Source organism: Euleptes europaea, chromosome 14 (genome assembly GCF_029931775.1).
Source record: "Euleptes europaea isolate rEulEur1 chromosome 14, rEulEur1.hap1, whole genome shotgun sequence".
Taxonomy (NCBI): Eukaryota; Metazoa; Chordata; class Lepidosauria; order Squamata; family Sphaerodactylidae; genus Euleptes; species Euleptes europaea.
Genome location: NC_079325.1, coordinates 37,060,339 through 37,304,131, shown reverse-complemented (window position 1 = coordinate 37,304,131; position 243,793 = coordinate 37,060,339). Strand labels below are relative to the sequence as shown.

The following is a 243,793-nucleotide window of genomic DNA, read 5'->3' as shown; positions in this document are numbered from 1 at the left end:
AATGTGACATGCTCAAGTTACCGACTGAGCTTCACAAATGACTAGAATACAAACCTGCCTACTCCGTTCAGAGCTACATATACTGATCGTCAATAGGCTGGGTTATTTTAGCAGGCACCTGGGTCTTTTATTTCTTGCTGTCAAGGAATCGCTTTGTACATTGCCTTTTGTAGATGTGTTTGTCTTTTACATATTTGCATTCTTCTTTGACCTGGTTTTGTACTGCCCATTCCTGTTTTTATTCTTCCTCTGCATTCGTTTTTAAATCTTATGCCCGATTTTACTGCTGGCTTTACACTGCATTCTTATGCAGAGTTATTGAAATCAATTGGCTTAGACTGGAGTAACTCTGCATAGGATTGGTCAAATATAAAATGTTAGGCCTATGAGGTTTTATAACTTTTTGCTAAAAAAATGTTAAATAAAGCTTAAAATTGCTTTTCAGACCAACAAACCAGAGTAGGATTGCCAACCTCCAGGTACTAGTAGATCAAACAAAAAAGGCACCACTGTACCTGTACAGTGTAGGTTTGGAAATCAGAACAGGAAAAAGGGTACAAAATAGCAAAAATCTTATTGGTGACTATAACAAAGTAGACAATTGCAAATACAAAATTGTGCATAACAACAAACACTGAATGTACTATCCTACTAAATATATACATATATACAAAGCATGTATAATACAGACTCTATGCAAAGCACATAATAGGTGTTCTTCTGGGTGAAAGAAGAGTACAGTTGATGTAGAATATCCAATGAATGCTATAATCCAAAAGAATGAGATGGGGGGCAGCCGTTTCACAGTCTTTTCTTCAGCCCCATATTCAGTCCTATATTCAAACATATAATATAAATTGACACACTAGTCTTAATACTATATAAACCCAGGAAACCTCTAAATATTAAAATATTAAAATGTATACTCACACAATTCAGTTGTAAATCAATTACATGATAAGATCATCATATATTATTCAATATAGCATTGTATTAGGATAGTTCATCAGTTCCTCAAGGGATACTAACAAGTGTGACAGTAGCTTTCTCTTCGAACTATCAGTTAAATGAAAAACAGGTGTTGGTACTAGCTGGAGATCTCCTGCTATTACAACTGATCTTCAGCCGATAGAGATCTGCTCACCTGAAGAAAATGGCCGCCTTGGCAATTGGACTCTATGGCATTGAAGTCCTTCCCCTCCCCTCCCCAAACCCCACCCTCCTCAGGCTCCGCCCCTAAAACCTCCCACCGGTGGCAAAGAGGGACCTGGCAACCCTACCACAGAGCACACAGAGCAGAAGTTGGGGATGTAATTTTGTATCATGGAGCAGACGGCAAATTTGCCGTTTGCATGGTTTCCTCTTGAGGAGACAAAATTTCACAACAAATAAAAGTGTGAAGCTGGGAACTTGAAATGAACTTATGTATCGCGTGTGTGGGGGGTGCAACTCACAGCCCGTAAGTAAGGTTGCCAGACCCCTCCTGGGCACGGCAGGGATGGGGGAGTAGGGTTGCCAGATCCAGCTTGGGAAACTCCTAGAGATTTGGGGAGGGAGCCTGGGGAAGACAGGGTCATTAGCGGGGTATGGTGCCATACAGTCCACCCCCCAAAGCATCCATTTTCTCCAGGGGTACTGATGTCTGCAGTCTAGAGATGAGGTGTGATTCTGGGAGATCCCCAGATCCCTACCCATTAGTAAACCTATAAATAAAGCCACCTGTCTAGGTATGGCCAAGAGGGAATGAGAGTATGAGTGGGCTGAAGATCAAGGCTAGAAGACAGCAGTGGAGAAGACCACTGACTGCAAAGTCTCTGGATGACCTCTGCCCCAGTGACTGGAAATTGTCATCATCAGCTCTCTATCGAGGACAAAAACAAGTGACCGAGCCATGAGAAATGATGTGTGTCGGTAAAAAAGCTCCAGAAGGCCTGTCAGTCAAGACCAGCACTACAAGGCCATGGGACCTGAGACGATGGGTGCCAAGATGACCATACATGGCAAGACTCCCCTGAGCATCAGAGGTCGCCTCGTGCTCCCTGTGCGTTTCTGCGCATTTTGCCTGTGTTTTCCGGATTTCTGGCTAAAACAGCATCTGGAAAACATGAGCAAAGCCCGCAGAAATACGCGGGGAGAGTGAGGCTACCTCTGATGGTCGGGAAAGGTATGCATAATCAAAAGGAAGCCCCAAGCAGTCGATGGGGGTAACCACGGGGAAACAGCCCTGCATATATGGCCTGAGTCTCTGGCTTCTTTCTCTCTTAGTAAACCTAAAGCTCAATAAAAAAAACCAGTTCTAAAAATGTCGAGGGTTCAGGAGGAAAGCCTGATCGCCTTTCCTTTGATTCCCAACACTCCTAAAATTTATTTCTAACAGATTGCACCTTTAATAATTTAATTATACCGACATATCATTGTGCTCTCGTGTGTTTTATCATTTTAACAAAAGAGCCAATAGGGTATAGTGGTTAAGAGCATTGGTTTGGAGCAGTGGACTCTGATCTGGAGAACCGAGTTTGATTCCCCAATCCTCCCACACGATCGGCAGAGGCTAATCTGGTTAACTGGATGTGTTTCACCACTCCTACACACGAAGCCAGCTGGGTGACCTTGGGCTAGTCACAGCTCTATTAAACCTCTCTCAGCCCTGCCTATCTCACAGGGTGTCTGTTGTGGGGAGGGGAAGGGAAGGTGATTGTAAGCCGGTTTGATTCTCCCTTAAGTGGCAGAGAAAGTCGGCATATAAAAACCAACTCTTCTTCTTCTTGTTCTTCTTCTTCTTCACATACCGTGTTGGAAGCTACTTCAAGAGCTATATTTTAGAGCGGGGGGTGGAAATATCTTAAAGAAGACATTTGGACATTGCAAAGCCATTTAATTGCTACATAATGTACAGTGCACAGAGTTTCCGGTATTCAAAGCAGTCCACGTACCTTACCTTCTTGCAACCCTTACAAGAGATCTTTAAAGTAGGCCAGTATTGTTAACCCTTGCCATGCAGAATGAGGGCTGAAAGAGTGATTTGCCCAAGCCCGCCGAGTGACTTCGTGGCAGAGACACATTAGAACTTCCCAGATCAGAGCTCTTTGTCTCAGCCACTCGGCCATGCATGGCTAAATTCTTTGACCACCAAATCTTTGACTTTGGCTCTTGGTTAGTTATTAAATGTTGTGGCTTGGCCCAGAATTGCCAAATCCGGGTTGGGAAATTCCTGGAGATTTGGGTGCAGAGCCTGGGGAGGGAGTTCAGCATGTGAGGCATACATTCCACCCTCCAAATAGGGTTGCCAGGTCCCCCCGGGCCATCGGCTGGGGATCGTGGGAGGGCAGGCTTACCAGCTCCAGGTTGGGAAACTCCTAGAGATTTGGGAGTGGAGGCTGGGATGGACCTCAGTGGGATACAGTGCCATAGAGTCCACCCTCCAAAGTTTCCTTTTTCTCCAGGGGAACTGATCTCTGTAGTCTGGAGATGAACGGTAATTCCTGGAGATCCCCAGATATCCCTACTTCCAAAGCTGTCATTTCCTCCAGAGGGAACTGATCTCTGTAGTCTGGAGATCAGTTGTAATTCTGGGAGAACCCCCAGCCGCACCTAGGCTTGCCAACCTCCAAGGGGTGGCTGGAGATCTCCCATTATTCCAACTGATCTCTGGGTGACAGAGATCAGTTCACCTGGAGAAAATGGCCACTTTTTGGAAGGTGGACTCTATGGCATTATGCCCCATTGAATTCCCTCCCCAAACCCCACCATCCTCAGGCTCCACCCCCAAAATCTCCAGGTATTTCCCAACCTGGATCTGGCAACCCTAATCGCACCTGCAGGTTGGCAACCCTATGAAATACATCAATTGCTAAGGCAGGGAAAGGGGAGCCATTTCAAATCCGTTGAGTGGTCAAGCCAATGTAGGATTTACTTGTGCGTTAGAGATGTGGAGAAAACTTAAAAAGCAATTTCAAAGTCAGTAGTGAAAACAAGTCCTTATAACTAAATCAACTCCTTTGCAGAAGGTGATGCTGGTCCAAGTTCTCCCCCTAGTGGAAGGAATGAGGAAATGCAGAGAGCCTGCAAGAAAGCACAGCAGGCCTTTGATCTTTTACAAAGCGAAAGGGCTCTGGGGTCTTATTCTGCTGCCTGGAAGGGCAACCTGAGGCAGTTCCTCTCCTTCCCCAATCCGAATTTTAAACCCTTTCCTGCCTGACATTCAAAGCATGAAACTGACATTTGGCTGGAATGAAAACTTACATTGCCTATTGTCCCTTGTCTGTTTCTGTAACCCAATCACCAGAGAGCCGGTGTGGTCCGATGGCCAGAGTGTCAGACTTGGACTGGGCAGACCTGGGTTCAAGAACTCACCAGATGACTTTGGACCAGTCACTCTCTTTCTCTCTCTGTCTAACCTGCTTCACAGGGGTGTTGTAGAGAGATCATCATAAGCTCCCACACACACCAGCTGGAGTTCTCTGGTGGCCGTCTTCTAGTTGTACACCTGCTTAAGGTATTACAACTGATCTCCAGATTACAGAGATAGAATCATAGAAGAAGAAGAGTTGGTTTTTATATGCTGACTTTCTCTACCACTTAAGGCAGAATCAAATCAGCTTACAATCACCTTCCCTTCCCCTCCCCACAATCACCTTCCCTTCCCCTCCCCACAACAGACACCTGTGAGGTAGGTGGGGCTGAGAGAGTGTGACTAGCCCAAAGTCACCCAGCTGGCTTCGTGTGGAGGAGTGGGGAAACAAATCCAGTTCACCAGATTAGCCTCTGCAGCTCATGTGGTAGAGGGGGGAATCAAACCTAGTTCTCCAGGTCAGAGTCTACCGCTCCAAACCACCGCTCTTAACCACTACACCATGCTGGCTCTCTCATCGAATCATAAAGCTGAAAGGGGCCATACAGGCCACCTAGTCCAACCCCCTGCTCAAATCAGGATCAGCCTAAAGCATCCCTGACAAGTGTTCATTCAGCTGTTGCTTGAAGACTGCCGGAGAGGGGGAGCTCACCCCCCCCCCAGGCAGCCAATTCCACTGCTGAACTACTCTCACTGTACAAAATTTTTCCCTAATGTCCAGATCAGTTGCCCAGGAGGAAACAGCAGCTTTGGAGTGTGAATTGTATGGCATCACATCCACACCAAGCTCCCTCCACTCCCCAGTTCTGCCTCCCCTCCAGGCACTGGCCCAAAATCTCCAGGAATTTCCCAAGCAAAAGTTAGGACTCTAGGTTAAGATGGACTGTTCGGCATCTAATGGAGCCTGTTCATTCTCCATAGCAGTTCTTACTTTGCACGGTGGCCGTGGGCTTCCTGAGGAGGGGAGGGGCGCCAGCCATCTAGAGATGTTTTTAGGAGGTTCTAGAAAGATGTTTTATTTGCTTGGGCTTTTATTTATTATGGATGGTTTGGATTTTGGTATTTTAAACTGCCTTGAGTGACAAGGGGAAGGCAGGATATAAATATTTTAATAAATAAATATATGCTTCAAGTAGTCAAAGCTCCTAATAGACATGTATTTATTGAAAAGAATTTATATCCCCCTTTCAACCCAAGTCTTTAATGCAGCTTAAGGAGGGTTGCCAGGTCCCTCTTCGCCACAGGTGGGAACTTTTTGGGGTGGAGCCTGAGGAGGGTGGGGTTTGGGGAGGGACTTCAATGCCAGAGTCCAATTGCCAAAGCGGCTGTTTTCTCCAGGTGAACTGATCTCTGTTGGCTGGAGAAGTTGTAATAGCAGGAGATCTCCAGCTAGTACCTGGAGGTTGGCAACCCTAAGCTTAAGGAAGTATTTGCCCCCAAAAAAACTTAAACTATACCGTTACATAAAAGTAAACTGCATCAAAGCAGTAATCGCTGCAGCAGTTTGATTTTGTATTTTAATTTTGCTACTGGGATTTGTTTTTGATTGCCATAACATAAAGCTTTATCAGTGGACATCTGGCTGAAAAGCCAACAAACAATCAATCTAGTTTGAGGCATAATCAGGTGCCATAGAACATTGATGAAGCCCGGGAGAATGAGCCAAGGCCCTACTGCATAAACTACTGGCTGAGCATGCTACACCATGTCCCAGAACGTTTTGCAACTAACAGGCACTCCGTGGCACACACAGGAAGGCTTAAATTGGACTAGGCGGAGAGTTCAGGAAATCAGTGCTACACCAGCCGCATGGCACCATCTCTTCTGCCCTGTTTACAGCCTTGGTACCTGATTCCTTGAACACCTGACATTGCCTTATACCGAGTCAGACAACTGGTCTGTCAAGGTCACTCTTGCCTACTCTGATTGGCGACAGCTCTCCGGAGTCTCTACGGTGGTTTTTCACATCACCTACAACCCGATCGTATTAACAGGAGATGTTGGGGACTGAACCTGGAACCTTCTGCATACAAAGGCTGAGGCTGTACCACTGAGCCACAGCTCCAAGCCCATCCCCATCCTCAAGAAAAGTGTTCTTAACATCTCTTATGAATTCATCTAGAGACTGACTGCTGGGCAAGAAGATGGGTTATTCCTTGCACAAGAGCTGGGACTCTAACAGTGCAATCCTAAAGAGGGGGAAGGGCTTTTGAGGCGGCGTGACCATGGCACCGGTGTAAATTCCACTTGCGCCATCCAAATGCACATTTATGCTGACCCCAAGCCACATGCACCAGCACTGGGAAGTGGTGTGGCAGCGCCATGCATGGGCACTGGCACAGCCGCCGCCACAGCGTACCTCCAGCACGGGGGCTCGTGCCGGGGCCAAAGGGGGCATTCCCAGGGACAGGGCTGATATTAATCAGCTCCTTGAGCCTTTTCACCCTGGGAATGCCCCCTTTTGCTGGTGCAAACTTATGCCAGCAAAAACGATGGCGCAGCCTGTGGAACTGCATACAGCAGTTTCACAGGCTTCGGGGAATTTTCCTGTGTGGCTTGCTGGCCAGGAGGCTGTACGGCTGCGCCATCCCTGAGTACGCAGCAACTGCCTCCCCTTAGATGGGTAGCCATGTTAGCATGTAGAACGGGGGAGGGGCCGTGGCTCAATGGTAGATCATCTGTTTGGCATGCAGAAGGTCCCAGGTTGAATCCCTGCATCTCCAAACACGAAAGGCCAGCATGGTAGCGGTTCTTTATCGCTTAAGGTGGTAATTAGCAAACATCCTGTTTCTGGGTAGTATCTAGGACTGTGGAGGGGGCATGGCTCAGTACTAGAGCATCTGCTTGGCATGCAGAAGGTCGCAGGTTCAATCCCTGGCATCTCCAGTTAAAGGGACTAGGCAGGTAGGTAATGTGAAAGACCCCTGCCTGAGACCCTGGAGAGCTGCTGCCAGTCTGAGTAGACGATACTGACTTTGATGAACCGAGGGTCTGATTCCGTATAAGACAGCTTCATGTGTTCAACACTAGAATTGTGCTGCCCACGTGTCAGCCAGTGTGATGATCATTTAGGTAAAGAAATCACAGCTACAGGTACTTATGCTCCTTTGTGCTGCATTCCGCCTTCTCTCACCCTCCGCCCTTCTTCCTTTGTTCTTAACCACACTTTTCAGAATTAGCCACACAAAACAGAGCCTGAAGCTGATGTAGGAGGGTATCAAACCACGCTCAGTACCGAAAGCGTTTTCAGGAAGCAAGCGCACAATCAAGGCATCAAAAATAAAAAAAGTGCAGATGATGAAATCTTAACCAAGAAAAGAGAAGAGAGACTTTTTTTCCTCCTCTAAGAAGGCAACCACAGCAGCCGGCTCGTGCCGTGGAGCGCTCGTCTCTTGTCGCAGGGACTTCTTCCGAGGAAGGACGTAGGGGAACCAGAGCATATCAAGAGACCAACACCACACGGTAACTGAACTATAAAAGATGGTCAGCTGTGGGCATCAGCAGAAGGGGTGATGGGCGGCCACTGGCATCCTGGATCATAGCCAGTCTTGCCAAGGGAGGTGGGGCGGCCATTTTTCCAGGAGACCCTGAGAAGTGAACGGCAGAAAAATTGGTGACCCCTTCCCAGATGACAGACGTTATTTTTATTTATTTGTTCAATTTATAACCCGCCCTCCCCGACCAAGACCAGTCTCGGGGCAGGGAACATCATCAGACATATCAAACATTAACAATAAAAGTAATAATTCTAAAATTAAACTATAAAACCCAATTAAAAACCCTTAAAAACTCCAGATGGCGCTTAATTTGGCCCATAGTGCCCGGAATAAGCAGTAGGTTGTCCCCACCCCAATAATGAGAGTAACATAGAACAAGGGTGGGGGATAGGGAGGCCAGCAGAGGATGATACCTGCAGCATTACTTTCACTCTGGGGCCAAGCTCGAGGGCAATATACATTAGCAACCTTTAGGGGTTCGCATCAGAAAACTGAACAAGAACAAGGTATTTCTCAGTTCAGAAACTTTTGCCTACAAACCCTTTCCTTTAAAAGAAAATTAATACCTTATGTCTTACCTCGCCGCCCCATGTGCTTTTCTCTGCTCTGACAATGAGAGGAGCCAGAGGGAGAGGGGGCGAACATCTTTTCAAAGGTCTTCCTTGAGCCAGAAAATGTATACTTTGGGCAAGCAAACCTGACAGTCTAGGTAGGAGATATTTGGAGCACTGTTAACACCAGCTGCTGATTACCACCATAAATGTTCTTAAAACTAGGGTCTCTTATCATATCACAAATTAAAAAGTCACCCCCCTCTCCCCAAAAAAAATCGGAGGTGGGGCACATCATTGCTCCAAGCAGGACAGGCGTTATACCCCCTGCCCCACCCCTAAATGGAATGGTGCTCTAAGATGCTGTGTCGATCCCGGCCAGTTCTCCCCCTGACCTTCTGCTTATTCCGTTCCTTTTCTCCCAAGTTCTTCTATCCTCCTTGCAGCACTTCACCCCACCTAGTTCTTACACTCACACCCAAATCCTTTTCTCCCTGCCATGCCTTGCTTCTGCTGCTCCAGCCAAAATAAAAACAAAATAAAAACCCTAGAAATTTAATAAATTTTTTCAAAACCTGCAGCTTTATTTTCACACTTTATTTTCACCCTCAAATACGATTTTGGAGGGGGAAATACAAAGCAAAATAAGAAAGTGATCATTAAATTTGCAAAGTTAAATTTTCTTCCTCCCTAGCCCTTTGAATTCAACAAAATCCTCGGCTGGGAATGCTGAAAGTACTAAATAGGAGACCACAAATTTGAATGTTTCACAAGGAAATTTAAGTTGGAAAGTTTTCATACACCCACTCTAAGTGTCACCCTCACACCCTCTCAACAAAATCTCCTACTTGCCTTCAAGTTCAAGGTACCGGGTATTTGTTCTGCTGCTTTCCTCAGCCCAACACTTTGGGCATTTACCCCCTTTGCTTTCCATTTTGGCAGCGCCTATTTCACAATTCTGGGTGTTCCTCGACATGGGGCCACCAGCAGACCCTTTAGCCAGCAAGAAGCAGAGGGGACGGGGCATGCAGGACAGGCAGAGAGGGCGTCCCAAATGACACTATCATAAACAAGGAAATTTCTGATTTTTTTTTTAATTTCCACTTTCCAGTTAACAATACATAGCTATTATATAGGACTTACAGTGTTCAAATCACTTCCTGTCATCTCAGTAATCCTTACAACAACCCTGTGGGGAAGGTCAGTGTTATCCCCTATTTAAGGCTGGGGGGCGGGCTGATACTGACCCACACTAGGGTTGCCAGGTACCTCTTCTTCACCAACGGAAGGTTTGTGGGGCAGAGCCTGAGGAGGGTGGGGTTTGGGGAGGGGAGGGACTTCAATGCCCTAGAGTTCAATTGCCAAAGCAGCCATTTTCTCCAGGTGATCTGATCTCTATCGGCTGGAGATCAGTTGTATTAGCAGGAGATCTCCTGCTACTACCTGGCAGTTGGCAACCCTGGAGATCATTTATAATAGCAGGAGATATCCAGCTACTACCTGGAGGCTGGCAACCCTAACCCACACAGACTTGCCTAAGACCACCCAGTGAACTCATGAATCATGAAGTGAGATTGTTGATCGGAGAACACCCAGTGCTTGTCTTAAAGCTGCTTTCATTTCTACGAGTATCTGTGTCAGACATTTGGAAGTGCTCAATGGATACTTGTTTTTATGTATACAGTGGGATGCTTGCAAATGTGTGGGGCACACAAGCACATACCTGCCTTCCTCCCTGCTAGCTGACCTATAATTTCCCAAGCTACAAACCTTACTGTTTCAAAGAGAGGGGAGCACAACAAGCCTGCTGGGAGAGAAGGAGTAAAGGACACGCCACAACTGAACTCAACAAAATCCACAGCTGGGAATGATGCTGAAAGTACCAAATAGGTACCAAATGAGTCCATTCTTCACCCAGATATAGGGATTGGTTGGTCATTTAGTTTTTGCAGTCTCCTAAGAGGAATGGGAAAGCTGATAAAACCACATTTCCCCATCAGTTCCAGCATATTCTAATCATATGCCCACAACAGCTACTGGCTTCCTGCCTGCCTATGCCGTGATGAATGCTACCAACTGCAGAGACACAAATACCCTCATTTTATGTTGTGGAGGGTCAGCAATTTAAGGGTATGGGGTTCAGAGTTTGAGAGAAAACAGGTACTCTGGGGCAAGACGAGTTTGATTTTCCAGCATGTTATTGGCAAGGATCCCAGCTTCACCAAACGAGATTCAAATTGGGGGCGTTTTAATTTGTTAGCTCTGCCTTTTAGCCATTATACCACACCGCTGCAACTCAAAAGAAACACCATTCTTCACACCACCAGTTCTCCGATGCCTGTGAATCTTCCAAGGGTAAGGCAACACTTTGGTTTGGACGTTTTCTCCACCGGCCACAGATCTCCGGGCACCTGTCTCCACGAGTCATACAAATGACCATACATCCCTTAATTGTGTGAGCTCAGCTCTGACCTGGTTGGCCGCCAACACAGATCAATTCATCTCGTTTCCTGAGGAAAGAAGATAAGAGCCTATGACAGTCAATTTGACTGTTTTAAACTTGAAAATAGAAGCGGCTCAGATCTGCTGCTGCTCCACTCAGCCTCCTGGTCAGGCTGGGCCAGGAGCTGTGCTGGGTAATCAAGAAAAAGTAAAAGAGGAAAAGGCTGTTTTTTGTGTGTTTTTTTTTTAATGTACCAACATCCCTTGTTGTAACAGACCATATTACTACCTTCTCTGCTGGAAAGACGTCACAGACCAGAAAATGCTTTCTCAATCTGTGCCTTGCTTCTGACTCAGCGTTTACACACTCCTTCTTCTCTGTTCCAGTTGCAAGACAACCAGATAGAAAGAAGAGACTAAGGGGGAAAAAGTAGTCCTCAGTCCCCAGACAAACCCAGAGGCTCCCAAAGTGGACGAGTAAGAGGTTGGCGCTTTTCAGTAGGATGACCTCTCGCATCTTGCTTGCCTTGAAGAGGTTTGCCAGTTTGTCTGTCCTCGGGGTGGTCTTCTGGAACTTGGAATTCCTTTTTCAGCCGTTCCACCTCCTCACTGGTGGAGCTCCTACCCGTGACAAGCCATTGTCCATTCTGATTTGGGACTTGCCGTTCAACCACAATTTAAACCTCAGCGGCAACATTTGTTCTTCATGGCATCACAAGGAGGGCTGCTTGTTGAGCAGTAACCGGAGCTTGCTTGCCCAAGCAGACGTGGTGACCTTCCATCACCGTGAACTGCAGCACAGCAGGTCAAGTCTGCCAACAGCTCAAAAGAATCCAAGGCAGAACTGGGTGTGGGTTTCACTGGAGTCGCCCACCAACACCAAAGGCCTGGCTGGCTGGAACGGAACCTTCAATTGGGTCATGACGTATCGACATGACTCCGATATCTTCGTCCCTTACGGGGTACTTGTGCCTCACTCATCAGACAAGGTGGACATCCCAAAGAAATCCCGTTTAGTGTGTTGGGTTATCAGCAACTACCGCCGTACCCAGAAGAGAGCAGAGTTGTTCCAAGAACTGTCCAGACACATCAAGATTGATGTATATGGGAAAGCAAGCAAGAAGCCTCTCTGCCCAGCCTGCCTCTTGCCAACCATCTCCCAATACAAGTTCTACCTGGCCTTTGAGAATTCCATACACCAAGACTACATCACTGAGAAGCTCTGGAGGAATGCCCTGCTTGCTGGCACCGTTCCTGTAGTTATGGGTCCACCCAGAGCCAACTACCAGCAGTTTATTCCCGCAGATGCCTTCATACATGTAGAAGATTTTGGTTCCATGCAGGAGCTCGCCACCTTCCTGGTGGCCATGAATGACAGCCACTACCAAAGTTTCTTCAGCTGGAGACAAAAGTACACAGTGAAGTTGTACGACAACTGGCAGGAACGGTTTTGCACCATCTGCGATCAGTATCCCAGTTTACCTTGGGGGAAAATCTACCCTAGCTTGGAGGACTGGTTCCAGGACTAGAGGGCAGGGTCAACTGGGGGGGCCTTAGACTGTACAACAGTGCTCCCTTGAGAAGAGTCACTCCAGGCTGCAGAATGTTGCCCTACCAAATGAACACATGAAGCAGCCTGATACTTAGGGTTGCCAGCCTCTAGGTACTAGCTGGAGATCTCCTGCTATTATAACTGACCTCCAGCCAATAAAGATCAGTTCCCCTGGAGAAAATGGCCGCTTTGGCAATTGGACTCTATGGCATCGAAGTCCCTCCCCTCCCCAAACCCCGCCCTCCTCAGGCTCCACCCAAAAAACCTCCCACCAGTGGCGAAGAGGGACCTGGCAACCCTACTGATACTGAGTCAGACCATTGGTCTATCAAAGTCAGTACCGTCTATTCTGGCTGGCTGCTCTCTGGGCAGGGCAAAGACGAATCAATCTCGTAAAACAGACTGGAAAACGGAATGTGTGTGTGTATTCTCTCTGCTCATTCCCAGACCTGCATTCAAATCCTGCCCTGAACCTTGACGCCCAAGCTAATGTGCATGGACATTGGCTCCTCCACTTAAGGAATAGGGTTGCCAACCTCCAGGTACTAGCTGGAGATCTCCGGCTATTACAACTGATCTCCTGCCAATAGAGATCAGTTCACCTGGAGAAAATGACTGCCTTGGCAATTGGACTGTATGGCATTGAAGTCCCTCCTCTCCCCAAACTCCGCCCACCTCAGGCTCCGCCCCAAAAACCTCCCGCCGGTGGCAAAGAGGGACTTGGCAACCCTATTAAGGAACTACATGCATAATGAATTCTTTGTTTTTGAGCTACAATGTAGTAGAATGGGCTCTTGTATCCACTGGGTGGGGTCAGATTTTAAATGACAACAGATTGTTTATTTATTTTATTGCACTTTTAACCCCGCCCTCCCCAGCCCAAAGGCTGGGGTCAGGGCAGCTCACAAACAGAATTACGCTAAAAACAATAAGATATTAAAATACAATTTAAAATACACTTTAAAATAGCCAGAATAATTTCAATAATAGGGCTATAGTGCCCCCGATGGCGCTAGAATCAAAAATAACCGTCTGCAGTTGGGCAATTAGATGTAATCATCCCCAAGATGGTATAAGTAGGGAGGGAGCTCAGCAGCAGGAGAGGATAAGAGATTAGGGAGGCCAGTATTTATAGGGAAAAACTGTCACTGGCCTTAACCATAAGTCCAACGGAATAGCTCCATCTTGCAGGCCCTGCAGGATTCTTGAAGATCCCGCAGGGCCCTGATCTCACTAGGAGGCTATTCCACCAGGCAGGGCGAACAAACTAATGAACTACCAAGTTTCATGTTTACCAGCCTGTACATCTGTTCTCATGTATGATACCTATATCCTGACATTCTCCCATCAAGAGACTAAGGGCAGTGTATGGGCAGGGGAAGAGAAAAGTGCCTAGGAGGTTTTGTATCTAGGCATTAACTAGTTATGCTCAAAACATCACCATTTTATGGTGGTCACCAGCAGGGAACTGATCATTCAAAGAGCTGTTTGGGTGGGCCCATTTGTATAATTATGACAGTTTTCACATATAATTAGACTCTCTTGCCACTGCCACCACCTCCAATGATCAAAAGGGCATATAGTAATATTCTTTAACATTCAGTGTGAGATTTTTAAGCTACTTACTACTTAGGGTCTCTGTGTGCCGTTGGTGTCTGCCCATGAAGCCAGTTAATCTGACTGTCAGTTCTTGGACTCTCTTTTCAAATAGATACCACTGATTGCACAAGCACAACATGCAGGTGATGCAATCTAGCCAAAGTTGGCCATTGAAAGGCTACATCTAACTGCACTGGTGAAAAGGGGAGCAAATATATTTAACGACCAGAAAACCATGACACGAGGAGATACCACCTCTTCTCCAATGAGATGATATTGTTCTTGAACTGAACAAAACAGCTGAAATAGCCAAGCAACTACTGGACAGGCAGGCAGCTGCTCAGCACACTACCATCCTGATCACTAACTTTGCCAAAGAGCATAGGAGTGAACCAATCAGGAGCTCACTTTATGTGTATTTTCACCTGTGTATATTCACCTAGCAACCGAATTCATGCGTAAGACTGCAGCATGCCTAGCCCTGATCAGAACCAGACCTGCTTAGTTGGCTGTTACAGATGCCTTCCAACCATACCCTTAAATCTCCCTAATCATCTAGGGCAGGCTAACTGAACTTGAACATATGGAGGATCCTCATGTACACTGCCACCCCCTTTGCTTCTCCATGCTTGGTTCCTTTGCAAAAAATCTCGCTCCTGTATGCAGCATCTGCCCTGGACTTCCTGACCACAAGCAAGAAGCTCTAAGGCACTTTTAAACCATGTTTCAATAGAGGGGGAGACAACAGAGGGACAGGAAGGTAGTTGCCAAAGCATGCATGTGGCTGCATGTCCTGAAGTTCCGTGTGGGTTGCAGATACAGAGATAATATTGAGATAAATCCAAGTGCAAGAAGCTGACTCTCATTACTCCAGCCCTTCCTTTGAGAGACAGAGCTCCTTGCTCTGCAATGAAACACTTTGCCCTTCCTGTTTACTCAATGCGGGCAGACTGGCATGAGCTAGTCAGAGGGGAGACAACCCTCCCTTCCCCACGGTTCTTTTCGAGCGGATGGTTTTTAAGCTAAATTTCATTTTTACCAAAGCTCAACTCCTGAACCTATTTTTTTTTTTAAAGAAAGGCAGTGCTAGGTCTAAGAATACATAGAATGCTTCACGTACATTCTCATTAAATCTCACAACCACCCTATAATGTATCCCACTATTGTCATCTTCCTATTGCAAACTTGGGGGGTGGGGGGAGGTGCAGATAAGAGAAAATGAGGCTCATCTATGTTCGAATCAGGGATTTTCTCCCTGTCTCGTGTTCCTGATGACTGCTGAAATTTTGATTACAACCTACTTGCTAGTGGTTTTCCCCGATTAATTAAAAGATGTGGTGGAAAGTGCTGTCAAGTTGCAGCCAACTTATGCCAACCCCAAGAAGTGGGGTTTTCAAGGCAACAGATGTCCAGAGGTGGTTTGCCATTGCCTGCCTCTGCATAACAACCCTGGACTTCCTAGATAGTCTCCCATACAAGTACTAACCACGGCCAACCCTGCTTAGTTTCCGAGTTCTGATGAGATTGGCTAACCTGGGCCATCCAGGTCATTCATGGTGGGGAAAGGAGATAAATGATTTTAAATCTACAGATACACAAACCTCCCCTTCCACAATTCTCTAAACCAGGGATGGGGAACGTCCGGCCCAGGGGCCGTATGCAGCCCCAAGGACATTTTCAGTGGCCCTCGGGAGCTCCAGGAACCAGCCACAGAGGCGCAGCACAGTGTGGCCCTCCCCGAGAGTGTTCCTGGGGCCGCTGCGCCCTTTGCACTTCCTTTCGTCAGCGAGAGGAGGGGGGAGGGACGCTTCCCCCAAGACTGCCCCCTACAGTCGCGGCATGCAGGAACGCCGCGGCACACTGTAAGCCCCTCTCGCCCCCTGACAAGCGGCGAGGGGGGGGGGGGAGAGGCTGGTGCCTCCCGGCGGCGGAACATGCGCACGGGAGCCTTGGAGGGTGTGGAGGCTGGGGCCCGGTCGTGCGGGGCTGCGTGTGCTGCCGTGTGTGTTGGGGGAGGCGGGGAGCCTGGGGCCCGGTTGCGTGGGGCCGGCGGGTGTGGGGGGGAAGGCTTTTCTCTCTTCCTCTTTTTCTGTCATTCTTTTTCCTTTCTCCCCCTCTCTCCCTCGTCTCTTTCTTTGTCTGACTCCTTCTGTCTTTTTCTCCCCCTCCATTTTTCTGTTTTTCTTTCTCCTCCCTTCCCTGAGGATTGGCTGCGGGCTGCGCCTTTCTGGCGCCTTGTTTGCTCGGGCCCACTGCTGGCTGCCCTCCTGCCTGGGAGGGGGAGGGAGTGGGGAGTGGGCCTTCTCTGCGTGGCGTCCCCTGTGGTTGCCAACCTCCAGGTGGTGGCTGGAGACCTGGCAACCCTAGCCTCTCCCCCCCTGCGCCAGGAGATCTACACCTGGTTATGGCCCCCAAATGATGTTACAAATGAGCAAATGGCCCTTGGCAGGAAAAAGGTTCCCCACCCCTGCTCTAAACTCTCAGGAGCCAGAGCAAGCCTGTGTCCCCATCTCATTAAGAGGCCTTAAAAGATGTATTTAAAACATCTTTCTCCACTAGAGCCTCAAGAGATTCAAGTTCCAACTCTCATGCTTTCTGCAGCATGCTCAGCAAGGGGGGGGGGAATCTTCCCTTCTTGTTAATGTACTAAATCCTACTTTTCTGTGTAACTGGAGAGTAGAAATCCCCCCCCTTGTCCATGGGTGGCTTGGTTTCATTGACTGACAAGAGCCTCCCACTTCACTATTAGATCTAGAAGATGAAAATAAGGATGGATCCCTGCATCTGCAACTCAAAGAGAATATTACTGACCATTACAAGGCTGTAAGGATTAGAGAGAGGATCGACAATGGAGCTCTTCGAAGCATCCAGGAAAAGAACCACTTAGCCATAAGCCTTTAAGGGTTCCCAGCCCCAGTGTGACATGGTCCAGCAATCTCATGACAGTTAAGGTCCCGTTTCCATTCTGGCTGGAGATTCAGTGCTGAATTCTGTTTGAAGCACAAGAGAACAACTATGAATCACTCTACGCACACGAATCTAGACTGTAGAGGGCCTACTGATGGACAGATTATTGTGCTATTTGTCTTCCAAAGAAAACCAAAACCAAGAAACATGATTCCCCCTCCTTTTGTTGATGCTTTTAATTGAAACTAACACAGAGTGGGAAATTAAGACACCACCAACTTTAATGTATTTAACTGTCAAATCTGTGACCGTGTGCCAGCGCCAGAAAGGAAATGAGTGACCATGTTTTCCTTGCGTGAGTCAAGCTCTACAAATGGTGCTTCCTCTGAAAAGAGCACTCTAGCCGAGTCTTTGTGCCCAAGAGGATGAACTGAAAGAGCTGCACTCTACTCCAGAACCATCTGCAACTGCTCAGCCTTCTGGGGAAATGAAAACTGGCAAGCTACAGGGGAGCCTTCTAGCTGTAATTTAATTCCGTGATTCCTTTCAAATTTGTAAATATTAATAGAATTTGCTGGACAAGATTATGGATTCATTTAGTACATGATTCCAAGCGCCTTCATTCTCTCTCTCTTTGTAAAATAGCCTGCCTGAGGAGACCAGGAAGACTCTCAAACTGTAAAACAGAATTGTTCAGGAGGGCATTTTTATAAATGGAGGAAGGCTGTAGTATAATGGGGACGAAGGGTGCTTTTATAAAAGGAACTGAGATTGTGGTCTAGTCCACTGTTTATTGAATGGATTATCTTGTTTTTATAGTTTTACTTTCTGCTTGCATAATTCCATTCTTTTATGCATTGTTGAAGACATATCATGCCTGAGACATTTTTGTTGCATTGTTTCTAATTTTTGTAATCCTAGTCCCATTACAGTGTTTGTTGGATAATTTATGCCGTTTGGGTGCACTGTTTTACACTGTGGAATCCACCTTGCGTCTCAGCAAGACAGTAGGGCTATAAATATATAAAAATAAGTATTTTAGAATTATTACTGTACGCAGGTCAGCCATAAGATGGGGTTGGTGAGCAGCACATTTGAACCAAATACCTGTTCTAAATAAGAATGTTTTCAAACTCCTCCTCTAGAAACGGTGTCTAGCCCCATCTAGTGACCAGGAATCTCAGTGGTTTCAAAAGTCCACCTTCCTTCCCAATTTCCATTGAACTTGACGGGCCAATTCCAAATCAATAGAGTTTTGATCCTGTGGGTATTCACTTGTAGCCTTTCTGGACATCTTGCAAAGTCACAGGTCAATGGGGTCACGGTGGGCTTGCAGACAATGCAGTGGTTGTCAGGAAATAGTCACTTTGTATTAAATAAGATTTCTCTAACATTTAAAAGTCAGACTCTGTAATTTCACACCATGTGTTATTAGAAAAGGTAAAATAGCTAATAATACAAGACCTGTGTATAGATCTATGCTGTGGCTACATCTGGAACACTGTGTACATGTATGGCTGCCAACCTCAGAAAAGAGCAACAATCCAGTAGCACCTTAAAGACTAACAAAAATATTTTCTGGCAGGGTATGAGCTTTCGTGAGCCACAGCTCACTTCTTCAGATATCTGAAGAAGTGAGCTGTGGCTCACGAAAGCTCATACCCTGCCAGAAAAATATTTTTGTTAGTCTTTAAGGTGCTACTGGACTCTTGCTCTTTTCTACTACTGCAGACAGACTAACACGGCTACCCACTATGAATTAACCTCAGAAAGTAAAAATGAGTAAGAGTCCAGTAGCACCTTAAAGACTAACAAAACTTCTGGCAGGGCATGAGCTTTCGTGAGCCACAGCTCACTTCACATGAACACATGAAGCTGCCTTGTACTGAATCAGACCCTTGGTCCATCAAAGTCAGTATTGTCTACTCAGACGGGCAGCGGCTCTCCAGGGGCTCAGGTAAAGGTCTTTCACATCACCTACTTGCCTAGTCCCTTTAACTGGAGGTGCTGTGGATTGAACCTGGGTCCTTCTGCATGCCAAGCAGACACTCTACCACTGAGCCATGGCCCCTCTCAGATAGTCTTTAAGGCGCTCTGGACTCTTGCTCTTTTCTACTGCTAGTGACAAACAGGCTACCCATCATGATCAACCTCAGAAAGGATATTGAAGAGCTGGGCAAGGCAATCAAATTGATCAAGGGACTGAAGCATCTTTCCTAGGAGGAAAAGTTACAGGACTTTTTGGTTTAGAAAAACAGACATCCAAAGGCGGCAGGAAATGTGACAGAGGAGTAGTTATGCATGAGACAGAGAAAGTGGATAGACAGAACTCTTCCACTCCTCAAATACTAGAACTTGGGGGCAACCAATGAAATGGATGGGCAGTGTATTCAGGATAGACAAAAGGAAATATGTCTTTACAAGATGACTGTTATCTTGGATGGCTTTCTAAGGAGCTACACAAAGTCATGAAGAAGGAAAGGTCTACCAGTAGTTTTATCCAAGAGGACTAAATAAGACCTTGACATTCAGTGGCTGTCTTCCTCTGAATTCCAGTTACAGAGTGGAGGGCTTTGTTAGGGAGAGGCTTCAGCCTTCGTGCCTTGCTTGTGGGTCTTCTGGGAGAACTTGGCTGGCCACTGTGGGAAGCATGCTGCTTGACTAGATCAAAGCTTCTCAAACTGTGGGTCGCGACCCCCACATGGGGTCGCGTAACTGCATGTGGGGGTCGCAAAAAAATTGGCAACAGAAAAAGGTTTCTGAATGTGCAATGACCAAAAATTAATTCTGAATTGTTTTAAAAGAAATTTCTTTATGATTTATTATCAGTAAATGTTTGATTTGTATATCTATTTTATATACCTATAGACCAGAGTCAAGTAAAAATTTCTCGGGCGAAAAGAGGTCACGAGTGGAAAACGTTTAAGAAGCCCTGGACTAGATGAACCTCCCGTACCCAAAAATGCCTTTTTAAAGAATGTGAACGCAGGGAATCTGTGTACATTTTAACTGCTGCTGGAGCGATTCATGGAAAGTATCCAAAGGCAACCATCAAAGTCTAAGGGGGGGGGGGATCTAGGAATCATTCAATTTAGCATCTCAAAAATCTACAATACAGCACTAACCAGTACCTGATGACAGAGATCTGTTGCTTAATCGGCATCAAGGCCCTTAGTGTCTAATTCTAGATTTGCTTGAATGGCATGAGAAGCATCCTGAAAAATATTATAAACAGTATCTCTCATTCATGACATGCTTTTGATCGGGTCTGTGTGATGCTTATGTTGTATTTACACCGTGTGCAGCCTAGAAGCCTCTGTGCACGTGCAAATTGCCTGTGTGTGGACATTGTAATGGTGGCAGCAACGATATCTGCCCTGGATCCAGAGACTGGCATTCTAAAGCAAGAAGCACTATAACCAAACACTTTCTGGAAGCAGTTCCCCCCACTCCATTCCCAACAGTTGTGCAGGGAGAGAAGTGTGTTCTGCACATGCTCAAAGGTACTCTTACTTCACAACGCCTCTTTGGATTCCATAATGGTCCGTAGTGGTGAGTCCGCACTCAAATAAACCTGGGGGGTGCCAGAAACAAGTGTGTTGTTCCCAAACAGCACCTCTGAACCCTCTCAATGCTTACAGAAGCATTTTATTAATCAGGTATCAGGGTCAAATAGGCCCCTACAGGCTATTTTAAAGAATAAAATGTCAATGTCATATGTTTCAATATAATGTAAAAGCGTGAAACTATATGCGAGATTACTCTTTACAGTACAGGGGGACAGTATACAGGAATGGTTAGTGGGTCTAATGACCTAACATTTATTCTCATAGGGTTTAGTGCACACATACCATACATTTTCCTTACATTTTCCCTGTTAAACTCAAAACCTCCTGTAGGTTTGAAACAATACTAAATGTTCAGACCATATCATCATAACTGCTGTAACATAAAATAGCTTGGTAGGGTTGCCAGGTCCCCCAGGCCACCGGTGGGTGCTGGGGGGGGGGGGTTGTGAGATAAGAATTTTGATTGGGTTGGGGATTTTTATGTGCCTAGAATCTGGTCTCGCAGTGTTCCATTACCTTCATTCATTGTAACTGGGATTGAGGAGATGCCCTTGTAGTGAAACCCCGAAAGAAGAAAGTGAGGAGATGAACCCACAGAGAACAATTAACCTTGGTTTGAAATTTTGGTCATTTAATAAAATTTCTCTTTTTAAGATAATACCAAATACAGTCCAGACATCAATTTGTTTGGAAAGGGAGTCATGGGTAGGGAAGAAGGAATAAGAAATAAAATAGCCAGTAAGATTCAGGACAGGGGTTTCAGCCCAACCCATTGTCCTGATGGTGTCTACCTGTTTAGGGAGAGAAATAATGCCAATTCTACCAGGGCTAGGACAGCCAGTGTGGTACAGTGGCTAAAGGGTCAGATCAGGATCTGGGAGAAACAGGTTCAAATCCCCACTCTACCATGAAGCTTGAAGAAGAGCTGGTTTTTATATGTCAATTTTCTCTGCCACTTAAGGAAGAATCAAAGCGGCTTACAATCACTTTCCTTTCCCCGCCCCACAACAGACACCCTGTGAGATAGGTGGGGCTGAGAAAGTGTGACTAGCCCAAGGTCACCCAGCTGGCTTCATGTATAGGAGTGGGGAAACAAATCTAGTTCACCAGATTAGCCTCTGCTGCTCATGTGGAGGAGTGGGGAATCAAACCCGGTTCTCCAGATTAGAGTCCACCACTCCAAACCTCCACTCTTAACCACTACACCACCCTGGCTAAGGTAACTTGTTGGGTCACAGAGTCCAGCCTACCTCAAGGGTTGGCGTGAGGGTAAAATGAAGGAGGGGAGACCAATGTATACGGCCCTGAGCTGTTTGGAAGGGTGAAATTAACATATAGTAAATAAAGCGGTGCTGGGCAAGGGTTGCTCAAAATATCCTCCAAAACAGACCCACTTTCAGCACAGTGATAGTGCCCCATACTTGCCTCCAGAGGTGGGTTTCTTTTGAACCTCTTCTCTAGGGCTGAGCAGAGTTAGGAGAACATGACTGGTGCTGGTGACAGGATGGACGGTTTCTCTCCCCTTTGGTGCCTGTGTAGTCCATGTACTTTGACCAATATCCCCGTCTCCCACATCAACTCATCATATAGCCTCAGGGACACTATTTGAAAAGGGTGACCTACCTCAAAGGGTTGCTGTGAAGGTGAACAAGTTATAACCCGCTCTGTACAATTTAAACAGAAAGACAAGGAAGCAGAAAGATGCCATCCCAAAGATGTTCAGGAAAACTCCTTAAGGGTTGTCTGTCCAATGGGCAAATATTTGGTGACCCTGAATTACTTCTGCAGAATTTTCTGGGGATTGTCCCCTCCACTGTGGGTTGGTGTAGCTAAATACCATTCAGTGCTCTAAAACATTAACAGTTCCATAAACACCATCCATATTACTTGCATCTCATTCTGGAGGGCCAGGAAGAGCACACGTGTGCAAATTTTTAATGTACCAGAGAAGAAATTTAAAAAACACCCACAGATGTGACCATAACACACAGAGAGACACAACGCGAACCTGCAATATGCCTTGATGCCCTTTGTATGGGCTTGGTGCCGTGCAGTTGATCCTCAAGGTGCTTCATGGGAACACATGCTAGTTAAAAAACACATTTGCTTTATAATAGCTGGACAATTAATTTGGTTGCTTCCCTCACAATGCCGAGCAGCTAAACATTTCCCCCATTTTCTTTCTCTTATTGGGAAAGCAAGTTACTAGACCTCATGGCTGACGATTTAAAAAACGAACAAAGCAGCGTGAACAATCACTGCTAATGCTACTTAAGGTAGCCTTTGAAGGTTTTGGAAAAACAGAACGTATATGAACAGGAAGGTCTTTATCCTGAGTCTAAGTCTGGTGCCATCTCCTATGACTGGTACAGACTCACCACGATCCCAGAGATCTTCTTAGGAGGAGGTGCCAGAGACTGACCCCCCCCCCCCCAGGACCTTCTGCCTATAAAGCAGGTGCTGTATCTTTTGCCCCCTTCGGTGTAAGCTACTGAATCTGGAAAAAGATAATGGCATAGATCTACCCTTCCTCTAGCCTAAGCAGTCTTCTTCCATTGGCAGAAGAGCCACTAAAGTTGGCGGAAGGCGCCACACTTTGCTCAATGGAATGGTAGGGCAGGGGTAGGATCCACCCCATTACTTTAAAAGTGTAAGAACTAACCTTTACGATTTCGAAGCATCTCAATCAATACGAAGAAAGTTTCCAAAGACAACTGAAACTTTGAGACAGGCCTGGCAAAATCCATGTGAAATTCTCTTTTTACTCTCATTCATCACAGATACAGCAGCAGAGAGGAGGGATTATCAGAAGTGCCAACAATTTCAGAATTAGGTGTCCTTCAGCCATTCCAGATGGAACCACTCACAAGCGAATTCTTGCAAAAGAGAACATCCCCCCACAATCCCTTTCTTGCCGCAAAGAATTACGGGGCACGCTTGGGTGGGAAAGAAACAGGTCACAGAGTGCCTAAGTGAGATTCACTGCCAAGCGTAAGACACAGAAGCAAAGGTGCTTCCATTGAAGTTTAAAGAAGAGTAAAGTCTGAAGGAAACATTCGGGGGGGGGGGGAGTTGTGGCATACACATGTGTGCAGCATAAATAATACCAGTGTTCACCCAGTGGGGCTGGATAGCTAGACAGAGAATGCTCAACTCCAGACTGCCACCAGCAGTGAGGTATTTAGGAATAAGACCCACTGCAGTGGGTTCCAGTTCTATCCCATCCACATTGAATAAGAGAAGAAAAATTAGGCCATGACCTATTCTTACCTACTCACTGATCAGTCGTGATGGAAGGGGGGGACTGGAAATCATTCCCTGAATCGAAAACCAACCCACTATCCAAGACCCTCCCCACTTTGCCACAGCCCACCACCACCCCCGCCATAACTCTTCTGTGCATGGACAAAGCTACCTACAAAAACTAGTGCATTAGTGTTGAAGTCTCACAAATTCCAAGAAGACAAATGTATAGAGAAATAGCCACTCTATGATGGGGTGGAAATAAGGAGATGAATGATGGTATATGTCCATTTGTCTTTTTAAAACCATGATACTTTTGTTGTTGTTTTGTTGTTGTTGAATTCATACAGGTATTATATTCTAGAGCGGCTGGTATTTCTCTGTGCCTTTTACTGTGTTTTATATCATGAAGTTTTCTATACTTTTTCTAATAAAAAACTGCCTCCCCTCAACTTTAAAAGGGTTTTTTTGGTGACCTCCCAACCCAGGGTTTTTAAGTGACAGGATGCAGGAGGAAAACCATTTGGTACAGAAAGCTGCAGGCTCTCCCTCCCCTTCAAGCTACTGCCTTAAAGGTTATACGGTAGGAAAAGACACACAAATTACAAGCCAAGGCAGCAGCAATCTAACATGTGGAACCTGCAACAGACGGATCAGTGAGACTGAAAGTAACTAAGGAAAAAAGCCTCAGATTTGAAATATTTTGATTTCCACAGCTCCCATCCTTTTACAAGAAAGGCTGCTAGGGAATGCATCTCTTGGTTTTTGCCGCAACAGCAGATGAGCCAGGGGTTTTCTGAAGACTATAGAAAACTCGAACGGTAATGGGACCCTGTCTTTCTCCCACACCCCAAACAAGCAAGCCAATCAGATATCACAAATGCATTAATTGTCCAGGTGCCATCTGAACAGCGAGAGGCGGCAGATCGAGCAGACGGGCACGGAGGCGATAGCAAACAAGAGCTGGCGAGAGAAGCAAGCCCCCCCCCCCAAGCCGACGAAACTTGTTCATTCGACAGATGCACTGCGGGGGGGGGGGGTCTAACAGTCGGGCATCTGGGCATGTTGCAACGGACACTCTCTTCATGAGGTCTGTGGTTTGGGAACGTTCCAATGCAGGGTGCTTGGTGCACAGAGTCCACAGCGTGTTCGGCCGGAGGTTAGGGGTGCAGCTTGGGGGGTGGGGGACGCAAGGAGGAGTCATCAAAGAGTGGGTTTTTCACCTCCATCTCACCAGTCTGCAACAATTTGGGGGGAAACAGAAACATTGTGGAGGGGAAAGAGATAAGACGGGGTGATTACAATATTGCCAAAGGAGTTTGCACCTGCATCCCACCTTCCCATTAAATGAGCGATTAACCATTCTGAAATCTTGCTTTTCAGCAGACACACAACCTGACAACACTGAAATGCATGAGAAACACATTAAAAACAATTTGGAAACCAGTAAGCACATTCCCAAAGGTATCATAAAAGAAATAATGAAGCTGTTTCAGCTTCCTCTGACCAAAATATATAGCAAAGAGAGAACATCTCTACAGCTCTCCTAGTAAGTTAGCTGCATCTGGTATATTTCCTTTGAGGGAGGGAATGCAACAGACCAGGGGCCATCCTTGAAAAGGCCCTATTTCTAAGCAATGGCCAGTTACATCTCTGACAGCGGTAACCCTTGAAGGAGGAAAGCGCAAGAGTCCAGTAGCACCTTAAAGACTAACAAAATTTCTGGCAGGGTATGAGCTTTTGTGAGTCACAGCTCACTTCTTCAGGTGCTACTTGGACTGTTACTCTTTCCTCCTTCGAAGGTTACTTTTCTGCTGCTACAGACAGACTAACACGGCTACCCATCACGATCTACCTCGAAGGAGGATCTCTTCAAACACCTTCTATTCATCATTTCATGAAGAAAGGAAAACAAATGGGTGAGGCACTCGCTCAGATATTACAGACACAGAAGACGGAGGGGGTTACCGCACTTTGTATTCCCAGCGACATATTAAGAGTTTGAAAATGTTATTAAAAACATTGCTTTAAAAGGGTTTTTGGATACCACGGCTTATAAATGGTTGGAAGACGTCTTCACAGCTAAAGGAGCCAAACAAAGTGCGAACAGTATTTTTTATAATGTTTTCAAACTCTTAATACATCGGTGGGAATACATAGAAAGTGCGAACAGTATTTTTTATTAAAAAATTCAAACTCTTAATACATCGCTGGGAATACAAGTGTGGTAACCCTAACTGAGTTGCAAGGTTAGCAACAGCTCAGCAACTGGAATTTCGACCCAGGTCCTAGCTGCTTATCAACAGAGCTCTTTTAATACTAGGACATGTGAATAAAAGAATATTCAAAATAGAACGGCCACTCTTGCCAAAATACTTACAGGAGCAAGCCCCGGGCACTCGTATACCGTGAAGTCCCCGTCTTCATTTTCCTCATCAGATGATGCAGATTCTGGCAGTTTGGGCTCTTCTTTATGCCTAAAGGTTGGGGGGGAATCACAGATGAAGGCAGGGAGCATGTGTGTGCATGTGTGTTTTGAGTGCTATCAAGTCATTTCCGACTCATGGCGACCCTATGAATCAATGTCCTCCAAAATGTCCTGTCTTTTAACAGCCTTGCTCAGGTCTCGCAAACTGAGGGCCGCAGCTTCCTTGATTAAGTCAATCTATCTCATGTTGTGTCTTCTTCTTTTCCTTCTGCCTTTAACTTTTCCTAGCATGATTGTCTTTTCCAGTGACTTTTGTCTTTTCATTATGTGACCAAAGTACAGTAGCCTCAGTTTAGTCATTTAAGCTTCTAGGGACAGTTCAGGTTTTTTTTTTTCAATTTTCCAAAGTTCCAATTCTCTACAGGTGCTTTTATAGCAACATCACACACTGGGGGATCTGGCTACATTATGTAGTTTGGCCCCCACCACTATAGAATTCTGGTACACAAACCGGTAGCATTCTGAAGCTCAGAGCCAAAAAAAAGACTGCTTTGCTGCATGAGATCACAATCCACCTGGCCATTGTTCTGTTTGCAGAAACAACCAGTCAAGCAGCTCACCAGGAAGCCATAAAGAGGGTGGCAATCTATTGTGCGTGGTCTCCTGCCTCTGATTGCAGAGAACCTTGTGGCCAATGCTGACCAACCTACCACTCTTCAATGAATTTGTATATTTTTTTAAAGTGCCATGCAAAAAAGTTACTGATCACCACCACATCTCATAACAACTAATTAGCTATGCAATACATGAGGAAACACCCCCCCCCGTTTCCTTTGCCCAGTCTCCTCACTGGCCTCCCAGACTGTCGCCCAGGCTGTCTATGGTTTATTTTAGACCCTGAATCACTGCTTAGATTTTAATTGTATGACATCTGCAGTATGGGGTGGAGTGCCATTGACCTTTGACTTCTACCAGCATGGTGTAGTGGTTAAGAGCAGTGGTTTGGAGCGGTGGGCTCTAATCTGGAGAACCAGGTTTGATTCCCCACTCCTCCACATGAGCGGCGGAGGCTAATCTGGTGAACCGGGTTGGTTTCCCCACTCCTACACATGAAGCCAGCTGGGAGGCCTTGGGCTAGTTACACCCTCTCAGCCCCACCTACCTCAAAGGGTGTCTGTTGTGGGGAGGGGAAGGGAAGCCGGTTTGAGTCTCCCTTAAGTGGTAGAGAAAGCTTAGCTCATTTCCTGCTAGTGAACATCCTAAGAAAGCTTCTGCATCAGGATACTGAACTAAAAGGCCCTTTCCTGTGATTCAGCTGGCTTCTTGTTCTTTAGCTGTTTGGATGCCCCAAGACCACCCAACACACATCGCAACAACTAAGTTGACCATCTAGCTCAAACATCCCCCGTTTTTGGGAGCCAGCCTGGCATAGTGGTTAAGAGCAGTGGTTTGGAGCGGTGGAGTCTGATCTGGATAACCGGGTTTGATTCCCCACTCCTCCACATGAGCGGTGGACACTAATCTGGTGAACCGGGTTTGTTTCCCCACTCCTACACATGAAGCCAGCTGGGTGACCTGGGGCAAGTCACATTCTCTCAGCCCCACCTCCCTCACAGGGTGTCTGTTGTGGGGAGGGGAAGGGACGGTGATTGTAAGCCAATTTGATTCTTCCTTAGGCGGTAGAGAAAGTCGGCAGATAAAAACCAACTCTACTTCTTCTTGGGTGTTTTTAGATCAGTTTTATCGGGACCTTACTGGGATTTTTAAATTGTGCTGTGTCCCCTGTATTGTATTAATCATTGCTGCATTTCACGATGCAAGATGCCCTGAGCTCCACCTCGCTGGGGAGGTGGGGAGGGTGGGATATAAGTCTGAAATGATAATGACAATCTCTATAATTTCACTATTTATAGGAAAGGAGTTAACCTTCCATGGCTGAAGGAGACCCAGACGACAGAGTCCGGCAGACAAAATACTAAAAAGAAGTGAAAGGGTGAGCTACTCACTTCTCCATGGAGAGCATTTGTTGCTTCTGATGTTGGTAGTGGTACATCTGAGCACTCTGCGCCAGCTTTTTGTCTCCAGGCTGGGAAAAGAAAAAGGCAAAACGTGTGCATACTGTTGCATGGTGGGAACTGTAGTTTCATGTTGAAAGTCAAAGCAGGAATACCTACAACACTATTTCCCAAAAGCTTTTCTTAAAATTAGAGGCACCTTTCACCCTTACATTCAAAAAGCTTTAACATGTACAAGAAGGGGGAGGGGGCTCAGAGGTACAGCACCCGTTTTACGTGCAAAAGGTCCCCAGTTCAACCACTGACATCAGCAACTCAGCTCAGGTGTTGGAAAGTCCTATCTCAGTCTGAGAACCTGGACTGACACTGCCGGTAAGAATGGATTATACTGAGCTAGGTCACTGGCAGCCTGATTCTGTATAAGGTAGGTACAGATAATCATCAGCAGTTCTCTGAGGATAGGGTTGCCAGCATTGGGTTGGGAAATACCTTGATATTTGGGGGGTGGAGCCTAAGGAGGGCAGGGTTTGGAGAGGGGAGGGACTTCAATGCCATAGAGTCCAGTTGCCAAAGCGACCATTTTCTCCAGGTGAACTGATCTGTCACCTGGAGATCAGTTGTAATAGCCAGAGATCTCCAGCTACCACCTGGAGGTTGGCAACCCTATCTGAGGAGCCACTCCCCTGTGTTTCTGAAGGAGATAAGGTTGCCAGCTCTGGACTGGGAAATACCTGGAGATTTGAGGGGGTGGAGGCTGGGGAGGGGCCTCAGCAAGATACAACATCACAGAGTCCACCCTCCAAAGCAGCTATTTTCTCCAGGGGGACTGATCTCTGTAGTCTGGAGATCAACTGTAAAAGCAGGAGCTCTCCAGGCCCCACCTGGAGGTTGGCAACCTTAGCAGGAGACCCTGCACTGAAAATGTTTTCTGCCACACCCAGAACAGGGACTCATGGAGACACACATCATGCATGACTCTTCGAAGCGCTGGTAATATTGCTGCGCTGGGAATGACTGAGGGCCAAATCACACAATACAATTTCTCTGCACTGTCATTTTTAAAAGCTTTCAGGAATGCAGTTTAGCTTTGAACCGTGATGTAGCGGTGCTCTTTGCTTCCCCCGTGCCATTCTCCCCAACTGGAATGGCCAGGGGGTGGGTTTTTTTTGCCTCCTTCTGGAACTCGAACCCAGACCCAGCTTGTTAAAATCATACTGTGTAGCCTGGCCCTGAATCACACAAGCAGAGAGCAACTGGGAGGAGGTCAAACTAGAGCCATAGATCCCCTGCAGAGATCCCCCAGCAAGGAGGGATATCTGGCTAGGGGGAGCCTTCACCTAACTTATTTTTCTTATTGCAGCACTCCAGGGTTCTCTCAAGGCAATCGCTTTGGGATTATTCAGGGGGAAATAGCATTTCATTTTCAAACAGAGAAACACATTAAGTTTAGCACCCGACCAGGGGGGGAAAAGAGAGAGAAATGGACGTCATACCGAGATCGTATCGTAGGACAGAGGGCCTGGTAGATTGTGAGCTGGATAGTCCGCTTTCTGTGCAAGCTGGATTTCCTTTTGCAGCCTGAGAAGAAAACAAGCACACAATCAAGAGGCGAAGAAAAACCCTCCTGCCTGAGATCAGCCGTCACCTTTGGCCCAGCATCCTGTTGCCGACAATGGCCAGAGAGGTGCCTCCGGGAAGTCCTTCGACAGGGCAGGAAGCCAACAACCTCCCCTGCTGCTCCTCTCTCACACGAAGAAGCAAACTGCATCTCACCGTGGAAATCCCATTTTTGCGGCAGTGAGGCAGGGCAGGTGAGAGACAAATCCCTATAAAGCTGCCTTTCTTTACATTGTTTGCTGATAAGGAAGAGAGCGTGAGATGCAGGATCAGGAGCAGCTGCCTCTCAGCATTCATTTTCGCATCTGTAAACTGGAATTTAGAGAGGCTGCGTGGTGTAGTGATGAAGAGCGGCGGGCTCTAATCTGGAGAACCGAGTTCGATTCCCCATTCCTCCACATGAAGCCAGCAGGTGACCCAGGGCCAGTCACAGTTCTCTCACAACTCTCAGCCCACGCAGAGGCAGGCAGTGGCAAAACCACCTCTGAACTTCTCTTGCCTTGAAAAGCCTACGGGGTCGCCATAAGTCAGCTGTGACTTGACGGTACACACACACACACAAACTGGAATTGTAGTGGCTTTCACCACAAGGCTATTGTGAGGGCCAGCAAGATAGCAAGAACGGTATCAGCACTCTGTAAATGATTCTTTTAAAACAAATACAGAGACTTTTGTTTTCACAGATGCAGCTTAGCCTGTTTTCACAGACCTAATGGTATATAACTGATGGTATTTTTAAACTTCTTTCTTATCTAAGTGGAGATGGGCAGATAAGTTTTAACATGCAATTGATGCTCTCTCTCTCTCTCTCTCTCTCTCTCAAGAGAGAGAGAGAGAGAGAGAGAGAGAGAGAGAGAGAGAGAGAGAGCATCAATTGCATGTATATATATGCATTATATATAATATAATCTACATATATACATATATATACATATATACATATATATATAACATATATATAATGTTAACAGTGTGAGTTAGATCCTATTCATTGGATTCTGTGCATCAATTCCATGAACAGCAGCGTTTTTTTCCAGCACAAGGAAACTTCCCCTTCATGCAATAGCTCCACGTGATCCAACCCATAGCTGTTAATAAGTAATCACACTTGGCCTTTACACAATGCTGCTAAGAGCTTCCCAATGGGTTTTCCACCTATTCTCAGAGCTGCCGTGGAAGGTTGGCCGGTGTTCTTACCGATATATTGCACCTGGGGGGCTGAAGGGAGCCTATTTTTAAAGGCAACCTTGGCAAGTTTGTGGCGGAGGAAGGATCTGGAGCAAGAGCTTCCTGATTCATGGCTCATTCTCACGTCAATGCTCCAGCAGCTCCCATAAAGCCATAAGGAAGTGGGGGGGGGGAAGCAAGTGGCTCTTTTCATCACACATGTACAAAAACAGACGTTCTCCAGTCACCAGAAACCCCTAGAGATTCAGGATTTGGTGGGTCTCTTCAGGAAGCACATATGAAACTTATCAGAACAGCCCAAGCAAAGAGAAGAAGAGTTGGTTTTTTATATGCCAGCTTTCTCTACCACTTAAGGGAGACTCAAACCAGTTTCCCTTCCCCTTCCCACAACAGACACCCTGTGAGGTGGGTGGGGCTGAGAGAGCTGTGACTTGCCCAAGGTCATCCAGCTGGCTTCGTGCGTAGGAGTGGGAAAACAAATCCAGGTCACCAGATTAGCCTCCGCCACTCATGTGGAGGAGTGGGGAATCAAACACGGTTCTCCAGATCAGAACCCACCGCTCCAAACCACCGCTCTTAACCACTACACCACCCTGGCTCTCCACAACAAAGAGGCAGCCAACGGCGCTGCTGCCAGAACATGGCAGTGCACACATCTTGCCGCTGCTTCTGAGAAACTGGATTCCAGACCCAGGCCACTTCAGTGCTTAGGTCCTCCAATGCCAACAGCCCTGCTGAGGATTTCTGGAAAAAGGTTCTGCAGGATGTCAATAACACAGCCACTGGGAATCGGGATAAGAAAAGTTTCCTGGAAGCTCACCTGCACCAGCAAACAGCTGCCACAATCAGAGCAGAGATCCCAGCAATGGTGCACACTATTATCATACCTACAGAGGAAACAGACATGGGGGGGGGGGAGAAAGGGGAGAAACACATCAGCAGCGTATTTTTACAATGATCCAAGCATTTAGGACTGGCCTGGTTTCCAACGCTAATTTATTTGAATCGTTCCTATACATCAGAAACATTTCTAGCCTGTGTGCTTAATTAGGTGCAATAAAAGCAAGGCCATAATATTAAAAATGGAAGCAGAATATGTTAAGAAAATGAACAGCCCAATTTGTTCCATCTGCATCACTCAAATGCATGATTCAGCCCAATTTGTTTCATCTGCATGATTCAAATGATAGTATTCAGTTTCCCATGATGTGGAATCTATTATTTCAAATCAGATTTTTCCCCAAAATGCTATGCATCCCGTTTCCTGTTTCAAAATCAGAACACCTGTTTCAAAACAGGCCCCCAAGGCACCTCGGCAAAACTAATAAACAGCCCCATGAAAACTTAACCCCAGGGAGATTTTTAACATATGCCTGTCTAATTCTGAGGTGCCACACACGGTTGCTCCAGGTGGTAGCAGGAGATCTCCCACTATTAGAACTGATCTCCAGGCGACCGTTCCCCTGGAGAAAACGGCCGCTTTGGAAGGCATTATATCCCATTGAAGTCCCTCCCCTCCCCAAACCCCGCCCTCCTCAGGCTCCACCCCCAAAATCTCCAGGTATTTCCCAACTTGGAGCTGGCAACCCTAGTACCACACATCAATGGCATTTAAAAGGGAATGGGACATGGAGCATTGGTAAACTGTTATATAGAGCAGCAAACGACAGGAAGCCAGAGAGAGGGGATGAAGAGAGCTTCCTCGTGGCCTCCAGAAACTCTTTCAGAGTCTCCATCATCCCAAGAGGTTGCTGGCAACAGAATCGAGGTTGCCCCTCTCCTCCCAATGGCCTCCACAATGGATCAGCTAGTTGCATCAATCCCTTACCAAGGACAAGGGCATCATTTGAAGACATGTGCAAAGATTCCACCGGAGAGCTCTTCACAGCCTCTGTGGAAGAGGAAGGGAGAGACGTTGCAGCCAGGTGTCCTGCCCGACTCTTTTGTGAGGACTTGGCCATCACCGCGCCAACTTTGAGATGTTCACCTGCAGGGGTTGGGGTTTCTGTAGAAGACAAGTTGCATCACAGAGGAGAGAACGAAAAGAGGGAAACCTTAACAGGCAGAAAAATGCTGTGTGTTTTATGCACAAGCAGTTACAACCCAAACAACGAGAGGAGGCCAATGCCAAGCTAAGGGGAGGGGCTGTGGCTCAGTGGTAGAGCATCTGCTTGGCATGCAGAAGGTCCCAGGTTCAATCCCCGGCATCTCCAGTTAAAAGGACTAGGCAAGTAAAGGTAAAAGGTAAAGGTCCCCTGTGCAAGCACCGGGTCATTCCTGACCCATGGGGTGATGTCACATCCCGACGTTTACTAGGCAGACTTTGTTTACAGGGTGGTTTGCCAGTGCTTTCCCTAGTCATCTTCCCTTTACCCCCAGCAAGCTGGGTGCTCATTTTACTGGCCTCGGAAGGATGGAAGGCTGAGTCAACCTTGAGCCGGCTACCTGAAACCAACTTCCGTCGGGATCGAACCCAGATCGTGAGCAGAGCTTGGACTGCAGTACTGCAGCTTACCACTCTGTGCCACGAGGCTCTACTAGGCAATTAGGTGACGTGAAAGACCCCTTCCTGAGACCCTGGAGAGCCACTGCTGGTCAGAGTAGGCAATATGGACTCTGATGGACCGATGGTCTGATTCAGCATAAGGCAGCTTCATGTATTCACATGTAAGGGTCAGAAATAGTCCAGAACAGATGAGAAACCTCGCTGAAGCTAACCAGGCCTGGGTCTAGCCAGCGCCAGGATGTGAGATTTCCTGGAAGTCTGGAAATGAATTCCACGACAGAAGAAAGGCAGAATATTCAGTCCCGGGCAGGGTCTGGCTTACTTACCATCCTGACTGTGGCGCAGGTGGGCAGCATCCTGTTTGGACAACGTGTCAGCTAGGAAATCAATTTCTTCCTCTAAGTTGGGAAAAGAAGATCGTCCTGAAAAAAAAGGGGGGGGGGAATTCAAGCAAGGATTATCAATTTACATTCACACGTCTTAAACTTCTATTCATACTGTACATTCGTCAGCTGATTCATCAACCATCTTCAAGTACTTGAAGGGCTGTCATATAGAGAGGATGGTGCCGAGATGTTTTCTGTTGCCCCAGAAGGTTGGACCAGAAACAATGGGTTGAAATTAAATCAAAAGAGTTTCCATGTAGACATTAGGAAGAATTTTCTAACAGTTAGAGCAGTTCCTCGGTGGAACAGGCTTCCTCGGGAGGTGGTAAGCTCTCCTTCCCTGGAGGTTTTTAAGAAGAGGTTAGATGGCCATCTGTCAGCAGTGCTGATTCCATGACCTTAAGCAGATGGTGAGACAGAGGGCATCTTGACCATCTTCTGGGCATGGAGTAGGGGTCACTGGGTGTGTGTGTGTGGGAGGTGGTTGTGAATTTCCTGCATTGTGCAGGGAGTTGGACTAGATGACCTTGGTGGTATCTTCCAACTCTATGATTCTTTTCAACAGGTTTAGGAGAGAGAAAAGAAAGTGCTTCACACAATGCGTATTAATTTATGCAACTTGCTGCCACAAGAGGGGGGCAGTAACAATGTCTAATCTCCTTTTGAAGCTGCCTCAGCTCAAACTCAGAGGAACGGCCCATCAGTAGCATTGACAGCTACCCAAAACCTCCATGTTCAGAGGTAGTACCCCTCTGAAAGACAGTTGCTGGAAACTGGGGAGGGTCACTGCCTTCATGTTCTGCTTGTGGTCTTGGTGGAGATATCGTCATTGGCCACTAATGGAAACAGGATGGTGAACTGGGTGGACTTTGGCCTGACCCAGCAAAGTCTCTTTTTCTTATGGTAGCTACTAGGAGTAACAGAGTTGCTGGGGCAACAGACCATGGGGCCTGCAAAATTTCCCTCTATTCATTATGTTGTGCTTGCAAAAAGTGTACACACAAATGACTGCTCAGGAGCAAATTAGTGCCTAGATTGAAAACTATGAACCTCAACAAGAATACACCCCATTTTGTTGCACCTCCTCATTTCAATTTAGTCATACACACTGCCCCATCTAACGGCAATGCCTTGTCACTGCCGAATTTCACAGAGAGCAAAAGCAAGCAGAGCTAGGAAATACCATTAAGAATAGCTTCTGCATCAGATGCTTTCTGTGCAGTTTGCACTACTGGACACAGAGTAGACCCTGAAGTCTGCAACATACCCCAATTTGTGCTCCACTTCATAGTGCCAAAAATATTACTCTTGCAGAAGATAGGTACCTTTCGAACCATGATACACCTCCAGGACTCTGACCATGTGGACAAGTGTTTTGCAAGCAACAAATGCAGAAGTTACATGCCCACTAGGGTTACCAACCTCTAGATACTAGCTGGAGATCTCCTGCTATTACAACTGATCTCCAGCCGATAGAGATCACCTGGAGAAAATGGCCGCTTTGGCCATTGGACTCTATGGCATTGAATTCCCTCCCCTCCCCAAACCCCACCCTCCTCAGGCTCCGCCCAAAAAACCTCCCACCGGTGGTGAAGAGGAGCCTGGCAACCCTAATGCCCACTGTTCTGAGTTAACTCTGGGTACATGAACATCTGTATTTACCTCTATGCTTGTGTTGGAGAGAAGAAATGAAATAAAGGTTTGGAGAACACACAGAACAAGACAAACTCTTATCTCATTAAGCATTCAGAGCATCCTTAGCAACTTGCATAGATTGCTTCCATATTGGGATTTTTCCACACATGGAAACCAGGAAAAACCCCTGCATTAAAAAGGAACATCTACATGAGGTCCTGCTCATTCCAATTTGTTGGTTTCCCCCTTCAAACTAAATAAAAAATAAACCCTCATGGAGCCTGTTCAAGAAGGAACTGCCAGGTGACTGGGGGGGGTGTCATCCACCTGGAGGATCCCCCCCAACCATGACAGAGACGAAGGTGGAGCTAACCTCAGTTTTCAAATTGGCAAGGGTCAGCTGGGTGCCCTTCTCCTCCTCCTCTTAGTTGTTTAAAGGGCACTTTCCCTTCCCAAGCCCAGTCGTGCTGTACGCTTACAGAATGGCCGGGCTGAGAAAGAAGGGTTGCCAGCTTCCAGGTACTAGCTGGAGATCTCCTGCTATTACAACTGATCTCCAGTCGACAGAGATCAGCTCACCTGGAGGAAATGGCCGCTTTGGCAATTGGACTCTATGGCATTGAAGTCCCTCCCCTCCCCAACCCCCGCCCTCCTCAGGCTCCGCCCCAAAAATCTCCAGGTATTTCCCAACCCGGAGCTGGCAACCCTATGAGAAAGGAATGGTTTCTAAGCTGCTGCCCCCCCCCAGGACAGGTGCCATCCCACACTGCGCATTTGCTCACCTGTGAAGGAGGAAATGGGGGGAGGACCAAGAGGTGAGGGTAGCAGCCAGTGAAGTAAGAATATGCATGCAGACCCTGTTCGCACTTCCCTTGCTGCTGCTGCTGCCATACCAGCAGTGTATTTTCACACTGCATAGATGCAACTGTGGTCAAGTGTTTCTCTCTTTTTTAAAGAAGGAGAACATAATGGGAAAGTCCTTGTGCTTTTGTGCAGCACTTGTGTAAGCCTCTGTCTGAATGTACAACTCCACCTTTTGGAAAGGTTTGTTGCTATAGAAATCTCAGTTTCTTCCCCATGTCTAATTTAGTTAGAAACCCTGAATGGCTATTATGAGCCTTGCCTGAGGAACTGAGCGACCTAGGATGCAAGTGATGGATTGCTAAGCTTTCTTGGCACCATAGGAAAGGGGGGGGGGAGAGAGAGAGACAATGCAGTAGCCAAGCAGCGCTGTGAACAGTGTCTGCTTCAAAGTGGCAGAACTTTTTCACAGAACTCAGTTGCGGAGAGGAAAAGGTACACTTGCACCAAACCCAGGAAGGGAGTTTCAAAGCAAGCCCCACTGATCTGAAGGTGATATGTCTCATCTTGACCCTAAATTCTTCTCGTCTGTCCATAAATGTGTATTTATTCAAGTTATCTCTTGCAAGGGAGGTGAATAAACTGGTGTTGTTGCATCTATGGTTTGAAGGGGGGGGGGTTAAGTGGATAGCTCCAGGTCAGCCCGATCTCGCCAGATCTCAGTAGCCAAGCAGGGACGGCCCTAGTTAGTATTTGGATGAGCAACCTCCAAGGAAAACCAGGTTCATGACGTGGAGGCAGGCAATGGCAAACCACCTTCGAACGTCTCTTGCCATGAAAACCCTATGGGGTTGCCATAAGTCAGCTGTGACTTCACGGCACACACACACACACACAAGGTTTTAAGAAAGGCTTAATGTGTACCCGAGTTCCCCCTTGGCAGCTCTTTTCAATGCCAGGGATCAGCCTCTCAGAATATACAACAGTGGTGGTATCTATATCCTAAGCCAGTACAAGATCCAGCCTAAAGGCATGAGTAGAGTTGACCATTTGACCAGTCAAAATAGATGTGGTCAATTGTCAATTAATAATTATTGCTTTCATTAATACAAGGAAAAACGATACTTTCAAATCAACAGGTTTGATATTTATGCTACTTAAACTGTTCCCATGAAACAACAAAATTAAGTTGCAAAAAAGCCATAATCAATTATTACAGCCTTTAACTGTTTTAGGTAAAGTTTCTGTAAGTGGAAACAATTCTCTGATCGGTTCCTGCCTTTGGCTTTCATCCCAGAACATCCGCGTCCGCCTAGAATTTCACTTTAAAAAAAGAAAGAAATTAACAGGTGGAGGCAGTCTTCCAGTTCAGAGGTGTCTGCAAAAATCTTCCAGGAGGCCAGTGGGAAAAGTTTGGCCCAGGTCCTGGTCTGCCCCCAACTGCTCCAGGGCTAGAAGGGGAGTGGTCCCTCTTGGCCTTTCTCCCAGTGGCACAAGAGTGAAATTAAAAAGGGAAGCTGGAGGACTCTGGGCTTCAGGGAATATTTGACAGTATTCAAACATGCCATTGGCTGAACATTTCACCTGCCAATTGAGCCATGGTGCTCATCTACCTCGCAGGGTCATCGTGAGGATAAAATGGAGGAGCAAAGAACAATGTAAGCCATTGTGTGTCCCAATTGGGGAGAAAGGCGGGGTACCAATGAATGAAATAAATAATCCTATGCTCGTGTGTTGGCTGTGGACCAAGGAGACCTGGATTGGAATCCCCCAAACAGCCATGACTCTCACTGGATGGCTTTGGGCCGGTCACACATACTCAGCCTAATCCACCTCATAGGATTGTCATGAGGCTACAGTGGGACGGCCTCCACACATACCAGCATGGTGTAGAGCCAGCGTGGTATAGTGGTTAAGAGCAGTGGTTTGGAGCAGTGGATTCTGATCTGGAGAACTGGGTTTGATTCCCCACTCCTCCACATGAGCGGCAGAGGCTAATCTGGTGAACTGGATTGGTTTCGCCACTCCTACACACGAAGCCAGCTGGGTGACCTCGGGCCAGTCACAGCTCTCTTAGAGCTCTCTCAGCCCCACTTACCTCACAGGGTGTCTGTTGTGGGGAGGGGGAGGGAAGGTGACTGTAAGCCGGTTTGAGTCTTCCTTAAGTGGTAGAGAAAGGCGGCATATAAAAACCAACTCTTCTTCTTCTACCACCCCAAGCTCCTCTGAGGAAGGACAGAATATAAAAGCCATGAGAAAAATAGCTGGGTTATGTGAAGAGCCAGTCCCCTGCAAACTGAACAAATTGAACGGGGTCCTCAGCTCATTAGATGCCAGCCAGCATCCTTATCGGGGGTGGGAGCGTCTTTTCAGTTCCAGGATCTCGGATATTAACATTCCTTCATCGTCTACAACTTCCGAGGCTGCTGCTTCCACATGGGGACGATTCACCGTTGTGGTTTCACTGCCCCCCCCCCGCCCCAAAATGCAAAGGTCTTTGCACTGGTAATGGAGGCTCTGTGTGGTGGATTCTCTGTGCTGCCCCTCCACTCCTGCCATTTCCCCACTCCCCCGTCACCGATGGGCCTTTTGCTGGCGTTTTAAAAATCGCTAATAGGCATTGCGGTGTATTTATTGCATGCATTACAATGCAACAGTCTACTCCTTCCCTTCCCCCAAGATAGGTGCATGCACTGGGTTAGTCTCACGGGGTGGAGTCCCTGCTCAGTTAGCTCTGTTTGTTAGAACTGTAAAGTGTGTGAGCTCCCTTGCCTATTATATTAGGTGCTGTGGAACACAGGCAGGACAATGCTGCTGCAGTCGTCTTGTTTGTGGTCTTGTTTGTGGGCTTCCAGGGGTTGGCCACTGTGCAAACAGGCTGCTGGACAATGGACCTTGGTCTGATCCAGCAGGGCCTTTCTTATGTCTTGAAACCTGCTGCTCTCTATCTCCTTGCTAATAAACAGACGTTGTTTCGAACACATAGCAATATACCTGTGACATTCTCTTTTGCTTGCAAGTCCCTATTACTGATTTTAAAAGCCTATCACTGATCACTCCCTATTACTGATTTTGCTCCCTGTTACTGATTGATAAAAGCCAAGCTGGGGGTGTGTGGGGGAGGTAGTTTGGTCCCTTCCAACTCTATGATTCTAAGCAGGGGGGAAACTGGAAGGCGGATTATACAATGACACGCACAAGCAGAAATCCAATGCATTTTGGGGGCAACGCAGACCAAAAGGAAGCAACCCAAGAGGATGGTCTGTTCCCATTAGCCAGGCTGTTGCCTGCCAGGTCTCATAACCAGAGCACGCCATCCAATTTTCTTTAGGGCACATGGATGTTCCTAAGCGTAATTCTTCTAAAACCACGGTAAATATTTCATGACCCTGTCAACTTCCACAGCATTTTATGAGGTGGAACACAGAAACAGTCTTCAATAATGCAACGCACACTGCGACGCGAAAAGAATCCAGACTTTCATTCTCTCTCAGAGCTGCTCTTGGCTAGGCAAAGGAACAAGACTTTGCCCACAAGCTTTAGAAAGCATTGAAGGACTTCCTGCATGCAAAGCAAGCGCCTGGCCACCAAGCCGTGGATCTAGACCAGTGATTCCCAAAGTGAGCAATACCAACCCTTGGGGGGGGTGGGATTACCATGGGGGCACTAAGACACAAGAGGGCAGCAGGGGGGGCGCTAGAGGTGGGCCCCTTCAACTGTGTTGTTCACTAATTTACAATTGATCAAGCTATGGCGCCATGCTGACAAATTTGGTGGAAACTATCACAATGTTTTTCCAGATTTTGAAGATCTGGTACCACTGGATCAAGTTTATCTGTTTTGTTGAATAAATTTCAAGTAAAAGGTTTTCACAACAGAATGGAGCACTGGCGGAAAACCATGGGGACAGATCCAAGTATCGGACTACCACAGTCATCCGATTTATCGAAAACATCGATAACCGGCCCAAACGCCTGTTGGGCAACCACCGGAGTAGCGCTAAGATGACCCCACCAGGACGGGAATCTCTATGTGGGGCCAGCGCCACCTGGGATTGGAGCACCGAATACAAGCCCCGCAGCTGGGCAACGGTGTTGTACTCCATCCCAAGACCCCTTATGGGGGTCCCCACAAATGGGAAGGAAAGGCACCTCTTCCCATCTTGGATCAGACCCCATGCAAAAACCGCCCAAAAGCTGTGACGGAAAAGAAATACAACATCACAAAATAGGGAGGGTGGGCGAGACTCGCCGCCGCCCCCGCATAGAAATAGGATGGCGGCCGGCCGTGCACCGCTTTTTAAAGGTGCGGGGAGACCCATGGGGTCAGATGGCCGCCTGACGTCACTCCCCCACGCCCCCCGCTAGCCAGGAAGACCGCAGGGGCAGGCGGGGTCTCGCGGGACGAGCAGCGCCCCCCCCCACCTCGAGGGCACCCCCTCTTTTCCCCAGAACCGGGTAAGTCCACAATGCCCGACCTGTTTATTCAGGTTGGGTTTCTTGTTGTTATCTTCTTTAGTGAGTCATACAAACCCCTATTTTGAATAATTTATAGGATAGGGTAGGGGGCGCTGGGGTTGAGTTTGTGAAACCAAGGGAGCGGTGGCCCGAAATGTTTGGGAACCACTGATCTAGACAAATGTATCACGATCTAGGAGCAGAGACAGGCCCAACATACTTCAGGGCATTGAAGACAGGGAAAGCCGCAAGCTACAGATAATCTTCCAGAAAGGCTGAAAAGCAGCTCAAATGCCAATCCCTTCACTGAGCTCTTATATAAGCAGCCCATCTGTCATTAGGAGTATCACTTTCTATAAAGAGACAATCAGAAACCCCAAAGCACATACTTCCTGCCTCGTTCCTCCTCCAAATTCCACATCACAAAACAAGGAAATAATGCCCTCTTTTAAAATAGACAGGCAAGTAACAGTACCCGGATGGGCCCCACGCTACAGGCATAATCGAACGACTAGATGTGTTCTCCGCACTCTACAGAGGCAACATTAAGGTCTTCATTCAATGCCCCCCGTTCACCTCCAGGATGCTTTACGGCACTAGGCGAGATTGAGCAGCAATGAAGTGCATTGAAGTGTACGGGGGGGTGGGGTTTTGCTTCTTTTAGCTGCCAGGAGGTGATGACCTCGTTTAAATCGAGGAGCCACAGAGTTATGAAAGAGGGCTGCAAACCTGGCAGGGAAGCCCCTGGAGTTGATGGCTGTCAGTAGAGGTACTGACAATCAAAGCAGTGAGAGGCAGGTGTAATAGAGAGCTACTAAGGGCAAAATTACACACAACATTGGTAATACAGGAACTCCAGATCATGTAATTTGTCTCTGTGGGAACCTCTCAGGCTGCTTTAAGTCATGGGGTAAAAAACCCATCTCGTGCCTATCCAATTTCCCTGCTGAGGCTAAATGCAATCCTGGAGGGGAGCAGTTTTAATAGAGAAAATGAAATAAGGGGAGAGTTAACCCCTACAGTGCCATGGCTGTGGTTTGACTATACTACAGCCCCTGGTTCCTGCAACAGCTTTTGAGGGCCAACATACACACTAGGAGATACAACTATAGTTCATGTTTAGCCCCAAGAGGTATTCCAAGAATTCGGAACTTCTTTCCCCAAGCCTGCAATGTTTTGATCAAATCCACTCTGCCTACTGGTGCCACAAATGTCAATATCTTCCTGATGCTATTGTAACTTGCACGATGCAATCGCACCATTTTCTGTATCCTTGCAATTTCACTATCAGGCAGTCTTATTTGATATTCTTGCAATATGTATCCTTTGCCCCTGAGTGCAATTTCAGCATGCGCCCGCACCTGTGTGTGTATGTACGCGTGCACGCACGCACACTGTTTTGGGGGACTGTCAGTCTGCGAAATGAGAAAACAACCAAGACCAGGAGCATACACTAGGGTTGTCAGGTCCCTTTTCGCCACTGGTGGGAGGTTTGTGGGGCAGAGCCTGAGGAGGGTGGAGTTTGGGGAGGGACTTCACTGCCATTGAGTCCCATTGCCAAAGTGGCCATTTTCTCCAGGTGAACTGACCTCTATCGGCTGGAGATCAGTTGTAATAGCAGGAGATCTCCAGCTAGTACCTGGAGGTTGGCAACTCCAGCATACACATAATCTGAATTTAGAACCAGGCACAATATTCCTGAAAAGAATGTTTCCCTTGGAACCCAAAAAAGCAAACGCTGATGTGTTTCAGCCCTCACCCCCACCTACCTCTGGCTGCTTCTTCCTTCGAGACACATTTGCCGTATCCATCTTCAACAAACTGAGGGAGACAAGGTCCGCAGGTGTGGGATCCAGGAGGGCAAAATGCCCGCCTCTTCAGCGTGCAATCCAAGCTCCGAGGACACAAGTCTATTAGGAAGAAGAAGAGAAGAACAAGTTTCAAAAACCGTTTCAATTAAAATTTCCATTAGACTCTAAAAATATGCTGTTGGGCATCATGCCATCAGAATTGCCAGTGCAAGCTAGAGAACTGTTGAAATACGCCACAACTGCTGCTAGAATTGTACTGGCAAGGAAATGGAAGTTGACACTAATTCCGGATATAGAAGAGTGGAAGGAGAAACTGTCAGAATATGCAATCATGGCCAAAATGACTAATTTAGTAAATAAAGATCAACACTATGAGCAGGTTTTTTTTTTGAAAAATGGAAACTTTATTATCAATACATAAAGTTTAATGATAGAAGAGCATAGAGGCTAGAAGGTTAGAATTGTCTTTTTAAAATTATATCTCCTTGTAGAGAAAATGAATTGTGTGGGTGTGGTTTATCAAATAAGAAGTGGATGTACCGTATATTTGCAACTTATACTAACATGTAAAGGTTTAACACAGTGTGGTAAAATAATTTATGTTAGAAGGCTAGAATTGTAATATTTTGATATCTTTACAAACCATATTTCTGTGTTGGGTAAATGTCCTGATTTATGCTGGCAGTGTAGTTACGTGATGTTTATTTATGCTCCCTTTCCTGTATTTCCTCTACCCTTTTTCTTTACAAAATAAAAATAAAACAGAAGAAGAGGAAAACACATTGGATGGTTGAGCGTGCACGTAAAAATACAAATTCCAACGCTTTTGCCTTGTCAGCAGAGACAGAATTGGCTTCAAATCAGCAGATCAAATCAAATCCTCACTATAGGTACTTCAAATATCAATTAGGTAATTATTATTGGGATGTAGAATGGTATACTATAGCCCAATCTCATCAGATCTTGGAAGCTAAGCTGGGTCAGTATTTGGATGGGACACTGCCAAAGAAAACTTTGCAAAGGAAGGCAATGGTAAGCCACCTCTGCTGAATAACTTGCCTTGAAAACCCTATGGGATCACCAGAAGTCAGCTGTGACTTGATAGCACTTTATATACACACACAATTATTATTTAGATAAATCACAGCCTGTTTTCTCCTCTTTGGTGATCCGAAGCTGCTTACAACAGTGTTCCCTCCTCCATTTTATCCTCACAACAACCCTGTGAGGTAGGTTTGAGTATGAGACTGGCCCAAGATCACCCAGTGAACTTCAATGGCCACGTGAGGACTCACTGGGTGTCCTGGTCCAACACTCTTAACCACTACCCTACGCTGGGTCTCAAATCACAGCCCACTGGATTCATGACCCAATGCTCCAGTAATACGGGGACCAGATAGGAATGGACGGAGCACACGCACCTGCCCCAGTCCCTCTTTGGCTTCTGATGCCAGCACAGCTTTTCCTACAATGCTGAGCTTCTCAGTGACTATCCTGTCTGTAAAATGCAGCCAGAAGGGAGCAGTTACCCTAAGCAAGCATCCCTCCGCATATCTCGTGGCTAAGAATTTCAATAGGAGGGATGAGCAAATCTCCACCACTTATTTTGATATAACTTATATTTTTGTTGATGGTTTCGCTTCTTGGCTTCTTGCATTTGGTTCTGTAGATTAGTTGGCATGGCATACACAAGCTGTACGACTCTTGTACAGAATTTATATGCTCAAGGTCCATCCTTTATATGCACAGTGCTGATTTACCGATGCAGAAAGAAAGTCGACAAATGCATACACATTGCAGAGGGAGAAGTCAGTGCAAGGAAGCAAAACAGTGCAAAAACCAAGAATCATAGGATGGATTCAAACTGCGAAGCAAAACTGAAACCAGGATCTGCGGGGAAAAGAAACCAGGAATCCTCCCTATTGTCCACCAAACGCCTTGACTAGCTCTACCGAGAAGTAATTTCAAGGAAGCAGAGGCTCACCCCCCATCCTTGTTCTTTCCTGGAACTGTTTGCTTCTTGCCAGGTGGTGGGCCTCTTTCTCCTCCTCCCCACATTAGCTCTCATTAGACAAACAAGCTCAATTTGATGATGGCTGGCCTACCAGTGGGCAGGATTTAATGTGATGAGCTTTGCTCATCGTATTATTCCCCATGCCACAGAGACGGGAGGAAAAGGGAGGGGTGATCTTTTTAAACGCTTCGCAATGAGAACATTAGGGAGCTGAAGGGGAGATTTTAAAGGGCTCCTTTACTTCCAGATCCTAATAATAATATTTATTGTTATGGTCAAAGACCAGCATGAATATAAAATACAATCAATCTTCCGCAATAAAAGAATTATATACGATCATGAGCTAAATACCTACCCTGATTAGTTAAAAAGCCTAAGGATAATTATGTATCTGCTATGAATAAATTGTGTGAACCTATATATGAGTAATCGTTAACCCACCACCTTTCTTGTTAGAGCAATTCTCTTCTTAATAGCTAGATAACAAAATTTTGCCATTACATAAGATACTGAAGCCTCCTTATCTTCAAGAGAGGAAGAAGAGGAGGAGGAAGAGGAGGAGGAGGAAGAAGAAGAGGGAGAAGAAGAAGAAGAAGAAGAGTTGGTTTTTATATGTCGACTTTCTCTACCACTTAAGGGAGTCTCAAACCGGCTTACAATTACCTTCCCTTCCCCTCCCCACAACAGACACCTTGTGAGGTAGGTGAGGCTGAGAGAGCTCTAAGAGAGCTGTGACTAGCCCAAGGTCACCCAGCTGGCTTCGTGTGTAGGAGTGGCGAAACAAATCCAGTTCACCAGATTAGCGTCCGCCGCTCATGTGGAGGAGTGGGGAATCAAACCCGGTTCTCCAGGTCAGACTCCACCACCCCAAACCACTGCTCTTAACCACTACGCTAACTCTGTAAACCTGGCTCCAACTGAGTTAGCAGAGGGGAAATAGTACTTGTTCTAACATCAGAGGACAATTCACAATACGGTACTATATGCAAAATTGATTCAACTGCATTGGACGGACCTGGGCAGCACCTTTGCTCCATAGGCAAATGTTGAAACCTTACATCTAAAATGGCAGAAAGTATAGCATCAAAGCGAGCTCTTTCCAGACCCTGATAATTTGCTCATTTAGAAAAATAAAGGGAGACAGCTCAAACAGAGGCAAGAGGCAATGGGCTGGGGAGGGGGAGAGGTTCCTGTCATCTGGACCTGCTTGGAAGTCTTGTGCAGGGCGCAGCTTTCATGAGGACAACTAGACAACAATGCCAGGTCCCCACACTGGTGCAACAACCTTCTCTCCCAACAGGGTGGCACTAAAGCTCCCGAAAAAGCTTACGCCGAGCAACCCCAGACATATCACGGATCTCCACAAGGCATACATGGAGCTATGCTACTTAAAATAAAATTCTATAGAGCTATGCTGTTTCTATGCTCACAACCTCCCCATGAGGTAGGCTGACAGTGAGCTTCAAAGCTTAGGGCTGTTTAGCTTGGAAAGAAGGTGGTTAAGGGGAGACAAGATAGAAGTCTATAAAATTACGCATAGTTTGGAGAGAGTGGACAGGGAGAAGCTTTTCTCCCTCTCTCATAATACTAGAATGTGGGGTCATCTGCTGAAGCTGGAGGGTGAGAGATTCAAAACAGATAAAAGGAAGTATTTCTTCACACAACACATAGTTAAATTGTGGAACTCCCTGCCACAGGATGTGGTGATGGCTGTCAACTTGGAAGACTTTAAGAGGGGAGTGGACATGTTCATGGAGGAGAGGGCTATCCATGGTTACTAGTAAAAAATGGATACCAGTCATGATACATACCTATTCTCTCCAGGATCAGAGGAGCATGCCTATTATATTAGGTGCTTTGGAACACAGGCAGGATAATGCAGTTGTCTTGCTTGTGGGCTTCCTAGAGTCACCTGGTTGGCCATTGTGTGAACAGACTGTTGGACCTGAAGGGTCTTGGTCTGATCCAGCATGACCTTTCTTACGTTCTTATGTTTTAACCCAACTCTCTCCAGTCTTAGTCCAACAGCATCCACTGACATCAATTTAAAACTGCCATGGCTTCTCCACAGAGAACTGTACTTTTGGTGACGGTACTAAATATAGGAGAACCAGATGTATATTTCCAAAGTCTCCCTGGAGAGGCAGCATTACTATTACACCAAGTCTAACGTTGTGCAGTTTTCACACACTGGAGAGCCAGCGTGTTGTGTGGTTCAAGTGTCAGAATAAGACTGGAGAGTCTTGGGCTCAGCGATGAAGCTTGATGGTGCCAAGCACTCCACCCCGGCCTAACCTTCCCCATGGGGTTGTCAGGAGCACACAATGGAGGAGACTGTGACAGATGGATAGCTCAGTGTGGGAGTGACAACAAGCTACCAACGGAAGGAGCCCTTGTTCTATCGACTGGCTAAGTTCAGATCCAGCCACATTCTTCCCACAGCTCCCGCTTGGCTTTCTGGTCCTTGCTGACACTGCCACAAAAAGGAGAGGGGATCAGCTTTGCAAAAGGAAAACTGGAATACAAATTACGCCACAAGTGCACCAAGGGATGGGAAATTGGCCATCGGAGGAGAGACAGGAAACATTAGGAATGGCTGAGAGTTCCTGGTGGGTGCAGAAGTGACTCAGAAGGCAGTGGTCCAGAGTTCCTCTCTGACTGGACAGGAAGGGATGGAAAACCTGCACTGCATCCCCCAGATAGAGCAAAAGGCCCCATCTGGAGCAGAGATGTAAAATTTCCAGAAATGTTAAAGCCACTGGGGGAGAGAGAACACATGGGAAACACTGAAATGCATGTAATATTTTCTGAACAAAACCCTGGCACTGTCTTAATTCCACCCCTGCCTGGGTTGAAGTTCTAAATTCGCCCAGAACAGCTATCTCTGCCCCACCCCAGCAAGCAGATTTTCTATCAACCCAATTAAGGTTCTGATTTGGTAATCCATGGCCATTCACACATTCTTTTGTAATTAGTAGAATCATTGCGCTACCACTTATAAAGCAATTAAATTAGTGGCTAACAATGCTGGAAATTAGTTTGGGGTAGTGGGGAGAAGAGATCTGTTTTATCCTTGTAAACACCAAGCTTTCATGGCCTGTTTTTTTTTTTTTTTAAGGATTAGACGTAATAAAGGAGGAAGACTGTTCTATGAAGAGCATCATCATCATCATCATCATCATTTATTTATTACGGTCAATGACCAGCTTACACAAAAAGAAATATCATAAATAATTTAAGAACTTCTAATATTTGATCAAGTAAATCAAAAATTTAGTTACAACACTTGATAAAATGATCTGTTTAACATGAAAGACATTATGACAGCTTCTTCTGCCTTATTACACAAGCCATGGCACAGAATCTCGCAACCTGATAGGCAATATCTTTGACATGATCATCTAATAACACAGTAGTGTGGCTATCTCTATCTGGGAAGCTAGACAACATTGAATTGATGAACATTTTACGAATGTCTTGATAAAATGAGCAGTGTAAAAGAACATGTTCAACTGTTTCCACCATTCCGTATTGACAAGGACAGAGGCGGAGTTCATAAGGGAGACTGCCCTCCCTTCAAGAAGAGCAGATGGGAGGGCATTGAAGCAGGCCAAAGTAAAGGCTCTCTGATATTTGGGATAATCTAAGGCCTATGAAGAGCAATTAACTGTGATAGCTAAATACAACCTCCATTTTCAGAGACTAGATGGGGTGGTGTTGGTTTTTTAGATTATGAACTTGCAAGAAAGGGTCGCAGGCAGCTGCCTGATACTGAATCAGGCCATTGAATCAGTCCGCCGCTCATGTGGAGGAGTGGAGAATCAAACCCGGTTCTCCAGATTAGAGTCCACCGCTCCAAACCACTACACCACGCTGGCTCGGAGACTGAGCAGTTGGCAAAGGAGGAGGAGCCGGGACAGTTCGCAAATAAAATCATAACTGAGCAGAAAGGGAAGTTATGTAGTGGCTGCTAGTGAAGACCTTGCTGGGAGAGGCGCAAACTAAGAATGTCTCCTCTGCCGCTGCAGAGAAGGCTGCAAGAAGCAGCAGGGAGCTTCCCATCCTGTCATTGTGTGCAGGGAAGTCCAGTGGCTCCAGAACAATAGCTGTTTGCCCTTGGCAGCAGCCCAGCCTCACACACGGAGCCTGATGTGCAACACCTCCCACATGAATGCATTAGCTTTAAAGCAGTGCACAATCCGAAATATGTTCCAGAGGAACCCCCCTCCTTGCAATGATGCAGAAGATGCAAGGAGGGGGGGGGGGTTGCTTGTCCAAGCACACACAGTGCACCTCATTGCAAGCTGCAGAGTTTATTTGCAAGTACAACACAGGGTCACTTAAGTAATGACAGAACTCAAATGGATCCCTCTGGGTCGCCACTGTTTTTGTTTTAGAATGGCTTGCCTGTGGCTGTACTTTGGCAGAACTAGGATTGCCTTCAGACCCAGCTCGAACCTAGGGTTGTCAGGTCCCTCTTCGCCACTGGTGGGAGGTTTTTGGGGTGGAGCCTGAGGAGGGAGGAGTTTGGGGAGGGACTTGAATGCCATAGAGTCCAAGTGCCAAAGCGGCTATTTTTCTCCAGGGGAACTGATCTCTATTGGCTGGAGATCGGCTATAACAGCAGGAGATCTCCAGCCAGCACCTGAAGGTTGGCAACCCTACTCGAACCGCTGGGTTAACTTTTCAGTACCCTCTACACATAGGGTTGCCAGGTCCCTCTTCGCCACCGGCGGGAGGTTTTTGGGGCAGAGCCTGAGGAGGGCAGGGTTTGGGGAAGGGAAGGACTTCAATGTCATAGAGTCCAATTGCCAAAGCGGCCATTTTCTCCAGGTGAACTGATGTCTATCGGCTGGAGATCAATTGTAATAGCAGATCTCCAGCTACTACCTGGAGATTGGCAACCCTATCCATGCAACACACCTGGGCCCACAAGCCTAAAGGCCCACCTCCTTCTAGATGACCTCCTCCCAGTCCCTCCTCAGGTCAATGAAGTTCAGAAATAATTGTTTGGTTCTTATATATAATTAAGATAAATTGCAGAGCAATCCTAAGCAGAGTTACACCTTTCTAAGTTTACTGAAGTCAATGGGCTTCGAAGGGTGTAACAGTGGTTCGAACTGCAGTGTCAGGATCAGAGCCATCCCTGAATCGATCCTATATTTGGGGCCAAAAGAAAGAACAAAAGTAGCAGCCTCCCTTCTAGTCCCAGCAATTGCATTTGCACCTGTCTCTCTCCACATCAGCTCCTCGAGCCCCATGAAAAGGGAGCCCAGCAAATTCTCAGTCGGCCTTCCACTACGGTACGTTGGCAGAGAAGGACACAGATTTGCCCAGGTCACATGAGGGCATGTACAGTCACCACACCTCCCTGGAACGGGCCACGTCAGCAACAGGAAAAACACACAAACACACTCCCTCCAGCTCAGCCATGGAGCTTATCCTGGCCACTGCATTTCCAGAGAACCTGCAGTCAAGCAGTCTGTGCAAAGCCTTTTGAAAGCCAGGAAGCCAGCGCAGTAGACTGGGAGGGTGGCAGCCTATGAAGTAGAGGCACAACGTAAACCCACTTCCCTGTTAGGCCAGACCCCAGTCGTGAACACCCTGGTGTCAGCCAGCCAGAACTACAGCCATTTCTCTGCCTTTTGGTAGTGGAAAAGGCCATCAAGTCTTAGTTGACTTATGGCAACCACATAGGGTTGACAAAGAACAAAAGGGGCAAGGAAAGATCCAACTTGAAACCAAAGCTGGGTACCCAAAGGTTGGGAGGGAAAAGACTCAATTATGTACAGAAATATATTTATTTTAAGGTACTGGTATCTTTAATATATATAATATATAAAATTATATTAAAAGAAAGCACGATGGCAACTAATACAGGTTGATTAACTAAAACCACATTCCAAACGCATTTTGGTCCCCTGGCCTTCATCAGTGGTCTAATAACATCATTTATAATGCACACCAATACATATTACAACATGTATAACAGTATTATAGCAAAATAATAACAACATCCCAGGTATGTATGTAGGGATGCATTCCAATTTGACTTTGTGCCCAATATATTCTGTAAAATGTATAAAATTAAAGAGTCCACTGCTGTGGCATAGTTTCTGTACGTTCTTTTCTGGGCTGTGTTAGCTTTCCATACAAAGTGTGCATACCAATATCAACCAGATAAATAGTCCACATATGGTTTTCAAGGCAAGAGAAGAACAGAGGTGGTTTGCTATCACCTGCCTCTGCATAGGGACCCTGGACTTCCTTGGTGGTTTCCCATCCAAGCACTAACTAGGGCCGACCCTCCTTAGGTTCTGAGCTCTGATGAGATCAAGCTAGCCTGGGCCATCCAGTTCAGGGCCCTCGGCCTTTTAGGGTCACAAAAATCACCTCAGCTAGATCCAGCCAACCACCCAAATAGAACAGGACTCCATCACCAACAGTGGCCTTGGAAAGATCACAAGGAAATAAGCATGCTGTGTTGCACACCTGCAACCTCTGGCCATGAAAGGCTGACCACCTGTGGACATGCACAGTGCATATGTTAGCCATTTCCTTTAACGTGTTTCTATCCTGCGTTTCAAGAAGCAACTTTCATGGCTCTCCCTTCCTCAACTTTAACAACCCTGAGAAACAGGTGAGGCCAAGAACAGAGAGAGTTTGGCCCAAGGTCAGATAGGAGCATCAGGGCCGAGTAGGGATTCTTCCTCAACCCCGAGCTCCTATCTGGCCACATCCACTAAGCAAGACCTCTGCAGATTTCCATCGCAGTTCCCTCCCTCCTTCTCCCCCCCACATGTCAGACCACCACTTTGCTGTGGGAAATAACTACCCACAATCAGCCAGATTTTCAACACAATTTGGCCCCACTGTGACATAGTGTATAGGATGCTGGACTGACAGGGAGAGGGGAGGAGTGGGTTCAAATCTCCACCGGGCCATGGCATTGTTTGAGCCAACCGTTCTCATTCTCCAACCCAGTACTAAACCAAAAGAAGGGCTGTGGCTCAGTGGCAGAGCATCTGCTCGGCATGCAGAAGGTCCCAGGTTCAATCCCCGGCACCTCCAGTTAAAGGGACTGGGCGAGTAGGTGATGTGAAAGACCTCTGCCTGAGTCCCTGGAGAGCTGCCGCCTGGTCTGTGTAGACAATACTGACTTTGATGGACCGAGGGCCTGATTCAGTATAAGGCAGCTTCGTGTGTACTTTTAAAAACCAGCACCCATCTATAGTAAACTCACACTCTCACAGTGAATGCTGACTAGTCACTCTTCACACCACCAACCGAGTGCCGAAGAGCCAACATTTGAAAGGTGCTGAGAAATTAACAGTCCATTTGTGGGATCCAAAACAGGATACAGCCAAAGAGTTCACACCTCAGCAGAGACTGTTACATCAGCTGGGTAAACAAGAGCCGGAGGCCACTCCACCTCAGGAAAGGAATTCTCTCTCATCACTGCAGGTGGAAAGGAAAATTAATGAAGGACGGCTTCAAAGTGTTTTGTCACCCCAAACCACATCACCCTTTGCTGCTGCCTCCCACCCAGCCACCAATCAGATGCTGCAAGGCCTTGGCCCAGGCCTAGATTTTAAATTATACTTCATTTATATCCCGCCTTTCCCCCCCCCAATGGGTAACCAAATCAGCTCACCATCCTTCTCCTCCATTTTATCCTCACAACAACCCTGTGGAGTAGGCTGATATAGCGTGACTGGCCCAAGGTCATGCAGTGAGCTTCCACGGCGGAGTGGGGTTTGAACCTGGGTCTAGGGCAGTTGATTCGGTAAAAACCGAACTGAAAAAAATGCAAATTTGGTAAAATTTGGGTTTGGGTTTACTGAGTCCGCAAAATCCCGGAGGTTGGCAAAGCCAAATTTGCCATTCCTGAAAAAGCCAGATAAAAATCCGGCTTTTGGGGAATGTCTTTCCGCAGCTCCTGGGGGGCATTTTTGCAGGCAGAGGTCCCAAATTTTCAGGGTATCTAGAAGGGACTTTCCTTGCAAGATCCCCCAAGTTTGGTAAAGATTGGGCCAGGGGCCCCGGAGTTATGGGGTCTGGAAGGGGTTGCCCTATCCTCCTCCACTGAAAAGCATTGGCAAAGGGGCTGTGTTCAGATGCTTTAGTGTGATCTTCGCAATGTATCTCAATGGAGAAGCTGGGCTTTAAATGATGGGAAAGTTCGCCTCGCTCCTCCAATGTACCAAACTTGGGGGTTCTTGCAAGGAGAGTCCCTTCTAGCTCCCCTGAAAATTTGGGACCTCTACCTGCAAAAATGCCCCCCCCCCCCAGGAACCATGGAAAGCCGCGAAAAGCCCGCACAGGTTTTAAATGGCTGAATTTTTTGGGAAACCCGAATTTAAAGCTGAATTCCTACCTTTACCAGTATAGGAAATTGGGCATGTGGGTTTTCCCAGGAAAAAAAGGCCAATGAACCCGAATTTTACCGATTTTTTTTCCAACAGCCCTACCAGGGTCTCCCAGATCCTAGATGAATACTCTAGCCGATCGTTTCCCTTGCCACCAACAGAATTAGAAAAGCTTTAAATAGTTTTTAAAAGGTAAATGAAATAGCCAGGAGTGAGTCCCTGTGCTTTGCAGCCTCCCCATTGTGATATCCCAAGCGACTGCTCAGGTGGCTCGGCTGGAGGGAGAACTGGATGCACGAGAGACATCTTTTTTTTTTTTTGCATTAGACCAAACAAAAGCTGGCCATCACAACACAAGTTTGTGTCTGTTCTGTACTTATGCACCATGACATGCCAGCTTCTGCAGCCTGCACGTACCACAAATATCTGAACGTGTTTCCCAGTTCTGCTAGCGGTAGGGGAAGGGCTTCAACTCTGCTCAGCCCCCCCCCCGCCGCCGCACAGTGGTCTCCAACAATCTTGGTGCCCCCTGCCCACAGGCAGAACAGCAGCTCAGTTTTTCTAGATTCCCAGTCTCTCGAGTAAGTGATTTGGGTGGGATTACATGAAAGGCATGCACACACTCAGATGCCCCCTATTTCAGCACCAGGGAGGGGAGAGACAGCACCTGCAAACCAGCCTGGCCCATTTATGGAAGGATTCACCAAAAGAAAACTTTCAGACATCTCTAGAGCGACATAGGAGGGGTCTGAGGAGACCGCTCTCCACAAATGTCATCACTTCTGGTACTATTAAGGCATCGGTAGGCACATACATTTCAATCACCCCTGTGGACTAGGGACAGCCCTGATTTTCTGAAATTTGTCCCTGTATTAGTTGCCTTTTAAGATATATTGGCATGGAGGAGCTATAAGAGTTGCCGTTCTGCAGCTATCAGACTCCTCACTGCCATGCTTAGAAGTGCAATCTCTGACAACAGACCTCTACGCTGGGACCCAACTGACAAATGGCTGTTGTGGGCCCTGTCGACCTGAAGTGAGCCAGTGGTTTTCTGCTCAGAAGTCAACTCCCAGAAGAGTACACGGGCCCAATTCCTATCAAGACTGCAGGCAGAAAGAGCTAAAGCCACCAGAAATAGTTCCAGAGAGCCCCTATTTGCCCCAATGAGGAAGATTAAGAGTAGGGTTGCCAACCTCCAGGTAGTAGCTGGAGATCACCTGCTATTACAACTGATCTCCAGCCGATAGAGATCAGGTCACCTGGGGAAAATGGCCATTTTGGCAGTTGGACTCCTTTCAAGTTTGGGGAGGGAAAGGCATTGAAGTCCTTTCCCTCCTTAAACCCAGCCCTCCTCAGGCTCCATCCCCAAAACCTCCCACCGGTGGCAAAGAGGGACCTACTTATAACCATTAGAAACATTCCAGTTTTCCTAAAAAGGCAAACCGCACCTCCCTAGGATATTTTAAGTTGGGAAGCCAGTGCAGGGGCAGGTCTTAAGTCCCTCTTCCTATGCGCTGTGGCCCTGATCTGAATTAAGTTTTGAGCACAGAACTACAGCTGCAGGTACATGTCTGATCAACAGGATCTGTGGGGGCCATGTGGGGGCACGAGGACTTGGGGCCAATGCACATGTTAGACAAGTGAAGCACAAAGTTCTCCACCTTGGACTGGCGTCAGCATTACAAGTGGAATATTCAATGGTGTCTTGTGGACTGAGATCAAAGGGCCGTCTAATCTGGCAACAGGCTTCCTACAGCGACCAGCCAGCTGTTTCCAAGCAGCCCCAAAGCAGGCTACGGAGGCCGCATTTGTGTGTAGGAGTAGGGAAACCAATCCAGTTCACCAGATTAGCCTCCGCCGCTCATGTGGAGGAGTGGGGAATAAAACCCAGTTCTCCAGATCAGAGTTCACTTCAAACCACTGTTCTTAACCACTACACCATGCTGACAAAGAGGGACCTGGCAACCCTACCTACAGGTTTTGCAATGTGAAATGGTTCTCAAGTAGGGTTGCCAGGTCCCTCTTTGCCCCTGGTGGGTTTTTGGGGCGGAGCCTGAGGAGGGCGTGGTTTGGGGAGGGGTGGGACTTCAATGCCATAGAGTCCAATTGCCAAAGCAGCCATTTTCTCCAGGTGAACTGATCTCTATCGGCTGGAGATCAGTTGTAATAGCAGATCTCCAGCTAGTACCTGGAGGTTGGCAACCCTATTCTCAAGGCTACATCTGTTATAAAACGCAAGGGGCGGGGAATCAAGATGCAAAGAAGTCCAAACAGTTGCAGAAGAATCACAATGAAAATGGCTGAGGAGTATTTTTTTAGACAGGTTGCTGAGAAACAACAGCCAGGGAAATCTCCGAGGCCCAGAGCAGATTATGGCTAGGCTTTGACCTGAGCCAGAAGGAAGGGTCGCATTACCGCCCACAATCTGTTCCTTCCTCCTACTCTGTTCCAGCTTAACAGAAGCAGAGAAATCATTTGACACCCATGAGAGGAGCTCTCTCCCCCCCTCCCGCAAGACAAACAGAAGAACAGTGTAAGAAGCGCCTAACAGGATCGAATTATAAATCCACCTAGAGCAACAACCCATTTTCAACAGGAGCCAAACAGATGCTTTTGGGAGTCAAGGATGGCATGAAGGGAACAGCCCCGTCCCAGCCTCACTGCTGCCAGCAACCAGTACTTAGAGGTATTCTGCCCCTATACATGGAGGCTCTATTTAGCTATCACAGCTGAGCATCACTGACAGACCCACTCCCTCTATAAATTGATCTAGTCCTACTTTTAAAGGCTTTCATCAGGCCAAAGCATATCCCTTCAGGACGCAGCTGCATCCCTTCTTGGTTTCTTGATCTGGCCATGCCTCTTCCCACAATCACCCTACACTAGGGCTGGATACTTCTGCCCCATCTCAGCATCAGATGTAGTTGGATCATACAATTGCTACCAATGCAGCAGTACAGAAGAATTACCCAGCCCAGTGGATGTTTCCTGCTGCATCCCTGCAAGAGTCACTGTTCTGAGCTTGCCCACATCAGCAGCGCTCACATGCAAAAAAAAGCACAGGTTCATCTGAGGTCAGTTCTCTCCTCCCATACAAGGACTCTTATTCCAAAAGGATCTTGCTTTGTTATAAGAATGAAACCTGCCTTCAGCAGGGTAGGGTACAGGTTATTATTGAGACTTGGGGACAGGCTGTCCAATCGCAGCCACTCTTCTCTTTCCAGTTATGACTCCATTCTCCATCCAGTTGTGGCCACCATCCCCACACACACACCTGGCATGAGCATAAGACAGCCACTGCAGCACTCTGCAGTGAACACAAGATACAGGTGCCAACTTCAGGTTGGGAAATTGAGGGATATTTGAAGATGGAGCCTGGGGAGGGCGGGGTATAATGCCATAAAGCCCACCCTCCAGAGCAGCCATTTCCTCCAGGGGAAATGATCTCCGTAATCTAGAGATCATCTGTAATACCGGGAGATCTCCAGTACCCACCTAGAGGTTGGCAACCCCAACAGAAGAAGAAAAAGATTTGGTTTTTATATGCTGACTTTGGGAGTTACCGCACTTGTATTCCCAGCGATGTATTAAGTGTTTGAAAATGTTATAAAAAATACTGTTTGCACTTTGTTTGGCCCCTTTAGCTGTGAAGATGTCTTCCAACCATTTATAAGCCGTGGTATCCAAAAACCCTTTTAAAGCAATGTTTTTAATAACATTTTCAAACTCTTGATACATCACTGGGAATACCTAGTGCGGTAACAGCCTTTCTCTACCACTTAAGGAAGTATCAAACCGGCTTACAATCACCTTTCCTTCCCCTCCTCACAACAGACACCCTGTGAGCAGGGCCGGATTTAGGTTTGATGAGGCCCTAAGCTATTGAAGGTAATATGTCCAGCTTTATATGTCCAGCTGTCCTTTGTCAACAACAAATTGTCGCTGTTTTTTGTGTTGCCTACATTCAACTGTGCTGCACTGCAGTCTGCAGCGGCATGCTACATGTTGCCATGCAACCAGTCCATGCAGAATGTAGGCACCCTATATATAAAAATGAGCAATCCAGTGATATTTTAGGGAGCAGGATAGCAGGTGGGGCCCATTACTTACATCATAGGAGCCTACACAACACAAAACACTGTTGCTGTATGTAGGTTTTATTTTATTTGTTTTTTATCTTATATTTTGGAAATGCACATCTAGTTTTTTTTTTCCTTTAAATTTTTTGGGGGGCCCCAAGAGAGTGGGGCCCTAAGCTATAGCTTGTTTAGCTTATACGTAAATCCGGCACTGCCTGTGAGGTAGGTGGGGCTGAGAGAGCTCTAAGAGAACTGTGACCAGCCTGAGGTCACCCAGCAGGCTTCATGTGTAGGAGTGGGGAAACCAGCGAGGTTCACCAGATTAGCCTTCGCCACTCATGTGGAGGAGTGGGGAATCAAACCCGATTCTCCAGATCAGAGTCCCCCACTCCAAACCACTGCTCTTAACCCCTACACCACGCTGGCTCACCACAAAGGTCCCTGCAGTGTTGCAAGGGCCTCTCGAGTGTTCTGGGATGATGCCTAGAGAAGTCACCAGAGCCATAGGGGGCTTTCTCCACTGCAGCTGTGGCACCACCAGCCAGCCAGGAGCTCTCTGTTAGTTTGCAGGCCTCGGCAGGTCTCCAACCAAGCCATCATCTGATGCAGACCCCGGCCTCCAGTTTTAGTGCAGGGAGGGAGGAAATGTTCCCCCAGGTATTAGAGTTTTGGGCAATACTGAACTAGATAGATGTTGAAACAGCCTTAGCAGCTGGCCTTGCATAAGTGAAACCGCCCAGGCTCTGCAGAGGAGGATTACGATCTCGCGAGACCAGCAAAACAGGGTCATCAGAAGAAATCAGGTCAGCTCCTCAGAAGCCCACCCCAAGAGATTTCAGCTTCATAAGTGGATAAAAAGGTTGCTTCCGCATGAAGGTTGGGCTCGGGTTTGGAATCCAAAGTGGATCAGGATGCTGGGTTTTAAAAGCATCCACACAATGAGTACCCAGCTTGCTGGGGGTAAAGGGTAGACGACTGGGGAAGGCGATGGCAAACCACCACCTAAACATAGTCTGCCTAGGAAACGTCGGGATGTGACGTCACCCCATGGGTCAGGAATGGCCCGGTGCTTGCACAGGGGACTACCTTTACCTTTTACCTACACAATATTGTTCCCTAATGGTTCGCTTTCCAGGTATTCCCCTGCCTTGATAGCATCTTTTTTTTTTTTTGTAAAAGACTGCCGGCACAGCACCTTTGTACATGGGGTGGCTAGGACGGTGTGTGTTTTTGAAGGTCACGCCCACTTTGGCACCAATTTCCTTGCCTCTTCCTCCACCAGTGAAGGGCTTTAAAAAAATCTCTAGTGATCTAGCAATTACAGAATTACAACAATCAAATGCCACAGTCTCCTAGCTCCTCTGAATTCCCAGCTTCTGATAAAAATAGAAAGCAAGCCTCTAGCCTTTTCACTGCAGAGCACGAAATGGCCACTGGCTTAGCTGACAATTAAAAAAAAAAGATTAGACACATTCATGGAGGAGAGGCCAAGGGACAGCTCTCAGCCCCATACCTTATAAAATGGAACATCCATGGTTCAGAGGCAGTATATCTGTGTTTTCCAACTGCTGAGACCATCATAACGTAGTGGTTAAGAGCAGTGGTTAGAAGTGGTGGACTCTAATCTGGAGAACCGGGTTGGTTTCCCCACTCCTACACATGAAGCCTGCTGGGTGACCCCGGGCTAGTCACAGCTCTCTCAGCCCCACCTATCTCACAGTGTGTCTGATGTGGGGAGGGGAAGGAAGGTGATTGTAAGCCAGTTTGATTCTTCCTTAAGTGGTAGAGAAAGTTGGCATATAAAAACCAACTCTTCTTCTTCTTCTGAGGGCAAAACCCAGAGGAGGTTGTAGCTTAGCTCATTTCCTGCTAGTGAACATCCTAAGAAAGCTTCTGCATCAGGATACTGAACTAGAAGGACCTTTGCTGTGATTCAGCTGGCTTCTTGTTCTTTAGCTGTTTGGATGCCCCAAGACCACCCAACACACATCGCAACAACTAAGTTGACCATCTAGCTCAAACATCCCCGGTTTTTGGGAGCCAGCATGGTGTAGTGGTTAAGAGCAGTGGTTTGGAGCAGCGGAGTCTGATCTGGATAACCGGGTTTGATTCCCCACTCCTCCACATGAGCGGCGGACACTAATCTGGTGAACCGGGTTTGTTTCCCCACTCCTTCATATGAAGCCAGCTGGGTGACCTGGGGCAAGTCACATTCTCTCAGCCCCACCTCCCTCACAGGGTGTCTGCTGTGGGGAGGGGAGGGAAGGTGATTGTAAGCCGGTTTGAGTCTCCCTTAAGTGGCAGAGAAAGTCGGCATATAAAAACCAACTCTTCTTATTCTTATTCTTAACCTCCCCTGGATTACTTAACAGCCACTGAATTGCTTCTGTTTTCCAAGCCCTGTCACCCGCATCTGAAACTGCCTCCCTGCCACGTAAGCAGTGCTGAATTATTGATGGGGCTCTCGGCAGCGCAAGGGAGGCCACAAGGAAAGCAAAGTAACCTTCAAAGCCCTCAGCCTGCTTGGCACTCTGAAAAGCAATGAGCCACTTGAGCCCACTAAGGGGTTCCGCTGCCTTCCCTTGCTGATTTAAAGAAACCCCTTTGCCTTTTACCGCAGGTCAGAAGCCTGTGGGTCCCACAAGTATTTTGTACGTGCAAAATCCATCCTCCTCCACCACCCCTTCCTCTGAACTGCATGGCAAAGATTCAAGATTTGTAGATTTCTGCATAAGGCAAAGTCTTAACTCTTTGCTCCCCGGCAACATCTAATAAGTAGCCAAATATTTTTGAAGGTGCTGGAGATCAAGGCCCTCTGAAAGCTAGACTCTCAGGAATACAGTGGAATGCATGCCCCCTGTTACTCGCCAGTGGCAAGAGAACAACGCTCTGTACATGCCTAGAGGCACCCTTCATTCTCACAAAATCAAGAGTTTCTGCTCTGGCACTGAACAGAACTGTGGGGGCACTGTCATAAGAACATAAGAAAGGCCATGCTGGATCAGACCGAGGCCCATCAAGTCCAGCAGTCTGTTCACACAATGGCCAACCAGGTGCCTCTAGGAAGCCCCCAAACAAGACGACTGCAGCAGCACCATCCTGCCTGTGTTCAACAGCACCTAATATAATAGGCATGCTCATCTGATCCTGGAAAGAATAGGTGTGCATCATGACTAGTAACCATTTTGACTAGTAGCCATGAATACCCCTCTCCTCCATGAACATGTCCGCTCCCCTCTTAAAGCCTTCCAAGCTGGCAGGAATCAACTGCCAGTCATCCTTTGCAGAAGCAAAAACAACAGTTTTAAGTACTCAAGGCACTTCATACACTACATGGTTGGTTATCCTAACAACAACCCAGCAGGATAGGGCAGGGTTACCTTGCCATTGAAGGACGGGGGAGGGGAGAGACTAAGACAATAGCTCCTTACATTTGCTTTGAAACAGCTGACTAAATATATGGTTACACTCTCCCTGCTTCATAAATTCATGAAGGAGAGGTCCATCAGTAGCTACTGGCAAAGGTGACTTTAGGGAACCTCTATATTCAGAAGCTGTGAATCTCTGAATACCAGTGCCAGGAGGCAACATCAGGGAAAGGCCTTGGCATCTATGCCCTGTTTGTTGCCCCCCCCCCAGGCAAGTGGTTAGCCACCATGTGAAACTATGGGTCTGACCCAGCAGGCCTCTTCTTATGTTCTTACTTCCCTGCCATAGACACAGTGCAAAAATATTCAAGACACACCACAATGCACACAAATACTTCATTCCAATATCCTTTGAGATGGGTTGAAATACCATCTGGCCCACCATGGTCAGTTACTGGGGCTGAGGGGGGGAAATAGCATTATCCAGTTATTGATTCATAATTTAAAGCCAATAATTTTGGCTGATTCACACATTCCAGATGCCCCCTCCTTATGAGGAGCAACTGATATTTTCTGCTTCCCGTCACCATCCTAATTTTTGCTCTTCGTTGATGCCAAGTTAAAATTTTGCTCGTGTGAAATGGTGGTGGTAGTAATTCTTCAGGGTTCAGCTCCCTCCCTCAGATCTGCAGACGTCTAAGTCTCCTAGTGGGTGGCAGGGGCAGATGCAAACAGGCTGCTTTCAACTGAGTGCAGAGCGGGCCGATGTACAGCAGGTAAAGCAGAGGCATAAGAGGACGGGGACATGCACAGGGACTAGAGTTGCCAGCTCTGGGTTGGGAAATACCTGGAGATTTTGGGGGCAGAGCCTGAGGAGGGTGGGGTTTGGGGAGGGGAGGGGCTTCAATGCCATAGAGTCCAATTGCCAAAGAGGCCATTTTCTCCAGGTGAACTGATCTCTGTTGGCTAGAGATCAGTTGTAACAGTGGGAGATCTCCAGCTAGAACCTAGAGGTTTGAGATAAAGATGCACTAGTACTAACAAAAGTCTGGCTGAGAAAACAATAGTACAAGGCTCACACAATCAATTGCAAAAACATATATTAGACAAGTACAATAGTGACAGTGCAAAAAAGTGCTAGAAAGGAAACTTCTCAATATATCTACCCTCAACAAGCATAAAACTAATAAATACAGGTCTATAAATATGTCTCAAAATATGGTCAGGAGGACTCTATTAAAGTTCATGTATATATCGTGTCCTTTGCTTATGTCCTGGATTGAGCCACAGGCCTTCTGGTTAAGCAAAGACTGGGTGTAAGTTTTCCTACCTTCCTTTGGTTCAGCTGGCTAAATATTTGGCTAAGCTCACAATATTGTTTGCACTGCAGCTAGCCAGCGAGAGCGCACCCTTCCCTGCAGCTCTCCTGTCGCTGCAGCCGGAAACGTCCCAAGAAACGAGAGCCTGCGTCCAATCTGTGGGCCTGGGAACACTCACGTTTCTCCTCATTACGGGAATTGCTACTGGGAGAAATTGCTAATTATGGGCCTTCTGTTAAGTGTCCTCCATTACTTTAGCAGCTGCTGCAGCGGATCAGAAACCAGGAAGGGCTTTTCTTAGAGAGCGGGAAGCCTTATATGGGGCTAATCTGAAATCCTGAAAACGGTAAGAAGGATCTCACGGCAGCCAGACCTGCCCAAAGCCACTGGTCTCCAGGAAGGGAGCCTCTGCACCAAGGGAAAACAGACCCTCCTTCTACAGCCAAGCTCTACCCAACACGATCCAAGAGCTGCTTAATCCCCCCCCCACCAATTCCACATTTCCCCTATTATTCATTCATGTTTAACTCTTTATTTTAAGTTTATTTTGTAACAACAACAACAAAATAAAAATACAACAGTAGGTTAAACATCATACAGTCGAGATGTGTTTCAATACTTGGTTCCGATATATGTTCCAATATTATACATCAGTACTTTTTACACAAATCATACCATGTGCTGTATTCACTCAGCAGAACTTAATAAATGCGAATCATACGATAGTTTCGTGGGCATCGTTTACTTTGTGATGCCCTTTTCCACATATTCTAGAAAAGGCAGCCATCTATTTAAAAAGTTTGTAGAGTTAAGATATTTATTACTTTGAGTTGTGAAGATACCTTATCTAAAATTAAAAGGTTCCACACTTTCTCATACCACTGCCCATTAGAAGTCATCTTTGCTTTTTTCCAGTATGAGGCAATCAGAAATTTTGCTGCCAATAGGACAATTTTTTAGTAGGGCAAATTTTTCTAGTAGGACAATTAAGGGATCATGAGGGACTTTGAATTGTGTGATTAATTCTATCTCTCGCAAGATCTTGTCCCAAAATAAACTAACTTTTGGGCATGTCCACCAGCAGTGTAGAAAATTAGCTGAGTTGTCACAACCTTTCCCATTTCATTCATTTTTACTGGAAGTATCTGGAGTTGTAACTTTTGTCTCCACCTAATGTGGATGAACGTCTCAAGGACTGCACCCTTTTCCAAAGAGATCCTTCCAGACAAGGTCTGGACACAGAAGAGAAAGGATGCCAGCTTTATGGGCAACTAAAAGCAAAACACAGGGAAACAAATAGCATTCCTTATTCTTCCCATTATTTTTCCATTACCCAAGCAAACGTAACCAATGACACAGTTTCAGTTCATTAGCCAGGTAATGAATGCACAGCAACCTTTCCCTCTCCTATCCCTTCTGTTCTCATCTTCCCTGGGTTGCCAGCTCTGGGTTGGGAAATACCTGGAAATTTGGGGGGTGGAGCTTGAGGAGGGCAGGGTTTGGGGAGGTGAGGGACTTCAATGAGGTATAATGCCATAGAGTCCATTTTCCAAAGTGGCCATTTGCTCAAGGTGAACTGATCTCAGTTGCCAGGAGATCAGTTGTGATCCTAGCAGGTCTCTAGCCACCACCAGAAGGCTGGCAACCCTACCTCTCAGACCTTCAAAGGTAAGCTTTTTGGAGCAGGATCCTGCCCTTGTTGTGTGCAACGCAAGTCACTAAGTAAACTTTGTAAAGAACCATGATCACCCACAGACTAAGCTTCAAGCCTGCAAGGTACAGCAGCATCCATTCTGTTTGGTAACTTAAATGAACTATGCAAGGGCTTGCTTTGGGATCCCAAGATGACAGCTCAGCTTTATACACCCAAAGTCAGTCCTTCCTCAGTAGGGTTGCCAATCTCCAGGTACTAGCTGGAGATCTCCTGCTATTACAACTGATCTTCAGCTGATAGAGATCAGTTCACCTGGAGAAAATGGCCACTTTGGCAATTGGACTCTATGGCATTGAAGTCCCTTCCCGTCCCTCCCCAAACCCCACCCTCCTCAGACTCTGTCCCAAAAACCTCCTGCCACTGATGAAGAGGGACCTGGCAACCCTATTCCTCAGTAAGTCTCCAAATGTCATCAGGCTACAGTCTTTGGCACTGCAAATTCATATTTTAGAGTTAATGGAACAAAAGGAAAATAAACCAATACTGTGGAGGGGGCAGGGAAGTTGTTCTATTCAGATATACTGCCCCGGACATACTGAATAAAACAACTTTTTCCCAGTGCACCATTTCTTTCTGTTCTTTTGTTCCATCTTTCGTGCAGCTCTCTTCTCCTGCATTTAGAATTAGGTTCATAACATTGTAGTAGGTCCAGGTGGTCCCACTGATTAAAGAACAGGGAACGCTTAGCATTGCCACTGCCCCCATCTGGCACCCATTATGCCCACATTCTTTCAAATGGTACAAAAACCTGCACGGGGCAGCTGCACCAGCCTAAGCAGTGGTGCAAGTGACCCAGCCAGGGGGCTTTGCTGTGACTGGTGCAGCCCCCTGATTCACAGCCCTCTACTTGTGCAAAAATCCTTGCTTTTGACCACATTGACTTTGGGCTTGAACAACAGGCCCTAGCTCCAGTTGAGAGCAGCCGCAGCTTTGGACACACCGTGCTCCAAGTCAATACAATTCCATTTGCAGTTAGTACGCCCTCTGCACCATAACCAATCTGAATTCTAAGATGTGGATATATTACTCAAATTAAGCCAGTTGGCACAATTGGTTCTTGTTTTGCTGCTAATCAGGATGAAGAAGAAGCTTTGCAGAGCACTTATATCCTACCACTTTTGCCTCCAGGACTCTTGTTTAAACCTCCCCTGGCATCATCCACAGACTGAAAAGAATATCTATATAGCCAATAAGCCTAACAAGGAAAACCAATTCCCAGGAAACATAATTCTGTGTTCCATCACACACAGGATGCATTTTAATGCCATTAATCTCATAGAGGTGGGAACCAATTTCATACAACCCCCTCCCTCCAAATCTCTGCCAGTATTACTGAAAATCTAGTATGCCCATCAAAAACACTGAAAAGGTGATAGCAAAAAGATTGGGGGGGCGGGAAGAGATGGAGGATAGGTCTTAGGGTTGCCAGGTCCCTCTTCACCACCAGCAGGAGGTTTTTGGGATGGAGCCTGGGCCTGGGGAGGGCGGGGTTTGGGGAGGCGAAGGACTTCAATGTCATAGAGTCCAATTGCCAAAGCATACATTTTCTCCAAGGGAACTGATCTCGATCAGCTGGAGATCAGTTGTAATAGCAGGAGATCTCCAGCCACCACCTGGAAGTTGGCAACCCTAATAGGTCTCAGTATGATTCTGTTAATGCTCCAGCTTGACAGTTTATTCCCCCTAAGCCAAACTCTGTCTTCCCCACCCTAAAAAGTGCCTGTAAACTAAATTGGCAAGAAGGAGATCTAGCTGCTGATATTCCTCTAATGCTCCAAAACCAGGCAGGAGAGGAGACTTCTCTGTCCTCTGGAAAAGCAGAACAGAGCTCTGCCTTTTATTTCTCCATCCCATCCAGGAAAAGCAGTCACGAATGTCCTTCCCTTTCTCCCCACCCATCAGCATCTAACTGTTCTGCCAAAAGGGTGCATTTCAGCAAAAGAGCAGAGGCAGCCAAGATAACAGCTCCCCTTGCAGGAAAATGTCAGATTTGTACAGTCTCTAACAGCTGAATCACAAAGGTGGCTGCATCAAGTTGTCACCACCTTATGACACATTAGCAGAAGGAGCTGGGTAAGTTTTTGATCACCTTTCTGTGCCCACAGCCACCATCTGACCCTACTACAGACCAGAAAGCACAGCACTCTTTGTTCCTTTTCTCCGAGTGAGTAATGCTGGTTGCTCGGCATGCAGATAGGTCTGCGATAATGGCAGGGATTGGTGTGATGGCTGATGTCACAAAGGCTCTCAGATGGTTCCCTAAAGAGAGGTAAAGCAGCAATAAACCCTTACAGGCAGCTCCTACTGGAAGGGAAATGGAGGAGGAGCTCTGTTGTTCCCTCCCCCCAGAATAAAGTTAGTGACCACATGTACAGATATAAGGACACTATCATAGGATGCGTGGCCCTGTACATAAAATTTACAGACTGGGAGTAGTGCTTCCTCTGCCAGCCTCTTGTTCCTAAGGGACATTTCCTTTAAATAGGGACACCTTTCCCTTCCAAATAAAAGAAACCCTTATCCCATACAATCAGCCGTTGACGGAGGAAGAAGAAGAGGAAGAGTTGGTTTTTATATGCTGACTTTCTCTACCACTTAAGGGAGAATCAAACCGGCTTACAATCACCTTCCCTTCTCCTCCCCACAACAGACACCCTGTGAGGTAGGTGGGGCTGAGAGAGCTGTGACTAGCCCAAGATCAAGCTGCTGGCCTTATGTGAAGGAGTGGGGAAACCAACAAGGTTCATCAGATTAGCCTCCGCCGCTCATGTGGAGGAGTGGGGAATCAAACTTGATTGTCCAGATCAGAGTCCACCACTCCAAACCACTGTTCTTAACCACTACACCACACTGGCCAGCCAGTCAGGCCTGGATCTTTGGCTGCTGAAGCTTCCATAATCTCCAAGGAGTTGCAGCTGCATCCCAAATCACAGCAGCCCATCGGTGAGCAAGATCCTCCAGCGACGGGGGAATGTGAACAAAGTATTTGGGTGAGCTGACAAGCAAAGGGCCTGCGAGTGAAAAAGCTGTGGCCAGAGGCAGCCTGTGCTCGCCTGCCATAAACAGTGGGCTGCTGGTGCATAATTCATGTGGTGACAGAATCCAGCTCCCACACAGTGTGCCAGGAAGAGGTCTGGCTCAGCCTCCCCCTCTCCCCTGTGCCACCAAGCCCGACTCCCCTCCAGCAGATGCTTAAATCACATGCCACCACCCACCCAAAAGCCCTCTTGCAGCTGCTCCCCTTGTGCATCAACCTCCTCTTTTTTTTGGGTGGGGGGAGAGCCACGCAAGGCAATTTGGGAAGCAGGACCTTGCAAGCACCAGAGAGAGGGTGGATGAAGAGGAAGCAGAAAGAGATGGCAGGGTACAGAAGCTATTGAGTTGTTAGACTAGTAGGGTTGCCAGGTCCCTCTTCGCCACTGGCGGGAGATTTTTGGGGTGGAGCCTGAGGAGGGCGGGGTTTGGGGAGATGAGGGACTTTGGTGCCGTAGAGTCCAATTGCCAAAGCGGCCATTTTCTCCAGGGGAACTGATCTCTATCAGCTGGAGATCAGTTGTAATAGCAGGAGATCTCCAGCTACAACCTGGAGATTACTATAAGCAGGAGGTGTACTGATATATGGTAGTGAAATCCCTAAGGAAATTAATCTCAGTACACAGCCACTGACCGTTTCAAAATTATGCAACTTTGTAGTTATATTACAGTATGAACATCATTATGCGTAGCACTCTCTTCAGTTATAAGTTCTGAACAACAACAAAGCCTAAATGCGTTGGTAATATAAGGCTTCACAATTCAAAGTAACATTTCAATACAACGTATGTTCCAGAACATTAGAACCCCCAGGGAATAATTCATACGACCGGCAGTAAAAGTCCGTGCGGATGTACTGAGAGCCACCGAAGGCCAGGCTGTACTAGTCGAAAGTGCTCGATGTCGCGGTCAGCTGCCCGTGCGCTGACCAATCCAGTAATCCAATTCCCGTTACTGCTGGCTAAGCCGATGCTGCAAACGCTAGCCACCGCAGCTATGCGTTATTAGTTGTGATTAAGTGCAAGCACATGAAGATAGTAACAAGTTCCCGGTTGTTTTTCCTTGTTTCGCATTGAAGTTCAACTTGCTTCCTCAGAAGGTGCAATTATTTCTAAAATATCAACATCATACATATAATCTAAACATATACTACTTCCTCTCAAACCCACCCTTGTACAAACAAAATAAATGAAAAACTTATCTTACCTGACTGCAATTTTGCAGTTCATAAGAATGACCCATAGTCTTTGGGCGAAAACGCCTGGTCACTTTATCCTCCTTTAATCCCTGTTTCAGCCAGGATTCAGCCAGGATCGAACGCATGCGTTTCACCTAATGTGCATTCGATCCTGGCTAAAACAGGGATTAAAGGAGGATAAAGCGACCATGCGTTTTCGCCCTTTGTGTTTATGGGTACTGCTAACCTATCCTTAAATATTATCTTCCAGGTGTTCTTGTTAGAGTATCCTGGTATATATTCTGTGGTAAGTATCCTGTATGGACTTTTAATAATACAACTAGTAATTTTTTATTCAGTGTTTTTAACTGACATGAATAGTGAGAACATGATTCCTGGTGTGGATGGTAAGTATGATAAAGTAAAGTAAAGTAAAGGTTCTTTTGAAATTCATAATTTAATTGTGTATTTATAATATTTATAAATAACTAGACAAATTTCAAAAGAACCTTTACTTTATGTTATCATACTTACCATCCACACCAGGAATCATGTTCTCACTATTCATGTCAGTTAAAAACACTGAATAAAAAATTACTAGTTGTATTATTAAAAGTCCATACAGGATACTTACCACAGAATATATACCAGGATACTCTAACAAGAACACCTGGAAGATAATATTTAAGGATAGGTTAGCAGTACCCATAAACACAAAGACTATGGGTCATTCTTATGAACTGCAAAACTGCAGTCAGGTAAGATAAGTTTTTCATTTATTATTTTGTTTGCACAAGGGTGGGTTTGAGAGGAAGTAGTATATGTTTAGATTATATGTACGATGTTGTTGATATTTTAGAAATAATTGCACCGTCTGAGGAAGCAAGTTGAACTTCAACGCGAAACAAGGAAAAACAACCAGGAACTTGTTACTATCTTCATGTGCTTGCACTTAATCACAACTAATAACGCATAGCTGCGGTGGCTAGCGTTTGCAGCATCGGTTTAACCAGCAGTAACGGGAATTGGATTACTGGATTGGTCAGCGCACGGGCAGCTGACCGCGACATCGAGCACTTTCGACTAGTACAGCCTGGCCTTCGGCGGCTCTCAGTACATCCGCACGGACTTTTACTGCCGGTCGTATGAATTATTCCCTGGGGGTTCTAATGTTCTGGAACATACGTTGTATTGAAATGTTACTTTGAATTGTGAAGCCTTATATTACCAACGCATTTAGGCTTTTTGTTGTTCAGACCTTATAATTGAAGAGAGTGTTACACATAATGATGTTCACACTGTAATATAACTACAAAGTTGCATAATTTTGAAACGGTCAGTGGCTGTGTACTGAGATTAATTTCCTTAGGGATTTCACAACCTGGAGATTGGCAACCCTATAGTCTAGCCAGGATCTGCATGTACTTCACCCCCATAGGTACGCCACAGCAACCGCAGGATTCCATAAGCAGCACACAACTCAGTATCCCAGTAAATTGTCAGGCATGGATCGGGGAGATTTAAATTCAAATATCCTCTCAATCATGACACTCAGTGGGTGATACCAGGAGAGTCATCCCCCTCCCCCAACAAGCCCTGAAGAGCCACTGCAAGGCAGAGGAGAGGATGCTGAGCTGGGTGGATCCAAGGTCTGATTTGGAACAAGGCAGACAGGTAGGTAAAGATCTGCTTCCAAAACTACTACCTTATCCAACAATTGTGTCCTTTTCTGCAAGCAGTCCCCCCTCTTCAAACCTCCTCAACTCAGAGACTTTTTGTGTCACCAGGGCATGTACATACCTATGGGTTGGATCCTACACCCATGGGTGCAAGGATCACAGATCTTCCCTCCAAAAGACCCTCCTGACCCTGGAAAAGTTGCTTCCCGTCCCCCCTGTGGATGCAGGTCTGTGGACTGCATTGAAGGACAGAGACAGGGACAAAATCACCCCCTTCTTCTTCTTCCCCCACTCTGCTGATGCACAGGCAAATTTCGCCCCCTTCTCAGCCTCAGTGCATCCCCCCCATGTGGCTATCAGTCCTTAATGGTCCTGCAACACCAGCAGCCACCTTCCCAGGAGTTGGAAGTGCCAGGGGAGAGGAGATCTGCAACTATCAGCACCTTCTGCCACAGGGGTCACTGGATCCTACCTTGGGGCTGCATAACCCATCCTTCCCTCGACATGCCAGCAGCATGGTGTAGTGGTTAAGAGCGGTGGATTCTAATCTGGAGAACCAGGTTTGATTCTTCACTCTTCCACACGAGCCACGAACCCTAATCTGGGAACTGGGCTCGATTCCCCACTCCTGCCCCAGAAGGTCGGACCAGAACCAATGGGTTAAAATTAAATCAGAAGAGTTTCCATCTAGGCATTAGGAAGAATTTGCTAACAGTTAGAGCGGTTCCTCAGTAGAACAGGCTTCCTCGGGAGGTGGATAGTGCTCCTTTCCTGGAGGTTTTTAAGAAGAGGTTAGATGGCCATCTGTCAGCAATGCTGATTCTATGAACTTAGGCATGAGAGGGAGGGCATTTTGGCCATCTTCTGGGCACGGAGTAGGGGTCACTGGGGGTGTGTGGGGGAGGTAGTTGTGAAATTCATGCATTGTGCAGGGGGTTGGACTAGATGACCCTGGTGGTATCTTCCAACTCTATGATTCTAAGCCTGCTGGGTGACCTTGGGCTAGTCACAGTTCTCTCAGAACTCTCTCAGCCCCACCTACCTCACAGGGCGCCTGTTGTGGGGAGGGGATTGTACGTTGCTTTGAGGCTCCTTTCTGTAGAGAACAGTGAGCTATAAAAACCAACTCTTCTCTCTTCTTCTAGATTAGAAAAAAAATCGGAAGTTGTATCTGGAAGAAATCCAGGTAAGGCAGCTCCTTAGCCTGCTTAAGGGATTATTAGAGAAAATCTGCCAGTTGATGGAGCTATAAAGGAGGGGTTTGTTGTTGTGTATGTGTGTGTGTGTGGGGGGGGAATAAGACTCTATACAGGAGTCCTTTGGCTCTCAAGCTTTCCCTCAGTGCTGTCTGGCAAGCAATAGACAAATTAAAGTCAAACAAATACTACTTGACCTTATTCTCTGCAAATATTGGTGTACAGCTTTTAGCGGCAGGTACTGGGAGGCCTCAACCGCTCTGTCAACGCCACCCTCCCATGGTCATTTGCTAGTCAGTTTCACTGTGGAAACTGACATACCCCCTCCCTCTAGGAAACCAAGTTCTGTGGCTGACAGCCCACTCTTTATACCAGGCTGGAACCCACAAGCCTTACAATGGTTTTCATGAAGCTGGGGCCTGGGGGAAGAGAGCCAACTAGACCTCCTCCAGTTCCTCTACCCCGTATCATTTCCCTTACCCCCCCTCCTTCATCGCTCCCCCTTGTATACTCCAGGGAAGGAGAGATGGAAAATACCCAGTACTTGGGTTATTTTTTTAATACGACATTTCCTGCTCACTGCACAACATTCCTCCACATATATCTGTCATCCTTGAAGAAGATGAGTTAGTTTTTATATGCTGACTTTCTCTACCACTTAAGGAAGAATCAAACCGGCTTACGTTCACCTTCCCTTCCCGACAACAGACACCCTGTGAGGTAGGTGGGGCTGAGAGAGTGCGACTAGCCCCAGGTCACCCAGCTGGCTTCGTGTGTAGGAGTGGGGAAACAAATCCAGTTCACCAGATTAGCCTCTGCCGCTCATGTGGAGGAGTGGGGGATCCAACCCGGTTCTCCAGATCAGTCCACCGCTCCAACCCATCACTCTTAACCACTACACCACGCTGGCTCTCCAGCTGGCTCTCACACCAGTTTGCAACAATCCTATAAGGTAGGCCAGTACCACAACCACATGGGAGAGAGGAGTGGGATGAGGAAATCTCTTGCCTAAAACGTGCTCCTCACCTCACCCTCCTATCACTCCAGTTCACCGATGTGAAAGAGGCAGCTATGTGGGTAGATGGACAAAAGATTTTTCAGCGTTATTTGCTAGGCTGAGCTAATCGCTTGCTTCCTATTATGAAGGAGGAATCCAAAATAGAATTTGATTTCCCCCCCAGCTCAGACAGCTTAAAGGTTTCAGTCTTGTTGTACTTGGGGCAGATGTGCATGAACATGTTGCAGAGATCCACAAAACCCACGGGAGTCCTCAGAAAAAAACGCAATTTGGTTCAATTTTTTTCTTAACAGTCCTCTAGTGTAAAATTTAAACAGAAGTCCAATGAACTAAATTTGTTTCAGCACAAGCTTTCGTGAGTCACAGCTCACTTCACCAGATGCATGCGGCAGATACATTTATACTTAATGCTGCAAGCAAACAGAAAGGTGGGCTTTTCTAGTAGGAAAACGTTGGTAGGACACGCTTGAAAGAGGAGAGCCTGTAACTCAACAGCATCTCCAGCTAGAAGCCTTCAGGCAGCAGATGCTGAGGAAGACCTCGCTCTGCTGGGGGCTCTCTAAGCTAGACCAATGATACCTACTCAGTGGCTTGGGGGCCACACGTGGCTTGTGTGGCCATGGTTCCCCATGTGGCCCCTGTCCCATGTTTAGGGAAAAGAGGGCAAGGCCATCCCTTAGTAGGGCCTGCAGTTGGCAGAAACAGGTAAGCTGCTTCATGATGGAAGTTCTAGTTAAGTAGCGGTGTAGCGGTTAAGAGCAGTGGTTTGGAGCGGTGGATTCCCCACTCCTCCACATGAGCGGCAGACACTAATCTGGTAAACTGGATTTGTTTCCCCACTCCTGCACATGAAGCCAGCTGCGTGACCTTGGGCCAATCCCACTCGCTCAGCCCCACCTACCTCACAGGGTGTCTGTTGTGGGGAAGGGAAGGTGATTGTAAGCTGGTTTGATTCTTCCCTAAGTGGTAGAGAAAGTCAGCATATAAAGAGCAACTCTTCTTCTTCCTCCTCTTCCTCCCCCCACCCCATGAGGGGCAGGCTTCATGCCAAAGATGGAAGTAAATGTGGCTTTTTTGGTGGTCGGTAATTAGTAACGTGGCTCTCCACGAGCCGTGGAGCGAGTACCACTGAATTCTTTGAGCCCGTGGGGACAACCCCAAAATGGCTGTTGCTGGAGGTGACGCCAACCACAAATTGATGGTTGCAGAGGCAGAGCCACAAGCGTAGAGGAAGCCTAGCTGCAGAGGAGTAATTAAAAATACATCAGGAAAGAGGGATGAGGAAGAATAAAACCAGCACCGTGGTAGCAGCTACCACTGAAGCAATGCTATTTTATTCTGCATAGCCAATCAGATCTCTAGTGGCCAATCAGAAGCCTTTCTGGGCAAGAGCCCCACCTGACTCCACCCACTTTCTAAAAAAAAATCACTTGGTGAGCACTAAGAAAGATGTCGGCAGTAGCTGTGGCACTCATTGGCACTATGTTGGAGACCCTTGCAGTACAGAGCTGGATAAAGCAATGATCTGACAATATAAACATATTCATGCTTACATTTAATGGCCGAGAACCAGCTTTGTATGCAGAAGGTATCTCAGTTCTTGGTGCCTCCAGTCAAAGAATCTCAGACAGCCGATGCTAGGAAATATCTCGCCCTGCCTGGACTCTAGACACTGCCAATCAGAAGACACATTACGGGCTAGATGCACCAACGGTCCAACTCTGCATAATGCAGCTTCATACACACAAAGCCACCTTGTTTTTCTGAATATGGTCAGGGATATCTCCTCCCATCTCTCTCTAAGCCGTGAGATCAGGGCTAAGCAGGGAGCACTAAGCGAAAAGCCAGCATTTGAACCGCAGCCATAAAAATTAAATTTCCCTGTCCTTGTATCCTGTTGGGTCACATGCAAGCCTGCATGGTATCTCTTTGGCTCTAAACATTTAGCTTCCTGAGAAGTGTTTCAGGAAAAGCAGGTTTGCCAGTACTCAAGATCAAAAATCCAGATAAACGAATGAAGACAAACAGTGACATGTGTCCATGTTTCCTTATGCACAGGTCTTTTCAACCTCTGAGCACAGCACCACACCAAGCAAGGCACTTCTAAATTTCACTGTAACCCTTACAACAGTGCTTCACGGAAGAGCAGCATTATTACCTCCATGTCGCAGATCTGTGGGGGGATGCCTGAGGTCAAGAGTGTGTTTGTCTACACTGAGACCTTTTTCCATTTTGGCAGAGGTAGCATTTGAACCAGGACCTCTCGAGATCACAACTCCTTCTGTAAGCCACTAGACTAGATAACTTCCCTCAGAAGTTACAAGCAGCATGTCAGCTATCTAGCGGTGCTTACTGCTTGAACCCAGCGGTCCTAGATCACAGAAGTTTCATTGCAGAGCTTGAGAAGGTGCAGAAAAGAGCAACAAAAATGATCAGGGGACTAGAGCAACTGCCCTATGAGGAGCGGTTGAAACGCTTAGGGCTGTTCAGCTTGGAAAGAAGGTGGTTAAGGGGAGACATGATAGAGGTCTATAAAATTATGCATGGTATGGAGAGAGTGGACAGGGAGAAGCTTTTCTCCCTCTCTCACAATACTAGAATGTGGAGTCATCTGCTGAAGCTGGAGGGTGAGAGATTCAAAACAGATAAAAGGAAGTATTTCTTGACACAACGCATAGTTAAAGCATGGAACTCCCTGCCCCAGGATGTGGTTATGGGTGCCAACTTGGAAGGCTTTAAGAAGGGCGTGTACATGTTCATGGAGGAGAGGGCTATTCATGGCTACTAGTAAAAATGGATAATAGTCATGATGCATACCTATTATCTCCAGTATCAGAGGAGCATGCCTATTATATTAGGTGTTGTGGAACACAGGCAGGATAATGCTGCTGCAGTCGTCTTGTTTGCAGGCTTCCTCGAGGCCCCCGGTTGGCCCCTGCATGAACAGATTGCTAGACTTGATGGACCTTGCTCTGATCCAGCATGACCTTTCTTATGTTCTTATGTTCATTCTTGCCTATCATGGCTAGACTACTGATGGTTTATCCTCCATGCCTATCTCCCTGAAGCCAGATGAATAGATCGAGGGGCTTTGTGCTGAGTCAGACCATTGGTGTCTATCAAGATCAATGGTGTCTACTCTGACTGGCAGCAGCACTCCAAGCTCTCTTGCATGGACATCTTCCATGCCTCCTGCTACCTGGTTCTTTTAACGGAGAGGCCAGGGATCAAACCTGGGACCTTTTGCATTGAAAGCACATGCTGTGCCATTCACAGCAACCCACAGTGAGGAATTCATAGGCTAGTTATGTGAGGTACCACTGCTTGACAGGTTCAGGGTGAACAATAAGCTCAGATGCCGTGTACACCCCCCCCCCCAATACCACCCAAGCTTCACCCAGCATGAAGCTTGGGTGAGAGCCAGTGTGGTGTAGTGGTTAAGAGCGGTGGTTAGGAGCGATGGACTCTGATCTGGAGAACCGGGTTTGATCCCCACTCCTCCCTATTAAGCCAGCTGGGTGACCCTGGGCTAGTCACAACTCTCTCAGCACTCTCTCAGGCCCACCTACCCCGCAGGGTATCTGTTGTGGGGAAGAGAAGGTGATTGTAAGCCAGTTTGATTTTTCCTTAAGTGGTAGAGAAAGTCGGCATATAAAAACCAACTCTTCTTCTTCGAGCAAGCCAGTGTGGTGTAGTGATAAAAGTGTCGGCCCAGGGATCTGGGAGACCCAGATTCAAATCCCCACTCTGCCAGAGAAGCTTGCTGGGTGAACTTGGGCTAGCCACATATTCACACCCTAACCCACACCTCACAGGCTTGTGGTGAGGATAAAAAGGGTGAGGGGAGAACGTGTCAGCCGCTTTGGGTCTCCATTGGGGAGAACGGGGTGCATAAACACAGTAAGTAACTACATTTCATGTTCTGAAAGAGCACATCATTCTCCCACTGCACAATGGTTGTGGTTTCAAAGGCCCCAGTCCACTCTTCTTGCCCATCGCTCTTCCCCCTGCGCAAACTAAGAAACCCACACAGCAGAATAACCTGTGCTGATGGCAGGGAAGAATGAAGAGGACAGCCAGTGCTAATGATTCTGTGATTCCGGCTGTCCCTCCAAAGGCTCACTGCCCCATAACACCTGCGCATAAAAACATCCACACCTGCAGCCACAGCCCGATCCTGACTGGAAGGAATGTGTTGCCCAGGCAACACACACACAAACCAATCCTGACAACATTCCCTTCTCACAAGATGCCCGCAGGGTAGCCCAAAAGCACCAGGGACATGGGCTGGACATGGGCTCACAACCTCCCTGAACCCACCAGGCTGGCACACATGTAGGCAGAGCATTACTCGCTGGAAGGTGGGAGTGAAGCCACACTGTGTTCTGAAAGCTCATCTGGGAAAAGCCAGTAGTGCAGTGTTTTTTTCCCTGCAGTTTTCTGAAAAAGCTAGTCTTATAGCCATTTTTGTTAAAGAGGTTCCAAGGGGAAGAGGTTTGCAAGGGGAAGATGATTCGGCTCCCCTTATGATTCTTCCACCTATGCTAACACCAGCAACCCCTTACACATTTTATTCCAACCGTCATGTGTTACAGTCCCCAACCCATAAAACAAGGTTATTGTTGAAGAGCTAAATAGCTCTCCAACCAGGCAATTGCAGCTCCCTCTGTGAACGACGATTGCCAAAGCAAGAGGGTAGAGTGGGGAAGGCATGGCCAACCAAGTACACAGAAGGATCTCACGGTAGCACAGGCCTGCCCTGCAGATCTTGAGCAGCTACTTTGTTTAGCGCCCCTCCCCCGGCCAACCATTATGGAAATAATAACCTGGGGAAAGAGCCTTGCTGGAGATCTCTATACCCATCCAGTGCAAGCAATAGCATTTTGTAATAGCTGAATAGAATGCCATCAACAAAAGATATATGGTATAGTCCTTTCCAGACTGTGCCATTCCAAATTGCAAGAAGGGAATTGCCTGGTCAGATGCTGCCATGTGCAGGAGAGAGTCTCTGCATGTAGAAAACTGGGCCATCAAGAAGATGCCTAGCCTTCTAATGTGCTAGTGTTCTGGAGTTTGTTTATATTCACCTAGGTCTTTCACACACAGACTTCCTCCTGAAGTGGTACCGTCCAAGATGGGCGCTCCTGTGTCATTACTCTGAACATGTGTATCAGCTGTTAGTCTTCACGATGTCCTCTAACAGATGCAATTGAAACTCCTACCTCTCCACTCATGCACAGAATGTACACTGCTATGAGGGTGGGTGGGGGACAGGCTGATCTCAGATATGCACAGGTTTTTTTTTTTTTTTTTAAAAGACAAGACAGCAATGCCCTGGAGCTACAAGACCAAACACCTGTTACCTCTTCAAGGACAAGGCACGTGTTATTCATCCAAATTTAGACTCTTGGTTAAATGCAAGCAATTCCTGAAGGCAGACTCCTTTAAAGTACTGTACAACTATGATCAGGTGTGTATTTATCCTGTACAGAAAAATATATACACATGCACAAGAGAACTTTTGCAAGGACTCACGGAAATGTTTCTAACAGTGATGAAGAATTATTGTTTTAAAAAACCCCAAGGTATTGGACAGTAGAGGAGCACGGAGCAGGTCTACAGGCCATCAGTAGATAGGGTTGCCAGGTCCCTCTTCGCCACCAGCAGGAGGTCTTTGGGGCGGAACCTGAGGAGGGAGGGGTTTGGGAAGGGGAGGGACTTCAATGCCATAGAGTCCAATTGCCAAAGCGGCCATTTTCTCCAGGGGAACTGATCTCTATTGGCTGGAGATCAGTTGTAATAGCAGGAGACCTCCAGCTAGTACCTGGAGGTTGGCAACCCTATCAGTAGAGATAAGGGATTTAAGAGCTCTGCAACCAACTTTTCCCACTATTGAAAGGAGAAACTGAATAAGTTGTGCAAAACAAGCCAACCAAATTTGTTCTTTGTCCAGATTTTGAATTCACCCCTTGATGCAAAATTCTGGTTTCCTTATAGCACAGTGTGCACATAGTCCTAGAAGCATACCAAACACATGCAAGCCGTGGCTCCTCCCATGTGCATTTACCAAGTTTTCACTTCAAGCTCCCGAATTTCGGCTTGCAAAACTAGCTTAACCTAGCAAGCCGAAGTCCCTACTCCTGAAGAAGCTTCACTTCTGGCTGAAGACATCTCACTGCCAAGTCAGCTTGTTCCTCAAAGGCAGACTCCAGAGAAAGTAGTGATGGGTGATCACGACTCTGATTGAATCATAATTTGATCACCAATCATGAGCAGCATCTGTGAACACTCAAAAAAATGCTCAGGTTTTAAAAATCAAGTTTACTACTTGGATTGCAAGCACTTTGCGCATGTATGTGCGTACACCGCCGCTTGGGAGCTGAGGTCCACGTGTGGGGAAAGGCACCACATTGCCTACATAACCGTGTGACAGCCCATGTATGTTGTGTGTCATGACACCATGCCCATGACTCCAGCATGTGCTGTGAAATCACGCAGCCGCGGACTCACCAGGGCCACCTATTGCAGCCGCTTGGGCGGCGGCCCCACCCCAAAATGGAGCCATTTCCAGGCGAGTGGCTCCAGTCACTTATGCCCTCGCCACACAGCCAGGTGTCTTCCTGCCCACCCCTTCTCCCTGCAGCCCATTGCAGCTTGAAGGTTGGGCTGTTGCACATGCAGGCGTCGGAGGGGGATGACACAGGAACGCTTCTGTTGCCCCACCTCCTTTGTCTATTTAAAGCTGCCTCGCCCAGACACTCAGCCTGTTTTGCCCGGCACGACGGAATCCAGCCCTCCCTTCCCTCTGTTTTTATGGTTTGTTCTTTACTTTTGTCACAGCTTAAGCAGTGTTTGGCACTGGGGCGGATCCAGTTTGGGGAAGATGTGCCTGCCTTCCCCCAATTAGGGACCCCAATCAGGGGTCTTGGGATGGAGCCCTATCATGGATGTCCAGCTCGGAGGCTGTCGTGTAGCTCCACTCCCAGGTGACGAAGGAACCACTCAAGAGATTTATGTCCTAGTGCAGGGGTGGGGAACCTTTTTTCTGCCAAGGGCCATTTGGATATTTTTAACATCATTCGCGGGCCATTCAAAATTATCAACTTAAAAATTAGCCTGCTATATTTGGTCAAACATTTAGCCAAGAAGCACGACCGGAGACAGCTCCAAGTGTCTGCCACATAGAGTGACTCGCTTTTGAGCTCTGCTGTCCCCAGCTGGGCCCAAGAGATTCAGACAAGGCAGCATCCTTCTGAGCTAGAGATCTGCCAGGACCCATGAAGGGCCAGACCAAATGATTTCGCGGGCCTTATACAGCCCCTGGGCCTGGCGTTCCCCACCCCTGTCCTAGTGGAACCACTGATTCACCACTCCGGTTGCTACCCCGACACGCGGGCTGGGGATAATTTTATCGGTTGACAGGGTGGTCCCCCGATGCCTGGATCCGTTCCCTATGCCTTGCCAATGCTCCATTCCATTGTAACCAATAAAGCTCTGGCCTTTGTTATCCCAATTTGTTGTGTGTGTGTTTTATTCTCCTCTCTGTTTCCTGGCAGGGCCGCTTTGCCCTTAGGACCACAACTGTTGCTACCAGCCAGCTGTCTGATTGAAGAACGCCACCAGCCACGCAGCTACAAAGTCAACACATAACAGTCCAAGCGCAGCTGGAAGTAAGAGTGAACAGCCAGAGAGAGAAACAGGCATCATCAGCAGGGCCCGTTCATTCAGTTTTTTAGCAGGTTATTTGTGAGGACTGTAGAATATCTCAGACAAAAGCTCTCAGGCAAAAGCCCCCAAACCTTAACTACCTTTTACAACAATGCTTAGCAACTATACTGCCCAGGAGCCCAGCATAGGGTCAACACCGGCAGTCAGTTTTGCAAAGCCCATCACAAAAATATCTCAAGGAAATCTGTATTGCGTGCAGTTCTCCACCACTCAGTTCTTGCCTGCATCAACGGAAGATCCCATATTTCCTCCACGGAGATTGCCAGCCACAAGCTCACCACAATTGTGTCCAATCTCAGCATCCTTAACACATTTTAACTAAGACGTGGTTAACAAAGGCAGCAGATAATTGTTTTCATAAACAGATTTTAATAAAAGAACTTTAAACCAAAATGTTTCAAGGAAGAGGAAAATCAGTTTTGTATGGTCTGAGAAAGTAATCCCACACTTGATAATGGTGCAAGAGTCCAGTAGCACCTTAAAGACTAACAAAATTTCTGGCAGGGTATGAGCTTTCGTGAGCTGTGGCTCACGAAAGCTTATACCCTGCCAGAAATTTTGTTAGTCTTTAAGGTGCTACTGGACTCTTGCTCTTTTCTGCTGCTAGTGACAGACTAACATGGCTACCCATCATGTTAATGGTGCATCTCTCTTGAATTTTATACGGCACTTCCCTACCAAGGGCCAGGCATATGGGTTCCACAATTGTGATAACAGCATTCCCTTTATTATGGAACCAAACAACTCAAAACGTTGACATTGAACGGGTGCATACATTTTTCCAAATGAATGAAAAACCCATTTCAATCCATGTGCTTGAGTAACACAACCATATGAGGAAAGCAAATAAAAGCACACCAATGTGTTGCCTGGCCCTGGAGCCCTCCTCCATCTCCACTCTGCCTGCATCATGTTGTGTGTTCTCGCGTGAGTCCTGGCAAGTGGGGAGATAGCAGGAGTCTCTCTCCCCTGTATTGTGTAATTTGGCCCTCAGTCATTCCCAGTGCAGCAGAACTACCAGCGCTTGAAAGAGGCATGCATGATGTGTGTCTGCATGAGTCACTGTTCTGGGTGCGGCAGGAAACACTTTCAACGCAGGGTCTCCTGCTAAGGTTGCCAACCTCCAGGCATTGATTCCCATTACATTTTGGGTTATGTTTATGTGAGTCAATATTCTGTGTGTCTTTGGGTTGAACCTCCAGGCAGTGGCTGGAGATCTCCCTGAATTACAACAGGTCTCCAGATGAAAGAAATCTGTACCCCTGGAGAAAATGGCTGCTTTGGAAGGTGGACTGTATAGCATTATACTCTGCTGAGGACCCTCCCCAAACCCTGCCCTTCTCAGGCTCCACCCGACCAACCTCCAGGTATTCCCCAATCTGGAGCTGGCAACACTAATCGATCTGGACACTTTTGTCACCATGATGCACCTCAGTGGACCATGGGGAACATAAATTAAGTCCTTGGGGTACTCACCTGGGAACGGCTGTAGCCCAGCAAGTAACAGCAGGAGGCAGACAAAGAGGGAAGCACCAGATGAACCAAGTGAAACACGTAAGTGTAACAGAACATTGTCAAGGAACCAACTGAAAACAAACGCAAAAACCAAAGGAATATGCATGCATCATAATTGTACAGGGAGATGCTGTTCTGGCCCCTGTACCAATACTTTAGAAAAGAAATCAGACTTTAGAAAAGGGCTGTGGCTATTACCAAAGAACCGGGGGGGGGGAGAGTAATCACCCCCCAAAGCCAGCCGAGCCACAGCTGCCTGAGGGTTACAAGGCATTCACAAGCAACCCAAAGAGGCTCTCCTATCCTTTGACACGGCTAATGGTTAACAGCCTCCTTCCAGTTCGGACTCTAAATTAATACTGGAGTGCAGTGGCTACAAGACCCAGTTTAAGTCTATCCTCTGCCATGAATTCACTGCACAGCCTTTGGCAAGTCCCCATTCTCTCAGGCCCATATCTACAATATGGGGATGATTCTGGTCAACCTGTCAAAAACTTTACAATGAGACCGGGCACACAAAATGATCTGAAAGCACTATATAAATGCTAAGTATTCTCAGCTGGCAGAACCACAGCCTAACAGCAGCAGGATCAGACTAAAGGTCCTTCTAGCCCATAAACCTATTTCTAACCATAGCCAACCCAAAGCCTCCAGGAAGTCCACAGGCAAGAGTACATGGGCGGCAGCCTCCCCTCATTCAGTGCCTTTAGTTCTTCTCTTCCTGCCCCAAAGAGCTTGCAATCGAAACATCAAAAGCAGAAGAAGAGACAGCAAAAGAGGCAGGATCAGGTCTCCTCTTACACTTGGACGTTGATGAAGCCAGCAACTTTGGGATACCATCAGCAAACAGCAGCTAACTTCTGATCTGACGGGACAGTAGAAAAAGAAACCTTTGCTGCCAGCGGAGTCTCAGTATGGCCGCCTTGCCTCTTCCCTGTAAACAGCAAATCCTTAGGTGACTGCGCAAGATGTCAATAAACCAGAACAGCCCGAGGACAAAAATTTACACTGCATTAATAGCAAGTTTATCTTGTGCAACTACTCCGACTGAACTCGAGGCCTGCTAGAGCACCGCTAGAAAGGAAAAAAAGACATCTAAGGCTATTGCGAACCCCAGCTATACACTGATAGATGAGGCTGCCTGCTGGACCTCTGCATTATGTACTGCTATGGCCTTGCCTCTTTCTAAACAAGCCTCTGTTGAGACTGGATAATTCTGCCACAGCTGTGCTTGGGATCAATCACTCCTGACGGAGATACATCCTCAGAGGAGATCACGATGAATTCACTCTTCTCTACTTAAGGATAGATGGACTCACATTCTAGCTGTATCTGAAGAAAGCGAGCCGTGACTCATGAAAGCTCACACACCCTGCCAGAAATTGTGTTAGTCTTTAAGGTGGTACTGGACTCTTGCTCATATCCTCAGAGGAGGCTGCCTGTTTGTCTCTCTGCATAAGCCATTGAACTGGGCTGCTGATAAACTGATTTGACTATGCCTCATCAAGAAAGTAGAGGGTAGGATAAGCAAACTTCTATTCACCTGCCCTCTAAGAGATTGTTTTGGCACACAATGGTGAAGCAGGTCTCCAATTATAAATCAAAAAAATCTTCAGGTATCAGAAATTTGGGGAATCTGCACTAGTACCACAGTCTCTTAACCATGGGATATTTATATTTGGGAAAGAGAGCTAGAAAGAGGCTTAGACCCCCTTCTTTTAAAAAGTATCAACACACCTGGTCCTTCGTGTTTAAGGACGCAAATCGTAAATCTTCACCTCGCTTCTTCCAGATACCCTTCAACAGACCTTTCTCCTTGCCAGACTATTTCCGCTGGTTAGAAATTCATAAGTTCAGACGAGCTTTCTTGTTGGCAAGATGTAATGCCCTAGACTCAGCTGAGACACAAGGGCGATACAATAAAATTACTGCAGAAGAACAAAAATGCCCATTTTGTCCGGATCAAGTAGACTCCCTAGCCCACACTGTTTTAGCATGTCCACAAAATAAATATATCACTCCCTGGATAAATCAGCTAAAGACACTTTCTGAGAGGCAGATACTGCATTATCTGCTGTCAAATAGATTGGTCAATTTATTGTCGAAGGCTTTCACGGTCAGAGTTCATTGGTTCTTGTAGGTTATCCGGGCTGTGTAACCATGTAACAGGAAACAGGAAAGAAATACCAAGACCACGGTTACACAGCCCGGATAACCTACAACAGGGGTCCTCAAACTTTTTAAACAGGGGGCCAGTTCACTGTCCCTCAAACACTATGGGGGGCCGCCCGCCCGCCCCCCGCCCAAACGGGAAGGCAGCCAGGCGCCCAGGCAAAGAAAAGTTAACTTGCGGCAGGAGGACATGCCGCCCCTCCCCCAGGTGCCTCTCCATTACCGACACTCCCCCCTTCGCTGGGCTGAGAGACCCCCCCACCGCCGCCGCCATGCGCCCTCCTTTCCCGCCTCCTGGAGCGGGAGGCGGGCTGGGCTGGCCCCCTGCTTGGCAAAGAGCGCCTGAGGGGGAGGGGGAAGGGCACGGGAGGAGGCCGGCGGGAGATGGGGGTCTCTCAGCCCTCCCCTCCCCGGAGGCGCTGTCACCCAAGCCCCCCGCGCGGGGACCCAGACGCTCGCTCACCCGCTTGCCTCGCTTGGCATGCAGGCAGACAGGGATGTTCATCTTCCAGCCCAGCATGGCTCCTTCAGGGCTGCTGCGGCTGCTGCGGAAGGAGCAGCAGCGGCGAGGGGCACATTGCAGTCCGAGGCGGCGCCTCCCATCCCCCGAGCCGCGCACGCGCCTGGGGAAAGGAAGGCGGCGGCTCTTCGGGGCCGCCGCGGTGGGGAAGGCGCAGAGGCGGCAGCGGCTCCCGGGTCGGTGCAGGTGTCGCCGCTCCGCAGCTGCCACCGACGCTTTATATGGCGAACGGCCGCCTTAGTTTGGGGGAGGGACGGGCGCGGTGGCGGCTCCGGAGGGAGCCGTGTTCAGGACCCTGACGGGCCAGATCCGGCCCGCGGGCCGTAGTTTGAGGACCCCTGACCTACAAGAACCAGATTGGTCAATTCCGTGAGAGATGTGGCAACCTTTCTCTTTATAGCGTCAAGGAAAAATTAAATTTCATTTCCCCTTTTTAAAGTGCGAAGTGGTTGATGGATAGCCAGTGGCTGCTAAATCTAGGGAAAGGTATCAACACACATACATAAAAGTGAGAGGCTGCAAGACGACACAGAAGACACTGTTGCCAGGATTCTGACAGAGAGGGTCAGTTTGATGATTACCTTCACAGGAAGGTAATCTTAACAAAATATAGCAAATAAAATAAAAGCGTTACCAGGAACAGCCCGACATCCAGCCAGGTTCCACTCACTACATCGAGATAGGACAACAGCAACCCATCCCATTTGCAAACACCACAGAGTGGAGAACAGGGAGGGAGAAACCAGACAGAGGAAAACCTACCAGAAATTCGCAATCCGAGGCAAGCCACATCAGATAGAAGATTTATAAAACTCAGACTCCATTCTAAAGGTACAAGCCGTCCGAACACGCTACCATTACAAAACCCCAGAGACCAGGGGTAGGCTGAACAAATGTTGTCATGAACAGGCGAAGTTGCCTTACACAGAATCAGACCCCTGTCACATTGACCCTGACAGGCCATGGCTCTCCAGGGTCAAGCAGAAAATGGTTTCTCTCAACACTTGCCACTTAGAGATCCTTTAACTGGAGACAGCAAGGACTGAACCCATGGCTTTCCACATACAAAGCTCCAGAGCCAAATGTAAAACGTATTTGCCGCTGTAGTCTTCAAAGGGAGATTATTGTTTTTGGAACTGCTCCAGCCCATACCTTCTGGCTACTGCCAAACACAATGACTGTAGGCAAAAACCCCAGACACCCCCGAACGCCACCCACATACAATAATTCTAAACAATATGAATGCACCATCTAGATTTTCTTAAAAGCAGCAGTCGCAAAATGTATAACCACATTAGCTGACGTTGATTCTTTGATACTCTCGTTCTCCATTAACCTTCTGCTACCATGTGCTCCCCCTCAATTTTTAGTTGTAGATTCCAAAAGCGGGGGGGAACTAGATTACTTGCACACAATATCAGTGAGGCAAAAAGTGGTATAAAGGGTGGGCCACAATTCCAAGCAAAACTCCTATCCCCACCAACTATTTCCAGCGGAAGATACTTTTGAAAACTTCCCCCTTAAAAAAATTAAAAAGGAAGATGGTTCAAAGCAGCTCATACAAAACCTCTTCTAAATTAGGTCGTGGGGATACTGGAATTAATTTAGCTTTTATAGATTTATTTATACACTCCCTTTTCTTTTGAATTATACAAGTGGTAAAACGGTCTTACAATTTTCATGAATTAGTCTTCTGGCGTTGTCCTATCGAACATTGTTTTCTTCTTCACTTGAATGTTTTATATACGTGAATATGAATTTTACCCGTCAAACACCGTAACAATAATAAGAGTAAACGTAAATTACAACTCCAAAGAATAGGGATCAATGAGCAGAAAAGAAAAACAGAGGAGAGAAGGGGGGATGTCAGAGCTAATAACTGATTCTATAACCTTAGGCAGATCATGAGAGGGAGGGCACCTTGGCCATCTTCTGGGCATGAAGTATGGGTCACTGGGGGTGTGAGGGGGAGGTAGTTCAGAATTTCCTGCACTGTGCAGGGGGTTGGACTAGATGACCCTGGTGGTCCCTTCCAACTTTATGATTGTATACTATGATTCTATTCTAATACAAGCAAATGAAGTTGGAGGCCAAGAACAGAAGAACAGGGGGAAACACAAAGACAGCTCAGCAAGGATCACTGCTGAGAATGGGGTGGGGGGACAGATGTCATTCCCAAGGGGAGGAATGACCCAAACATGAATCAGGACCAAGAGAAGCTGGGAAAAGGGGCCATGACCAATGACAGGAGTGGGGTGGGGAGGCACATAAGGTGTAAAACAGCAAGTGTGTGTGTGGTGGTGGGGGAGTAATGACGGCTATGGGTAAGGAAAGAAAATGTGAGATGAACAGCTATAACCAAAGCCGAGCATTTACTCCGGGGTGGGAAATAACGGAGGCGAGGCGGACACGGCCCATCCAAGGGGAACCGTCGCCAACAGGAAGGCCGGAGGAAGGGACTGCCTGCAGCCATTCACGCACGGGAAGTTTGGCCTTGCCCCCTCTAGATGCACCTTTCCCCCCTCTGAATTCTCACAACTCTGCAGGGGGGGGGCTTATGGTCGGGTTTTGAGACTTCAGAGGGGGGGAAACGTGCATCTGGAGAGGGGCAAACCCAAGGCCACACGTCCCGGGCATCAATGGCCTGGGAGTCCTGGCCCGGAGGGGAAGAGAATTTTTTTTGGGGGGGTGGGTGGGGAGAATCACCCAGATCCAACACGAGCGTGCCCAGAAACAGAGCAACGGGGGTGGGGGTGGAAAGAACAAAAGAGCCCCGACGGGGTGGGGGGTCTGCCCCAGGGGCCGGGATGCCAGCCCGCGGGCGCTTACCGGGCGGGCTGGCCAGGAGGCAGCAGGCGAAGGGCAGGAGGCGGAGGAGCGGCGGCGGCAGGCGCATCCTTCAGCGGCGGCGCGCGGCGGGCATGGCCGGGACCCAGAGGCGGCCGCAGCGACTCCCTCGCCGGCAGCAGCGGAGGCGCAGCTGCGGCAGCGGCTCCGACGAGCCCAGCAGAGGCGGGGCGGGGCCGGCGGGGGCCGGCGGGCCAATGGCGGCGCGGCGCCCGGGCAGGCCCCGCCCCACACCGCCCACCTGGGCATCCCGGCAGGTGCGTGGGGAGCCGGGGCGCCTGCGCGACGCGCCTCGGCCCCGGAACCTGCGTTGGGATCGAGGCTCGTCCTCGTGATCCGTTCTTGTTCCACAAAGCCTTTATTGGCTTTTTAACATTAATTTTGATTTAGTTTTTTTGTTTTTTTTTTAAATGCAGTTTGGTCACATTTTAGTCCTTGGGCATCACCAAATTCCCAGCCAGGACGCTGCTTTGAGATACAATCGTTTGCAAAGTAGGAACAGTGTTGGTTCTTGGAGGTTATCCGGGCTGTGTGACCGTGGTCTTGGTAGTTTCTTTCCTGACGTTTCGCCAGCAGCTGTGGCCGGCATCTTCAGAGGAGTCACACTGGACAGTGTCAGTGTCAAGTGTGTAGGAAGAGTAATTTATAGTCAGAAAGGGGGTTGGGTTTGAGCTGAGTCAACCCAACCCAACCCAACCCCCTTTCTGACTGTATATTACTCTTCCTACACACTTGACACTGAGAGACACTGTCCTTCAGTGTGACTCCTCTGAAGATGCCGGCCACAGTTGCTGGCAAAATGTCAGGAAAGAAAATTCCAAGACCACGGTCACACAGCCCGGATAACCTACAAGAACCGATGAACTCTGACCGTGAAAGCCTTCGACAATATAATGTATTCTAATTTATTTATTTTTTTGTTTAGAGTTTTTTTTTTTAAATCTCACCCTTCATCTTGGGCGCCTACATGTCGCGAGGGCATGGCTACAATGACCAAGTAGCAGAGGAAACGCACTCTGCACACGCTCAAAAGTCTCACTTGGTTTCAAAATACATACTGGGGCGAAGTGCCTAAGAAGTCGCAATCTATAAGGGTGGCTTATTGGACTAAGAATCAATTGGTACGAGGCAAAATGTGGTCTGTGAGCCAGGACTGTGGTTCCAATTGATTTATTCTAATTTATTTATTTATTGTTTAGTTGTTTTTTTAATATCTCCCTTCATCTTGGGTGCCTACGTGATGTCACGAGGTCGTGCCTTGGCTACAATGACCAAGTAGCAGAGGAAACACACTCTGCACACGCTCAAAGGTCTCACTTGGTTTCAAAAATACTTACTGGGGCGAAGTGCCTAAGAAATTGCAATCTATAGGGGTGGCTCTGGACTAAGAATAAATTGGTACGAGGCAAAATGTGGTCTGTGAGCCAGGACTGTGGTGAGGTAACTGCTTTCAGCGCAGGTACACAAGAAAATAAATGCCATGCACACAATGGCCAAACATGGCAGATTACACGCTTTTTCTCTTACCGCACAGCTAGCTAGGCAATACGCAAAGCAAAGCCCTTATCAACTAGATTTTGTGACTTGAACACAATCTAGGATACGTTTGTTTGCCATGGTCAAACACTGCCACCAGGTGGCCGATACCAACCAATTCACAAAACCCAGAGGGATAAAAGATGCTACCACGAAACAGGGAGTAAATTTTCAAATTCCCTGGAACTCTTGATCAAGTTGCAAGTTCAGTAGAGAGAAAAGGGAAGAAGGGCGGGGGAGTTTGAAAAGGGGGGAAATTACCCCTTGATATCACATTAGCCACTTGGAGTTCCTTGAAAGGACAGTGAAATTTAAAAGAAACAGATTAAATAAATGACAACAAGTGAATAAATCAATGACGATAACAGCAAAGGGGGCACATGTCTTATTAAGTGGGATAACACTGGGTGTGTCTGACAAAGCAGGCTCCAGGCCAAAAACTGATTCCATAGCGCATTTGTTTTGGATGTTAGGGCATTGCATTTTACCGCTTGAATTGTAAAGTTGTGGGTTTAAAATTGTTGCAGGTCACTTTGACGGGAGAGAGATGAATGGGAAGGCAGGGGATACATTATCTGAATATGTAAGATAATTTGGCAGTAGCCATGTTGATCCATAGAAAAATTCCCCAAACAAACAAACAAACAAAAAACACCTTTCCCCCAGAAAGATAGTATCAAACCAGGTTTGGAAAGGATCACAGTAATGTTGAAGAAAGTCCAGCACGTCGACAGGAGGAAATGTTATTTGGATGCACAAAAACAAAACAAACCCTACTCCAGTTTGAATGTTAACCTGGAACAAACCTTCTCTATGGAAGCAATTTATATTAGTTTAAATGCTAACCTGGAGCAAACCTTCTAAGTGGAAGCAATTTATATTAGAACCACCTGAACAATACACAACCTTATGCAAGCCCAGGGTTTTTCATCAGGATGGATGAGCAAAAAACCAAAAAGGTGAAAGGCGAAATATTTATATGTTCTGAAGAGAAATCAGAGTATGAATGCAGCTCGACATGCCTACGGTATAGGCAGAATATTCTGCAATTGGGTCAATTTACTATATAAGGCACCAAGAGCCAGAATAGTAAGCAATGGTAGTTCTTCACCCTTTTTCCAATTAGGAACGAGTGTGAGATAGGGATACTCAATTTCTCCATTAGTGTTTAATTTATCAATTGAAATTCTGGCAATAGCAATACAACAACATCAGGACATCAGACATTAGTTTCCAACAAAATACTACCCAAATGCTCTTATATGCTAATGATATTGTGTTGACAATACAGGATCCAAAGGCCTCTGTGCAGAATTTAAATAAATTAATAATGGATTTGGGGGCAGTCTGTGGATATAAAGTTACTAATACCAAATCAGTATTGATGGGTATAGAGTTAATGGAAGATGATCAACAATTCATTGTTGAAATAGTTAACTCATCATGGAAGACTGAGAGGATAAAGCACTTAGGCGTCTTAATCTCAAGTAATCTAGGCTCCATGATGCAGCAAAATCTATGCCCAGCTATTAAGAAATTGTTTAAAGAACTGGACTAAAAATAATCTCTCTTGGTTGGGACAAATTGCCCTTATTAAGAGGAAAATACAATAAGAAGAAGAGTTGGTTTTTAATGCCTTGCTTTTCTCTACCATAAGGAGTGTCAAAGCAGTTTACAACTGCCTTCCCTTCCCCTCCCCTCCCCATAAGAGACACCTTGCGAGGTAGGTGGGGCTGAGAGAGTTGTGAGAAAACTGTGACTTGCCCAAGGTCACCAAAGCAGGCTTCATGTGGAGGAGTGGGAAATCGAACCCAGTTCTCCAGATTAGAATTCACCGCTCTTAACCACTATACCACACTGACTAACAAAGCTCTTCTTTATAATCATGCCACTCCCACTGTTAGTTAAATGCTCAACACTATTTCAAATTCATAAATGTATCTGGGAACTGAATACTTCAATAAACACGGGGCAATGGTGGCATGATGGCTCTTTGTATCAAGAGATATTACCTTGCTTTTAGGCTCCAGGTAATAACTCTGGTTTGGAAGGGATAAGACCCAGGTAGTCTGGGTAACAGAGCAGTACGATCTCTCTTGTCTGCTTAACGTTTGGATCTGAAAAAAACAGCAAACAAAGAGCAGATCCAGGTACAATGCATAGTCACATTATAGCACTGGTTAAGGCATGGGATCAGAGTAAAAAGAAACTGACTAGATAGTTCTCTATGCATGCCAGTATTACATCATAACAAATTTTCAGAGGCCTTTCAAAAAGTGATTTCAGAGTATGGGAGGGGGCTAAGAATGACGAGGATATCTGACTTTCGTAACGATCAAGCTATCAAATCGTTTGCAGAACTTCAAGGTGAAGCTGATGAAACCCCCTTGCCATTCTTTCAATATCTCCAGATAAAGAGTTTCATTCAAACTAAATCAAACTAGAGGAATATTCTCCGCCCGCCTAATAAATTGGAGTGTATTTTAAATTATACAGAGCTAGATAGGTAATCAGTAGCAACTATCTATGGCTTGCTTGCAGAATTAGAAGGCAGGAGTACAATCTATAAGAACAGGTGGGAAAGAGATCTGCATATAACTATTTCAGAAGATCTTTGGCAGGAATAGCATGAGGTATTGTAAAGGTATATAGGTATAAGAGTAAATATGTTTAAAATCATGTATAGATGGTACCTTACACTTGAAAGGACTGCAAAAATGTTGGCACTTCTAAGATGTGTTGGTGATGTAATAAAAAGGTTGGCACCTTTGTCTGGTGGTATTGCCCACTAGTTCAAGAATTTTGGACCAACATATTTAGGGAGATAAACAATATTATAAACTGCAAGTTAATATGTGTACCAAGATAGCTCTGCTTAGTATTTTACCAGGAGATTTCTAAAAGGAAAAAAAATACGCACTTAAAAATTTACTGGTTGCAGCTTGACAATTGCTTGACAATTGCTCGCACAGGCCCGGAAACAGCCATATTTGCTGGGCATAGATGGATGGCCACATAAGGTATGGCACGTGGTAATAATGGATAAAATTACAGTATATAAAAAGATCTGCAAAGGTAAAATCAATTCCCAGGAGAGGTTAGTTAAGACATGGCTTCCATATCAGATGTTGGAATGGACACAAACCAAAGGAGCAGGTCAAAAAATCTTAAGATGTATTTGAATATTTGGTTACGATACATGTAAGTATAAACTAAAATGTATCATAAGTAGCAGCTAAGATAGGAGGTTCTGGTTCTCTTCTTCATCTCTTTTTCACTGGTTGAAGTGAATTAGATGAACAGGAAATGGATTGAAGTGGTTGTAGGTTTTCCATTTTATGTAATGTTTGTGTTTAACTCTTATTAGATGATATGTTCTTTTTCTTTTGTAAAATTGTTATCAATGTTTAAAATGTGCAATGTGTAAATAAACATTTATTTAATTGTATTGTTTTTAAAAAATGGAGGGAGAGAGAGAGAAAATGTTGTAGGACACAGGGGAGATACCCCCAAGTCAGCAGCTTCTTAAAACAGAATCCAGGCTGTGTTGCAGAATTAATAGGATTATGGAGTGTCAAATACAAACAAGCTTCGGGATGCATGCAGGCTACTGGCACAGACAAGCAGAACAAAGACGATCATGTTCCCTTGGAGAGCATAAAAATCAAAGAACCCAGACGTTAATCTGGCATCTCCTCTGTGGTCTTCAAGCCATGGGGGCAGGTCACTCAGGTGAAGTTTTATTTGCTAAGCCATAAACCCCTCTTAGGACCACTATTTCTAAGATGCTTTTCATAGAATCATAGAGTTGGAAGGGACCACCAGGGCCATCAAGTCCAACCCCTTGCACAATGCAGGAAATTCACAACTACCTCCCCCCTCCACACCCCTTTTTTGGAAGAACCTACTCCTTATCTGCATGTGTTCAGTCGGCATATAAAAACCAACTCCTCCTCTTCTTCTTCCTTCTCCTCATCTCCTTAGTGGGATGCCTCTCTTTGTTCTTAACCTGGGGGCTTCTCTCTAACCCCCCTCCTCCCTCCCTCTCTGTACTTTGTTCTATACCACTCTCCTCGTGGCTCTTCATGGAGTCTAGGGTTGCCAGCTCTGGGTTGGCAAACTCCTGGAGATTTTGGAGGGTGGGGTTTGGAGAGGGGAGGGACTTCAATGCCATAGAATCCAATTGCCAAAGCGGCCATTTTCTCCAGGGGATCTGATCTCTGTTGTCAGGAGATCGGTTGTAATAGTGGGTTATCTCCAGCCACCACCTGGAGGTTGGCAAACTTAAGGCAGTTAGCTTATCTACAGATCTCTCCTGTAGAAGCAATGCCCTCTTACTCGCACATACGTGATGCCAAATTAGCTGCCCATTTGTGATAGGGAATAGTATTCTTTAGATTAGGATTCTTTCTTTCCTTTCCACTGCAACATTGATGTGAACCTAATCTACCTGAATAAATTTATGCTTTACTTTTGCCATATACTCCTTGTGAATTTATTTACTGCACACAAGATCACGCTTCTATGACTGGGCAAACACTGCTGTATTAACTAATACATATCTCCAATAGCTATTCTCTGGGAAGATATAAAGAAAATAGGAAACTTCTGTTATGTGTTGCTCAGTTGCATAATGCTCTCAGGACATTTGCAAAAATAACATTTTGCAATATTGAATTGGTTTTAATTGCCATAAAGTAAGTTTTGCAAAATACATCAGGAGTTGTCAGCAAATACCAGCGCCTCGTGAGACTGCCCTCTACTCATTTATAGCCCCCACCAGGACTTGCAGTGAGATCATTGCAACACAACCAATCAATAACCCCTCAGAAAAACAAAAGAAGTAATGCAAATGTTGATAATCCATGAGATTTTTTTAATTTTTAAAGCAACTCTTTTTTTTTCTTCTTACAGGCAAGTTTGCACACAATGTCTTCCATTTGGTACAGTCATATAACATTTCTGAGCACAGTGAAGGTTAATTAGCATTGAAACACACAAAATGATAGCAAAAAACACGCTTCTGCAAACTGTGGGGATGGAGATTTTGCACAGGAGAAGATTTTGCAAAGGTTGGAACAAAAGCTGGGGGGGGGGGGACCGAGCTTAGAATGTCAAGCTCCCTGGCTTCTGTACCTTCCATACAATCTTGCTCTCCTAACCGTTTCCATATTTAAATTCATTTTCCATTTGTCCAAACTAGAATAAGATTGAGCATATCTACACTGACAACAGTTTTGTTTCACTGCATCATGGCTTCCTCCACAGAATGCTGAGAACTGTAATTTGATGAGGGTAAAGACAATTCTGTGTCTAAGGGAACCCCCCCCCCAACACACACACCTCTCCTCCTCCAAGTACAGTTGGGAAGATAGGATGACCATTAGATAAAGGTAGTCCCCTGTGCAAGCATCGGGTCATTACTGACCCATGGGGGGGATGTCACATCATGATGTTTACTAGGCAGGCTATGTTTACAGGGTGGTTTGCCACTGCCTTCCTCAGTTGCCTACATTTTACCCCCAGGAAGCTGAGTGCTCATTTTACTGACCTCGGATGGAAGACTGAGTCAACCTCACACTGGCTACCCGAAACCCAACTTCCATCGGGATCGAACTCAGGTTGTGAGCACAGTTTGGACCGCAGTACTGCAGCTTACCATTCTGCGCCGTGGACCTCTCTAGGATGACTACTAATCCAGTTTATTTCTCTGGTGTAGACATGCTCTGTTCAAAATTTGTCCCAGTGCTACCATTTTCAAGTGAAGCATCTCTCAATTGGCATTTAATTTGAAGGACGACCTTTGAACGGCATGTTGGTATGACCCTGTAAGGGTCACAGATGGCAGTGTGGCAGCTAGGAGATCCTTCTCCTGCCTGGTATGTGGCTTTGCTCTTAAGCAATCAATGACTGTTTAGCAACTATCGCCTTCTTCCTGTACTCTACATGGGTGAAGGACATTTAGTGACATGGGAGACAGAAATTAAACTCCAAAGCTTGGTCTAAAGGAACATTTTCACTCTTTTTGGCACATACAACCAACTGGCTGTCTTAAGGAAGGCTACAAAAAAGTACAGGAAACAACAGAAAGGATTTTTGTATTCTTCCTATAGCCAAAAAAAAAAAAAACGTTCTCCCATAAAAATCTAGCTCTGAAATAATCTTCCAAGGGGGATGGCACAATGCCATTGCTCGCTTGCCAAAAAGGCAGACGCAGACCAGCAGGATGTAAAGCGACATCATGGCACTGAAGAGCATGCATGCTTACTCATGAACCAGGTCCTCCACGTTCAATGGGATTCATGCCCTAGGAAAGGGTGTCAAGTGTTACAGCTCAGAAGGTATGGGAGGGATTCCAGAACCAGCACAGAGGGATGGACGGCAGCTGTTGCAAAGATGCTGGTGTCCAGGGCAACCTACATCAGCACTCGTTGCTATGGCATTGCTACCACGGAAACACCAGCCAAAGTTATGTAACATCTGGTTTCCCTCAATGGGGAGGGAGAGAGACAGGGGAGTCCATTGCAAAGGGACAAATATAAAAACTCAGAAGGAGGGGCCATGGCTCAGTGGTAGAGCATCTGCTTGGCATGCAGAAGGTCCCAGGTTCAATCCCCGACATCTCCAGTTAAAGGGACCAGGCAAGGAGGTGATGTGAAAGACCCCTGCCTGAGACCCTGGAGAGCCACTGCTGGTCTGAGTAGAAAATACTGACTTTGATGGACCATGAGATTGATTTAGTATAAGGCAGCTTCATGTGTTCATAACAAAGTTTTAAACTGTTTCCTTTTAAGAACATCAGCCTAGAGAGAGGTAACAGAGGGGACCTGTTCTCCCAGCAGCAACGACATCTCCAGTTGAAGAGGAAAAAGGGCCCCACTGAGGACTGGAAGGGGGGCTGTGAACTGCCTGAACCCTGAAATAAGAGGCAAAAGAAGGAGGCAAGTGTACAGGTAGCCAGAGGAAATCCATGTGACAGGAAAAACCCTGGAAATTTCTGCCTGCTCCAGCAGAACAAGAATCAAATGAGGATGAAGGAGTTACCAAGGTCTTGGAATACCTCCGGGTTGCCAGTGATGGACATCCAAGCCTGTTCTTGCCCTCAACTGGCAGATCCCACATCCCCAGGTCTCTGGGCCCAGCAGGTGATAGGCATGCTCACATCGGAGTACAAAAGGGACAGATCTAAGTAGGAAGGGCAATAAAGCCCATTCTCAATTTGTCTCTCCTTTGGCTGAGTTGAGAGGATGGGTTTGTAACATCAACAAAGTCACAGAGAGAAGGTGTTTAAAAAAAAAAAAAAGAACAATAAAATAAAGGAAGTCGTTTCCAGGGGCAGTGGTACCTGGTTTTGATATCCTAAGAGATGGCAGCCACCCCCCCCTTTGATGCCTGAAATCCAATATGGCTGCAGCTGAGCCCCCACAGTGAAAACAACTTGGCATGATGCTTTTTTTCATAACCAAAAACATTAAAGAGGCACCTCTGATGTTTGGATAAAGGCACAGCCATACCCTGCGGGTTTTGTCACCCCCATTTCCAGTGGTCACAATCAAAAGAACAACAGCAGTATTCTCCAAACACAATTACACACAAAACACTCCTTCATGGGGACTAAAGCTTTACAGAGGGCAAAAATGTTTGTGATGGGTCCGTGGAGAATATCAACCCAACTCTGCATCCCTGAGCCCCCAAATAAGTAACAGATACAGGCAGAACAGGGGGGTGATGGTCCAAAAAAGCCCTTTATGTGAACAGTTCTTTAAAAAAAAAAAAAAAGAAACACCCTAGTTTTTGAAGTTGTGATCTCCACAGCACTACATAAAGGCAAAAGGTGGAAGGTGCAACTTCTCCAGACGTTGCGCTCCAGGATCTGAAAGATATCTTCAAACCCTACGGAGACCTGTTCTTTTAGTCAGTGTCTATTTTTCCCACCACCCCTTCATCATGATTGCCATAATGGAACAGATGCCAACAAGGCCCAGGGAGAGGTTGGGCTCCTCAAACAGCCAACATGGTCCGCTTGATTAGAGATGGTGGGATATCAGGGGTGGAAAGTCCCGCCATCCTTGTGCCGCTCCACCAGCCTGGATTCCCATCTGTTCACTAGCTGATCTTAGATCGTAGCACGCCCCTTGGAGGATCGCAGCAGGCAGAACATGGTCCCCAGAATGACCAGGATGATGGCGACGAAAAGCAGGATGAGGCCCACCCAAGAGCTGTACGTCGTCCCCTTCCAGAAGCTGGTCTCTTCAGCTGGGATCATGTTGGTAAGGTTCAGCATGTAGCCCAGGGCCCAGCCGATGGATGTGTCTCCAGCCTGTCCAGACAAGGCAAACGGTTCACAGGAGCTACAAGCACTGAGGTTCATCCCTCACACAAACACCCTGGCTGCTACCTTAGCTACAAAAGTATAGCTGCCGCCAGCCAGTATTTCTGGCTGCCTGTGGAAAGTACTCATACCAGTACCTGGGTCAGCAGTTAGATCCCTCTCAACTTTTATCAGTCAAGCTTCTAGCCAGGGCTATGTACAAACCACAATTCTAGACAAGCAAAGCTTAGAATGTGAGATTAGGTGCCAAGTTCAGCTGTGAATCTAAACGCTCTTTTTCCTTTTGGGAAAGAGGCTTATAATTTTTTATGGTAAGAAGCAGGTTTCCAGAGGTTTGGAGAAAATCATGGAAGTGTGCTAAATTTGAGCAAAGTAGACACAGAGTATATACAGCTCTTCTAAGCTCCCACCTTTGTCATCCATCTCCCGTTCTCCTACCCTCAATTTATTGATCCCCAATCTCTTGCCATCTTCCATCTCCATGTCCCTCCCATATCTACCTGTCAACCTCTACTTGGGCCTATCCTTAACAAGCATTGCCCTCCTGCTGCATAGCCTTTCTGAAGCTATCCCAGCCCATCCTTTCCTGTTCCTCAATCGGCCCCAAACCAACCCTACAAAAGCAGTTACACGCAGCAGCAGCAAAACATAGGCTACCTCTGCCAAGTACTCACCTTCTTCTGGAAGGCAATGTTGGGGAATGTGAGCTCATCAAACCGATAGCCTTCCATGATCAAAAGCTGGATAAAGACGGCCGTTGGACAGTAGTCGGGCAGCCTCTTCTCCAGGTCTGGGGCTTTCTGAAGCAGCTGGATTTTGTGGAAAGTGGCAAAAGGAAAAGAGAAAGAAATGGTGAGAGGAAACAGAGGATGCCGTTATCAGTCTTAGGGGAGTCTGAAAAGATTGCTGGGAAGAAAGGGGCACGTGCACCAAAGATCCCACTGACAGCCAGCATGGTGTAGTGGTTAAGAGCGGCAAATTCTAATCTGGAGAACCGGGTTCGATTCCCCACTCTTCCACGTGAAGCCTGCTGGGCAACCTTGGGCCAGTCGCAGTTCTCTCAGAACTCTCTCAGCCCCACCTACCTCACAAGGTGCCTGTTGTGGGGAGAGGAAGGGGAAGTGATTGCAAGATGCTTTGAGACTTCTTAAGATAGAGAAAAGCAGGGTATAAAAACCTTCTTCTTCTTGCTTCAGAACATCATGGACAAGAGCCAGGATGTCATTTGTTCATTTAAACCCTGCTTTCCCTCCAATGAGGACCTACAGGGACTTACAGCATCTTCCTCCCCTTTTTCATTTTATCCTCACAACCACCACACTCTGAAGAGAGTGTGACCCGCCCAGGGTCCCCCAGCAAGCTTCTACAGCACAATTGGGGTTTGAATCTGGGTCTCCCAGTTCCTAGTCTGTCACTGCCATCACAACCACATGCCAGGACTCCACCTCAGGGCCAGTTGTCTGGTCCCCATTGCAGAGAAAGACAGGTAGGTGAGGACACCGAATTAGCCTCCCAGTTCCTCCCAGTTCTGAAGTCTCCAGTTGTACTTATGAGCATCCCCTCCCTGCCATTTTCAAGTCCTGCGACATCTACTTTTCACTCCAGCTGAACCAGCAGGTAACAAGAAACCCACCTCAGACCAAGACGAGTTACAGATTTCAACCACCGCATCCTCAAGGTCACCTGGCTTGTCAATGCGTCTCTTCATCACAGACTGCATGAAATCCACCGTGTAGAAAAAGGCAGAGAAGGCCTGTTAAAAATGGGGGGAAAAAACATGAAGAGGAGGGTGAGAAAGGCTGAGCAGCCAAGCTGACTACCCCGCAGCCTAGTCTGGGGTCAGAATTTACTGTCGCTGATGTTCATACGACACTATAGAGCTGGGGCTTTCAACCTTCCTTGTGGCATCCTAGAAGCAGCTGGTTGGCTACTATCAGAAATGTGATGCAGGTCTGAAAAAGAAGGAGGAGGAGGAGGAGAAGAAGAAGAGTTGGATTGTATGTGTCGACTTTCTCTACCACTTAAGGGGAAAAAATGGCTTACAGTCACCTTCCCCTCCCCACAACAGACACCCTGTGAGGTGGGTGGGGCTGAGAGAGCTCTACGAGTGCTGTGAATAGCCCAAGGTCACCCAGCTGGCTTCACGTGTAAGAGTGAGGAAACCAACCCGGTTTACCAGATTAGCGCCCACCGCTCATGTGGAGGAGTGGATACTCAAGCCCTGTTCTCCAGATTAGAGTCTACCGCTCCAAACCACTATCTTAACCACTACACCATGCTGGCTCTTAACCACTACACCTCCTTCGGTCTGATCCAGCAAGGACTTATATTCTTATGACTGGCAGCATCAGTACTGGGTGGTAGGGTGAGGCTGCAGTGGGCTCATCCCTTACACAGATTGCCAACTATTGGGAATTGGAGAGGGAGTAAGAAGTTAAAACTGCATTTTAAGAGGGCGTTCCAAAGTGTAGTGGTTATCACCTCTGCTTTACATGCAGAAGGTCCTGGGTTCGAGCCCCAGTAATTGTTGAGACCAAGCTAGCCCAATCTCATTGGATCTCGGATGCTAAGCAGGGTCGGCCCTGGTTAGTACGTGTATAGGAGCCCTGCAAGGAAGTCCAGGGTTGTGACGTAGAGGCAAGCAATGGCAAATCACCTCTGAACATCTCTTGCTTCAAAAACCCTACATGATCACAGATTTGCTTTCCACCTCTACTTTGGAGGTCTAGTTGGTCAAAAAGCAGTTTATAAGCCTAACAAATATTAGTGATCAGCCTTCAATAGCCAAGGAAAGGAAGTCAGGGTTGTCCCACCAAACCAATCAAGAGTCCTCTACTTGGCCCCAAGTTCTGTCCTTCCCGTCCATACAGAGTCTCATTACAGCTGGCTTTGTGGCGCCACGATCCATGGAATGCATTCAGCATTTTCCTCCAGTATTACAGTTGCCGTCTCAGGAGACCTCCTGAAATTCTACAGGGGATCACCGGCAGGCCACAGGATCCATGATCAGCACCACCCAACCATATGCCAGCAGTGGAACAGGCCATGGCAAAGTCCGCAGAGCACGGCAGACGAGTTGACCGGCATGTTCTGAAAATGGACATCTGTCAGGAAAACTCTCCACAAGGGGGCGGCCGCTGTCTTAATCCAGGCACTCAAGAACAGACCTTTTCCCTCCACAAAGTCCTGCCGTCAAGTCCCACTGCCTCTGTGTGAGAAGAGGGCCAGTCGGTTTCTCACAGCCTCACCTGCCTCACAGGGTGGTGGTTGTCGTGAGGATAAAACAGGGAGGAGGCGAGGAGGAGGAGGAGGAAGAGGAGGAGGAGAGCTGGTTTTTATGTGCTGACTTTCTCTACCACTTGAGGAAGAATCAAACCGGGTTACAATCCCCTTCCCCTCCCCACAACAGACACCCTGTGAGGTAGGTGGGGCTGAGAGAGCTGTGATTAGCCCAAGGTCACCCAGCTGGCTTCATGTGTAGAGGTGGGAAAACCAACCGGGCTCCCCATATTAGCATCCGCTGCTCATGTGGAGGAGAGGGGAATCAAACCCCGTTCTCCAGATCAGAGTCCACAGCTCTTAACCACTACACCACACTGGCACAGCAAGGGTTGCAATATGATGTTGCATGCCACTTGGAGTCCCCACTGAGGGAGAAAAGTGGGGTATCATTATTTAAATAAAAACAGCCCCGTTGCTGAGACAGGGTTCGGGAAAACCCTGTTGCCTCCAGCACTAAGCCAGGTCTTTTGAGCTACTCACAATGAAGTTTCCTGTGACGCTGGGCTGGAAGATGCCGTCAAAGGAACAGCGCGAGTAGGTGCAGCTGGTGAATCTGAAGAGGCTCTCCATGCGCTGGCGGCACAGGGCGGGGTCTCCAGAGCCCCTCATGTTCACATTGGCCTTGGGGAAGTAGTTGGTGGGCTTTTCGGCAGAGGTGCACGGGGAGTCATAGATGGTCTCTATCGTGAAATTCTTCTTGTAATCTCTTGGCCAGCAAGGGTTGTCTACTTTCAGGGCAAACCTTTCCTCCTTTGTGCAAGTGGAAATAATAATTAGGGCTGCAACAAGTAATTGGTTAAAAAACAAACATTTCTATTGATTAAACGATGCACCTGATCAATCAGGCAAAAGCTTTTAAACAAACATTTGTTTTTTAAGCAACTATAAAAAATGGCAGATGGCCAGCTTCGTCTTTAGGAAAGTCTTTCCTTCTTGCATATGAGAGAGAAGGGGAAATCTGTCTTTCACAACAATGCCTGCAATACACTTCACTGAAAGGGAGGCTGTGGCTCAGAGACACGGATGCTGCTTGGCACGCAAAAGGTCCCAAGTTCAATTCCCAGCATCTCCTGTTAAAAGAATTTCAAGTGTTGGGGAAAGTATTTTTTTCAGTTTGGGAACTTAAAACTGCTGCTGCCAATCAGAGTTGAACGAATTCCCCTTGAGACGTACTAATGATCTGACTTTTTATAAGGCAGCTTCATATATACAATTCATAAAAACAAAACACATATACTTAGTAGGAGAAGAGCCACAGAACACATTCTTGGCATATAGAGTCAATTGCCGGCATCTCTTGTTAAAAGCATCAGGGATGTTGGGAAAGACCTTTCTCTGCCGGAGACCCTGGACAGTCAATGTCAGTCAAAGGAGACTGCTTTTCTGACCTGCTATAAGATAGCTCAAAATTATATCTTCCCACCCACCCCAATGTATGCCAGTTTATTCCTGGCTCAAACTACATATCAACTGGTACCCAAGCAATATGGAATTGTTTTCAAAACTCACAATAATGCATTCATAAATGTATTTGTATATACATAAATATCAATTCAATAATATAGTTACAAATCAAAGGTACATTTCACATTTGTAATAAAAGTCTTACAAATAAACACTTTTTAATACAAAATGAATGGAGACTCTATTGCCTTTTTTATATGCAAAACTTCTTCACATATCACGAGTAGCAAGTTTGCCTCCTTCGTGTAACAGGTTATCTCTGTGTTCCAGTTTCGTCAAGTCGCTTCCGACTCATGGTGACCCTATGAATCAAAGTCCTCCAAAATGTCCTATCTTTGACAGCCTTGCTCAGATCTTGCAAACTGAGGGCTGTGGCTTCCTTTATTGAATCAACCCATCTCTTGTTGGGTCTTCCTCTTTTCCTGCTGCCCTCAACTTTTCCTAGCATGATTGTCTTTTCCAGTGACTCTTGTCTTCTCATAATGTGACCAAAATACAATAGTTTAGTCATTTTAGCTTCTAGGGTCCCTGTTAACTCCATGTTAATCTGTTACACAAATACATTTATGAATATATTATTGTGAGTTTTGAAAATAATTCCGTATTGGTTGGGTACCAGTTGATATATGGTTTGTTTCACACATTAGTACCTGACTCCTCCCCTTAATTATTATTTAATTCATTCCTGGCTGGCAGCCATTGCTCCTTACCTTCAGCACCTTGGACAGAAGCCTCTTCAGGACCTGATCCCTGCCATAGCAGAGAAAACTGTGCGTGTAGACTTTGTATGTCTGACCATACAGCTGCAGCGTCATTGCGCTGAGGGGACTCTCAATCACCTCCTGCGTTTCAAAGGTGATCTGGGTGGAGGCACCCCCCAGGTCCATGGCTCCCAATGTCTTTTTCTTCGGGCGGACCCACTGGCCAATCCAGCCATACTGGGGGAAGGGAAGAAATGGGGCAAAGAGAAGCCCAGGTCGGTAATGGTCAGTAAAAGCAGCACTTTATTATGGCAAAACCAGAAGTGGCCTATCTGTAATTGGAGGTTCTGTATTTTTTTAAAAAAAAATTATTTAACTTAAAACAATCACATCAAAACATCATAAAATACGTAGAAAAAACCTGAGTGAATAATAAGAATCCCCATAAACTCCCATCTAGGTTACAAAACCAAAGGGCAAAACAGGCAACAAAGGGGCCAATGTCCCCCATCAATACTGTCAAAACCATCATTAAAGTTGCAGGATAGTTCAGTGTCTTTGACAAAAGAGAAAGCTAAAAGCAGAAATAGAACACATGGATACTAAGGTGATTTAAAATGGAAATCACCTCCATCACTAAACACTTTACAGCCCCCATAATCCATAGTCAAAATAAAGTTCCCCAGAGGTTCTGTATTTTAAAAAATATGTAAAACTGCCACACAGGGGGTGTCCATCTGAACAAACCAGCAGTATTAGGAAATGGGGTTCAACCATTCTTCTTATGTGTTCTTCTTAATATAAACCTATTAATTCAGTGGGTGGAGGAAAAATACATAGATACAGGTGTTTGTATTTTTCCAAGTGTAGAACTAATAACAGAGATAGACTTACTGGTAGATCAGGAAAATGGTCAAAATATCCCTTCCTTCCTTAGAAGCTAAACCAATCAGAAAGAAAGCTTTTTGTGGCTATTTTAAAACCATCCTAAGAGTCCGGAGACCCAATCCAGAACTCCTGTTTCATGTTTGTTTAGATCTGAAAAATATAAAATTGGGCTGGCAGTTCCAGATTAAGTTTATCTTCAAAGGAAATACTCATGTGCTCATCAAGTAATTAAATTGATAGTTGTGAGCACAGGTGGCTTTAAAGAGGGATTGGACAGATTCATGGAGGACGGGTTTATCAACGGCTATTAGTCATGATAACTAAAGGGAACCTCCATAGTCAGAGCCAGCAAACCTCTTTAACCCAATGCTAGAAGGGTTAAAGGCAGGCCTCAGCCTCTATGCTCTGTTTGTTAGCTCTCTGGGGCAACCAGTCGCCCACTATGTGAAACAGGATGCTGGACTAGATGGACCACTGCCCTGATCCAGCAGGGCTCTTCTTAGGTTCTTATGTTATCTTGGCAGGTGTGCCTTAAAAAAAGAGATTGCCCAACCATCCTGCAAACACCTCTTTCTCTGGCTGTGGGAAGGACTTTTCTTAAGGAGAAAGCTTCTTAAGAAGGTATTAAATTACAGCATCTCCCTCAAGTCTTTTTAAGTACCCAATACCTTATTCAGCACATCCATGGGCCATGGCCACAATGTGCAATTTGAGACAGCAGATATGGCCAAAGGAATAGCATGTAACATGTATCTGCAAGACCCCAGTTCAAACCCCACCATCTCTTATGCTCACACCCTTGTTTGCAAAATTGGAATAATCATACTCCATTAGCCCTGGGTAAGGATTGGATGGCCCAGGCTAGCCTGATCTCGTCAGATCTCAGAAGCTAAGAAGGGCCAGCCCTGGTTAGTATTTGGATGGGAGACCACCAAGGAAGTCCAGGGTTGCTGTGCAGAGGAAGGCACTGGCAAACCACCTCTGTTAGTCTCTCCATGAAAACCCCAAAAAGGGGTCGCCATAAGTCGGCTGCGACTTGACGGCACTTTACACACACACAAGGATTGGAACCCTGATCTCTCAAGACTAGCTTATCCCACCTCTGGCAACTGAAGCCAGGGAGGAATGTAACCCTGCTATTGATTCTCCACCAGATTTCTTGCTTTATTTTTTTTTTAGTGTTGTTTGTATCCATCCTTCCCATCTCAGACAGAGAGCCATAACGCCCACACTTTCAGGCTTGAGAGATTCTGGAATGACCTCTGTGAGCCAGGGGCTTTATCAGCAATGAGTCAGGACCTTGGCATTCAAGTTACCCCTTGCCCTCTCCAACACCCACTGAAGTCTCCACCGGAGCTTGGAAAGTTTCGCACTAGGCTACAGGAGAGCTCGAGGATTGGTTGCTTTTAGAACAGGTTATGCCCCACCCACCCAGCCGGCTGCTCACCAGACAGAATTCACCGAAGCACATGGTTGCGGAGGTGGGGGAGAGACACAAGGAGACAAAATTATTGCAAAAAAAAAAAAAGCCATGTGGAAGGAATGGCCAAACAGATAGCAGTGGCTCAGACAGCCACAAACATTCCTGCCCACCCAACATGTTATGCACACAGATTGTTAGGCACGGGTAGTGGTTTCAACACCCTGCAGTGTCTGGTGCAAACACAGGATGCTCAGGGAACACTTCCACAGATGGAGGAACCTCCAGCCCGAGGCTGAACAGACTGAAAGAGCAGGAAGGCTGAATACACCCACAAAATGGACTGATGCCTAATTTCACCTTGATGCATGTTTAGAAGCTGTGATGGTGATTTCAAGCTTGTTTTGAGTAAACATGTTTACTAGAAATGTCTCTTATGTTCATGGCAGAGTTATCACCTCTAACCCCACTCTATAAACAACAAGTGCGGCCAGTCTGTCCCACCAAAAAGAGCCCATACTAGTTAGCCTCTTGACCTTTTTGCACTTTACCTTAATGAAGTTCTCCAAGAGATAGTTGGTCGTGACCCAGCCAAACACACCCTCATCCTCTCCGGATAGTATTTTTGCTCCTCGGAAGTCAAAGGGGAACTCCTTAAGGGTAGAGGCCACAGCTCCAAGGACACTGTCTGAAGCCTGGGGGTCGGTGAGGCTGTAGGAAATTGAACACAGTGATCTAGATCAGGGGAGGGAAGGCAGCATGGCATAGCCCGATCTCACCAGATCTCAGAAGCTAAGCAGGGTTGGTACTTGGAAGGGAGACCACCAAGAAAGACTTTGCAGAGGAAGGCACCTCTGCTTCTCACTTGCCTTGAAAGCCCCTTGCTAGGATCACCATAAGTTGGCTGTGACATAACAGCACTTTACACACACACAATCTAGATCAGGGGCTTGTTTTCAGGTTCACCTACATTGTCCATTGAGGGGAGGGGCTGTGGCTCAGTGATAGAGCACCTGCTTGGCATGCAGAAGGTCCCAGGTTCAATCCCCGGCATCTCCAGTTAGAGGGACTAGGCAAGTAGGTGATGGGAAAGACCTCTGCCTGAGATCCTGGAGAGCCGCTGCTGGTCTGAGTAGACAGTACTGTCTTCCATGGACCGAGAGTCTGATTCTGTATAAGGCAGCTTCATGTGTTCATGTGTTCAATATCTCAGCACTAGATAAACGTGGGCTGAGCCCTGTTGGAAACTCCAGAAGCAGCTCCAGCTTCTAGGACTAGGAAGTGTGGTAAAGAGGGAGACAGATAGGCCTGACTTGGTGGGAGCACACTCCACCAGAAAACAATCCTGCGTGAGCCCTTGCATAAAGAACAGGAGCTACACCAGAGCAGCTCCATTTGTGGTAGTGGGTTTTTCACCCATGCAAAGTCATCTCTTGCTGCTGAAAGGATCGGGGCAAACACGCATGTGCAAATGCTCCTTTCAGACACAACCATTATGAAGATCTTAGCAGGTAGCAGCAGAGCAGTCCCGGCCAATCTGGACCACAGTCAGGAAGGGAGCTTCAAACCCTTCATAGTGGAACAGCACTATATGCCAAACTGTCAGATGCAGCCAGATGTTTAGAGGTTGCTGATGTCTATGACATAACCTACACCAGGTAATGTGAGAATGCACCCTAAGAAATTTATTAACATGAATACACACACAAGTATGACCTCCCTACCACCGTACTTTTAAATGAAGGGGAGAAATGATGCAAGTTTATAAAATTACAAAAGGTGTGGACAGAAAGAACTTTTTCTCCCTCACCCTTAATACTAGGACACCCAGTGAAGCTGGTAAAGCACTGTGCAAGCACTGGGTCAATAGAGACCCATGGGGTGACGTCATGACATTTACTAGGCAGACTATGTTTACGGGGTGGCTTGCCATTGGCTTCCCCAGTTGTCTACACTCTACCCAGCTGGGTAATCTTACTGACCTCAGGAGGATGGAAGGCTGAGTCAACCTTGAGCCGGCTACCTGAAACCAACTTCCTGTTGGGATGGAACTCAGGTCATGAGCAGAACTTGGACTGCAGTACTGCAGCTTACCACTCTGCACCGCAGGGCTCTTATCTATCTATATTAATCATGATAGCTTAGATAAGAACGTAAGAAAGGCCACGCTGGATCAGACCAAGGTCCATCAAGCCCAGCAGTCTGTTCACACTGTGGCCAACCAGGTGCCACTAGGAAGCCCCCAACAAGACAACTGCAGAAGCATTGTCTTGCCTGTGTTCCACAGCACCTAATATAATAGGCACGCTCCTCTGATCCTGGAGAGAATAGGTATGTGTCATGATTAGTATCCATTTTTACTAGTAGCCATGAATACCCCTCTCCTCCATGAATATGTCCACTCCCCTCTTAAAGCCTTCCAAGTTGGCAGCCATCACTTCATCCTGGGGCAGGGGGTCCTCTTGAATATCAGATGCTGGAACAAACAAAAGGGGGTGGCCATCCTACTTATGGGGTTAATGGAAGCATCTGGTTGGCCACTGTGGGGAGCAGCATGCTGGACTAGATGGATTTTGGTCTGGTCCAGCGGTGGATCTTCTTGTACTCTTAAATCCATTGAGCAGTTCTGAACTTCTTGAGGAGGGGGCGGGACAAACGGACCAGGGATGCTCCTGATGGTTCATGAGAGAGATGGTTCAAAGAAAGTGCCATGATTTAACCACGGGGATCTTTTGCGCACGTTCAAAAGGTACCAAGTCAGTCTGTGAACTCTCACTTCAGCAGCCGCATGCCAGCCGTGGCCCCGAGATAAAGCGGGGTGACCGCGTGCCTCTCCTTTGGGACGTCCTTCACTGCCTGGTTAAGACAGGCTTTCAAGCTCCTTCCGGCACCTGGAGGGTCTGCGGCGTAGCTGGAGATTCCGCCACCTGCAGATCCAAGGAGACAAGGGGAGGTTCATTCTTGAAAGGGGGCAAAGAGGAAGGGGGATGTATTAGCAGACCCAAGCCACAGCAGTTGCCAGTGGCAAGGGAAACAGAGCTCATGCAACGACAATGTCTTCTAGCCTGACTGGCCAATCCCAGGAAGTTTTGGAACACAAGGCCGGTTCATATAAGTTTATTCATCACTTAACGACTGCAAAAAGCCTAAGTGGTGTTTTGCATGTGTGACGGGGCCACAAACAGACACAACAAGACACACAAGAGAGCCAATATGGCTTAGTGGTTAGACTGTCAAAAGAGAACCAGGGAGACACAGGCTCAAATGCCCCCTCAGCCAACAAGCAGATGGGGGGGGGCTTGGGCCAGCCAAGAGCCAGCATGGTGTAGTGGTTAAGAGTGGAGGTTTGGAATGGTGGACTCTAATTTGAAGAACAGGGTTTGAGTATCCACCCCTCCACATGAGTGGCAGACACTAATCTGGTGAACCAGGTTGGTTTCCCCACTCCTACACATGAAGCCTGCTGGGTGACCTTGGGCTAGTCACAGCTCTCTTGGAGCTCATTCAGCACCACCTACCTCACAGGGTGTCTGTTGTGGGGGGGGGGGAAGGGGATTGTAGGCCAGTTTGATTCTTCCTTAAGTGGTAGAGAAAGTTGGCATATAAAAATCAACTCTTCTTCTTCTTGCAACCTAACCTACCTAGCAGAGCTGTGGCAAGGACAAAATGGCGGTGGAGAGAACCAACTACAGTACTACGGGTTCCTTGGAGGAAGGTAGGATGCCAACCTCATGAGAAGGTAAATCTTCATACCCCCTCAACTGTGGGCATCCACACACCTGGCTGCCTGCGAAGTATTGCTGGCATGCCTGGACCAAGCCGAAGCCCCACTGCCAGCTGCACTCCCCACCCATCTGTGTTTCCAGTTCTCGCTGGATGGCTTTCTCCCCACCTCCAGCCCGCCCCAGGCCTTTCCAGGAAGCGGGAGACTGAAGCTCCTGTTGAGACAGCCCTTGCTTCACAAAGGCTGTGGCTTAGTCAGGATCGAATGGCACCCCGAGACAGGCCCTGGGGAAGCGTTTTTCAGATCTCGGTGCCAGCCTTTGGTTTACGAAGGGCAGCGTGCCCAACTACGGGTGCATGGCTGGTACTTCCTCACCTCTCCCCTCCTCACATTCTATTCTGTTTTTCAGATCGTCATCTGGGCCTTTTGTGCCCTGTTGCCCAGCCTATGCCAGCTCCAGGCTACAGAGAATTCTCTTTTAAGTTGGCACTACCCAGATGAGTTCTTTGTCTAAGAATCCATGGGAAAAAGGAAGGGAACAAAGAAAGATGGGGTGGGGATTGGCAAAACCTCTTTGTTTTGTGGCAGGACGCCTCCCTGAGCCAGGTACCCTCTCATGCTGGCACTGAAGGTGCCTCCAGTTGGCCCCCTGAAGTGCATGTTACGAAACCAACCAGCACCATTATTAGGTCATGCTCCGATGATGTTCCTTTGTGTACCATGAAAGAACTGCCCAAGTGCCATAAAAAATAGATCAAACACGAAGCGATCAGGCTTCTGAACCCAAAATGCCTACCTACACAGATGCCTTATGGAATGCAGATTCTTAATTAATGCTTGTTAAAAACAGGAATCCACAAGACTGGTACCAAAACAAGAGCCAGCAACAGCTTCAAAATGGGCACAAAAATATTACCCCTCCCCCCCCAAATCAAAACTCTACATCAGGGGTGGGGAACGTCAGGCCTGGGGGCCGTTTAAGGCTGCGAAATCATTTGATCTGGCCCTTCATGTGTCCTGGCAGATCTCTAGCTCAAAAGGATCAAAGACTGGCGATCTGCCCCCTCCCGCGGACAGGAATAGCCTGTATTCAAGGCAGATGTAAGTTTGTTTTGCCGAGAAAAGGAACCTTTTTTCCCCCTTGCAGAAGAGTCGTGAGCTATGGAGCTGCTAGGACTGCCCAAAAAACTGTGTTAACCCTTTCCCACCTGGGCCAAGGAGAAACATATTGGTCGGCTAATTTTTAAGTTGATAATTTTGTATGGCCCGCGAATGATGTTATAAATATCCAAATGGCCCTTGGCAGAAAAAAGGTTTCCCATCCCTGCTCTACATACATGAATTTTACCCAAAGGCCTGAGGAAACAGAAAAGTCTTCAACTAGCATCTGAAACAAAAACACACTAGGTGCCAGGGGCATGCCATGGTGGGCAGACATTGCAAAGGCAGGGAGCCACCACAAGAAAGGCCCTCCACACCTCCGCCAGTGGGGCACCCAAAGCGAGACCTCCGTTCAAGAGTTTAGTTCAGAAGCAGAAACAGGAGGGCCTTCAGCCAGGGCCCAGGTGGCACGTGGCTGAGAAAGGGGATCGGCTCTTTGCTAAACCAGAGCAGCTCCTCGGCTCAGATCACCGGTCTTTCATGGTTTTCATTCCATTTGCAGATCTAAACAACTCTAACTAGCCCACGAGCCGCCACAGCTTGTTAGAGAGCGGAGATTCAGGGCTGTTGCCTCTGTCTGCATGGAATCTATTTGCCACTAAATGTGTTTTTAGGATGAAGTGCAGGCTGCACTTTCAGCCCTCCAGTTTATCACAGCTGCAGCAAGATAAAATCGTAGAGTTGGAAGGGACCACTAGGCTCATCTAGTCCAACCCCCTACACAATGCAGGAAATACACAACTGCCTCCCCCTCCCACATCCCCAGTGACCCCTACTCCATGCCCAGAAGATTCCCCCACACACAAAAATGGGAAAGGAGTGGTGGCATTCAGTCCCTGTTAGATTTCCAACCCAACACCCTTTGTTAGAATGAATGCCAAGCAGGCCCTCTTACCTTCCACATCACACATGCTGTGCTCACTGACAATCCCCGTATTGTTCTCCTTGCCTGCTGGCCATTTATACACAAACATGGCAGTGTGGGAAGATCCGGCATCCAGAACAATTCCATACTACTCTCGTGCAGAGAGAGAGAAAGAAAAGAGGAGTTAGTTTGAAGGGTAATCTTCCTTCCTATCTGGACTCTCTGGTTAGTCCAAAGTTATGTAGAATCTTTATGCATTCAATATTTAACTGCCCCTTTTCAATGGTTTTGCTGGGCTGCATGTTAAAGATCCCTTTTTCAGACCGGCTGTGTCCCTGCCCTCTTCAGTCAGTGGACTCCTTGGTACATATCCTTTTGCATTGTCCTTACATGAACCAACCTAGGTGAAAATGTATTACCGTATACCATGTTTTAACAAATGATCCGCATTTTCTCAAGCAACTTTGGAGCAAAAGGTTCAGTTCCTCTTAGAGGACTCTGACCCTCAGCGTACTTATTTTGTTGCTCGTTTTTTGGAGGCTGCAGAGAAGAGTCGAAGGGTGGTGTTTTTAGAGATGGATCTTATTTAAGTTTGATGGTTTTACTGTTCAAGACCTCGGTCTAAGAACAGGGGGAAAGAGAGAGGAGTTAGTTTGATTTGCCAGTCTCCACAGCAGACACATGGATTACAGGTCAAGACATGCAACACAAGGAGTAAACTTCATTTCTGGCCTGAACCACCTCACAAGGTCGGTTCATAGTCCAATGTCAGAGGCTCTTGCTTTGCATGCAGAAGGTTCCACGGTCAGTCCCAGGCCTTGAGTTGCAGGAATTGGGGAAGACTCCCTCTCCCCACCCCCTCCCTCTGAGACAATGGAAACCACTGTCAGAGTAGATAAACCTGAAGGCCATACAAGATCAGAGAAGATCCATGATTAGAATCTCCCATGCTTTTTTACAAGGCTAAAAGCGGTGGGGAGAGGGAGAGAGTAGAATCAGACTGAGGCTGCCTATTCGGAGAAGTGTGTATTAGGCCTCCCACAGTGTTAAGGGGGTAATAACACATTTCCACAGCCACAGGCTCCTTGGTGGAAGGGTATCATTAAAGCTCCAGAATGAGAAAAGGGTACCACTCCAAATACAACTTTTAAAAAGATTACCTGCATGTGCTCACAAATCCCCCCCCCCCAAGGAGTTATAATCCATGGATAAAACCTTAAAACTGCAACATGAATAGTCAGCTCCATGCATGATGGAGGAACTGGGCAGCATCTCACAAAAACATGGTCCTCGTTTTGCCATTTTTTCCTCCTGATGGAAAAATCTTGGAAATCAGAACTGAGTTCGGCTGAAGGGCGAGGCAGGGGGAATATATTCGCAGGTATGAATTAGGGGGCAATGAAGGGGGCAGTTTGCCTTACATCGAAGCCAACCACTGTCCCCTGGGCTTGAGAAAACAGGAATGAGTGGGCAGCCACAGAGCACATGCAAGGGAGGAGCATGGGGTGGCTTAAGTCCTTGCATGCCTACTACTTCTTGCCTGCAAATGCCACCCCCCACACCCCCAGGATGCATGGAGTTGACTATGCATCATGGAAGAACTGGATAGCATGTCACAAAAACATGGTCCTTGTTTTCTGTTTTTTTCTCCAGATAGAAAAATCAGGAGCAAAATTGGCAGGCAAAGAAAGGTTTAGCCCCCTCCTCCCCCTGTGAGACTTACCTGCAAGTGCCCCCTCCCCACATTAACATTACAAGGGAAATAAGGGGTAGCTAAGATCCAGAAGTATCAAGTTCTGCCCACTACATGCTAGGAAGAGGGACTGGATGCTCAGGATTATGATCAGCTGTACCTTGGAGCAATAACAGTGATTCAGGGCATGTGCAGAGTGCTCTTTTATGTATCATGCAAGTTGCGCTTTGAAATACAGGATGCAAGGGTCACTCCAGAGCGAAGCCGCAGTGCTCAAGCTCATTTCCCAGACACCGGCCTTTGGAAGAGAGCCAAAAAAAAGGGATCTGGCCAGCTCCTTGGCACAACTAGCAAGGGCTGCCTGCTGGGAAAAGATCACCTGGGAGGAAATGCACAGTTCTTGTTAAAACAGAGAGCGCCAAAGAAGGGCATGGCTCCCAAGCACGCCTGTGCTTTTGACCATCTAGGGATTTACCAGCCATGCTCTATAAATAGAGCTTTTATTTACCAAGAGTCCCACCGTCAGTCTGCAAAGATCAGCATACCGGAGTCAATTTTGCTTTTACTCACCCCCATGCCAACAAGAAAAAAAGGGAACACCTGATTCGGGGGGGGGGGTGCATTATAATGCTCATGGTGCTCTGTTTTTGCTCACAAAAGTGTCATAACATTTTAAATCCCAGAATTATGCACTGTTGAAATCATCCGTCAATTACATTAAACTCTTTAAATTTTTTAAAGCCCTTGACAACCACCATGAGAGGCCGGCAGCGAAAGATCTAGCTGGTGAGCTGGATGCAACATACGAAATCGGATTCTCCTCGCCTTTCCCAGCACCGGGAGGATGCCATCCCTCCTCTCCCTCCGAGCAAACCCCCATCTAAGTTTTTGCTGGCCCGCCTAGCATCCTTCCTCTTTTCCAGATGAGGGGCTGTCTGTCAAACGCCATCACCAGCAGCTCACAGCAGATGGAAGGAATCGTAAGCCCAAGTTCTCCGGGCCAAGACCCACCTCCTTTTCCACCCACACCGGCAAAATCAAGCCCCCTAAGAGGGCCCTGCCAGGTTCTCCTGCTCACCCCTATTCTTATTTTAAGGAGCACAGAACCACAAGTTTCCATAACTCCAACGTCAAGGGAACCAGAGCAGAGAATCCCCAATGCCACATCCGGCCACTGTCAGCAGAGCACATCAGTTTGGATCCAGTGGGATGAGGGCTGGACTTCATTCCCCAGAATACCACTTGGTACAAAGCAGTGCCATAGTATTCCCCATTACTAGGTATGAGTGTGAAAGTTGGACAATGAAGAAAGCTGACAGGAAGAAAGTAGACTCCTTTGAAATGCAGTGTTGGAGGAGAGTTTTACAGATACTGTGGGCCACCAAAAAGACAAATAAGTGAGTTCTAGATCAAACTGAGGCTATCGTAGTTGGGTCACATTTTGAGAAGATAAGACTCATTGGAAAAGACAAGAATGCCAGGAAAAGTTGAAGGAAGCAGGGAAAGAGGAAGACCCAACATGAGATGGATTGACTCCATCAAGGAAGCCATTGGCCCTCACTTTGCAAGACCTGAACAAGGCTGTTAACATAAGGACATTTTGGAGGACATTGATTCATAGGGTCACCAGGAGTCAGAAGCAACTTGACAGCACTTAATACATGTACACAGAGCAGTGGGAAATGGAGGGGCTAGGATTAACTCCCTTCTTAATGCTTCCTTCAATTTTTTTTTATCCTACTCCACCTTCAAAAAACAGAGAATACAGAAAAGTGTGGGGAGGGAACATAATAAAGTGCATTTGCTTCTTCCCCTTCTTGAGGCCAGTTCTCCATAGGGTTGCCAACCTCCAGGTGGTGGCTGGAGATCTCCTGCTATTACAACTGATCTCCTAATGGCCGCTTTGGCAATTGGACTCTATGGCATTGAAGTCACTCCCCTTTCCAAACCCCCGCCCTCCTCAGGCTCCGTCCCCAAAATCTCCAGGTATTTTCCAAACTGGAGAGGGCAACCCTAGTTCTCCATCCAAGCAACTTGCTTGTGGCAGGGCAAGGAGGGCACCGGGGGCTCATTCTCAGTCATCAGCAGTATGGGAGGTCAATGGTATCCCCTCCCGGGCCTGTGGCATCGCCTACGATGGCCAGTCTCCAGGTGGGGCCTGGATAGGGTTGCTTACTCCAAGCAGAGAAACTCCTGGAGACTTGGGTGTGGAGCCTGGGGATGGCGGGGTTTGGGGAGGGGAGGGACTTTGGCGGGGTCCTTCCCCTCCCCAAATTCCACCTGGAGTTTGGCAAGCCTAGGCCTGGGGATCTCCCAGAATTACAACTGATTTGCAGACAGCAGAGATCGGTCCCCTTGGATAAACCGGCCGCTTTGGAGGGTGGACTCTATGGCATCACGTCCCGGCTGAGCTCTCACCCCTCCCCAAAATCTACCCTCTCCAGGCATCACTCCCACGTCTCCATGAATTTCCCAGCCTAGGGTTGCCAGCCTCCAGGTACTAGCTGGAGATCTGCTAGTACAACTGATCTCCAGCCGATAGAGATCAGTTTGCCTGGAGAAAATGGCCACTCTGGCAATTGGACTCTATGGCATTGAAGTCCCTCCCCTCACCAAACCCCACCCTCCTCAGGCTCCACCCCAAGAACCTCCCACCAGTGGCAAAGAGAGACCTGGCAACCATATGCCTAGAGTCGGCAACCCTAGCATTGCTACAGGGTCTTGGTTTGGACCCAGCCAGTATTGGTGAAGCCCCAGCAGGGTGTAGTCCTTGCTCAGGGCAACAAGAAACCTTGCACCCTCCCACAGAATGTCCCTGAAGATTCTGTCCTGAATACATGATTGGCATCTTAGACAATGTAGGAAACGAAATCATTATGTACTGGTTTACATAACATCCTCGTACACAGGACTTTAAAAAAGAAAAGAAATAAAAACGGAACTCTGCCAAAGCAGGAAACTGTTAGGCCAGCTGGATCATCTGGACATATTTTTTTCCCGCGTCCCCCTTTCCTCCCCCCCTCACACACAATACAGGCTGTACACCGCTCGGGTGCAGCCGTTTGCCTTGGCTCTGTAAAGCAGAGGGGGCAAGACATTATTTTTATTTTATTTATTTTATTTTATTCCTTTTATGAATTTATTAAAAACACCAAACAAAAGATTTAATCAAATCAAATTATTATTTGGTTAAAAAAATATGGAAGACGGTATTATAAAGAGGGGTAGAGATTGTTTGATATCAACAAAATGATATGTCAATAACATTATTTTCCCTTTCCCCATTTCCCCCCTGTATATCTACTTATTAAGGGGCAAGACATTATTAACCACTTCCACCCTGCTGTTGCTTTGATAGCGTTGCTTCACAGTACCCCCTCCTTCCCCAGCCCCCATTAATTGTGTGAGTGAGTCTGGGTCCCATCTGGGGTAATAAAGGAGCCAGGGAAACCACCCACGGGTAGAGATGACAATCTGCAGACGGGGGCTGGAGATCCCCAGGAACCACAACTGATCTCTGGATGGCAGAGATCAGTTCCTCTGGAGAAAAGGGCTGCTTTGAAGCATAGACTCCATGGCATTATACCCTGCTGAGGTCCCTCTACTTCCTAAACCCCACCCTCTTTAGGCTCCACCTCAAATCTCCAGGAATTTCCCAACTTGAAGTCAACAATGCTACCCACAGGGGTATTAAGGGACCTACTGGTGCATCTGATGTATAAAGACAAATTAATCATACATGTTTATTTGTTTACTTCGTTTATACCCTGCCTTGCTCCCCAACAAGCACCCACAGCACCTTACATTATTTCTTCTCTTCCATTTTATCCTCACAACAACCCTTTGAGGTAGGTTTAAGCTGAAAGTGAACCCATGAACACATGAAGCTGCCTTATACTGAATCAGACCTTTGGTACATCAAAGTCAATATTGTCTACTCAACCTGGCAGCGGCTCTCCAGGGTCTCAGGCAGGAGTCCTTCACATCACCTACCTGCCTAGTCCCTTTAACCGGAGATGCCGGGAATTGAACCTGGGACCTTCTGCATGCCAAGCAGATGCTCTACCACTGAGCCACAGCCCAAGTGACTGGCCCAAGGTCACCCAGCAAGCTTCCGTGGCAGAGTTGAGATTTTAACCCGGATCCTAGCCGCACACAACCCCAGCACTGCCTTTAAGACACTTTGCCAAAACAGATATCTATGCAACTCAGGAGCAAGTTCCTCTGGGATGGAGTCCAGCTAGCTTGGAAGGAGCATGCACCAAACCATCCCAAACCAGCACAGATCTTAAGGTCCAAGGCATCCCTCCAACTGATTTTGCTGCTGTTTACATGATGCCACCAATGTGCCTGATGCACAAGAGACTAAGATGACCATTCTCGGCCCCAAGGAGCTTACAATAAAAATACATTTTTAACCTCCATCTTAGATCTTCATTCGGAGCTGTAAGTGAATCCATAGACAATGGCTAGTGGAACGGTCTTCAGTGGTGGCTGGTTGTTAACTAAGCTGGGAGACCCAACAAATGACCACATGCAGATTGACAGCTTCAGGCACTAGCAGGCGTGAAGCCCCCTGAGTGGCATCACTACTTCACAAAGTAGTAGGGTTGCAAAGTCCCTCTTCACCACCGGCAGGTTTTTGGGGCGGAGCCTGAGAAGGGAGGGGTTTGGGGAGGGGAAGGACTTCAATGTCATAGAGTCCAATTGCCACAGTGGCCATTTTCTCCAGGGGAACTGATCTCTATCGGCTGGAGATCAGTTGTAATAGCCGGAGATCTCCGGCTAGTACCTGAAGGTTGGCAACCCTACAAAGTAGCCACATAACCCTGGCAAGCACAGGCTGCCACAAAGATCCTTGCATTTCTCCAGAGATTAGCCCACAAAGCAATGGGGGTAGAAAGGTTAAGGGGCCCCCACACCCATTGGACTGGTCCCACGGTAGGTGGACCATGTGTTGGTCTAGTCAAAGGGGTTCCAGGGACATTCACCACTGCCTGACTCTTGAATTCTAGCTGAGGTGGAGGATTCAAATGCTTAGCAACGGCAGGGGCTCCACATCACTCCAGGTTTTTGCAACTGTCTGCAGAGAGGCAGATTCATCCTTAGTTTCAAGGGCGGCAAATTGATCGTCCTGCAAAGATGGACAGTTGCCAACCAGTTTTCAGTGCCAGGGTGGCAGACATGATTTCATTCCTTTGAGTTCTGCAACCCATCAACAAACACCGATTCTTGTCAGAGCTTGTGAGTTCCTTTTCTACCAGTAAGCCAGAATTCTTTCTCTCTCTGTTTCCAAGGGATACGTCTGCATTGGCCCTTTGTACGCAGTTGACTGCTCTAAAACGCTATGGGTAACACATTTTGCACTTTTGATTTGTACATAGTTACTTAGGCAATAACACTGAGCATGCATACAGCCCTTGAGAGCATTCAGAACGCTTCTCACATGCTATTTTGGTGAGCATTACCAGGCTGGTACCAATTAGCCCCATATTGCAGGTGGGAAGCTGAGGCACGGGGTGACTTGCCAAAAGCCATCTGCTAAATTCATACTGAAAACAGGACCTGAATTGGGGACCTTCCCAGCTCCAAGCCACTACATTGTAGACATTAGGAAGAATTTTCAAACAGAGCGGTTCCTTGGTGGAACAGGCTTCCTTGGGAGGTGGTGAGCGCTCCTTCCCTGGAGGTTTCTAAGCAGAGGCTAGATGGCCATCTGTCAGCAATGCTGATAGATTATGAGAAGGAGGGCATCTTGGCCATCTTCTGGGCATGGAGTAGGGGGTCGCTGGGGGTGTGGGGGGGACGTAGCTGTGAATTTCCTTGCATTGTGCAGGGGGTTGGACTAGATGAGCCTGGTGGTCCCTTCCAACTCTATGATTCTACCCCAGCTCAGGTTAGGCTCCTGCTGTTCTCTTGGCACAGAAGAAAAATAGCAGGAAGTCCATATCCCTTGGGGTCAAGTAAAGGATGCCTTGGAACAGGACACTCCAGGCAACTTATTTCTGCCCTTGGAGACTCAAGTAATTAGATAACTTCATAATTTCCTGTACTTCCTCTATGGGAAAATACCTAATGTGTGTAGCTTGAAGCACTGTGGAAGCCCTCTCCAGGGCTGAGCACAGTTTTTGTTTTTAACATTCTGCCAGTCTGTAGACAAGGCTGGCTGAACGGTGCTGTCTGGCCAGCCACTGTGATGTTACGGAATCATCTCCTATTCCTTCACCTCCCTTTAGCAGTTGCAAAGCTTTTTTTTAAAGCTGGCTTGCCTTTTTTCTTTACATAAAACCTGGGAGACAAATAATGCTTTGAACTGAATATGTGCACACAAGGTGCTCTAAACATCTAAACAGAACGGGCAAATATGGTTCCGCCCCCATATAAAATCTGTAGACCTTCAAACTGGCTCTCAAGTAAATAAGAAAAATTTGGGTAGGAACAGTTCTCATCAACCCTGTATCACTAATTCCCTCTTCTCACAACTTTTAGGACTTTTTGAGATTGGCTGGTCCTGCTCTGGGTCTTACGTAGATTCCTAAACTCTGCCCAAACTTAATGTTTCTTCCGTCACAGAAGCAGCACTAAGTGGTTGAACAACTTTTGTGACTAATACGTTCAGCCCAGGTAGACAAAATGTTTATGAACATTCCATAGGACTGTGATGGGTTTGTGCGTGCGAGGTGATATTTGGACTTGCTTGTCTTTTGGTACCTTCCAAAACAGTTCAGAAAAGGAAAAGCAGGGGGAGAGACTATGCTGTCATATCTCTATGATCTGTAGTGGTTATGACACTTGCTGAAACAGGGTCACAGTCTTTTCCTACAATCCTTGAGCACTCCAACACAAAGGGCCACCTAAAACAACAATCCATTCTTCCCTGCACATCTAGTATTTGTCAGTGCATCCTTGAACACAGCTAAACACCCCTTTCCCATTTTTAAGCTCAGTTCCCTTGGAGCTATTCTGCAGGATTAATGTTTCCATAAAGAGTGTCTCAGGGCCTATTGCCGTGACCGTCTATTTCTCAGGCATTGCATCTGTAGCCCAAACCTCTGCCAGACCCTGCCCCCAAATCACTTCCTCCGCTGCCCACGCAGAGGAGCTTGGAGAGATGAGATCCGCCTCCCACAGCAAGTTGTGGAGCTGTCCCTGCTCCAGCTTGCCTCAAAGGGGCGGAGTCGGGCTTTTCCTTAAAGCTCCATGTCCCAGGACGATATGTACCTCTTGACTGCAAGATGGAACACATAAAGAGGAGGGATCAATGCTCAGCTCCAGGAACCTTCCTGTAGGCAGCGTCATTTTTTTCTGCAAGCCAGGTTGCAAGAAAGAGAACTAGCAGCCCAACTCCCCCGAGGACAGCGACCAATAATCCATCATAAATGTAACCACAGTTGATAAGCATATGGTTCTTGTTACTAGTCTACATCTTAATTACATTATAATTTAACGTTCCCAGCTTCCCCAACAGCAGAGAAGTTACTAACACAGCTTTTTTACATTATGATTTTCCTTGGGGGGAGGAAATTAAATTCCTTGTGAGGAAGAAGCCAATGCGATCTTGGGGTGCATCAACAGAGGCATAACATCCAAATCGCAAGATGTCACTGTTCCGCTATACACTGCATTGGTCAGGCCGCACCTGGAATATTGTGTTCAGTTCTGGAGGCCTCACTTCAAAATGGATGTGGACAGAATCGAGTGGGTGCAGAGGAGAGCGACGAGGATGATCAGGGGCCTGGAGACCAAGCCCTATGAGGAAAGGCTGAGGGAGTTGGGAATGTTTAGTCTGGAGAAAAGGAGGTGGCTGTCACTTAGAGGACGGCAGGGAGCCGTTCCTGTTGGCAGCAGAGGATAGGACTTGCAACAATGGGTTTAAATTGCAGGTAGAAAGGTACTGGCTGGATATTAGGGGGGAAATTTACAGTAAGAGTTGTTCGGCAGTGGAATGAGCTACCAAGGGAAGTGGTGAACTCCCCCTCACTGGCAGTCTTTAAGCAGAGGCTGGACAAGCACATGTCAGGGATGCTCTAGGCTGGTCCTGCATTGGGCAAGGGGTTGGAACAGTTCTGGTATAATTTGTTTAGTTACAAACACACATGCTGTACAGGAAGAAAGCACATAACCTAGCAACTCATGCAGAGATGCAACGGACAACCTCCTCTGAGGGTCAGTCATTCTACTGTGTGTCTGAATCATGAGTAAACATCTTCCAACAATGCAGCAAAATTATTTGCTCCAGCAGAGGTTGATTGGAAAGAGATGAAGCCAACATATATCACGCAAAGATGCAACAGGCAATCTCCTCTGCAGCTGGATATATTGGACTCACAGGAGCCTTTAACTATGTGAATTATTTCTCAAAGATCATTCCCTTGTGATGTGTGAAATGGGCCCCCACAGAACACAGATTGCACATTACTCTGCTAGGTTCAATGCTGCAAAACAGCAGAAGAATCCCACCTGGGAGAAACACTTATATGCATGGGAAGAGGAAGTCATTGTGATTATTAAACTATTTTTGAAAAGCCACCTTCCTCTGCTTTGCACCCCAGAGAGTTTTTTTTCTGCTTAGTTTTACAAGAAAGAAGGAACTGAAGACCAAAGTGGTAGCCAAACACAGTTGCAAAGCCCTGCTCCATTTCCCCTCCAGAGATTTCATTATTTAGCATGCTTGTGAGTATTCTACCTCTCAAAACCTATGCTGTTAACCCTTTCTGTGCTGACAATGGCCAAGCTGTAGCCCAGCATCTGGGTTGAACAGGCTTGAGCTTAACTTCCAAAAACAAGATGAACTGGTCTTCAAACTCTTGACAAAAATTGTAGGGGGAGCCCCCACTCCCCCAGACTTGCATGGATTAGTTAAGTGCCCCACTGGACTACTCCCTTCAATGTAAGATGCCTCACCACCAGCATCAAGCACAGCTTTCACTTCTCAGAAACCACAGGTGACTGTCAGGGCCAACACATTCATCCTGAGCAGATGGAATGTTCCTGAACCTTCCATGGCACTGTCTTAGGGGAGGCTGCTAAATGGATGTTTGGGGAAATTAGAATAGAGAATTGTTTGTCTTACACCCACCTCCCAAACACACCAAAACTTTGTAAGTATTGTTGACAAACCAGTACAGCGCTTGCAGTTACTCCATAATTGTAGATTGGGTTGCCAACTCCAGGTTGGGAAATTCTTGGAGATTTGGGGGTGTGTGGAGCCAGGAGAGGACATCAGCAAAATATAATGCCATTCTCCAAATTAGCCATTTGCTCCAGGGGAGCTGATCTCTGTAGTCTGGAGATCAGTTGTAATTCTGGGCGATCTTCAGGTCTCTCCCAGAGGCTCGCAAACCCTCATTGTAGAAGAGTGAACATTTCCCGTCGGTATGAAATAATCTGAAATTTCATACATTAAAACTCTTCTTAACGCATTAACTTAATATGTTAAAGCTTTGCTAGTTAGTGGAAGAGCAACTAGCCTGAAAATGTATTTTCTTTTTCATTATGCTAAGGCAACAGGGCCACAAGGACATTCCTTTTAAAAAAATAGCTCAATACACAACAGTATAAATGGAAGATCCAAGTTAAAAAGTTACACCAAAATTCATCGGTTCCCTGCCAACCTTCTGCTGCTGGAAGGTTTGCTAGAATAATTCCACTTCAATAAGCACAAACTCTGCTGGCTTTAGATACACAGTGAGACACAAAGGACATCTGGAAATTTCTTTCTCCATCAGATTTAGCAAGGGGAACATCTAGCATGGTGGAACGCCTGCCAGGAGGTTTTGGTTACAATCAGCCTCTGTGATCAATCCAGGGCTTTTAATTTATAAGGAAAGCTCTAATGCAGCTTTATAAAACAAATCTACAGAAATTACTTTTTTGCTTGTGTCCCGTCAAGTCACAACTGACTTATGGCGACCCGTAGGGTTTTCAAGACAAGAGATATTCAGATGTGGCTTGCTATTGCCTGCCTCTTGACCCTAGTATACCTTGGAGGTTGCCCATTCAAATACTAAGCCTGCTTGGTTTCTGAGATCAGGCTAGCCTAGGGCTATCCAAGTAAGGACATAGAAAGCCCACAAAAAAGTTACAAGCTGGCTTTGTCATGCAAAGCAGCTACCTGCAATGATAAAAGAGAACCATCTTCCTTCCTATTTCTCAGAGAAGCTTCTGCCTTGCCAGATGACAGCAGATAGGTCACTTTCAGGCCTGCTTTCAGACTTTAAATTGCTTGTGGGCTTCCTAGAGGCACCTGATTGGCCACTGTGTGAACAGACTGCTGGACTTGATGGGCCTTGGTCTGATCCAGCCTGGCTTTTCTTAAGTTCTTATGTTGTGTTCCCCATCATCTGCTGCCTAAGATCCTTTTAATGGGATCTGCCAGGAGCTGAACCTGGACACTCCTTTATGATGAGCATTTGTTCTTGCACTGCGCCCCAGCCTCTTCCCAAAACCTGTCAGATCAGATGCAGTCCTCTCTGCCCTACCCCTCCATACCCAACAAGCTCGGCCTCTGACATCCTGGGCGGGGATCGTGCCCCAGACCAACAAGCCCATCTTTCTTAAAACAAATATCAGGAGTAGCACTTCTTAGATCTGAGAGCATCCAGTGAGATTTTCTGCTGTGCATGAAAAAGGGTCCACTTACAAGAACCATGGGGAGCTAGCACAGATGGGAAAATGGACTTCTGCAAAAGACCTTAGAGGCAGACAATGCTTGGCTATTTGGTTTAACACTGTTCTCTACGCTCCCTCTAGGAGGGTGAAGAAGTAGAGGCAGGCCTTCTTAGCAGGTAAAGGTTGCTAACTCAAGGATTTAAGCTTCACTGAAACAGACACACAGGGACAAAGAGCGTGCAAGGACCGTAGGTTTGTCAATTTTCCCAAAAAGAGGAGCCAAGATGCGCAAAGGAGATGATCTCAACAAATTAAAACACAGAGGCACTTTTCCGAATTGTCTTGACGCTCTGATCTACATCGCTTGCCAAATCCTCTGTCTTAAAAAAATGCATCTTAGAGGCATTTCTTTCTGCCTCCTCGATGAGTAGAATATGGGTTGACAGAGTTGGCAAGAGCCCCGCTATATGCAGAACAGCATGTTCACAGCAGAATTCACTAAAGACATTGCATATTCACATGACACGTCACAGAAGAATTCTGCTCTGAAACTGAACCTCAAGAAGGTTTTCCTCTGACAGCTACTTTTGTCATTCATCAAGATCTACTTGGCCACAGCATCGACCTTCCTCGTGACACCAACCTTGATATATAATTAATACGACAAAATGAGATTAATCCTGGTCCACGTAACATTCAACCTCAGAGCAGTGATTCATACAGAAAAGCAACAGCCTGCCCCCCCCCCACTCCCCATCCCATGATGGCAAGCTATTCTGGCCTATTCAGTCAGGGCAGAATTTCCCACCTCCAGGGGAGGCTGAGTGGAAAGAAGCAGTGACTCATGCACAGATGCACCAGGCATCCTCTCTTGGATCTTGGTCTCCCCCCCTCCCCAGCAGATCTCTCCCAGAGACCTCTCACAACAAACAATTTGCAAATGGTTGCATTGGTCAGTTAATTGCACTGACTCATCTTTTCAACGCCCCCTGCTGCCCTGAACAATGAGTAACAGATAGCACTGAGACAGGACCCTGAGCATAGAACATTCCTCAACTGAAACCACTTGAAAGGAAGCAGGCACACAGAGAATTCAAAAGAGCCTCATTAGAATGGTGCCTCTTGCTTTCTAAACAGCCCAGTCCGGCCTCTTGATCTCTTAAAGATTTCCTGGCGCACAATCAGCTACAAAGCAGGGTTTTTTTTCCGAGCTCAGGGATGGATCATTTTGGCAGCAGCTGAATGCTCTTTGCAAAGTATGACTCCGGGGGTTCCCAGAACATATGCTGCAACCATCCCTTTGTCCCGATTTAACCTCACAGTTAGGGCAAAGGGTTGAAAGAGTGAACAAAAGGGCAGGGCTGGCTCTGCCTCCAAGCCAACCGAGTGATTACTTGAGCCAGCCCAATGAAGAGGGCACCACTGCGGAGGCCATACTCGTTCTTAGACATCAGGGGCACACAAGGAGACGGGCACCCCTTCCTGGGCCAAAATGCCTTGAACTGGTTCTCCAGGTTCACCTTTGGACTTACTGGAAGGATGCACAGCAATAACCAGCCACAGGTGGCAATTGGTGCAAAACACCACAGCTAAGTACAAAACTGCAGTGCTTAGGTAGGTTCTAGGCTTGCCAACCTCCAGATAGTAGCTGGAGATCTCCGGCTAATACAACTGATCTCCAGCCAATAGAGATCAGTTCACCTGGAGAAAATGGCCGCTTTGACAATTGGACTCTATGGCATTGAAGACCCTACCCTCCCCAAACCCCCCCTCCTCAGGCTCCGCCCCAAAAATGTCCCGCCGGTGACGGACCTGGCAACCCTAGTAGGTTCACCTGCCAAAAATCTGACATTGCTCTGGCAGGCACTAGTTGCCTTTTTGGGGAAACCAAAGAGTATTCCATTGGGACTCATGGAGATCCTGACAGGGCAAATAATGACATTTCCCACCCCCAGCCCCAGGCTATTTCATGTTGCACCATTTTCGTAGAAGGGGGAAGACTTAAGCCTTCTCTCTCCATGCACCTCAGTCCTGAATTGGGCTTCTGCCTGCCTGAGAACAGAGTCCCCAGCAGGGATCTTGCAGGACTTGCCCCCCAGACAGCAGGCAATTCCAAGAGGCATGCCTCAGGTATGTCTCAGCCTTCTTCTCAGGGTTCTCCATAGGTGAATATGAATGGCATGTGTGTGTGTGTGTGTGTGGGGGGGGAGAACAGCAAACTTGGCAATATAAAAAAGCCAGCTTTAAAGGTTTATGACTAAACAAGCAAGTGGGGGGGGGGGCTCAGAGCACAGGAAATAAAACGCCCTTTCTAACCAACTCGCAAGATGAACCTAGTAGTTGCACTTCCCCCAGGAGATGAGTCAGACAGATCACCTATCAGAGCTGAAAGCCGGCAAAGGTGGTCTGAGTCTCCCTTTAACAGGAAGCTTCATCTCTTGACTGTATTTCAGGGTTGCCTCGGGAGGAAGCGGTTCACCTTTAAGGTGTATAACAAAAGGGAGGGTATGTAAATGTTTCCTCCAGAAATGTTCTATCTAATCAACTATCTTCCCAAGATCATGAATGTTTTGCACTTAGCAGCGCTTTGGGGGAGGGTCTGGATGGGGCAGGGGGGTCAGATGAGAGGAAAGCTTCCTATAATGTCCCCTGGGGTTGACTTTCACCAAGTCATTGCACCAGCTGGCGAGGTGCAGATAAGTGAAGGCCTGGGGGTTGGGGAGAAACAGAAAATTTCAGGGTAAAATGTTTTTTCCCCAGTTCCCCCAGGACCATTTTTTCCATAATAACTAGCAATTTGGGGAAGCACTGGTGCGAAACAGTCCTATGAAACATTTTCTCTTTTTAGAATGAGTGATATGGTTTGTTTTTTTTAAGGCAAGGTTTTATTCAGCCCCAAGTCCATTCCACAGCCAAGGAACCCTATTTCCAGCCAACCTGGGAAGCACATCAAAGTACAGCCTCTTCTTATCAGCCCTTGATACCAAACATTTCAGTACCAAGGTCAACCTGGGCCTTCAACAACAGACTCCAATCAGGATCTTCTGATCCCTCGTAGTTTCATTTCAAGACCTCTCCCTTGGGAAGGGGGCGTAGGAACTCAAACTCAAGATATTTTTAGGGACAGCAGGAAGCTGAGAGTTCCAGCTGGAAGTAGTGGGGGGGGACACCATGCCATTTATGCAGCTCCTAAACGACTTGAATGTTAATCTGGAGAAAAGAAACCTCCAGACTGGGGAGAAGCAGAAGGGAAGAGGCACAGACACTCAATGGATGAAGTGGCAACTCTGGAGCACAATCTGGTCCCCGGGTGCTTCCCATCTAGATCCATTATAGTTTCTATATCAAAAAGCACACCTCAGCCACTTTCCCTGGAGAGCAACGGACTCCTTAACCTCTTCTCTTCCGTGTATTTTACAAGCCAGCCATTTCCTCTGCGAGGGACAAAGGGCTCTTAATAACCCTCTACTGCTCTTAGCATGATCTGCAAGAGAGGCTTTGGCACAGCTTTTCCATCTTAGCTGCAGTACGGAAACTTTGGGACTCCTTCCCCATAGCCCACAGCCCGACTTGTCAAGTTTTAGGCATCACATGAAAACCATTTTTATTTCCTCAGGCTTTTTCTTGACTTGATTCCCCCCTCCCATTGGTAAATGATTCATGGGGGTTGTGTTTTGGTTCTCTTTGCTTCAGTATATATTTCAAGCCATTTCCTTATATTTTCCCCTTTGACTAACATCTCTAGCTTTTATGCTCCTTATTTTTAATTGATGGATCGTTTCATTGCCACAGGAGGTGATGTTCTATTTCTGGGATCAACTCGATGTTTCTATGTCCTATGGGTGCTATGGCTTAGTTTGGATGCATTTTTACTGAGCAATTTAGAGACCACCTCAGGAATTTAATGATAAGAGGATATAGATCTCTTAATAAACAAAGACATGTTTCAGGCGGTTTTGTATATCCTTACTCAGTTCAACAGATTAAGAACTATTTTTTAAAAAATTGCCTGCTTGAGATGTGCGCGTGATCCAAGCCTGTTCACAAACAACCCAGTGCCAGAGCTAGACTGGAAGATCACTGGCAGAACATCAGCATCTTCGATTTTCCACGTTGTGACATGCGGACAATTCTAAACAGCATTCGGCTGCAGTTCTATTTGGGATCAAGTCCCACTAAACTTCTGAGCAAATACATTTGGGGGCAGGTTCTTAGCAAGAGCACACAGAGAACCAAAATTCTGCATTCAGCCACAGTAAAAGGACTTGCTCTGACCAGCACTCCCATCCAAGAGCCAGCGTGGTGTAGTGGTTAAGGTGTTGGACCAGGATCTGGGAAACCCAGGTTCTAATCCCCACTCCACCAAGGAAACGTGCTGGGTGACCTTAGGCCAGTCACACACTCTCAGCCTCAACCCTAATATTTGGATGGGAGACTTCCAAGTAATACCAGGGACTTGACACGGATGCAGGCAGTGGCAAACCACCTCCAAATGTCTCTTGCCTTGAAAACCCTACGGGTTGGCCATGAGTCAGTTGTGATTTGACGACAAAACCCACGCACACACAAAAGGGCTTGCTCTGACCAGCAGGCCCATCTAGCTCAGGACTTTGACTGGCAGAGGGTATCCAGGTCCCAAGTCTTTCTGAACATCTGCTATTCAAGATGCTACAGCTGAGAAATATCTGAATGGATTACAAAAATGATGGAGTACGCAACAATGGCAAGACTGACAAACTTAATCCACGGCACACAAATGGAAGAGCATCAACAAAAATGGCGATCATTCTACAAAAAATATGGATGAGAACTGATCCAGGCTATAATCAGACCGCACCTAGGATAGCACCCGGGGCACAGCAGAAAGAACCAGCGATCCTTACTATGAGACAGACCACACATCTGTTACAGAGAGACAGCATCTCATAACAAAAACTTAGTAATGAGCTGCATAGGACAACATGAAGCACTACCAAGTGCAAAACCAGACAAGGTTTGAAGGTTCACAACACAAGCACCACTCCCCTACTCCCCATGCTTTACCCCTCACCCCCCTATGTCTCCAAAAAGACCAATTACAATAGTAACAATGACAACCAAAGCAGAAATGTAGACGGGTTTTGACAGGCACGGATACACAACGAATTGTACAACCTTCCCCCATCTGTCCCTTCACTTTTTTCCTTTCCTGTACCCCTTTTAAAAATGAATAAAACTTTTTTTAAAAAAAGATGCTACAGCTGAGGACTCAAAGCTGGTGACTCTGCCCTCCCCCCCTCCACACAGAGAGTTGGCTCCCTAATGCCAGCCTGCCCAGCAGGCTTTAGCTGGATTGAGCAAGATCCCTCCCAGGCTTTTCAAAACCTCTTTCTACTTGCAGTGGCAAATCAGCACTTCCAAACCTGGCCAGGGTGTGCCCAAGGGATTTATGTGCCAAACCCAGAAGGCAGCGTCAAAGAGTGCTATCCAAAGAGGTTTCTTTGCTTTTAAAATTACATTTCAACTTCATTGGGTGCCCCAGAGTTCCTGCATCATGGAACAGAGAGATGTCAGTGAGGGAGGGCAAGGAAGGCATAATTCTCAGCAAGGAAAGGGCCAGGGAAAAGACATAAAAAGAGCTCTGCCGGATCAGACCACTGGTCCACATAGTCCAGCACAGTGGACTATGTTTCACACAGTGGTCAACCTGGAAGGCCAGCAAACAGGGCACAGAGGCCCCGGCCCTTTCCCTAGCACTGGTATTCGGAAGTCTGCTGCCTCTGACTATGGGGGTTCTCTTTGGTCACTCATCATGGCTAACAGCAACCGATGGGCCTTTCCTCCATGAAACCTTCTAGTCCCCTTTTAAAGTCATCTATGCTAGCGACCCTGACTACCTCCTCTGGCCGTGTCGTTGTGTAAAGAAGAACTTTACTCATCGAGTAGTTAAAGGAGAGAACATCCCCCAAAGCTCCTAGCAACCAAAACTGTGAGCCTCATTAAAAGCAGAAATTTAGCTGGGGGGGAGGAACTAGGAGAGGGAAGGGGTTGCTCTTAACACTCGGCATTCATGTAGCATTTAAGGGTTCCAGAAGGCTCATCACCATTATCTCACAGAGATGAGCATCACCCACAGCAAAAAAAAACAAAAAAAGGAAGGAACTTTATGGCCCCTTAAAGATTCTCAGATTTACAGAGGGGGTTACTGGGCTCAGCCTTCTAGGGCCTTTTTCATTTCTCATGGTTCCCTACCGCACTCTTCTCCTCCAGCATGGTATTCATGGACGTCACTAAAATGGAGAATACCTATACATCGCTTTTAAAGGGTTTTTGGATGTGGTGGCTAATAAATGGTTGGAAAATGTCTTCACAGCTAAAGGGGCCAAACAAAGTGCGAACAGTATTTTTTATAACATTTTCAAACTTTTAATACATCGCTGGGAATACTTGGTACGGTAAGTCCCAGAGCCAGAAGCTTCCATGGGGCAAAGCTTCTGCCACAATAAATCTGTTAAATCTTTTAAGATACTGCAAGACTCCTTTTCATCCAGTCATTATCTCATCATTCCTTAGAATGACTCAGTCCAAGTTTGTCTTTTGTCTTCCATAGACTGAAGGATAGCCATTTGCCCAAGGCCACCCCTAAGGCTTTCAATGCAAAAGGAAAGATTCAAACACAGGTCACAGCAGTCTGTCAGCCATTCCCCTGATCTGGTAATCTACTTCAGCACACTTGTCTTACATTCAAGTCAACCCGCACCAAGGGCTTTACATATCACGTGGTCACAATCTGGTAAAAAAAGAAAAGGTAAAGGTCCCCTGTGCAAGGACTGGGTCCTTTGCTGACCCGTGGGGTGACGTCACATCCCGACATTTACTAGGCAGACTTTGTTTATGGGATGGTTTGCCAGTGCCTTTACCCCCAGCAAGCTGGGTACTCGTTTTACCGAACTTGGAAGGATGGAAGGCTGAGTCAACCTTGAGCCGGCTACCTGAAACCAACTTCCGTTGGGATCGAACTCAAGTCAGGAGCAGAGCTTGGACTGTAGTACTGCTGCTTACCACTCTGCGCCACGGGGCTCTTGCACAATCTAGTACCGCCTTTTTTAAAAAAATCGGAAAGAGATATACTGTGGTGGAGGATGGCCGAGATACAATATAATATACAGATACAGTGAACCTCCTACACTTAACTGCATTGTGGGAAGCAGCCACAATAAAACTAGTGTAAATTACACAAAATAAGAACATGTGGGCAAATTTGCTTACTTTATTTATCTGGAAAATCAGCCTGCCTGGGTACAAAATACGGCCGGGGGATTTTGTTGTTATTGCTGCAACCTTCAAGAGCAGATGCCACATAACCAGTTCAAGCTCCAGACTGATCATTGCCATACAATCCCCTGACTTCCGAATCAAATCTATCTAAATGCACTACTAAATTTGGCCACTGCATACAAGTATGGCATTTTTTCATCTACCGTGTTCCCAAATGGCTGCCATTTCTCCCTCCCTTAACGTCTTTCCTCTAAGAAAAAGACAGGTGTGTGGACGCCAGAATAAAATTAAAAACACTGGAGGCAGGTCTAAAACTCCCACAATTCCTCAGGCAGAATTTACTTACTGTGGGAAGAGAGAGTGATGCAAAAGAACTTGGCAAGGGCTTACATCAGAGTGACTCAGAGGGCTTCCCCGGGACCTACCTTCTGACTGCAGCTACTTATCTGGTAGGAACATTGATCTGGAGTAACACAAATATTTGCTTGCGCAAAGCACAGTATCAACCTTAGCCCCAATATTTAGTCAGAGAGAAAGAGAAAGTGACAACACAGCCCAACAACTAAGGTTCCAAGTCAGGGTAACACCATGCATGCAAGCAATAGGGTTTTCCACTATTTTTTGTTGCAGTATCTCTGCTAGGAAGAACAGAAAAGCCCTGCAGGATCAGACCAAAGGTCCGTCTAGCCTAGCATGCTGCTTTCCACAGTGGCCAACCAGATGTCTTCCAAAGAATCTACCAGCAAGGCATGAAAGCCAAAGCCTCCTCTATTGTTGGTTACCAGTAACTACCAGAGGTACACTGCCTCTGAACATGGAGGTTCTGTTTAGTCATCATGGCCAATAGCCACTGACAGATGCACCCCTCCCATGACTTTGTCCAGTCTTGTCACCACTTAAACCACTAGGCACCATCAGGCCTTATTTCACAAGTTAATTATGCCGTGTGTGACGAAGGTCTTAATCCATCCTGCGTCTACTGCCCCTCCAACTTCATTAGGTGCTTCTGAGTTCTAGCATTAGGAGAAGAGGGAGAAAAAGCTCACTCTATCCACCTTCTCCACCCCATGCATAATTTTATAATTCCCCATTGTATTCATTCATTTGGAAAATGGAGACATGACCTCTCCATAGAACCTACTTGTGGTGGCTTCCAACATAAACATGAAATAAAATATGAAACATTAAACAGCCATTAAACATTTAACAGCATAGAATTAAGTGTCATAACACATTCCTCAGGCTAAAAACAGTCTGTAAGAAAATCTTTTTAAAGATCAAGCCCCTAATTAATTGCCCGGGTAAAAAGAAATGTTCTGTCCTGGTACCTAACAGAACGCAAGGCAGGTGCCAGGCAAGGCTCAAGGAGAAGGCTTGAGCAGAAAAGGTGCCTCCACCAAAAACACCCTGTCTCTAGAATCACCTGCCTCACCTCTGCAAGCCAGAGCCCAAAGGCCAGGCTTCTGAGATGTATCAATTGGCCAGCTGGATGGTACAGGAGGAGGCAGTCCTTGACATACTGTCCCCCTAAGACTTAAGTCATCTCTACATCAAACAGCCCCAAACTCCTTAGCCTTTTCCTATAGCCTTCCTTGTAAGGGAAGTTCCAACCCCTTGATCATTTTGGTGGCCTTTTTCTAAACTCTTCCCGGTGCTACCATGAACACATGAAGCTGCCTTATACTGAATCAGACCCTTGGTCCATCAAAGTCAGCACTGTCTACCATGACTGGCAGCGGCTCTCCAGGGTCTCAGGCAGAGGTTTAACTGGAGATGCCAGGGATTGAGCCTGGGACCTTCTGCATGCCAAGCAGATGCTCTACCACTGAGCCACAGCCCCTTTATTCTTAGAAATGGGGTAACCAGAACCGTACACCATCTTCCAAACCCAGCCACACTATGCAGCCGTGCAAACGCATTTGTCTTTCAGCTGCCCCAAGACTCTAATGAAGGGAGGCTTTGGCCAAGCTGAATGGGAACAAATGTTCCTGATTTGCCCTATTCGTTCCAGTGCTTGATTGTTACTACTACATTGTGCATTGTGCTTAATACTGATTACCTTGACATGACCCAACCTCCTTGCCCATCGTGTTAGGGGGAAGCCAAATATATTTAATAATAAATAACATAACCTTGAGAAAAGAACACAGGGGCAGGGGGGAGGATTTGCTGATAAACATCCAAAAAGTTGAAGGATCTGGAAGAAATGAAGGATGGATATCGGGTCCTCATCTGACTTCCCTTTCCTACCATCCTCACTGCCTTTTTTGGCAGGTAGGTCACCTCTAACCTAAACTGCTCCACAAGAAGAGAAACTCAGCAGCAAAAGGAAGCCAGAAGCAGCTGATCAGCAAGCGCACAGTGATGAGAAAGGTTGTTCTCCCAGACCCAGAGCAAACCCTTTAACCACTAGGCATCTTACTGTCCTCCTTGCATGTTTCCTAAATTAATTTACTCCTTCAGGGTATGGGGAGACCCAATGGCATTGTAGGAGACAGACAAAAAATGCCTTGCTACTAGGTTATGTTATAATCTTTGTTGATTTCCCTCTACCCCTCTTCTGATTCAAGAAACAAGCTATGCTGTCAGATACTTAAATCCAAGCAGTATGGCCCAGTAGGTTCCTATCGGCTCTTTAAAATAACTCACATCTTCTCTGAATGAATATCTGCCTCCACCATCTTTTACCCTCCCCCACTTTTTTTTCTTTGAACACCAATAAGCAAAGAAGAGTTCTGTGTGCGTTGCAAACTCACAACCTGGATTTTAAGAGCCTCTGAAGTGGACAAATGGCAGCTAGAACGATTTGCACCCAAGTTCAAACCTCAAGACATTGTTTTACCATGACGGGGAGAAGTTCATGGCTGGAATATCTTCAGGTCTATCTTCCCTGAGCTCTACAGACTGAATGCCCCTGCTTCCCTCCCCATTACGCTTTATTTAGCCTGTTATACTTCCCCAGGCAGTCCTGAACTTAATACAAACAAAGCATGTATTGGAGTTTACCCAAGACCCAGAAACACGGTGGGAAAGAGATCTTTTTAAAAAACTATTGGTGGCTAGATGGGAAACCCGCAATCATTTATTATGTTTGTTAAAAAAGAAGGAATGTATCCCCAATCTAAAAACATGATATGGGAATGTGAGCAGGTTACCGTTAATCAGAAGTGAAATGCCCTCTGCATGTGCTCAAAAGCACTCATATATTTAATTATTGTTTGTCCTGCAGCACATCTGTGATGTAGCGATGAAAACAGGGCAGGAGACAGACTGTGGTTAGCATTAAGTCAGACTAGACTGAATGGCCAAGGAATACCTTGACTGCGCCCACCTCCGCTTATTCAACTTGGGTTCACTTAAGATTCTCTTCCCCCAAGTGAGAAATCTTTGGAGGAAGGGCCCATTTGGCAGAAGGGAACAATCAGGTCCAGCCCCGTTGTTTTTAACTGCACGTGAAGCCCATTTCACAACACTGACACATGATCTACATGTATGATTTATCTTCATCATACAAGAGAATAGATTTGCACGCCAGGACCTGTGAAAATGAATGCATTCATATCACAGGACAGCAAATAAAAACTTATTTGTTTCCTTTAAATGTATAAAAGTTCTTCATTCTAAGAATAACTGAATGTACAAATAATTTACTTGGGCACCAACATTGTGTGTGTGTGTGTTGTGTGTGTGTGTGTTGTGTGTGTGTGCTGTCAAGTGACAGCTGACTTATGGCGACCCCTTAGGCTTTTCAAGGCGAGAGAGAGAAAGATGTTCGGAGGTGGTTTGCCATTGCCTGCCTCTGCGTGGGCTGAGAGAGTTCTGAGAGAACTGTGATGGGCCCAAGGCCACCCCGTAGGCTTCATGTGGAGGAGTGGGGAATCGAACCTGGTTCTCCAGATTAAAGTCCGCTGCTCTTAACCACTACACCATGCTGGACCTATATTAAAGTGGCTCAAGGCCAGATTTAGGAACAGGCAACTGCTTGCAGTGCCAGGGATGGGAAAAAGTGGGGTGGGGGGAGGAATCGGGCTGAGCCGGGTCCCTCTCCCTTTGAATTCCCTCTCCATCAGATAGCCAACGCCTCTCCTCTCTGCCAACTCGTGGAATGTGTGTGTGTGTGCGGTGTGTGTGTTTTTGGCAAGATGGCTTTGGGAGGGAACTGTGAACACCCAAAAGCCCCGCCAGAGGTGCTGATTCAGTGGTCCTTTTTGGGGGGGGAAATCGTCCCTACCATCAACCCCTCAGAATTACCATAAGCATCTTTAGAAGCACAAGTCCCTATGTCCCTGCTGGATCAGACAACACATGGGGCGGGGCGGAGACGACGACACTCGGAAGCTCACCCTTCTGAGCTAAAGTTAAGGGCACAACATGAAATTACAACATCATCCCCAAAATCAGAGTGATAATCCCACCTACGCCCCTTTAGATCACCTTTCTCCACACTTGTTCATCAGAAAGAAAGGCAGATGAGGAAGGTCTGATCTAATCCCCTCAAATGTTGCCCCCTGAGCACCCTAGATGGGACCCTACTATTTCACCTAGGCTTTCTAGAATGGGGCTCAGCGCTCTCCCTGTCCCCTCTGCCTTCATGCAAGCACCAAACTTGTCAGGGAGGGAGTGAAGGGCGAAACTCTTCAATCCAAAACCTCATGGAAGTTTCTGCTAGGCTGAGACCTCCAGATTTAGCCACAGCTCCTCCACTGTGTTTGCAAAGGAGAGTGTGTCTGGCCCCAAAATACCAAAGGTGGAAGATCAAAGTTCCATTTAAGATTTGAGCAAATTGTCTGCTCGACCCCCAGCCATAGGTGGTGGGATCGACTGCACCTAAAAACTATCTCCTCTAACCAACCACACCTCCCCCCCCCCAATTGTACATGTATGGGGGGGAAGTCTGTGGTTTATGCCCTGAGACGTTTAAAAAAAGGATTAGAGAAATTCAGAGAGATGTCTAGCAACAGCTGTAAACCCCAAGTTAAACAGAACCTCCATGTCCAGAGGCAGTATACCTCTGAGGTCCACCTACTGGGAACCAGCAGCTGGAGAGGGTAGTTGCCATCATCCCTTATTTGGGAGCTTCCAAGGTGCATTTGGTCCGCCAGTGCTGGAAGCAGGGGTGTGGACAGGGCATATCTTGGTATTAGCCACCAAGGCACTTCTGCGTTGATGAACTTTGCACATGGTAGGCTGCACTCCGCTTTCCTGTCTTACCAGGGCTCAAGAAGCCCAGTCAGAGAGAATAAGATTAGGAGCTGAATCAGGGCAACAGCGAAACCGCTGCGTACCCCCCCCCCAAAGGCTTAAGAAAGCCAGCCCGGCAGAGAAAGCAGGTTTGAATCGGAAAGCGGGAGGAGGCGGAGAAATCCAGCCAGACGGAGCAAGCCAGCTATGCCTATGCTTTGCCACCAGGTCAGAAGCCCTAGCAGACAACCTCGGTTGGGTCCCAACAGGGCCGGTGCTACCATTAGGCAAACCAGGCGGTCGCCTAGGGCGCAGCCCTCCGAGGGGTGCAGGACTGGTCCGAGGGGCACCGTTTTAAACAGATCGGTTTTGGGGGGGGGGGACATGCAACTGACCATTTATATTTTTCTTATTAAGATAAGCACCACAACAGTGCCATGGGATAGAATTAATTGGAACCCCTTTATATATTAAAAAAAAAGTGTTGTGCTTTTATTTTTTTTCTACGAGACCTCTCTTTTTGAAAATGGGTTAGCAATGGGGGGGAGGGACACAAGTAGCTAGCCTCGCCTAAACAGATCGGTTTCGGGGTGGGGAGAACATGCAACCGACCCTTTATATTTTTCTTATTGAGATAAGCACCACAACAGCGCCATGGGATAGAATTAAGAATGGAGTCAATGCAAGTCAACCGACACTCTCTTCTCCCATTCTCTTCAATGGGCTGTGCGGCCTCCCCCATTGCTTCCAATGGGCCAACTTGTCATTCGTTTTAGTACATCCCAGTCAACCGACTCTCTCTTCTCCCATTCTCTTCAATGGGCTGTGCAGCCTCTCCCATTGCTTCCAATGGGCTGACTTATTCGTTTTAGTACATCCCAGTCAGCCGACACTCTCTTCTCCCATTCTCCTCAATGGGCTGTGCAGCCTCTCCCATTGCTTCCAATGGGCTGACTTATTCGTTTTAGTACATCCCAGTCAGCCGACACTCTCTTCTCCCATTCTCTTCTTTTTTTTTATAATAATTTTATTGGTTTTTATAATACAAATTTTCCATGATAGTAAACAACAATAAAAGCAATATGAAATTCAAATTTCTAACTCTATGTTGTTAAAGTTTCTTGAATTCATAACAAAAAAAACAAATTAGAGGAAAATTTGACTTCCCCATCTCCTCTCTCCGCCTCTTAATAAAGTATTCATCCCATCGTAATTAGTCTGATCTTAACTATCATGAATTCATTTAACTTTCATAAAACATCTTCTATTAATATAAATGATTATAACTCTTAATATTAATTGTGTCCTTTAGATCAGATTAATAAGTATTCCTCCATTTTCTTCTCCCATTCTCTTCAATGGGCTGTGCAGCCTCTCCCATTGCTTCCAATGGGCCGACTTGTCATTCGTTTCAGCACCTCCCTATAATTAACCATCACACCTTTATATATTAAAAAAAAAAAGTTTTGTGCTTTGATTTTTTTCCTACCAGACCTCTCTTTTTGAAAATGGGTTCGCAATGGGGGCGGGGGGGGGGACGCAAAAAGGACCGGCCCCGGGTCCCAACCCGAGAGGCTGCAGCGCGGCAGCCCCTCCCGCCCCCCAGGCGCGCCGGATCCGCCTTGGGGCTTACCTTGAAGGCAGGCTCCTCGCGGAGGTCCCTGGCCGGCAGGCAGAGGAGCACCAGCCCCCCGACGGCGGCCAAGCAGACGACCCCCAGCACGGCAGCCACCCTCTTGCCCGCCCCACCAGCCATGCTGCTGCTGCAACGCGGAGCGCCGGCGGACTTCTGCGCCCACTGCGGCTCCGAGAAGCGCGGCCGCCGCCGCTCCGCCTCCGGCCCGCCTGGGCGGGGCTGGCCCCGCAGGGGAGGCGGCAGGTGAGCTCCTCCGGCGGGCAGAGCCAGCCCGGCAGATCCGCCGCCCCGCGAGCAGAGGGAGGCGCCAGGAGTCGAGCCTCCTGGCGCAGAGGCAGTCTATCGCTGAGCGACGGGCGCTGGAGGCCAACCCCGCGGGAAGGGCCCTCGGCCTCGCGCCCTGTTTGGGGGAGCCTCCCGGGGACATCTGGCTGGCCCCCGTGGGGAACGGAGAGCTGCCCTGGTGGTTGGTGCCTACGCCCCTGATGCTTGTTTAAAACGGGAGCCGGGAATGGAAATCCGTTGATGAATATATCAAAACCAAAAACAACAATTAAACTTTATGAAATACAGCAGATTCGATTCAAATAGGAGATTAAATCCGCGCTTTAGTGAGTCAATGTAGTATGATGTTCCACAAGGGGGCAGTTTCTTTTTTTCTTTTTTCTCCCCCTTGTTCCCTTTTCCTTTTTTCCTTCTGCACCCTTATTTATTATCGAAAATTAATAAAAACATTTATATATTAAAAAAATGGTAGCCGGTCTTTGGAAGGTTTTGCTTGGGTGAGCGTTGGGGTCGTTTCAGTCTGCACACGTGTTGAAGGTATCAGAGGTGAGGCACCGTAAAAAAACAGCTGCACAATCAAGGCACCAAAGCCCCAGGCAGGCAAAGAGCGCTTTATAGCACGCAAAGCAATCATGTACACCAGTGTTGGGAACCTTTTTCCCGAAAAGGGCCATTTGGATATTTGTAACATCATTCGCGGGGCATACGAAATTATCAACTTAAAAATTAGCCAACCAAGCCCCAAGCAGGCAGCTGCCCCAGATGATCCCCCGCAAGCAAGCAGGCAGGCATCTAACCGGTGGCGCACTTGCTCACCTGGTGGCACAGGATTGTCTGTTGCACCAGCTGGCCGTAGCCGTCCAGCCGCACGCCGGAGTTGCTCCTGCTCTGCATGGTCGGGGCCGGATTCTACATCCGGCTCCTGCTACCTCCGCCTGCAGGAATGAAATGAGGGCACACTGGCTAAGAACTCGCCCCCACCCCACCCCCGTGCACATTCTGGCCCTGCCACTTCTGCCCCCAGCCCTCTTATAGTACAAAGCGAATACGTTTCTCCACGGCCCTGGTGGGAAAGGGTTAACACATTTTCTTGGGCGGTCGTAGCAGCTCCATAGCTAATGACTCTTCTGTAAGGGGGGAAATAGGTTCCTATTCTCGGCAAAACAAACTCACATCCGCCTTGAATACAGGCTATTCTTGTTCGCCGGAGGGGGTGGATCGCCAGTCTTAGATCCTTCTGAGCTAGAGATCTGCCAGGACCTACGAAGGGCCAGACCAAATGATTTTGCAGGCCTTAAACGGCCCCCGGGCCTGACGTTCCCCACCCCTGATGTACACTATCTCAGTAATGCTTAACACAACCCTGAGAGGGAGGCCTACGGCAATTAACTCCTTGTATTAGGTGGAAGTAGGGGAGGCTGGAAGCACTTGGGTTGCTTTTGGCTATCTGATGAATTCCTGGTAGGGGCACCATTCGAACTCTGGACTTCTTCCTGACTCACAGTTCTGGCTCATGGCTGCTGCTTTGCACTGGCTCTAAAAAAATCCCTTTGGCTTGAGGTGTGTTCTTTCTGTCTTTCCCCCCTGAAAATCTAAAACCATGCCATCTAGATGCTTGAGGCCCTCTAGGGTGTTTCTGGCAAAAGGAATTATACATCAAGTATTAGTCCAAAGTGAACGTTGCCAAGAATAAAACAATAAACCTAACAGCAAAAACAGAGCCACAGAGACTCTGAAAACAAAGATTAAACAACATTCATATGAACCATGTTTGTCATGATTTTTAAAAAATGATCTTTTGGCTTTGAAACTGACGTACATTCCTTCCTACTTATGCCTTCCATATAGGATTAATCTTTCTCTTTCTTTGGACAGAGGTTCTGTGCAGAGGTTGGGGCCTAGCTTTTTCTTCAAGAATGCAAAAAGCAGGAGTCTTCTACCATGAATAATAAATAACTACAGACATGTTTATTAATTCAGTGTGACTCTTGTTTTTAAAATACTGCCCCTGCTCTTCTTCTAAAAATAGTATCAAGAGTGGCTTTCAATGAGATAAAGATACATGAAGCTGCCTTCCATGGAGTCAGACCCTTCAAGGTCATTTCTGTCTACTCTGGCTTTCAGCAGCTCTCCAAGGTTTCAGGTCCAGGTCTTTCATATTACCTACTGCCTGATCCTTTTAATTGGAGATGCCAGGGATTGATCCTATGACTTCCTGCGTGCAAAGCAGATGCTCTGCACAGAACCACACACTGAGACTCTCCCTGATTCAAGATATCATATTAAAATGTTTAAAAGGCAGGAACGATTAAACAACAGGAAAGACAGGAAGCAAACAAACCAAGCAACTGCGTTTCCAAAACCAGGCAGATACAAGTGAACGAATGCCATCTCATGGTTACTAGGGTTGCCAACCCCCAGGTAGTTAACAAGCTTATCCAAAATAAACAACCTATGCTGAAAATAGATGAAGCTAGAGATAACAACCAGCATGAGGGCTCAATACTTAAACCCGTAAAGATATCTTAAACAATCCAATCATCTGGTGCAGAGATTCCCAAAAAGAAAGTGTGGGTCCAGTGAGCAACGAACCTCAGTGACGAAAGTGATCTACCGACAGCATCCTATACAATCTGAGAGGCAATGCTTTCGGGTTGAGGAGTGACATGGCAAGCTGACGAAGCAACGAAATGTGTTTCTGGATTGATCACCCGTCCTTGCAAACTACTTTACAACTTTGCACTAATTTGCTAAATGCTCAGCGATTCTGCATTGGCAACTCTATTCAGCGTTTTGTTCGAATTGACATTCCTGTACACGTGAGAACACATTCTCCAGTACGGGACCATTGGTAGAATGTTCTGACTGGTCTCCTCCATAGGCTAGGTTTGTTTCTAGTTATGTTTTGTTTATTATTGTATATATCAGTTTATTTCTTGTATGTTAATACTAGTGGGATATATAATAGTCAGGCATGAGGTAATGCCTGGATTTGCTTATGAAACAATACATTGTTTATATTGCCTGTATTTATGCTCCCTTGTTCCTATTTTACTATGCCAATAAAGGTGTCTGAAACCGAACTGAACTATATTATAATTGGATTGTTTAAGATATCTTTATTGGTTTAAGTATTGAGCCCTCATGTTGGTTGTTATCTCTAACCTCCAGGTAGTAGCTGGAAATGCCCTGCTATTACAACTGATCTCCAGCTGATAGGGATCAGCTCACCTGGAGAAAATGGCATTGGACTCCATGGCATTGAAGTCTCTCCCCTCCCTGCCCTCCTCAGGCTCCACCCACCAAAACTCCAGGTATTTCCCAACCCGCAGCAGGCAAACCTAATGGTCAAACAGTCAATGTACTCTAAGAGCCAGAGTGGTGAGGGTTGGGAGGTGAGCAGGTGTGGACAGGCACCCCTTGGCCAGCAGGGGTCACTGGTGGGTCACTGCCCTGGAGGGCTACCGGTAGCCAGAGGCAAGCAGATCTAAGCCCTGCCAGCACTGCAGGGGCAGCTTGGCTCAGACCCTTCTGCAGTAGCAGTGATGGATGTCAACTCGCCAGCTGCCTCTCCTCACGCTGCTGCTGGGAGGGGGGGTGCAGGAGAAGGCTGTGGGTGAGCTGGCTGGGTCTGAGCTGAGTGCAGGGGCTGATTAACTTGGCTTGCTTATGGGCCGTTTTAATTTCCCTGTCTGCCCCTAGAGATAGAATGTGGGACAGAGCAGGGAAAGCTGGGTTCAGATTCTGAACATGAGTGACTTTGAGCCATCCTCTTTTCCTCCATCTCTCAGCCTAACCTACCATTAGGGTTGCCTCTTCGCCACTGGCGGGAGGTTTTTGGGGTGGAGCCTGAGGAAGGTGGGGTTTGAGGAGGGGAGGGACTTCAATACCAGACAGGTGAACTGATCTCTATTGGCTGGAGATCAGTTGTGATAGCAGGAGATCTCCAGCTTGTTCCTGGAGGTTGGCAACCCTACCTACCATGTAAGTAGAGTAGCCAGCTCCGTGTTGGGAAATACCTAGACATTTGTGGGGTGGAGCCTGAGGAGGGCGGGGTTTGGGGAGGGTATAATGCCATAGAGTCCATCTTCAAAAGTGGCCGTTTTTTCCAGGTGAACTGATCTCTATTGTTGCCACATGAACACATGAAGCTGCCTTACTCTGAATCAGACCCTTGGTACAGCAAAGTCAGTGTTGTCTACTCAGACCGGCAGCGGCTCTCCAGGGTCTCAGGCAGAGGTCTTTCACATCACCTACTTGCCTAGTCCCTTTAACAGGAGATGCTGGGGACTGAACCTGGGACCTTCTGCATGCCAAGCAGGTGCTCTAGCACTGAGCCACGGCCCCTCCCCCTTTCATCTGTACACCCTCCCTCCTGAATGGATGTATTGCCAGCTAACACCATGAGTAAGTCCCACGAGGCACATGCAGAACATGGGGATCCCTGCCATGTTTTGTGTCTCACAGGGAACAGTGCAGCGGTGAACAAAGCAGAGGATCCTGGGACGACAACCACAGCAACTGCTTCCAAGGAAGCATTGTTGGGAGAAATCAGGGCGTGCCAACAGCAATTCAGCCACACCAGGCGAGAAGACAAAGATGCCTCTTCCCCTATTGTATTTTACCTGATATGCAATCAGCGACCATTAACACAATTTGGAAGTTAAGTGCCCTGTGCCAGTCTGGAACCCTCCATTTCAAAGTTTCCCATTGTCCCCAGAGCTCCTGCCCAATACATGACTCTCCTTAATATCTCCAGTTTTTGTAACCCTGAATTATAATTCAATCAAAAACTGCCCTTCCTGGTGCCCTTTAGTCAGCTTTATAGTTTCTCCTGGGTTAATCTCAAGTATTCCTTTACCCTCTGTCATATAATCTTTTGCTTCCTGAAAAGAACCCATTTTATGCTATGGGCCAAAAACTGTACAACTAACCTGGCTTTAGAGCCAGGAAGAAGAGTCTGATCTTGGATACCAGCTGAACTGCAACAGACTCTCATCACACACTGGCTCCCTCCTTCTTCCATTCCATTTCACACATGAAGCTGCCTTATACTGAATCAGGCCCTTGGTCCATCAAAGTCAGTATTGTCTACTCAGACCGGCAGCAGCTCTCCAGGGTCTCAGGCAGAGAGGTCTTTCACATCACCTACTTGCCTAGTCCTTTTAACTGGAGATGCCAGGGATTGAGCCTAGGACCTTCTGCATGCCAAGCAGATGCTCTGCCACTGAGCTACTGTCCCTCCCCCAAGAATTTCATCCCAGAATAGGACAGGTGATTTTTGCTCTCCCTCTTGACCTATTCTTCAAACCGCTATTGCCCATTTTCCACACAGGTATACTTTTAGCTCAAAGATTAACTCCAGCTTTGCTAAATATTTGTATGTTGTTGCTATATGAATTGGGATAAGGAATGTGTTTGTGCCTTGGTTTAATATGGCTAGTATTTTCTTATGATAAGCCCCCCTATTACACCACACTATTGCACCACATCCCCCAATAAACATTCCTTTTACAATCCTTTTAATTCAGATCTGTCATCCTTCTCCTACCTAAGACTTGCTACTCACAGCCACTTCTTTAGGTAAAAGATCCCAGTTTGCTGTGCCCTGCACAAACTTACAAGCTAATTCCCCATGTTAATCTGAATCTATGTTCACGTGTTTATGGGGGTGTGGTAACACTATCACCTGGAGATCAGTTGTAATAGTGGGAGATCTCCAGCCACCACCTGGAGCCTGGCAACCTTCCATGTATGCTACATGGGCTTCCTGGAGGGAGAACCAGGGGAAAAAATAAACATGACAGGGTGTTGTAGATTTAAATACCTGTTTTCAGATCACTGTGTGTGTGTGAAGTGCCATCAAGTTACTTCCAACTCATGGTGACCCTATGAATCAATGTCCTCCAAAACGTCCTATATTTAACGCCTTGCTCAGGTCTTGCAAATTGAGGGCTATGGCTTCCTTTATAGAGTCAACCTATTTCTTGTTGGGTCTTCCTCTTTTCCTGCTGCTTTCAACTTTTCCTAGCATGATTGTCTTTTCCAGTGGCTCTTGTCTTCTCATAATGTGACCAAAGTATGATAGCCTCAGTTTAGTCATTTTAGCTTCTAGGGACAGTTCAGGCTTGATTTGATCTATAACCCACTGATTTGTTTTTTTTGGCAGTCCACGGTATCCGTAACACTCTCCTCCAACACCACATTTCTACTTTCTTCCTATCAGCTTTCTTCGTTGTCCAGCTTTAACACCCATACATAGTAATAGGGAATCAGATGCCATGAAAACTTGATCTTGGTTGCCAGTGACATATCCTTACACTTAAGAATCTCCTTCATGACTGCCCTTCCCAGTCTCAATCTCCTTCTGATTTCTTGGATGCAGTCTCCTTTTTGGATGATGATGGAACCAAGGAATAGAAAGTCTTGAGCAATTTCAATTTCCTCATTGTCAACCTTAAAGTTGAGTAATTCTCCTGTAGTCATTACTTTTGTCTTCTTGATGTTCATCTGTAGTCTTGCTTTGGTACTTTCTCTTTTAACTTTCAGCAGTAGTTGTTTCAAGACTTCGGTATTTTCTGCCAGTAATGTAGTATCATCGGCATATCTCAAATAGTTAATGTTCCTTCCCCCAATTTTCACTTCACCTTCATCTAAATCTAATCCAGTTTTCCTAATTATATGTTCTGCATACAGATTGAAGAGATAGGGAGATAAAAGACATCCTTTTCTAATACCTTTGCCAATTGGAAACCATTCTGTTTCTCCATATTCTGTCCTAACCGTGGCTTCTTGTCCAGAGTACAGGTTGCGCATTAAAACGATCAGATGTTGTGGCACACCCATTTCCTTTAAAACCAGCCATAGCTTTTCGTGATCCCCACAGTCAAAAGCTTTGCTGTAATCTATGAAACACAAGCAGATTTCCTTCTGAAATTCTCTCGTATGCTCCAGTAACCGACATAAATTTGCAATATAATCTCTAGTGCCTCTTCCTTTTCTGAATCCAGCTTGAACAACAGGCTTTTCTCGTTCCATATATGGTAACAGTCTTTGTTGTAAGATTTTGAGCATCACTTTACTTGTATGAGAAATTAATGCGATGGTCCGATAGTTGCTGCAATCTTTGATGTCTCCTTTCTTGGGAATTGGAATGTAAGTGGACTGTTTCCAGTCTGTGGGCCATTGTTTTGTTTTCCATATTTGTTGGCATATTCTTGTCAAGATTTTGATGGACTCCATTTCTGTGGCTTGGAATAGCTCTATTGATATCCCATCTGCTCCTGGCGATTTGTTTCTCCCAATTGCTCTCAGTGCAGCTTTCACTTCACTTTCAGTTCACTAACCTAACATCCAGGGTCCTTGTACAGTTAACATTTATTTAGTACCTTTTTATCCCACCTTTCCTTTCAAGGATACCGTGGACTGCCAACAAGGAACTTTCCTCTCAATGAAATGGTTCTCTCCTCCTCCATTTTACCCTTACAGCAACCCTGTGAGTTGGGTTAGGTTGAGAGGATGACTGGCCCAAGCATCTTTTCATGGCAGAGCGGGGATTTGTGCCCGGGTCTCCCAGTCTGACCTCCTAACCACTACTCCACACTGGTTGCAATTATACTGTACTGAGCTGCTTGGAAGAAGAGACTGGGGAGGGGAAATAAACCAGTGCAATAATTACATACAAGCAGAGGCTTTTCAGATATTCAACTATCCTTGGATGAGCAGAGCATCTCTGGAGAAATCTTACTGTCAGTCCTCGGTCACTCCCCTGGCAGGCTACAATGCAGCTGGTTCCCTATTATTTCCCCATTGAAAGATTCTTCCTAGGACTAGAATGTTTGCAACTGTCTTGAAAACACATTTTTCCTCCAGATAGGACAGCTGAAAAGATTTATGTCAGAGAGAAAAGTTCATAACACTTAGCATTTGGAAAGCAGTTCCAGTGTTTAAAAGTGTGCTGGGATCTGTGCTGGGCCCTGTGCTGCTCAACATCTTTATAAATGATTTGGATGAAGGGATAGAGGGGATGCTTATTAAATTTGCAGATGATACTAAATTGGCAGGGGTAGCAAATATGGTAGAAGACAGAGCCAAGATGAAGGATGATCTTGACAGGCTGGAGAAATGGGCTAGAACTAATAAAATGCACTTCAACAAAGACAAATGTAAAGTTCTGCAATTAGGTAGGAACAATCAAATGCATAATTATAGGATGGGGGAGACTTGTTTGAGCAGTAGTGTGTGTGAAAAGGATCTTGGGGTCTTAGTAGACCAAACACTGAACATGAGTCAGCAGTGTGATGCTGTAACTAAAAAGGCAAATGCAGTCTTGGGCTGCATCAACAGAAGTATAGTGTCCAGATCACGCGAAGGGATGGTATCGCTTTACTCCGCTCTGGTTAGACCTCACCTAGAGTACTGTGTTCAGTTTTGGGCACCACAATTTAAGAAAGATGTAGACAAGCTGGAACGTGTCCAGAGAAGGGCAACAAAGATGGTGAGGGGTCTGGAGACCAAGTCCTATGAGGAAAGGTTGAAGGAACTGGGTATGTTTAGCCTGAAGAGGAGAAGACTGAGAGGGGATATGATAACCATGTTCAAGTACTTGAAGGGCTGTCATATAGAGGAGGGTGCCGAGTTGATTTCTGTTGCTCAAGAAGGTCGAACCAGAACCAACGGGTTGAAATTAAATCAAAAGAGTTTCCGTCTAGACATTAGGAAGAATTTTCTAACAGTTAGAGTGGTTCCTCAGTGGAACAGGCTTCCTCGGGAGGTGGTAAGTTCGCCTTCCCTGGAGGTTTTTAAGAAGAGGTTAGATGGCCATCTGTCAGCAATGCTGATTCTGTGACCTTAGGCAGATGATGAGAGGGAGGGCATCTTGGCCATCTTCTGGTCACTAGGGGTGTGGAGGGGGGAGGTAGTTGTGAATTTCCTGCATTGTGCAGGGGGTTGGACTTGATGGCCCTGGTGGTCCCTTCCAACTCTACGATTCTATGAAGTGCTTTGCACACATTTATTTATTTAAAATGTTTATATACCTGACTTTCTCTCAGGCATCACAGGACCAAGGTGGGTAACAATAGTGTCAAAACAGTGTGTGTGTGTGTGTGTGTGTGTGTGTGTGTGTGTGTGTGTGTGTAAAGTGCCGTCAAGTCGCAGCCGACTTATGGCGACCCCTTTTTGGGGTTTTCATGGCAACAGACTAACAAAGGTGGTTTGCCAGTGCCTTCCTCTGCACAGCAACCCTGGTATTCCTTGGTGGTCTACCATCCAAATACTAACCAGGGCTGACCCTGCTTAGCAGCTTCTGAGATCTGATGAGATCAGGCTAGCCTGGGCCATCCAGGCCAGGGCATAAAAACAATACAAAACCATTTAATAAAACAAACTTGAAAACAGCAATAGCTGCAGCTTCCAGATTATCTTCAAGGGCAGTCCGATGTAGAGTGAGGTACAGTAATCTAGCCTAGATTTCCTGAAGCAAGAATCAGCACAGCCAGATCAGACATCTGCAAATAGGGGGCCAGCTGCCTAACTAGATATAGTTGTCACAGACACTTTTTTTCTCCAACAGGAAACCAGGATCCAGCAAGAATTCGCTTTCAGCGAAACTGGACACCGTAGTAGGAAGAACAATCCTGTTTAAAGCAGTGTACCATCCAGCCAGGGGCCAGCATGGTACAGAGGTTAAGAGCAGTGGACTGTAATCTGGAGAACCGGGTTCGATTCCAAACTTCTCCACATGAAGCCTGCTGGGTGACCGTGGGCCAGTCACAGTTCTCTCAGACCTCTCTCAGCCCACGTGGAGGCAGGCAATGGCAAACCACCTCTGAACGTCTCTTGTCTTGAAAACCCTATGGGGTCGTCATAAATTGGCTGTGACTTGATGGCACACACACACCAGCCAGCCATCGGCTCTCTCTCATCTGGATTCATCTTCAGTTTGTTTTCCCTCAACATAGGAGGCTCAGAGTGAGTGGGCATGCTGAACTCTACCTAGTAGGATTGTCAGGTCCCTCTTCGCTACTGGTAGGAGGCTTTTGGGGTGGAGCCTGAGGAGGGTGGGGTTTGGGGAGGGGAGGGACTTCAAAGCCATAGAGTCCAATGGCCAAAGCGGCCATTTTCTTCAGGTGAACTGATCTGTATCGGCGGGAGATCAGTTGTAATAGCAGGAGATCTCCAGCTAGTACCTGGAGGTTGGCAACCCTACTACCTAGTTAGTTGGTGGCAGAAACAGCATTTGAAATGGAAGCCCCCCAGATCACAGCTACATTTTTTTAGCCACCATGCTGTACCAGCTCCCTAATAGCACCTACTGAAATAGCACTGATACTGAAAAGAACAGAACAGGGGGAACACATTCCGAGCATCTTGGGGAGAGAATTCTCCAACGGGGTGCTACAACTGAGAAGGCCCTACTTGTTACAGTAATCTGTTGCACCATGAAAACCTGAGCAGACGGTGAAGCTCATACAGTTCAGATAATCAGTTAAGGTCCTATTTTTAAGGACTTGTTCATGCTCCAGGCCACAGAACTTTCTGCAGCATTTCAAACTGGAACACATTTTCTAACAGTTAGAGCGGTTCCTCAGTGGAACAGGCTTCCTCGGGAGGTGGTAAGTGCTCCTTCCCTAGAGGTTTTTAAGAAGAGGCTACATGGCCATCTGTCAGCAATGCTGATTCTATGACCTTAGGCAGATCATGAGAGGGAGGGCATCTTGGCCATCTTCTGGGCATGGAATAGGGGTCACTGGGGTGTGTGTGGGGGAGGTAGTTGTGAAATTCCTGCATTTTGCAAGGGGTTGGACTAGATGGCCCTGGTGGTCCCTTCCAACTCTATGATTCTACAAGATGCACATCCAAGCAGTACCAAAGAGCCCAATTCTGCCCAATAAGGAAGGAGAACAGAATTGTCTTTGTGAAAATTAAATAACCCTTCCCACAGCTGATAGATAAGGAAATGACTAATTATAGCCATTTCTCCATAATATATTGGTTTGTTATTTGATCTTCCATAATTAGCTTGCCAACCACATACCCCCAATTCACTGGATTTGGCTTTTGTGGAAAGAATGTGTCACTGGCTAAAACTTCCCGGTCTTGTGCAGTCTGCCCCACAGTTGGCTTCTTGCCTTGGGCAAAGGTCCAGAGGGGCACAACTGTTGGGGCTGGAAGACAATGGGTCTCAATGTATTGACCACTCAGAAAACAGAAGAAGCATTTGGCCAACTGTGCCCTGCAGCAAAGATGGCAGAGCCCAGGGAGGCTTTGTCTGGAGCCTTTTCCCATCATCAGAACATCAGAATCTCCCTGCGGGGATCAAGACAAAAGGCTAGCCAGATGCCTCCCAGAGACCTGCAGGACGGGCCTGGCGGGAGCAGCTTGTCCTCTTGATGATACTGCCTGTATTCATGGAGGATTCATATGGCTGTCATGGGCTAATTTATAATAATTTCAAAGGGGGAGCCATGTTAGCCTCTTGCAGCAAAATTAATCTGAAGCCCAGTAGCACCTTAATGATTAACAAAACATATTCCAACATAAGCTTCCATGAGTCAGATCTCACTTCATCAGATGAATCGAGTGCGCAGTCATTTCACAGACACTTTTATAACACAAGTTAGAAAAGCTGTGCCTAGGAGAGGGGGGAATTGCTGGGAGGCAAAAATGGCTCTGGAAAGGCCTCTGTCCTCCAGCCTGCATGTGGGCCCCCTCCCCTCAGGGAGGGGAGAAAGGAGGAGGGGATGAGCAGGCTCCCACAGGTTTGGGATGGCTGATTTGCTGCGTGGTGACAAGCACCCCACCTGCTCACTGTACCAGCAGCATGCGCCCTGCCTGCCCACTCACCTGCAGTGCCAGTGTGTTGTAGTAGTTAAGAGCGGTGAACTCTAATCTGGAGAACCGGGTTTGATTCCCCACTCCTCCACATGAGCGGCGGATGCTAATCTTAGGGTTGCCAGGTCCCTCTCCACCACCGGTGGGAGGTTTTTGGGGCAGAGCCTGAGGAGGGCAGGGTTTGGGGAGGGGAGGGACTTCAATGCCACAGAGTAACCAATTGCCACAGCAGCCATTTTCTCCAGGTGAACTGATCTCTACCAGCTGGAGATCAGTTGTAATAGCAGGAGATCTCCAGCTAGTACCTGGAGGTTGGCAACCCTAGCTAATCTGGTGAACTGGGTTGGTTTCCGCAATCCTACACATGAAGCCATCTGGGCGACCTTGGGCTAGTCAAAGATCTCTCTGACCTCTCTCAGCCCCACCTGCCTCACAAGGTGCCTGTTGTGGGAAGAGGAGGGGAAGGTGATGGCAAGCCGGTTTGATTCTCCTTAAAGGTAGAGAAAGTCAGCATATAAAAACCAACTCTTCTTCTTCTGCCCAGTAAGCACCCTGCCCCCTTGCCTGCTCACCATGCTGGTGGTGATTGCCTGGCCCCTGGCCACCCACTCGCAGCAGTTCATACCATAATCCAAATCACACCTGCATCCCAAGAGGGCTCGACCAACCCTTGCTGGGGGCAAGGGTGGCTCTGGCAAGGGGGCAAGGAGTCTGGGGCCCATTCTGGACTTTTGGCCAGGGCCCCAGAATGACTAACAGTGCCCCTGAGGGCCAGCAAAAGTAAAGTCAGGGAATGCAGGAAGCCATGGACAGAATAGAGCCCCGACACTTTGTCGTTGTGGGGCACAGTAATCCTCCATATGAGACCTGGACGGCTGCATACATGTCCTTGTTCTCAGCTGTGAAATTATTGTCATTGTGTGGTGTCTGTTGCAAAGGCGTGTGTGTGTGTGTGTGTGCGCGAGTCTTCATACATAACCTCACTGTCCATTTTCCTCTTTCCTTTTCCTGGCTTTGCTCCCATCATCACAGCAACAGAGTTTTCCCTTACGGTCTCAAAACACATTGTCTTACTCCTTCCCTAAAGACAAGGTCAGTTTCCAGCGGAAGAAAGGTTTAAATATACAAGAGATGTTGAATTCTCAGCGGGGCCTCTGCTGCTTCAAGCTGTAGGAGGAGAAGGAACAGATGGAAGGAACGCAGCAAAATAGGAAGGGCCGTTCCCAGGGTCAACCAGTGTGCATGCACATTCTTGCATCGCGTAACCCCAATCCGGAGAGGATCCAAAAGATCTCATCTCTCAAACCCGACGGGGTAGTGTTAGCATGTAAAACTAGGATTGGGGAGATGCAGGTTCAAATCCCCATTCAGTTATGAAGCCGGGCCAGGCATACTCTCTCCCTCTCTTTTGGACTAGCTTTACCTCTCAGAGTTGTTATGTAAAACAGAAGAAGGAAGGCCTTGGCGGAATGCAAGATTAAAATGTAATAGACAGAAAGAAGCAGCCACCTCCACACAGTATGACTTTCTAGCAGCCAGAATATAGGACCAGGGAGGTTTTGGGGGTTTGGAGCCTGAGGAGGGTAGGGTTTGGGGAGGAGTGGGACTTCAACAGTGGCAGACTGGGTCTAAAAATATTGGTTGCCAGGAGACAAAAGGGGCCCACCCACAACTATAAGGCTCTCATTTAATTTTATAAGAAATAAATAAAATTTTCAAAAAATACATAAGTGGAAAAAGGTACAATTAATTTTTTTGCGAAATAAATGTATATATTTTAGTGATTACAGGGTACATATATTGTACATATTACTGACAGTATACAGTAGATACTAAATGTAAATAGATTGTTACAGCTGAATTTTTAATTTTTTTAAAAAAATTTAAATAAATAATTTTAAATAAATCTAGTATATTTTCAAGCTACTAAAAGGTCATTAACATTTTTAACATATTGTCTGATGTTTAAGGGGCGCATTTCATCAGGGGCCCACTGGGCCCACTTGCCATCGGGCAAGCTGACAACCTGGCCAGTCCGCCACTGGACTTCAATGCCATGGCATAGAGTCCAATGGCCAAAGCAGCCGTTTTCTCCGGATGAACTGAGCTCTATCGGCTGGAGATCAGTCGTAATAGCAGAATATCTCCAGCTACTACCCGGCTCTCCATATTGAAGCTAAGTCTGCAATCCTAAGAACACTTTCCTGGAAGTAAGCCCTATTGAATAAAATGGGGATTGCTTCTGAGTCATCTTGTTGAGGATTACTGTCTGAGCCTGCTGTGTGCAATTGGAATGAATGCAGATGCTTCCCCTGTTTCTCTCAGCATACCTCTTCCCTTTGCTGTCTCCTTTAGGTCACATTTCAGATTGTTGACTCTCTGGGACAGGGCGTTGTCACCCTGCAGCTTGTAAAGCCCCAGCCCCTGTCCACACTGGCACGCAAATGACCGCCACACATTGCAGGGGATTCTAAGAGAATATCTCAGAAGGTACTCTGTGTTTACGCAAGGTGCCATCCTCCCCAGTGAAATCCAATTTGCATCCCGCAATTGGAGTTAAAGGAGAGGGTTGAGTGTGTACTAGGGTTGCCAGGTCCCTCTTTGCCACCGGTGGGAGGTTTTTGGGGCAGAGGCTGAGGAAGGTGATGTTTGGGGAAGGGAGGGACTTCAATGTTATAGAGTCCAATTGCCAAAGTGGCCATTTTCTCCAGGGGAACTGATCTCTACCGGCTGGAGATCAGTTGCAGGAGCTCTCCAGCTAGTACCTGGAGGTTGGCGACCCTAGCGTGTACCCAACTCTCTCCTCCAATTGCAGGCAAGGCGAATGCCAGAAAAATCCTGCTGAATCAGAACAACTGTGCGTTTAGGCCAGCATTCTGGTGACCAACCAGACCTCAGGGAAGCCCAGAGGCTGTCTCGGATGTGTCAGGCAGTCTTCCAGGGACATAGAGGAAGGCGCAGTAAGCTTCTGAGGTTGCCTAGGAAGTGGCGTAAGCAACAGGTGCTTGCAAATGCACTTACGGTAAATATTGTCCTGAACTTGGCTGAATCCATTTTGTAACTTGGAAAAAAATGGCAAGCTCCCGAACCCAGACCATTGTCCTGCATTCTGTTCCCTTTTGCTTCTTTCTCCCAAGCCTGCAGCCCCACCCGCAACCCATTCTTGGGGCCTTCCTGCCCCTGTCCCAAACAGCAGGATGCACCCCAGAGCCAAGGTCAACAGGAGATCTGAATGGGAGGTGATGAGTGAGCAGGTCATAAAAGTTCAGCAAAAAAATATACGAACGAGCAAGAGGAATGTCGAGCTGGCTGGAGCTCAGCACAGCCTTCCACGCTGCACCTTCCTTCGCATGGATGTTTTCATAACTTGTTTTCTACCAGCTGGTGCCAGCCCAGGGCTTGGGCAACTTCCAGCCCTCCATACCTGACTTTGGGTTGCCAGCCTCCAGGTGGTGGCTGGAGGTCTCCTGGGATTACAACTGATCTCCAGGCGACAGAGATCAGTTCACCTGGAGAAAATGGTGGCTTTGGAAGATGGATTATATGGTGTCATATGCCATGGCCCATTGAAGTCCCTTCCTTCCCCAAATCCCACCCTCTTCAAGCTCCAACCTCAAAATCTCCAGGTATTTCCCAATTCGGAGATGGCAACCCTAACCTGACTGACAGCTGAGGCTGCTCGCCTCTTGCCCTTGTGGTCTCTGAGCTCCCGTTCCTGAGTCCAGTTGTAGGGTTGCCAGCCTCCAGGTACTAGCTGGCGATCTCTTGTTATTACAACTGATCTCCAGCCAATAGAGATCAGTTCACCTGGAGAAAATGGCTGCTTTGGCAATTGATCTCTATGGCATTAAAGTCCCTCCCCAAAACCCCGCCCTCCTCAGGCTCTGCCCCAAAAACCTCCCACTGGTGGCAAAGAGGGACCTGGCAACCCCATCCAGTTGGCTTTTGCATGGTTGGGACTCGAGACATCCAGCAGTGCAAATTTTATCTGTCCTATCAGTGAGGAGAAGGGGAACGGACTTCTATCGTTGAGATGGTTCATGCTCTCGTAAGTTGTTATGAAAATACAAAAAAATGGCTTTCTCACAACAAACAGCAGCGTTTGCTTATTAAACCGTTTGTCAGTTTAGAAGATTTCCACCCTGCCACTCCGCTGAAAGGTTCGGGGATACAGGACTTGTATATTTGCTGTCCCAAAGGGGTGAATAACCCCATGGGGAGATTGCCAGCTAGTACCTGGAGGTTGGCAACCCTAGTTAGGCTGAAACAGAGTAACTGGCCCCAGGTCACCAAGCAAGCTTCCATGGCAGAGTGGAGATTTCAACCTGGTTTTCCCAGAGACTAGCCCGACACCATAACCACTACACCACACTAGATAGACCTTGGGGTGCTGTGGAACACTGTCAGGATGCTGCTGCAGTCGTCTTGTTTGTGGGCTTCCTAGAGGCACCTGGTTGGCCACTGTGTGAACAGACTGTTGGACTGGATGGGCCTTGGTCTGATCCAGCATGGCTTTCCTTATGTTCTTATGACCTTTGGTCTGTGGGCTTTGAATGGGCTGATCCTTGCAAAGGTCATGAAGTCCACCAGGTGACCTGGGGCCAACCACCACCTCTTAGGAGTGGGAAGGAACAAGACCTACGTTGCTCTGAGCTCCACAGAGGAAGGGTGGGATGAAAATGCAACAAGCAGATGTTAGCTGCTTGAGCAATAGGGACTGAATCATAGTTGCTCAAGTCCTGTTATGGGGCCAGTAAATCCATACCCTAACTTGCTGCTCCAACAACTGAAGTCCTGACACCCCTCCAAGGAATCCCCCAAGGAACAGCATCATCCATTTCAACTTATCGCTCATTAACATTTGATCCCACAAAGTCATCACTGGAAGCTTTGATCAATTCATCTCTGTATTAAACAGAATTCAAGTTTCTTGCAAAATTAAAAAACACACAATGTTCCCTAGATCCTGTTTTTGCAAGCATATTAAATGCCCAACACATACGCTTTTCATATAGAAGCCCTCTTACGCCACACCCGGATTTTCTGGGAATACAAAGTGACCTATTCTTTCCCAAGCAAGGCTGAAACTGTTATGTTTAATTGGGACACTTTGTGAAGAATACAGATTTTGGAAAGTTTGCAAAACAACATTCAGGCTTCATTATGGGCTGTCCCTCCCCTCCCCGCTCCATCTTATATGTTGATTTTCTCACAGTTGTGAATAAAGAAACAGGAGAACAGAGCTATGGAAAATATGCCTCACTGATCTCTTATGCCCAAAGCACTGTTTGTTAATTAACTGGGTCTTTGCCCATGATTCATGAAGTGCCTGTACTTTTAAAGACAGAACTGCAACAGAAAAGACAAAGGTCATCTTGGAGTAAAGTGTGGAGGGAGATTTTATAGGTAAATTGCAGGTGGCTTATTTATGTAGGAGCAAAGATATATTCTGTAAACACAGATAAAAAACAGCCACAATCTAGGTTTGCCAATCTTCTCTTCCAGACTGGCTTCTGCATGTTTAACTAGATGCAGATTCTAAACACACGGATATTGAAGATAGGGTTGCCAACCTCCAGGTGGTGGCTCGAGATCTCCTGCTATTACAACTGATCTCCAGGCGACAGAGATGAGTTCACCTGGAGAAAATGGCTGCTTTGGCAATTGGACTCTAGGGCATTGAAGTCCCTCCCCTCCCCAAACCCCACCCTCCTCAGGCTCTGCCCCAAAACCTCCTGCCGATGGCGAAGAGGGACCTGGCAACTCTAATTAAAGAGCTGAACCTCTTTCCATCACCTCCCCTACATTTCTGCGTATCAGCCTGCCATTCAAAGCACAGGAGCAGAACCCCAAAAGAAGCTGACACCCCTTGCAAGAGGAACAGCCGATGGAGGTGTTAGCACAACTATTAGGTATAGCCAACTCAGAAGGATTTCACCTTGGCCTGATCCAGCAGAGCTCTTTTTATGTTTTTATGCCAAAGGCTATTAGGCATGCTAAACCATCCACAGTCAGAGGCAGTCTACCTCAAGGACCAGACACTATGAAAACAGGGAAGACTGTGGTGATTTGCATGTGGCCTGCCCAGAGACATCTGATTGACCTTTGATGAAAACAGAATGCTGGTCCTTTGAGAGGCTGCAAGAGGGCAATTACATTGTTAGAAAGCCCAATAACTAAAGCGTAACCTACATATTCAGGGGTTCTCTTCTGCTTCATTTCCCACTTTACAAGTAGCCAGCATTAACTTTTTGTAACAGAAAAACGAGGAAAGGAAAAATGACAGAACCAGGAAGGAAATTCATCTTCATTAGCTGTATTTTTATCTTTTCTCCCTCTTCCAGTTCTTTTAAAGAAATGACCTAGTATGTTATTAACTTGAGCCTCATGGTGGCAAAAATGGTTTGCACCACCTCTGTTTTATCCTTACAACAACCTTATGGGGTAGGTAAGGCTGAGAGAAATAGAGCGGTCCGAGGCCACCCAGCAAGCTCCATGGCTAAATTTGGATTTAAAGCCAAGTCTCTTGAATCTTAGAGGATCTTAGGAGCCCTGTGGCGCAGAGTGGTAAGCTGCAGTACTGCAGTCCAAGCTCTGCTCACAACCTGAGTTCGATCCCAATGGAAGTTGGTTTCAGGTAGCCGGCTCAAGGTTGACAGCCTTCCATCCTTCCGAGGTGGGTCAAATGGGTACCCAGCTTGTTGGGGGTAAAGGGAAGATGACTGGGGAAGGCACTGGCAAACCACCCCATAAAACAAAGTCTGCCTAGTAAACGTAGGGATGTGATGTCACCCCATGCGACAGGAATGACCGGTGCTGGCACAGGGGACCTTTACCTTTACCTACCTTACTCTTGAATCTTAATCTGATATTCTAACCATGATGCCACAACAAAGTTCTCAGTTGTCTTTCCTGCCTGCAGAGAAAGGCCTTCTGCAGCAGCTGCTGAGACCATCTAACCAGAGTTGCCAGGACCGATCTTCTGCATGCCAAGGGCAGGTGCTTCTCCACCGAGGCACAGCTCTTCCCCATCTACGTGGGATCTTAATCCTGTGGCTGCAGAGGACTAGAATGCTCAGTTCAGAAAGTAAATGCGAAGGGTAGGTAGCTAAACGTCCGGTGGAAAGACTGTCAGAAGTGGGGAGGGTCATAACTGCTCCGCCACTCCGTCGAGGAAAGCTACGGTTTTCAAAGTGCCAGGTGGTAAGTTGGCCTCAGCGTCTCAACTTCCAAAACGCTAACAGTCTCTCAGCCAAGAGAGGATTATGAAATCTTCCCTGAGGAACTTTGCAAATGAGAAGATTGGACAAGCGTCAGAAAGAACAGTTCTGGGAAAAGAGGATCTTGTTTCAGGCCCGGGGCTAAAGCTGAGTGAGAGTGCCTCTGCAGACCTACTGATGAATGAGGCCCTTCTCTGTTCTCTTCAACCCTTGCTTAGTTCTTGACCTGTGCAAGATCCCCTCCTGAGGGAGACGTGGACAGCTGCCAGCAGAGTCCTGGACCTTCCTAATGGCAAGGCAGGGAAGATGGAGAAGGAGAAGAATTGGTTTTTATATGCTGACTTTCTCTACCACTTAAGGAAGAATCAAACCGATTTACAATCACCTTCCCTTCCCCTCCCACAACAGACACATGGTGAGGTAGGTGGGGCTGAGAGAGTGTGACTAGCCCAAGGTCACCAGCTGGCTTCATGGGTAGGAGTGCGGAAGCAAATCCAGTTCATCAGATTAGCGTCCTCCACTCATGTGTAGGAGTAGGGAATCAAACCCGGTTCTCCAGGGTCCACTGCTCCAAACCTCCGCTCTTAACCACTACTACACCAAGCTGGCTCTCTGTAAGAGGGTTGCTGGGTCAGAATCATCTAGTCCAGTATCCTTGGTTTTTTTTTTTTTTTGCAATGTTGACCAGCAACATGTCTCTGGGATCACTCCCCCCCACCACTCATCCGGCAAAATCAGGGATGAGGGTTGTTCCCTGTGATTTTTCCTCGAGCATTCTTTTTCACCAATGCTGCCCAACGAGTTGATGTTTTAACTGAGCCCAAGATCACTTTCCTTGGATAGCTGGCACCAGTGCAAATGCAATTAGGATTACTTTGCCTACACGTGCAATGTTTTACATTGACTGCAGCTGAACCTCATTTGCTGTGTGGCTGCCCACTCCCCCAGCTTTTCACACTTAGCTTTGGTTGACACCATCCTGCTTAAAGGGGGAGGGCAGTGCAAACTTGACATTTGCACTGCTCACCCCTGCTTCAAGATCCTTTATAAACAAATTAAACACCATTATAAACAAATTAAACACCATTGGTCCTGATATGGATCCCAAGGGGTGGGGAGATAGGGTTGCCAACCTCCAGGTGGTAGCTGGAGCTCTCCTCCTATTACAACTGATCTCCAGGTGACAGTGATCAGTTCCCCTGGATAAAATGACTGCTTTGGCAATTGGACTCTATGGCACTGAAGTCTTTCCCCTCCCCAAACTCCGTCCTCTTCAGGCTCCGCCCCCAAAATCTCCAGGTATTTCCCAACCTGGACTGGCAACCCCAGAGGGAGAGGGATTGGACCAAAATTCATGCAGAATGCGTTGGGAAAAACAAACAGTGAAAATAAAAACTCCTGGGTTTGATTCACACAAAGGAGAAGCCAGATCAAAACAGGGATCTGTGAACTGAACCGGCAAGTTTGCAAAATTTGATAGCAGCCCTAGTTAAAACTTTTGTTTAAGAAAGCTGTGAGTCACTAGCTGGCCAGACTCCAGGTGGAAGTGGCCAGAGGGCTGTGCCGCCCACCTTCACGTAATTTATTCAGCAAATTGCCATTTCTTCTCATTGTAACGGCAGCTCCTTCTGGTGCCCAGAAACAGGATCTTTTCCTTGGCAACCTCAGAAGTCCTACTGCAAGGACAAAAAAACAAAACAAAAACACACCCTTGTGTTTGTTAGTATATTTCGTTCACTAGTATGTTTATTGGCCACTTTCCCCCAAAAGTGATTTACAACAAGTAAAAATACAACAACAAAAATACAATTTACATACACAAAAAGACAACAAGAACAAACTGTATCCCGGGGGTCAGGCTGGTCCAGAATCGACTTCAGAATCGCGTCCTTTGGCTCTTGCTGTCTCCCATTCTGCTCAAATCCAACCTCAATCTCTATTTACCCAGAAAAATATACTCAGGTTCTCTTCTGCCTTTACTGAGGTGAGGTAGGGTCTAAGGTGTGTGTTAAGTGCCGTCAAGTTGCTTCTGACTCATGGCGACCCTATGAATCAATGTCCTCCAAAATGTCCTATCTTTGACAGCCTTGCTCAGGTCTTGCAAATTGAGGGCTGTGGCTCTAATAACCCCCCACAATCACATTTATACAGAAGTATTTATTTTTTTAAAAAACCCAAAGACAACAATTAAAAACGCTACATATAAGATCACAGCTACATACAGGAGTTCAGACTGTAAACATATTAGGTAGGGGTGCACCAAGGATCAAACAGCACCTCAGTGCTAGGGTACACCTAAGCATAACAGCTGAGGTGATACGAATGTTCATAAACATTCCAACTGTTCAGAATTAAAGTGTCAGTGGTAAAATGTAGACGGTAGAGGTCAGTTTGGCAGGGGTAAGAAAAAGAAACAGACAAGGAGGCTGAAAGAACAAAAATAAAGAGGGAGAGACTGGAAAAGGCAGAATGTCGCAGGAAGAGGATAGTTCAGACAGATGTTGAAAAGCAGGAAGCTGAGGGATAGGTGCAACCAGGTGCAGGAGTTAGAGATAGGAGGCAAGATTGTACCAATGTTGGGAAGGAACTGATAATAGTTAGAGCCCATGCCAAATTATCTACTTCATGATGACTAGGTTGGGCTATTTAAGATGAAGGATTACACCATGACACTAAAAGGTGCAAATTCACCTTCTTGCATCAGAAAACACACAACCTGGTTCTTTCAAATTGACATGCACTGCTGGCATTCATAGAAGCAGTTACAGCAACAATTGTGGTACTGCTAATCAGTTGGGTTTATTCAAAGGTTGAAAAGGATGGGAGCACCCCTAGCTTCAGGAGCAAATTTAGGTTTAGGCAAGATAGAATAAGACAGGATCATAGGGATGGTTTAAGAAATGTGGACAATAAGAACATCACATTAACACACTTTATAAGCATAATGAATTGGAGTCCACTGGGTTGTCCTGGTGGCGTGAATGATCCATGGGAGGATGGGTGGGAGGAAAAGCAGGTAGGCAAAAGAAGGGATGATAATGTAAAGGAAAGATTCATGATTTCTTCCAGAAGAATCTACAAAAATGTACAAAGTCACAGCTGGAAAGGCAGACGAAACACTCTGCAGCCAAGCTTTCCGAAGCTCCAACTGAAGGAGGATGAAACTTTTGGAAGTTTAAACAAACAAACCTACTTGTCCTCGTGAGATAAATAGCTCAACATGAGCCCATGGAATTTGGAAGCTGCACACTTGTGGGCCAAGAAGGCAGCAACATTTTTGCACGGGAAGGGAAGGTGGAGGAAGCCCTGATGTTTGCATACCAAGCAGTGAGAGCTTTGCCTGCCAGGCTCCAGAGAGATCTGCAAAATCTCCCTGCCCCAGAAACTCTGGTCCCCCTGGGCCTGCCCTCATGCTTCGTATTTCCAAGCAACTGCCGTTGTTTCAACTGTGCCCAAACACACCAGCACAGCAGCGATTTCTAAAACAATATGGCCATCATGGCAGAAATGGTTGATGCTGAATCCATGGATGTAGGGGGTCCCAGATCACTTCACCTGAAATTATTTCTGGCCCTGGACGAAGGAATCTGTCTCCATCTGTATGTTAAACAAAGTTCTATAATTATAGACCACAACTTAGGATTTTAATGTGGCTCCACAGCACCCCCTGCTGGCACCAGGAACCAAGAGGAAGAAGCAGCTTGGGTTACTTTGCAGCAAAAGATATGCCGCTGTACATGGAAAGGTGGTAGTGAGGGAGAGAATAGCTGCCTGACCCAATGTGTCATTTTAAAGCAAGGGCACTCGTGTGCCATTCTGTACCGGACTTTTCTTGGGCCTGTTTAGAACCAAGATGAAGCAAAGGGCACAGTACCAACACACCTGACCTTAAGCAGCATCAGCCTGGCTCAGAAAAATAGGCGATAATACCCAGTCTCCTGTCTTCCAACAGTGGGAAGTTCTACCTTCTTTGGATAACAACTGGGGGAAGGGAGTACATGGATCAATTCATCCTTTGTTCTCAGTGGTTTTCAATTAGACATCTCAGGGACACCCAAGCCCTCCCTAAGGGAACTGAACAAGGGAGTCTGCAACACAGTGCTCCTGGCCAATTCTGGCCTCCCTTTTTGAAGAAAAAGGAGAAGGAGGAAGAGGAGGGGGAAGGAGGAGGAGAAAGAGGAGAGTTGGTTTTTATATGTGGAGGAGTGGGGAAACCAACCAGGTTCACCAGATTAGAGTCTGCTGCTCATGCAACTAGCTAGCCCAGAAGCAGCAAAGAGAGGAAAGGAAACAGCCACTGTGATGGTAGGAGTTGCCAGAGCTGGGAAGGGGATTGGGTGTCCCAGCCCCTTCTGAGGGTGGCCCTCTGGAGTCCAGAATCCCACCATCCCCACTATTATTTTGCAAGGGCTTACTTATTGGAAAGAATGCATTCCCTTTAGTAAAAAAAAATATGACTATGGAGTTGATTCTCAACTATACGGAGGATTTAGGCTATTAAGAGCCAACATCTTCAGCTGGGGCAGTGTAAGACGACAAGAGTGTCCTCAGCCGAGCTGATGATCCTGGGCCAAGATAGCACTGCCAAGCCTGGAGTGTGGGGAGCAAGAGACTCGGAGGATGGTGCTTGGTTTCTTCTTCTGCCCTGCTTCAGTAAGGGTGGAAGCGCTTCTCTGTTCAGCCTCCCCCCAATTCTGAGACTCCATCCTTGGCCCTGGAGGGCAGAAGGGGAACTCTGAGTGGCTTCTGAGCTCACCTCATCCATCTCCACATTTCATGTCTGTCAAGGCACCAGGCTATAGGTAGATCCATTCGGGGGTCTGACGCTGGCTGGGGGAGGGGGCACTTGGCCATCCCAGATGCTGAAATGATTTGCGGTGTGTGTGTGGGGGCTCTCAAACACAGCTGTGTTTGTTTGAAACCTGCTGCCAACCAGACTTGAAAGTCATGTCTGCCAAAAAATAAAAAATAAAGACTAGGGGAAATCTGGAGGAAAGGATCCAAAATAGCCCAAAATCCAGTTACAGGAAGGACTATTATGAGGAACTCTGCACAGGCTCAGGAGCACTCTTGTCTCAAACAGAGAAAAGGCCTATTCCAACATATTAGCAAAAGAGACTTCATTTCTGGGATTGATGTTCACTTCTGAAATACATTCTGGAGTTCCATGTGGAGTGCAGGTCTTGCAACTGGATTAGGAGTTTTGGGGCAAGTCCCTGATAAATCTTGAAATATTGCAGGCTCTTTTCTCACATCAAAGAAGAGGCTATGATTCTGAAAGGAGCACAGAGATGAATTCAGCACCAAGAAATGTAACCGGAGTGTCAAAACTGGGGCAAAGGATCTGCTACGTCAACACACACAGTGGAATAGTGCCAGAGAAAGACTAAAAAGGAACCCCATGTTTTCTTGAGGAGTAAACAAAATGTGGATCCAGGGGCTGAGCTGAATGGAGAAATACAGTCCCATGTTCCTGCTGAAGCTGGAAGGGTGAGAGATTCAAAACAGATAAAAGGAAGTATTTCTTCGCACGAGACAGTTAAATTGGGGAACTCCCTGCCCCAGGATGTGGGGATGGCTGCCAACTTGGAAAACTTTAAGAGAGGAGTGGACATGTTCGTGGAGGAGAGGACTATCCGTGGCTACCAGTCAAAATGAATACTAGTCATGGTGCATACCTATTCTCTCTAGTATCAGAGGAGCATGCCTGTCATATTAGATGCTGGGGAACACAGGCAGGACAATGCTGCTGCAGTCGTCTTGTTTGTGGGCTTCCTGGAGGCACCTGGTTGGCCCCTGTGTGAACAGACTGCTGGACTTGATGGGTCTTGTCTGATCCAGCATGGCCTTTCTTATGTTCTCATGTCTCAAGAACCGGAAAAACAGTCGGCGTGCCTGTTTAAGATGTCCAGCAGTGTCAACAATACAGAGCTAATGCAATACAGTCCCAAGGTCCAGAACGAGAGTCAGGTGCAAACGACAACCTCAGACCCTGGGAGCAGCTCAAGCCCATGACTGCGGTGACCCATTGCAAAGCCTTCCCTCTCCCAAGAGCAGAGCCAGAGGCCCAGACTAGATGAAGGTGGAATCCAACTGGTTGGTTTCATGGTTGTTCTGGGCTCGAGCTTCAAACAGCTGCTTGATGAGGGCTGACTTCTCCTGCTCCAGCTGGGTGATCCGCTGGCTCTTATCCGTCACCTCCTGTGGAGCGAACAGGGAACCAGTTACCGTAGGGTCTCCAATCTCCAGGTGGTGGCTGGAGATCTCCTGCTCTTACAACTGATCTCCAGCCAACAGAGATAAGTTCCTCTGGAGAAAATGGCCACTTTGGCAATTGGACTCTATGGCACTGAAGTCTCTCTCCTCCCCAAACCCCGCCCTCCTCAGGCTCTGCCCCAAAAACCTCCTGCCAGTGGCAAAGAGGGACCTGGCAACCCTATGTTACCGACATGCGATTGGCTTAGGGTGGCAGAGAGGAGATCTCCTTGGAAGTAGCTGGGCTTGCTGGAGCGCAAACTGCAAAGAGCACAAGGAAATTGGCACCAGCCCGCCCTCGCTCACCTTGGTAAGAAGCCTGTTCTGTTCTTTCAACATATTGATGGTCTGCTGGGGCCCTGCTAGCAGGGGGGAGGACACAGCCGCACATTCGGGGCTGTTCGCGGCTGCAGAACAGGAGTTTGGAGGCTGGAAAAAAGAGGGGGGAAAGGAAGGTAGCTTATTCCCAAGTTGTATCTATTCCGGCCATAGCATCCTGGGAATCCCAGCTTTTTAAAAACTAGGTTTCTAGTCCACTGAAATTTCAGAAGTCAGAGAGGTGGCTGAAAGAAAAGGCTTGGCAGTGGCAGAGAGCACGGTCTCAGCACCACCGTTCCCCCCCCACACACACACACACGTCTACCCTGCATCTGAAGCCCTTACCTTGGCTGAGAGAGACAACAGCTCACAGAGACAGCGGTTCAGTTCTTGCAGCTTGGGCAGGAGATGGCTCAACTGGCTCAGACTGCCCTTGGCAAGCATGCCCTGGGTGAGAAGACAGGGAGGGGGGAAATGTTACCAGTCGAGTTAACAAACCTCCCCATTGGACTGCTGCAAATCTCTTTGCTCCTTTCCCCTTTACCAGCAAAAGCAGAACCAATGATGAAAAAGAAATCATGCGCATTTGCTTGATTTACATAACGTATGCGGGTCACAGGATCTGGGGCAGGAGAAGCTTCAGGGCATGAGCCATGCTGACCGGCTGGTTGCTTGTTTTCATTTTGCCGGGTGGGGGGGAGTGTACCACTCCTGCCCAGGCACTAAGGTTGCCAGGTCCCTCTTCACCACTGGTGGGAGGTTTCTGGGGTGGAGCCTGAGGAGGGCGGGGTTTGGGGAGGGGAGGGACTTCAATGCCATAGAGTCCAATTGCCAAAGCGGCCATTTTCTCCAGGGGAACTGATCTCTATCAGCTGGAGATCGGTTGTAATAGCAGGAGACCTCCAGCTAGTACCCGGAGGTTGGCAACCCTACCAGGCATGCATCTTCCAGCATGCCTCCCCCATCCCTTCTCAGAGCTTTTCCAACGTTCTGCAGCTGAACTCATGCAGGATTGGCTGTAGCCCAGCAGAAATCCCAAGAAGCCCTTCTCCCACTCCTAGAGTTGCCCTTTGGCCAGCCCAAGCCTCTCCCCCACCTTCTTCGTCAAAAGGAGGGGACTAGGGAGAAGTGGCGTTAGTACTCTAGTAGCTATTGGATTGGGAGGCCACCTGTGAACCTGCAACGGCCACACCGAAGAACAAAACAAACCTGCACTGTAACCCCGCAGTTAGCTCTCCCCAGCAGAAATGGGCAGAGTTCTAACGGCATGCCACGCCCAGACGGACCTTGAAACTCTGCCCGTTCTACACAATTGGATGAAGTCATTTCTGTGGGCACCTCCTTGCCAAACCATGAGGAGGTAAGTCAAAGGGCAATGAATTCCTTGCAAGCTGCTCCTACTTGCAGGAAACACTCCCAAGGCAGCTGCTTTTTTACTCACACTGTGAACTTTGCTTTTGCCCAGTTGCTTCTGGCGTTCTTGGAGGACGTGGATTTCCTGGTGGTACCAGTCCCGCGCCTGCTCGACCATCTCCAGCCCTTGAAGCAGAAAATCCTTCTCTTTTTCTAACTCCTTCATTTGCTGCAGCTGCCAAGACACAAAGCCAAAGATGTTCCATGTGCCACCCACCATCGCGCCATAAGAGCAACATTGCGTGCATTTGCATGTCCAAGGAGACAGTTTGCCTTCTACCTTCTTGAACTTTCTCAATCCCACAATTATTCCAACGGGCAAAAGCCCCTGGGAGATGCCATTATCTCAGGACTTGGCCAGTTTCTCGCTCGTTAACCTGTTCCTATTACTTCTTTAATCTTTTTTTTAGATTAAACCTTGTCCATATTGCTCTAGAGGAAAAAACCCCAAAAGCTAAAATGAAAGAACAGCTTATCTCCTTCACCCTGCAACTCATGTCTTTCCCTAAAGAGTTTGGGAAGGGGGAACCCCCTGGCCTTTATGCATCTCCCCACTGCTCCCCATGGTGTGTTTGTTTGTTTTTGGACTTATCCTGTTCTTTATCCTGGCCAAAGCTGGGACAGGTTAATCTCTCCCAGAGGAGCCCGCACCACATCCCCGCTGGCCTTAACCAGCCAGGATGGGCACGGGTCCAGGAGGCCTCACAGCTCTCAGGATCTTGTCAACATCAGCCTGGGAGAGCCGTAGTCCAATATTGGACCCGAAGACGGCCAAGGGGCCTCCAGTTCATTAACTGTATCAATATTGGCAGGGAGGTTGTGGTGGAGCAACAAGGTTGGAGAATCTGAACCAGGCAGATGACAGAAGTAATAGTCTGGGGAACAAATACCTCTGAGCATGTTCAGAGATTTTTCCCCTCATTGCAGCCTCCACATATAGGGCAAAGCTCTCAAAATCCAAGCTTGGCTCTCAAGCAGGCGTGAGCTTCAGCACCTACTTGGAAGATGATGGGGCTCCTATACCTTTACGAATGGCTCAGAAGTTAAAGCAAGCACAGCTGGCCCTTGACAGTAATGCCGCGGGTGAGAGAAAGGGCATCTGATGCAAGCCATGCGTCTTAACAAGGAGTGATTTTATTGCCTTCAAACATGTATCTGTTGCTTATAAAGCTCCTCAGGGCAGCCTACATTTTTTCATTCATTAAAGGAATATATACTGTTTCCCCCCATTAAATGTGTCCAAAGGAGTTTATCATTAAAATATACCCTAAAAATTAGGTTCCATTAAAAAAAAAGAGAGAACAGCAGCAAACAAACATCACAGTCAAAAAATCTCTGCAAGAAATAATCACCAGCATGCCAAAACAAAATGAAAATCATCAGAAAATGAAGAGGACTGAGAGCTTCTGTCAAAACCAGAACAGAAAACAAAAAGCCAAAGCCAGAATGTGGTCCAACACAGAATGGAACACACACACCCCTTTACCTGGCATCTGAATGCCAGCAGCAAAAGCACCAGGCGTATGTCCCAGGGAAGAGTGTCCCAGAGGTGCACGGTGCTACCGCAAAAAAACTCCCATTCTTTGCTCACCACCCACCTAAACTTTTGGAGCATAGAGAAGGGGCACCAAAGGAGATCAAAATGCACAAGCAAGTTCATAGAGGAAGAGACATAAAATTCATATGCATGCACGCGTATAGTGAAATTACACAACAGGAACAAGAATTCAGAAAGGAGAAGACTGTCAAAAGAAAAAGAAGCCCAACCAACCTTCCATTTCCTTCAAAGATCTATGGAGCAAGAGGATCTTGACTGGACTTAACCTGGCTATTTGTGACCTCTGAACGCAGAACGTCCAACAAATTGAGATTTTTAGGTTGGTGGGGTTTCAAACTACGGTTTGTAGCTGATTTGTTAACCACAAATGTGTACTAATTACGGTATGTTTTTTACAGCATCCGAATTCAGTTTGTTGAGCAGTGCCGTGACTCATGGCCACCTGGTCACAGAGACAGCGGCATAGGCAGAGCGTCCTTTCTGCTGAGAAGGAGGCAAGAACCAGGAAAAAAAAATACTTGTGGTTTATACACAAATTAGGATTTGTTACTTACATCTGGTGGAACAGCCCAAGTTTGTTGTACAAACAATGTCTAGAGCTCCACCCTCTGATCACTGCAAATCATATTTCAATAACACACCCATCTTTCTGAAATGTAATTGCTGAAACACTTTAAATCATCCCCTTGCAACCATGAGAGCTAGGAGCTTGGGTTAAAACAAACTCAAGAAACCCCAAAACAGAAAGTCTTGTGAAGACAAGTGTTTTGTGGCCATCACCATATTCTACTGCATCCCAGAGACCCACAATATATGCGTAGATCCAATTATATTCAGTGTTCTCTCTTTTAAAAAATTAGCCACAGCAATGTAACTATCACATTTTATTCTTCCCTTCCTCCAAGGAGCTCAGGGCAACAACCACAGTTCTCCTTTCCTCTATTTCATCATCACAACCACCATGCAAGGTAGGCTGAGAGAGTATAACGGGCCCAAGATCAGTGAGTTTCATGACTAAGTGGAGAGCTGAAGAATCCAGATCTCCCAGTTCCAGTCCAAAAACTCCAACCACTAAACCACATTGGCTGTCAACCCGTAACGCCTTTCTCCACTGTTCTGCCTACTACCTTCCTATCCCTCTGCCCCAAAGTATACACAAACCCTCAAAACACCCAAGTCTAGAATTAAAGTGCGCAATTACTGCCACGCCACCCTTGCGTGCCCGACTCGTAGAAGGACATACCCAGAGGAAAAACTTGAGTGCTTTGCGGCTGCCCAGGCTGTTGGTCAGAGGGACAAAGAAGGTGCTGTATGTCGCAAGGACCCCCATCCAGCTCCCTTGGCCATCCACAACCGAATGACCTCCCCGGGCTCCTCCCGGCCAGGGCTGGCCAGTTACCATGGTGACAGGAGAAAAGGCCAGCATCCCACCAGCGGTTTCCCTGCTCAGGGAGCAGACAGAGGGCATCCTGTCTCCAACTGATCGAAGATCCCGGGGTGTGGGAGGAGCAGGGAAAACAGAGAGCAAAGGAGAGGAGCATTTGCCCACAACAGAGGGAGGGAGGGAGGGGGGGAGGGGGGGAACAGGCCACCTGAGCGAAAGCCTCATCCCAGCTGCAGCGAGCCACGAGGGACCCCACTAGGCCGATCAATCCGGATCAGTGAGGGATGAGCGAGTAAGCCTGCTGTTAGCCAAGAGCAAACACACAGAAACACACAAATGGAGTGAGAAATATATTCCACATTAGGAAGGGGGAGAGAAGCAGAAGACTCACATTCTAGAATAAGGAGAGGCCTGGGTTTCTTTTATTCAGAGGTCAAATCTCCTTTTAAAGCACACAAATGACAACTGATCAAATTAAACTAATTACGTTTATCCCATTCCAGTTTAATCCTGGCCAGCTAAAAAGTCAACCCCAATGGCGATCCCAAAGTGCAACTGGGAAAATGCCCGGTCCTGGACTTTGGCAAGTCACAAGTTCCACAACTCTGGGGTAGCCGCTTGGCACACCTTTGCCAACCATGTTCTGAGTACACTGATGGATGTGTTCAGCAGAACAAAGAGATGGCAAGGAGGGTGTCCATAAAAAGGATATTTGGAGTCCGGTAAGTAGGCAGTAGGAGCCCCGTGGTGCAGAGTGGTAAGCTGCAGTACTGCAGTCCAAGCTCTGCTCACGACCTGAGTTCAATCCCAACGAAAGTCGGTTTCAGGTAGCCGGCTCAAGGTTGACTCAGCCTTCCATCCTTCCGAGGTGGGTAAAATGAGTACCCAGCTTGCTGGGAGTAAAGGGAAGATGACTGGGGAAGGCACCGGCAAACCACCCCGTAAACAAAGTCTGCCTAGGAAACGTCGGGATGTGATGTCACCCCATGGGTCAGGAATGACCCAGTGCTTGCACAGGGGACCTTTACCTTTTTAAGTAGGCAGTATTATGAAACAGCTGTCAGGATGGATTTGCACATGCTTTTCCGTCACCCAATGTCATCACTCCACAACTGAATTTAGGAATCGTAAATTATCCGTTGTTTTTGTGATACATGATTGGTACCAGAAGCAAAGCCCTAGGCCATTTATGCATGGCTGTTTCCTCGCGGTCACCCTGCCGTCTACTTTGAGACTTTGCTTTGATTATGCTTGCATTTTCCGACTGTCAAAGGTTGCCTCGCTCTCCCCGCTCTCCTTGTGCCCGTGTTTTCTGGATTCGTGTTTAGCCAGCATCCAGAAAAAGTGGGGAAAACACGTAGAAATGCACAGGGAGAGCAAGGCGACCTCTGAAGGTCGGAAAATAATCAAAGCAAAGCCCCGAAGTAGTTGGTGGGGTGACCAGGAGGAAACAGCCATACATAAATGGCTGTAGTCTGTTACAACACAAACAATAAGGATACCTGCAACAGAAGCTCAGTGCCAGTGCTATCTTTCTAGCCGTTCTGTGCTAGTCTGAACACACCCACACTTAAAATGACTGCCACAATCTCGATTAAACCCATATTAGGCAACTGGCACCAAAGGGGACTTTGAGTTTATGTTTCCCCAACAGCAGCAGACTCTCACGGCTTATGAACACACAAAGCTGCCTTATACTGAATCAGACCCTTGGGTCCATCAAAGTCAGTATTGTCTACTCAGACTGGCAGTGACTCCCCAGGGTCTCAGGCAGGGGTCTTTCACATCACCAACCTGCCTAGCCCCTTTAACTGGAGATGCCGGGGATTGAACCTGGGGCCTTCTGCATGCCAAGCAGAGGCTCTACCACTGAGCCACAGCCCCTCCCCTGCTTTTGTAACAGAGGGGATTTTCAAAAGCATGTTTATCCAACATGGGCTGAGGTTTAAAGGGGGGCGGGGAGAAGAATCAGAAATGCACCAGCTGTAGTTTGGCAGACTTGACACAGTCTACAGATCCTGGGTGTCGTTTGTACCATGAAAGTTTGTACCAGGAAGAAAGTGTGATTCGATTTTCCATCCCGGGTGTCAAAACACCTTTTAAGAGTTGGACAGAAGGGCCTCCCTACCATGCCATAGTCCACGCCATTGGTGAGGGTGTGCCTCCTGTGTCCAGAGCGGCCTCGCTGCTGCCTTCGGGCCTCCCCCAGGCCCTTAGCGGCGTTCTCATTTTGTGGGGGCTTCCAGCCAGCATCTCCTGCTTGTGGAGGGAGAGCAAGTCAGAGTTGTTAAAAGCATTAAAGAGTGAAGGTGTTAAAAGCTAGCTAAGGTGAGCCCCGTGGCGCAGAGTGGTAAGCTGCAGTACTGCAGTCAAAAGCTCTGCTCAGGTCGGACAAATGAGTACCCAGCTTGCTGGGGGTAAAGTGTAGATGACTGGGGAAGCCAATGGCAAACCACACTGTAAACATAGTCTGCCTAGTAAAAGTTGGGATATGACATCACCCCGTGGGTCAGTAATGACCTGGTGCTTACACAGGGGACTACCTTTACTTTTTAAGGTTCTATGCCATTAAAGGTTTTGAATTTGATTTTTGACTTTTTAAGGTGATCTTGGGAATGAACTATGAATGCCATGAGAAAGAATCTATGGGGATCTCACTGTTGCCATGTGCTGTTCTCTCCCCACACCCCTCAGTCCACTTCTCAGATTAATTCCAGAATGAACAAACTACTTCTTTTGATGCCTGCATTACACCAAAGGGAATATACAAAAATTAAAGAGTCTTCACGTGCCAGTCCCAGTTGAATTGCCAGTGATATTCTCAAGACAGGCGTTCTTAAAACCCTCCTCTCCCCATGTAGTGATTAACACCTACAAAAAGAGAGAGTCTGATGTGTTTAATCCTGGATGTACGATGGGGAATTCATTTTCATCTCACACTTCCTAATAGGAGCCACTATCGCACCCCATTTTTGTGAAGTAGGATAGGCTGAGGCTACTTATGCCTGGGAGGTTTTGCCTTGGATTTGCCGCTCTCTAGATGCACATTTTCCCCATCTGAATTCTCAAAACTCTGCACGGGGGCTTATTTTTGAGTTTTGAGAACTGAGATGGGGGAAAACGTGCATCTAGAGAGCGGCAAATCCAAGGCAAAACTTCCCATGCATAAGTGGCCCGAGAGAGAACAACTGGCCCAAGGACTGACTTATTGATTTATGGGAGGTGACTCGAAGGCACTCTGCACTTGCTCGAAAATACTCTCATCAATAGTAAGAAATACCTAGGCCATGTCATTGTGTGTGTGTGAAGTGCCTTCAAGTCGCAGCTGACTTATGGCAACCCCTTTTGGTGTGAAGAGACTAACAGAGGTGGTTTGCCAGTGCCTTCCTCTGCACAGCAACCCTGCTATGCCTTGGTGGTCTCCCATCCACATACTAACCAGGGCTGACCCTGCTTAGCTTCTGAGATCTGACCAGATCAGGCTAGCCTGGGCCATCTGTCATTAGGAGTTCCTGACTTTTTCCGGGGCTGAACCTCAGTTCCTGTTCAGTATCGCCGCCGCTCTCTTTCGATCTCACTCACCCTCTCTCTTGCACGGAATCGGTTCCACCCGAGGGTTGGGGCTCTTCTCCAGGCTTCGAGAAGCGCCTCCGCCTCTTTCCAGCCCCTTCTCCCCAACGGGAAGTTCGCCTTCCTCTCCGAGCCCCGGAACCTTGCTGTTGGGGGCTATGGCCGGACCGCTGCTTTTGTCCGAACTGAGCAGAGACGCCCGCAGCCCCAGCACAAACCTCTCGAAGGTGAGGTAGCCGCTGGCCGGGGCGGCTCGGCGCAGCCCCTCCAAGACGCCCCGGGGTAACTCCCCGGCCTCCGTCCCTTGCTGGAGCCAGCGGGACTCGATCTCCCGCAGGTGCACGTAGCCCCTCCGGCGGTCGTCTAGGATGTCGAAGAGGGTCCGCAAGCTTTGCAAGAAAGCCTTGGGCAGCCCCTGGGTGCCGCAAGCCGGCTCCGGCGCCATGGAAGCCAGCGCGGCGCGCCGGGAGGAAATTGTTACACATCAATACCGAGCCCGAAAGTTTTCCGAACGTTCCGAAGGCATGAATGGGACCTCCCTTTGTGACGTCAGCCCGATTTGCACCCTCTTCTCCCCCATTGGTCGGCGCGGGAGAGCCCTCGGAACGGATTGGCCGAGGACCCAGCGAGCCGGTTTGATTTTTCCCGGGGTTGTTAGTTGCCAGACAGGGTGGGAAGGGAGCTTTTGTTCGCTCCGGGCAAAGAAACTGAGGGGGCCCCTGAGCTCCCCCAGGCCCGGTTGGGCCTGCTTGATCCCTCCCTCCGCTTCACTGCCATGGCAAAGGGGACATGGAATCCATTCAGAACTGACAGGTTACACTACCTTTTGTTTTTCACTTAAATTGCCTTGCAGAACTCACAGTCACAAGCTGCAGCTACGGCCTTTAGTTTAGAGGTTTCAGATGGGAAATCGGCAGATTCACTGAATCCTTTATGTAGATAATTCACAGTGGGTAGCCGTGTTAGTCTGTCTGCAGTAGTAGAAAAGGGCAAGAGTCCAGTAGCACCTCAAAGACTAACAAAAATATTTTCTGGTAGGGTATGAGCTTTCCTGAGCCACAGCTCACTTCTTCTGAAGAAGTGAGCTGTGGCTCACGAAAGCTCATACCCTACCAGAAAATATTTTTGTTAGTCTTTGAGGTGCTACTGGACTCTTGCCCTTTTCTACTCCTTTATGTAGGGTTGCCAGGTCCCTCTTTGCCACCGACGGGGGGGGGGTTTGGGGTGGAACCTGAGGAGGGAGGGGTTTGGGGAGGGGCTTCAATGCCATAAACTAGAGTCCAATTGCCAAAGCGGCCATTTTCTCCAGGTGAACCGATCTCTATCGGCTGGAGATCAATTGTAATAACAGGAGATCTCCAGCTACTACCTGGAGGTTGGCAACCTTACCTTTATGACAGTTCTGGAAGACCAGTTGCCCCATACCTGGGATCCAGGAGCACAGGGGGAAGGTGAATGCACCATCACACCCCTGGCCAAGCTCCAAATCGCCTCTTGTACCCATCTATTTGGAGGTACTAAATATACACATATGGGAGAGCAGTTTGTTTCTGAAAGGTTGCTTTTGATTTGTTTCAAAGTTCAACTTTTTAAAATTAATTTTGCTCTCTCATTTCATCTCTTCTTAATCCATTTTGTGTGGTTTTAATTTTTAAACTGAAATGTGACTTTAAATAATGGAACTTGTTTCATTTTCCAAAGGTTGGGAGTTGCTTAAGGGACTGGGGGGTCAGAAAGCAGCATAGGTATCCAGTAAATGATGTAGCTGTGATACAAACCATGATCAGAGGTAGTGCCTCTACTTGTAGCCCTTCTGGGGGACATTCACTCTGTGAAACAAGATGCTGGACTCCAGGGTCCCACTTTGGTTTTATCCAGCAGGGCCACGACTGTATTCTGAAGCACATTAGTCGCTCAGTAGCTTCCTCCTGCCCTACATGTGCTTTGTAAAATGAAGTCAAGTTGCTAGAGGATGCTGGCTTTATTACAGACTTGCGTATCCCTGAGTGGGACTTCTGCCTCCCAGATTGGTTTCAGGGCAGCCATAGCACAGCCCTGAGAATCCAGACTCCTGGCTGCCCATGACCCAGATGCGCCTTGATGCACTGACCGATCAAATGACAGACGTGAATATTTAGCAGGCAGAGGTTGCTGCTGCTGCATCAACGAATGGCCCCCAGATGATCCGCCAGGGAAAGATCGAGGGGCTGAATGGATGATGGAAGTGTGCAGGCCACGCAGATTGGTCTTGGTCATCCCTGCAGGGCTCCATTTCTGTGGGGGAGGAGGAGCTAGTACATTGTGTGTGTGTTAAGTGCCGTCAAGTCGCTTCCGACTCATGGCGACCCTATGAATGAAAGTCCTCCAAAATGTCCTATCTTTGGCAGCCTTGCTCAGATCTTGCAAATTGGAGGCTGTGGCTTCCTTTATTGAGTCAATCCATCTCTTGTTGGGTCTTCCTCTTTTCCTGCTGCCCTCAACTTGTACATTAAAGAGGTTAAAAAGAGACCTCTCTTGTGCCTGGTCTGGAGAGGAAACTTCTGCTGCCCTCCTGCCTAGCATGCTTGTCTTTTCCGATGACTTTTCCGCTCCACTACCCCGTTGAAAAAAAGTTTTTTTCCCTAGCATGCTTGACTTTTCCGATGACTTCCCCACTCCCCTACCCCGTTGGGGAAAAAAAAGGTTTTCCGGACACGTTGCAAGGGGAAACGAGCCGCCTTTGAGTCCGGGCTGAAAACAGGATGCTGGAAAGGGGGGCGTGCCACCCGCCGCAGGCGAGCCGCGCGCCCGCGGCCGCCCCGCACTTTCCTCCGCCCTCCGCGCAGGGCTTTCCCTGCCCAGCCGTTGCATCCCCCCGCCCCCTTCCTTCAGCGGCTCTCGGCCCGTCTGGGGCCTCCGATTGGACGGAGACCCTTCGCAAGCCGAGGTGGGCAGGAGGAGGACAAAGGTGCAGGAGGAAGAAGGGGAAAAAAAAAAAAACACCCCGTCCTTACAGGCGGCGAGCCCGGCCAGGAGGCAAAGGCGCGCTCCGGGGAAATCGCTTGCGCTCGACCGGGGGAACTGCAGGCCGCGCCTGGGGAAGCGCCATGGGGCCCTCGGAGGAGGAGCTCCGCGCGCGCCTGGAGCGCTCCGGCCAGGCTCACCTGCTGCGCTTTTGGGGCGAGCTGGGAGCGGCCCGGCGGGACTCCCTGCGAGCCACGCTGGCGCAGCTGGACGCCCGAGAGCTGGGCCGGCACTGCCAGCGGGCGGCGGAGGCCAGCGCCCGGGAGCAAGGCGGCCCCGGCCCGGGAGGGCTGCGCGGCAATTGGGAGCCCATCCCGGCCCAGTTCCTGGGCAGCGTCCGCAGGAGCGACGGGGCGGCGCTGGAGAGGTGGGAGGAAGAAGGTAGGCGGCGCTCTGGTCGCGGTTGCCCGCAAGGCGCTGGAAGAGCTTGGTCAACGAGACAGCAGGGTAGACTTCCCCTGACTGTGGAAGGTCCCCTGATTTAGCAATTTGCGATCATCTCTTTTCCTGTCTGAAAAATGTATTGCCATGTATTAAGACAGCCAGGGGATAGCTTGTTGCTGGGCGGAATATCTCTGTGCTAAGGAATTGGGGCAAGAGTCATGGAGGGTTACAGTATACCAGGGGTGGGGAACGGCAGGCCCGGGGGACGTTTAAGGCCCACGAAATCATTTGGTCTGGCCCTTTGTGAGTCCTGGCAGATTTCTCGCTCGTAAGGATCTAAGCAGGCGATCCGCCCCCTCCCGCGGACAGGAATAGCCTCTATTCAAGGCGGATGTGAGTTTGTTTTGCCAAGAAAAGGTACCTTCTTTCCCCCTTGCAGAAGAGTCACTAGCTATGGAGCTGCTAGGACCGCCCAAGAAACTGTGTTAGCCCTTTCCCACCCAGGCCATGGAGAAACGTATTGGTCGGCTAATTTTTAAGTTGATAATTTTGTATGGCCCGCGAATGATATTATAAATATCCAAATGGCTCTTGGCGGAAAAAAGGTTCCCCACTCCTGCAGTAAACCATAACAAGAACTGGGTGAAACTGTTACTACACTGCCGCCTCCATGTCTGGAGTGCTATCGGCTTTACCCTGAATGTTGATGGGTTGTCATTATCTTGAATTTGGATTAATATCCCTTCCTCAGTACAATCGGTCCTCAGAGATTTTTACTCGGTAGAGTGCTCTGGGTAGCAGCTGCTCTGAATAAATAACTGTTTTCTTGCAAACAATGGTCTTGGGTCTCCTCCTCTACGAACCATTTTACCACATCATTACTTGGTGCCGTGAGAGCCGGGAGTGCTGAATGGACCTTCCGTGGACAGAGGCAGCCTATCTCCAATGGTAGATTCCGGGCATAAATGACAGGGCGGAGCGGTTCAGTGTTGCGCGTCTCTTTATTTTAAAAGGTGTATCCCAGATTTCCACTGAAGAGCCTTCAAGGCGGCTGACAAAGGCACACGTTTTTGAAAAACAAGCTACTGAAACGGTAACAGATAAGTGAAACAGCAAAGCAATAATTTAAAGCAGCGAGCAGTTTCAATAACAGCGAACAAGATTAAAACCCCGGTGAACTTTATGCCATTTCCCCATACCAGATCGGACCTGCTCATTTTCTCCTTTGACTCACCTGGGGTCGGGAGAGTCGAAAGAGCTCCTTCAAGAGCGCTTAGCAAAACCTTGTTTTGTTTTTGACACCATCTCTGCTCAAAAGGAGTCTCGCAGGTATATGTGGAGGAGAGGATGACTGCTTTTTGGTTGATTGGTTTGTTTTGCCATCAAGCCCCAGCTGACCTATGGCAACCCCGTAGGGTTTTCAAGGCAAGTGACCTTTGGGGGTTGTTTTGCCATTGCCTGCCTCCCCGTCACACAGCCCTGGTATTCCTTGGAGGTCACCCATCCAAATACTAGCCAGGGTCAGGGCTGAGAGTGTGTGACTAGCCCAAGGTCGCCCAGCAAGTTTCCATGGTAGAGTGGGGATTCGAACCTGGGTTTCTGACACCTTAACCACTACTCCACGCTGGGTTTTTGATATATGCAAGTTCAATGCCTTGTTAGGGGCACGGAGCAAGGGCAGGGGGCTTTGGAGATTCTGGCCAATGTATGTTTATTGCAAAATACTGTTAATGGAACTGCTTCTTAGACGCCGGTCACATATTCCCTGAAGTCTAGAATGCCCTGCGTCGGCTACTTTTTTTCATTCTGGTGCCCTTTGGTAGCAAGGCCAGCAGAGAGGGGCTCCTTACCCTGGATCGGTGGGAGGGGGGCTCCTTACCCTGGATTGGGGGGGGGCAGACAAGCATCAGTGCAAAACCTCTCCCACTGGCCACCTGCTAAGCCTCAACAGGCACCTCCCAACTAGGAAGAATCCATCTGCTGCCTACTCATCACAACGTCCGTTGAAAACTGGCTCTTCAGTTTTTATATATTTCTAAACTGCTTTTCCTCATTGCTTAAAGCAGTTTATAATAAAACAGGTACATTAAAACCCAGGTGAACTGTCTGCCTTTTTGAGTATAAAGGCCTCAAAACTGCTAACAGTACTTACAAAAACCCCACAACGTTATCTACATCTCCTCTTCCCAGTATCAGGCCTGGTTGCTGGTGAATGTTTTGCACAGCCACCCTAAGAAGATTTACACCCGGACTCTAATCTGGAGAACAGGTTCGATTTCCCCACTCCTCCACATGAAGCCTGCTGGATGATCTTGGGCCAGTCACAGCTCTCTCAGTCCGCACAGAGGCAGGCAATGGCAAAACCACCTCTGAATGTCTCTTGCCTTGAAAAGCCTATGGGGTGGCCATAAGTCAGCTGTGACTTGACGGCACTTCCCACCACCACCACCAAGTCCATGGAAGTCAGCGGGTTTAGAAAGGGTGTGACTGTGTTTAGATTGCGCTGTAGCCCTGTTCACATATTACAGTGAATGCACATCCTATACATGCATAAATCTGCAAGAAAGAGCCAACGTGCCTTCCCTTTACAAATGACACTGGATGCCCTGGCCACCTTAACAGCATTATAGGCTCCTGGGCAAACCAGTGCACTGGGGCCCCTACCTACACAACCACTCACAGGAATAAAAATGTAAATGGCCATTACAATTAAATATATATTTATTGGTACTTCCAACAAAATCAGTGTTTAAACATTTAAAAACATGCTGTACAGCACGTTTGAACAATGTAACATGATATTTTTTAGTATGGCATTCAATTATTCACTGACAGCAAGTGGCAACATACATAGATTAGCATGGGACCCCTATGCTCGTGGGGCCCCAGGGCAACTGCCCAGCATGCCCATGTGTTAAGATGGCCCTGCTAGGTGCCAGTATCTGGGTAAATTGGGGGTTTGTACCACATGTTCAGCTGTATGCGTGCTGATTGTAACATGAGAATTAGCACACATTGATCACTGTAACTTGTGAACACTGCTATATAGCCCACTCCTTCAAGAAGAGAGCTTCATATCCTGAGAGCCAAGCAGGGAGGATTCAGGGACGGTTCTCCTAATGGTAGAATGACATTTATGGAAACCTTAACAAGTATTGCTTGGCCACTGTGTGAACAGACTGCTGGACTTGATGGGCCTTGGTCTGATGCAGCATGGCTTTTCTTATGTTCTTAGAAACACATGCTTTTGAGCTTGTGCAGAAGGAGGAATAGCGTCCGTCCTTCAGCTCTCAGTTTCTGCTTCCTTTCCTGAAGCTGTCCAAGGTTTCTTCCAGCCCAGAGTTGGTCTTTCTCTGCTCCCCTCCAGGGCTCCGTCAGATCTCTCAGGACAAGGTGGCAGTGCTCCTTCTGGCTGGGGGACAAGGAACGCGCCTGGGGGTGCCTTATCCCAAGGGCATGTATGACGTGGGGCTGCCCAGCCACAAGACTCTTTATCAGATCCAGGCGGAGAGGATCCGCAGAGTGCAGCAGCTGGCGGGCGGGCGTTTTGGCACACAGTGCACCGTCCCTTGGTGAGTAGCCTGGTTCGTGGGTCTGTTAAGTATAACTCTCAACAATTGCCAACTACTCTGTGAAGCTAGGGGGTGATGCTCCAGAATTCTGCTTTGCTGCCAGACCAACGGAAATATGTAAAAGGTATCTAACAGCAACAATGATTTCCATAGAGGCTGAAATATATAAAGATCAATGTTTGTGTGTGTGTGTTAAGTGCTGTCAAGTCGCTTACGACTCATGGCGACCCTATGAACCAAAGTCCTCCAAAATGTCCTATCTTTGACAGCCTTGCTCAGGTCTTGCATATTGAGGGCCGTGGCTTCCTTTATTGAGTCAATCCATCTCTTGTCGGGTCTTGCTCTTTTCCTGCTGCCCTCAACTTTTCCTAGCATGACTGTCTTTTATATAAAGAGCTATACAGAAGGTTAAAATAAACAGGTCTCTGCCTTGAATAGCTTGCGCATGAAGTAAGCGATGGATGACTGGAGAGACCAGGGAAAAAGAGGTTGCTGGTGGTCTGCTTTGGCATAAAAGGTATTGTCATGGGGCGGAAGGGAAAGACCAAGGTTTAGTGTTAGAACATCTGCTTTGCATGCAGAAGGTCCATGGTTCAATGCCAGGCATCTCCAGTTAAAGGAACTCTGTTAGCAGGGGATAGGAAAGAGCTTTTTCTGCCTGGGACCCCAGAGAGCCTTTGCCAGTGCAGAGCTCGCTGGATCAATAGTCATATTCAGTATAAAGCAGCTTCATACCAGTAGGGCCATAGCTCAGTGGCTGAGTGCTGTCTTTGCATGCAGAAGGTCCCTAGCATCTCTGTTTAAATAGGATCGCAGGTAGAGCAATTGATGGGAAAGGTGTATCTGTGCCCAAGACCTTGGGGAGCCACTGACATTCACAATTGACAGCGCTGGTCTAGGTGGGCCAGTGGTCTGACTTGGCATACTGCAGTTTCGTAAGGCATTCATGTATTTTTACCTGTGTTTTCACAAAATCCTAGGTGTCACGTGTTAAGCATGCCCAGTTACCGAAAGGGGGGGGGGGGGAAGCTGAGCCAGAATTGTGCTTGTTTGAATTGAATGCATCTTCCTGCACTCGTAAGGAGGTTTTTTTTTCCTTCTCTGCAGGTATATTATGACAAGCGAGTTCACGCTGGGGCCAACTGAGAAGTTCTTCCGGGAGCACAACTATTTTAACTTGGAGAAGTCAAACGTTGTCCTGTTTGAGCAGAGGATGCTTCCTGCTGTCACTTTTGATGGGAAGGCGATCCTGGAGGAGAAGGGCAAGGTTGCCATGGCTCCAGGTATGCCCTTGCCTGTGCCACAGGTGGATCTCTGGTGCTGTAGCAGGGGCTGGATGCACATGTTCCTGAACCCGGGGCGGGCTGGTGCCTCTCTGCTAGCTTCTTTGTTTCTCAGATTCACTTGAGTGGCCCCTGTAGGAAACTAAATGCAAGACTGAATGAACTTCTTGTTGGAGATGGTGGGACTCTTGTAGGGCAAAACGTGGGCTTGGTTCTCGCATACAGTGGTTGGGGCGAGCAATTAGTGTCTGAGCGTTGTTACTTGGAGGGTCACATGACTAAATGATTCTCGGTACAAGCACTCCCTGAACCTAGAACACCAGCACATTAGGGAGAAAGTGTTCAACATCTACTTTGCTATTTCCAGTTGTATTTGTAGTACAGAAGGATCCCTGTGGCACAGAGTGTTAAGCTGCAGTACTGCAGCCAAAAGTTCTGCTCACAACCGGAGTTCGATCCCAACAGAAGTCATTTTCAGGTAGCTGGCTCAAGGCTGACTCAGCTTTGCATCCTGAAATGAATACTCAGATTGCTGGGGGTAATGGGTAGATGACTGGGGAAGGCAATGGCAAGCCACCCTGTAAACACCCTGTAAACAAAGTCTGGCTAGTAAACGTTGTGATGTGACATCACCCCATGGGTCAGTAATGACCCAGTGCTTGCACAGGGGACTACCTTTACCTTTTTTCATTGTACAGAGAAGCATTTCAGGAGCTTCCACTTGGCAATTTGAAGTGGGACAGTCCTGACGTGCTCTTATTCCTCACTTGTTGCTTGTGAGAAATACATCTTAGAAATTGTGACCTTGCACCCGTTCTTGTATATGTGCACAAATAACTGGTATTATGCTGCTCAACTGCCTGCAGTCATTTTGGAGAACAGGATGGCAATGGTAACAACAGCACGGGGCTTGCTGCATAGCCCAGTCCTACAGACACCTGCCTTTCCATGTGACTGGTCCTCATGGGGGACCCTTTTATTTAACATGGCTTTTGGTACAATAAAACGTTGTTGGATTCCATCCTGGTTCTTCTTGTGTTGAAGAGGACAGAAAGGATAGTTCGCTTTGTGACTGGTAGAAAACTGTCCCTCTTCTGTACTGTGGGAATAAGGAATGTGGCAGAGGTTCTGCCATTACTGGATATTAACTAGGGCCAGTGTGATTAAAGAAGTCCATTATTTGATAATATCAGAAATAAGTTTCTTTATGCTGATTCTGCAGACAGTCCCTTGTCTCCTGAATCTATTATAAACTGATTGTCTTGTGTGCATTAAGAACTACCCCCGCACTGCTCCAGTAGTCATAGAACTGAGCTGCTGTTAAGCACAGAAAGAAAATAATTATTGGGGCTACTCTACGTTGATGGTTTTCCTTCCCTGCTGCTTCTTAATAGCTTCTAAGTTGCCCTGTGTTGCGGGCTGGTTTTCCTTTTGTGTATACTGCTACATTCTGCCTATACTTTGCTTTGAATCTTTGGGTGAAGAAAAGTCCCAGAGGCATGTTCACTTGGAGCATGAGCCCACAGCTTTGATATGTACATGACAGAAGGACTCTCTCCCCTCCCTCTCACCCTTCAGGCAAACTGACCAGCCCCCTTTTTTGTGCAATATTTATATGGTTCTTTCATGTTAATGATTTTTAAATGTAGCAAAACCAGTCTGGGGATTGGTGACACACAGGTACTTGCCAACTGGTGCTGTTCATTGGTAGTCTTCAGTCCTGGAGAAGGATAGAGATGTTGGTACTGAATGAGGCAAGGCCACTTCCAAACTAGTTCTACAAATGTTGTATTTGTCCTAATCCTATGTGGATGGATAAAAGTGACAATGGTTCTGTGTTTCTTGCATCTTACAGATGGCAATGGCGGTTTGTACCGTGCTCTGGTGGACAACAAGATCCTGGAGGATATGGATCGGCGCTGCATTCAGTACATCCATGTGTACTGCGTGGACAACATCCTTGTCAAAATGGCAGATCCAGTCTTCATTGGCTTCTGTGTCTCTAAAGAGGCCGATTGTGGTGCTAAGGTGAAGGGGGCCGAAATGTCTTGGTGGGGGTATGTGATGTGATCCCCTACAGCTCACTGATAAGTAGGGCAGGGGACTGGAATAGCTGAAGGGTTTGGGGGGAGGGTTCTTCCATTCTGTTAGCTGTGACTCTGCTTGATAGCCAGAGTTAAAAAAGCTGTGCTTTAGTTTGGTCCTTCTATGATGTCTTTTTGGAATCTCTGGAAGTTCTTTGCAAACATTTTTCACTATGTTGTCTCTGCTAAGCCATTAATGGGCTCCGTTTTATGCATTCATTTAATATTCCCCCTCTTCCACCTTCAAAGCAGGTCACAAAAATCTGCGGTCCCTCTGCTTTTTGCTCCCTTATTAAAAAAAAAAAAACGGCTCTGTCTTTTGCCAATACTAGATGTTTGCATAAAACATGAAAAGTGAGTTTCTGGACTTTATGGTAGAAATACTAAAGAGGTGGGTGTATTTTTGATATTTTGCAAAACTCCTCATCCACTGTGGTTTGCACAAGTTAGAGAATTTCATACACCATAAGCAAATGTATGCACGCTTGAAGTTGGCAAGTTTTATTCGCTTTAGCTTAGAGTTTGCTTTGACCTGTAGCATCCTGCTTCTTGGGCCATTCCTTCTTCCCCAAGTTCCTGATCCGGTATCAATCCTCTACTTGCAGGTAGTGGAGAAAGCATACCCCACAGAGCCTGTTGGGGTGGTGTGTCGTGTGGATGGAGTGTGTCAGGTGGTGGAATACAGCGAGATCACCTTGGAAACTGCACAGATGCGGAACCCCGATGGGCGCTTGACATACAGCTCCGGTAATATCTGCAATCACTTCTTCACCCTTGGCTTCCTTCAGGCAATAGCAGAGTAAGTCCTTTGGGGCCCACCCATCCTGGAGGGGGGTGTTCCTGATGGATAATTTCAGGGTTTAGGAAGTGGAGAATATGGATTTGAAAGTGACACCAAACTTGCAGGAACTGCAGCTTTACAGAAGATCGGATTCAGAAAGAGCTTGATGCCTCAGATCAGGCTCTGCGAGTTGTTTAGCATCATATTTGAGACTTCAGTCATTTGGTTAGAAGCCTTTTGCTGTAATAGGGAGGGAAGGAGGGCCGTGAGGGTCAGAAGGTGGCAACTTAAACAACTTGCTACCGATTATATGAAGATATCAATCTGCATTCATTCCAAAGGCCTATGATGAAAAATGCTGTCCAGATAAATTTAGATGCAGAAAGTTTCTCTGTATAATTTCCAGTGACAAAACGTAGGCGTTCTTCTGTGGCTGTTGGTCAGGCTTTTAAAAAACAGAGAGATTTGACCTGTCCAGCAACTTTTATGTATACTGTAGGACAGATCTATATTACTGCGGAAGGGAAGGTTCAGAAAGAGCTTAATTTTCTGTGTTTCAGGCTCTGCTGAAGTTACCTCCCCCCCAAAAAAATTCCCCAAACTCTTTGGCAACTTGTAAAACCATCATTCTCAGTCAGTGGAAACTGTTCTGCTTATCCCAAGCAGCCAAGCTGACAGTCCCAGATCAGTCGGTTGCTTTGCTGGTTGTGTAGAACGGAGCGTGGCTTCAGCGTGGTGTAGTCGTTAAGCGTGGTGGTTTGGCGTGGTGGGCTCTGATCTGGAGAACCAGGTTTGATTCCCCACTCCTCCACATGAGTGGCGGAGGCTAATCTGGTGAACTGGATTTGTTTCCCCACTCCTGCACATGAAGCCAGCTGGGTGACCTTGGGCTAGTCACACTCTCTCAGCTCCACCTACCTCACAGGGTGGCTGTTGTGTGGAGGGGAAGGGAAGGTGATTGTAAGCTGATATGATGCTTCCTTAAGTGCTAGAGAAAGTTGGCATATAAAAACCAATTCTTCTTCATCTTCTTCTGTTTGCCTCTCTAGGCCAGTGGGCTTAAATGCTCTGCCTATGGGCACTCTTCCCACACCAGATAATTTACCAAGGCACCCCTGCCCAGCCACTCGCAGTGCCCCCTCCATCTTGTTCAGTACTGGCTGCAGGTCTTGAGGGGCCCTGTGCAAAATGCCTTTCAGTGTACACCCCCTCCTCCACACAAATACACTCTTTCCCCTCTGACAGGAGGACCGTGGCTCTTTCCATTCCTGCCAGCAATGACAGGGCTTCCAGGAGAGCAGATGAGTCACACTCAGCTGTCTGCAGCTGCTGGGAGAGTCACATGGGGAGGAAGCGGCACGTGGTTCCCTTGTGCTGCATCAGCCCTGCAAGACACCAGCAGGGCTTAGAGGAGCTCGAGAGTGGCCCTCTCTTGCCCTGTTGCAGCAGGAAATGGGAGATTGCCCTGTTGCCTGCTAGGAGTGGATGGTGCCAGTCGCATGAACGCATGAAGCTGCCTTATGCTGAATCAGACCCTTGGTCCATCAAAGTCAGTATTATCTACTCAGACCAGCAGTGGCTCTCCAAGGTCTCAGGTAGAGGTCTTTCACATCACCTACCTGTCTAGTCCCTTTAAGTGGCGATGCTGGGGACTGAACCTGGGGCCTTCTGCATGCCAAGCAGATGCTCTACCACAAAGCCACGGCCCCTTCCCAGTCAAGGATTGGCAGTCTGTTGGGCACTTTTCTTTTGGTTGATAATGAGGTGCACACTCTGAATGTTATGCCACTTCAGTCCAGAAAGAATTATGTTAACTACACTACTTGGATGTGTGCTTATACATTTCTAAATATAGTTTAGCAACACTCACTTGGATTACATTTTATAATACATACCCAGGCTGACACTGAATGATTATATTTTTATTTGAAATTTTATGTGTGCAAAATATGTTGTTTTTAATATAAGCATAAGCACTCTATAATATATTTCACTGTTTTATTTAGGCCTTGTTTCACCCAACGTTTTGGGTACCCAAATTAATTTTTTAGATTGGGTGTTTTCCCCCTCTGCTTCATTGTGCCAACCCTCGGCCCCTGTGTTCAGGCCAGTTGCAGAAGTTTGCAAGACAAACTCTAAGGTGTATTCTGGAGGCCTGTGGGGCTTCATCCAGTCCCAGAATGCAGCTGCCTCATCCCTTTACCTTGGAGGGGAAGATGGATAACAGCAGGCACATGAGTTTCGCTGAGAATACTTGCCTGGCACTGCTAGTATTGTGGAAACCTCAGAACATGGGGAGGGGGAGGCTCACATTTGCTCAAGGTTCCGTTCTTCCACCCCACTAGGAAATTCGAACCCCTGCTGAAGCAGCACGTGGCTATCAAGAAGGTGCCGTTTGTGGACGAGGAGGGCAATCTGGTAAAGCCTCTAAAACCCAACGGGATAAAGCTGGAGAAGTTTGTGTTTGATGTGTTCCAGTTTTCTAAGTTAGTGGCAGACCTCTCTCCCCTACTCACTCTCTTTTTTTCTTCTCTGTATTCTTTGATGGGGGAGATTGCATTAGCTGGTACCTTTTGGGATAGAAGTAGTAGCTGGAAAGAGTGGCTTCTGATAACTGATGGTAACTTACTTCTCTCAGTTAATCAGTGCCTTAGATAACTTATTTCTCTGAATTAAAAATTGAAGGAGAGCTTAGACCCCTCCTCCCAGATATTTGCTTTGCGTAAAGGTACAGAGATTATCCCCCACTTGCTCTTTTCCTTTGTGAATCATGGATCTGGAGGTGTCTTCTGATGGGAAGGAAGCCTGCTCAGAGCTGCAGCTCCCACAGAGATGGGCATCCTCTTCAGAGGGTACATAACTTTGTTGTGTGGCTCTTGGGGGAGCCATTCAGAGGACTGGTTGTACTTGATGTAATGAACAAATTACGTTGGAGGGGCAACCTCTTCTATAGACAGGTGTTTGGGTTTATGGGGGACTTTTAATCAGCCAGTAAGTACATCATGGCACATGGCTTGGAAGTGAGCTGGATAAATTGAGTCAATAAAATTATTTAATTAAATGGTTCCGCTTCCATTTTCCCCAATGGAACGTTTAAAATAATTTAAAGCCTATTTCTGTTCTCCCCACTCTGTTTAGTGTTTTCCTACACTGGCATTTTCTGTTGTCTGCAACCAGTTAGAACCTTGAGTCTTCTCAAATGCAGACCTCTTTGAGTGGTCCTTGGAACCTCGATCTGGCTAATAAGAAGTAATTGGTTAAAGCCCAAACCAGTTGCCACCAAAGAGCCGGGGTGGGGGAAGACCCAAGATCAGCAATGGCAACCTTCCTTCCTGACCTCCCTACTTCTGTTTCTGTGTCTATCCTGTGGTCATTTTCTCCCTCTTTTAAAGCATGCCATTGACTTTGGGCAGCCGATTTTAAGCCTCTATGTTCTCCCTTGTTGATAGGCATTTTGTGGCCTTTGAAGTCCCGCGAGAAGATGAATTCTCCCCCCTGAAAAATGCAGACACTGCCGACAAAGATACACCCACCACGGCACGGCGGGCGCTCCTGTCCCAACATTACCGCTGGGCTGTGAAGGCTGGAGCAACATTTGTTGATGCCAATGGCCAAAGAATACCTGAGAAACACAGGTAGGTGTGGCTGCTGCTCATGTTCTCTCCACACACAGTGGAATTCTGGAAGTTGTAGTTCAGGGAAGCAATCTTGGAGCAGGAGGACTGGAAAACTGCAGTCTCCAGTGTTAAATGTTTGCAGCAAGATATGTAGCTTCTGAGACATGGTCTTTTACATTAGGGGAGGGGGAAAGTAGCTTCACAGGTGTGAATACAGCAACTGATTTTTAAAGCAAGAGGGGCTGGGGATTGTAGCTTGCTGAGATGTTTCCCTTTCTGACATGGAATCTCTTTCTTCCAATCCCAGGTATGTAAGGGCCTCTTGCGGTTACTCCATTGGTGTGAGAAAAGACACTCTGTGCATGCTCTAGTGCTTCTTTTGATTGCACTCATATCTGCAGAGAACCATTAACTGCATTTTTTTTCTCTTTTTCAGTTTATCAGGAGATGAAGAGCCACCTGTTGTTTGTGAAATTTCGCCTCTAGTCTCTTACTTTGGGGAGGTGAGAGTAGATTTTTTTGTAGACTGTGTTAAGGGAAATCAACCATGTACTTTCGCACTGGCTTAGAAATACAGTGAGGGGAAAAAATATTTGATCCCCTGTTAAATTTGCCCGTCTGCCCTCTGATGAAGAAATGACCAGTCGATAATTTTAATGGTAGGTTTATTGTAGCTGTGAGAGACAGAATAACCAGGAAAAACCCCAGAAACCCAGAAGACAAAAGTCAGAGATTGATGTGCATTATAATGAGTGAAATAGGTATTTGATCCCCTATCTACCAACCAGGTTAGGGTTAGGGTTGGGGTTCTGCTGTCGACAGAAGCAATCAATCCATCAGATTCCAAACTAGCCACTATGACCAAGACCAAAGAGCTGTCCAAGGATGTCAGGGACAAGATTGTAGACCTGCACAAGGCTGGACGGGGCTACAATACTATTGCCAAGCAGCTTGGTGAGAAGGTGACAATCCTAACCCTAACTGTCAACCTCCCTCAGTCTGGGGCTCCATGCAAGATCTCATCTTGTGGAGTTGCAATGATCATGAGAACGGTGATGAAGCAGCCCAGAACTACACGGGGGGGACTTGTCAGTGATCTCAGGGCAGCTGGGACCATAGTCACCATGAAAACAGTTGGTAACACACTACGCTGTGAAGGACTGAGATCTTGCAGAGCCCGCAAGGTCCTCTTGCTCAAGACAGCACATGTACAGGCCCGTCTGCAGTTTGCCAATGCACATCTGAATGACCCAGAGGAGAACTGGGTGAAAGTGTTGTGGTCAGATGAGACCAAAATCGAGCTCTTTGGCATCAACTCAACTCGCCGTGTTTGGAGGAGGAGGAATGCTGCCTACTACCCCAAGAACACCATCCCCACCCTCAAACATGGAGGGGCACATATTATGCTTTGGGGGTGTTTGTCTGCTAAGGGGACAGGACACCTTCACCGCATCGAAGGGACGTTGGACGGGACCATGTATCATCAAATCTTGGGTGAGCACCTCCTTCCCTCAGCCAGGGAATTGAAAATGGGTCGAGGATGGATATTCCAGCATGACAATGACCCAAAACACACGGCCAAGGCAACAAAGGAGTGGCTCAAGAAGAAGCACATTAAGGTCCTGGAGTGGCCTAGCCAGTCTCCAGACCTTAATCCCATCGAAAACCTGTGGAGGGAGCTGAAGGTTCGAGTAGCTACACATCAGCCTCGAAATCTTACTGACTTGGAGAGGATCTGCAAAGAGGAGTGGGACAAAATACCTCCTGAGATATGTGCAAACCTGGTGGCCGCCTACAAGAAACGTCTGACCTCTGTAATTGCCAACAAGGGTTTTGCCACCAAGTGCTGTCATCTTTTGCAAAGGGATCAAATACTTATTTCACTCATTATAATGCACATCAATCTCTGACTTTTGTCTTCTGGGTTTCTGGGGGTTTTCCTGTTGTTATTCTGTCTCTCACAGCTACAATAAACCTACCATTAAAATTATGGACTGGTCATTTCTTCGTCAGAGGGCAAACGGGCCAATTCAGCAGGGGATCAAATACTTTTTTCCCTCACTGTAAAGGCACAGTTGGAGTGGATTCTTCAAGATTTCATCACGCTCCTACCAAACATGGCAGAGCACAAAATATTTGCATTTTAATTTCTATTATTTATCAGATTTGAGTTGTACTGTCTGCAGTACTCCCGAAGAGACGTTAGAGTGGTGATTCCCAACCTTTTTTTGGCATGCCCCACCTAAGCATCTCTAAAATCCTGATGCGCCCCCCCCACCGTGACATTGTCGCCAGCTCAAGGCTTTTAAAGGGGAGGGGCTGTGGCTCAGTGGTAGAGCATCTGCTTGGCGTGCAGAAGGTCCTAGGTTCAATCCCCAGCATCTCCAGTTAAAGGGACCAAGTGGGTGATGTGAAAGACCTCTGTCTGAGACCCTGGAGAGCCGCCACCGGTCTGAGTGGACAGTGCTGACTTTGATGGACCAAGGGTCTGATTCAGTATAAGGCAGCTTCATGTGTTCATGTGACCGCCGTGTTTAATCTGATTTTAATTTTTAAAATGTGTATGTCACAATATCTATTTATATACTGTATATGAGGCCCCTAGAACCATAAGAAATGCAAAAAATTCACTGTTAATAACTCATTCTCGAATTGCCCCCCTTAAAAATCAAATTGCCCCCCTGTGGGGCGTGTGCCCCACGTTGGGAACCACTGCATCAGAGCATCATTAGAAACATTAAAAACTTCAGAGCAACAACAAAATGATTATTGAAAATATTTACATTAAAAGCATAGTTGATTAGAATTGTGTTACTAAAAGTTGGTTGCATCCAAATACAAAATGGAGTAAGGAGTTCGGTCCTCTTTAGAGGATAAAAATACACCTTTTGATACAAAAGCATTCCTTTCTGCTTTTCACCCCCCTCCCCATGGCTGGAGAAGGGGCTGAAAAATAGTATGGAAAACAAATGAAAGAAGTGCCAGTCATTATAAGAATGAGGATGTTGATGGATGAAGGAACATTTATTCATTTGGTGCTTGGTGGTCTGGTTTAATGATGTTATAGGAAAGTGAAAAAGTCAGGATAGACCAGGATATATGAAACTAACATTGAAGCCCTCCAGTCATCACAGTCAAACAGATTTTGCAACAGAAGAGACTTTGGTGGGCTGGTCTTTTCTTTCTGCAGTGTTTCCACTAATTAATGTCGGTCCTGCAGCAAGTGGTTCTGGGGGAAACCAAAGCAGCCTGATTTAGAGTTAAAGTGATCAGAAGGGAATTTGGAGATACAAAACTTAACGTTGAAGCTCTGCAGCTAGAAACATTTCCCGCAGAATCAGATTAAATTTCAGAAACAACAGGGAATACTAACCAGTATTATAAAAATGTGAATCTTTTGAAAGGACAATTAATTTGTTTTGCAAATCCTTACTTCTGAGAGGATGCATAGGGTTGGACAGTAAAACAGTGACCATGGTAGAACTAGAGAGTCCTTCCAAAATAACTTACATTATTCCTCTTTCCTCCTTTTTTAAGGGTCTAGAGACATACCTGAAAGCAAAAAATCTTCAGTCACCTTTTCTTCTGGATGAAGATGTAGCGAAATTCGTAGCACAGCATGAATGAAGGAGACCTCTATCAGGAGATAAACTTTGGCAGAAGGAAAAAGAGGGGAATAAAACCCAACCTGAAAACAGAAGCTGGGTACCCAAGGTTGGGTAGGGAAAAAAAAGTATATACTGAAAATATAATTTATTAGAAGCGCTAGGTAAAGGTTAAATTTTTTAAAAAACATTAAAATAGCACAATGGCATTTCCTAGGGTTGATAACTGTATTTTAATGTTTTTAAATATTTTTAACCTTTACATAGCGCTTCTAATAAATTATATTTTCAGTATATATATATTCTTCCTGCCCAACCTTGGGTACCCAGATAAACTTTGGCAACCAGCCTTTTCCAGGGATTTGCTTATTTTCAAATTTCTTTCCTATAATTCTTATTTTTTTTCTTATGGAAGCAAGTACTTTGATGGCAGACGTGTGTGTGTAAAGTGCCGTCAAGTCGCAGTCGACTTATGGCAACCCCTTATGGGGTTTTCAAGGCAAGAGGTGGGTTTGCCAGTGCCTTCCTTTTTAGCAACCCCGGACTTCCTTGGTGGTCTCCCACCCAAATACTAACCAGGGCTGTCCCTGCTTAGCTTCTGAGATCTGACGAGATCAGGCTAGCCTGAGCCATCCAAGTCAGGGCTTGATGGCAGATGCTAGGAATTAATTCTGATGTCAATAGTATAGAGCCAAACTCTTATTGTACTTTTGGTAGGGCTGAAAACTATCATAATTACCTCGCTGTGTTTTGGATTGGGATGTGAAATTCTATATTTCTGCCCCTGCTTACCAAATAGCTTTATTAAAAACTGGAAGCTGTGATGATAAAACTGGAAATCGCCAACTGAGATAGAAGCCATTCTCTCCACCATAGTGGAGAGCCAGCATGGTGCAGTGGTTAAGAGTGGCGGACTCTAATCTGGAGAACCTGGTTTGATTCCCCACCCCTCCACATGAAGCCTGTTGGGTAACCTTGGGCTTGTCACAGTTCTCTCAGAACTCTCTCAGCCCCATCTACCTCACAAGGTGCCTGTTGTGAGGGGGAAGGGAAAGCAACTGTAAGCTGCCTTGATACTCCTTAAGTGGTAGAAAAAGTTGGCATATAAAAACCAACTCTCCTCCTTTTTCTTGACTTGCAGTGGCTTAATTGGAAATAGCCAAGACAGAGTTTGGCCTGTTCCGATGTTTAAAATCAGCTCCCTATGAGGCTGGAGAAGGCAGCAGAGGAGACCATCCCTAGCTCTTGGGGGGTGGGGTGCCATAGCCTCAAAGAGGGCTGTTCACCTACAGCCCTAAGAAGTCCGTGTCTAACTTGCATAGCTGGCCTGATCTTGGAAATGCCATCGTGACTGATGAGGAGGCCATAGTTAAATTTTGGAGGACAGAAGGCTGGTGAAGAACTGCCTCAGGACGAACATGGCTGGTGCCTAACCTGCCTGCACACAACCACCCAGCAAGTGTTTTGCTGCTGTTCTGCCTGGACAGAAATTTATCTTTTCCTAAATCTTGAAGCTGGGTAATATCATGACATGTTCTTTTGAAAAGTGCCTTTTGACCCTGAAGATGCTGCATGTGCTGGGGGGGGGGGAGAAATACTTGTGCTTAGTTGGCACCTGATACCTTAAAGAGCTTTCAAAGTAGGGCTGATACTTGTACCTTTAAAAAACAGCAGCTCGAAGTCCAGCAGTGGTTAACAAAAGAAAATACAATGAAAGGGATTAGAGGCCTGGCAGCAGGGCTATTTCTCTCCTTGGATTATTGCAACCATGATGGGTGCACAGGGGTGGGTGCCCTTTCTAATTCTGTATCCAGTTCATCCCAATTTTGTGCCAGAAAAAACTAGCTTGGTTTGTATACTTTATATAGTCTGGGCACATTTGCATGGTTGGGCACATTGGCATGGTTGTATGTAGCTTAATTTATTCTATACTTTTTTTTGCTTAAGTATGCTTTTGCTTCTGTAAGGAGCCTGAAACCATCCCAGCTGTTGAAAATATGATTCAGCCACTTCTGTGGCTTCTGAGATTTCAGTAGGCTTAGCTTCCATATTTTAGAGTGTATTTTCCCAGCCATAAGCTTTTTGAACATGAACAAAAAATGAAAGGTGAGACTTAAAAGAGGCTAAACAAATTCTGCATCCTCTGTCTTCTTCTGAGTACTGACTTGTGTGTGAAAAACAATAGCAACAGATCTATTTCCTCTGCCAACAAAGGTATATGTGCTTTGATTTTTGGAAGGAAGCTGATACATGAAGATTTATTTCCAATAAATATTCAGATCCATCACGTTTCTGAAGTATCAAAAACTGATCATTTGTACACAATTTTTATTCCTTCTCATAAACACTAGATTTACAAGATGGCGTCTGGAGTGATGGGAGATTTCTGCTACCATGACCATGGTCTGAATGTGTTTTTGCTTTTGAAGATGGGTACATCTGGGATTTTCAGGGAGGGGTTTCCTTCTCATCAATTTAGAGCAAGGGTAAAAAGGAGGCTATTCTGGATTTTCTGATGTATTACATTGCAGTGGTCAGAAATTACATGAGGACTACTTAAGTATTGGCATATCTTTGGTTTTGTTGCATTATGCAGCAGACTTTGAAATATGTAACCCCTCTATCGATTATGTTGTGAATGAATAAAGGCACTCGCAGACCACAAGAGTGAAACAAGACTGCAATAGGTTCCTGCCTTTACCGTTTCATGGAAATAAAACCATGTAGGATATTTGCATGTTGAAACAGCCATCCTATTAACCCGGTACCTGGGTTACAGGGACAGTTGATGCTCCCGATATGCAATCTAGACTTGCAGCATTTCTGTTTACCTGTTGAATAGTAGAAGTATACTACAAAGTAAGTAAAGGTCCCCTGTGCAAGCACTGGGTCATTCCTGACCCATGGGGTGATGTCACATCCTGACGTTTACTAGGCAGACTTTGTTTGCGGGGTGGTTTGCCAGTGCCTTCCCCAGTCACCTTCCCTTTACCCCCAGCAAGCTGGGTACTCATTTTACCAACCTTGGAAGGATGGAAGGCTGAGTCAACCTTGAGCCAGCTACATGACACTAACTTCCGTTGGGATCAAACTCAGGTCGTGAGCAGAGCTTGGACTGCAGGACTGCAGCTTACCACTCTGCCTCACAGGGCTCCCTACAAAACATCAATGGACACACAACCATATTTCCCTGTACCTAGAGGGGAAGGAGTGTGATGTATACTTGCGGCAGTTTCTGCTTGTTTATTTTCCTAAACATTATGAAACAAGTGATGTATGATGAGGGAATGCAGGCATGTAGGGTTTTGGGGAACCTAGCTATCCTGTTTTCCCATGCCCAGTCCATCTCCCTGTAATGCCATCATTTTGTAAGGCCATCGAGGGCAAGAATGATAAAGCAGTTCAGGGGTTCTAAATCCCCGTAACCAACAACTGCATCTTGGACTACGGAGACAACTGAATAGTAGGGCTTTCTTTTGGTTAGCTAGAAGTGACTTGTCTGGATGCTTGGAGCCTGATCTTATGCATGTTTGTGTGTAGGAAATTAGTCCCATTGTATTCAGTGAACTTTTCTCTGCGTGACGGTATAAATGTTGCAATACATTTGTGGTAGAAATAAAATCTAAAAAGTACAGCAGCATAATTTTTATTGGAACCAGTCAAATTTTTGCACAAATGTGGGCAAACTGTCAAGCCTCTCCCCCCCAACATTTTGTTAGGCTGCATGTTGATTATAATGGTCCAGTACTTCAGGAAAACCCCAAAGTCTGCAGCAATCTTAAAAGGGAGCACAAGAGGTGTTGCAGACTTAATTAGTTTAGACTGTGTGGTTGAAGCATGGGTTTCAAGAGGCACCAAAGGCAAAAAATGGCTGCTACCTCTTTGAAAACAGTGGAAAATACCAGGTAGTAATTTGGGAAAGGTACAGAGCAAAAGATAAACCTGATAGCCCTTGGAGTAACAAAGCTTGGCAAACAATCACTAGAAACTAATGGGTAGCTTTATGTAGGGGCTGGAGGATATGTGAATTTCCCAATTTTAGCTAGCTTCTCTATCCCAGCAGCCCATGAAGTGTCTCCTGTGCACAGTACCACTCAGTTCACAAACGGTAAGGCCTGTGGTTCACTATTTTAAAACTACCACAAACTGCAGGGGGATCATATCACAAAACATGTTTTTCTCTCACATCCACTTATCTTTTTTGATAACATGCAGTCTTTAGATAGAGCCAGCGTGGTGTAGTGGTTAAGAGCAGTGGTTTGGAGCGGTGGACTGTGATCTGGAGAACCGGGTTTGATTCCCCACTCCTCCACATGAGCGGTGGACGCTAATCTGGTGAACCCACTCCTCCACACGAACCCAGCTGGGTGACCTTGGGCTAGTCACACTCTCTCAGCCCCACCTACCTCACAGGGTGTCTGTTGTGGGGAAGGGAAGTTGATTGTAAGCCGATTTGAGTCTCCCTTAAGTGGTAGAGAAAGTCGGCATATAAAAACCAACTCTTCTTCTAGTTTTCCCCTTGTCAAACGCTGCTTATTAATTTTTCTGTTGCACCAACAGACCCACCGACAATCTTTTGGGGAGTCACTGCTGCCATAAGTTTTTTAGCTGCTAGATTTCTATCCTGCCTTTCCTTTGTCACAGTCAGCACAGCAAACAGTGTCACCAGTGCAGCCAGGGGAACATTTTCCAGTGTTGAGCATGAATCAATCCTACGAATCCCGGTACAGAAACTAACCTTTGCTGGAAAACCGTATCTGTAGGGCACTGTTAGTTAAAGAGCTTTAGATGACATATTGTTTTATTTTGTAAATTACAATATACTGAGAAGCAGACTGGTTACATTTTGTCCCACCTTTCCTAAGAAGATCCGTTTCATCATCATAACCAAAGGTTAAGAACGATGGCCCACTCACAAAGCAAAATCTTTTAGGTCCTTTCAAGTCAATGGGGTTAGAATAATGAAACTGTTTAGGATTGTACTGCCAGTGGCTTTTATAATTCGTGTGAATCTCCTCTTGGGTCTCTTAGCAGCTAATTGGCAGCAGAAATTTTCCAAATCAGTAAATAAATAACGTTACTATGCTAAAAGTACTTATTTTAAAAAGTGAGAAATTACAGTTCTCAGAGCCACATAGGAAAGTTTACTTTATCTTTCTTACACAACTTGCTAGGGTTGCCAACTTTAGGTTGGGAACATCCTGGAGATTTGGGGGTGGAGCTTAGCGAAGGCAGCATTTGGGGAGGAGAAGGACCTTAGCAGGGTATAATGCCATACAGCCCACCCTCCAAAAATTTTCCATTTTCTCCAAGGAATAGGGTTGCCAGGTCCCTCTTTGCTACTGATGAGAGGTTTTTGGGGCAGAACCTGAGGAGGGCGGGGTTTGGGGAGGGACTTCAGTGCCCCATACAGTCCAGTTGCCAAAGCAGCAATTTTCTCCAGGTGAACTGATCTCGATCAGCTGGAGATCAGTTGTAATAGCAGATCTCCTGGTACCTGGAGGTTGGCAACTCTACCAGGGAAACTGATCTCTGCAGTCTAGAGATCAGTTGTAATTCCAGGAGAACTCCAGGCATCACCTGTAAGTTAGCAACTCTTCCATGGAAGTTTCGGGCCTTGCTGATGAACACGAGGCAAGGCTCTCCCAAGCGAAGTAGCTGCACTTGTGGGAATCTTGCCATGTCTGCAGCTATTAAACAGCAAGGCAAGGCTCCAGAACAACTGGAGCATGTGTGTGCGTGTGTGTTAAGTGCTGTCAAGTCGCTTCCGACTCATGGCAACCCTATGAATGAAAGTCCTCCAAAATGTCCTGTCTTTGACAGCCTTGCTCAGATCTTGCAAATTGAAGGCTGTGGCTTCCTTTATTGCAGGGGTCCTCAAACTTTTTAAACAGAGGGACAGTGAACTGGCTATAGCTTGAAACACTATAGCTTGAAAAAATGTGAACAAATTCCTATTCACACTGCGCATATTTTATTTGTAGTGCACAAAAAATAAGAGAATGCAATATTTAAAATAAAGAACGATTTTAATCAACATAGACTTATATTTCAATGGGAAGTATGGGGCTGCTTTTGGCTAATGAGATGGTCAATATCCGGTTCCATATATGGAATGCTTATGGAATAAAGAAATGATAGATGCTAACATTCTTGGGACCGGAAAAGATGCATAATGCAACAGGGCAAAAAGTGAAACACCAACAGGTTTGGCAATATAGTGCTCTGAATGCAGGGAGGAATATGAATTATGCTCAGCACGTGCTCCAGCCATTAAAAGTCTTGTTCCCTTTGAGAAAGATGGCCAAGCCATACTCATGTCTAAGGAGCTTAAGAATTAGCCCCAGGGTCTAAAATCTGGCATATGGGCAGTGAGCTATGCCTGCACTAAAAAGCATCCCCCTATCGAGTCCATCCATCTCTTGTTGGGTCTTCCTCTTTTCCTGCTGCCCTCAACTTTTCCTAGCATGACTGGAGCATACGAAGAAATCCAACAGATGCAGCTTTTCCTGCAAAGGGAGCGAAGCAGCTGCACCGGGTGGATCCCTGCCCTGGAGCTGTTCAAAGCCCAACCTCTCCTGCTATACGAGGCAGCAGGAGGACCGCTGTAAAACCAAAGGGGGGACGTGGCTAAGAATGGCACCATAGAGCTCCGCCTGAGCGAGAAGGGAGGCACACGGAAGAAGTCGCTCTCTCTCGTCATCTCTATAGCCTGGGCAGCCCGGAGGAGTCATGGCGGCCGTGGAAGGAACTGTCAGCCGTTGAGGGGCCGTCGCTGGCCGCTATGTACTCGGCCTCGTTGCCGCCGCCGCCGCCGCCCAGGCGGGACTTTATCTCGGTAACGCTCAGCCCCGGCGGTGGAGGGACTGGGCCTGCGGCGGGAGGAGGCGGCGGCGGCTACAACAACAGCAAGGCCTGGCGGAGACGGTCTTGTTTACGGGTGAGGAGGGGAGCCATAGAGTGGCGGGTGGTAGAGCGGCTCAGCAGCGCCCCCTGCGGCAGGGGCAAGGCGGCAGGCGGGCAGAACCCGACACGGCGCCTTCTGTAGGCTGGGGTGGGGAAGTGCGGTACGGTCTGCCTTTTTGAAGGCAGCCCGTGAGCGGGCGGGGAAGGGTTGTAGGGGAAATGGTTTTTACAGTGGTCGTTCTGCTGCCTTCTATAGCAGGAGAGGCTGGGCTTCTAACAATGCAGGGCAGGGGTCCACCCGGTGCAGCTGCTTCGCTCCCTTTGCAGGAAAAAGCTGCATCTGTCGGATTTCTTTCTTCGCATGCTCCAGTTGTTCTGGAGCCCTGCCTTGCTGTTTAATGGCGTGGAATGGCCATTCTGTGCGATTTTTGTTGTGTGTGATAAGTGCCGTCAAGTCGCTTTCGACTCATGGCGACCCTATGAATGAGTCCTCCAGAATGTCCTATCTTTTACAGCCTTGCTCAGATCTTGCAAACTGAAGGCTGTGGCTTCCTTTATTGCAGGGGTGGGGAACGTCAGGCCTAGGGGCTGTATAAGGCCCTTGAAATCATTTGGTCTGGCCCTTCATGGGTCCTGGCAGATCTCTAGCTCAGGAGGATGCTGCCCTGCCTGAATCTCTTGGGCCCAGCTGGGGACAGCAGAGCTCAAAAGCGAGTCGCTCTATGTGGTAGACACTTGGAGCTGTCTCCGGTCGTGCCTCTTGGCTAAATGTTTGACCAAATATAGCGGTCTAATTTTTAAGTTGATAATTTTGTATGGCCCCCGAATGATGTGATAAATATCCAAATGGCCCTTGGCAGAAAAAAGGTTCCCCATCCCTGTTTTATTGAGTCAATCCATCTCTTGTGCGACTTTTGTTACTAGATATCTAATTGCATGGAGTAGTGGGTTGTTTGGCTTGCTGTTTAATAGCTGCAGGCATGGCAAGGTTCCCACGAGTGCAGCTAGTTCTCTCCTCCTGCCCCCCATTGTTGTAGGGAAAGCTGCACCTGTGAGCCTTGCCAGGTTTTTTAAAATTTATTTTTTATGATACTTGTATGTGATGGTGGTAGACATACTTGGGAATTATGAATATAGCAAATAGGAGAACCAGTAAAACCTACTTGCAGCCTTGTTTTGGGAGCTCTGGACTCCACAGCTTTTCTCCTATTCTAAAAATTGCTTGCAAGACTTTTAAAGTTGCAGAGTGCGACAGGAAACTCAAAGGTGACCCACATCCTTCTCTCTGGTTGTTGGAAAAGCTGCATATGTTGGATTTTTGCCCTGTCATGCTACTGTTAAATGCAGACATGTGAATTTCCCAAGATAGTGTTTAAAAAATCACATGTGCCCTGGGTAGAGGAAATGGGAAAATCAATAAAACCTGCTGGCAGCCCTATATGAGAGCCCTAGACTCTCCAGTTTTGCTCCCATGTGATGCTAACAGAATTGGCAGTTGAAAGCGGATTCTAGCAGAACCTCTGGAGCCCTGCTGGATCAGACAGAAGGCCCATTATTTCAATGTCCTCTTTCCATAGTGGCCAACAAGAATGAAGACAGCAGCCTTCCCCCGTTCCTGTCCCCCCAACCCCCAATCCAACACTGTGGTGTTCCTGAACATGGAGAAATGTCGCAACAAAAACAAGACAGACATCTGGGTTGAAACCCCAGTGGCTGTCACCCTTTGATAAATGTATGTGGCGTAGAGAATTGACAGTACATCTTTTGACACCTGCCACCAAGCCCCAGTCGAACAGAGAAATTAAGTAAGATAGCAGTGTTGCTGTTGATCTAGTGCATCAGGCTGTGCAGAAAAGAAATGTGATGTTTTCATATTGAAGTTGAGTTATGGGAGGCAGAGGCAAGAGTGGAACTGTGATAAAATCAGGGTGGGTTCAAAGGCTTGCGGAGAGGGTGTATATTACTCTCCTCAGTTCCCTGTTGTTGTTTCCTAACTAAAGTTGCTTATGCTTATTCCTCCTTAACGTAACCTCTCATTTCTCCATTGCTACCAGAGTGCCAGTTGTAAGCTACTTGGGGCAGGGATTTTTTTATTTGCCTGTGGGAAGTTGTGGGAAATAGATGTTACTTTTTGCCATCTACCCAGTCCACGTTGAACCACAGCTCTTTGAGGAAAAGGATCTGTATTTTAGGAAAGGGGTAGAAGAATGTCTTTGATCATGAGGCCTGGGTCAATTAAAATCCCTTTTCCATGGCTCTTTTCAATTTCTGTGGCTCTTTTCCATTTCTCCTCCTGCTTTTCCTCTGCTTTGGTGAAGCTTTTTTGCTTTGGATTGTGCTGTAAAGTGCCAGGTTCATTAATGGCACGGCATGAATAATAACTCAGGAGGTGCTTTCTCTCCACTGCCTCTCAAAGAGACGAAACAGGTCTGCTTTGAGTGCTATTTGTAGAAACTTGCAGAGAGGATTGGAGAGTGGCTGTGTTGAATCTGCTCCTTGTCACGGGCTGAACATCGCATCTGATTTCCTGTAACGTTTCACTCTCAGAAATGGAAGCAGCTGTCCCGTCTCCAGCGGAGCGTGATCCTCTTCGTGTTTGCTTTCTTGGCTGTCTGTGGAGTCATCACCTATGCAAACATGACCGAGCCCTGGAAAAGTAAGTATTCTGCCTTGGAAATGTCAACATTATCTATTGCTAAATAGGGCTGTGAATAATCCAGGGATGAGGGGCCGTGACTTAGGGGTCGAGCACATGCTTTATTTTCAGTCCCCAGCATCTCAGGTAACAACTACAGGGAAAGAGTATTGCCTGCCCGAGGCTCTGGGGGGCTGATGCTGGTCGCGGTAAACATTACTGAACTAGATGGCCTGATGCTCTGACGTGGCATATGTTTAGTGTTTGGATGGAGGCTGTAGTTTAGTGGGAGAGTATGCGCTTTGCATGCAGGAGGTCCATGACATTGTAATCTAGAGGACATTTCTCTGGAATGGTGTTGTGTCAAGCAATTGAGGACAATTTAGATTCCAAAAAAAGTTTACTGTAAATCTTAAACAAGCACAATAATCACTGGATCATTCAGTAAGGTAGCCTAGGCCCCACCTTTCTACTTCCTATTTCCTGTCCTACAATAGTACATCTCCCGGCAGGCTCTGTTTTCTAGCCACGGCTATATCTAAGGACACCACAGATGGATACCCCTGAAGTGTCTGTCGAGGGTGTGGTGGGATGTGTATCCCTGATGCAGGTGACAGGACCCACAGCTGAAGGGGCCTTTCTGTGGGTACACAGTCTTCAAGGGACAGTGGTTGAGTGGGGGGCAAGCTGGCAGGGCCCTTTCCTTCCATCAGCTCTAGAGCCTCAGCTGCTGATCTCGTCATGTTGCATTGCTGGCATTCACAGCAGTTGATTCCCCCATGCAGGCCTGACCAGCAGATCCTCGGGGGAGCAGAGGATGGATTTGGAGATCCCGGGTTTGAACCCAGCAAATCAGGCAGTTCTGCCAATACCCAAGCAAGCTGATCCTGGTTTCAGGGATTACTCAGATATTTCACTTCAGGTAATTTTAAAACACTTCTTACTGTGTGCAGGATTGGGGATAGCAGTCTCATATGCGGTGCACTTCATAGCTGGAGCCTTGTTAGTGCTACATGCACATTTTTAAAACTGTTCAGTTGCAAGGAACTTTTCCCACATAGACTCATCTCCCCGGGAACCTCTGCATATTGCAGAAGATTTGTGGGCATATTACAGGGTGCATGCTCAGTTTGCCAAGGGCACATGGCCAGGCCTGGTGGCCTCATTGGCACCCTATATAAAAGCGCAGCCTGCTGCTGCAGTTCTCTCCTACAGTTGCACGTCGCAAGGGTAAATTTGGTAGCGGTAAGCAGACCGGCTTTCAAGTTAGCGCATCCAGCATTACTGATCTGGGCATTCAGGATCATAAGCTCTGGAAAAGTTGCAGAAAAGATAACCAAGGAGCTGAAAAAGAATGCTAAAGCGTTTGGGAGTTTTCAATTTAGGGTTTTCAGTTTTGGGAAAAGACAAGGGGGGGGATGGTTGATAAAGTTATGCATGGGGTAGAGAAGATGGATCGAGGTTACTTTTTCTCCCTCTCCCAGAATTCTAGAACTTGAGGTCACCCAGCGAAATCAATGAGTCATAGGTTTGGGACATATCAGTGGAAATACTCATTCACACAAAGTACTCTACCACAGAGTATGGCAACTCTACCCCAGGGTATGGCAATGGCTACTGAGTTAGATGATTTTAAAGGAGATTTAACCGATTTCATGAAAGAAAGGCCTGTACAGCTAAATGAAACCTCCATATTCAGAGGCAGTGTACCTCTGAATACTAGTAACTGGGAGGCAGCAGCTGGAGGGGATGGCAAAGCTGTTTGTAGCCTTTCAAGGAGCATCTGATTGACACTGTTGGATGAGATGGACTCTCAGCCTGGCTAAGCAGGGTTTTAGATCTGAAGAAACCTACAATAAACGTCTGTAGGGCTGTGGGTTGCCTGGGTTGTGCAATTGTTAAGATGAAGTAATGACAAACCTGTGATCAGGCCTCTTTGCCCACAACTGTACTGAGGGAGAACTTCCTTAAGAAAGATGCTGGGACCTGCAGCAGATGTGTTTTCTTCTGTTATCCTATTTAGATTTTGGAGATTAGCCTACAGCTCCATACTTTGTGGCACGTGCAGGTTTCAGAAAAAAGCCTGGGCCCCATCTTCATGTCCACATGGACGTTTTTCATTACAGGCTGTCTGGACTGTGAGCCCTGCCCTTCAAGTGCCTGCCCTTAGTGCATTGCTCAATGTGGGCGGAGTTTGTTGATGCAAAGTGGGCTCGAAGTGACTGAAGACCTGAGTTTTCATCACTCCTGGGGTCAAGCTGAATTGTATGCTCCTTGGAGTGGGGACCCTACTGCTTCCATTTGAAGAGCTATGTTCATTTTTGTACTGTGTGAGATACACAGTTGCTATAGGAACTATCAAAGCTATCCCAGGAGTTAGGCTGGCTGAGATCTGCATGTTCTCCTGCATCCTTACTCTCCCCTAAGAGATGTAATTGGGAGCTAGTAACAAGCAGCCTTGGGTTCAGTCTCATGTGGCAACAGCAAGCTGTTCAGCTGGGGCAGTTACATACTGGGCACCAGCTTATGCCACTCTTGCCCCTGAATGCACAAGAATCACTAGGTCTCTTGCCCATGCATACACCATGCCAATCATGCATGGCAGGTGTAACAGATCAAAAGAAAAGGAGCTAACTTACAGCCAAGTAAACAGATCAAAAGAAAAGGAGATAACTTATAGCCAAGTAAGCATCTATTTGAAAGCCTGGTCTATTTTGTCATGTGTGGGAGTAAAATTATGATAATTTTCCTTTGCTTCCATTCTCCAGAAGCCCCCAAAGGAGCCTCCAGTCCGACGACGTCCTCCTAACCCGCAACTAAGACCACCTCCGAGAAATTCAAAGGTGAAGCCGCGGGAGAATGCAGCCAAGGCAGAGGAAGAGCCTCATCAGGCGGTCCAAGAGCACAAAACAGAAAAGTCTGTTATTAGGTGGGTGGGATGAAGTGTCACAGATCCCAAAGAAGTGCGTGGGTGGGTGGGGTGATTCTTGTCCTTTTGCTGGAGGAGCTGCTCTAGGAAGCTCTTTATTGCTACTGTCAGTATACACGGCACATTATAGAGTTGCAACTGTGTAGCTTTACAGATTGTCTAAGTTGGGGAGGGGGAGAGAGAGAGCACAAGGGAATGAAGGAATGGAGAGGAGAGAGTAATAAGGGATTAATTCATCCACAGAGCTAAGAACACCTAGGCTTTGTTTCCATTGGGGGTCAAGCCAAAGGCTTTGTGGGAAATTCTGAGGTTTTAAGGAAAGCTGAGAAGTGGCACCACATTAGAATTCTGGGAGTTACAGGTGTGAGGGGGGCAGCAGAGGAGGGGAGTTGTAGAAGGGCAGGTGGCCTATGGGCAATTCTGTGGCCCAGCAGCAGGTGGAGGAAAAAGAGGCTGGAGGAACAATCTTCTAGTAAGCAGCATTTGGAGCAAGAGAAGGCTCTCAGCGCTTGATTCTACTTTTAATTATTAGCCATACATCTTTGTGACATTGCTATCAAGGCAGAAGTTGCCATGTCTTGTAGCAAACTGCTGTGGTCAGTATTCCTGGCATCGTTATCCTTTGCAGCTGGCGAGGAGTAGTGATTGAACCTGACCAGATCACCGAGTCTCCTTCCAACAAAATTAAGGACTTGGACAAACCCTCGCCCGTGGAATCTGAAGACCAAAAAGAGCCAGGTAATAGATCAGGACAGAACCTAGCTGGGGGCTCTCCCCACTCCTGCCTGCTCTAGTGGGGTCAGATCTTATTCTTTCTGGGTAGCCAGTTGCTGGCTATTTCACTGGACGTGTGTCTGAAAAGTATGTAATCCAGAGATCATTGGGTATACGACTTGTGCCTTCTTCTGACCACATCCTCTCTTACAAAGGTGCACTGTGACTGTTCTTCCTAAATTCAGGGGAAGGTGGAATCAAGAGAGACCCTTGATTAATTTAATTAATTAAAATATTTATTTCCTGCCTTTCCTTGTGGCTCGGGGCGGCTTAGACACCTCATTACAATTTAAAACCAACAGATCGAAGCCCTGAATGTCAAACTTTTAACAATGATCTTTGTTCAGTTGCCTGATAATTTCCAGTTCTGATAAGTTCCTCAAGTTTTAATTTGTTACTAAAATGTAACTTTTATCAATGATTTATACTTTTCCCCCCTATGTTTAACTCTTGTAATGGCTTTTGGCCACATACAATGAGCTGAACCTACCTAGATTGAAACCCTCGATTAAGCCAGGCCCCGATGCCGTTCTGCATCATAGGTAGGCTTGCCACGCCCCGCAGCTCCACCGGCGGGAGCTTTGCGGGGCTGCGCCAGACGTGCGCACGCGCGCCTGACGCAGCACGTGCATGCACCCCACGCTACGTGCCTATGTCACTTCCGGGTCTACCAGGAAGTGACACGGACGCTTTAGCGATCCCGGCCGAAACGTTATGGTTCCCATAGAGTTTCAGCTGAGGTTGCCAGAGTGTCCACGTCGCGCGTGTGCCCGCTGGCTGTCAGCTGGCTGGTGGGCAGCCCGGGATTTTACCCGCCAGCACCGGGCAACCCTAATCACAGGGTTACGCTTTCTGCTTTTAGTGCCTCTTAATGAGCGCCAGATGGCCGTGATAGAGGCTTTCCGCCATGCATGGAAAGGCTACAAGGAATTTGCCTGGGGCCACGACGAGCTGAAGCCCATCTCCAAGTCATTCAGCGAGTGGTTCGGACTGGGCCTGACACTCATCGATGCACTGGACACCATGTGGATTTTGGGCCTAAAGGAAGGTCAGTTTCTTTTTTTCTTTTTTTGGCTTTTCACCCTGCCTCATTTCCACCATCTATTACTTTGCCAGCAATACCTGTGGGGGTGAGTGAAGAGGAAATCTTCCTACCAGAAATGGGGCAGTTTCCTCGACCTTAGTGTGCTTCCTGTGGCTGTAAAAAGGCTCTTTTGAGTCTTTGCCAAATCCATATACTGTGGAGGAAAATCATAGTTTGGTCAAAATTTGTGCCTCTTCCATCTTACTGAAAGTTGCATCTTTGACCCTTCCTGTGTATGAAAGACACATGGCCATTCATGGCTTAAGAACATAAGAAAGGCCATGCTGGATCAGACCAAGACCCATCAAGTCCAGCAGTCTGTTCATGCAGTGGCCAACCCGGGGCCTCTAGGAAGCCCACAAACAAGACGACTGCAGCAGCATTGTCCTGCCTGTGTTCCAAATCACCTAGTATAATAGGCGTGCTCCTCTGATCCTGGAGAGAACTGGTATGCATCATGACCAGCATCCATTTTTACTAGTAGCCATGAATACCCCTCTCCTCCATGAACATGACCACTCCCCTCTTAAAGCCTTATTTCGGAAAGGTCAAGTGATCCAGGGCTGAGCTAAGCTTGGCAACTTGAGAGGCTCTCTTTGCACTCTTGCCATAGCCCCTAGCCACGAGGATTCACTTACTGCTTCTATATCATCTCTTAGATAAGGTTCTATCGGTAGTTGACAAAGTAGAACAGGACAGGTAAAGCTCAAATCAGCAGCAATAAAAAGATTAATTGCTGCTTTCTTCATACCTTAAAATGAGATTGTAATGCCAACAAAAAAATGTTGTTTGACCGATCCTGCTTTTCCCCCAAATGCCTGGGGGAACAAATAAATATCTTCAGCTCAGTCTGAAACTTAGAGTAGGCAGCACCCAGTAATTGCAGCAAGGAGGGAGTTCTGTAGAAGAAGCCCTTCTCTCCTTTTCCTGGAAAGACTCCCATCTCTTGTGCCTACCTGCCACATTTCAAAAGATAGTGGGGCACAGATCAGCCTGCTCCCCACCAGATGATCCTAATCAGTTCATATATGGGCAGAGACTGCTATTGTCTAAAGACTGCTGTTGTCTAAATACATGCAGATGAGACGCAACCAGCCAGACTTTACTGTGGGCTCATCTCTCGTAATTGTGCCCCTTTTTTTTGCACTGGTGGGGCGAGGGGCACAGGATCTACAGAGGTTATCAGCTGTGTCCTTGGGGACCGGGATTTTCCTGAGTTCTAACATTTCCCCCGCTCTGTGAGGTTTCTCCTCTCCCAGAGCACACCAGAAAATCTTTTGATGGTTCTGTTGAGTGACTTTGGATTCCGCCCCCGATGTAGAATTTGCAGAAGCAAGGAAGTGGGTCGCAACAGAGTTAAACTTCGAGAAGAATGTGGATGTCAACCTTTTCGAGAGCGCCATTCGGATCCTGGGGGGTCTGCTCAGCACCTATCACTTGTCCGGGGACTCCCTCTTTCTCGACAAAGCCGTGAGCAACCTTTTATCTTTTCATAGAATGTGAAACTTGCTCCCTGGTCCGTGTGTGTCTCCCGTATCTCAGAAATGATAATGGAAGTCTCCAGGCACTCCCACAAAGTTTCAATCCCTGCGGTGGGCATGTGGAGGTGTGTGTGTAAATTTGGGGGAAGCAAGGAGCAAACTTGCTTCAAGCCTGCAATGTAAGTTTGCCATGTAAATGCACCCTCTTCCCCCTAGAAGTAGTTCTGCAGACCTGCATACCAAGGTATGCTTTTCGGGGCAAGTGGTGGGGAGGAAATTTGCGAGGGATCTTCCCCCTCTATATGGCCTGCCGAAGGCCAGTTTAACTGCCAGGTGGATGATGGGCACCAGTCTAGATTATTGAAGTGTTGTACTGTTCTTTTTTGTTGCCTGTCTGAGATTTTGAATGGTAGTTATTTCACTGGTGGCTGATTTTAGTCCCTTTAGAAGGGCTTTGTTTTATTTTTAATAGCAGGGCAGCACTTAACGTTTGTATGTGTGGGTGTATAAGTAATGCCTTTGAATATTGAGCTGGGATCCCAAGAACCATGTAGCTAGTTCTCTGTGCCCGAAAGGGCTGAGGACTTGTGTGGCTTGAATGGCAGTCTCCTCCTCCCCCTCCCACATGCCACCCACTGTTACAAGGCATGCAGGGAAAATGGCAGAAGGCCTCACTGGCACACACAATCCCTTCAGTCCTGCCAAAGCAGCTCTTTTGATCCCCCAAAGTGTCACTTGTCACAGGCCTAATAATGGTAAGCCCCATCTTCAGGATTATGCTACAGAGAGTGGCTTTCAGATTGTGTTCCTGGGAATTGCCAGGGTTCCTTGCAAGCTTCTCAGGGGTTCTTCTAGCCCAGAGGTTCCCAAACTGTTCTCCGTGGAGCACTTTGTGCTCCGCGAAACATCTCCTAGTGCTCCGTGAAGAGATTGGAAAGAAAAATACTACTGCCATTTGGTTTAGCATATAGGTGCTAGGTGAAAATTAGTACCGGGACAAATTTCTCTCCTGAAAAGTGCTCCATGAATCAAAAAGTTTGGGGACCTCTGCTATAGCCCTTCATGGCCTGGGATCCATATATATAAAGGACTGCCTCCTCCCTTATGTCCCAGTGTGCCAACTAGAGTTCTTAGGCTAGCACTTACTGGCTGTTTCCCACTGAAACTAGCCCACCTGACATCAACAGAGCCTGTACCTTTTCCATCATAGCTCCCACTTTGTGGAACAGGCTCCATGAGGTGAGGGGGTGCTGAGTTTAGAAATTTACAAGGGGAATATAAAGTTGATGAAGCAGTGACAGCCAGGTAGACATGAAGCGCCAGCGTGTTATAGTGGTTAGGAGTGGTGGACTCTAATCTGGAGAACCAGGTTTGATTCCCCACTCCTCCACATGAGCGGCAGATGCTAATCTGGTGAACTGGGTTGGTTTCTTCACTCCTACACATGAAGCCAGCTGGATGACCCTGAGCTAGTCACAGCTCTCTTAGAGCTCTCTCAGTCCCACCTACCTCGCAGGGTGTCTATTGTGGGGAGAGGAAAGTGATTGTAAGCCAGTTTGATTCTTCCTTAAGTGGTAGAGAAAGTCAGCATATAAAAACCAACTCTTCTTCATTAACAGGGCCTTTCTGATGCAGTTTGTCTGCCTAGTCTTTCTTTCTTGTACAGCATTTAAACAAGGCAACCGTAATCTTTCCTTCTGTTTCTCCCCCACTCCCGCCTTTCTATGTTCTCTGCTGTTCAGAAAGATATTGGCAGCAGACTCATGCCAGCCTTCAGCACCCCTTCCAAGATTCCATTTTCGGATGTAAACATTGGCCGGGGCACAGCCCACCCGCCGCGCTGGACATCTGATAGCACGGTGGCCGAAGTGACCAGCATCCAGCTGGAGTTTAGGGAGCTCTCGCGGCTCACTGGGGAAGAGAAGTTCCAGGTACTGGTAAAGCCACTGGCTTTGATTCTATTTTTTCCTTCCTTTTCTGACAGTGCACAGAAGGGAGCCAGAGGTCATCTAGTCCAGGCCCCAATTCTAAACATGGGAGCTTTCCTCTGTCCGTGCATGTATGATTTTCATGCATGTATGTCATCCTGGAGGCAACAAGCTACAAGCAGAACGGAGCTTGAGGAACAAATAGTTGAGCTGACCTGGCTGGTTGAGATGTGCCCCTAAAGCTGGAATAAATTTTCATTTGGGAAGAAATTTCTCATATTCTCCCCAACTATTTTTTGTTCAGTATTTTCAGTTACTGGTGTGGTTCGATTTAGGGGCTTTATCAAAGTGAGGTGTAAAAGTACACAAGTTTTGGGAGGTTTACTTCCTGACTTACAATTTATCTCCTGAAAATGAACCAACCAGGCTTCTTCTTCTTCTTTTTTTTTAAAGTAACGTAGGAGATACCAGGATATGAGGAGCGGCCCATTATAGCACACAGTAGGACCAAATCCATCTGATCCAGCCAAGCGCTTCTTGCAAAGTCCACCATTTGAATAGCCCTTCGTAATTTAATTTTAAAAATCCGGCGCGTTTCTGTATTTGAGCTCGAGAGATTTCCTGGGGTTTTTTCCCCCCGTAGAAAGCCGTCGATGGGGTGATGCAACACATTCACACCCTCCCTGGAAAGAACGATGGTCTGGTGCCCATGTTCATCAACACCAACAGTGGGCAGTTTACCCACCTGGGGGTCTACACCCTCGGAGCTCGAGCAGACAGCTACTATGAGTACCTGCTGAAGCAGTGGATCCAGGGGGGGAAGAAGGAAAATGAGTAAGTCCGTCATTCCTCCTCTCTGGTCATCTCCAGGATGTGTCCTGCTTAAATGGACAACTCCTAGGCGTTTTCAGCCGGGGGGGGGGGGGTCCTGTGTTTTTGGGTGGAAGTGACTTCGGGGCAATCTGGAGCAAGGTGGGAATGCAGCTGCATCCTTTCGTCAGGCGACACCCCCCCCCCCGTAAGCTATGTTCTTTTGTGTTTGAAAAGTTGTCTGCTTCCAAATGTGATGGGTTAAGGTTTAACAGATGACGCACGCCACTAGAAATGTAATGGAGTGGAGGGCAGTAACAATAATCCTTCTTAGCATTGGTGTGGCGCTTTCAAGCATGCAAAGCTTCTCAAATGTAGTAACAATACATGATTTTGTTATAATCCTTCCAGCAACTGTCCTCAGCAAAAGGAAGGCTAAGAAAGCTCCCCCCCTTTAATTCCTGCTGTCATCATTGACCTTTTAATTGACAGCAGTCAAGATGGGGGGAGGGGAGAAATCCAGCTCTCCAGTTTCTGGCTTGAATCTTCTTCCAGATTATGATTCCTACGCTTGCTATGATTTTGTGAAGAATGATCACTATGTTTTTCTTTCTCTCTAAAGCTTGCTTGTATTTTGTGATTTTTAATGGCCCATAAACTAAACTTCAAGAGCCCTGTGGCGCAGAGTGTTAAGCTGCAGTACTTCAGTCAAAAGCTCTGCTCACGACCTGAGTTCAATCCCGATGGAAGTCGGTTTCAGGTAGCCAGCTCGAGGTTGACTCAGCCTTCCATCCTTCTGAGGTCGGTAAAATGAGTACCCAGCTTGCTGGGGGTAAAGGGAAGATGACTGGGGAAGGCACTGGCAAACCACCCCGTACACACAGTCTGCCTAGTAAACGTCGGGATGTGACGTCACCCCATGGGTCAGGAATGACCTGGTGCTTACACAGGGGACTTTTACCTTTTAAAATTAAACTACTTGGAGGCCCTGACCTGGATGGACCAGGCTAGCCTGATCTTGTCAGATCTCAACCAGGGTCAGCCCTGGTTAGTAATTGGATGGCAGACCACCGAGGAAAGCCAGGGTTGTTGTGCAGAGGAAGGCAATGGCAAACCACCTCTCTTAGTCTCTTGCCTTGAAAACTGCACGGGGTTGCCATAAACGGGCAGTGACTTGTTGGCACTTTACACGCACAAACTACTTGTAACAGAGTAGCAGTATGGAAATGCCATAAATATTTTTTTAAAAAATCCTGTAGTCAGCCAGTGTTATGATCCCAATGTTGCAGGGTAGGGGTGAAGCAGTTGGGCTTGCCTAAGGCCATTGAGTGCGAAGGCTGGATTTGAAACAGGGAGCCCTGCTATTTTTTTTTTAATGGAGCCCTGCCTAGCTGACATGAGTCACAATTGTAAAACTCCTCCCATAACAAGTATGTTTAATTGGCAGGCTTTTGGAAGATTACGTGAAGGGCATAGAAGGGGTAAAGATGCATCTCCTTCGCAAATCCCAGCCCAAAAGGCTGACTTTCGTAGGTGAACTCGCTCATGGCCGTTTCAGTGCTAAAATGGTAAGCTGCTGGGGGGAGGGGGGTGCTTAACCTTGTTTGCAGTTTCCAGGGTTGGGGGCTGAATTAGTTATAGCAGCCAGAACAACAAAGGGTCAGATTCTGTGACTCTGTTCCCTAACAGAGGGGCTTTCCTCCGGCAGAAGGCTTCTTGCACCAGAAGAAGGCACTGCTGTTAGCAAAACAAAGTGTGGAATCCAACCCAAAGGGTCTCATGGCAACTTTAAAGGCTAACAATTTATTGTGGCGGAAGCTTTTGTGAGCCAGAGGCCACTTGGTCAGATGTAAGGTGTGTTGTGCACAGTATGCAGACACACACATACAAAGAAACAAAGAGAAGGGAGAAGCCCCTTGGGACAGACCAGAAGGTCCAGCGTTCCACAGCAGAGGCAGGCTGCATCACATTACAGAGCACAGATGAGAGCTGTGCTGTCCTTTAAAGAATGTGTTAAATTGAAGGATGGCGTGGTATTTCATTCTGTCCATGTGCTTACTACTGAGCGACCAAAATGCATACAATTCTGGCTATAAGTTTCAAAAGTGGGAGAAGTAATTTCAGGAGAGGCCTTCCTTACCCTCTCTTTCTTCAGTTAAACTTGTTGTTTTCCTCTCCCCCCCCCCCAACACAGTATGAATTGTATAGCTTTTAGCTGAATTCAGCATGCTTGGAACATTCTTTGTCACTGTTTTAGAGCAGCTGTTTTCAAACTCCTTGGAAGTTTATCAAGGGTTCATCGATGAGAAGACTGGTGATCATGGGCAAGATTTCCGAAAGATAGTTTGTCCATTCCTCCTGTTCTTGTCGTGTGATACTCAGCTACAGGGGAGCATTGGGATGTTCCAGTCTCAGAGCTCATTCACAGTTCATGCAGTGAGCCCCAGTTAGCTGGTCAGGCTACCACAAGTGTGGGGAATTTGCCATAGAAGCCTCTGCAATATGTGAGGGGTTTGTGCGGAAAGAGTCTCCAAGAGGAAAAATGGAAAGCCCTGTGTGAGCGATCCTGGAACATTCTTCCTTTGTGTGTCTCGGCCAGGACCACCTGGTTTGCTTCTTGCCTGGAGCCCTCGCTCTCGGAGCTCACAACGGACTCCCTTCTGATCACCTGGACCTGGCCATAGAGCTTGCGGAGACCTGCCGCCAGATGTATGCCCAAGTGGAGACTGGCCTGAGCCCAGAGATCGTCCACTTCAACATGCACGCCCAGAAGGACCGAAAAGATGTGGAGATCAAGGTGAGCTGCTTGATGTTATCCCTGGTGAAGATGCTGTGTGAATCTTTTGTGCCAGTTCTCCATTGGATGCCTCTCCGTTGAGCAACAAAACACCACACCAGGTGCAAGCACCGTTTCAACAAACTGCCTCCCCCATCTTATACTGAATCAGGCCCTCGGTCCATCAAAGTCTGTATTGTCTACTCAGACCGGCAGCGGCTCTCCAGGGTCTCAGGCAGAGGTCTTTCATATCACCTACTTGCCTAGTCCCTTTAACTGGAGATGCCAAGGATTGAACTTGGGACGTTCTGCATGCCAAGCAGGTGCTCTACCACTGAGCTATGACCCTTTCTTCTTTTGTGTGTATGTGTATGCATGTGCGTGCATTTAAAGCATGACACTTGCATGCCAGGAAAAGCCAGATTCTGAAACTGGAAATAATGAAACACTTCTGTGCTATAGGTTTTCTAATCCTTTCGAGTAAGGATTATCAAAGAATGGTGGCTGGAGACCTTAGTAGTCTCTGTCTCCCTCTCATTTTGCAAAATCTCCTTGTTCAGTTGGCCTGTCTGTATTGGGGCGGGTGTGTATGTAGCAGAGTTAGCGAAGACTGAATTTGGTCCGTTATGTTTTGAATTTATTTTTCCTTCCCCAGGCTGCAGACAGACATAACCTTCTGCGCCCTGAAGCTGTGGAGAGCTTTTTCTACCTGTATAGATTCACAGGCGACAAGAAGTATCAGGACTGGGGCTGGGAGATCCTCCAGAACTTCAATAAATACACACAGGTAAAACCAATCAATCTTGACAGCCAACTTGGGAAGCTTTTAGGCACTGGGGGTCCCTCCTTGTTTTCATTCTGGCTGAAAGGATTGGCAGTGGAGATGGGGGATAGGCTTGGAACTTGCTCCACACAAGGTTCAGGCTCTGCAAGTCAGCACCACAAGCCCCAATGTCTGCCTGTCAGGACTTGTGTGTGCATATATATATATATATGATCAACTTCTGCAGCCTTCAGTTGTGCGTCAGTGGCGTGGCTGGATGACAGCTGGAAACTGAAATGTCTGTCTTCAGCTGTGACTCAACCAGCTGCTCTCCTCTCGTTCATTGGTAACTTGAATGGGTGGGCGGGAAACTGCACTGGCAGCAGCAAACACACATTAGAGAACTGGTCACCACCGGACCACTGCAAAGAAAGGGGATAATGATTTCCAGCCCAGTGTCAGCAGCGTATATGGGGTGGGAGTGTTTAACCCTAGTCTCCGCTTTCCCCTTTTCCTCCGTAGCCCCTCCCAGCCTTCCCCTTTACATGGAAAACTTTTTGGGGAAACCTGGCTAGGGATAATGTGGCTAAGTCAGGGATTGGCAAAGAGGAGCTTCCCCCCCCCACTATATTTGATAGGTCCAGATAAGTTGTATCTTCATGCCCATGCTGTATACCCATCTGTTCTCTTGCAATTCTTTCATCCAGGTTCCTACAGGTGGCTACACTTCCATAAACAACGTCCAGAACCCTAGCAATCCTGAGCCAAGAGATAAGATGGAGAGCTTTTTCCTCGGCGAAACACTCAAGTACCTTTTCTTGCTCTTTTCGGATGATGTAGACTTGATAAACCTCGACAAATATGTCTTCAATACAGAGGCTCACCCCCTTCCTATCTGGCGTCAGCGTAAATGAAATATGGGCCGTCTGCCATTGCCGGTCTTGATCGTATCCCAGCTTATTGGGGCCCAGAGGGAGGTCTGCGGAATATTGTGGGTTCATGTATATTTGTTGGACAGCACATCAGAAAGGAAGCTCAGATTGCAGAAGGGAAGGTTTTGGCCAGGAATCCACACCCTCTTGTGTCATCTGTCCTTTGTCACCCAGCACGTGGACACCCAAGCCGGAGAGGGCCGAGCGATTTTATTGCAGCATTAAGTTCCGTTTGATACACCAGACACTTTGGGAGAGGTAGGACTGGCGTTGGCTCACTGAGATCCAAGCTGTATAGATTGTCTCGGTGTCAGAATTATCATCTCAACAAAAGGAGGCTCATGGAGGTACACCGAGAAGTGTCCCTGCTTACAGCATCATTCCGCTGAATCAGCCTATTGCCGTGTCTGCAAGGTAGAGGCAATAAACAAGAAAGATGGATCCTTCATCCTGAGTTTGAAAATGCAGGTTGTCCGTGCGATGGCTGATTCTCCAGTCTCATTCTAAGCCGAGGGGTTATGCCACGGCAACAGCGGCAGAAAAGCTTCTCTTTCCGCTGCACTGCCAGTGGCAGCATCCTTAATTTTTTTTTTATGGAGCACTTTGAATAATCATGTGGCACTCATACCTGTTGTGATTTGTGGAGACGTTTTAAGTGCAACAATCGCTGGCATGGGTGAAAACTCGTGTATAGATTTGTAGGTATGTTGTGACAGGATTTTTTTTTTAACTTAATCTGCAGAAATGCAAGAGACAATGTGAAGAGAGAATTTATGCCCTTAAAAGGTTATCTGCTCTGGAGTTTTTATCAATAATGTTTTTGGCTCAGGTATTTGGACTGAAAGCTGCTTCCTGAGGCTGAGCTACTAGAAACCCTAATAATTTCCTATTTTCCCCCAGACTGGGACCCACAGCTGAACCCTGTGGGGCTTCTGGACTTTTCTGTTGCATTGTGCGGGCTCAGCTAGGGCTTTGCTGTAAAGAGGGGTTTCCCCTAGAGAGCTAGAAGAGATCGTTGGTCATCTCATTCCCCAGGTGGGCAACTAAGTTCGGAGAGATGTTTCTACCAGAAATAACTGGATGGCAGTTACCATATCTGTGGAGGTGGGTTAGGATGGGTAGTGGGTTGTGTCTTCTGCGCATACCTGGTAGCCTTGAGAGTAGTGTCGGAAAGAGGTGGCCTTTTCAGTGAAAGTCAAGAAGGAATAAGCCCACGAAAATGGCAGGCATTTGTATGAGCAACTAGTGGGTTTTGCGCTCTCAGCTCTTCTTAAGGAGACAGCATAATACACTTTTGGGTTATCATTCTGGAGATCCTGCCTAAAATTCATAGTATATATAATCTCACCACCTACCTCAAAGGGTAACTCCGAAAGGAGAGGAATTCCATGCAGCAGTCTGATTGTGGATAGCTAAATGTTTTCCCTGGGGATACTCTTTGGCTTTGGGTCCATATCACAGGCTACAACTTTGTTACATCGTATGTGGATTTCAGAGTGCGCAATTTGTAAAAATAATACTTTTTAAAAAAAATTAATGCTTGCCCACTCTCGTTCTTGGATGTGTTATTTTTTTTTAGCCTTGCTTCCAGTTTCCCATTTCTACTGCTCCAAAGGAGGAGTCATATTTTGGAAAAGGGTGGCATCTGTAGGACATTACTTTCTAGCTCAGGGGCTGACTAGACACACCTCAGTAGTATCATCGTTCTTTGTACGTTTTGCAAAGCTGTGCTGTCAATAGAGATTCTGTTGTGCCCGCTTTCATTGTTCCTGTGTTGAACTGGGACGTCTTATTGAACTACCAGTGGGAAGTTGTCCTGTTGTCCCACAAATGAACGAGAGCTGTGCAAGAGAATGGCTGCAGCTAGCATGAGAAAACATCCCACTGAGTTGCGCCCCTGGTAGAGTTTTGTGTCTTGAACTGTGATGACAGCTTATAACAATTGTCCTGCAAGTCGTATTGAATATGGTCAGGTGCACATATTGGCAAAGTCTTGTCCATATAATGTGTGCAAGATAAAATGGTAGCCTTAAGACTTTGCAATCCAAAAAGCAAGAGGACTTTGAAGTTTAGTTTATACATAATGCAAGAGCTGGTGCAGGAGAGTGGCTCAGATCTCTTCTTTTGCCATGAAATTATTTGGATGGTTGCTGTTCTGTCCGCCTTGCTCCTCCCCACCCTACAGTATGGTCATAATAATACTGACCTACCTTGCGGGTCTGTTCAAAGGATTATTGAGATACAGTCCTGCAAGTTTTTTGAGCATTCCAAATGCAGTATACATGTAAAACATTGTGATTTCCAGTTTGCCCAGTGGTAGGTTTGCTTTGCAAGCAGTAGGTTCTAAGTCCAGTTCCTGGGATCTCTAGTTTCCCAGATAGTAGGGGGGAAAGCATTCCGTCTCAGACCCTGGTGAACTACTGCAAAGGCTGGGAAGACTATGTGAACTACACAGACTAAGCTTAAAACGGGGGAGAGGCTGGGGCTCAGTTGTGTAGGGGTACTTGCTTTGCATGCAGTTTTGAGGTTCAGCCTCCAGAGAGGTTCTCAGGTAACAGGTTTGGAAAAGGCCTTTCTCTGGCTGTTGCCAGTCACCCAAGACAGTACTGGGCTAGCTTGACCAATGGACTGACTGAGTGTAAGGCAGCTTCATAGGTTCAGTGGAAGACATTATATACTTTAAAAAAATTAAGTCTCTTTAAGCTGGCTGATCTAATTGGACCATAAAGCACCAACTAAATAGTTTCTCGTTTGGTGCGCTGTTGTGTACCCATTCCCCGCCCCTTCACATAAGTGCACCGTGGAATTGAAAGCCATATTCTAAAGCTGAGCAATTGCTGTTTGGAGGCAGACACTTAACTTTGCACCGGTGCCTTCAGTATGCGAGGGGAGTGAAGGACAGGTAGGAAATAGGGCTCATCCTACTTGCAGGTAGGCAGAAGCTAGAAAAATTACTGCTGATGAGAACCTCACTAATGTGAAAATAGCAAGTCTTTTTCTTTGGGAGAGGGGATCTTCCATCACTGGAACAATATTTCAGTTTCCTGGGCCCTACTAGTGGCTAAAAGCAGAAAGAATAACCCAAGTTTGCATAATTTGTGCAAGTTGTGGAATGTGGCTCTTGGTGCAGAATCCAGATTCTTCTACCCACTCAAAGTACTGGCTGGCTTTAATACGCTGTCCCATTGCCGTTTGGCTTGCCTGTAAACTCCTCTTTCAGGAAAACTAAGTATTTATTGGTTTTTTGTATTATCACTTTCTCACTTCGCATCACCAAATCTACAGCCATTCCTTAGTGAGTCCTAAGGTCTGTGGCTACATATTGTCTGCTCTGGGGTACATGTGTGTGAGTGTATGTAATAAAGAACAGAACATTTATTATTGTAATGCTGTTCATGAACATGGCTGATTCTTCCTCCTGCGTCTTAATGGGGAAACGAACCTTCCCCAGACTTCTCCTCTGTTTAGAGAACTATTGTGAAATAGCATCCAGGAATGGTTTGACAACTTGCTGTAGTTGGCCAGAATTTACAACCACCCAACCTCACGTGTAGATGCTACACGCTGCCGTACTTGCTCCCGTGTAGCGACAGAAGCCGGATACCTGCCCTGAGACCATCCTGTCCCTTACACAAAGGCATATTACTGAAGCCTTGGTGGTGTGTTACCTGGTGCACTATATTTAAGTAGAAAAGTCCATCCGTTTGTAAATGTGCAGAAGATTTAAGTGTACTTTGCCTTTTAAAGAGGTAGGCAAGATCTCTTTTTAAATAAAATGAACCCCCACCTGTGTTAGTCCAAAGGTAAACCACAGAATTCTATTCCACTTTAATAAAGTCGTAATTTATTTTGAAAAGCTCTGTTTGCTGTGTGATTTACTATTGTGTAGGTTGTGTCAGAACAGGCTTTGCTTCCATTTGGGGGCCACCTCTCGACTTTGGAATTGTATTTCCCCACAGGCTTGTCAAAGCCAGACAGCCTGGAAGCAGATGGTCTTATTCCAACCAGCTTTTTGGCAACCCCAGGATAGGGTAGAAGAATCAGCTATTTCCCTCCCTGAACTTCTCTATAAGATCAGTTTAATTGTAATTAATTTCAACAAGGTATGTGCAAGACTGGTTAACTAGTCTCAGCACTGCAGACTGAGCTGTGCTGAATACTGACAAGACAGCCTGAATCCCTCCGGTGATAATTAAAAGCTAGCAATTGCAGTAGTTCCTCCCCTCTCCCACCAAAAATACATTAAAGACTAACTGGCTACATGCAAGCCAATACTTGTGCAGTTGAAGATCCAATTCCAGATGCTACCAGCAGAGCTTGCGTTATCTTCTCCAATGTCCAGGAAATGCACACAAAGCAAAACTCATCGCCTGAGGAATCTGGACAGTTTTATTCTCGCTGACACAAACATAAAGCATGGAAGTGTCACTGCCTCAGAAGGACACATCATGAATGCTCATTTCCTCAGCAAAGGACTTTTTAAACTGGCTTTATAGCCCCTGAATATTGCCTTGATTACTCCAGATAAAGAGCGGTTGGAGACTGGTTCTTTCCTTTGCCAGTCTCACCCACTCACGGATGATGCTTGCTTCCTGACTGCGAGCCTCTCTGGCAGATGGTGGGTCAGCTGGGTTGGATGCCCTAAGGGAACACCAAACCATGTTCACGCTTTTGGGTGAGAAAACGGTTCTATCCAGAGAACCACAAGTACTGGGATTTGAATCCTACTGATCTAGAATGCTTGTTCTGGAAGAACTTGAATAGAAAATCCAGCTTAAAATTGCTAGGCAAAACTATGTCAATAGCAAGAGACTCCAACTGTGCATTACCAAAAAGAAAAAAAAGCCTACAAGTATGAGGGCCAGCTAAGGTACTGGGATGAACAGTGCTAACAATCTTGTATCTGAGGAGGAGGGGGATAAAGGAAGGGGTGTCTAGAATTCCTGCACTTTAAAAAAATCCAAATTTTGTCTATTGGCATAGACGATTCAGAGTGCAAACACACCCATTTAAATGCAGATTTAAGACGATTTCCTGCTTGCTGGATTCATCAATTCAATGGTAGTAATGCAAAATAACAAATCACCAAAGAAAAGCCCTACCATCCTGCTGCCTGCTTGTATAACACCTACCGGAGATCCAGGTGATGAGCACCTCCCTTAACGGTTATGGCGATCAGCGAGGCGCTCAGGTTCTTTCTAATCTGAAATAATATCCAGAAATCAGAGCCTGTCAAACAACTCATGAAGGAAGACTTCCATGAACAGTGTTTGGTTTGCAGGCTACAGAAAGTGAATGGTGTCCTCTTGAGATACTTACCCCACCACCTGCCCAGGGATCCAAGTCTCCATTTGAGAAGATAATGTTGCTTGCAGCAGCCAGATCTAGGGAAATCAGAGAAGGCACTGGAGAAAATGGCTGCACGGGTCTGAGAAAATCCATTTTGTTGCACGAAAGATACTGCAGAAACCAGAATTCTACCTTTCCCTTATGAGTGTCCACATGCTGCTTTACTGAAAGGGCTTCAGCTATTACAGGGTTCCAAAGAAGGGGCTTCCCCTGCACCCCCCATTACCAGCATTTGGCAGAGGGACTGTTACTCTGCAGCTATACTTTGGCAAGAATGTAGTATGGCTGTGATTTAGTGCAATGGGGATTTTGGTGGGGAAGAGAAGTCTGGGCTAAAGGTTCATAGTCCCTGTAGCTGTGGGCTTCTAGGAATCTTTGCAAATGTGCATCACAAGCAAAAGAACAGGCATTTCCTTGATACTGGGAACACAGTAGACCCTCACCATTCACTGGGGATCTGTTCCCAGGATCACAGTGAATGGCAAAATCAGGGAATACCAGCAGGCAGGTCCCCAAAGCAAAACAAACAAATTTCCTGCAAGTTTATTGATGTAATGATTGTGATGGCACGTGAGAAAATACAGGCTGTAAGCTGCATCACATGATTGGACCAAAGTTGTTAATAAAACTGGCTCATGCATCTAGACATTAGTAAGAATTATCTAACAGAGCGGTTCCTCAGTGGAACAGGCTTCCTCGGGAGGTGGTAAACGCTCCTTCCCTGGAGGTTTTTAAACAGAGGCTAGATGGCCATCTGTCAACTATGCTGATTCTATGCCCTTAGGCAGTTCATGAGAGGGAGGACATCTTGGCCATCTTCTGGGCATGGAGTAGGGGTCACTGGGGGTGTGTGGGGGAGGTAGTTGTGAAATTCCTGCATTGTGCAGGGGGTTGGACTAGATGACCCTGGTGGTCCCTTCCAACTCTATGATTCTATCTGAATGGCAAGAGCCTACTGTAATTATTTTCGCCCTAACAAGCATAGTGTGCATCTAGAGATCAAGAGCTTTGAGAAGAGACTGGAGAACTGCAGGCCAGAAAGCCCCTGCCTTGCACAGGGGACTGTTTATAAGTCCCGTGGCTACAGCTCTTTACCCGTCTCCCCTTTGCCTCTGGGTTAGCAACACAGCAGCAAACGGTCCCGCTCAAGAGGGCAGGTTTGTCCCAGAGGCTAGCAGGTGCAGATCCACATTGCGACAAGCCGTATTCCCTGTTCAAAAGACCTGCTGCTCACCACTGCCCCAAAAATGGGTCTGTAGCCACAACGGCCGGGGGCGCACACCCCACATGCTGAAGCAGTACTGTTCTCTGGCAGCATCAGTGAAGGGAATCTCTGGGAACATGTCCGTCATGTTGTTGCTGTCAAATGTCAAGTTGATCTCTGTGCAGGCCTAGGGGGGGAAAGTAGAGGCTAAGCAAACATTGTGTGGGGGGGGTAAGAGCAAGTTTTCCAGCCTGCGATTGTAAAAATTGTATGCGGGCAACAATGTTTGGAAGAAGAAGAAGAGTTGGTTTTTATATGCTGACATTCTCTACCGCTTAAGGGAGAATCAAACCGGCTTACAATCACCTTCCCTTCCTCACATCAGACACCCTGTGAGGTAGGTGGGGCTGAGAGTGTGCTGAGAGAGGTGTGACAAGCCCAAGGTCACCCAGCTTGCTTCATGTGGAGTGGGGAAACCAACCCGTTCACCAGATTAGCGTCCGCCGCTCATGTGGAGGAGCGGGGAATCAAACCCAGTTCTCCAGATTAGAGTCCACTGCTCCAAACCACTGCACTTAACCACTACGCCACGCTGGCAAGATCGTGTGTGTGAGAGAGAAAAGCAGTTGTGATTTGTTGCCCAGCACAGCTTTTGCCATCCCCCCAGGACCAACAGAAGCCTTCATGATAAGCCAATTAGATGCAAACGTCTCAACTTCCATTATTCAGACTGGGGCCACAGTTCGACCCAGCTTGATTCACAACCCAGCATTTTTGGCGGCAGTCGTTCCAGATACAATGTAAGATCACAATTACTTTGTGTGTGGGGGGGGTTATAATCAAAGAAGGGGGGGTTGCCAGAAAGAACTTTCACTCATTCCCCAAACGCACCTGATAGTCCCACGCTTTGGCATCTGAGCCTGTGCCGCAGCCAGTTGGATCTGCACATTTCTGGTACAGCTTGTAAATGTCAAAGCAGGGCACCTGCCTGGTTGAGTTGTAGAACACTCCTGCAGAAGAAAGGATGGCGGTCAGGTTGAGGGGTTGGTGTTAAAACAAAAGGCAACATGAACATCACCCCAGCACAAAAGGATTGGGTGGAGGAGTTAGATACTGTTCTTCAACTAAAGCAGGTTTGCACCTAGTCAAGACCACTTGTACGATCTAGTGAACTGCTCTCTGAGTACCCTGTGGGAAGGAGGGGGCAATGTAGTGTGCTTTTAAAAAGCTGTGCGTGTGTGTGCGTGCACACTTCAGAGCAGACCCCCCACACCAGGATTTGAAGAAGAGTTTGTTTTTATATGCCGACTTTCTCTACCACTTAAGGAAGAATCAAACCAGCTTACAATCACCTTTGCTTCCCCTCCCCACAACAGACACCCTGTGAAGTAGGTGGGGCTGAGAGAGTGTGACTAGTCTAAGGTCATCCAGCTGGCTTCGTGTGTAGGAGTGGGGAAGCCAACCCGGTTCACCAGATTAGTGTCCACCGCTCATGTGGAGGAGTGGGGAATCAAACCCAGTTCTCCAGATTAGAGTCCACCGCTCCAAACTACCACACTTAATCACGCCACGATAGTGGTGAAGACACACAGCTGAGAAAGATGCAGAAAAGGGCAAACAAAAAGATCAAGGGGCTGAAGCACCTTCCCAGCAATAAAAGGCTACAGTACTTGGGGCGTTTCAGTTGAGAACAAAGGTGACTAAGGGGGAGATGGGACATAGTAAAGGGGCTTACAAAACTGAGCAGTATGAGGAATGTGGAGAATTATTTTTTTTCCTCCTGCTCTCCTAATGCTAGAAGTCAGTAAAACTGAGTGGTAGCGGATTTCAGGACAGACCTTGCCCAATGCACACATGAACAGAATTTTCCACCACTAGCTGCGGCGATGGCCAGCGGCTTGGATGGCTTTGCAAAGGGTCCAGCAAAAGTGCGGAGGATGGAACTGGTACTACCCTGGCCGCTAAAAGGAGACAGTCTACTTCTGAACCAAAGGATATGACTCTCACCACATGCCCTGCTTCTCAACTTCCCAAAGGCACCTAAGGGGAGAGATGCTGGACTGGATGAAACTTTGATCCAAAAGGATCATGACACACTGCCTTGATATAGACCAGGGGTGTCAAACATAAGGCCTGCAGGCCGGATCTGGCCCCTTGAGAGCTCTTATCCGGCCTGTGAGCCAGCCACCCCCGCCCACACACACACACACACTCAATCTGGGCTGGCATGGCCTGGCCCAACCAAGTGACATTTATGTCATATCTGGCCCTCATAGCAATTGAGTTTGACACCCCTGCTTTAGATGCTAGAGAAGCAACAGCAAATAGTATTCCCGTTGCCTTCTCTGCTCCTTGGCACCCAGCATTACAGCCCAAGTCACCGCCTTCACCTTGGACTATGTTTGGCGATTTGAAAAGCGGCAGGCAGGCCTGGACTTGCACCTGGCCACTTCAGGCATGACTGCCGAAGCAAAATAGACAGTGCACCTTTGTGTTCATGAACAGACCCGAGGGGAGGGAGGGAGAGGGTAGCGTTCCCTTGAATATGACACATCAGCTGACCTGCTCTCGTAGCCCAGGAAGAAAACATTGCAGGCAAAACAGAAGCCCAGCCGTAGCACAGCTAACTGGACAGATGGTCTCACCACCTGCGTTCAGAGGAGTCGCCGAAGTGAATTTCCAGGGCTTAGAGAGGTCCCTCTAAGGTTGTAGAGAAAGACTCTGTGTAAGAGGACGGTCAAAGGCCTTTGGGTCAGAGAAGGGGGGCTGTTCCTAACACACCATGACTTCCGGAACGATGCCTCACAGCAATCGAGTCTGGGCTGAGGGCCAGTGTCTTTATTCTGACACCTACCTGGCCAAGCTGCTGGAGGGAATGGGGAACCTGCGCTCGCAGAACGCCCTGTGTGATGTCACGCTGGAGGCGGGGGGAGCCTCTTTCCCTGTCCACAAAGTCATCCTGGCTTCTGTCAGCAGCTATTGCAAAATGTACTTTCTCAGGGATGCCAGCAGCCAAGAAGCCAACATCAAACTGGCATCAGTCACGGCACGAGGGCTCGGTAACATTTTGGATTTCATCTACTCTAACAAGCTGAAGCTGACCCTTCAGAACGTCGAGGAAACCTTCAAGGCAGCAGAAGCACTGTTGGTCCGGGAGGTGATCCTTCTATGCTATCGCTTTTTGGAGGAAGGTTTGAATCAACACACCTGCCTGGACATCTTCAACATTGCAAAAAGGCTTGGCCCGGAAGGACTGCAGCAGAAAGCCAGAAGCTGTGTGGGGCAACACTGCTGTCAGATCCTGAGAGATCCACTACGGCTGAAAAAGCTCGATGGGGATACTCTACGGGAGATCTTGGAGGGAGCAGACACCCAGGCCCTCAGTGAACTGGAACTGTTCCATGCAGCTGTGTACTGGATACACCATAACAGTACGCACCCGAGAGATGCTGCCAACATATTAGGGTACATACGGTTTCCCCTTATCCCTCTGTGTGATCTGCAGAAAGCCGTCTGGGAAACACCCATCATGAAGACTGAGCCTACCTGCCACCGGTACCTACAGGAGGCCCTGGATTATCACTCCCAGCTGTATGCTCAGCCAACCCTCCAGACCCAGCGTACAAGGGTCCGTGCTAGCACAGATACGCTGCTCGTCCTTGGAGGCAGAACGGCAGACAATGCAGTCTGCGGAGGAGTATGGGCTGCCGATCAGAGCTGGCATTTGTGGGAAAAGATAGGAGACCTCTGTAGTCCTGTCTACAACCATTGTGTTGCAGTGATCCAAAACTTTGTCTTTGTGATGGGGGGACAGGGCAAGTTTGACCCTGCGGGACAACATCCATCAAATGAGGTAAGTGCAGAAATTTATCAAAAAGGAATTCTGCCCCAGCTAGTTTCTGTGCAGCTTAGCCTGAAAGCACACAGGCCACAACTTCAGCCCATCACCGGTCTCAGAATTCATGCTTCTGGGTTACTGATGGTGAAAGTTAGATCCTCCTAAAGCAGGCACTTCTCACTGTGGTTTTCTATCTTTGTACGGGTGTGTGTGTTGTATAAAGAGGGGCCATGGCTCAGTGGTAGAGCATCTGCTTGGCATGCAGAAGGTCCCAGGTTCAACCCCCGCCATCTCCAGTTAAAGGGACCAAGCAAGTAGGTGATGAGACAAACCTCAGCCTGAGACCCTGGAGAGCCGCTGCCAGTCTGAATAGGCAATACTGACTTTGATGGACCAAGGGTCTGATTCAGTATAAGGCATGCATTCAGTATGTGTTCATGTGTTTGTCATGTGTTCATCCTTCAGTCACTGTCCCATGTCTTTCATTCTCCAAGCTTTTTAAAGAAGATACTTAAGAAAACAACCTATTCACGGCCATCCACTCGCCAATCCCCTGCTCCACTTAACACCCTTGTTCTTCTAATTTTATGCTTGTTTGGGATCTTTAGTACTCCCCAGCTGCTTCACAATCTGACAGGCTAAACAATCTTCTCACTGCACACTTCCAAAAAGCTGCTGATGTCTGCAGGAGTGCACGGGTGTTTGCTCAAACATGCAGCATTATTAAGGGATGGGAAGAGCCCACACAAATGGAAAGCATGTTTGTACGAGGGATACACCCAAAGCAGCAGCCCTTGGGTATCAAGGCACAGGGCAGCAGTGCAGACCCCTAGAGGCACAAGCAACTGAGCAAACGGAGGCCAACCACATCAGCGAGCCTCGTCGACCAGCTTTTAATTCTGGATTTCAAAGGCAATGACTCCCACTCTGCAAAGTGGGCCATCCCCAAAGGAAGGATGGGTGACATCTAAGGGACAAGCAGCTCCACTTCTGAGTGTTGCTTGGGTTAAGAAACTTAGAGCCTCTTTACCTCCCCTCTCATCACATGAGCAAACTTCATGTGTTTCATGATCCACACTTGTGCTGAGGTGTCCACAGCTGCCCACCGTTGTCCCCCAGCCTCAATATTCCTTTTATCTGCCTGAAGATCCCCTTCTGGTGCTGTCCACACGTGGAGGGGCTTGTGTGGTTTTCCTGTTGCGGGTGCAACTGCTGATAAAGCAGTGGGGCGTCCACATGGCAGCTTCCGGTCTCTGCCCCCCAGCAGCAGTCACCACCACCCCTTCCCTGGGCCAATGGAATTTTTGCACATTTGTTTTTTAAAAAGTTGCACTAGAACATCATCTTGTTTGGGGGCTTCCTAGAGGCACCTGTTTGGCCACTGTGTGAACAGACTGCTGGACTTGATGGGCCTTGGTCTGATTCAGCAGGGCTTTTCTTATGTTCTTATTGTTATAGGGATAGCGTGATACTAGTAAAATTTAACAGGTTCTCTAAATTCTTTTTTAAAAAATTTAAATTTTTTTTATCTCGCTCCTTCTGTTGTGGAGATATATATGCCTTTTCCCTTATATCTTGGCAACATAAGGGGCTACAGACTTACTTTTTTAAAAAGAAAAAATGAAACCTGTGAGTAAAGAGAACCTGTCACACATATTGTTATAATATTCTAGTGCTGCCTTTTTAAAAATAAAAAACCTCCGCCAGTAGCATGGGGAAGAAATGGCCACCATGTGGACAGGGTCAGGGGAAATTTCTGCCATTTGGATGGGAAAACCCAAATTTCCCCAACTTCACAATAGCCATCTAGGCTTTACTGCAATGTTTCTAAAAACTTAACAGCAAAGAAAGGTTGAGAAAAGCTGGAGAAACCCTGAGAGGTGTACGAATGCACCACAATGCTGTGGGGAAGCAGGAAAAATAACGTTTCCCAATGGTATTGAACCTGGGGCAGATAATACATGTGGAAAGTACCTTTGCCTCTGCTTCACATACATACTGGAACTAAACACCACCACTGAGTCACGCTGTCTTGGATACACTTGCAAATGCCCAAACACGGCATTCCTTTCTTCCTTCTTCTATTATCTTTATGTCAATAATGGTTGTACATAAGAATATTTTGTTCAGCTCTGGTGCGACTGCTGACTGCAGTAGTCTTCTTTTCCTAACATAAGGGTGCAGGAGGCATAATAACCAGCAGAAGGAACAGGCTTGGTATATAGTTGAACTCAAGGCAGGTATTTCAGACCCCCCCATACAGCACAACTGTAATGGAACTGTCTGCCAACAAGGTGGTTGGGTTTCACTAAGCCGGTCAGAAATGGAATGTACTGTCCTGCAATTTCTATGGTAGAAGTTTCAACTCTCTTCCAAACCACCATTGTGCTGTTCCCTAGACTGACCCTGCCAGGTCGTAGCACAGAAAGGGATGAACTCAGTATTAACAGTTGCAGACTGACCTCGTAATATCAAAACATGGGGAAACAGTAGTCACTGCTTTGAGGAGACTACTCTGATCCCAACCCAGCTAACATTCACCAGTTGTTTGGCGGGAGGGGCGTACATGATACAATCCTACAAAAGCACCCCTCTTCCGGCTCCAGGTGTTCAGGTTTGACCCCCATCATAATTCGTGGCTCCAAGTAGCAAGCATGCTGGACCGACGGACTCGCTTCCACGCAGGTGTGCTGAATGACCGTCTTGTGGCTGTTGGGGGAGGAGCACTGCTAGGGACACTCACCAATGCGGCGGAGGAGTACTGGCCTGCCCAGAATGAGTGGCGGCCCATCACACCCTTCCCAATGCCTGTGGCGGACCACGCAGGAGCAACCCACAAGGGGATCCTCTATGTTTCAGGTGAGAGGCAGCAGCTGCTTTGACAAGGGATTATGCTATTGTTACCAGCAGTCACGTCTCACACAAAAAGAGGTACAGGCAATTCCAGAATGGGAAAAGCGTAGCTGTCAGGAAGCATCCTTCCTTCCCTTCTAGGATAATACTCGTCCTCGGCCACCAGCTCTTGAGAGACCTGATTCTATTTCTTGAGAGATGCTGATTCTATGACCTTAGGCAGTTCATGAGAGGGAGGGCATCTTGGCGATCTTCTGGGGATGTAGGGGTCACTGGAGGTGTGTGTGGGGGGTCGTTGTGAATTTCCTGCATTGTGTAGGGGGTTGGACTAGATGACCCTGGTGGTCCCTTCCAACTCTATGATTCTATGACCTTAGCCTAACTGCAGGGCACATGTTTTGCATGGATGCTTCAATCCTGATCATCTTGGGGAGCAGGGCGTGAAAAGATTCAAAGGGGTGTAAGGTGGATCCACATCCACCACACAAAAGCAGCTCTGGAAGAAGTCATTTTCACCCTTTTCCACTAGGTGGCTTCTCCGCTGGCAAAACCTCCCGTGACACGTACAGCTACCTTTCCCGGCTGCGTCGCTGGATTCGGAACCGGCCGATGACCTTTGCCCGGTGTGACCATGGAATGGCAACAGTGGAAAACAGAATTTTTTGCATTGGAGGAAGGACGCTAAACAATGTAGGTTGACTCTTCTATCAGTGAAAAGGGCCAAAAGGTGACAGAGTCCATTCTTGTTACCAGCCATGCTCTTGGTTCTAAGCTTGTTGGCTCATCATCATGATCCTTTTTTAGGCGGGGGACCTATTTCCCAAGTAGTTTCATTTATTTTTAATGGCTCCAGAGAGGAAGATGGAATTACCTCCAAATCTAGCACCTGGCCAGCCCTTAATATTAAAGAACCAACCCCCACTTAGTCAGAACAGAATGGGTTGTCTATGAGTTGTCAACCTACAGATTGAAAAACATGCAGATAAGCCATAACTCACCATTCTCAAACCAGCAGCCATTCACGTAATAATCTAACCTCCTTATGCCAACTAGCATGGAAGTATTCCAGATCTTAAAACTATGACGGCCATGTAGATTTCACAAGGTCTTTAGAAACAATGCCACCAGCTGACTACAGCTTAGGATATTTTGGTGCTTGAGATCAAAGAAAAATCTAAATGGCACACCATCATCCACTAATTAGCGTGGGCTAACTAGGAGAGAGGGATACTCTCCTGTACAAGCTCCTTGCATCAAAGCTATGCCAAGCAGTATGCCCAGAGGAGAGAATTACACTGTGAACCCTAAAAGGGTGTCTGGGTCAAGCGGGCTCACCATTCAGAGCAACTAGAAAATTGCTCTTTACAGGCTAGAGATGGCTTGTGCCTCCTCCCTCACATGAACACATGAAGCTGCCTTATACTGAAACAGACCCTTGGTCCATCAAAGTCAGTGTTGTCTACTCAGACCGGCAGCGGCTCTCCAGGGTCTCAGGCAGAGGTCTTTCACATCACCTACGTGCCTGGTCGCTTTAACTGGAGATGCCGGGGATTGAATCTGGGACCTTCTGCATGCGAAGCAGATGCTCTACCACTGATCCACAGCCCCTTTCTGTCTGCATTGCAGAACCTGACACACTCCGAAATTCAATGTCCCTTTGGTCCTTTACAGGAGGAGGACTGGATTCCAGTCAATGAGACGGAGTCTTACTGCCCGGTCACCGATCAGTGGACCCTGCTCAACCTCTCGCCCTTTGATCGTTGCCAGTTTGGCCTGGCTGCACACCAGTCTCAACTCTACATCACAGGCGGTGGGTCCCTGCGACACAGGAATAAAGACGACGGTGTCTTTGTCTGCAACCCTAGCAGAAGGGCGTGGGAGAAGGCCGGTTCCTTGCCCCAGGCACTGGTGGATCACGCCTGCTGCTTTGTTCGGTTGTCTCATTGCCCCGAGGACAAGCAGCAGCAGAAGGAAGCAGACCCTGCAGCCGCCAGCAAGAAGAAATCCACCCTCAGCCTTTTCATCACCAACAAGAACGTTTCTTAGAGAGGAAGACATTTTGGGGAAAATCTGGCAGGAAGTTCTCCTCCTGAAATGAGCAGGAGCAGCAACCTGTATTCCCAATATGTACCACTTCATCTCTTTTTCTGGATTTGACACAACCTGGAGAATATTCAGCATTCACACAGGCTTTGGAAAGGATGTCTGACTGAAACTCACCAATAAGAGCTGCCAACCCTCTCATCCGGTCCTGGTTTGCCAGAATCAGTTCACAGCCAACCTGGTTTAATACATACAGAAATCATGTTAGGGGAGGGGCCATGGCTCAGTGGTAGAGCATCTGCTTGGCATGCAGAAGGTCCCAGGTTCAATCCCCGGCATCTCCAGTTAAAGGGACCAGGCAAGTAGGTGATGTGAAAGACCTCTGCCTGAAACCCTGGAGAGCCGCTGCCAGTCTGAGTAGACAATACTGACTTTGATGGACCTTGATGGTCTGATTCCGTATAAGGCAGCTTCATGTGTTTTATCTTGCCATTCCTCTAAGGAATTGAGGGCAGTATGCACAGCCCAGTCCCTACACAAACTCTTTATTCTAACAGAGCAGATTGTCCAAGCTTTTTCAGGACGTGATCCATGAGGCTCTGTGTCTTGGGGAGGGATTGTGGCTCAGTGGTAAGAGCATCTGCTTGGCATGCAGAAGGTCCAAGGTTCAATCCCCAGCATCTCCAGTTAAAGGGACTAGGCAAGTAGGTGATGTGAAAGACTTCTGCCTGAGACCCTGGAGAGCCGCTGCCGGTCAGAGTAGACAATACTGACTTGTATACAGAGTAGACAATGGACTGATAGTCTGATTCAGTATAAGGCAGCTTTGTGTGTTCATGTGTCCGTTCCCAATCTTAGCCACTCAATAACTCGTGGCCACATCGTCATTGAATGTCAAAGTCAAGAGGGTCTACGCTTGGCGTACAGGTATTTGATGTGACTCAAATGTGAGTTAAATGCATTCAAGACTTTATCCTTCATAATGCCCAGTTTCATTATGTAATTTAGTAGCTTCTTGATTTGTGACCAGACTAGCCTTCCAACCCCAAACCTCTACACCATACAAAAGTTGGGGAACCACCTTACTTTGATAAAGTTTCAGAGCTGGGTCAATCAAGAATCCTCCTTTTGTATAATAAAATTTCAGAATAGCCCCTATTGATCTTAAGACTGAGTCTGGTGATTGCCAAATGAGCCCTCCAGGTTAAAGTTTCATTGAATGTTACCCCATTGAACGTTATCCCTCTTCTTTACAGTAGTCACCTAGTTTTTAGAGTAGTCACCTAGAATTGAATGTGAACTGTTCAAAACATTTCTTGCAAAAAATCTCAGGCAGGCTACACTTGCCCTGTGGGCCACATATTGGATACCCGCGTAATAAAAAGATAGCAAAGATTACCTGGTGAACTCTTATGCCTGAGTAGGGATATGAATCTGAGTTTCCACAGTCCTCGTCTGGCATTCCAACCACTACACTAAACTGGCTTTCAAGCAGCTAAACTGAAAACAACAGGTGGCTCTAGTGCTTTAGCTTCGACAAACAAAGCATTTCTAAAAACAGAAGGAAAATTGAGGCTAGGAGAGGTTGCAGTGCAGGCTGAAGAAGATGGAAGAGTAACTTTTTTTTTACAATCAAAATAATTATACTTGGAGCCAACAAAGGGCAGTTCTGATGTAACAATTTCGAACTTCACCCCAGCAGAAAAGCTCCAAGTGATCCTGTAATTCACCATAGTGTGCACCCTAGGAGGAAAGGCCAATGCTCACATTACCAAGTGAAAAAGTACTTCCCTTCTAACCCTGTCCCTCTATTACTATATTATCAGGTCCATAAACAAAGTACTTCACTGCTGATAAAATGAACTAGTTCTGTTTGGAAGTACAGCTGCAAATGCATTCTGTCTTTCCCAGGGTTCCCTGGAAAATGGACTCACTGTTAAGCCCAGGTTTGCTCAACTGTGGAGCATGTGAATTGCATTCGGTGCAGAACGAAGACTTTACACAGAATATGATTTTTTTTGCATACAAAACCTAGAAATTACTAATGTAGATGTTAGCTAATCATGTGCATTTTGTGGTCTACTATCTTTGGTGGATTTACAAGGCTGGTTAAGCCTGTATTTTTGCAATTCCCTAAGAAGAAAAGGTTTTAGTGCAGCCTGGTGGAGATCTGTTGGTGATGAAGCCATGGTAATGCTGGCATAACAACTTTCTGGAGCAAGCAAATAAGCCTAAGCAGTACATTCTAGAGGTGCTCACCTGGACTGGATTTGCTGGCAAGTGGCCCATGAAGTCAGTCTTGTAAGGGTAGTCCATCATAGCCATCATGGTGAAGGCATTCCGGGCAAATTCAAACAGCTGGTAGACATCTTCCTTTGAAGAAAGCTTCTCACAAATGGACATCTTACTGCTGATTCTATCATATGCTGTAGTCAGAAGGGAGAATGGTTCTTTGTGTTATGAAATTTAGTAAGTGCAGAAAGCTGATACATCATTTGCATGTCTCAGAATTCTTTCATTTAACAGCAAAATGAAGTTTCTAGCCTCACAGATGTAGAGAGATGTTTAACCATATTGAAGGAAACATTCAGCATTTGTAACACAGCTACCTTGCCCTTCCTCATATTAATAATTGAAGCTGCTTATACCAAGTCAGATCATTGGTCCATCTGGCTCACTAATATGTGCCATGAAGGGCAGCAGTTCCTCAGGGTCTTGGGTAAAGAAGGGTCATTCCCAGCACTTGCTGGCTAAGATCCTTTACTTTGTGATGCTGCAGACAGAGCCTGCGACCTTCTGCTTCCACAGCATGTCTCCTGCCTCTGAGCTCCTGCTATATTCCTGTCCCCATACATACTCTCCTTCTATAACCAAACCATTCCTTGCCAAATTAAACTAGTTTTACATTATTGCAAGAATAAAACATGCAAACCAGCTGAATTACTCTGTTTAAGAAGAAAGCAAATTTGAGGAAATGTTGACTCATTTGAGCTGCAATTGAGGAAATAGCTTGGCCAGTTTGGGAAGGAGCCGACCACACCTTACGAAAACGACTTTCCTCATTCTTTGAAAGCCAGTATGATGAAGCTTGATGAGTCTGTGTGGTAGGGCTTCCTTATGAGGACATCCACAAACACTCAGGGAAATGGCTTTCCCAAACCTATAAAAACTGCATTTTGTCTGTATGCTCCAGGGGTTCAGAGCATTGAAAAATTCTCAAGAGACTTTTCCCTGCTCAACAGGTTAGCTTACTTTACCTCCAGCTAGATAGGAGTCTTTGATCTGCAAGAACGCTTCTTGCACAGCCTTGACGCAATACGGACTGTAGTTCTGAAAATCCTATAGGAATGAAGGAGACAATGGGTAGTTCCATGTTAGTACTTTGGTTTAGAATTGACATCACTTATTCCATTAGTTTTTATGGAGAAACTATATGGCATCATTGGTAATGCAGCTTTCCAGTGATTTCTGAGTTTTCCATTATTTTTTAGACCTGATGTGTACTAACTTTATTTACAACTTAAAATGAAATTACAGTTTTAGGTCGCCCTATATGTCAAAGCACTATAGCAGGTTTCTCAAGGCACTTCCTTCTACATCCAGCTCTGTCTCTCCCTGGCAATTTAATCAACCGTAAATTATCAGGTCCAGAAGGGGTGGGGTGAGGGCCTTTAGTACTGCTTCTCAATTTATAGCTGGCAAAATCAGTTGCTTTTTCATTTATGAGTATTATTTTGTAATCGTGTTATTGAAATCATCTTTTTTTTAAGTACAAGCAGTCACTTATGCTGACCACAGAAAGAAAAACTTCTTATTTCCTCAAGAGAACAGGAACTTGTTATTAATAAGTGATTCAAGAGTGCTGCAAGACAACTGAAAGCAATTTAGTAGGCTGAAAATGGATGGACAAAAGGCAAACTGGGGCAGCGGTGGGGAGGTGGACTTTTGTTGAATGGGACTTACCAGTAGGGACACATGAACACATGAAGCTGCCTTATACTGAGTCAGACCCTTGGTCCATCAAAGTCAGCATTGTTTACTCAGACTGGCAGTGGCTCTCCAGGGTCTCAGGTCACATCACCTACCTGCCTATTCCCTTTAACTGGAGATGCCAGGGATAGCACCTGGGACATTCTGCATGCCAAGCAGATGCTCTACCACTGAGCCATAACCCCTCCCCATGTTTGTGGAGAATATAGTGTTATATTAAGTGCAGTGCTCCAGTTTCACTGTTGCTTTTGGCTGACTGCAGAAGTCAGACTTCAGCAATGCAAAACAGTCCTGGATAGTCCCAATATCTGACTCAGGAGAGTGACACAAATCAGGTGTGTCAAAACAGTGGACATTTTTTTCATTCCTCTTTTTACATTCATACAAAACAATTTATAACGGAGACAAGGGCAGCAGGGTACTGTTTAGGGGGGTGGGGAATAAAGCTCCCGCAATTTACCGCTGTGACATCCTTGAAGAACTGGTTGGAGTCTCCAAGTCCGGCCACAGACAGCACAGGGGCACTGGCCGCAAGCGCCCCGGCCACTACGTGAGGATATTTCATTCTCATGTACGCACTGAGCATCCCTCCGTAACTGCAGAAATGAAAGAGAGAGAAAGAAGCTAGAAGGACAAGATTACAGCAGGGCTGCCTTCTCACTGATGGCTCTGACCTGAACCAAACGATCCCTGAGGGGAGGCAAAATATTACTGCAGACAGAAAAGTTAGAACAGGTGGACAATGCAGGGGTACTCTCAAGGGGGCTAGTCGGATGCAGATGGCATAGTCTGGTCCAGCCCTTTCTGAAACAATTTCAGAAGCTGAGTCAAACTTCATTGCTCAAAGCCAACAGTCATCATTATGCAATAGTCAGTGATGGCGAACCTTTTAGAGACCGAGTGCCCAAACTGCAACCCAAAACCCACTTATTTATCGCAAAGTGCCAACACAGCAATTTAACCTGAATACTGAGGTTTCCTCCCAGCTCGCCAAGGGGGGGGGGCACGGGGAGTCCAGGGAAGGGGGGGGGGGCTTTGAAGGGCTCCACGCTCCCTTCAAAGCCCCCACAGAGAGGGCTCGGCGTGCCATACTTGGCACGCGTGCCATAGGTTCGCCAATTCGGCAATAGGTTGTCAGCCCCGAGGAAGGCGTTCCCCAAATAAACATGCTTCACAGTAACAGTGGAGAAGAGAAAAGAAGAGCACTCACCTTCCTCCAAAAGCAATGACAGGAGAGTCCCTTGGTCCACACTGCTTCTTCAGATCCATAATGAGCACTGCATAGTCGGCAAGGGCTTGCTCCATGCTCAACAGACCAATATGTTCCTGCTGTAGAGATGCCGCCCCAAATGGAAGTGACTTCCCATAATATCTCTGAAAGACAGTTACAAAAGCTAATGAAAACTGGTAATACATGTGTTAGCCTTTAGAGTGCCACAAGGATCTGTGTTTTGAGTGCCACAGTCTGAAGCCGCTCCCCTTCTGAGACGTTTCTAATGTTAACAAAGAGTTGTTTGATGCCATGGTCTCTCCACCAGGTAGGCAGTTGCTGACTTCATTGGCACTGAGCATCAAATTAAACACGCAACAGCAGCCTGTGACTCAGACAATGGCATATCGGTCACTTGGGCACATTTTCCTGCTCCTACCTGCAAAATGTTGACAAGACACTCACGTGCTCTGCAAAGACCACCAAGGCATTTTGCTGCTCGGCCAGCTCCAGGATGAAGCCACTATTCTGAGCAAAGTCCCAGATGTCTCCTTCATTGCCCGTGTAGAAAAAGATGGGGCCCACTCCCCTTTCCCAGAATTTATCTGTGTGAGACCATCAACAGAAACACAACAGAGGAAATGGTAAGACTTCTCAAGACTCACCACCCAACTTTCTGCTGGCAAAGCTCCTGTGCTGAAGCAGCTGCCTCACAAGCAAAAATTCAGTTGGTGAAGGTTTTACGAGCATACAGTGGGAAAAGCTTCACTGGCTGAATTTCTGCTTGCAATCCTAACTTGTCAGGAAAAACTGTCCAGCAACCTAACTGCAATTTCACATGGTAACAGGTAGAAGGGTAAGTACCCTCCATGTGTCTAATGTCTGAATTAAGGTCTGAAGGCCACCATACATGAACACGTAAAGCTGCTTTATACCAGCAGACTATCCGCCCCTCTAGCTCAGGATTGTCTACTCTGGTTCTCTAGGATTTGGGGTAGGGAAAAGTCTTTCACAGCATCTGCTATATGAATTGTTTCTTTAACTGGGGGACCACCTGCATACAAAGCAGATATTCTGCCCAACATCTCAGAGACTCTCTCCTTCCTTCCAATGGTGTTTCTGGAAAAAATCTACTCTGATGCTCCAGTAGAGACAAGTACTGTCCAGAAAGGTGGGAAGGGAAGCTTTTGATGAATTGCTTTTTTGACAAATTATATCTCTTTTCTTTTGCAGCTCTTATCAGGACCTATTCCCAAGTAGCATGCGTGTGTGATGAAATATATCCACCAGCCCTTCCTCCAACAGCTGTGGGCACACCTGTGATGAGGTATCTCTGCGCAAAGGTTCTGTTGCCATATGTTTCAAAATTGAAGTGATCCAGCCACTGCTCAAAATATTTCTCTTCAAAGTCCACCTGGGGTGTTCTGTAAACTACAACGAAACACTGCTGTTAAGTTTGACTTCAAAAAACAGTTAACCCATTCACACAGTAGGCACATCCCAGATCTTCCCAGTAAGTTACCAGGGATAGGGACCAGAAAAGAGGGGCAGCTGGAGGGTATAGGCTGTACAAAGCTGAAAGCGAACAGGGTTCATGACCAGGGCCATGCACTAGAAATTGGGGGAAAGGCTAGGCAGGCAGGATTGAGAAGTGCTAAACATTTAACTACAGCTCCCCCCATCCAGTAATTTGCTGGGTTCAACGTGGCAACTAATTTAATAACTGTAGTAGTCAAAGCCTGAATTTGTATCTGTTTCTTTTACACACACTGTCACGTTAATTGCATATAGCTGAGCCATCTTATGTATACAGCCTGTAATTTCCTATATTTTGTATTGATTAAACAGTATAAGCATCAAAGAGCAACTGCTATGATGAATGTAATTTTATATACCTAGCCTAGAGCAGGGAGGTCAAATGAGGCCCAGCCAAGAAAATGTAAGTTGTACTGTATGCGTAAAGGCCAGAATTCACCAATAACATAGCATCCATTCATTTTGATCCAAGCCTTCTTCCAAAGAGCTCAGGGCAGGTAGCAGCATACATTACGTTCCCTTCCCCCATTTTATCCTTAACAGCAGCTCCCTGCTACCGTTAGGCTGAGGAAAGGCCAGGCAGAAAAATTAATGGATGAAGTGGATGACTTAAGCCACAACAACCTCTAAGCCCGTGCAGAGCCTCCTGCTGCCTGCCATGCAAAGCAACCGCCGCCACGGAATTAGTGACAAGGGTGCCCCTGAGCATGTGCAGAGTTAGCCGTACCACCCCCAACTCTCACCTGTTCGCGCCCTCCCGGCCAAGCTCAGCAGCAGAGCAAAGGCCGCGAGCCGCGTCTCCATGGCAACCGGCGGCCGAGCGCGAGGGGGCTCCTTTTGGGGGGACCTGTCACGTGCGCTGCGGCGGCTGAAGAAGAAGTCACGTGAACGTCAGCTGACCGAGAAGTCATACGTACTTCCGTTTGCGGGGAGAAGGGGCTGGCGCGGCCGCCATAGTTACCGAGGCACGGCCGCCTTGACTAGCGAGGCAAAAGGTTGTCTTGAGAGATTCGCGCATGCGCTCGTCTCCTCGGGAAGAGAATGGCGCTGGGGCTCAAGTCTCTGCGCCTGCTTTCAAAGCACACCTTTGAGACCCCCCCGACCAGAAGCACTTTGCTCAAGTATAGTTAATTAATTATAGATAAAAGGTAATGTTGTTTATATAATAAGTGTATAAGATAATTTTAAAATACTGTCAGAATACTTCTCTGGAAGTCTATTGGTGGTGGGATACACATTTTAAGGTGGGTGGTGGGTAATTGGGCACTGCCTATTCTATAATATTATAATAGATGATGTAAAACTATAGCATAAGTGCTCTTTTTGTATTTTTGTGTTTTTTATATGTGATTATAATTTGTTGTTTTTTATTATAAAAACCAATACAAATTTATATAAAAAAACAAAACACAGAAGCACTTTGCTCGTGCTTGGAGGCAACCGTCTCCTTGTCCATTCGCAAATCTCAGGTGCGTGCCTTATCTCCGTAGTCGAGAAAGGACACTGCACAGAGGTAGCCCGTTGTTATTCACTCACAAGTTCCTGAGCTGACCCAAAGGTTTGCAAAACTATTCAGCCGCACAGGCTCCAGCTCAAATTGAAGAAGAATTAATATGAGATAACCTCTTAACCCCCTTGCCTCCTGCAACTAAGCCTAAACGGCTGTAATGGCAATAAACAGGGATTCTCCTTTTTCCTATTCATCCCGCCTCCACCTCCTTCCCCTCCTTTCCTTGTCTCCCTTGTTCTAAAAATTGTGCTGATACTAATAACAATTAAAGGCCTTAGGAAAGCCCCAAGTCTATTACTAGGAAAGACTGAAAGGAGCAAAAGAAGACCTAACATGAGATGGAGTGACTCAATAAAGGAAGCCACAGCCCTCAGTTAGCAAGACGGGAGGTCATTTATAGGGTTGCCATAAGTCTGCAGCGACTTGGCAGTGCTTAACACACACACAAACGGAGCTAGAAAAGGTGTGGCAAAGATAAACCCATAGGGTCAGGGTTGCAGCATCTTCAATATGAAGACAGGCTTAACCATTTGAGGGCTTTTCAGGTTAGAGACAACTTAAAAACAACTTAAAGGAAGATTATATTAGATTATTTGTTTATATGCTGCTTTTCTTCCAAAGCGGGGACCCAAAGTAGCTTAAAAATACCCCCTTCCTCCCGTTTATCCTCATAACCACCCTGTGAGGTAGGTTAGGCTGAAAGTGTGTGACTGGCCCAAGATCACACACTTCAAACTCATGCGAGAGTGGGGATTCAAACCTGGGTCTCGCAGTTTCTTGTCTGACACATTAACTAGTACACCTGAGTAGGATTCTGAGTAATCCTGTTTAGGATCGCTCTCTAAGGAAGCAAGCCTAAGCAGGCCTACTTGGAAGTAAGTCCCATTTTATTCAATGGGGGCTTACTTCCAGGAAAGTGTTTTTAGGATTGTATCCTAAATGGTCTTTCTGCATCCCTTCCAGAGTTCTGCCCAAGCATTTTCTGATTACAGGATGTACCCATCAAATCATGTGCCACTGCTGCTCATGTCTCAAGTGTGTCACTTACTAAATAAACATCAATGTGCAGTGAAGTGAGTGGTTAATGTCTCTCCAAGCACCCTCCAGTAAAGATTTTTAAGAAGATGCTTGATTAACATATGCTAAAGTCAATATTTTTCCTATATATTCTTGAAGACGTGGATAGCCAGGGGCTATTCTATCAACTGCGTTGTGTCTCCACTTAGAAGTCTAAATATAGCTATTTTTTAATCAACTCAGGGGTAAGTTCTCTCTGAGAAACATATTCATGTGCAAAGACTAAAGGGCCAGTCTCAGGGTAGGAGAATATTTTCTAGTTCCTTCAGGGCTGCCGTTCCCAGTATCAATCTCCTGATTTCTTAACATTTTTAACATGATAGCAGGGAAGAAAAAACAAACAAAACAACCAGTAGGACCAACCACTATTACATGACTCTTATAGTTTCAGGTGAGTTGTCATGTTTATCTGTAGTAGTAGAACAAAATCCCCCAGTCCAGTAGGATTTTAAAGGCCAGCACAATTTTAAAGACTCACAAAATTTTTGTGATTCAAAGCTCACTTTGTCTGATAACCTACTATTACAGTGTTATGCTACTGGTGTTTATTGATTTGTTCTTCTGGACCAACATGGGTGTCTACAATTTTTAGCATGAGAAATTGTCCACATTATTAAGAAGAGCCTAAAAACATAAGAAGGGCCTTGTGGATCAGTCTTGCCTCTTAGCACTGGTATTCAGAGGTTTACTGCCTCTGAATGTGAAGGTTCACTTTAGTCATCATAGCTTGTAGCCACTGATAGACCTATGTTCCATGAATTTGCCTAATCCCCTTTAAAAGCCATCTATTCCTGTGGTCATCACTACACCCTCTGGCAGTGAATTCCACATTTTAATAATTCGCTGAGTAAAAAAGTACTTTCTTTTGCCCACCCTGAATCTGTAGCCCATTAACTTCATTGGGTGCTCCCAAGTTCTAGTATTTTGGGAGGGGGAGAAAAGGTACTTTCTAGCCCCTATTTTCCATGTATAATTTTAGAAACGTCTTTTATTTGAAAAGTCCCAGTCTCTTCAGCCTTTCCTCAAAGGAAAGGTGCTCCAATCCCCTAATCATCTTTGGTTGTTCTGTTCTGTACCTTTACTAGCTCTGCAATGTCCTTTTTTGAGATAAGGTAACCCAAACTGCACACAGTATTCCAAATAACGCCACACCATAGATGTATCCAGGGGCATATAGTATTAGCAGTTTATTTTCAATCCCTTTCCTAACAATGGAGTTTACTTTTTTTTTAACCTGGGCCCCATAGTGAATCAACATTTTTATTGAGCTATGCACCCCAACGTATCTTTCCCTCTCGGTTTCAGTAATTTCAGACCCAATCGGCATATATTTAAAGTTGGGACGTTTTGTTCCAGTGTGCGTCTCACCTTACACTTACCTATATTGAACCTCATTTGACACATTGTTGCCCACTCACCCAATTTAGAGAGATGCTTCTGGTACTCTTCACAGGGAGCCTTGGCTTTGACCATCCTGAATAATTTTGTGTCATTACATTTGCGTGCCAAGAAAAGCTGCAGCCCTTGGATAATTTTTGGTCGGGTAAATTATGAGCAGAAGCAACCAACAATATACACTCAATGTGAGCTGATATTAAAGTTGCATTAAAGTTGTATTTTTATATAATATGTTAGTTGCTAGCACTGCAATCTTTAATCATTTGTTTAATTGGTTGGGTCTGTCTTAATCAGTAAGGGTGTGTTTTAATCATTAGGAAACAAAATGTTTTCATTTCTTGATGCTATTTTGTATCTGGTGTGATACTACAACGCGAAATGAAAAAAATGGCCTTTTAACAGTGAAAGATAGCATTTGTATATTAACAGTCTCTAAAAAGGTGTCTTTCATGTGGGCTTAGAATATGTAAATAAGACACCTGAAATCATTAGACTAATCACTTAAAAAGACAAATGAGGCAGTTAAACACAATAAAAACTGCTGGATTAGACCATGCATCTGTCTACTGCAATTTTCTGTTCCTCGCTGTTGTCAGTTTCTAGGACCCCTCCAAGCATTATGTGACAGCAGCCCTCAGTTTATGTTGAAATGCTTACATCTTCCAAAATTTCACAGGCTCACTACTAAAAGGAGCTGCTCCATTTCCCATGCCAAGGATTGTCCTACTGCCCCACCTCTGAATGTGCTACACCACCTTTGGCACATGCAGTTATTTATACTGACACTGTGTAGAGTCCTTTCCCCAATTTAAAAGCAAGCAGGGAGTTTATGATTTGGGTTACAGGTACACAGGCCCAATAGAACTGTCCTGTGAATGTTATCAGCAGTTCAGAGTGGGCAACTGTGGCATATAAAAAGGCAGAGGGAACATTGCTGCTGCCTTAGTGTTAATGCGCACACACTGACACCGCTGCCAATGTATCCACTCCCTATTTTGGGACAATTTCTAGAGCTCCTGGGGAGTGAGCTGATGATGAACAAAGCATCGCCCTGCCCTAAAGCAACAGCAGATACATTGCCAGGGACAGGAATAAGGAAAGAAAGCATTTCACTGGGAAACCGAGGAAGTTGGATCACTGGAAGCAGGCCTTCTTGGTTGTGGCTCCAAAGTTTTGGAATTGCCTTTTCAGAAAGTTTCATCTGGAGCCGGATTTGTTTGCTTTTAGGTGCAGGGCTAAGACACACTCTTAAGCCTCTTCAGGATTTGATTAATCTTCGCTGGGTACAGATATTTTTATCTCTGCTCTGTGTGAGGGTTTTTAACAGATGTTTAATCCCGGCTTCTTGATTCTTATTCCATTTGGTGATGGTTCTGAGTTTTAAACGGCTTTTTTGGGGGGAGGATTTTGGTTTATCCGCTCGCCTTTTACATTGCTTAAGGGCTTTGCTTGTACTCCTTTCAGAACGCCCCCCCCCCACATCGTTGTAGGGGAAAAATATGTGGGGGGACATAAATAAGAACGTATCTAAATATTGTCGAAGGCTTTCATGGTCAGAGTTCATCGGTTCTTGTAGGTTATCCGGGCTGTGTGACCGTGGTCTTGGTGTTTTCTTTCCTGATGTTTCGCCCGCAGCTGTGGCCGGCATCTTCAGAGGAGTCGCACTGAAGGACGGTGTCTCGCAGTGTCAAGTGTGTAGGAAGAGTAATATACAGTCAGAAAGGGGGTTGGGTTGGGTTGGGTTGACTCAGCTCAAACCCAACCCCCTTTCTGACTATTACTCTTCCTACACACTTGACACTGCGAGACACCGTCCTTCAGTGCGACTCCTCTGAGACGCCTGCCACAGCTGCGGGTGAAACGTCAGGAAAGAAAACACCAAGACCACGGTCTCACAGCCCGGATAACCCACAAGAATCAATGAACTCTGACTGTGTAGGAAGAGTAATAGTCAGAAAGGGGGTTGGGTTTGAGCTGAGTCAACCCAACCCAACCCAACCCCCTTTCTGACTATATATTACTCTTCCTACACACTTGACACTGCAAGACACCGTCCTTCAGTGCGACTCCTCTGAAGACGCCGGCCACAGCTGCGGGCAAAACATCAGGAAAGAAAACACCAAGGCCACGGTCACACAGCCCAGATAACCTCCAAGAACCGATGAACTCTGACCGCGAAAGCCTTCGCCAGTATCAAGAACGTATCTGTTGCGACTTTTAAACGGCATATTGTCGAAGGCTTTCACGGTCAGAGTTCATTGGTTCTTGTAGGTTATCCGGGCTGTGTAACCGTGGCCTTGGAATTTTCTTTCCAAGACCGCGGTTACACAGCCCGGATAACCGACAAGAACCTTTTAAACGGTAGTTTTGAGCCAGGGACGTTGCACCCACGGAGCAGGGTAGAAACGTTTTGCAATGGAACCAAGATCGACTGTACACTGCTCCTGAACAGGGAGGCTCCGTGGAGCTCCGACGGGCGGCGGCAGGCGAGGAAATCTACCCAGCGTCCCCGAAGCGCCGGCTCCGGCTGGCTTTCCCAGCCCCGGGGAGGCGCCGGCCGGCCCCGCGGCCCCGTCTCCCCGCAGGGCGGCGCTGCGCGTCGAGCGGCGGAGCGTCCTCGCCTGTCCCCGCGGCCAGCGCTCCAGCCCTCGCCCGCCCCAAGGGAGCCCCCGCCGGCCGCATCGCGGAGCGCGGCGCGCCTCGGGGACCCCCCTCCAGTCGCCGGTGCGCCTTTACGCACGGCTGATCGCGGCCGGAGAAAGCGCGGCGCGGGGAAGAGGCGGCGGCGGCAGGTGGGTCCATCCTCCATCCTCCGGGACTCCCGCAGGTGAGTGCGGGCTTCCCGAGGCGAGCCGGCTTGGGAGAAGGGGGAGCGACCCCCGACAAGACCGAGCGGATAGGGAAAAAACGACGGGACTGGCTGCGATGGCAACGCGCAACAGCATTAATCCATCCCAAAGATGTTGAATCGTGGCAGAAGGGGAGGCATGGGCAAAAGACTGCAGGAATGAATTGAATTGGGCTGTTAAGGGATGCGTTTTGATCTAGTTCAGATCCGTTGACGTCGGTATGGGGGATCTGTTAGAAAGAATTAGGCAATAAATACACGATGGTGATAAAGAGACAGAGGAGGGGAGAGGGGAAGTTAAAAGAAATATAAATTAGATATGATGAGAAAACGTTGTTATATACTGGTCCTTGTAGGTTATCCGGGCTGTGTAACCGTGGTCTTGGTATACCACGGTTACACAGCCCGGATAACCTACAAGACCCAATGAACTCTGACCGTGAAAGCCTTCGACAATATGTTGTTATATATTGTCGAAGGCTTTCACGGTCAGAGTTCATTGGTTCTTGTAGGTAATCCGGGCTGTGTGACCGTGGTCTTGGTATACCACAGTTACACAGCCCGGATAACCTACAAGAACCAATGAACTCTGACCGTGAAAGCCTTCGACAATATGTTGTTATATATTGTCGAAGGCTTTCACGGTCAGAGGTCATTGGTTCTTGTAGGTAATCCGGGCTGTGTGACCGTGGTCTTGGTGTTTTCTTTCCTGACGTTTCGCCCGCAGCTGTGGCCGGCATCTTCAGAGGAGTCACACTGAAGGACAGTGTCTCTCAGTGTCAAGTGTGTAGGAAGAGTGGTCCAGTTTCAACTCTTCCTACACACTTGACACTGAGAGACAATGAACTCTGACCGTGAAAGCCTTCGACAATATATAACAACGTTTTCTCATCACAGCCCGGATAACCTACAAGAACCGTTGTTATATCATTGGTCAATGGACATATGTAATTGAATATGAATGAATTTGGAAAAAATAAAAATTTTATTTTTTAAAAAAGGGGGGAGAAGGGGGAGTGACGGGGATAATCTGTGCCAGCGCCCAAGTCCCGGGATCCGTTTGCAGCGCCAGGTGAGGCGACCCCGAGCGAACGGCCTCAGAGCATGGATGGAGCGCCTTTGCTCCTCCCCAGTGTGAGGCAGAGGGCCACTAAGGGCAGAGGATGTGGCTTGGACCTCCTGTGGTGAGCAAGGTGGCCAGGTGCAAAAGGCGGCAGAGCGCCTGTGCCTTTAAGTAGGGAATAGGAGCAGGTGGTGCTCCGGTGACGACTAGCAGCTGCAAAAATTGCCTCTCCTCTCTGCATTAACAGGTTTTCTGCTGTCCTTCTCTGGCCACCCTCCCTGCGATGGACTATGTCTTTTCATTATTTGCCCAAGGGCTTCTACTGGGGGTATTTTGAGCAGGAAAAAGTCCTGACTTTCTCCCAAATTAAAGCAAACAAACAGCCTTCTCTGTAGCCATCCCCTAATACAAGGTATTTCTGGCAAATAGCCACTGAGATAGTCTGGTAGGGGGTGCTCATTGTGTTCTCTTTTTTTTTAGAACTAAACCTTTTTATGACTCACACACACACACACACAGGTAAAGGTAGTCCCCTGTGCAAGCACCGGGTCATTACTGACCCATGGGGTGATGTCACATCCCTATGTTTACTAAGCAGACTATGTTTACAGGGTGGTTTGCCCTTGCCTTCCCCAGTCGTCTTTTCCCCCATGCATACACACAAACAACTGGTACAAATGAAACTTGGGCTTCGCCTCTGGTCTGTTTAAAGCACCAAGACTCAGCTGTGAAACGTCATAGTAAAATGCCTCTGGAAACCTGCTGAGTGGTATTCACCCTGACTCCAGCTGCGCAGGTCCCTTGTTCAGGAGATGTGCTGTCCATGAAAGGTGGAATGTGCACCTCTCACTTTAGAAATTAGGAGCTGTAGTTGGTGATGACTGGGAAATCTTGCCTTGGTTGTGTCAACAGGTTGGTGTTTTTGTCTGCACCTCCCCAGAGTCTCAAGTTTCGGGTCTTTTCCATGATCCTTTTTACAAGAAATGCTGGAGGTTGAATCTGGGACATATGCAAAGCAGTAGGTGCTCCACCAGTGAACTGTGCATCTGCCTCAAGCCAAAAAATCCACAGATAAAAATGTTAAGTCCTCAGACATCTCCAGCACTTACACACACAACACACATACACACACACAGGCCCAGAAGAGGAGAAAACAAAGCCATCTAGTAAAATAAGAAAGCTAAAATTGAAGTGATCTTTGGGCAAGTAGCCTACCGTACCTGACAGGATTGGTGTGGGGATAAAAACGAGGAAGGGAAAACCACCTCCTCCACCCTGAGCTCCTTGGAGGAAGAAGGATAGATGGATTTGTACCGAATGCCCAGTGGAAGAGGACTATCTTAAGGAGGAGCCTGGCAGAGATGTGCAGATTGCCCTAAATGCGACATTCCAAGGTCATGGACCCTGCCATTTTCTTTCAGCCCAGATCAGATGTTTGTTACTGTGAGAGTCTAGAGTGTGTGTGTGTGTGTTTCCAGGGGAAGGAACCTCTGGAACTGTGCAGAAGGAAGTCTGTTCACATGGGCAGAGAGACAGATATAGCTGGTTAAAGATCACAACATCTGTTTCTCCCTCCCCCATCGGAGCATCTGTCTTAAGAAAGCGTTGTGTTGGAATGATTGGAAAGCTTGCCCTCCAACATTTGGGACCGTGATTGGTCCTTCTGAATGCATTGTTAGCCTTGCTTGCTCTGGTCCATCCTCCAGAAACACAGCCTTAGTGGTTTTTGCTACTAGGCTACATTTATGGGCGCAAACGCTAAAAATATCCTGACCTAGATTAACTTTTGGCAAGAATCACAGGGGTGGGGCCTGGGTTTGGCAGGGAAGCTTCCAGGCCAGTGCAGGATCCATCTTTTTGTGCCTGTTGCACCATGTTGCAGCCGGCCGGGGGCTTGTTGAGCTGAGACGTGGGGAGCAAAGGGCAGCTCGGCTGGTGTCATTCATATGCAGAGCCAGGAGGTTGGGGGTTGTGTCTGTATGTCCGTCCAGCACAATTTCCTTGGGCCAGGGAGGTAGATGGGATTTATTTATATTTGTGGTTGAGGCTTGAACTGGCAACCCCGTGGCCTGTGGATGGAGCATGAGCCGTCAGGAATGGGGGGCCAGGTCTCAGAGGCCTCTGCAGCAGGTGTGCACTGTCAGCCTATGTGATCGGCAGGTAGTCTAAAGCCTGACCTGATCAGTATAGCAGAACCTGCTGCCACATGCAGGGATCCTAAAACACTCAACAGGTTTTCGTCTGGTATGGCTGCCCAGAGCCCAACTTTAGCTCCATGTGTGTACGTGTGCCTGTGCGTATGTTTCCCCTAAGACATGTGACTAAGCTCACTTCTGTGAGTCAGCTGCAGCCAGATATCCGCTCTGCAGGCACCTTTTGATGTGGATGTTTGCTGTTCCTTTTTCCCTTTCATGAGAGACAGGTCTCCCTTCCTCGGTTTCTGTTTCTTGGGTAGGTTCTGTTTCTTCAGTTGGCTACTGCTGCTTGGAAGCAAGAACCCAAGCAAAAGGAGGAACCTTTCCTTTTGTAAAAGGAGCTGCAAATTCCTACCTGTGTACTGGAACTGCTCTCATATTTCAGAATACCTTTGCTACATGTGTTTAGTCTTCTCTGGTATCTGGATTGCATCAGATGA

General features: G+C 47.0%; 8 protein-coding genes across 8 annotated transcripts; 4 read left to right on the top strand and 4 right to left on the bottom strand.

Moving 5' to 3' along the window:
- The first annotated feature begins 11,344 nt into the window (after nucleotides 1-11,344).
- On the top strand, nucleotides 11,345-12,370 carry FUT7 (fucosyltransferase 7). Its single transcript, XM_056860117.1, has one exon. It carries the CDS (start codon nucleotides 11,345-11,347, stop codon nucleotides 12,368-12,370), a length of 1,026 nt encoding a protein of 341 aa, XP_056716095.1.
- Nucleotides 12,371-24,843: 12,473 nt separating this feature from the next.
- On the bottom strand, nucleotides 24,844-86,352 carry NPDC1 (neural proliferation, differentiation and control 1). Its single transcript, XM_056860116.1, has 9 exons — nucleotides 86,286-86,352; nucleotides 42,514-42,654; nucleotides 33,792-33,887; nucleotides 32,788-32,964; nucleotides 31,780-31,846; nucleotides 29,648-29,732; nucleotides 28,146-28,225; nucleotides 26,092-26,188; nucleotides 24,844-24,949 (listed from the first exon to the last, which is right to left on the bottom strand). The coding sequence occupies exons 1-9, from the start codon at nucleotides 86,350-86,352 to the stop codon at nucleotides 24,872-24,874; spliced, it is 888 nt and encodes a 295-aa protein (XP_056716094.1). The 3' UTR covers nucleotides 24,844-24,871.
- A 9,594-nt stretch (nucleotides 86,353-95,946) lies between these two features.
- ENTPD2 (ectonucleoside triphosphate diphosphohydrolase 2) lies at nucleotides 95,947-136,174 on the bottom strand. The gene is made up of 9 exons (XM_056860526.1): nucleotides 136,052-136,174; nucleotides 109,707-109,824; nucleotides 106,703-106,853; nucleotides 104,478-104,637; nucleotides 101,628-101,855; nucleotides 99,934-100,203; nucleotides 97,805-97,924; nucleotides 96,846-96,980; nucleotides 95,947-96,159 (listed from the first exon to the last, which is right to left on the bottom strand). Exons 1-9 carry the CDS (start codon nucleotides 136,172-136,174, stop codon nucleotides 95,956-95,958), a joined length of 1,509 nt encoding a protein of 502 aa, XP_056716504.1. The 3' UTR covers nucleotides 95,947-95,955.
- Nucleotides 136,175-161,409: 25,235 nt separating this feature from the next.
- Nucleotides 161,410-170,337, bottom strand: SAPCD2 (suppressor APC domain containing 2). The gene is made up of 6 exons (XM_056860115.1): nucleotides 169,905-170,337; nucleotides 168,451-168,578; nucleotides 163,409-163,555; nucleotides 162,313-162,414; nucleotides 161,956-162,078; nucleotides 161,410-161,595 (listed from the first exon to the last, which is right to left on the bottom strand). Exons 1-6 carry the CDS (start codon nucleotides 170,335-170,337, stop codon nucleotides 161,467-161,469), a joined length of 1,062 nt encoding a protein of 353 aa, XP_056716093.1. The 3' UTR covers nucleotides 161,410-161,466.
- A 2,641-nt stretch (nucleotides 170,338-172,978) lies between these two features.
- UAP1L1 (UDP-N-acetylglucosamine pyrophosphorylase 1 like 1) lies at nucleotides 172,979-188,275 on the top strand. The gene is made up of 9 exons (XM_056860480.1): nucleotides 172,979-173,276; nucleotides 176,647-176,851; nucleotides 177,959-178,134; nucleotides 179,990-180,162; nucleotides 180,824-181,017; nucleotides 183,345-183,485; nucleotides 184,449-184,634; nucleotides 185,053-185,119; nucleotides 188,154-188,275. The coding sequence occupies exons 1-9, from the start codon at nucleotides 172,979-172,981 to the stop codon at nucleotides 188,241-188,243; spliced, it is 1,530 nt and encodes a 509-aa protein (XP_056716458.1). The 3' UTR covers nucleotides 188,244-188,275.
- A 6,730-nt stretch (nucleotides 188,276-195,005) lies between these two features.
- Nucleotides 195,006-211,279, top strand: MAN1B1 (mannosidase alpha class 1B member 1). Its single transcript, XM_056860371.1, has 13 exons — nucleotides 195,006-195,161; nucleotides 197,675-197,783; nucleotides 198,548-198,684; nucleotides 200,531-200,691; nucleotides 201,320-201,429; nucleotides 202,328-202,513; nucleotides 203,871-204,019; nucleotides 205,773-205,961; nucleotides 206,602-206,792; nucleotides 208,216-208,336; nucleotides 209,368-209,565; nucleotides 210,200-210,331; nucleotides 211,015-211,279. The coding sequence occupies exons 1-13, from the start codon at nucleotides 195,006-195,008 to the stop codon at nucleotides 211,219-211,221; spliced, it is 2,046 nt and encodes a 681-aa protein (XP_056716349.1). The 3' UTR covers nucleotides 211,222-211,279.
- A 4,450-nt stretch (nucleotides 211,280-215,729) lies between these two features.
- DPP7 (dipeptidyl peptidase 7) lies at nucleotides 215,730-234,067 on the bottom strand. Its single transcript, XM_056860114.1, has 13 exons — nucleotides 234,006-234,067; nucleotides 233,044-233,157; nucleotides 232,192-232,331; nucleotides 231,727-231,890; nucleotides 230,977-231,112; nucleotides 229,784-229,865; nucleotides 228,786-228,952; nucleotides 226,704-226,764; nucleotides 218,684-218,802; nucleotides 217,823-217,979; nucleotides 216,559-216,623; nucleotides 216,372-216,442; nucleotides 215,730-215,880 (listed from the first exon to the last, which is right to left on the bottom strand). The coding sequence occupies exons 1-13, from the start codon at nucleotides 234,064-234,066 to the stop codon at nucleotides 215,730-215,732; spliced, it is 1,488 nt and encodes a 495-aa protein (XP_056716092.1). The 5' UTR covers nucleotide 234,067.
- Nucleotides 220,575-226,529, top strand: LOC130487005 (kelch-like protein 13). Its single transcript, XM_056860353.1, has 4 exons — nucleotides 220,575-221,645; nucleotides 224,237-224,489; nucleotides 225,013-225,173; nucleotides 226,155-226,529. Exons 1-4 carry the CDS (start codon nucleotides 220,575-220,577, stop codon nucleotides 226,527-226,529), a joined length of 1,860 nt encoding a protein of 619 aa, XP_056716331.1.
- Nucleotides 234,068-243,793: the final 9,726 nt, after the last annotated feature.

Bases quoted from the DNA above. Each gene is read 5' to 3' on its own strand.
- LOC130487005 (XM_056860353.1), top strand. From the start codon at position 220,575: ATGACTTCCGGAACGATGCCTCACAGCAATCGAGTCTGGGCTGAGGGC. The intron at 221,646-224,236 runs GTAAGTGCAGAA...TTCCGGCTCCAG, and splicing joins GACAACATCCATCAAATGAG to GTGTTCAGGTTTGACCCCCA. The intron at 225,174-226,154 runs GTAGGTTGACTC...GGTCCTTTACAG, and splicing joins GAGGAAGGACGCTAAACAAT to GAGGAGGACTGGATTCCAGT.
- DPP7 (XM_056860114.1), bottom strand. From the start codon at position 234,066: ATGGAGACGCGGCTCGCGGCCTTTGCTCTGCTGCTGAGCTTGGCCGGG. The intron at 226,765-228,785 runs GTGAGCACCTCT...GTATTAAACCAG, and splicing joins TGCCAGCAAATCCAGTCCAG to GTTGGCTGTGAACTGATTCT. The intron at 216,443-216,558 runs GTAAGTATCTCA...ATATTATTTCAG, and splicing joins ATCCCTGGGCAGGTGGTGGG to ATTAGAAAGAACCTGAGCGC.
- NPDC1 (XM_056860116.1), bottom strand. From the start codon at position 86,352: ATGCGCCTGCCGCCGCCGCTCCTCCGCCTCCTGCCCTTCGCCTGCTGC. The intron at 31,847-32,787 runs GTAAGGGATTGA...TTTCCTCTGTAG, and splicing joins AAATGATGCCCTTGTCCTTG to GTATGATAATAGTGTGCACC. The intron at 24,950-26,091 runs GTAAGTATTTTG...AAATTGTTGCAG, and splicing joins AGTGCCCGGGGCTTGCTCCT to ACTGGTGAGATGGAGGTGAA.
- FUT7 (XM_056860117.1), top strand. From the start codon at position 11,345: ATGACCTCTCGCATCTTGCTTGCCTTGAAGAGGTTTGCCAGTTTGTCT.
- SAPCD2 (XM_056860115.1), bottom strand. From the start codon at position 170,337: ATGGCGCCGGAGCCGGCTTGCGGCACCCAGGGGCTGCCCAAGGCTTTC. The intron at 163,556-168,450 runs GTAGGGAGGCCC...GTGTCTTGGCAG, and splicing joins ATGGCGTGGACTATGGCATG to CTGCAGCAAATGAAGGAGTT. The intron at 161,596-161,955 runs GTGAGCGAGGGC...TTCGCTCCACAG, and splicing joins AGAACAGGCTTCTTACCAAG to GAGGTGACGGATAAGAGCCA.
- ENTPD2 (XM_056860526.1), bottom strand. From the start codon at position 136,174: ATGGCTGGTGGGGCGGGCAAGAGGGTGGCTGCCGTGCTGGGGGTCGTC. The intron at 104,638-106,702 runs GTGAGAGTTCAC...AATTTCCTACAG, and splicing joins GCTGGCATGCGGCTGCTGAA to CCTCACCGACCCCCAGGCTT. The intron at 97,925-99,933 runs GTGAGTAGCTCA...CATTTTTAACAG, and splicing joins GCGTCACAGGAAACTTCATT to GCCTTCTCTGCCTTTTTCTA.
- MAN1B1 (XM_056860371.1), top strand. From the start codon at position 195,006: ATGTACTCGGCCTCGTTGCCGCCGCCGCCGCCGCCCAGGCGGGACTTT. The intron at 202,514-203,870 runs GTCAGTTTCTTT...CCCCCGATGTAG, and splicing joins GATTTTGGGCCTAAAGGAAG to AATTTGCAGAAGCAAGGAAG. The intron at 208,337-209,367 runs GTAAGCTGCTGG...TGTCTCGGCCAG, and splicing joins GCCGTTTCAGTGCTAAAATG to GACCACCTGGTTTGCTTCTT.
- UAP1L1 (XM_056860480.1), top strand. From the start codon at position 172,979: ATGGGGCCCTCGGAGGAGGAGCTCCGCGCGCGCCTGGAGCGCTCCGGC. The intron at 178,135-179,989 runs GTATGCCCTTGC...TGCATCTTACAG, and splicing joins CAAGGTTGCCATGGCTCCAG to ATGGCAATGGCGGTTTGTAC. The intron at 185,120-188,153 runs GTGAGAGTAGAT...TCCTTTTTTAAG, and splicing joins TAGTCTCTTACTTTGGGGAG to GGTCTAGAGACATACCTGAA.